General features: G+C 43.7%; 6 protein-coding genes, 4 non-coding genes and 1 pseudogene across 17 annotated transcripts; 7 read left to right on the forward strand and 4 right to left on the reverse strand.

Annotated features, from left to right (window-relative positions):
* The first annotated feature begins 214 nt into the window (after positions 1 to 214).
* On the forward strand, positions 215 to 99780 carry UBAP2 (ubiquitin associated protein 2). The gene is given in 31 exon segments (XM_036855625.1): positions 215 to 235; positions 12141 to 12280; positions 28385 to 28462; positions 32744 to 32855; positions 35562 to 35714; positions 37096 to 37173; positions 53040 to 53094; positions 54539 to 54554; positions 54556 to 54600; positions 54602 to 54644; positions 58838 to 58903; positions 63766 to 63818; positions 66937 to 67004; positions 69037 to 69226; positions 73383 to 73596; positions 76590 to 76867; positions 78657 to 78826; positions 82698 to 82911; positions 86026 to 86065; positions 88221 to 88386; positions 89285 to 89354; positions 93542 to 93737; positions 94537 to 94628; positions 94793 to 94840; positions 97224 to 97302; positions 97527 to 97732; positions 98007 to 98106; positions 98191 to 98298; positions 98442 to 98509; positions 98589 to 98768; positions 98850 to 99780. Coding segments are annotated over 31 exon segments (3432 nt in total). The 5' UTR covers positions 215 to 225; the 3' UTR covers positions 98946 to 99780.
* On the reverse strand, positions 2969 to 3075 carry LOC118897614. Its single transcript, XR_005020501.1, has one exon. It is a non-coding gene; the product is annotated as a U6 spliceosomal RNA (small nuclear RNA).
* On the forward strand, positions 69347 to 69427 carry LOC118897595. Its single transcript, XR_005020485.1, has one exon. It is a non-coding gene; the product is annotated as a small nucleolar RNA SNORD121A (small nucleolar RNA).
* On the forward strand, positions 84665 to 84737 carry TRNAG-GCC. Its single transcript has one exon. It is a non-coding gene; the product is annotated as a tRNA-Gly (tRNA).
* LOC118897596 lies at positions 87480 to 87561 on the forward strand. The gene has a single exon (XR_005020486.1). It is a non-coding gene; the product is annotated as a small nucleolar RNA SNORD121A (small nucleolar RNA).
* A 3893-nt stretch (positions 99781 to 103673) lies between the features above and the next one.
* UBE2R2 (ubiquitin conjugating enzyme E2 R2) lies at positions 103674 to 192174 on the reverse strand. The gene is made up of 5 exons (XM_036854468.1): positions 191416 to 192174; positions 129480 to 129566; positions 117351 to 117448; positions 107425 to 107559; positions 103674 to 104415 (listed from the first exon to the last, which is right to left on the reverse strand). The coding sequence occupies exons 1-5, from the start codon at positions 191590 to 191592 to the stop codon at positions 104196 to 104198; spliced, it is 717 nt and encodes a 238-aa protein (XP_036710363.1). The 5' UTR covers positions 191593 to 192174; the 3' UTR covers positions 103674 to 104195.
* A 7772-nt stretch (positions 192175 to 199946) lies between these two features.
* On the forward strand, positions 199947 to 211915 carry NOL6 (nucleolar protein 6). The gene is given in 27 exon segments (XM_036854467.1): positions 199947 to 200134; positions 201208 to 201414; positions 201503 to 201619; positions 202806 to 202985; positions 203327 to 203495; positions 203716 to 203850; positions 203928 to 204091; positions 204178 to 204298; positions 204504 to 204562; positions 204645 to 204746; positions 204949 to 205064; positions 205235 to 205412; positions 205570 to 205692; positions 206240 to 206388; positions 206540 to 206615; positions 206856 to 206996; positions 207141 to 207258; positions 207340 to 207494; positions 207586 to 207749; positions 208143 to 208295; positions 208511 to 208608; positions 209401 to 209525; positions 209648 to 209737; positions 210115 to 210309; positions 210426 to 210527; positions 210704 to 210791; positions 210794 to 211915. Coding segments are annotated over 27 exon segments (3435 nt in total). The 5' UTR covers positions 199947 to 200080; the 3' UTR covers positions 210850 to 211915.
* A 9716-nt stretch (positions 211916 to 221631) lies between these two features.
* On the forward strand, positions 221632 to 227527 carry AQP3 (aquaporin 3 (Gill blood group)). 2 transcript variants are annotated; one of them, XM_036856573.1, is made up of 6 exons: positions 221632 to 221776; positions 224699 to 224825; positions 225187 to 225324; positions 225649 to 225767; positions 226037 to 226254; positions 226341 to 227527. In XM_036856573.1, exons 1-6 carry the CDS (start codon positions 221669 to 221671, stop codon positions 226507 to 226509), a joined length of 879 nt encoding a protein of 292 aa, XP_036712468.1. In that variant the 5' UTR covers positions 221632 to 221668; the 3' UTR covers positions 226510 to 227527. The 2 variants fall into 2 exon arrangements, with proteins under 2 accessions (XP_036712468.1, XP_036712469.1); XM_036856574.1 differs by lacking the exon at positions 225187 to 225324.
* A 5358-nt stretch (positions 227528 to 232885) lies between these two features.
* On the reverse strand, positions 232886 to 233739 carry LOC118897403 (annotated as a pseudogene).
* Positions 233740 to 266692: 32953 nt separating this feature from the next.
* On the reverse strand, positions 266693 to 268238 carry LOC118897003 (alpha-globin transcription factor CP2-like). The gene is made up of 2 exons (XM_036855700.1): positions 267324 to 268238; positions 266693 to 267016 (listed from the first exon to the last, which is right to left on the reverse strand). The coding sequence occupies exons 1-2, from the start codon at positions 268154 to 268156 to the stop codon at positions 266737 to 266739; spliced, it is 1113 nt and encodes a 370-aa protein (XP_036711595.1). The 5' UTR covers positions 268157 to 268238; the 3' UTR covers positions 266693 to 266736.
* A 1710-nt stretch (positions 268239 to 269948) lies between these two features.
* On the forward strand, positions 269949 to 286244 carry AQP7 (aquaporin 7). Of its 7 annotated transcripts, none has more exons than XM_036856642.1 (8): positions 269952 to 270129; positions 271272 to 271322; positions 275685 to 275802; positions 282415 to 282538; positions 282936 to 283073; positions 283283 to 283401; positions 283643 to 283835; positions 284193 to 284409. In XM_036856642.1, the coding sequence occupies exons 2-8, from the start codon at positions 271297 to 271299 to the stop codon at positions 284324 to 284326; spliced, it is 852 nt and encodes a 283-aa protein (XP_036712537.1). In that variant the 5' UTR covers positions 269952 to 270129; positions 271272 to 271296; the 3' UTR covers positions 284327 to 284409. The 7 variants fall into 7 exon arrangements, with proteins under 7 accessions (XP_036712540.1, XP_036712537.1, XP_036712536.1 ...); XM_036856643.1 differs by having other exon boundaries at positions 269954 to 270129; positions 282981 to 283073; positions 283619 to 283835; XM_036856644.1 differs by having other exon boundaries at positions 269957 to 270129; positions 283619 to 283861; positions 284193 to 284364.
* The last annotated feature ends 2114 nt before the right edge of the window (positions 286245 to 288358 follow it).

Below are 288358 nucleotides of genomic sequence, written 5' to 3' on the forward strand. Positions count from 1 at the left end.
TATTCTGTGAAGTTGGTGATTTTATTAAATAATTTTTCATTTCTTCAGAATTTTATTTTTATTTAAAATTTAAAAAAAATTTTATATTGGAGTATAGTCGATTAACAATGTTGTGTTAGTTTCAGGTGTACAGCAAAGTGATTCAGTTATACATATACATGTATCTATTCTTTTTCAAATTCTTTTCCCATTTAGGTTGTTACAGAATATGGAGCAGAGTTCCCTATGCTATACAGTAGGTCCTTTCTGGTTATATATTTTAAAGATAATAGTGTGTATACATCAGTCCCAGACTCCCAATTTATCCCTCCCCCCCACCTTTCCCCTTTGGTAACCGTAAGTTTGGTTTCTAAGTCTGTGAGGATTTTTCATTTCTTAAACCAACTTTATTCCTGGGACATCCTGGACATGGTTATGGTGTATTTTCTTTTTTATACAATGCTGGATTCAATTTAGAATTTTTATGGCGATATCTGTCAGATTGGCTTATAATTATTGTTTCTCCTACTGTTCTTATCAGGTTCTAGTATCAAAGCTAATTTCATCCTCATATTTTCATTTTAATTTTCATGTCTTGCCTCTTTAATATAATTAGAATGACTTGTTCTTTAATTATTTGATAGTAATTGTGGGCAAAATTGTTGGGTGAATTGATTTTTAAAATTTTGATAAAATATGTGTAACATAAAATTTACCTTTTTAACCATTTTAAGGTGTACAGTTCAGTGACATTAAGTACATTCATATTGTTGTACAGCCAAAGGGTGCATTAATTTTTTTTTTTTTTTCTGGCACAATTAACCCCTACAAGTTTGGCATTTCTTTTTTTTTTTAAATTTTATTTATTTACTTATTTTTGGTTGTGTTGGGTGTTCGTTTCTGTGCGAGGGCTTTCTCTAGTTGTGGCAAGCGGGGGCCACTCTTCATCGCGGTGCGCGGGCCTCCCACTATCGCGGCCTCTCTTGTTGCGGAGCACAGGCTCCAGACGTGCAGGCTCAGTAATTGTGGCCCACGGGCCCAGCCGCTCCGCGGCATGTGGGATCTTCCCAGACCAGGGCTCGAACCCGTGTCTCCTGCACTGGCAGGCAGACTCTCAACCACTGTGCCACCAGGGAAGCCCTGCATTAATTTTTTAATGCCTTGGGTCCACAGTTTTCTGAAGAGAACTTATTAAGGAGCTAGATAGAATGTGTGAAATAGTGGAAAGAGTCCAAACTTTGGCATCAAGACAGACCTGTACATCCCAACTCCCTTATTACTTAGCCTAGGTCTATGGGATAGGTTATATATTCACCTATAAAACAGATATCGTAATACCCACCTTGCACAGATAATGTGATAATTTGGAGTTAAAGTGATTCCCAGAGTGTCGATAATACGATGGCAGTTGCTACTATTATAATAAATTTGCAGTTCTAAATATTAAAAAGTGTACTTTGCTTTGCTAGGAATGCCTCTATTCTACAAATTAGGATGTTTGCAATGCTGCTTGACCTTAGTTCTTTTTGGAATCCTTTTTTTTTTTTGGGCCACACTGCGTGGCCTCCGGGAACTTAGTTCCCTGACCAGGGATCGAACCTGGGCCCCCAGCAGTGGAAGTGCAGTGTCCTAACCACTGGACCGCCAGGGAATTCCTCATAAATATTTCTTGACCACAGCTTTAGTCCAGTACAAGCTTTTTTTTTGGCTGCATTGGGTCTTTGTTGCTGCGCACGGGCTTTCTCTAGTTGCAGCGAGCGGGGGCTGCTCTTGGTTGCAGTGCGCGGGCTTGTCATTGCGGTGGCTTCTCTTGTTGTGGAGCATGTCCTCTAGGCTCACGGCTTCAGTAGTTGTGGCACTCAGGCTCAGAAGTCGTGGCTTGCGGGCTCTAGAGCGCAGGCTCAGTAGTTGTGGCACATGGGCTTAGTTGTTCCGCGGCATGTGGGATCTTCCTGGACCAGGGCTCGAACCCATGTCTCCTGCATTGGCAGGCGGATTCTTAACCACTGCGCCACCAGGGAATCCCCCCAGTACAAGCTTTGAACTTATATTTCTTGTCTTTTTCTGCTCAGCTTCTCAGATTTATCCAGGATTGATTTCAGGAGCCACTTTTTTAAAAAAAAAAACTATGATTAGTACATGTTCTTTACAGCAGAAGTCTTGTTGATTTCCAGGATTGTGGTCCTCTAGTCTCTTCATTCATAATTGTGGATTTACCTCATATCTACAGTCTTTTTTGCTTTCCTTAATATTATAGTGTAGAATTGAGTCTGCATGGAACTTCTCTTCTTCTTAGGAGGATTTCCCGCTGTATCTACAATGTTCCAGTCAAGTCTTCTTTGTTTGTTTGTTTGTTTTTTGGCCTCTCTGTGTGGATTATGGGATTTTAGTTCTCCGACCAGGGATTGAACCCTGGCCCATGGCAGTGAAAGCACGGAGTCCTATCCATTGGACTGCCAGGGAATTACCCAGTCAAGCCTTTCTGATAGCCCATCACCTGCCAAGTAGGTTATTCCATGCTGGGGGTAGATATTTTGTCATTTTTCTGCAGCTGACTCAGCCCCTTCTACCCATCATTCCTCTCAGAGTGGTGAGTGGCAGTGTGGTATGGCCTTTTATTTACTTATTTATTTTTTGGCCTTTTCTTTTTCTTTCTTTCTTTCTTTAAAAATTTATTGATTGATTGATTGCTATGTTGGGTCTTCGTTTCTGTGCTAGGGCTTTCTCTAGCTGCGGCAAGTGGGGGCCACTCTTCATCGCGGTCTCTCTTATTGCGGAGCACAGGCTCCAGACGCGCAGGCTCAGCAGTTGGGGTTCACGGGCCCAGTTGCTCCACGGCATGTGGGATCCTCCCAGACCAGGGCTCGAACCCGTGTCCCCCGCATTAGCAGGCAGATTCTCAACCACTGCGCCACCAGGGAAGCCCCCTGGCCTTTTATTTTTTAAATTAATTTTTATTGGAGTATGGTTGCTTTACAATGTTGTGTTACAAAAAGTGGAACGCTTCACGAATTTGCTTGTCATCCTTGTGCAGGGGCCATGCTAATCTTCTCTGTATCGTTCCAGTTTTAGTATATGTGCTGCTGAAACGAGCACTGACCTTTTACTTTTTAACTAATGTTCCTCATTCCTCTGAATCGTACACTTGAAAAGCAGGGTCCTTTCAAAACTGTCTCGCTAACCCCTTATAGGTGACTCCATTATTTCTGGTTTCAATCCAGGGTGTTATCATTTGTATTTTGTATTTTTTTGTTGGCAATTACCTTGTGGTAGACCCAGAACCTCTAACCTTTGTCAGGAGCTGTGGATGCAAAGATACTCTGGGGATGGCGGTGGAGTGCAAGGCTGAGGGAAATAAGAATTTGTGGCCCTGATGGTTATAATCTGGGTAGAGATGAGCATAGATACAGATGTGTGTGCTTGCTTGCTTATTATTTTTTTTTTTTTTTTATTATTTTATTTTTGGCTGTGTTGGGTCTTCATTTCTGTGCGAGGGCTTTCTCCAGTTGCGGTGAGCGGGGGCCACTCTTCATCGCGGTGCGCGGGCCTCTCACTATCGCGGCCTCTCTTGTTGCGGAGCACAGGCTCCAGATGCGCAGGCTCAGCAATTGTGGCTCACGGGCCCAGTTGCTCCGCGGCATGTGGGATCTTCCCAGACCAGGGCTCGAACCCGTGTCCCCTGCATTGGCAGGCGGATTCCCAACCACTGCGCCACCAGGGAAGCCCTTGCTTGCTTATTATTACTATAAATAAATAAGTCAATAAATAGGCCACTTTAAGGGGCAATGGAGACTTCTTATAAAATATGACCAAAAGAATATTAAGGAAATTGTTTCCGAGTGGATATTGTTTTACTGCTACCCTTTTGTAAAAATGATTTGTTACTAAAATGGATTCTTAAAACTTTTAACATGTTCCCTAAGCATGAAATATTATGGCCATTCTACATTAAAGTTTTCATTTTGCCATATATATTGCCATGCTCCACTTTCAGCTTTTTATTTAACTTGATATAACATTTTATATTTAGTCACTGGAATTGGTTTTGTTTTTCTGTTTTCCAATTCCTCTCCTGCCCTTCTTTTTTGAAGCCTCTGTCTCTGGAGGCAGGGTTCCTGCAAGTTCAAATGCCTTGTAGTAGCTCTTGGAGCAGTAACAGAGCCAAACCAAAAACTTACTAGGTTTGATTCTGCTTTGAAAAGTGCTGGTTTTTTACATAATGCTTTCCCCATTTTAGGCCTTGGCAGCAGAGAGAGAAATCTGGCTTTTTAAAAAGAGGGCCTTGAGAAGACTGATAATGGGTTTCTAGGCTTCCCTAGTTGGATATGATACAGTCTAAAGGGGGTAGGTTGGATCAGTTAGGGCATTGTAGTATACCTTTGTCTTGGACATCTCATCCATTGAATCATCTTTTAAGTGGCAGACAGTATTAAATCCCAAATTTAATTTTCAATCTAGTAGGCTCAACATTAAAAATTTTTTGATATGAAATACATTGTTATTATTGTTTTGTACTCCCCCAGGGAGTATTTTTATTTTTTTAAATTGAAGTATATAGTTGATTTAAAATATTGTGTTAGTTTCAGGTGTACAGCAAAGTGATTGAGTTATACATATATTTTTTTCTGATTATTTTCCATTATAGGTTATTACAAGATATTGAATATAGCTGCCTGTGCTATACAGTAAATCCTTGTTGCTTAACTATTTTATGTATAGTGGTGTGTATCTGTTAATTCCATATTCCTAATTTATTAATATCTTCCCCCTACTTACCCTTTGGTAACCATAAGTTTGTTTTCTGTGTCTGTGTGTCTGTTTCTGTTTTGTAAGTAAGTTCATTTGTATTATTTTTTAGATTCTGCATATAGGTGATATCATATATTCGTCTGGCTTGCTTCACTCAGTATGATAATCTCTAAGATGCATCCATGTTGTTACAAATGGCAATATTTCATTTTTTTCATAGCTGAGTAATATTCCATTGAAGTACACAATTTTTTATGTGCCACATTTAGGCCAGTTGATTCAAGCAGATATTTGTAGGGCATAGATGGTTAGTCTATTTCCAATTCATGCTCTTAAGTGTGGTTCAGAGGGGAGGATGTATACCTTTTCCTGCTAATTATATTCACCTAAAACAGCAGACTCTTTTAACATTACAATTAGTTGATTGGGTTTGTACCATCTCAGCAGATCTTGATAACATCAGTTTCTTCAGAAAGGACATAGGTAGTATGTTGATTAAATACTAAGTGTAAGTTTATTGAGGGTCAGAGTTTGCCCCTAAATGTTCCTTTGGGAACAAAGCAGGTGCCTTTTGTTTTTAAGGGTCAACAGAGCCCATTAAAAAAGTGTGAATTATATGATGTTGTTTAATGGCCAAATTAGCAGTTATAGTTTTAAATTTTGCTTGATCCAGGGATACCCTTAAGCTGTAAGTACAGTTTAGAGCTCTACTAAATTCTTAGAGCAGGGTTTTTGGCCTGGGCGTGCATCCATGGGCACTGAGGAGGTGGAGTGGGTTGTTCATGGATGGGTTTTGGGGGAAGGCGGGGGAAGAGATGAGATATAATCCTCCTGAAATTTCAGGCAGAAATTTCTGTGGATATGCCTTTTTCTGAGGGGAGGGCCCATAGTTTTCTTCAAATTGTCTAAGTACTTAATGGCCCAAAAGATTGAGTCACCATATTATATTAGAATGAAACACATGTTTAATGACAAACATTAAAGTGTTATTTTTACCTTTAATGAGGTTGCAAATCTGGCATCCAGGGTTGTAATAAACTGGAGAGAGAACATTCTTTAGGATGGGATGTTTGCAAATATGTATTGAGGCTTAAAGCTTATGAGAAAGGCCCCAGTGTTAGAGGTAGATATGAGCAGCTCTTCACCTGGCGACATCATCCGTGACTTGAGTAAGTGGACTCTTTCTGGTTTGAAATTCAAGTTCTTTTTATTTTGTGGGATATTTCAGCAAAGGATCTGTTCATCTTAACCCGCTTCTACCTTGATTATTCATTTAAGTTGTGATCCTGAATTTTTGACAGTCTAGTTGATTTCATGGTAATATGTGGATTAGTGCCACTAGAAGTTCAAGATTTCTGCTTTCAGTTGGGATCCTCCGTATCACTTTTCTGTTCTTTTTACTTCTTTTAGCTTCCTCTCATATTCAGCTTAGTAGCAGTTAAAACCTTTGCCATTTTCTTACATTCCTCCACCCCCACTCGTCTAGTATGCATTCTCTGCAGGTGTTTTGTCTCTTTTACTAAAGAAGTAAAGACAAATACAACCGACTCCATTGTCTGTGTCTCCTAATCTCCTAAAAATTTAGCTGCTGCCATACCTGCCCTTCATTCTGTTGGCCTGAGGAGAGGGCACTCTCTTCCTGTCCAAGTGAATCATTTTTCTTTATTGCTGTCTCAATTTAATGCCTCTCAATTATCTCCTCTTCAGCTTATAAATAGGCCTCTTTTGTTCAGTAACTATATATTAACTAATTAAGCGCACACCCTGTGTTAGGCCCTGGAAGAGCAAAAGCCACAGGACAGATATAATCACTGTCCTCATGGGGCTTACAGTGTATTAGAATTGCTCAGTGTACCTCATCCTGACAAAATTCTGCTTTCATGCTCTGTATCTCTTTCTAGCTACCACCTCTTGCAAGTATGGTTAGTTTACTGCCACTCTCCCTCACTCACCTTGGCTTTTTCCACACCACTGTTTCAAAGCTCTATTGGCAGTGATCACCAGTGACCTCCTAGTTGTGGAGTTCCAATGGACCTTCATTTCAAGCAGTGATTTAAAATTCTTGAAAATATAAAAGGGTTTACTTTGATGTTATTTTAAATGTTCATGTTGTTCAACATTGCTATTTTTCTGAGTATATATGACTGTCAGGAAAAGTTAGGGAGATGGTAAGGCGTGCTAAAGATTGGCTACAAATTATGGTGTCTGTAGCCGTAGGTCTTGTGTTTTGGAGACTGCAGTGTCTACAGCTGGATGTTGTGTGGCTTGTTTTCATAATTAAGAGTTTTGTCTCCTCCGTCCTGGCCTCTTGCTACTGTTTTGCTAGTTTAGGATTATGAAGGCAACAGTTATTTTGTAATTTAGTACCTGGTTTGGTTTGTAGGCTCTATACCCTAGGAAATAAGCGATTGGGACTTAACTATATTGCATCTCATTGGTCTGTGTAGAACCTTTTCAAGTTTTATTTCCGATCCTTAAAATCGGGATTATGCCAAATTCTATAGACTGTTGAGGATTACAGGGAGAAATTTATGTAAAACATTTAGCTTGGTGCTCAGCACATAGTAAATTTAAATAAAAAGTTGCTGTAATCATATAAACATTACAGTTGAGCTGTGTTGCCTTTTATGGGGAACAATAATTGTTTTGGTTTTTTTTCCCACGGTTGCTTAGGTTTCTATGTACCCACCACTGATTAAACTCTATACTTTTTCTTCTTTTTTTTAAAAATAAATTTATTTATTTAATTTTTGTTTGCGTTGTGTCTTCATTGCTGAGCGTGGGCTTTTTCTAGTTGCGGCAAGTGGGGGCTCCTCTTCGTTGCGGAGCATGGGCCCTAGGCACATGGGCTTCAGTAGTTGTGGTTCACAGGCTCTAGAGCACAGGCTCAGTAGTTGTCGCGCACGGGCTTAGTTGCTCCGCAGCATGTGGGATCTTCCCGGACTAGGGCTCGAACCCGTGTCCCCTGCATTGGCAGGCAGATTCTTAACCACTGCGCCACCAGGGAAGTCCCTATACTTTTTCATAAGTGCAAATTAACTTCTTTAGATGGTCAAGAACATTTTCTTGGAGGCGTCTATTTGGTATCCCTCTATTTTCCTGCTCTGATTAGATTTGGTTGCTCTATAGGCCTCCTGTCAGCTGTCAGCAGTCAAGATGTCATCTTGATATTTTTTGACTGTCATTTGGTGGAGCCTCCTGTCTCCTGTGTTAGACCCCCTTGTCATCCCCCAGTTCTTGGCAATCTCTGATCTGCTTTCTTTCTCTAGTTTTGTCTTTTCCAGAATGTCATAAAAATGTATCATACAGTATGCAGCCTTTTAAGTCTGGCTTCTTTCATTTAGCATAATGCATTTGAGATTCATTCGTGTTGTTCAATAGTTGATTCCTTTTCATTCATGAGTAATATTCAACTGTATGGTTATGCTATATTTACTCACTCTTCAAAGGACAGTTGGTGTATTTCCAGTTTTGGGAGACTGTGAATAAAGGCGCTGTGACTATTCAGATTATTTTCGAGAAAAGTGGCCTATGGCTATCCCAAGCTACAAGGGAGGCTGAGAAAGTAGTTAGCTTTTCACCCTCTTTCCAAGAGGACTGCAAGGGAAAAATATGTTGTAAATGGATTTTGGTAGGTAATTTGTGGTGTCAGTTGCAAATGGCCTCTTCTTGGTTTGCTATTTTAGAGGTTTTGTTTATTCCAGGAGCTTCCTGAGTTTATGAGGTATTGTATGTGTGAACTCAACTTGTTTCTGTGTTCACGTTGATTGGAATTTTTGCTGAGTATAGAATTCTAGGTTGGAAATTTAAACTCTTAAGGCATTGCTGCACTGTTTTTTAAATTGGGGTAAAATATACATAACAAAAATTATCACTTTAACCATTTTTATTTTTAGTTTTGGCTGCATTGGGTCTTTGTTGCTGCATGCGGGCTTCCTCTAGTTGCAGCGAGCGGGGGCTACTCTTCATTGTGGTGGGTGGGCTTCTCATTGCGGTGGCTTCTCGTTGCGGAGCATGGGCTCTAGGGCGCGTGGTCTCAGTAGTTGTAGCTCGTGGGCTCTAGAGTGCAGGCTCAGTAGTTGTGGCACACGGGCTTAGTTGCTCCGCGGCATGTGGGATCTTCTCGGACCAGGGCTTGAACCCTTGTCCCCTGCATTGGCAGGCGGATTCCTAACCACTGCGCCACCAGGGAAGTCCCTAACCATTTTTAAAGTGTACTTTTTTGTGGCATTAAGTATATTCACATGGTTTTGTGACCTTCCATCTTCAGAAGTTTTTATGTTTCTTCCTCAATGGAAACTCCATACCCAGTAAACAGTAACTCCCCATTTCCGCATGCTCCCAGCCTCTGGTAACCACTACTCAACTTTGCCTGTGAAATTGACTATTCCAAGTAACTCATATAAGTAGAGTCATAGGGTATTTGTCCTTTTGTGCCTGGCTTATTTTACTCAGTATAATGTCCTCAAGGTTCATCCATGTTTGTTGCATGTGTCAGAAATTCCTCCCTTTTTAAGGCTATATAACATTCCATTGTATGTGTATACACCATATATGCTTATCCTTTCATCTATAGTTAGAAACTTGGGTTGCTTCTACTTTTTAGCTACTGTGATTAATACTGCTGTGAACATGGGTGTACAACTATCTCTTTGAGACCCTGCTTTTACTTTTTTTTGGTGTATACCCAGAAGTGGAATTACTGAATCGACGGTAATTCCACTTTTGATTTTTTTTTCTTGAGGACCTACCATACTGGTTTTCCGTAGTGGCTGCACCATTTTACATTCCTACCAGTGGTATTCAAGGATTCCAATTTCTCTGCATCTTCTCCAAAATGTATTTTCTATTTTTAATTTTTTATCATAATAGCTATCCTACTGAGTGTGAAGTGTATTTTGTTGTTATAATCGTGTTTTGATGGCATATTATATTTAGTTATATGCTTGGCACTTAGTAGCTCTTCAGTAAGTGTTGAATAAATAAAGGAAAATTACAGTCATTTTTGTCTGTTTGGAAGGTTTATTGTTTATAAGTGGTTTTTGCCTGAAGGTATAGCTTGCTCCTAGACATCACATTCTTTTAAAAAAAATTATTTATTTTTGGCTGCATTGGGTCTTAGTTGAGGCACATGGGATCTTTCTTAGCGGCGCGCAGGCTTAGTTGCCCCGCAGCCTGTGGGATCTTAGTTCCCTGACCAGAGATCGAACCCGCGTCCCCTGCATTGGAAGGTGGATTCTTAACCACTGGACCACCAGGGAAGTCCCCTAGACATCACATTTTCAATTACATTATTGCCGGTAAAATCCAGGCTGGACATAACGTCACCTTTGGGTTCAAATACTAACTGCAAATGGGAAGAGGCAGATAAAACTACATGTAGTACGGGGTTCCCCAACCCCCAGGCCACGGACTGGTACTGGTCCGTGGCCTGTTAGGAACTGGGCTGCACAGCAAGTGGTGAGCAGCGAGTGAGCGAAACTTCATCTGTATTTACAGCTGCTCCCCATCACCTTCATTACCACCTGAGCTCCTCCTTCTATGAGATCAGTGGTGGCATTAGAGTCTCATAGGAGCGCAAACCCTACTGTGCACCGTGCATGCAAGGGATCTAGGTTGTGCACTCCTTATGAGAATCTAATGCCTGATGATCTGAGGTGGAGCTGAGGCAGTGATGCTAGTGCTGGGGAGCGGCTGCAGATACAGATCATCATTAGCAGAGGGGTTTGACTGCACAGAGACCATAATAAATCAGTTGCTTGCAGACTCATGTCAAAACCCTATCAGTGGGCTTCCCTGGTGGCGCAGTGGTTGAGAATCTGCCTGCCAATGCAGGGGACACAGGTTCGAGCCCTGGTCTGGGAAGATCCCACATGCCACGGAGCAACTGGGCCCTTGAGCCACAATTACTGAGCCTGCGCGTCTGGAGCCTGTGCTCCGCAACAAGAGGGGCCGCGATAGTGAGAGGCCCGTGCACCGCGATGAAGAGTGGCCCCCGCTTGCCACAACTAGAGAAAGCCCTCGCACAGAAACGAAGACCCAACACAGCTAAAAATAAATAAATAAATAAATAAATTAAAAAAAAAAAAACAACCCTATCAGTGAGTGGCAAGTGAAAACAAGCTCAGGACTCCCACTGATTCTGCATTATGGTGAGTTGTGTAGTTATTTCATTATATATTACAGTGTAATAATAGTAAAAATAAGGTGCACAGTAAATGTAATGAGCTTGAATCATCCTGAAACCATCCCATCAACCCCACCCACCATCCACCGTCCGTGGAAAAACTGTCTTCCAGGAAAACAGTCCCTGGTGCCAAAAAGGTTGGGGACCGCTGATGTAGTAGTAACTACATACACTTGTCCCTTGGTATCTGCACAGGATTGGTACTAGGACCTCCCTCGGATACCAAAATTTGTGGATGCTCATGTCCCTTATAGAAATGGCATAATAGGGACATCCCTGGTGGTCCAGTGGTTAAGACTCTGTGCTTCCATTGCATGGGGCACGGGTTCTATCCCTGGTTGGGGAACTAAGATTCCGCATGCCACATGGCGTGGCCTAAAAAAAAAAAAAAAGAAAAGAAAAAAGAAATGGCGTGATATTTCTTGAATATAACCTATACACATCCTCCTGTATGCTTTAAATCATCTCTAGGACTTCCCTGGTGGCAGTAGTTAAGAATCCTCCTGCCAATGCAGGGGACACAGGTTCAGTCCCTCATCCGGGAAGATCCCACATGCTGCGGAGCAGCTAAGCCTGTGCGCCGCAACTACTGAGCCTGCACTCTAGAGCCCACGAGCCACAACTACTGAGCCTGCGTGCCACAAGTACTGAAGCCTGCGCACCTAGAGCCCGTGCTCCACAACAAGAGAAGCCACCACAATGAGAAGCCCGTGCACCACAACTAGGGAAAGCAACGAAGACCCAATGCAGCCAAAAATAAATAAATAAATTAATTTTAAAAAAGGGAAATCATCTCTAGATTACTTATAATACCTAATATAAGGTAAATGCTATGTAAATAGTTGCGATAGTGTGGCAGATTCAAAGTTTTGGTTTTTGAAACTTTCTGAAAAAATTTTTTTCTAATATTTTGCGTGGTTGGTTGAATCTGTGGATGCAGAGGGCTGATTATATAGTGGTAAAATAATTGCTGGTTAAAATTGGTGATATTTGATATTTTTGTTTAAAATTGCTATAATCATAAACCATAGACGTTTAGACTGCTTTAGTAAAATTGGCTTAAGAGCTACCAGGAAAATCTAAAATCCTAATGGTCTGTTTCTTTAGAATTTGCATTCTAGAGAACCTTTATGTTTTATCTCACATTTCTTCCTTATCCCTGAATTTTATCCTTGTCGTTTTCTGTAATCTGGAAGTTTTGTTTACTGTGTCTCCTTTCTTTCAGATTTTCTATTTTGTGCATACATTATTTTGTATATACTGTATATGATGACTTCGGTGAGCAGTGACCGGTCCAGAGGTGCTCGGGAAAAGCCACAGATTTCAGTGACACAGGCAACACAACTACAGAAACAAGTGGTACAGGTAAGTTTTTGTGGAACTCTTGGTCGCTTTGTTTAAAATTACAGAAATTAAGGGGGCACATTGCTTTAATGTTTTCTTTTTTAGGAAACCCGGGATTTTGAAACTTGTTTTTAAAAAATAGGTAGTATATAACAGGAAAGAGTAGATACTGATTCAGGTAACGTGGGACGTTGTTTCTTAACTATTTAATCCTGAACTTTTCCCTCCTACCTGTTAGCACCTAGGCCATCTCCTTTTCTTTATTATTATTATTAAAAAAAAATTATTTATTTGGCTGCGCCTGGTCTTAGTTGTGGCTAGCTGGCTCTTAGTTGCGGCATGCGGGATCTAGTTCCCGACCAGAGGTTGAACCCAGGCCCCCCTGCATTGGGAGCATGGAGTCTTAACCACTGGACCACCAGGGAAGTCCCTTCTTTTCTTTATTATTAATCTAGGTGTGTCCCTGGAATGTAATGTGAAAATCCCAAGTATATGGAGAAGTAATACTCTAAAGTGGAGAAATATCTGAATTATACAAGTTTAAAAACAATTTTATTTATTTATTTTTGGCTGCGTTTGGTCTTTGTTGCTGCGCACGGGCTTTCTCTAGTTGTGGCGAGCGGGGGCTACTCTTTGTTGCGGTGCTTGGGCTTCTCATTGCAGTGGCTTCTCCTGTTGCAGAGCAAGGGCTCTAGGCACGCGGGCTTTAGTAGTTGCAGCTTGCGGGCTCAGTAATTGTGGCTAGCAGGCTCTAGAGCGCAGGCTTAGTAGTTGTGGCACACGGGCTTAGTTGCTCCGCGGCATGTGGGATCTTTCCTGACCAGGGCTCGAACCTGTGTCCCTTGCATTGGCAGGCTCGTTCTTAACCACTGCGCCACCTGGGAAGTCCCTGAATTATACAATTTTAAAAAGCTGCCTTTTCTGGGACTTCCTTAGTGGTCCAGTGGTTAAGACTCTGCACTTCCACTGCAGGGGGTGCGGGTTCGATACCTGTTCTGGGAACTAAGATCCCACATGTTGCATGGTTCGGCCAAACAAACAAACAAACAAACAAAACCTTCCTTTTCTTTCATGCATCGTTACCTAGGAAGAGTGCTTTAATCTTAGAAAGGCTTCTTTTTTTTTTAAAATTAATTAATTAATTAATTTTTGGCTGTGTTGGGTCTTTGTTGCTGCGCGCAGGCTTTCTCTAGTTGTGGCGAGCGGGGGCTACTCTTCTTTGGTGCGCGGGCTTCTCATTGTGGGGGCTTCTCTTGTTGCGGAGCACAGGCTCTAGGCACACGGGCTTCAGTAGTTGTGGTGCACGGGCTTAGTTGCTCTGCAGCATGTGGGATCTTCCCGGACCAGGGCTCGAACCCGTGTCCCCTGCATTGGCAGGCGGGTTCTTAACCACTGCGCCACCAGGGAAGTCCCTTAGAAAGGCTTTTAATGAACAAGATCCATTTGTATAAAATATTCAGTGTTAAATAGTCCCTCCTTTTCAATTTGTTTGTGTTATTATTTTAAATGAAGTGAGATAATCCAAGTAAAATGCTAGCTAAGCACAGTACACGGTACAAAATTGAGCATTTTATACATGTTGTTGACTAGATTGGCAAACATTTTTTCAGAGACAGTATGGAAGTAAGTAAATAAACCTTATGCAGTCCATCATAATTTCAGATTGATGATTTGACTGTACTGTGATAGCTAATTACAGATACTTTTTTTAACAAGTTCCCTGTTGATGTTAAGGGACATAGGAGATGGACTCAACTCAGTGGTTGCATCATATCTTCCAGTATAAGGTTAGCCTTGTATTTTGCTGCTATCAACAAACAAACATCTTTTATTTAGTGTTTGCTCCTAAATACACTTACCCTGATAGGTATTTATTCACAACTGACCAAGAAAGACTGGCTATTGTGGGAAAAATTTGGACTTTTTGTATGTAGTAGGCCTTCCCTGTATAGATGAATACTTAAGAAAAATGTTTGTTTCATGAATAGCCTAAATACAAGTTATGAGTAATCATAGGTACAATCCTGCTACAATCAAATATAAATTAAAACATTTTATTTTGTTATTTATCAAATCAGTAAAGATTAAATATTAAAAGTGAATTGTTGAGAATGTAAACTGTCTCTATCTTCCACCCAAATAAAATCCTTAGAATGATTTCCAGAGAATCAAAGTCTCCGGAATGGAGGAAGGAGGACTCCCTTCCTGCCAAGTGTTGTCCCTAATAGTTTTTCCATTGGCCCTTTGGGGATGGCTCATTTTATATGATTAGAAGAAAAAAGCTGCCCACTGAGTTTTTTTTTTTTTTTTTTTTTAAAGATTTCATTTTTTCTTTATTCTTTTTTTTTTTTTTTAATTTATTCATGTATGGCTGTGTTGGGTCTTCGTTTCTGTGCGAGGGCTTTCTCTAGTTGTGGCAAGCGGGGGCCACTCTTCATCGCGATGCGCGGGCCTCTCACTGTCGCGGCCTCTCCTGTTGCGGAGCACAGGCTCCAGACGCGCAGGCTCAGTAACTGTGGCTCACGGGCCCAGTTGCTCCGCGGCATGTAGGATCTTCCCAGACCAGGTCTCGAACCCGTGTCCCCTGCATTGGCAGGCAGATTCTCAACCACTGCGCCACCAGGGAAGCCCGCCCACTGAGCTTTGAGAAGGATTCCTAGACCCTTGGATTTCTGATTTTCCTTGTAAAAAAAAAAAAAGTTTTGTGAGAATTTCTCAAAGGAGTATTAGTAAAATTGTCCATGTTCACTTATCCATTAACTCCATTCCGGGAAGTACTTCCTAAGGAAGCAACCTGAAATTGGGGGTGGGGTGTGTGTGCATCATTCCACAAGATGCTTATTGCCCAATTCTAAATGTGTAATGGTGGAGGTGTACTGAGATACCCTATGGAGGTAGCAGGATGTAAGAGAAAAACCGATGAGCTCTTTTGAATCTGAGTAAACCTGGGTTTGGGACCTAAGTTTACCACTTTACCAATTAGATGTATTACTTAAGTCTCTTTGAACCTCAGTTAAAAAAAAAAAAAATACTTGGAGAGTTAGAGAAAAGTTTCAAGAGTAGTATACATAATTTCCGAATATCCTTCTTCCAGATCCCCCCAGATTTTACATTTTTACCATGTTTACTAATTTATCCTTTTCTCTCTCCTTCTACAAAGGAGAAACTACACACAGCTTTTCCCCTGAACCTTTGGAGAATAAGTTGCAGATATGGTGCATCTTTACCCCTAAATACTTTAGTGTGTATATTTTAAAAAATGAGGATCTTATTTTACGTAATCACAGTACAGTTATCAAAAATCAGGAAATCAACTCATCTAGTGTAACCTGTACATTGTATTCACGTTTTCCCGATTGTCCCAATAGTGTCCTTTTTAGCTAATTAAGTCCTTGATCATACATTGTATTCAGGTATCAATTCTTCTTAGTCTCTTTTTTAAAAATAAATTTATTTATATATTTATTTTATTTATTTGGCTGTGTTGGGTCTTTGTTGCTGTGCTCGAGCTTACTCTAGTTGCAGGGAGCAGGGGCTACACTTCGTGGGCTTTCTTTAGTTGCAGCAAGCGGGGGCTATGCTTTGTTACGGTGTGCGGGCTTCTCATTGCGGTGGCTTCTCTTGTTGTGGAACATGGGCTCTAGGCGCACGGGCTTCAGTAGTTGTGGCACATGGGCTCAGTAGTTGTGGCTCACAGGCTCTAGATCGCAGGCTCAGTAGTTGTGGCTCATGGGCTTAGTTGCTCCACTGCATGTGGGATCTTCTTGGACCAGGGCTCGAAGCTGTGTCCCCTGCATTGGCAGGTGGATTCTTAGGCACTGCGCCACCAGGTAAGTCCCTTTTTTAGTCTCTTTTAATGTGGTCTCTGTTTCATGACATTGATGTATTTGAAGAATATAGGCCATTTATTTTGTAGAATGTCTCCCAATTTCAGTTTGTGTGCTATTTCCTCATGATGAGAGGGGGGTTATGCGTTTTTGGTAGAAATACCACAGAAATGATGATCTTTTTTAAAAATAAATTAATTTAATTTTGTCTGCGTTGGTCTTCGTTGCTGTGCGCGAACTTTTCTCTAGTTGCAGCGAGCGGGGGCTACTCTTCGTTGTGGTGCGCGGGCTTCTCACTGTGGTGGCTTCTTTTGTTGTGGAGCACAGGCTGTAGGGCGTGCGGGCTCAGTAGTTTTGGTGCACGGGCTTAGTTGCTCCGCGGCACGTGGGATCTTCCCAGACCAAGGCTCGAACCCATGTCCCCTGCATTGGCAGGCAGATTCTTAACCACTGTGCCACCAGGGAAGTCCTTATGATCTGTTCTTAATGCATCATATTATGACGTATAGGACATAGGTTTGCCTTATAAACTCGTAACCAGTTTTGTCATTTGATTATCTAGTATCATGCGGGGAGATAAAAAACTCCGGTTTTTAAAAATGTAATATGAAGTATGATAATATTGTACTTAAAAATAAAAGTTATTTTATGAGCAAAAATGGGCTTATTTGGGAATAGCAGAGAATTGCAGTTCAGAACAAGCAAGCCACGGCAAAAACCATAGGCAAGGGACTTCCCTGGTGGTCCAGTGGTAGAAAATCTGCCTTCCTATGCAGGGGATGCGGGTTCGATCCCTGGTCGGGGAACTAAGATCCCACAAGCTGTGGGGCAACTAAGCCCGCGCGCCACAACTACTGAGCCCGTGTGCCGCAAACTACAGAGCCCACGTACTCTGGAGCCCGCGCCACAACCAGAGAAGAGAAAAACCACATGCCATAACTAGAGAGAAGCTCGCGCACCGCAATGAAGAGCCCATGCGCCGCAGTGAAAGATCCCGCATGCCTCAACAAAGATCCTGCGTGCCAGAAGTGAGACCCGACACAGCCAAAAAAATAAAGAAAAGAAAAAACAAAAACAACCATAGGCGGGTCCCAGAAACAGAGGAACCTTATTTTATAGAGGAAGAGGAAGTTGGGAGGGGTTGTTTGGAGCAAGTCCATTAGAGAAAAGTGAGGTTCAGGGTAATAAGGGTTTCTCATTAGCTGAGTTGCTAGAGTAGTTGATTTCTTGTAGGGATGCAGTGTACATCTTTTCCCATTGGGGCCTGCAATGATAGTTTTTCCTGTAATTGACCTCTAGTGGTACTGCATGAGAGCTTCCCCTTCTGGCCTCCTGATTCCATTTTAGCGAGGTTTCCTGTTATTATTCTTACAAATATTTACTTTGCAGGATGGTTAGAAGGAGTTAGAAATTGCATAAGTTGTGTTCAGGAAATGGTAGCTTTTATTGTATATTGCACATAAGTTATGAAGTGATTATAATATTTGAAATTTTGATGGAAAAGGCCTGGTTATTGAAAGGACCCAATATTATAGCACAGCTGTTAAAACATTTAAGAAAAAAGACTAGTAGGCTATATTAATAATGCTTATCTTTGGATGGTGGGCATAAGGATGATTAAAAACAAAAAATCCTACTTCATTATATTTTCCAAATTTACTGGGTGACAGCTCCAGCACAAAACATTTGGCTCCACTAGAAAAGCTATGAACACATTCTTCATTGTGAAAGTAGCTTTAGCTCCTTATGAGCCAAGTGAATGAAAGAGAGATCCAGAGAAAGAGAGTTAGTAATGCTGTTTTTTTTGGCAAGAGTTTTTTTCCACTTGACAGTTGTATGGTGGATGTCACTAATGTTTGTTGTAGGGGAGGGTGTATAACCTTGTTAACTTACCCCTTGATTCTGTTTTTTCCTCTGATTTCACAAGCTGTACAGATCTCTTGACACATTCTAGAGCTCAGCCTGACAACTTGCCTATCATACTCTAATTTGTTTGGTGCTTTGGTTATCGAATATTTAAAGTAATTTTCTCTGGACTAGGTCAGTCAGCAAACAAAGGAAAAAAAATATTTAAAGTTCTGATTTAAAACGTTTTATATCACTATGCTATGCTAGTATTGCAATACTGTACTTGTTAAACCACTGTCAGGTGCATCAACCGTGCTTTCAGAAGTTATGTCTAGATGGTCTGTAATCTCTTAGGAATAAAAGAGATATCACTGAAGAGAAATGCAAAGAATCGTAGTATTTAAGCTGAAAAAGCTAAGTCTGAATAAATTAGTAATTGGTATTTACCTTACACATGGTAATGAATAGTGACTTCACAGAAATGTGTGGGCGCAACAGAAGCAGCTAGCACAGGGAGATCAGCTCGGTGCTTTGTGACCGCCTAGAGGGGTCGGGTAGGGAGGGTGGGAGGGAGACACAAGAGGGAGGAGATATGGGGATATATGTATATGTACAGCCAATTCACTTTGTTATATAGCAGAAACTAACACACCATTGTAAAGCAATTATACTCCAATAAAAATGTTAAAAAAATAAAATAAAATGAAAATAAATATGTAGAAGCCCTAGACTGTTGTCTACAGCAAAATGCTGTTGGTAATAACTATTCTGCTTATAATCTTTACTGGAAGTCTGTCAACTTGAGTGTTTTTCTTACTAATATTTTATCAGATATTTTAATAGAATTGGGAGCTTTCTTTGTTTCTGTAACTTGTATACATTTAGGAAGCACAGGCAATTCTCTGGCAGTTTTTAAGTTTAAATATTGCTGCCTTTAGAGCTCTTATTGTAGTTATCTTCCCCTTTGCCCTATTACTTTTAATTGATCCTACATCCCTTTTCAGAAAGATATTACAGCCAGAGTCCCTGGCTTTGGTGTATCTTATACTCTGTGAAATTTCTATATGCCATATTTTCTGTGTGAAATGTCTTGAACCAGGCACATTCTGCTAATAAACATCATACAGTGAGTGATTGAGTTTCTACAACTGGTTTGCAGTTCAATTTCTTGGATTTTTTCCCATTTATTATATATATATGTATATGTGTGTGTGTGTATATATTTTTAATTGAAGTATAGTTGATTTACACATTGTTAGTTTCAGGTGTACAGCAGAGTGATTCAGTTTTATATATATATTTTTTTTTTCAGATTATTGTCCATTATAGGTTATTATATCAAATACAGTTCCCTGTGCTATGCAGTAAATCCTTGTTGCTTAACTATTTTCTGTAGAGTAGTTTGTATCTGTTAATCCCATACTCCTCTAATTTATCCCTCTGCTTTCTTTCCCCTTTGGTAACTATAAGTTTGTTTTCTATGTCTGTGAGTCCGTTTCTTTTTTGTATATCGATTCATTGCTATTATTTTTTATTTTACTGGTTGATTGACTGATTTATTGATTGATTGCTGCACTGCGTGGCATGCGGAACTTCCCCGATCAGGGATTGAACCCACACCTCCTGCAGTGGAAGTGTGGAGTCTTAACAACTGGACCACCAGGGAAGTCGGTATTATTTTTTAGATTCCATATATAAGTGATATCATATAATACTTGTCTTTCTCTGTCATCGTTTATATTTTTTATTTTAGCTCCTGTTTAACATCTGTGTTTTCCCCTTCTTTTCCTTTGCTTCTCCCTCCCTTCCTCCCTTCCTTCGTCACATCCTCCCTTCCTCCCTTCCTCCCTCCCTCCCTCCCTCCCTTCCTCCCTCCCTCCCTCCCTCCCTCTCTTCCTTCCTTCCTTCTTCGTTGGGTCCTCCTTGCTGCATGCGGTCTTTCTCTAGTTGCAGCGAGCGGGGGCTACTCTTCGTTGCAGTGCGCGGGCTTCTCATTGCGGTGGCTTCTCTTGTTGCGGAGCATGGGCTCTACGTGCGTGGGCTTCAGTAGTTGTGGCACATGGGCTCAGTAGTTGTGGCTCGCGGGCTCTAGAGCGCAGGCTCCATAGTTGTGGTGCATGGGCTTAGCTGCTCCGCAGCATGTGGGATCTTCCTGGACCAGGGATTGAACCTGTGTCCTCTGCATTGGCAGGCGGATTGTTAAGCACTGCGCCACCAGGGAAGTCCCTTGCCCTTTCTTTTTGACCTTCTTCCAGACCTCTTTTTCTGATCTGCTGAAATTTTTCCCCCCTAACATTTTATTATGAAAATGTTCAAATATAACGAGAAGCTGAAAGAGTTGTACAGCAAACACCCATACACTCACAATTACCTTTTTTGCTTTATTTGTTTTATCACATCTGACTAGCTATCCATCATGCTATCTTATTTTTTTTTGATGCATTTCAAAGTAAAGACATCAATATACTTTACCCTTGAACACTTTAGCTTATATATCATTAACTAGAGTTTAATATTTATCTAGGTTTCTCTTTTTTTTTTTACGTGAAATTTACATACAGACATTTTAAGTGTATCAGATCATTTTTTGTAGGATGCGTATACTTGCGTAACCCAGTCTCCTATCAATATACAGAACATCACCCTCATCCCAGAAAGTTCTGCTCATTTTATTTTTCAAAAACATAATTTTTATTTTATATTCATTTATTTATTAATTATTTGTTTATAAATTTTGGCTGTGCTGGGTCTGAGTTGTAGCATGCGTGATCTTTAGTTATGGCATGCCGGCTCTTTAGTTGCGGCATGCGAACTCTTAGTTGCAGCATGTGGGATCTAGTTCCCCGACCAGGGATCGAACTCAGGCCCCCTACATGGGGAGCACAGTCTTACCCACTGGACCACTGGGGAAGTCCCTTATTTTATTTTCTTGGTACAGACACCTGCTTTAGAGTTCTGGTGATTTTCTTAATGTACCGTTGACTGCTTTCCACCTTGCCCCGAACTCTCATTTCCATCTTTCTCTGTGCCTCTTTTCATTTGATTCTTGAAGGTTTCCTATGACTAATGCAGACTGGGTTCTCCCAGTTCTTGTACATGTTGTAGTCACTTTTCTCAGTCTTCAAATGTAAAATGACAGAAGAAACATCTCCTTTTACATCCCTTCCTTCTTGTGGCCACACTAGCCTAGGCTGTCATGACTGCATTCTTAGACTGTTCAGATAGCTTCTTCCCTTGTTGGGAGGCAGCATGATTGATATACTGGATACTACACACCTCTGGTAGTTAGAAGGTTTGTGCCAGTAACACCCAGCATAAAGCGTGAGTAAATTACTTAGGGGCACAGTATGGAGTTGAACTGTATTACTACCTCTTAAGATCTTTCTAGCGATAAAACAGAAGCTCTACTTTATGATTTAATAATTTTTATGATAGGAACTTTTTGATTTTATAGAAAGATAATGCTTCATGGATGAATAGTTTCATGATGGTTATTTACCGAATTGCTGTTGGCCCTATCCTGTATAATACTTTTAATATGTTTTTCTCAAGTTTCAGCATTCTTCTGAGAGACAGAGTGTGTGTCTTTGTGTACTAATATTTTAGATCTGTAAGAATTTAGTTCATGCATATATTCTACTTTCCTTGCTTAATTGCCTAAGGACTTTCCCTGTCTAATTGCATTGATTAGACTCTTCAGTACAAATGGCTGGAACAGACATCCTTATTTTGTTCTTGATCTTAGGAGGAAAGCTTTCAGTTGTCTTTCACCATTAAGTAGAATGTTAAATTGTAGGTTTTTTAAGTTGACTTTATTAGGTTGAGGAAATTCCCTTCTATTTCTAATTTGTTGGGGTTTTTTTTGTTTGTTTATCCTAAAAGGGTATTGGATCTTATCAAATTATTTTTCTGTGTCTACTGAAATAATCATGTGGGTTTTGTCTGTTATTCTATTAATATGGTGTATTACATTAAGATGTTAAACAACCTTGCGTTCTTAGGATAAACTTAACTTGGTCATGGTACATATTGGTAAGTTGCTGGTATGGTAAGGTTTGCTAGGATTTTGTGGGGGGATATTTTTCTATAGTTGTCTTTTCTTGTGATGCCTTTGCTTTTGGTATCAGGGTAATACTGACCACATAGAATGAGTTAGAAAATGTTCCCTTCTCTATTTTTTTGGAAAAGTTTGTGAAAAATTGGTGATTGATGTTCTTTCATTGTTTGATAGAATTTACCAGTGAAGCCATCTGGTCCTGGGTTTTTCTTTCTGAGAACTTCTTTTTTTTTTTTTTTTTAATTAATTAATTTATTTATTTATGGCTGTGCTGGGTCTTCGTTTCTGCGCGAGGGCCTTCTCCAGTTGCAGCAAGTGGGGGCCATTCTTCATTGTGGTGCGCGGGCCTCTCACTATCGCGGCCTCTCTTTTTGCGGCGCACAGGCTCCAGACGCGCAGGCTCAGCAATTGTGGCTCACGGGCCTAGTTGCTCCGCGGCATGTGGGATCCTCCCAGACCAGGGCTCGAACCCGTGTCCCCTGCATTGGCAGGCAGACTCTCAACCACTGCGCCACCAGGGAAGCCCTCTGGGAACTTCTTTGATGACGAATTCAATCACTTGTTACAGATTTTCAGTTCTTCTTGAGTCAATTTCAGTAGTTTGTGTCTTTTTAGGAATTTGCCTTTTTAGACAAAATTGTTGGTTTTTGTCTAGGTTATCCAGCTTGATGGCATACACTTGTTCATGGTTATTTTCTTATAATCCTTTTTATTCCTCTAAAGTTTGTAGTGATGTCCCCTATTTCATTCCTAATTTTAATAACTTGAGGCTTCTCTCTCTTTTCTTGGTTGTTCTAGCTAAAAGGTTTGTCAATTTTGTTGATTTTTCTCTTCTGTATTTCGTTTATTTCTACTGTAGTTTCTATTATTTCTTTCTTTAAAAAACTGTTTTGGAATCAGTGTTTTGGAAGATTTGCCAAAAAGTTGGAAAATGATACAGAGGTCTCTACAACATGTACCCATCTTCCCTTAATGCTAACATTTTATATCAAATGTTGGCAAACTTTTCCCAAAAAGGGTCAGATAGCAAGTATTTTATGCTCTGCAGGCCACACACAATCTCTGTTGCATGTTCCTTCTTTGTTTTTGTTGTATTACAACATTTTTTTTTTTTTAATTATGTTTGGCTGTGTTCGGTCTTAGTTGCGGCACACGGGGCATGAGGGATCTTTTGTTGCAGCACGCGGGTTCTTCAATGTGGCGTGCGGGCTTCTCTCTAGTTGTGGCTTGCGGGTTTTCTCTAGTTGAGGTGCGTAGGCTCCAGAGTGCATGGGCTCTGTAGTTTGCGGCACGCAGGCTCTCTAGTTGAGGCTCCTGAGCTCAGTAGTTGTGGTGCGTGGGCTTAGTTGCCCTATGGCATGTGTGATCTTAGTTCCCCGACCAGGGATCGAACCCATGTCCCTGCATTGGAAGGCAGATTCTTTACCACTGGACCACCAGGAAAGTCCCTACAACATTTTAAAAATGTTAAAACCTTTCTTAGCTGGCACACCATACAAAAATCAGATCTTAGGCTATAGTTTGTTAACTTCTGTCTTATATAATTATTTGTCAAGAGTAAGATAATAACATTGGCACAATATTATTAAATTAATACGGTCTTTATTTGGGTTTCCCTAGTTTTTCCACTAAGATCTCTTTTCTTTCTTGTTTTAAATATTTATTTATTTATTTGGCTGAGTCAGGTCTTAGTTGTGGCACGCGGGATCTTCCTTGTGGCACGTGGGATCTTTTTGTTGCAGCGCACGGGCTTAGTTGCCCTACGGCATGTGGGATCTTAGTTCCCTGACCAGAGATCGAACCTGCGTCCTCTGCATTGGAAGGCAGATTCTTAACCACTGGACCACCAGGGAAGTCCCAAGTTCTCTTTTCTGTTCCAGGATTTGTTTTCGTGTCTCCTTAGTCTCTTCTGATCTACAACAGTTTTTCAGTCTTTCCTTGTTTTTCATGACCATTGCACATTTGAAGAGTATATTTATAGGTTTTTAAAGTAATTGCTTGTTTACCTATCATCTCCCAAAGGTGAATAATTAGTATTAAAAATATTATTATGAACCTATGAATTTAAACATTTGAAGGGTTTCAGTTATTTCTAGTTATTACCCTTTTTGAAGTTGAAATTATCCTTTTTTTGGCCAGGTCTCTTCATATTGGCTCCTGAGGGCTTTTTGACTTTCTAGTAATCTTTGATGGTTTCTTCATAAACTGGTATGATGAGTTATTCCAGACTTATCTTGTATAATTCCTGCTGTGTACCTAGATCAGACATTGCTCTAAGGAATCCTGGCATCTTTTAGTAGGAAATGGCACTTAGAGACCTCAATCTGGTAACTAACGTTTATTGTTACTGGGTTTGTCATTGTTTATAGGTCTCTCCAGTGGACAGAGTTAAAAGTAAAATGCCTCATGAGTTAGTAATGCTGATAGTTCAAATTCAGGACTACAGGATTTTCACTTCTTTTATATTACATTTTGATCACTTCTACACTGAGAATACTAGTTTCTTCAGAACCAGGGGATGGTATAATTATATATATACATATTTTTTTTTTTTTAATTTTATTTATTTATTTATTTATTTATTTATGGCTGTGTTGGGTCTTCGTTTCTGTGCGAGGGCTTTCTCCAGTTGCGGCAAGCGGGGGCCACTCTTCATCGCGGTGCGCGGGCCTCTCACTGTCGCGGCCTCTCTTGTTGCGGAGCACAGGCTCCAGACACGCAGGCTCAGTAGCTGTGGCTCACGGGCTTAGTTGCTCCGCGGCATGTGGGATCTTCCCAGACCAGGGCTCGAACCCGTGTCCCCTGCATTGGCAGGCAGATTCTCAACCACTGCGCCACCAGGGAAGCCCTACATATTTTTTTAATTTAACTTTTTTGGCTGCGTTGGGTCTTCGTTGCTGCGTGTGGGCTTTCTCTAGTTGGGGCGAGTCGGGGCTACTCTTTGTTGCGGTGCGTGGGCTTCTCATCGCCGTGGCTTCTCTTGTTGCGGAGCACGGGCTCTAGGCATGCCAGCTTCAGTAGCTGTGGCACGCGGGCTCAGTAGTTGTGGCTTGCGGGCTCTAGAGTGCAGGCTTAGTAGTTGTGGCACACGGGCTTAGTTGCTCCGCGGCATGTGGGATCTTCCCAGACCAGGGCTTGAACCCGTGTCCCCTGCATTGGCAGGCGGATTCTTAACCACTGTGCCACCAGGGAAGTCCCAGTAAGTGTATTTTTAAAAGATTACTCTAATGATCTAAGAAGTAAAAATCAAACCAAATAGAGATCATTTTTATTTTTAATTGGTTAAATTTGCATTTTTATAGACTGGATTTTGAGGAAGCAGGCTCTTTTACACTGTTAATTGAGTATAAAGTTTTGCAGCCTTTGTGAAGAGCATTTTTGAGCAGATGGTATGAAACTCCTTTTAACATTTTTCTATATACTTCTTTGACCTAGTAGTTTCACATCTTTGTGTTTATTTTAAGAAAGCTATCCTGGATGTATTAGGTGTAATAATGGCTCCCTGTAGTGTTTGAGTAGTAATAAAGAATTCATAGAGTAAGTAAAATGCAAGACCTATCCAGTAGATTTTTATGCAGCCAATAAACATTATGATATAGGTATTTACAATTGATTATGTGTTCCTACAAAGTAGTGTGATTAGTATTTTGTTTTTGATATAAGAGAAAAATATGTAAGTACCAAATAAATAGCTTTTGGTATTAGATAGATACCTTATGGGTCACTGTTATTTTCTTTTGGGCTTTGTGAAAATTTTGTAATTTAAGGAAATTTAATGGTAAGAAATGATGAACATTCATATTGCTTGGGTTGCAGCAAGGCTCAATGAATATGCGTGAGGTACAATTTCTAGATTTGAAATTCAGAGTAGAAGTGATTGCTATCAGGAAGAACGGGCAAAAATTAATCATGTAGGGTTTTAGCACCAAGGGCCATGTTGGTTTACTTTCTTTTTTTTTAAATTTATTATTTTTTTATTTTTAAATTATTTTTTTATTTTTTACTTTTATTTTTATTGATGTATAGTTGATATACAATGTTGTGTTAATTACAGCAGAGTGATTCAGTTTTTTATTTATATATATATATATATATACACATATACACATATACACATATATATATATATATATATATATATATTCTTTTTTTTATCCCGGTGGCTTACTTTCATTCATAAAAGGTTGCCACTACCCAAAGCTCAAATGTATAATGTGGAAGTGCCGTTTTCCAGAACTCACCTTCCCCTTTGGTTTTCCTTTTTACCTCATTCATTTATATCATACCTTGGTCCTTTTGGCTGCCTCATTGGGACTTCTCACTTGAGGGTGTGTGTAAAGAAGGCCCTTATATATACTGGTTAGAATTGAGGTAAAATTTGCCATGTGTGTAGACACTGTACAAACATCTTTCTGGGTGTAATGTAACACTACAACTGAGGTCACAGCAGGCATAGGTTGGGATGAAAGGATTGGCCATTAGATTGGAGAGAACAGACCAAAGCTACCTGGGGCTTGTATAATCAACCACCAACATGGACTGGAAAGCTCTTGTGAGAAGCGTTTTTACATTGTAAAAAACACTAACAACCTCTCCCCCTCCACCCCCATCGAGATTATTATGAATCTATATTAAAAGCAAAGATGAAAAGTTGTTTATTGGGACTTCCCTGGTGGCGCAGTGGTTAAGAATCTGCCTGCCAATGCAGGGGACACGGGTTTGAGCCCTGGTCCGGGAAGATCCCACCTGGTGCAGAGCAACTAAGCCCGTGCGCCACAACTACTGAGCCTGCGCTCTAGAGCCTGTAAGCCACAACTACTGAGCCTGCGTGCCACAACTACTGAAGCCCAAGCGCCTAGAGCCCGTGCTCCGCCACAAAAGAAGCCACCGCAATGAGAAGCATGCGCACTGCAAAGAAGAATAGCCCCTGCTCTGCACAACTAGAGAAAGCCCGCACACAGCAATGAAGACCCAATGCAGCCGTACATACATACATACATACATACATACATACATAAATATATATTTTAAAAGTTGTTTATTATTAGCACTTAGTGGGTCTCCCCTCCCCCCCAAGCTCATTCAGTAATTTAAATGATTTAACTTTAAAAATATTTATGTTGGGAGTTAGTAAAGATTTTAGCTAGCAATGGTTGGTATGTTGCTATTAACTGTACAAGAGTTACCTTTTTCAAATTTCTTTTTTCTTTTTCTTTTTATTTTTTTTTTGGCTGTGCCACACGGCTTGTGGGATCTTAGTTCCCTGACCAGGGACTGAACCCACACCCTCGGCAGTGAAAACACGGAGTCCTAACCACTGGACCGCCAGGGAATTCCCAAAAGTTTCCTTATTTAAAAAATATCTTTCTGGGCTTCCCTGGTGGTGCAGTGGTTAAGAATCTGCATGCCAGTGCAGGGGACACAGGTTCGAGCCCTGGTCCGGGAAGATCCCACATGCCACGGAGCAACTAAGCCCGTGCGCCACAACTACTGAGCCTGTGCTCTAGAGCCCGCGAGCCACAACTACTGAAGCCCGCACGCCTAGAGCCCGTGCTCCGCAACAAGAGAAGCCACCGCGATGAGAAGCCCGCACACCGCAACGAAGAGTAGTCCCCGCTCGCCGCAACTAGAGAAAAGCCCGCGCACAGCAACAAAGACCCAACGCAGCCATAAATAAATAAATTAATTAATTAATAAAAAAATACCTTTCTAATTTTTAATTGCCAGAAATACTACAAAAGGAAACCTCAGAAATTCGGTAATTTGATTTTTTTTTAAGAAGGATTTTGAGTGAAAAAAGCAACTGGAAAAGTTTTCTACATAGTTGACTAAGCGTTTGAAAGTTGCTTCCTTTAAAATTCTGTTAAATTAAAACTATTTTAAAATTGTGGTTAAAAATAAAAATGTAACTTTAAAAATAATTTTTATTTAGATAAATACAGCCTTTTCCCTTCCGAACTGACCTTTTTTGAGTTCATAGCAGAGCTTTTTTGCTTTTTGACAGCAAGGTTGTATCTAAGCCTGTATCCTGGCGGTTGTTTCCATTGCTTCCTGTTCTTCCACTTTCTATTATGCTGTAACTTCATCTGCCCAGGGGAAAGAAAATTCAAGAAAGAAAATTCAAATGAGTCACAAGGCTAATGAAGATGGACAGGACTTTAGGTCCTTTGGTCAAAGGAATGGGAAGTTTACGCTATTTAATTTGATGCTTATTTACCTTATGGGAATACATTGTGTACATTTAAGAGGTCTAAATTCAGAGTCCTTTTTTTTAGTTAATCAGTATTTCTGTTACCACAGTGATTGAGAGTTTTTATCTGTTTATACCAGATTTTGGCATCTAACTTGTATTTTTGCTGCTCCAATCTTGAACAGTTGTATGTGCTTTTCCAGGCAACAGCTGAACAGATGCGTCTCGCTCAAGTGATCTTTGATAAAAATGATTCAGAGTTTGAAGCTAAAGTTAAACAGGTATGTTTCTGGCAAAGGATACTGTCATTTTTGTAATCTATTCTTACTGTGCTTAAAAAGATAATTTCACTAGAGATTCTTATTTTAAACTATGCTTATTGCTTAGTTGTAAATAATTGGATTTTGAACTTGTGATTCAAAATCAGAATACCTGTATTGGTGGCTAGAGCGAAGGAGTTTTGGCAGTAGAACCTTTCTGAGTTACTAGTGTTACATGTGAACAATGAGCATTTGTGAAAGTACAATGGCATTGTATATACCTGTGCATAGAAAGTATATTTAGTATATGGCGGGTTCTCAGAAAATTTTGTTCAATGTTACAGAAGAGCTGATCTGCCTTTTCACATATCGTGGTGATCCCAAACATAGATTGGAAAAGTTATAAAATTAAATTTTAGGGTGATGTCTTCAGTTAGAACTTCACTGATATAACATTATTTTAATTTCACATTCTTCTTTCCTGATAAGACTTCTTTTCCCTTCAAGATTCTAGAAACCAAGCAATAACCTTTACCTTGGTAGAGGTCTACCAGTAATTCCTTGGAGTGAAAGTCCCTTGGTGAACTCTTTAGCCCTTTAGTATGTAAACTCTTTGTTCTTACTTATAGTTGCTGTCATTAGACTTAATGGTGATATTTTTGGAAAGCCACAAAAATTATTTATTAAAAATCATAGAACTTATTAGCTGGAATGAGATTTATGAATTGTTTGAGACATCTACATATTATATTGCCTTTTATCTGGGTAGCATAGCGGATACACAAAAGAGAGCACTGGTACAGGAGTTCAGAGCTTTAAGTTTTAACAATGGTTCTCTCTCTTACTAATCCAATCACTGGGGGAGTTTTGATGGTTACTATAAATATTTTTTTTTAAATAAATTTATTATTTATTTATTTATTTGGCTGCATTGGTTCTTGGTTGCTGTGTGCGGGCTTTCTCTAGTTGCGGTGAGTGGGGGCTACCCTTTGTTGCGGTGCCTGGGCTTCTCATTGCAGTGGCTTCTCTTGTTGTGGAACACAGGCTCTAGGTGCGCGGGCTTCAGTAGTTGTGGCGTGCAGGCTCAGTAGTTGTGGCTCGTGGGCTTAGTTGCTCCACGGCATGTGGGATCTTCCCGGACCAGGGCTCGAACCTGTGTCCCCTGCATTGGCAGGTGGATTTTTAACCACTGCGCCACCAGGGAAGTCCCTACTGTGCATCTTAACAACTGCATGTGACGGGTATTGGGCTACTACAGATCATTGATAAAAATCTGACCTTATTAGTAGACATCCAAAGACTGAAGCATGGGAAAGCTGTAGAATGTATAGAACCTTGCTGGGTAACACAGGGAGGAAATCAGATGGAATGATGTGGTGTAAAGAGCTGTATTTATGAGACCGGGAGACCTGGCTTCCCGATAGGCTAATTGTTTTGTGACCACAGAGAAATCGCTTCAGATGTTGGGGGTCAAATTGTTTTGAACTGCAACTGATACATACTAAAATAGTTAAAGGTACTTAAAACACAGCAGATATTTATTTATTTATTTTTTATTTATTTATTTTTAAAAATTTATTTATTTTATTTATTATTTATTTTTGGCTGTGTTGGGTGTTCGCTGCTGTGCATGGGCTTTTCTCCAGTTGCGGCGAGCGGGGGCTACTCTTTGTTGTGGTGCGCGGGCTTCTCACTGCAGTGGCTTCTCGTTGCGGAGCACGGGCTCTAGGTGCGTGGGCTTCAGTAGTTGTGGCACACGGGCTCAGTAGTTGTGGCTCGCGGGCTCTAGAGTGCAGGCTCAGTAGTTGTGGCGCACGGGCTTAGTTGCTTCGCGGCATGTGGGATCTTCCCGGACCAGGGCTCGAACCCGTGTCCCCTGCGTTGGCAGGCGGATTTGCAACCACTGTGCCACCAGGGAAGCCCCACAGCAGATATTTAAATCATACATTTGTTCACTGATAGTTGAGAAACCTATATTGTGCCTAATCTGTGATTGTTCCTTGTGTTGAAAATATTAAATAGCTTAATTATCCCTTGTTAAAGGGAATGCACCAAGGAGATTTCTTTGATTTCAAACATAGCACCCTGTTGAGGCTACTTGAGAAAATAGTATGTCCAGGAGTGAGTTTTGTGATAGCTGCCAAATTCTAATTTTTTTCTTCTTTATTTATTTATTTATTTATTTATACAGCAGTTTTTTACTAGTTACCTATTTTATACATATTAGTGTATATATGTCAATCCCAATCTCCCAGTTCATCCCACCACTATTAGCCCCGCTTTCCCCCTTTGGTTTCCATACGTTTGTTCTCTACATCTGTGTCGCTATTTCTGCCTTGCAAACCAGTTCATCTGTACCATTTTTCTAGATTCCACATATATGCGTTAATATATGATATTTGTTTTTCTCTTTCTGACTTACTTCACTCTGTATGACAGTCTCTAGGTCCATCCACGTCTCTGCAAATGACCCAATTTCGTTCCCATATATTCCATTGTATATATGTACCACATCTTCTTTATCCATTTGTCTGTCGATGAGCATTTAGGTTGCTTCCATGAGCTGGCTCTTGTAAATAGTGCTGCAGTGACCATTGGGGTGCATGTGTCTTTTTGAATTATGGTTTTCTCTGGGTATATGCCCAGTAGTGGGATTGCTGGGTCATATGGTAATTCTATTTTTAGTTCTTTAAGAAACCTCCATACTGTTCTCCATAGTGGCTGTATCAATTTACATTCCCACCAACAATGCAAGAGGGTTCCCTTTTCTCCACACCCTCTCCAGCATTTGTTGTTTGTAGATTTTCTGATGATGCCCATTCTAACTGGTGTGAGGTGATACCTCATTGTAGTTTTGACTTGCATTTCTCTAATAATTAGTGATCTTGAGCAGCTTTTCACGTGCCTCTTGGCCATCTGTATGTCTTCTTTGTGGAAATGTCTATTTAGGTCTTCTGCCCATTTTTGGATTGGGTTCTGCCTGTTTTTGGATTGGGTTGTTTGATTTTTTAATATTGAGCTGCATGAGCTGTTTATATATTTTGGAGATTAATCCTTTGTCCGTTGATACATTTGCAAATATTTTCTCCCATTCTGAGGGTTGTCTTTTCGTCTTGTTTATGGTTTCCTTTGTTGTGCAAAAGCTTTTAAGTTTCATTAGGTCCCATTGTTTATTTTTGTTTTCATTTCCATTACTGTAGGAGGTGGGTCAGAAAAGATCTTGCTGTGATTTATGTCAAAGAGTGTTCTGCCTATGTTTTCCTCTAAGAGTTTTATAGTGTCCTGTCTTACATTCAGGTCTTTAATCCATTTTGAGTTTATTTTTGTGTATGGTGTTAGGGAGTGTTCTAATTTCATTCCTTTACATGTAGCTGTCCAGTTTTCCCAACACCACTTATTGAGGAGGCTGCCTTTTCTCCATTGTATATTCTTGCCTCCTTTGTCAAAGATAAGGTGACCATATGTGCGTGGGTTTATCTCTGGGCTTTCTATCCTGTTCCATTGATCTCTATTTCTGTTTTTGTGCCAGTACCATACTGTCTTGATTACTGTAGCTTTGTAGTATAGTCAGAAGTCAGGGAGTCTGATTCCTCTATCTCTGTTTTTCTTTCTCAAGATTGCTTCGGCTGTTCAGGGTCTTTTGTGTTTCCATACAAATTTTAAGGTTTTTTGTACTAGTTCTGTAAAAAATGCCATTGGTAATTTGATAGGGATTTCATTGAATCTGTAGATTGCTTTGCCAAATTCTAATTGTGAGACTTTAGGGTGTTCTAAATTATTTTGTATGTGCAGTGTTCTAATCCAAGCAGTGATAGCCCATGTATGGAACATTGACAGAGACAACTGGACTGTTGGACAGTACAAACAGTTGGACTGGATGTTCGGCTAATTGTGGCCACATACTCATGCTTGGTCTTTGGGAAACATATAGTTCCACTTAATATTTGAGTAGCTCAGAAATTTGGGAGTCCCAGGCCATTGAACTAGTTTGAGCAGTCACATAGCTCATCCTGAATATTCTGAGAATGTTGGTATGTATGTATGTGCTGCGGATTAAGAATTGATACTTGGTCAGCTTGGAGGAGGGTTGATTTGTAGTTTGACTTTACCAGTATTGGTGGAAAGACATGGAGTAGCCCCCCAAAACAGGTAAACCTGATCTTGGATTGTAATCTCAGAGTCTTGAAAAGGCCATCTTCATGTGGAAGGATTGCATAATCTCTGTCTTTATATAGTAGAATCTTAGAATTAATATCAAGTGCCATTCTTGTGTTTCCCTAATCAGTCTTATAATTCCAACAGCTTATGGAAGTGACAGGAAAAAATCAGGATGAATGCATAGTGGCTCTGCACGACTGTAATGGAGATGTCAACAAAGCTATCAATATATTGCTAGAAGGGAATTCGGATACGGTAAGTATTATTAATTGATTTGCAATGTTAAGATTTCTCTCCAGTTCCATATTGCATTTTCAACTTCACCTTATTTGGGGGTGGTGGTGGAGGGGGATTATGGGTGCTGTTCCATATTTTTTTTTTAAAGAGAGAGCTGCTCTTTTTATTTATTTATTTATTTATTTATTTATTTATTTATTTATGGCTGTGTTGGGTCTTCGTTTCTGTGCAAGGGCTTTCTCTAGTTGCGGCAAGTGGGGGCCACTCTTCATCGTGGTGCGCGGGCTTCTCATTATTGCGGCCTCTCTTGTTGCGGAGCACAGGTTCCAGATGCGCAGGCTCAGTAATTGTGGCTCACGGGCCTAGTTGCTCTGCGGCATGTGAGATCTTCCCAGACCAGGGCTCGAACCCGTGTCCTCTGCATTGGCAGGCAGATTCTCAACACTGTGCCACCAGGGAAGCCCTCCATATATGTTTTAAGACCAGAAAGAACACTAACCTGAAATGACTGTTTTTTTTATGTATGTTTTCTTCATGAACTTGTAGAATCTGAAGACTTGAAAGAGAACTTGGTCAACTACTCCAGCCTTACACAGTTGCCAAAATTCTCTGGGCCTGTGGACATTTTCACCACCTGAAAAACTTCTCTTGGCTCCACAGCTCATGTTTCTTCGTCTCAGTTGTCACCTCTTACTACTCCTTATATCTCTAGACTAACATAAGAAAAAAATATTTTTTAAGCTTAGTAAAATTTGAGGAATGCGCGTGCACACTAAAGCTCCTCCCTTTTATTTTAGGAAGGATGCAGCTAAAGCCACACCAGAGGCAGGTGTCAGCCCTAATCTTTTGATTTCTACATGGAAATTACACAGTATTTCATTTGTATTTTTTCATTGAGGAAACCAATTCAGAGCAGATTAAAACAAATAATGATTCACCTAAATGGGGTATAAAGGTGAACACATCAAACAGTGCCTTCCTTATCATTGTTTAGGTTTAATCAAGTTCTCATTTTTAGGGGTAGGCTTTATTAGGCACAGGCTGTATTAAAATGAACTACTGTGACAAGCTCAAAACTGAAATGAGTATATTTTATTTAATAGGAAACAAGCAGAATAAAATTTGTAATTATAAAAATTAATGATAATTGGGAAAATATTTCGTTATTTGAGCATAGCAGTATTTGTGGGTAAAATTCTATGCAAGATAACACTGGTCCAACATGATAAACTACCAAATATGTGAGTTTGTTGGGAAAATATATCATGTTAAGTGAGGAAATAAAATTTTGAAGAGTTTTTGTTTGCTGACACTTAGGCACGTATTTGCTGGGTTTTATAAACTATGGGGGGTGTTCAGCTCATTGCTAATGGATGCAGTGTAGAATGGTTCTCCCTTATTTTTAAAATGAACTGAAGGGCTTAACTGCCTTCTTTATTTAAAAAAAAAAATCACTGTGAATAAATGAAATATTTCCAAATCATTAATTGGAGGGCGTGTCTTCTTTTATATGGTAGAGATAGTCTTGAATACTGTTTCCTGTTGCCTTTCCTTTAGCTCTCACAGATTCATCATTCCTTTTCTGTGCTGGCTGGGTGAATCTTTTAAGTTTTAAATGAACAGCCAGTTCTATCTCAATAAAGACTTTCAACTTCCTCTCCTCATTTGGGACTGAACCCAAAGGAGGTGGTTCTAGACTGAAAGTTACATAAAGATCTCTTTGGTTACCTCTTTTTTTTTTTTTTTTAAATAAATTTTATTTATTTATTTATTTATTTTTGGCCGCATTGGGTCTTTGTTGCTGTGCGTGGACTTTTCTCTAGTAGCAGCGAGCAGGGTCTACTCTTTGTTTCGGTGCACGGGCTTCTCATTGCGGCGGCTTCTTGTTGCGGAGCATGGGCTCTAGCTGCACGGGCTTCAGTAGTTGTGGCACACAGGCTCAGTAGTTGTGGCTTACTGATTCTAGAGTGCAGTCTCAGTAGTTGTGGCACATGGGCTTAGTTGCTCCACGGCATGTGGGATCTTCCAGGACAAGGGCTCAAACCCGTGTCTCCTGCATTGGCAGGCAGATTCTTAACCACTGCACCACTAGGGAAGCCCTTTGGTTACCTCTTGAACCTAGAAATCACACAGTTGGGGCTAGATGTGGCATGTTGTTTTCTTAAAAGGTCAGAAACTAGCAAATTAGGGCCTGAATACAGACACAAAAGGCATTTGCCTGTTTGGAGGTGAGAAGGCTATAGGGAAAATGGAGAGGCAGAGGGGAAGTCCTTTGAAACCCTCGTTTGTTTAGGATTATTCCGTGGTCCATCTTTTCTTTCATCCTGTTTGCCTTGTTTCTTACCTTGTTGTTGTCTGCCGTAGCCATGGCTACTACTGAGGGTAGGGTGGGGATGGCATAAGAGTGGGAGCTTGGGGGAAATAACATTGTAGTTTATATGCTTATCAGCATAGAAAAGGCTCTGTGGTGGGACAAACATATAGTATGTTGCCAATTTCAACTAGTGCGGTAATCTTTGTGCTGTCCGATAGCAACAGGAACCTAATAGATTTGCTGTCCTTTATCATCATAGAGGTACAGTACGTTTATGAGAAGAATTAAAATGGTAGGCATGCAAGCTGTAAGGCATGAGTAATTAGGTCTGAAAGATAAATGCACACACTCTTGATGATTGTCCACACTTTGAGTGATAACTCTGAATAAATGCTCTTATTTTCGATAGACCTTCATGGAGACCTGTAGGAGGGAAGAAGAAGAATTTTGGAAAAGAAAGTTCAGAAAACAAAGAGAATATAGAGAAGAGAAGTGAGAGAGAAGTGAGCCGTGGACGCGGAAACAACAACCGGAAAGTAAGAGGTGGCAATCGTGGGAGAGAGTGTAAGTACAGACCTTTCTCCTCACCTTTGTTTTATGAAAATTTTCATGCATGTTAAAAAGCTGACAGAATGATCCAATGAATTCCTATAAATCCACTTCCTCAATGCAATATTTGTTAGTATAGTTAACAGTTAGTAATGAGCTACAACTGAGTAGTTTATTAGAACCCTAACTGATACAATTTCATATTTAGCACTGACCTGGGCTGTAGGTATTTGTGTTGTGTCTTAAGACCACCTTCTGTTATGAATCAAGTGCATTGTCTAATTTTAAAGAAGGTTTTTTTGTTGGCTGATAGCTAAAGCTGTTTATTCTTCCCCACTTATGGATATTCATGATATATGCAAGGTTTAGATTAAGAGGAAAGTTGTTGAATAGGAAAGGTTTTTCTCAGTTCTCTCCATTTGACTCAGGTTTTGGCATCATTCACCCAAAACAACACTACCTCCTATGCAGATGTACCAAAGTGGCTAAATTATGATAAATATTTAACACGTTCCTTTATAGACTTTTGCTAGTTTATTTATACCACAGATGTTTATTGAGTATCTACAGTGTAGTGGATAGTCTTCAAGGCATACAGCAATGAAGAAAACAGAAATCTTTGCCCTTCTAAAACATCTTTTAAGGGAGGTAGAGTGAGATGTAACAATAAAAAAGAGAAGTAACATTTCATATTAATATTATATTTTAATGGCATTATGTAGAAGATTATGCTCTTGAGAAAAACAAAGGCAGAGAGATGGGAATTATAGGTACGGGTTTGACAAATTTAAAGAGAGTGACCAAGGAAGGCCTCACTGACAACTCACATACTTAAGCCATGAAAGAGATGAGGGGAGCAAGCTGTGCCAATATTGTTCATAAAATTTCTGTATTATACAGAGTCATTAATGCCAATATAGGAATAAGGAGAAGAAAAGACTGTTGGCATCTTCTGGACAGTAACCTGGAAAAACCTCTCTCTAACAGTGATTTCCCCAAGAATTCAGTGTTTCCTTGGTATTGCAGTTTGCTCGTCTATGCCTTCCAGGCTTTGAACTTAACCAATGAGCAAATTTTATTGTGTATGGTTACATAACAAAGGTATTTTTTTTGGAAGTAAAACTTACTTTACAGGAGGGCATGTCAAAACAGAAAATAAAAGTGGTATGTCATTTTAATTTCTTTTTGAATTTTCACCAATGAATTAGCAAAGTTGTGCTGTCATTCAGTTTTTGAGCCCACTGGTTTGGTTTTTCTTGCTTTCTAAACCCTTGGTTAAATTTTAACCTTTTTAAAAAAAAGCCTTTTTTTGTTGAGGGTGGAGGGAGTCGTTTTGTCCTTGTCTTTAATAGCTTGTGTTTTGCTTATGTATAAGGGGTGCTCTTTTCTTCCTTAGTTAGAGGTGAAGAGAATGGAATTGATTGCAATCAAGGGGACAAGCCTTCAGACCGTGGCAAGAGAGCTCGTGGTAGAGGTAAGACAGAATAAGGCGGAAGGAGATGCTTGTGATCGGGAGAAGGAGGCAGCTTGTTCATATACTCAGTACATTAAGCCATGGCAGTGTACTCTGAAAGAATGGTTGATCTGAAATCTTTTGATTCATTTACTGATGCCTATGAATGAAGTGTTTGGATTATGTAATTTTGAGGAAACCTATTGGTTGTTTTCAGATGAGCTGAGAAAGGCCCTTTCTATGAATAATTTAAAACTTGAAGCTCTGACCAAAAAGTTATTAATTCTCCTATGTTGGACTTTAACAGATGTGTTTTACCCATATGATACTGTTTTTTTTTTTTAATGTTTATTTATGTATTTATTTATTTGGCTGCATTGGGTCTTAGTTGCAGCACACGGGATCTTCGTTCAGGCATGCAGGATCTTTCGTTGTGGCGTGCGGGCTTCTCTCTAGTTGTACTTTTTTTTTAAAGGAAATCCTTGGTAACCAACAACTGCTTTTTTTTTTTTTTTAAGATTTAATTTTGGGACTTCCCTGGTGGTGCAGTGGTTAAGAATCCGCCTGCCAATGCAGGGGACATGGGTTCAAGCCCTGGTCTGGGAAGGTCCCACATGCCACAGAGCAACTAAGCCCATGCGCCCCAACTACTGAGCCTGCGCTCTAGAGCCTGTGAGCTACAACTGCTGAGCCCACGTGCCACAGCTACTGAAGCCCGCACGCCTAGAGCCCATGCTTCGCAACAAGAGAAGCCACCGCAATGAGAAGCCCATGCACTGCAACGAAGAGTAGCCCCTCCTCGCCACAACTAGAGAAAGCCTGTGTGCAGCGATGAAGACCCAACGCAGCCAAAAATAAATAAAATTAAACCTTTTAAAAATAAATTTATTTTATTCTATTTTATTTATTTGGCTGCTGTGGGTCTTCATCGCTGAATGCGGGCTTTCCCTAGTTGCGGCGAGCGGGGTCTACTCGTCGTTGTGGTGCGCGGGCTTCTCATTGCGGTGGCTTCTCTTGTTGCGGAGCACAGGCTCTAGGAGTGCGAGCTTCAGTAGCTGTGGCACGTGGGCTCAGTAGTTGTGGTTCTTTCTGACTTACACCACTCTGTATGACAGACTCTAGGTCCATCCACCTCACTACAAATAATGCAATTTGGTTTCTTTTTATGGCTGAGTAGTATCCCATTGTATATATGTGCCACATCTTCTTTATCCATTCATCTGTTGATGGACACTTAGGTTGCTTCCATGTCCTGGCTATTGTAAATAGTGCTACAGTGAACATTGTGGTACATGACTCTTTTTGAATTATGGTTTTCTCAGGGTGTATGCCCAGTAGTGGGATTGCTGGGTCATATGGTAGTTCTATTTTTAGTTTTTTAAGGAACCTCCATAGTGTTCTCCATAGTGGCTGTATCAACTTACATTCCCACCCACAGTGCAAGAGGGTTCCCTTTTCTCCACACCCTCTCCAGCATTTATTGTTCATAGATTTTTTGATGATGGCCGTTCTGACTGGTGTGAAGTGATACCTCATTGTGGTTTTGATTTGCATTTCTCTAATAATCAGTGATGTTGAGCATCCTTTCATGTGTTTGTTGGCAATCTGTATATCTTCTTTGGAGAAATGTCTATTTAGGTCTTCCACCCATTTTTGGTTGTTTGTTTTTTTGATATTGAGCTGCATGAGCTGCTTGTATATTTTGGAGATTAATCCTTTGTCAGCTGCTTCGTTTGCAAATATTTTCTCCCATTCTGAGGGTTGTCTTTTCTTCTTGTTTATGGTTTCCTTTGCTATGCAAAAGCTCTTAAGTTTCATTAGGTCCCATTTGTTTATTTCTGTTTTTATTTCCATTTCTCTAGGAGGTGGGTCAAAAAGGATCTTGCTGTGATTTATGTCATAGAGTGTTCTGCCTATGTTTTCCTCTAAGAGTTTGATAGTGTCTGGCCTTACATTTAGGTCTTTAATCCATTTTGAGTTTATTTTTGTGTATGGTGTAAGGGAGCGTTCTAATTTCATTCGTTTACATGTAGCTGTCCAGTTTTCCCAGCACCACTTATTGAAGAGGCTGTCTTTTCCCCATTGTATATTCTTGCCTCCTTTGTCAAAGATAAGGTGACCATATGTGCGTGGGTTTATTTCTGGGCTTTCTATCCTGTTCCATTGATCTGTATTTCTGTTTTTGTGCCAGTACCATACTGTCTTGATTAGTCTAGCTTTGTAGTACAGTCTGAAGTCAGGGACCCTGAATTCTCCATCTCCGTTTTTCTTTCTCAAGATTGCTTTGGCTATTCGGGGTCTTTTGTGTTTCCATACACATTGTGAAATTTTTTGTTCTAGTTCTGTGAAAAATGCCATTGGTAGCTTGATAGGGATTGTACTGAATCTGTAGATTGCTTTGGGTAGTATAGTCATTTTCACAATATTGATTCTTCCAATCCAAGAACATGGTATATCTCTCTGTTTGTATCATCTTTAATTTCTTTCATCATTGTCTTATAGTTTTCTGCATACAGGTCTTTTGTCTCCTTAGGAAGGTTTATTCCTAGGTATTTTATTCTTTTTGTTGCAGTGGTAAATGGGATTGTCTCCTTAATTTCTCTTTCAGATTTTTTGGCATTAGTGTATAGGAACGCGAGAGATTTCTGTGTATTAATTTTGTATCCTGCAACTTTACCAAATTCATTGATTATCTCTGGTAGTTTTCTGGTGGCATCTTTAGGATTATCTATGTATAGTATGTCATCTGCAAACAGTGACAGTTTTACTTTTTCTTTTCCAGTTTGTATTCTTTTATTTCTTTTTCTTCTCTGATTGCCGTGACTAGGACTTCCAAAGCTATGTTGAATAATAGTGGAGAGTGGACATCCTTGTCTTGTTCCTGATCTTAGAGGAAATGCTTTCAGTTTTTTACGATTGAGAATGATGTTTGCTGTGGGTTTGTCGTATATGGCCTTTATTATGTTGAGGTAGGTACTCTCTATGACCACTTGCTTGAGAGTTTTTATCATAAATATGGGTGTTGAATTTTGTCAAAAGCTTTTTCTGCATCCATTGACATGATCATATGGTTTTTCTTCTTCAATTTGTTAATATGGTGTATCACATTGATTGATTTGCATATACTGAAGAATCCTTGCATCCCTGGGATAAAATCCCACTTGATCATGGTGTATGATCTTTTTTTTTTTTTTTAATTTTATTTATTTATTTATTTATTTATGGCTGTGTTGGGTCTTCATTTCTGTGTGAGGGCTTTCTCTAGTTGTGGCAAGTGGGGGCCACTCTTCATCGCGGTGCGCGGGCCTCTCACTATCGTGGCCTCTCCCGTTGCGGAGCACAGGCTCCAGACGCACAGGCTCAGCAATTGTGGCTCACGGGCTTAGTCGCTCCGTGGCATGTGGGATCTTCCCAGACCAGGGCTCGAACCCGTGTCCCCTGCATTGGCAGGCAGATTCTCAACCACTGCGCCACCAGGGAAGCCCTATGATCTTTTTAATGTGTTGTTGGATTCTGTTTGCTAGTATTTTGTTGAGGATTTTTGCATCTATAGTCATCAGTGATATTGGTCTGTAATTTTCTTTTTTTGTAGTATCTTTGTCTGGTTTTGGTATCAGGATGATGGTGGCCTCATAGAATGAGTTTGGGAATGTTCCTCCCCCTGCAATTTTTTGGAAGAGTTTGAGAAGGATGGGTGTTAGCTCTTCTCTAAATGTTTGATAGAATTCACCTGTGAAGCCATCCAGTCCTGGACTTTTGTTTGTTGGAAGATTTTTATTCACAGTTTCAATTTCATTGCTTGTGATTGGTCTGTTCATATTTTCTCTTTCTTCCGGGTTCAGTCTTGGAAGGTTATACCCTTCTAAGAATTTGTCCATTTCTTCCAGGTTGTCCATTTTATTGGCATAGAGTTGCTTGTAGTAGTCTCTTATGATGCTTTGTATTTCTGCAGTGTCTGTTGTAACTTCTCCTTTTTCATTTCTTAATTTTATTGATTTGAGTCCTCTCCCTCTTTTTCTTGATGAGTCTGGCTAAAGGTTTATCAGTTTTGTTTATCTTCTCAAAGAACCAGCTTTTAGTTTTATTGATCTTTGCTATTGTTTTCTTTGTTTCTATTTCATTTATTTCTGCTCTGATCTTTATGGTTTCTTTCCTTCTACTAACTTTGGGTTTTGTTTGTTCCTCTTTCTCTAGTTCCTTTAGGTGTAAGGTTAGATTGTTTGTTTGAGATTTTTCTTGTTTCTTAAGGTAGGATTGTATTGCTATAAATTTCCCTCTTAGAACTGCTTTTGCTGCATCCCATAGGTTTTGGATTGTCGTGTTTTCATTGTCATTTGTCTCTAGGTATTTTTTAATTTCCTCTTTGATTTCTTCAGTGATCTCTTGGTTATTTAGTAACATATTGTTTAGCCTCCATGTGTTTGTGTTTTTTACATTTTTTTCTCTGTAATTTATTTCTAATCTCATAGTGTTGTGGTCAGAAAAGATGCTTGATATGATTTCAATTTTCTTAAATTTACTGAGGCTTGATTTGTGACCCAAGATGTGATCTATCCTGGAGAATGTGCCGTGGTCACTTGAGAAGAAAGTGTAGTCTGCTGTTTTCAGATGGAATGTCCTATAAATATCAATTAAATCTATCTGGTCTATTGTGTCATTTAAAGCTTGTGTTTCCTTATTAATTTTCTGTCTGGATGATCTGCCCGTTGGTGTAAGTGGGGTGTTAAAGTCCCCCAATATTATTGTGTTACTGTCGATTTCATCTTTTTTAGCTGTTGGCATTTGCCTTATGTATTGAGGTGCTCCTATGTTGGGTTCATATATATTTATAATTGTTATATCTTCTTCTTGGATTGATCCCTTGATCATTATGTAGTGTCCTTCCTTGTCTCTTGTAACATTCTTTATTTTAAAGTCTATTTTATCTGATATAAGTATTGCTACTCTAGCTTTCTTTTTCCATTTGCATGGAATATCTTTTTCTATCACCTCCCTTTCAGTCTGTGTGTGTCCCTAGGCCTGAAGTGGGTCTCTTGTAGAGAGCATATATATGGGTCTTCTTTTTGTGTCCATTCAGCGAGCCTGTGTCTTTTGGTTGGAGCATTTAATCCATTAACATTTACGGTAATTATTGATTTGTATGTTCCTATTACCATTTTCTTAATTTTGGGTTTTTTTTTTTAGGTCTTTTTCTTCTCTTTTGTTTTCCACTTAGAGAAATTCTTTTAGCATTTGTTGTAGAGCTGGTTTGGTGGTGCTGAATTCTCTTAGCTTTTGCTTGTCTGTAAAGCTTTTGATTTCTCCATTGAATCTGAATGAGATGCTTGACGGGTAGAGTAATCTTGGTTGTAGGTTCTTCACTTTCATCACTTTAAATATATTGTGACACTCCCTTCTGGCTTGTAGAGTTTTTGCTGAAAATCAGCTGTTAACCTTAATGGGAGTTCCCTTGTATGTTATTTGTCATTTTTCCCTTGTTGCTTTTAATAATTTTTCTTTGTCTTTAAGTTTTATCAATTTAATTACTATGTATCTCGGCGTGTTTCTCCTTGGGTTTATCCTGCCTGGGACTCTGCGCTTCCTAGACTTGGGTGGCTATTTCCCTTACCATGTTAAGGAAGTTTTCGACTGTAATCTCTTCAGATATTTTCTTGGGTCCTTTCTCTCTCTCTTCTTCTGGGACCCCTATAATGCAAATGTTGGTGCGTTTAATGTTGTCCCAGAGGTCTTTTAGGCTGTATTCATTTTTTTCATTCTTTTTTCTTTGTTCTGTTCCACAGCAGTGAATTCCACCATGCTATCTCTGAGGTCATGCATCTGTTCTTCTGCCTCAGTTATTCTGCTGTTGATTCCTTCTAGTGTATTTTTCATTTCAGTTATTTTATTGTTCATCTCTGTTTGTTTGTTCTTTAATCCTTCTAGGTCTTTGTTAAACATTTCTTGCATCTTCTCGATCTTTGCCTCCATTCTTTTTCCAAGGTCCTGGATCATATTCACTATCATTGTTCTGAATTCTTTTTCTGGAAGGTTGCCTATCTCCACTTAATTTAGTTGTGTTTCTGGGGTTTTATCTTGTTCCTTTCTCTGGTACAAAGTCCTCTGCCTTTTCATTTTGTCTATCTTTCTGTGAATGTGGTTTTCGTTCCACAGGTTGCAGTATTGTAGTTCTTCTTGCCTCTGGTGGATGAGGCTATCTAAGAGGCTTGTGCAAGTTTCCTGATGGGAGGGACTGGTGTTGGGTAGAGCTGGGTGTTGCTCTGGTGGGCAGGGCTCAGTAAAATTTTAATCCACTTGTCTGCTGATGTGTGGGGATGAGTTCCCTCCCTGTTGGTTGTTTGGCCTGAGGTGACCCAGCACTGGAGACTCTGGGAGGGCTCATGCCAAGGAGTACTTCCCAGAACTTCTGTGACAGTGTCCTTGTCCTCAGAGTGAACCACAACCACCCCCTGCCACTGCAGGAGACCCTCTAACACTAGCAGGTAGGTCTGCTTCAGTCTCCTATGGGGTCACTGCTCCTTCCCCCGGGTCCTGATGTGCACACTACTTCGTGTGTGCCCTCCAAGAGTGGAGTCTCTTTTTACCCCAGTCCTGTCGAAGTCCTGCAATCAAATCCCGCCAGCCTTCAAAGTCTGATTCTCTAGGAATTCTTCCTCCCATCGCCTGACCCCCAGGTTGGGAAGCCTGATGTGGGGCTCAGAACCTTCACTCCAGTGGGTGGACTTCTGTGATGTAAGTGTTCTCCAGTTTGTGAGTCACCCACCCAGTGGTTATGGGATTTGATTTTATTGTGATTGCGCCCCTCCTACCGTCTCATTGCAGCTTCTCTTTTGTCTTTGGATATGGGGTATCTTTTTTGGTGAGTTGCAGTGTTTTCCTGTCGATGATTGTTCAGCAGTTAGTTGTGATTCTAGTGCTCTCGCAAGAGGGAGTGAGCACACGTCCTTCCACTCTACCATCTTGAACCGGTCTTGGTCCTTGTTTTTTTTAAATCCACTTTATATATAGTAGTGTATAGATGTTAATCCTACCCACCCCACCTCCTTATGTTTACTTTTTTTTTTTTTTTAAAGAATTTTTTGATGTGGACCAGTTTTAAAGTCTTTATTGAATTTGTTACAGTATTGTTTCTGTTTTATGTTTTGGTTTTTTGGCCGTGAGGCATGTGGGATCTTAGCTCCCCGACCAGGGATCGAACCCTCACCCCCTGCATTGGAAGGCGAAGTCTTAACCACCGGACCTCCAGTGGAAGTCCCCTTATGTTTTCTTTTTTTTTTTTTTTTTTTAGTTAATTTATTTTTGGCTGCGTTGGGTCTTTGTTGCTGCGTGCAGCATTTCTCTAGTTGTGGCCAGTGGGGGCTACTCTTTGTTGCGGTGCACGGCTTCTCATTGCGGTGGCTTCTCTTATTGCGGAGCATGGGCTCTAGGCATGCGGGCTTCAGTAGTTGTGGCATGCAGGCTTAGTAGTTGTGTCTCGCGAGCTCTAGAGCGCAGGCTTAGTAGTTGGGCGCATGGGCTTAGTTGCTCTGCGGCATGTGGGATCTTCCTGGACCAGGGTGTGAACCCATGTCCCTTGCATTGGCGGGCGGATTCTTAACCACTGCGCCACCAGGGAAGCCTCCTTATGTTTACTTTTAAGGAAGGTTGTAAAGTAGTGGGTAAGGGACTCAGATTGACTTTTTTTTTTTTTTTTGGCTGTGCTGCATGGTTTGTGGGATCTTAGTTCCTGGACTAGGGATTGAACCCCAAGCCCTCACAGTGAAAGTGCCAAGTCCTAACCAGTGGACTGCCGGGGAATTCCCAGATTGACTGTTTATAAACCCAGTTAGATGTTAAAAAAATCAGTCCACCCTCTTCCACATATATATAAACTCTAGTGAGGTGTAATTTTTATATTATTAGCTGATATTTAAACATGTTTAAACAAGCTGTTGATGAGTAGTGGTCTGTGTCTAGGGATTTCTTAGAATCATTATCCCAAGTTCAACATAGGGCAAGAAGAGAGAAAACATTCAGTACCCAGTATGCACAAAAACAATTATTTTGCTTGGTGAATATTAGTAAAGTACAGTTTGATAATAAGTGAATAGTGGTGCAAGACAAATAATTTGTCCCTTTCATAATTAAAGGATAAGTGTCCTTTGTTTTATGTGTTTAATATGTCCCTTTCCAGAAGTTTGGTTGTAAGTTAATGTCTTAATCTACTTTCTCATGGTGTGTTGAATTAACCTTAAAACAGTTGATTGTACTATCCCTTTCCAGTTATTTGTGATCTGTTGGGTAGTATGCAGATTTTAAAATGCATCCTTAAAAAACAAGTACATGGTTTAAAGTGTGTACTTCAAAAATGATTCTTTAAGGTCTCCATTGCCTTTATTCTTTAATTTTGACCATACTTGTGGGCAGCTGTTGCTGACTTCACATTGGCTCTCCCTTAGAACAGTAATCTGTGTTCATGATTAAATTAGCTAAAATGTTAAGCTGCTAAAATTTTAATAAATCACCCCTTTCCTCCTTAATTTTTGCCTTATCTGCACAGTGTTAGCATAAAGAGTATTATGAAACAGCATGGATTTAATATGCTAATGCACACTTTTTTGGTAATTTATGTTGAGAATTTGGTAATCTCTGTATTAAATAAAAAATCATGTATATAAAATGGGAGTATATTTTACTCCCATTTCATGGAAAGTATAAACTGTAGCAAATGAAATAAAATTAAGTTCCATTTATACACCTAGTTTTTCTGTACCTTTCCCTGAATGTTTTCTCTGCGGAGGAGCAAGAATCAGCGTGACACTTGTAACAGATCATTTTTCTATGATTCATTTAAAGTTTGTGGAAAGGTAGCTTGTGAGTTGTGTGTTTTTGTGAGAAAACAGCCTCTTCAGAAGAGGAGAGTAGCAGCTGTGGTAGGCTGTCGTTAGTGTTCTGGGCTTTGCTTTTTGGAAAGTAAGCCTGGTAGTTGGTGTGAAAACCTTTGGAACTTTATAAATGTTGACCATTCATAGGTACTTGGCCATCAAATAATACTGTGTTTTGTGTACAAAATGTGGAATTTAACTGATACTTATAAAGTACCTTATCCTGACTTAATCCTGAGTTTAGATTGAAGACCATGTTAATAATCTGTGAGATTGGGAGTATTCTTTTTTTTTTTTTTTTTTTTTTATATTGGAGCATAGTCTATTAACAATGTTGTATTAGTTTCAGGTGTATAGCAAAGTGATTCAGTTATACATATATATGTATCTATTCTTTTTCAAATTGTTTTCCCGTTTAGGTTATTACTGAATATTGAGCAAAGTTCCCTGTGCTATATAGTAGGTCCTTGTTGGTTATCTATTTTAAATACAGTAGTGTGTACATGTCAATCTCAAACTCAGATTGGGAGTATTCTTGATAAAGTTCTTCATCATGTGCCATGTTAGTTAGTAAAAAATAATATAATTCTGTGTTCCAGGATGGAACTACTTGCTCTTGTGTAAGAAGTTACAATATAATCAAGCCACTCCGCTAACTTTTTTTTTTTTAATTTTTATTTTTGGCTGCATTGGGTCTTCATTGCTGCACGCGGGCTTTCTCTAGTTGCAGCGAACAGGGGCTACTCTCCTTTGCGGTGTGTGGGCTTCTCATTGCAGTGGCTTCTCTTGTTGCTGAGCACGGGCTCTAGGCGCAAAGGCTTCAATAGTTGTGGCACGTGGGCTCAGTAGTTGTGGCTCACAGGCTCTAGAGCACAGGCTCAGTAGTTGTGGCACATGGGCTTAGTTGCTCTATGGCACGTGGGATCTTCCTGGACCAGGGCTCAAACCTGTGTCCTTTGCATTGGCAGGCGGATTCTTAACCACTGCGCCACCAGGGAAGCCCTGTTCTTCTACTTTTAAAACTAACTAATTTATGAATATGGCCTGTATAATATAATTGAAAGGTTAATTGTTGAGCACCTACTAGGTGCTGACATTCTAGTTTTAATTCTTGAATTTTCTATAATGCCTTCTCGGGTCCTGGTACAAAAAGTATTTTACAAAATGCAGTGCTCTAAAATTAGTTGCTGAACAACTAGGTTATTTCCTGTAATTGAATAGTAATATTATTATTATGCCTCTAAATATGAGTCCGTGAAAAAAAATCCATGTTTATGACATTGGGGTTACATATCAGTCTTTAACGCAACAACTGATACTTAGATACCTATTATATTGTTGAACATACTGCTGTGCATAAGACATGGTTCCTCACATCCTCAGTGGGGAAGGAGGAGAGACAATCAAGTAAAAGCACTGTTCGACCTACTTAAGAAAATGATTGGTGATGTGATCAACTGTCAATAGGGTTTCCTTTAGATGGATCTAGGGAGGTCTCTGAGGAGATGGGATTTAAAGTGAGGAGGAAGAAAGCCATGTGAAAATCTGGGTAGGAACATTCTGTGTAGAAGGATCAGCTTAGCTAGTGCAAACATGAAGAACAACTTAGATTTTTCACAGAATAAAATGTATTCACTGGAATATAAAATATACATATAAGTTCTCAGGGTACGGTTTCAACATTTTACTTTGAAATAAAAAAGCACAGCAGAATTTTGCATAGTGTTTACCCAGAGTCCCCAAACTTTAATATTTTGCTACATTTGCTACATATTCTCTCTGTATGTACATGTTACTGTTTTTTTCTGAAACCCTTGTGTGTTCATTTCAAACATAATGCCATTTTACCCCTTAATATTTTAGTGTGTAACTCCTAAGAAAAAATATATTGTCTTAAAGAGCTACCTTAAAATGATAAAATCAGGAAATTACCATTGATACAATGTATAGGCCTTATTCAAAAATTTCCAGTTATCCTGCTAATGTTCTTTATAACAAAAAGCAAATATTCTGGTCCAGGATCCAGTCTGGGATCACACACAGTATTTAGTTCCCATGTCTGTGTAGTGTCCTTCAATGTAGAACAGTTCATCAATCTGGAATAGTCTTTCTTTGTCTTTCATGCCCTTGACACTTTGGAAGTATCTCTTTTGTAGAATGTCCTTCATTAACAAACTGAGAAGTTTCCTCATGATTAGATTCATGTTACCAGTTTTTGGCTGGAATGCCACAGAATGATATAGCTGTACCTCATATTAGAGGGTACATGATACAGATTTATCCCATTGCTAGTGATGTTAGCTTTGATTACTTAAGGAAAGTGGTTTCTGCCAAGGTTCTCCTGTATAAAGTTACTCCCTCCTTCTTTGTAATTAATACATATTTTGGGGGGGGGAGTGCTCTGAGACTGTGTAAATAACCGTTTTCCCATCAGACTTTTATTCACTGGTATTAGAATCCATTAATTCTTTCCTGAAATAATTATTGTGGCACATTTATAATTAGACTTCTTTGCTAAGGAAAAGCTAATATATGAGATATGAGGATAAGACTCTAAATAAGCTCTCTTCCTCACTGAGTCCCTGGGGCATTTGCTGTTGTCATTTGACTCATTTATGCTACTTTGCTGTTGGGGAAGACGAATTCCTATCTCTGTGGATAAACCCTGACCCAGGGACAAAGAGGCACAACTTGCCTGAGTCCTAAGTCTCTGAGCCACACAAGCCCCAGAGGTGCCCTGTTCTCTTTGTGGGCTGAACAGGTCTCTGGGCAGGTGGGCAGCTTGTGGTCAACACAGCAACCATCTTTATCATTGAACCAGCCCTGAAAATCTGGGAACTTTTGTCTGTACAAAAAACTTTAGAACTACTCAGAATCTTAAAGATCATGACCCAGAGTGTGCAGTGATAAATTCAAGAGCACACAGTTTCTGGTGCATTTGGCTGTTATCAAAGCCCTGCTTACAGTCTCCTGGGGGTGAAGGAAAGGGATTGCTTTCTATCTTCTTATTTTTCTTTAGGTTGCACATGTTCGGCCCCAGGGGGGATATCTGCTATTTAGATTTGCCTTCTCCACTAGAGGTGGTTAGCTGTTCTCTGTGTTTTGGCTTTTTTCAAGGGAAATGGGCAACTTTTCTACTCTGGCTCTCAGTGTAAGACATAAATATTAAACAATTAAAAACTTGAGCAATTATTCAACATAGATGTAGTGCAGAGTCACTAGAGAGACCTCTATGAGTAAAGGTTTAGCATTTATCATAACATTGGTTTATTCTTTATGATAATTTACTTTAATGGTGTTTTTCTCAATTATAAGAACCCAGGTCTTTCTTCTGAGCTGTTAGTGAAAACAGCTATTTGTACCAGATAACAATATAGGAAAATGTATATTTTCCAGAAAACAATGTTACTGGTAGCGTTACTAGCCAGGTGAATAGGAAGGAACAATTTTGTTAGCTTGCTAAAATGTACATGAAGATGGATTTGATTTTTTTAAATGTACCTAAGATAGTTGGCTTGTTTGTGTTTCATACTTGGGTGCGGCGACTGCTCTCTGGAGACATGGAGATATTTAGTTGATACTGACTTTTTCCAGGGGACTTGCAGGATTTCTTGAATTTTTGGCCTTAGGATATGTTTTTCTTTTATAAATTCCTTTCTTCTCTTTCATGTACATCTTGCTTTCTGGCTCAAGTATTAGATAATTGTTTAATGATTTCTTAGCAGAATCCTTTTTAAAAAAATTGCCACTATTTTCTTAATATTTAACCACTGTTAAATATTAAATATTGGTACCTTTTGTCACACAGTTTGCCACTGAATGTGTGCACATGAATGCACTTAATCAAGAGCAGTTGTGTTGTTTCTTTTGCTTTCTTCACTGGTAACAGTGTTTATTATAGCCCTCTAAAATTTCTTGAGATGTAATTTACATACTGTACAATTCATCCATTTACATTGCATAATTCAGTGGTTTTTAGTATATTTTTAGAATTATGCAGCCATCACCATAATCAATTTCATAACATTTTCATCACCTCGAAAAGAATATCCCATACCCTTTAAGTATCAATTCCCAATTCCTTCATCACCCCCCCCACCATCCCAGCAGTAAACAACTGGTAATCTACTTCCTGTGTTTATAGATTTTCCTGTTCTGGACATATGATGTAAATGGAATCTAGTAATATGTGCTCTTTTGTGACTGGCTTCTTTGACCTAGCTTAATGTTTTAAAGATTCATTGATGTTCTCCCACATACCAGCACAATGTTGTAGCATGTATAAGTACTTCATTTCTTTTTATAGCCAAATAATATTCCATTGTATGGACATACTAAAGTTAGTTTGCTTTTTTTTTACAGTTAAGTGTTTTATGTCCTGAGAATTGGTTTTCTTATATGATGACTCTCCTCCCCCCACCCTACCACCTCTCTTAACTGTAAGGAATTTGGGGTTGTAGTCTTGCCAAAACCTGTTCATTGAAAGCTTTCTTCTTAGAGTTAGGTTTTGTTTTTTTTTTAAACCCAAGTTCCCAACCTTCTTTTAGACGTACCCGAAGTCTTACCTTTGCCTTTCGACGGTGTTAAAATAGATAGTAGCCACTAATATGCATTATTAGAATTCTTCCACTTTTTAGGACATTTCCCTCTATTCCCCTGTCTCCGGGGAGAGGGTAGATTTTTGTCAAGACCGTATCTTTTAATAGTTTAACTTGAACTACTGGATAAGTTAACTGTACATGATTAAATATACATTTAGTTACATTAGCATGGCTAACATATCCCTTGGCAACCACCTTTTTCTGAATTTGAGTACTCTTACATACCTCATCTAAGTGGAATCATGAAATATTTGTCCTTTTGTGACTGGCTTGTTTCACTTAGCAAAATGTCCTCAAGGTTCATCCACATTGTAGCATTTGTCAGAATTTCCTTCTGTTTTTTTTTTCTTTTTTTATATTTTATTTATTTTATTTATTTTATTTTTGGCTGCATTGGGTCTTTGTTGCTGCGTGCAGGCTTTTCTCTGGTTTTGGCGAGCGGGGTCTACTCATCGTTGTGGTGCGTGGGCCTCTCATTGTGGCTTCTCTTGTTGCGAAGCACGGGCTCTAGGCGCACGGGCTTCAGTAGTTGTGGCATGCGGGCTCAGTAGCTGTGGCTCGCAGGCTCAGTAGTTGTGGCACGTGGGCTTAGTTGCTCTGCAGCACGTGGGATCTTCCCGGACCAGGGCTCGAACCCGTGTCCCCTGCATTGGCAGGCGGATTCTTAACCACTGTGCCACCAGGGAAACCCCTTCCTTCCTTTTTAAGGCTGAATAATATTACATTGTATGTATATGCCACATTCATTCATCAGTGGACACTTAGGTTGATTCTACCCTTTGGCTATTGTGAGTAAAGCTGCTGTGAACGTGAACATGGGTGTACAAGTATCTCTTCAAGACCCTACTTTCAAATTCTCTTGGATACATATACCCACAAGTGGAATTGCAGGATCATATAATTCTTTTTTTTTTCCTTAAAAAAATTTTTTTTAAATTTTATATTGGACTACAGTTGACTTATAATGTTGTGTTAGTTTCAGGTGTACAGCAAAGTGCTTCAGTTATACCTATACATGTATCTATTCTTTTCAAATTCTTTCCCATTTAGGTTATTACAGAATATTGAGCAGAGTTCCCTGTGCTGTAAGGATCATATAGTTCTATTTTTAATTTTTGGGGAAATTGCCATACTGTTTTCCACAGTGGCTACACTATTGTACATTCCCATGAAACAGTGTACAAAGGCTTTAGTTTCTCTACATCTTTGCCAACACTTATTTTCTCTTCTCTCTCTCTCTCTCTCTTTCTCTGTCTCTCACTCGTAGCCATTGTAATGGGTGCCACATTGCCCTCATGATTAGTGATGTTGAGAATATTTTCATCTGCTTATTGACCATTTTTATATCATATTTGGAGAAATGTCTATTCAAGTCCCTTGCCCATTTTTTAATCTGGTTGTTTGTTTTGTTAGAGAGTTGTAGAATTTCGTTATGTATTCTCAGTGTTACTCCCTTATCAAATGTAGAATGTGTAAATATTCTTTGGGTTGCCTTTTTACTCTGTTCATGTCTCTTGATACACCAGTTTAAAGTCTAATTTTTTCCTTTTCTTGCCTGAGTCTTTGGTGTCATATCCAAGAAATCATTACCAAATTCAGTGTCATGAAGCTTTTGCTCTATATTTTCTTCTAAGGGTTGTATAGTTTTAGCTCTTGTATTTAGGTCTTTAATCCACAATTTAGGATTCAATTAAGAAAAACTGGAGAGTCACTGAATAAAACTATTTCTTCTTGCTTCCTCGCTCTCTTGTTTGCTGCCCTTTTGGTCATCGGTCAGAATCTAGTAATAAAAATGGTATGTAATAACACCTTCAGGGGCTTCCCTAGTGGTGCAATGGTTAAGAATCCGCCTGCCAATGCAGGGGACATGGGTTCGATCCCTGGTCCGGGAAGATCCCACATGTCACGGGGCAGCTAAGCCCATGTGCCACAACTACTGAGCCTGTGCTCTAGAGCCCGCGAGCCACAACTACTGAGCCCACGTGCTGCAACTACTGAAGCCCACACCTAGAGCCCATGCTCCGCAACAAGAGAAGCCACTGCAATGAGAAGCCCATGCACCGCAACGAAGAGTAGCCCTTGCTCGCCACGACTAGAGAAAGCCCGCGGCCAGCAATGCAGACCCAGTGCAGCCAAAAATAAATTTTAAAAAAAAATTTATATATATATAAAACCTGCCCGTGTTAAGCTGCTAAATATGACAAATGTTGTACAAGCAGAATTAAATTCTTTTCTATCCTTTGAGATCAATAACTGTAGATATTTGTGTCGTTAGGGACCAGCAGATAGGGTGCACTGGTTGGGAATGTTGGTGCTGTTAGGAACAATGACAGTAATGTTTGGGTAGGTATGTAAGGGATGAAGTTGGTAGAATTATAGTTGCGTAGGACTTAAGTATTATTTTTACACTATATTTTTTTAAAAGGATTTGGACGTGGCAGAGGGAGAGGGGCAGGAAGATTCTCAACCCAAGGCATGGGGTAAGTCTTAGCCATCCTATTTTTGAAGTTATTACCTTCTCTAGTTTTAAAGAGGCAATACTGAAAAAGCAAAATAACACAAATAAAATTGTATTGCAGTAGGCCTTACAGCAGTTCTCTAGCCTCGGCTTTATCGACATTTTGGATTGGACAATAGTTTGTTGCGGTGGTGGGGTTCCCTTTACATTGTAGGATGTTTAGCAACATCCCTGGCCTCTCCCTACTAGATGCCAGTAGCACCCCTCCTCAAGTTGTGACAATCAAAAATGTCTCCAGACATCGCCACATGTTCCCTGGGAGGGAGGTGCACAGCCACCCCAGTTGAAAACCATTGCTTAAGAGTTATGTTGGTAAATCCGGCAATTGTCTTTGAATGGTAAGTAAATGCAATGTTTTTGTTTTGTTTTGTTTTTTATGAAAAGCAATCATTTTTATCTTGAATTGTAATAGTGAAGGATGAGTATATTGTTATTAAATAGATGGTATGATCAGTTATTTATTCTATTATTTCTGGTTCTTTCACTTTTGCTGTATCCAAAACATTAGCTCCCCCCGATCTTTATAAAAAGTTTTTAAGCTTCTTATAGAGGCCATAAGTAGATGACAGTCAAGAAAGGAAAAGTCCTTTGTTTCTCCATATCTCCAGGGCAGCACTGTTGGGGGTCACTGCCTTCAGGTGGCGACTCCTGCCATCTCTGTTTTCTGCCTGAGCTCCCTGTGGACAAAGGAAGGATGAAAACACAGGGAGCAAACTGGCCGGAACATATGAACGTATGTGCCCAACCCAGTAGCTTTAAATGATTTTGTGGATTTTGCTGTCTACTTTAAAAAATACTCTTGTGGTTCTTTTTGTCAGTGACACCCCCCTAATGATGACAAAAATTTTTTTTAAATTCTGTTGTGAAAATTTTCGCAGTGCTGGTTTAATTTGGCTCTAGTTAGACATCTGAATCATGGATATTGAGGATTTTAATTTAAAAAGAGGCACTGAACAAAACGTTTTCTTTTTATTTACATCCATCTAAACAAAAAGAATCATATACTTCTATTGTAAAAGGTTCAAATCCAAAATTGGATTCTGACTTTGGAAGAAAAGACCTCTTGCCTACTTAAGTCTAGGCTTAGTTGGGAGGGGGTGGGTGGGTTTTTCATTGGAGCCATTACCCTGCCTAGAACGATTATAGGTCTCCACACTTGCTTTAGGTTGCAGAGGACAACAATTTAGGGAAGTAGGAGCATCATACAAGAGTGTATGGAAGGTTCTAGGCAACCTCTGCTTTTCAGAAGATCTGCATTCCGATGACGAGAAGAATTGGCTATAATTAAATAGGAGAAGGAGGGTGAAGTTTCTTATAGTGGTTCTTAGAAGGGACGGGGCTTGTTTCGGGGAAGATGATGTACAGTTAATTTTGTGATTTGCCTTTATTCTTTATTCAAACCCAAGGACATTTAACCCTGCGGGACTATTCAGATTCTCCATCTATAGATGGGTATGGGACAAAAACCAGTCGTTTGGGAAGCTGCTCAGAATGGTGCAGATGAGGGAACTGGTAAGTGTCTGTTCTCACCAGAGAGGTATTTTAATTGTTTGAGCTCTTAACGTACAAAGATGACATCAAAGTGTGCTGGTGGAGAAGAATGAAAAACAGGCAGCTTTCCTACCTCTGAGACTACTCTTAGCTGATTCTTACCTCCAAAGTTTCTCACTTATAAATCTCATTGACGATAAAGTATATGGTTTACCCCTTTTGCACTCTGAAGAAGAGGCTGTAATAAATCTGTGTAAGGCAGTACAAACCCACACTCAAATCTCAGTGTCAGAGATATATAGAATTTCTTAGTGGAAGACTTGAAACAAAGTATTTACCATTCATAAGGGTGAACACAAATTTGGCCAGATAAAGAGGTAGATGATGATATATGGGTTTAGGGCAACAGTTGCTTTTGCAGATTTTTCTGTGTCTTGCAGTTTTAAGATTATTTCTTTACTGAAATTCACAGGTTAAATACTTTTAATTGTTAATACTTATTATTATAATAAAAGTTCTTTTAAAGATTTTTTCCTGATAATATATATGACTGTTTGTGATTATATTTATAAAAACATAATTTGACTCTTCGTGAATTATAACCCAAAATACAAAAGTATAGCTCAGTAATTAGCTAAAAAAGACAGTGCCACCATCCCAGAAGCACAACGAGCTAGAAATCAAATATACTATTGAGAGGACCAACGAAAGTTATAAAAATGGTAATTTGAAAAGACTAGTATCAATAAAATTGATAAGTTTATTGTGAGACTTATCAAGGGAAACAGAAGAAACATATAATTTGTTGTAGGAATGAGAAAAGGAATAGTGATATTAATTATCTTTATAATCTATTATAATTAATATAGCTATTAAAAATCATCAGAAGATACTTTGTCAATAAATTTTTTGCTAACATTTGCAATTACAGATTAATCTCATTCTTCAAAACAACTGTAAAAATTTTAAGTCACAATATTGGAAATCAATTCAGTAAACTAGAAGAAGGCTAATATATCATGGCCATGTTAAGTTTATACATGATATTCAAGTTTAACATTTAAAAAATCAGACGACTCCTAGATATATACCCAAGAGAATGGAAGATACAGGTTCACATAAAAGGCAAATGTCCTTCAGTGGCTGAATGTATAAGAAAAATTATCCAGATTAGTCAGATACATAGAAACAGAAGTAGACTGGTGGCTGTTGGGGGCTGGGAATGTTTGGGAGAAATGGGGCGTGGCTAGGAATGGGTGCCAGATTTTTTTGGAGCGATGAAAATATTCTGGAATATGTAGTTGTGATTGTTGTACACCTTGTGAATATACTGAAAACCAATCAGTTCTGTGCCTTAAAAGTGTGGATTTTATGTTATGTGAGTTATATCTCAATAACAAAAATATTATTCACCCCTTTAACAGAATAAAGGAGAAACTCCATATCATTTTAATAAGGAAAAGCATTTGACAAAACCCGACATTCATTCCCGATTTCTACAAAAGTCACAGCAGACCTCACAATTAATAGTGATGTGTAGAATATTTTTCTTTTGTAACAAGATCAAGAGGCTTACTCTCACTACTCTTACTTTTTTTTTTTTAAATAAAAGGCAAAAGATTTAGTCGAACTGAAGAGAAACAGGAGGATTACTCTCCTTATTTCTATTCACCCCTGTACCAGAGGTCATAACCACTGAAATAAAGATCGAAAAAGAAAAGAAGGGTTGGAAAGGGAGGAAAAAACCTGTTATTTCTGGCAATGATATAAAAGAATCTATAGATAAATTAATGAAATTAATTAGGAAGCTTTAAACAGTATAGATAGTTGACAGGTAATATTTCTATAAACCATCAACAAAGAGAAAATGGAAAAAAAATTAGTGGCCTCAAAAAATATCAGATGCTTATGAAGAAGTCTAATGATGTGCAAGATAAGACTTCTAAATGAAAATAGAAATTATAAAATCTTACAGTAAAATGTAAAATTGAGTGTTTGAAGAAGCATTAATAAACAGAAGGATATACCATTTATAGTAGTACAGAAACATGACGCACTTAGGTATAAATCTGACAAAATATGTGCAAGATTTGTATGTTGAAAATTATGCAACACGATGATAAATATCAAAGATGACCCAAAAAGGGAGCAAGATACTCAGTGTTGATGAGTTGGAAGATTCAATATTATTGATATGTTGTTTCTCCCCAGATTGGTATACAGGTTCAGTACAAGTCCATTCAAAATCCTAGCAGATTTTTTGTGTGTCAGTTGTAACTTGATTCTAAAATTTTTATGGAAAAGTATAGGTATGAACATAGCCCAAACAGTTTTGAAAACTAACAGTGTTCAAAGATTCACACTCCTTGATTTCAAGAAGTTACCCTAAAGGTACAGTAGTCAAGACTGTGGAATTGGCAAAAGCACAGAGATAGATCAATTATATAATAGCAAATCTAGAAATAAACCCACAGATACAATTGGTTTTGGACAAAGGTTCCAAGGCAATTCAATGGCATACATTATACTGTATATAAAAAATAACCAAAAGTGGATAATAGCTCTACATGTGAAACCTGAAAGCACAACTTCTAAAGAAAATACAGGGCAAATCTTAGCCACCTTGGATTAAGCAAAAATTTCTTACATAGGGCATGATAAGCATGAGTCTAAAAGAAAAACATGGTTCTTCAGAAGAGAATAAAAAGAGAATGAAGGAGCAAGGCATAGTTTAGGAGGAAATATTTATTTAAACCTCTATTTGAAAAGGGACTTGTATACAGAATGTGTAAAGAATTATCACAACTCGTTGAGAAGAAAACAAACAGCCTAATAAAATGAGCAATTAAAAATGAACAAAAAATGAAAACTTGTGGAAATGGATGGTGATAATGGTTATATCACATTGTGAATTACTCAATGCCAGTGAACTGTACACTTAAAAAGGTTAGCATGGTAAATTTTATTTACCACATAAACATTATTTTACCACAATACAAACTTGACATAGAACGGTATACACATTCTGTATCTATGTCAGTTTTTTTGCTATTATATTTTACTGGAATTATGTGAGATGTAAGCATAGGGGGAGACTGGGTGAAGGGTAACTTCTTGTGAATGTATAATTATTTCAAAATAAAAAGTTAATGAAAAATGAGCAAATGATTTGAACAGATGCTTCACAAAGGAAGATATATGGATGGCAGTAAGCACACAAAAATGTCCTAATCATCATTGGTCATTGGGGAAATACAAATTAAAACCACAGTAGGCTACCACCTTTCATCCATTAAAATAGCTTTAAAGGAAAACTGACAGTTCCAAGTGTTAGTGAAGGTGACGGAGTAACTCGAACCCCTACGTTCCTGGTGTGAAAGCATACATATACTATACAGTCTTACAATGCCAACCCTAGGTTTTTACTGAAGAGGAATGAAAACACCCACACAAAGACCTGCATGTGATGTTTATAGCGGCTTTATTTATAACCGCCACTGATTTTTAAATCAGATGTTTGAAACAGGATATTGAATTAGTCCATTAACTGCTATTTTTCTTTTTTCATATTCCTCCATCTCTTCTTCCTTCTCCTTTTGTCTTTTATCTCTTCCCTCTCATTCCTCTTATTTTCATTTAGAGTAGCAGAATGTGTTCGATGCAAAATACAGTTAAAAGATGTCATCTGATGGAGTGCTGGCTATTTCTCTAGAGGCCTCACAGAATGGTATTGTCTTGTTGATAACACAGAGTTCTGAGTCTAGCCCACAGCCTCATAGGCTCAGAAACTTGACTTTTGACAGGATAATAATCAAATCCATTCCGTAGAGTCAGACTCAAACATTACCCAAAATAGAAAGACTGAAGGATAGTCAAAATGCTAATTTATAAATTTACTAAAAACATACCTTTTAAACAGATTGGAATGTTTTCTTTGACAAGTGGGAAGGGAACTTGGTGAACATGGGAATGAGAACAAGCATAATTGATGCAAATTGAATGCTCAAGATCTGTCTGGCTGTTAAGATTCATAGTTGGACCACAGCAGTCTGTCATAACATGGATTGCAGTAAGTTTCTTTTTCCTTGGACACACAGCATATACTTAGTTTGATGCTTTCCCTCCTTCGTTTAATTTGCTGACCAATTTCTCTTCTGATGAATACCTTAATTGTTGTGATATGTTAAAACCTTCCATTTTACATTGATCCACAGAACTGGCATCAAATGCTCAAAATGTAGCTCAGAATCTGCCAAACAAAAATTCTTTTGGACTCAAAGGTATGATTTTTTTTTTTTAATTTCTTAGTTAAGAATCTGATAAAATGCTTAAAATATCTTCCATTTTTATCAAGGCTAGCTAATAAAATTTCGTCAGATTAATGTTTGTAAACTATGTTTTTACAGCTGCTTGATAAAATAATTATCAGCTTTTGATAATGGAAGTGTTTTTCACATTGGCCTTCAAGGTGACACAGATTTTTGCATCACTGCTGTCCTTTTTTCTACAACGCTGCCTTATATGTCCTTTTGATAGAGGGCTAACATCAAGTTAAACTGAACATAAAGCATACATCTCAAATTTATTGTTTTAAGCTAAAAATAAATTAATGTCTTTGAATTTTTCTCATATGTTTGATGTGAAGGTCTGTAGGTCTACAATGGGGGGCAAGGTCTTCCTGTAAAATTTTAATGTTCCAAAATAAGATTAGGACCTGACTCTGTATTCTTCTGTATCTAATGTCATGTAGTTTTTAGAGTCCGTGTGTCTAGGGTGGGTCACTGCGACAGCTTGACCCTGGCTGCTGACACGGGACTTCCCCTCTGTTGCTTGACACAACACCTTACCATGTTGGACTTCCGCTTACAATTTCATACGTTGTCTTCTGCCTGCTTTTAAATGTACTCAAGGGGCTTCCCTGGTGGCGCAGCGGTTAAGAATCCACCTGTCAGTGCAGGGGACACGGGTTCGAGCCCTGGTCCGGGAAGATCCCACATGTCTCAGGGCAACTAAGCCCGCGCGTCACAACTACTGAGCCCACGCTCCCTAGAAGCCCCTAGAGCTGCAACAAGAGAAGCCACCGCAATGAGAAGCCTGCGCACCGCAACGAAGAGTAGCTCTCGCTCGCTGCAACTAGAGAAAGCCCGCGCGCAGTAACGAAGACACAGTGCAGCCAAAAATAAATAAAATAAGTAAATTTAAATGTACTCAGCTTCTCATCCTCTTCTACATGTCTAAGTTCACGTTTTAATTATTTTCATAATACTCCACTCTTAAGTGGTAGGCCAGTCTCTTTACATGTCATGTGTAAGAATGTGTGTTTTAAATTAGTATCACTGAATTGTACACTTAAAAAATGATTACCGTAGTAAATTTTATAAGTATTTTGCCACAACTTACACATTTTTTGGGAAAAAAAGGATGTTCTAAACTTTAGGTTAATTTTAATATTTTGTAATTTTTTGTAATGCCTCATCATTGTTTCTCTCCCCTGGAATATCCCTTCTTTTTTTAAAAAAAATATATATATATTTATTCATTCATTTATTTATTTGGCTGCACCAGGTCTTAGTTGCAGCATTCAGGCTCTTAGCTGAGGCATGTGGGATCTAGTTCTCTGACCAGGGCCTCCTGCATTGGGAGCGCAGAGTCTAACCACTGAACCACCAGGGAAGTCCCAAATATCCCTTCTTAAATATCTGTTCAGATATTTTCCAGCCTTCAAGGTTTTTGCTGTGATTCATCTTCCCCATAAAGTTTCTCTTAGCGTTCTAGCTTTCCATAACTTTTTCATCCTGTAAATTTCCAGTGTATTAATCAGATTCATGTAATTTATATATCATTCAGTAATACACTACCCTGATCACTCCCTAAATTTTTACTTGTCTTTTCAGTGAGATATGACTTTGATACCTAGCCTCATGCTTTCTTTACATGTAGGCTTTTAACCCAGTATTAGTTGGTTGATGATTGATGATGAAAGGTTCCTAAGGAAAATTCATCATAAATTGTTTGCTGTTGTAATCTTAGTTGCTTTGAAGGTGAAAGTTTTGTGAATGACTTTTGAGGCTTTTTCTATTTCTTGACTAGAGTGTTCCTAAATCTGGTTAGAATGAGCCTCAGCTTTTTGTAGAATGTGCAGTCTTTAGAGTACTGTCTCCTGTGATGCATCTGACAGCGTGAGCACAGGGTGCGTGGGATGAAGGCGGCACCAAGACCGCTGTGTGCCGGCCATCTTTGAAATTAGTCCACTTGTAAGCTTTTAACACTGTGCATGTACTTAAACAAAAGTCTGGAAGGAACTCTATTAAAAGGTTGGAGAATATGTATTAGTACTTAAGAAAGGCACTAGTTAGTGCTTAAGAAAGGAAGATGATAGTGAAGTAATAGGCGGATGGCTTGCCTTGGATTCATTTAGCTTTGCGTGCAGTGTGCTAAGAGGCCTGTGCAGAGGTCTAGAGATGCAGGTTCCAGTACTGATTTCTGACTGGGACTGATTGCACCTTGTGTTTCTTCCCTTAAACTATTATGTCTTTCTGCTTTCGTTTATGAAAATATTTTAATTCAAAGAGATGTTTTGGGGGCACATAAATTGATAAGTTGTTTTGTGACATTTCTGGAGAAATTATGGAAACCATTTAAAGATATGATAAATTAGCCAAAACAGAGGATTAGATTGTCAGTTCAAATATTGAAACCTGGGACTTCCCTGCTGGAACAGTGGTTAAGAATCCGCCTGCCAATGCAGGGGACACAGGTTCGAGCCCTAGTCTGGGAAGATCCCACATGCCGCGGAGCAACTAAGCCTGTGCGCCACAGCTACTGAGCCTGTGCTCTAGAGTCCGGGAGCCACAACTGCTGAGCCTGCATGCCACAACTACTGAAGCCCGTGCGCCTAGAGTCCGTGCTCCGCAACAAGAGAAGCCACTGCAATGAGAAGCCCGTGCACTGCAATGAAGAGTAGCCCCCGCTTGCCGCAACTAGAGAAAGCCCACGCACAGCAATGAAGACCCAGTGCAGCCAAAAATAAATAAATAAATTTATTCTAAAAAATATTGAAACCTTTATCTGTCAAGCTTTACTGTTATTTCAAGGATACATGCAATTGAGAGGGACAGAAGAGCAGGGAGTTCTTCCCTGCAATGCATATTCCCTGTGGTCCACAGTATAGGTGAAGTCTCTAAGTGGTGTGTGTAGGTTTCTCACACACCAGAGAATGTTTTCAGGTTTGAAACATCTCCGTTTTATAACCACAGAGTAGCATATCTTGGGTGGTATTTTACAAGGAGCCATGCTCCATAAATCCATAGATTCTACTTTTGTTTGCCATGATCAATCTTTTTTTTTTTTAAACTTAGCAATTATTATTCTTTTTTTAATATATTTTTTATACATTATTTTATTTATTTATTTTTATTTTTGGCTGCATTGGGTCTTCGTTGCTGCACGCAGGCTTTCCCTAGCTGCAGCGAGCGGAGGCCACTGTTTGTTGTGGTGCGCGGGCTTCTCATTGCGGTGCCTTCTCTTGCTGCGGAGCACGGGCTCTCGGCGCATGGGCTTCAGTAGTTGTGGCCCATGGGCTCCAGAGCGCAGGTTCAGCAGTTGTGGCGCATGGGCTTCTCATTGCGGTGCCTTCTCTTGTTGCGGAGCACGGGCTCTCGGCGCACGGGCTTCAGTAGTTGTGGCCCATGGGCTCCAGAGCGCAGGTTCAGCAGTTGTGGCGCATGGGCTTAGTTGCTCCGCGGCATGTGGAGTCTTCCCGGACCGGGGCTTGAACCCGTGTCCCCTGCATTAGCAGGCGGATTCCCAACCACTGCGCCACCAGGGAAGTCCTGCCATGATCAATCTTAAATTAGGGACATCCTATTGAAAGCATTCCATAGAAAAGGACTCTTTTCTTAGGTGACACCATCAGTTTAGTTATTAGGTTATTGACATGATTCCAAGGAAGTTAGATCTGTTCATCTGCCCTTTTCCTTCAGGGGTATGCCCTTCCTTTTCCCACACACAAACCTCATTGTAAGGCAGGTGCTCAACTTATTTCTCCCCATTGAAGGAACTGAAAACATTCACAATCCTACTTCCTGATGGTGGTTATAGTTAGTATCTTGGTGTGCTTCCTTTTAAAAGCATTTTATCTGGGTATGTGTTTGCACGTATGCTTTAAAATAATGGGAATATACTCATACAGGATCGCTGAGCACTAATGTCAGCATATCTAAGCTCATATGCTTTTCTTTAAAGCGTTTAATTGTTTTATGTATAAATGATTGTTCTGTAAGAACTGTTTGAGCACATTTTCTGTACCTGCTCATCAGGAGTTAATAGCCACAGACCTTATATGAATAGGACTAATATTTAGCTTTGCTGGAGACCTATTAGGAAACCATACAGTGGAACTAATATAAAAAGCATACTTCTCAGGTCTTTCCTGATGGCACGGTGGTTAAGAATCCGCCTGCCAATGCAGGGGACACGTGTTCGATCCCTGGTCCAGGAAGATCCCACATGCCGCGGAGCAACTTAACCCCGTGCGCCACAACTACTGAGCCTGCGCTCTAGAGCCCATGAGCCACAACTACTGAGCCCAGGCGCTCTAGGGCCCACGTGCTGCAACTACGGAGCCCGCATGCTCCACAGCAAGAGAAGCCACTGCAATGAGAAGAGTAGCCCCTGCTCACCACAAGAAAGCCTGCGCACAGCAACGAAGACCCAGTACAGCCAAAAAAAAAAAGAAAAGCCTACTTCTCTAAATTTGATAATCCACCTGAAATGAGGGCCCAAAGCAGAGCTGCCTTACACTGAATTGTGTTCTCTTTTAAATAATATATATCATAAGGAACTCCTTGTTAAACATATTTATTTGTGCTGTGCCATACTTTCTTTCTTAAGGCAGAATTGCTTGGATATCATCCAAAAGCAATCTGAGACATTGCTTTTGAGTTTTTGTGGATAGTACTTAGCCAAGTTGCATTTGAAAACATGACTGATTTTCTTGAGATAGAGTAAGAGCCTCATATTTCTTGGATTGTAAACTATATTGCTAATGATATATGTGATATATCTTGTGCCATACACAATAGAGAATCACTTGGAATCAGACATTATTTGACTTTGTGGTGTAAACTGTGATTGTCAACAGGGGCCTGGAAGAATTCTGTGGACGAGTGGACAACGGAAGACTGGACTGAAGATGTAAGTGTTTAGCACCAGATCTGACCATCTTTCTTTTGGATTCTGGTAGGGGCACATGTACTTTGAGGAAAGCTTGAGACACCTACGGCTGTTCTTGGCTCCCTTTCAGACTTCTGTGATTACCATGTTGTTTTTTTTAGCAGATGCTTCTCAGAAGGAAGTTGGTGTTTTCAGGTTTTTGAGAAACTTGATTTTAAAGCAACCGTTTAAAGATGACCAGGTGTTGGGACTTCCCTGGCGGTTCAGTGGTTAAGACTCTGTGCTTCCAATGCAGGGGGCACAGGTTCGATCCCTGGTCAGGGAACTAAGATCCCACATGCCACGTGGTGCGGCCAAAAAAAAAAAAAAAAAAAAGACCAGGTGTTAAATAGGAGTGACATCATTTTTTCTCTATCTTTGTTTTATTTGGCCTGATAACTAGCTGATGCTATTATCCTGGCCTGTGAACGATACTTCCTCTTTATAACCTTTTTATTAAAGGAGACAGTCTATGTTTTGGATTTATAGTTGAAATTAACCTGAATAAATCAGTCTGGTTCTAGGCCCAACCAATTCCCTTTTCAACTAGACCGGCTCTTTTTGTATTCATTTATTCCACAGACATTTTTGAATATACTGTACTAGCTTCTGGGTAGTGTTGATCTCTAGGTTCTGTGTGCAGCATAAGATATCTTAACCATTTTTCTGTTTCACTCTGAAGGCCCAGAACAAAAGTATGTACATGTTAGAGAGTTACAGCTGACATTGGAAGGGAGAGAATAAAGGGTTTACAAGTATTGACCTTCAAAATTGCATAAAGTGACCCAGACTTTGAGAGTTTATTTTTCTTTTCGAGATTATTCCCCCTCTCCCCATTTTGTACTCACAAACATTTTTTAAAAAGAAACAAAACTGCACTTGTGCTTTCTTTCTTTTTAGCACTATTTTATCTGACTTGTTAGGGAATGAGCTGGGTAGGGTATGAAAAAGAAAGATATGCTCGTTTGATTGGAATTTTGGAAATTTAGGGTTTTTAATTTTCTTCTGCCACATACTAACCATAAGTCCTTGGGGTATGATGTCAGTGGGCTCTCTGTTACCTGTAATCTGAGGAGACTGAACTAGATGGGTGGCTATTAGAATCAGTGGAGGGATGGTACCAGTGATGATAAGAAGTGAGAATGAGCAGCCTGTGGACACCACACCTTATTTCAAACAGAGCTGTCCTACTTTTAAATGTTTTGTGTTACTAGAATTTTTGCTAAGAGTTTGTTGGGAGAAAAAAAAAGGTTTCCAGAGCTAAAAGCTTTATATCTCCTTGCCTGTTGTCTGGGTCAGTAGGCAGGTTAGAGAGTCAACAGGCTGTCAGAGGGCAGATGACCCATATTCAAATTCTAGCTGGGTTGACCTGTTGACCTCGGATGAGGCATCTTTCCTTTCTGAGCCTCCTAGTTTTCATCCCTAAAACAAATATCATAATAACTGTCATGCCTAACTGATGGGATTTTTCTGTGCTTCAGATGAGGTCTTATGATGTAAGTCTGCTAACAAGCAGTTCAAATGTACACACATACAGGCGGTAATATTCTGCTGTATGGACCATATTGAATCACAATATAATTACTGAAAAGAATTACAATAGGGAATTTGGGCATCTTCTTTTCTCAGGAAATATCAAAATTACTTCAAAGTTTTCTGACATATACAAAGTAATGGTGATTGAAAGGTGAGTAATCTAAAATGCAAATCCTAAATTCCTTCTAGAGCTTAGGAGAAGAAAACTGCGGATTTTCTGTACTCTACCGGGTTAGATAGGATTTCAGTGATAAATGTAGTTCTCATTTTCCTTGAACTTACTATTCTCAAGGCTTTAGATCTACTCTATTGTTACTTTTAATAGAATTACTCCTTAATTGCTTCTCTCTTTGTCTTAATTTGTAAGATTCTTTAAGGCAAAAATGGATTCCTTAGAGTTCTTAAGATACCACCTTGGATTAGGGTGCAACGTAGCATAAGCCTTTCTTGTTGAAACAGTATAATCAATTCAGCACTTTTTGTTTTTACGGAGAATGAACATCTACTGTCTGCTCTGCCCCTGCCTTAATATCAGTGTCTTAGGAAGTCTGATTTTATGCCGGGTTTCAGAGTTCTGAGACATTTAGTGTTGTTAAGAATTACAGTAGTCTTCAAATAGCATTTTCATTAATTTTTCACATTATGTCATTAGATCAACAATATCAGCCTTTAAAAGCCCATGCCCCACTTTGAAAACATAAAAAGAGCCTGCCTTTCAACAATGTCAGTTGAGGTTTCAAGAAATTTTATCCTGTGTGCCTTAAAAGTACCTTAAAACAATATGCGTGAATCTCAAAACAGTTATGTTGAGTCAAAAAAGTCAGACAAAAAGGACTGCATGTTTAAAAATTCCACTTAAAATTCTGGAAAATACAGCCTAATCTGTAGTGACAGAAAACACATCGGTGGTTGCCTGGGGACAAAAGTGAGTGCTCGAGGAATTGATTACACAGGGACAGGAGCAAACTTTTAGGGTAATAGATACGTTCATTGTCTTGATTCGGTGATGGTCTAACGGAATATACATATGACACAACTCATTCAGTTATTCGGTTTGAATATTCGCAGTTTATTGTCTGTGTTATACCTCAATAAAATTATTTTGATTAAAACAGTAAGGAAATCTATGACTAGTAAACCTATTACTAATAAAATACTTAAAACCATCTGTGTTTGGGGAAAGAGAACGTCAATTATTTTGCCTTTTCAAACTTTCCTACTCCTTTTTGGTGTTTATAGTAACATTAGTGGTGGTTTTTATTGGTGTTCTCATTTTATATAATGTGAAGTAGGATAGTGAAATGGGGACTTGAACTATGGCACAAGGGTCTGGCTTTACTACTTCACTTTCTTGTTTCTCTGATGTGGAATTATCAATCTAAATTTATCTTCACCATAAGAAAATTATGTGCCATGATCACTTGTATATTTCTTTTCCTTTGACCACCTTTTGGGTGAACTAGAATAAGAGTCCCAGTGACTAAAAATTGTCAGGAATTTGATACATTTTGATTAAAATAAAGATTAAAATAAGATTAAAATATTTTTAATCCTTTCATTACAGCTTTCTGAAACAAAGGTCTTCACTTCCTCATCTGTTCCAGCAGAGCATCATGTCACACCTGGGCAAAGGTAAACGCTTTCCCCCACCTTCTGTTTTTTATTCAAAGCATAATTGAAATTTCTTGCCTCAGGAGAGTTGTTTTCTTCCTCAGATCTCTTTCTATTTTTTACCCTTTTCTTGACTCTGTTTCTGTTTTTTCTCTTTTTTGTGTAAGACTTTTATTTTATCCCTGACTTACTCGGTGAGCTGACAGAGCCTCCATCATTTCCTAGTTTGTTATGATCACTGGTGAATTAAAACAGCAGTTATGTTTGTGTTAGAATTTGTGACAGAGATAATGTTAAATCTATTTAGTGGTTCTTTTTCTACTTTTGTAAGCATACTGTTTTTGACAGATAAACTTAACAGAACTATCCTTTGGTTTCTTCATATAATACCATTTATTTAGATCTTCTCAGGGTAGTACAAACTTCTCATTTTATATGGGTTCTACTAGTTTTAATCTACTAATTTCGTAGATTAAAGAAAAGGAAGGCACTTTTGGGGTAATAGAAACATTGTTAGAATGTGTGCAAAATTGAATTATTGAAAAGCATTTATTTGCATCCTAGTGTTTACAATAACTCTAAAAATCTTTTATTATGGTTTCAAAATGCAGTGATCTAGAAGGATGAGAGCCTTGATGTATATGACATCTGAGCACTGAAGGCAGTTTTGAACCCAACATGCTCAATCTCTTGCTAAATGTGATGGTTATAAGACTTCATTATAGGGAAATAAAAATGATCAAAGGTTATGTCTTGCAATATATTTTGTGAATTGCTCAGAATTTCTCCTTAAACAGGTATAACTTCTGGATTGTATTTAGTACTCAATGAATTTGATAGGATCATTTTCATTTAAAAAATAAGAAGTGGACCTTTTCAATGGTTATTTTTCAGAAGACAGTGCTGGACTGTTTTTCATGCATATATCTTATCAATCTTTTGGAATCGAACTTGGTTCTAGTTTTTTTAGTAATGGAACTTTTAAGATGGGTCATATGTAATATAACCACCATGGATTTGTATCCCTAGAATTAGGCTGTCATAAGTTAGAACATTACCATGGGGTCCAAAATACTAGATCCCATAACTTCGATCCGGTTATGGGAACATGAGAGTTGGTGTTGTATAAGGAGGGAAACTTAGGCCTAGGAACTTTGCTATATATCACAAGTGAGTTTTGAATTATTTGACCTTCCAGAATCTGCCTCACTGGCATGGTGAGAGTTTCCATTAGGAGAACTGCCTGGGAACTGGCCTTTAAAAAGATTTAATGGAGCAAATTATCATGTTAGGTCATCCTGTGGAGAAATTAGTGGCTCATTTCCATGTCAAGTAGTATATTATTTGGAAGATCATTTCTTCCTCATGCTTTCAGGTTGTAAGACCATGATTCTCAAATTTGAATCTCTGTCTTTCTGGGGACATTATAAGAATTCTAGTTAACAGAGTATTTGTTAATATATTGTGCATTTTTTCCTAAATATTTAAGAGAGAAATTATATGAGATTTATATAAATGTAAATGTATTATTGGATAGAATGCAGAACTTATAGGAATATTTATGATAAATGTCAGACTGCTTCAGTGGTCTAGTACGGCTTTGGTCCTCATTCCTCAAAAATATGGATTCACTCTCCTTTAGGAAAGTTTAGGAGAGACTGGTTTCAAGTGATAAAGGTAGCCAAATATTCTAAAGGAAACAAGCCAAACTTGAGAGAACTGTTTAAGTGTACTCAGTTGCTCCAGGTTTTCAAATCGGTTGTCATTGTGCCATTTCTGTGGAAACATATTAATGCACCTTTTCGTTTCTCTTCTCTGCAAAGCCCTGTTTCAGTCTCTGTGGCTTGGTATGCCTTTTTGGGGAGGAGGGGTGTGCAGCGGATGATTGATTCCCTGCTTTTGGCTCCCTTAAACTCCAGTTTCCGAAGGTTTTCGTCACTGGGATTATTTTTAGCATGAACTTATTACTTTATATTGATTCACTTCTCAAATTCATTTTTTTGATGAGATTTGCTTATGACTCAATTCTTCATTTGCTTTTTTGTCTGCTTAGTGTTGATCTGGTAGCCTTGCTCCAGAAGCCTGTTCCTCACAGTCAAGCCTCAGAAGTCAACTCCTTTGAAACTTCCCAACAGCAGGGCTTTGGCCAAGCCCTTGTCTTCACAAATTCTCAGCACAGCAATCAGATGGCACAGGGCACTGGCATCTCCACTGCCGTCAATCCCTACCCGCCTCAGAGTCTGGTAACTCACTTTTATTTCAGTGTGGGATTTTAAGGAATGTACGCATGAACAAATGTATTCTAGAATGACACATGCCTTATGACTATTTTTTACATATAAAAATTTCTGTACTAGATCTCAGTCCAGAGAACAATGATGTGATCATTTCCAAGCACATATCTGATGATGCCATGTGGAATTCAACTACTGAGTTTTCTGGATGAAGATAAAAATACTTCTTTATGATTAGTTGAATTATGAATTAGTTTAGTCATAATCATTTAGTTAGGCATCCTTCTTACTAATGATTTTTTTTCTTGGATTTTGTTTCAAAGTCTGTCTCTATACTTAAGATGTTAAATTTTCATTTGTTTTCCAGTTTACTTAAATGCTAATGTTTGTGAGTATTGGCTTGCTAATATGCAAGAACAGTTCTTTCTGGGTCTGCCTAGGTTCTTACATTTTTTGCATTTTTATTTGTTATTCCAAAAAATTATGTGGTAGAGGCCCTTAAAAATTTGAATGAGGGGCTTCCCTGGTGGCGCAGTGGTTGAGAGTCTGCCTGCCAATGCAGGGGACACTGGTTCGAGCCCTGGTCTGGGAAGATCCCACATGCCGCGGAGCAACTAGGCCCGTGAGCCACAACTACTGAGCCTGCGCGTCTGGAGCCTGTGCTCCGCAACAAGAGAGGCCACGATAGTGAGAGACCCGCGCACCGCGATGAAGAGTGGCCCCCACTTGCCGCAACTAGAGAAAGCCCTAGCACAGAAACGAAGACCCAACATAGCAGTCAATTAATCAATTAATCAATCAGTCGATAAATCTTTAAAAAAAATTTGAATGAATTTTCAGTGAAACAGTGACATCTGTTGCTGCATATATGACTCTGGCTCCCATAAGAATTAAACTCCCATCAGAAAGAAGTTTAGGAACCTTTAGTGAAGCATATGAAGATAGGTGATGGGAATAAAAGAGCATAGAACGTGAAAGAATGTAGCTACAGAATGGTGAACTCAAGTTCCTATCCAAGTGTTGGCAGTTCTGAGTTGGCAGAGGGGAGGTTGGAAGGACTATAAACACAGATCCACAGCTTTCCCTAGTGACAATTACTTTGGTTCATTCTTTGCTGTGTTTTACCTGAAATCTACAGTTGAGAAATGGAATTTCTTATGAATACGATATATGATAATCACCCTCTCCCACTTGACTCAAAATCCTTTGCTCTTCCCTAAAAAAATGGAGAATTGAATAGGTAAACTTTTCATTGCTATCTTCTACTCTACATAGTCATGTGATGTCAAGTATAACTGGCTTGGGAACTTGACATTTTTAGTGCCATTGTTGATAGTGTTTGAGAGGGTATCAGTGCTTGAAGTCGGTCGGACAGACCCAAGGCAGGGTGCTGTCTCTGTTTTGAGAGGGCCCAGTAATACCCCTAAGTTTGATTGAGCCACCCAATTCCTTTCCTCCATCTGCCACTGGTATACTGATGTGATGTCCTTGCTGACTTGCTGGAATCATAGGCCACTGAGAGCGTAGATAAGACGTTAGTTGAGTTTCTGTTTTTGTTTCTGTTTTTTACAGCATCCCTCAGGTATGTTGCTTTTTGTTGTGGACAACATCTTGAGAAACTGGAGTAAGAATTGTTTGTTTAGCATATTAGAGCAGTGGTTCTCAACCCTACTATACTTTTTTTTTTTTAATATTTATTTTTATTTATTTATTTATTTGGTTGCATTGGGTCTTAGCTGCGGCACGCGGGATCTTCATTGCGGCATGAGGCATCTTTCGTTGCGGCACACGGGCTTCTCTCTAGTTGTGGCATGTGGGCTCTAGAGCGCGCGGGCTTAGTTGCCCCATGGCATGTGGGATCTTAGTTCCCCAACCAGGAACTAAGCGTCCCCTGCATTGGAAGGCAGATTCTTATACCACTGGACTACCAGGGAAGTTCCAACCCTACTATACTTTTATAATCATTGGAAAACTTTAGTTAATAACATTAATAATGATAATAATAATAAAATTATACCAGATTCTACACAAGACCAGTCAGAATCTTTGGGCTTGGGAGTTGGGCACTTGTGTGCGCTTATGTATATGTGAGTGCATGTGCACAAGTGTACCAATAGACACATTTGTAAACTGTCCCCCATTGATTGAAGTGTGTAGGTGGAATTAAAGTCCTGTGCTAAGTGTTACCTAAAGCAAGGTGCTAGTCATTGATGCAGTGATGTCATCGTGTTGTGAAACACACAAAGTGCGTTAAGATTAAATGCTGAAACAGGATAGAGATTAGGTAAGAAAAGAGAGAAAGAATAGAAGCATCATCCAAGAAGCCTTTATTGAACAAGTAGGCTTGAGCTGGGTTTTGGTGGATTTATAGCAACATAAGAGTAGTGTAGCGGGCAGCATGAGCACAGAATCAGGAGTAGTGAAGATAGGTGATGGGAATAAATGTTAGCACAGCTGTTCTAATAGAAGCAGATTCTGTGTTTGATGTGCAGTAATTGCCGACAACCTAAAGTTTTGGAGAATTTGGATATCTTTAGAACAACTGGGATAGATAGTCCATGCCTTTGGAAATTGATAGCAGAAATAATTCAGCTTTCTAGATCTGACCTCTTGATGGAATGCAAATCATTTCTATTTTTAACCTTTAAGATGGTTATGGAAAGCTTTTTAAAAAATTTTTTTAATGTTTGCTTGTTTATTTATTTATTTATTTATTGGCCACACTACACGGCATGTGGGATCTTAGTTCCCCAACCAGGGATCGAACCTGTGCCCCCCTGCAGTGGAAGTGCGGAATCTTAACCACTGGAACTCCAGGGAAGTCCCTGGAAAGTTTTTTTTTTTAATTTTTATTGATTGATTGATTGATTGATTGATTGATTGATTGCTGTGTTGGGTCTTTGTTTCTGTGCAAGGGCTTTCCCCAGTTGCGGCAAGTGGGGGCCACTCTTCATCGCGGTGCGCGGGCCTCTCACTATCGTGGCCTCTCTTGTTGCGGAGCACAGGCTCCAGACGCGCAGGCTCAGTAGTTGTGGCGCACGGGCTTAGTCGCTCCGTGGCATGTGGGATCTTCCCAGACCAGGGCTCGAACCCATGTCCCCTGCACTGGCAGGCAGACTCTCAACCACTGCGCCACCAGGGAAGCCCCGAAAGTTATTTTTGACAAAGGACTTACCTTTCCAGAAACTGAATGATCGTGATAAGTAAAAATGCAGTTGATCTGCCACTGTATGTTGTCTAGTCATAGGCTTTCATTATCACTGGGAGCATATTTGGTGTAGTTAGTCATCTAAACACCTTGAAATAAACACGGCAGTGTCCAGGGAATCTGCTCAATACAGAGATACCATCTGTTTAATCCATATCTGATTTTGGATGAACTTTTTAGGTAAGCACTGCGACCTGCATCTAACCTTGCAGGATGACCTGATGGCTGGTCTCTCTGTGGCTAAACCTACTAAAAACATAAAAAAGTTAAAGACTGTATTTTGTTTTTCAGGCTTGCTTCTGTCATTTTATTCATGGTATTTCTCTTTACTTTAAAAAAAGTAGTATTGTGTTTGTGAACTTGTGACATCACTTTTTAAATAAAAATCAATTTCTTAAAATCTAGGGAAAATATCCCCCTTCCCTCTAACCTCTTTTTTAAAAAAAATTATTTATTTATTTATTTATTTATTTTTGGCTGCGTTGGGTCTTCGTTGCTGCGCACAGGCTTTCTCTAGTAGCGGCGAGTGGGGGTTACTCTTCGTTGCGGTGCGTGGCCTTTTCTTGTTGCGGTGCACGGGCTCTAGGTGCACGGACTTCAGTAGTTGTGGCACGTGGGCTCAGTAGTTGTGGCTCACAGGCTTAGTTGCTCCACAGCATGTGGGATATTCCCGGACCAGGGATTGAACCTGTGTCCCCTGCATTGGCAGGCGGATTCTTAACCACTGCGCCCCCTCTAACCTCTGATATCAGAATCAGGAAGGACTGTTGGATTTATGTAGTCAGATCTTGTTGCATAGTAATGTTTTCATGTAGTATTTACTCAGATGATTCTTAGTAATTCAGAATGTTTTAGGTTATAATTTTTAAAATCCTTGTGAAAATACATGGCGTGTTTTAGAGCCTGTTGTAGGAATTCTGTATTGCTGAGGACTTTTGCTTTTCTTTCCCTTTAAAGTCATCCGTCCTTGGTTCAGGATTTGGAGAGCTTGCACCTTCCAAAGTGGCAAACATCACCAGCTCCCAGATTTTGGACCAGTTGGAAGCTCCGAGTTTGGGCCAGTTTACCACCACCCCAAGTTCACAGCAGAATAATACAAGTCCTCCCACAACCACTTCTTCTTGGGACCTCAAGCCCTCAGCATCCCAGTCCTCAGTTCTTAGTCATTTTGGTAAGTGTGCATTTTGGTAAGTGTGGTGGTTTGCCCCTAGTGAGGACATGCCGAACCTTAGCAGAGCAGGTTGACTTTTGGACACTAATGTGGATTTGACCAGACGTATTTCTTTTTTAGTAGACCTTCTGCAGAGTTGCTGAGTTAAATCAGTCAGCTTGGCATTGTATAAATACCTGCATTTATTTGTTAATATTAGTAGTAGTAGTAAGTACATACCTTGAAGAGATGTGCAAAAGCATGGGAATAGTCATGCAAATATAAGGAAACAACACTTTGAATAAATGCCTCGACAGATTTTTTGAGCTTTATTAGAATAAGAAGGTGGAATGTGGACAACACTTTAAATCACATCCTCTGGTTACTTTCTGATTCTAACACATGCGTGTATCCACCATGATTTGGTCCAGCCTTAATGTCTGTGGTTTATAATTTAAAGGCATCGTGTAAGTTGGATGTTTTCTAAGCTGTACTCCCATAGACTTTGTGACATTAAACCACCATTTCCGACCAAAACACATACGCCACAATAGCAGGCGGTTACTTTAACCATGGGTCAGCTGTCTGGTTTATGTTTAGGGTGTATTGAGAGACATGGAAGCACATTTCTCTGCTGAATGAAATGGTTTACTGTTATGGAAGTACCTGAGACTACTCTAGGTTTGAAGTCATGTCTACCAAGAAATTCACTAAAGATTCAGTGCCCAAGGTTTTTACTGGGGGACTGGTTACATGGGCACCCTCTACCTAGTACAAACCAAAATTGTAGAATCCCAGGAGGAAAGCAAGTATTCAACATAAACCAAATTGTACAAATAATCGAGGCGTAGAGAATCCCCTTTATCAGTAAGAGTGTAGGCATCCTTTGTCTAGAACATACCAAAATTCCCTGTTCCCAGACAGAAGCTGAGAGCCCATCTGCAAGCTGGCATTTCTGATGGCAGCTATAGGCCTCCTATGTATGTTAACTTTTTTCTGCACACTTAACAGATAAGTGGTGTGAGTTTTTAGATTTGAGCGTGCTATTCCGGTATTCTTTAAAGGCCTGTCTTCTTTGTACATGCCTCTAATATCAAGCCAAAAATAGATTCATCTATGATGGAAATATACTAAGTCATGGGATGGCAAACCTTCAACTGGATTTGCCACCTGTTTGTGTAAGTACACTTTTATAGGAACACAGCCACAGCCATTCCTTTATGTTTTTCCTATAACTACTTTGAATCTACAAAGGCAGAGTTGAGAATTTGCTAACAGATGGCCTTCAGAACCTAAAATATTTACTGTCTGGTCCTTTACAGAAAAGGATCGCCAACCTCTATCCTATATGACAGAGGTAGCATTTCAACTCAGTGGTGGAAAGATGGTTTATTTCTGTTTGGTAACTGGCTGGAAAATGAAGTTGGATCCCTAACTCCCACTCTTCAGCAAAGTGCCAAATGAGTGAAATACCCAAACATACATAATGAATCTAGAACAATAATAGAGAAAAACATGGGAAGATTTTGATATACTCTGTGTGAGGTAGACCTTTCTAGGTATGATAGGAAACACCATAACCAAATGAAAAGGGAGACAACCTATGGAAAAAAAATTCGTATCATAGGCAAAGGGCTAACTTCCTTAATATAAAAACTAACCAAAAATCAAGGAGACCAACAACGAAGTAAAAAAATGGTCAAGAGAGGGTATGGACAGAGTTCATAGGCAAAGAAAACTTAAGTGTATGCAATGATTTTTAGCCAAACTTATATCATTTTTTTAAAAAATTTATTTATTTTTGGCTGTGTTGGGTCTTCATTGCTGTGTGCGGGTTTTCTCTAGTTGTGGTGAGTGGGGGCTGCTCTTTGTTGTGGTGCATGGGCTTCTCATTGCGGTGGCTTCTCTTGTTGCGGAGCACGGGTTCTAGGTACGCGGGCTCAGTAGTTGTGGCGCACGGGCTTAGTTGTTCCGCGGCATGTGGGTTCTTCCTGGACCAGGGCTCGAACCCATGTCCCCTGCACTGGCAGGTGGATTCTTAACCACTGAGCTACCAGGGAAGTCCCTAAACTTATATCATTTTAATTTGTGTCTTTTCTGCCATTTTTCCACCAGTCGAACTAGGAAGGATAAAAGTGTGGTTTTACAGTATGTTAAAAAGTTTGTGTTCTGTCTATGGATAGGAATTTTGAAGTGTTTGTCAAAATTTAAAATATAGTCACTCTTTGAACCAGCAATTGTATTTTAGCAATTGATCCTACAGATATACTTGCTCTTGACCAAAATGTCTTACGTAAAAATATATTCATTGCAGCATTGTTTTTCGTAGCAAGAGATTGGAAAACCTAAAAGTTTATTAATATAGTACTGGTTTTAAAAATCAGTATCTATGTACGATGGATTACTTTGTAATCATAAAAATGAAGTAGCTCTTTATACATTAATGTGGAACAGTCTCTGAAAACTAAATGGTTTGCGAGGAAGCAAGATATATGTGTGTGTGTGTGTGTGTGTGTGTGTCTCTATGTATATATACTGAAACAGTATATCTGAAGGTATTCAAGAAACTGGGTACTGTGTCTACTTCTGTGGATCAAATTTGGGGATGGGGTGGAAGGGTGATTTGTATTCATATCACATTCATATGTATTTTTGTACCTTTTAGATTTTGTAATATCACACGTTACTTACTGAAAAAAAATCAATAAAATAGTTTTCAGAAGTTAATACAAGATACCTATTCCCCACCCCATATGCTTTAGCATAAACTGAATCTCCTCTCTGCATAAGACATTAGCTACAAACCCATTCAGGTGTTCTTTTCAATCTATCATATACCAGTTGTTAAACATTATAGACACACGCACACACCACGTTTGGGATTCAGCTAGAAGACGGTTGGGAGAAACTAGTGATGACAGCAACCCTTCAGCATCAGTGATGGTGGAAGAGGGAGCTGTGAGCTCATGTGCCTAAATGATTGATTGTTGCCCCCCACCCCCCCGCCTTCTTAGACTTCAAATCTCAGCCTGAGCCATCCCCTGTTCTTAGCCAGCTGAGCCAACGACAGCAGCAGCAGACTCAGGCAGTCACTGTTCCTCCTCCTGGGTTGGAGTCCTTTCCTTCCCAGGTGAAACTCCGAGAGTCAGCACCCAGAGACAGCAGTACCTCCACTGTGAACAAACTTCTGCAGCTTCCCAGCGTGACTGTCGAAAACATCGCCGTGTCTGCTCACCAGCCACAGCCTAAACACATCAAACTCCCTAAGCGGCGAATACCTCCAGCTTCTAAGGTGGGTCTTCCGTCGTGAAGTCACGGTCCCAAAGATGGACGTATTTTGACACTTAGTTCCTGTGGTAGTTTCAAGTACATAGTTTACTGCTTTATGAGGACTCGGTCATTTCTGAGCAACTGGGCTAATACAGAGGGAATGGGTTTGTGCTAAGAGACAGGGACTGTCCATTCAAATTACAGGTCTGGCTCAGGAAATCTGATGGTCTTGTGTATTTAACTCAGAGGACCTCCTGTTCTTACGTATTTAGCTGTGTTCTGTAGACAGAGGATGAGTGGTTCGTTGACCAGGTAATGCTTTCATTAGAGGCCCCTCTTCTTCACTCATACTTCACCACAATCCTACCCCCTCTCTTTGCTCAAAGAAGCAGTTGGTGGCACTGACCATTCTCCTGTTAACTTTTTTTTTTTTTTAATCGGTCACCAATTTTATACACATCACTGTATACATGTCAATCCCAATCGCCCAATTCAGCACACCACCATCCCCACCCCACCACAGTTTTCCCCCCTTGGTGTCCATACGTTTGTTCTCTACATCTGTGTCTCAACTTCTGCCCTGCAACCCGGTTCATCTGTACCATTTTTCTAGGTTTCACATACATGAGTTAATATACGATATTTGTTTTTCTCTTGCTGACTTACTTCACTCTGTATGACAGTCTCTAGATCCATCCACGTCTCAACAAATGACTCAATTTCATTCCTTTTTATGGCTGAGTAATATTCCATTGTATATATGTACCACAACTTCTTTATCCATTCGTCTGTTGATGGGCATTTAGGTTGCTTCCATGACCTGGCTATTGTAAATAGTGCTGCAATGAACATTGGGGTGCATGTGTCTTTTTGAATTATGGTTTTCTCTGGGTGTATGCCCAGTAGTGGGATTGCTGGGTCATATGGTAATTCTATTTTTAGTTCTTTAAGAAACCTCCATACTGTTCTCCATAGTGGCTGTATCAATTTACATTCCCACCAACAGTGCAAGAGGGTTCCCTTTTCTCCACACCCTCTCCAGCATTTGTTGTTTGTAGATTTTCTGATGATGCCCATTCTAACTGGTGTGAGGTGATATCTCATTGTAGTTTTGATTTGCATTTCTCTAATAATTAGTGATGTGAGCATCTTTTCATGTGCTTCGTGGCCGTCTGTATGTCTTCTTTGGAGAAATGTCTATTTAGGTCTTCTGCCCATTTTTGGATTGGGTTGTTTGTTTCTTTAATATTGAGCTGAATGAGCTGTTTATATATTTTGGAGATTAATCCTTTGTCCGTTGATTCGTTTGCAAATATTTTCTCCCATTCTGAGAGTTGTCTTTTCGTCTTGTTTATGGTTTCCTTTGCTGTGCAAAAGCTTTGAAGTTTCATTAGGTCCCATTTGTTTATTTTTGCTTTTATTTCCATTACTCTAGGAGGTGGATCAAAAAAGATCTTGCTGTGATTTATGTCAAAGAGTGTTCTTCCTATGTTTTCCTCTAAGAGTTTTATAGTGTCCGGTCTTACATTTAGGTCTCTAATCCATTTTGAGTTTATTTTTGTGTATGGTGTTAGGGAGTGTTCTAACTTCATTCTTTTACATAGAGCTGTTAACTTTTTAATTTTTCTTTGTTCCTTTCTCTCTCTTTAAAAAAAAAATCATCTTCCTTTTTCCTTCCTTTCAGCCTTTCACTCCTTGTTCCTCAGGCCTGCCCACAGTGCCCTGGGAACCCAGTGCTTGTTAGCTTTGTAGGCCTTTGGGACTTGGAATCTCTGACCTCTGTTGCTGACATCATGGTTTTGCTTTTTCAGATCCCAGCTTCTGCAGTGGAAATGCCTGGTTCAGCAGATGTCACAGGATTAAATGTCCAGTTTGGCGCCTTGGAATTTGGATCAGAACCATCTCTCTCTGAATTTGGATCAGCTGCAAGCAGTGAAAATAGTAGCCAGATTCCCATTAGCTTGTATCCGAAATCTTTAAGGTATGCAACTTCCCACTTCTCTCTCTGGTTCTGACTGAATTAAGCCCTTTGCAAAGTAAAACAAAATAGAGCCTAAGAAATCACCTGGTGGAGAAAAGACACCCTGTAGTGATGGGTTTGTGCCGTCATCACCAGTATCTAATTACAGAACATTTCTTCCATCACCCTAAAAAGAAATCCTGTGCCTGTTAGCAGTCACTCCCAATTTCCCCCCTCCCCCATCCCCTGGAAACCAGTAATCTGTCTCTGAATTTGCCTGTTCTGGACACTGCACATAACTAGAAAAATGCAATAAGTGGCCTTTTGTATCTGACTTCTTTCACTTAACAAGGGTCATCCATGTTATACTGTGTATGCATTTTGTTTCCAAATAATATTTCATTTTGCAGATACGTCACATTTTGTTTATTCATTCATTAGTTTATGGACATTTGGTTGCATCCACTCTTTGGCTATTATAAATCGTGCTGCTGTGAAAATTCAGTTAAAAATTTTGTGTGCTTTCATTTCTTTTGGATATATACCTAGGAATTGCTGGATCATATGGTAACTCTCATATTTAACCACTTGAGGAACTGTCAAACTTATCCCACAGAGGCTGCAGCATTTACATTCCTACCAGTAGTCTATGAGGGATGCAGTTTCTATACATCTTTGTCAACACTTATTTTCTTTCAGTGGAATATTTTATAAATAGAGAATCCCAGATTTTAGACTCTATTTCATTAAATATTTTACTTTCTAGAACCAAAATATGATAATTGCTTGAGTTCCCTTTTCTAAGGATGGACTCACAATATCTGGATTCCTTAAAGATTCTTAAGGATTCTTAAAGATGTCACCCTGCCTGTCAATTAAATTAGGTGGGTCTAATTTGGGAGGGGGGGAGGGGTGGTTCTTTTGAATCTTCAGTTGCATCATTTAAATAATGCAGTAGTAACTGTGATTAAAAATCTTCCAACAAACAAAAGCACAGGACCAGATGGCTTCACAGGTGAATTCTATCAAACATTTAGAGAAGAGCTAACACCTAACCTTCTCAAACTTTTCCAAAATATAGCAGAGGGAGGGACACTCCCAAACTCATTCTATAAGGCCACCATCACCCTGATACCAAAACCAGACAAAGATGTCACAAAAAAAGAAAACTACAGACCAATATCACTGATGAACATAGCTGCAAAAATCCTCAACAAAATACCAGCAAACAGAATCCAATAGCACATTAAAAGGATCATACACCATGATCAGGTGGGGTTTATCCTAGGAATGCAAGGATTCTTCAGTATATGCAAATCAATCACTGTGATACACCATATTAACAAACTAAAGGATAAAAACCATATGATCGGGCTTCCCTGGTGGCGCAGTGGTTGGGGGTCTGCCTGCCAATGCAGGGGACACGGGTTCGGGCCCCAGTCTGGGAGGGTCCCATGTGCCGCGGAGCGGCTGGGCCCGTGAGCCACAGTTACTGAGCCTGCGCGTCTGGAGCCTGTGCTCCGCAACAAGAGAGGCCGCGATAGTGAGAGGCCCGCGCACCGCGATGAGGAGTGGCCCCCGCTTGCCGCAGCTGGAGAAGACCCTCGCACAGAAACGAAGACCCAACGCACCCATAAATAATAAATAAATTAATTTAAAAAAAAACCATATGATCATCTCAATAGATGCAGAAAAAGCTTTTGACAAAATTCAACTCCCATTTATGATAAAAACTGTCCAGAAAGTGGGCATAGAGGCAACCTACCTCAACGTAATAAAGGCCATATATGACAAACCTACAGCCAACATCGTTCTCAATGGTGAAAAACTGAAACCATATCCTCTAAGATCAGGAACAAGACAAGGTTGCCCACTCTCACTGCTGTTATTCAACATAGTTTTGGAAGTTTTAGTCACAGCAGTCAGAGAAGAAAAATAAAAGGATTCCAAATCAGAAAAGAAGAAGTAAAACTGTCACTGTTTGCAGATGACATGATACTACACCTGAGAATCCTAAAGATGGCACCAGAAAACTACTAGAGCTAATCAATGAATTTGGTAAAGTAACAGGATACAAAATTAATGCACAGAAGTCTCTTGCATTCCTATACACTAATGATGAAAAATCTGGAAGAGAAATTAAGGAAACAACCCCATTTACCATTGCAACAAAAAGAATAAAATACCTAGGAATAAACCTTCCTGAGGAGACAAAAGACCTTTATGCAGAAAACTATAAGATAATGATGAAAGAAATTAAAGACGATATAAACAGATGGAGAGATATACCATGTTCTTGGATTAGAAGAATCAACATTGTGAAAATGACTATACTACCCAAAGCAATCTACAGATTCAATGCAATCCCTATCAAGCTACCAATGGCATTTTTCTTAGAACTAGAACAAAAAATTTTACAATGTTTATGGAAATGCAAAAGACCCTGAATAGCCAAAGCAATCTTTTTTTTTTTTTTTTAAATAAATTTATTTATTTATTTTTGGCTGCATTGGGTCTTCGTTCCTGAGTGCGGGCTTTCTCTAGTTGCGATGAACGGGGGCTACTCTTCATTGCAATGCACAGGCTTCTCATTGCGGCGGCCTCTCCTGTCACAGAGCACGGGCTCTAGGCGTGCGGGCTTCAGTAGTTGTGGCATGTGGGCTCAGTAGTTGTGGCTCACAGGCTTTAGAGCGCAGGCTCAGTAGTTCTGGTGCACGGGCTTAGTTGCTCTGTGGCATGTGGGATCTTCCCGGACCAGGGCTCGAACCCATGTCCCCTTCATTGACAGGCGGAGTCCCAACCACTGCGCCACCAGGGAAGCCCCCCAAAGCAATCTTGAGAAGGAAAAACGGAGCTGGAGGAATCAGGCTCCCTGACTTTAGACTATACTACAAATCTACAGTAATGAAGACAGTATGGTACTGGCACAAAAATAGAAATATAGATCAGTGGAACAGGGTAGACAGCCCAGAGATAAACCCACGCACATATGGTCACCTTATCTTTGACAGAGGAGGCAAGAATATACAATGGAGAAAAGACAGCCCCTTCAATAAGTGGTGCTGGGAAAACTGGACAGCTACATGTAAAAGGATGAAATTAGAACACTCCCTAATACCATACACAAAAATAAACTCAAAATGGATTAAAGACCTAAATGTAAGGCCAGACACTATAAAACTCTTAGAGGAAAATATAGGCAGAACACTCGGACATAAATCACAGCAAGATCCTTTTTGACCCACCTCCTAGAGAAATGGAAATATAAACAAAAATAAACACATGGGACCTAATGAAACTTAAAAGCTTTTGCACAACAAAGGAAACCATAAACAAGACGAAAAGACAACCCTCAGAATGGGAAAAAATATTCGCAAACGAAGCAACTGACAAAGGATTAATCTCCAAAATATACAAGCAGCTCATGCAGCTCAATGTCAAAAAAACAACCCAATCCAAAAATGGGTGGAAGACCTAAATAGACATTCCTCTAAAGAAGATATACAGATTGCCAACAAACACATGAACGGATGCTCAACATCACTAATCATTAGAGAAGTGCAAATCAAAACCACAATGAGGTATCACTTCACACTGATCAGAATGGCCATCATCAAAAAATCTACAAACGTTCTTCAGAACCGAGGGGCAGGACAGGAATAAAGACACAGATGTAGAGAATGGACTTGAGGACCCGGAGAGGGGCACAGGTAAGAAGCTGGGACGAAGTGAGAGAGTGGCATTGACATATATACACTACCAAGTATAAGTTTGTAGTTACAGATATGTTTATTTAACTTAGAATATGACAATAAAGAGATGAAATCACTCTACTTCATGAAAACCTGTAAAGTGGCACAAATTTATGTCTCATGTCTTTTATTCTTTGTAGTGACTCTTTGAATACCTCCCTAGCAGTGACCAGTGCAGTGCAGAACTCCACCCACACAAGTTCAGTCATTACCTCCTCCAGTCTGACAAGCTCATCGCTGAGTTCCACTAGTCCCGTAACAACGTCTTCCTCCTACGACCAGAGTTCTGTGCACGACAGGAGCGCATACCAAAGCTCTGTGAGTCCATCGGAGTCAGCTCCAGGAACCATCACGGTTAGTGGTGTTTCCGGTTTCTCCTCATAGGAAATCCTATTTGGAGCTCAGTGTGTAGTTGGGAAATCAAGCTTTTTGGCTACGATTTCCTTTTAGAAATGGCTAACCTTTTAAGTAGAATCCGTATAGTTTGTTGGATTTGCCATTAGTGGCCATCTCGTTTGAAACCTGTGTTTCAAGCACCCTTGCACAAGGACTGTGTGAATGGACCCAGACACTTGGTATAAGGATAGTGTAAGGATATATATACCCTGAGTTGTTCAGAGTGGCTTGGATGGGGTAGGCAGGGACTATAGTCTGTAATATTTCACTTTCCTGTAAGGCAAAGACATTCAAGCATTACAGCGAGAGCTACTTTAAAGAGTGGATGAGAACATGAAAATAATAAGAACAATTGAATTGGCATAGCAGAAATTTGGGTACGTTGTCTTTTCTTAGGTTTCCTTCTAAGATTCTGAGGAAATATTTATACGTATCAACTTAAGAGTTTTTTCCTCCCTTCCTTTTCCATCTTTCATGTTAGATGTTTTCCTCAAATGTCTGGTGATTCCAGGCCGCCCACTTGACACTAAAAGGTTAACTGCCTGTGGCGGTAGGTTGTTGGATGTGGGCTTTCATGAGGGACATTGTGGGTGGCCATTTCTCTAGGGGTGGGGAGTTCCTTCGTCAGCCCCTGTGGGCCTTTTCTGTTGAGTTTGTTTGGATTCTCCAGGGACTGTTCTTCTAGTCTCTTCCCTGTAGGGCCTATACCTGTCTGTTAGTGTCTTAAGAGCCTGGTGCAGATAGAAGGCTGCCGTTGGAATAATTTGTTTTGTCTGCATTGACTTAATCTGTGTTTTTTTTTAATAGTACTCCTTGCCGTGTGTTACCCTCTTGATGAAGTTTAGAGCCTGTGGGAGAAGGTGGAAGGGGGGGCATTCACCCTGCTGTACAGAGTTTAAGACATTTCTCCTATTTTTAGCCCTACCGCCACACCCACTTCCAAAGTTATGTGATATATATAAGTACTGAGTTGCTTGGTGTGGTTCTTTGATGTAAGTTGAGTGGTTTTCTGGTTTTCCCTACTAGTTGCTTACGATTTGGCTTTACCGGGTCAGCTAAGTCAGAGTTACTCTCTGGCATCTGCTTTCTACTGTGCAGAATTTTGTTGCTCTCATTTTCCACCTGTATTTGCCTTTCTTGGTTTACATATTTTTAAAAAGCTGTGTATTCTTCATACATCTTCTTTAAGAAGTTTATTTTTGTGATTTCCGACATGGCAACCACTAGCCACATGTAATAGTTTATTTAAATTAAATACACAATTAAACGTTGTTTCTCAGACGCACCACATTTTAATGCTCACTGTCTAGATATGGTTAGTCACTACAATATAAGACCAAGCACACACAGACAGTATTTCCATTATTGCAGAATATTCTGTTACTGGGCTTCCCTGGTGGCGCAGTGGTTAAGAATCTGCCTGCCAATGCCGGGGACACGGGTTCGAGCCCTGGTCCGGGAAGATCCCACATGCCGCGGAGCAGCTAAGCCCATGCGCCACAACTACTGAGCCTGCACTCTAGAGCCCACGAGCCACAACTACTGAGCCTGTGTGCCACAGCTTCTGAAGCCCACGTGCACCTAGAGCCCGTGCTGCACAACAATAGAAGCCACCGCTATGAGAATATACAAGATACTGAATATAGTTCCTTGTGCTATACAGTAGGACCTTGTTCCATTGTTTGTATTTAAAAATGATTTTCTAGGGACTTCCCTGGTGGTCCAGTGGCTAAGACTCCACGCTGCCAATGTAGGGGGCCCAGGTTCAATCCCTGGTCAGGGAACTAGATCCCACATGCTTGCAACTAAGATACCGCATGCCCACAACTAAGACCCGGCACAGCCAAATAAATTAAAAAAATGATTTTCTAGGTGGGATGAAGTGTTCCTAAGGTATGATGGCAGCTGTTTCGTTCCCCTTTTCTGTTTTTTTTGTCTGGTGTAGTTTTGAGAAGACTTTGTATGTCAGGGTTTGTGCTGTCTTGGCTGCACATGCTTGATGTCATGTGTATGTATTTACTGAATAGTGAAGCCCTGTTGAGGGGGAGGCAAAAGAGTAGAACTTTGATTGCTCTCCACCTATCTTTGTATATTGGTGTTTCCCTTTCTCTGACTTTAGTCTTTTAACTCTTGGTTTGTTTTTCCCTAGCAGTTCTGTTTCATTGTCTACATTTCTTGTAAATAATCTCATTGTTTTAAGCTAAAATGTGTTGTAAATAAGATTTTATGAGCAGAAATTGTACTGGATTTTGGTTAAGGCAGAGTCGAAAGCTATAAGGTTTGTCTTTTTCTTTAGTAGTTTTGACATTTGTGAGAAGGTCATTTCCTCAGCTTCCTTCTCCCATCCAGGACCAGTGTCTGAGCCCTGTAGGTTCCACTGTCAATCACTCTTTGCCGGGTCTCCCCACCCAGTCTGTGGAAGTAAAGTTTTCCTTGTGAGGATGCCTCCTTCTGGGAGAAGGTTTCGGTGAAGTGCTTTATGCTTAACTCAAACCAGTTGTTTTCAGATTCTGTTCTTTTTGGGACCGACTACCACACAGTCCTAACTCACTCTTTCCCCACCCAGTTCAGAAAAAAACGTGTTTCAAAGTAACGTCTTTCTCTGAGAACCATTTTGTTAATAATATAAAATATGTTAATTCCTTGTATGAAAGTTATCTCTGTTATAATTTGGAAACATTTTCTTTCTTGTATGGGGGGTACTCAGGAGACAGAATGTGCTTGAGGCAGAAAGGCTTGTGGTGATTTCAATATAATGAGAATTCCTAAGTCCTTCCTGCGGCTTAATAATTTTTAGGACTGTTTCATTGCTTCCTGTGCTTTTGGTCTTATGTTTTATCCTTGTTACTTCCTTAAATACCCAGTTTGTTTTTAAAAAAAGTCAGCTTGTTGAGATTTATTAAGAATTTGTTGTATTGCCTCTCCTTTTATTAAGAAACAGAACAAAATAGGCCATAGTTCTTTGCTTAATTCATAATGCTTCATATGTTTGTGGCTAAATCCCAATAGAAAGTCATCTAGGTTGTCATTTGATTTTGCGGGTTTACTTACGTTCTTTTCTCTTTCTTATAGAATGGACATGGTGGTAGTCGAAGTCAGCAGACAGTAGACAGTAAGTATATGAGCTAACTATTCTTGTCGTGGCTGGTGGAAACCACAGACAGAAAAAGCGTAGCTAATGTGATGGGAAAACGATTGGCCAGTGGCTAATTCTGCAAAAATAGTCCTTTTACATTTTTTCTGAGAGCTATGTCTGATCCATCTTTGGCATCATTTCTTTGGGTTTAGAGTTTAGCTAGAGATTCCCCGTGACCAGGTGGTAGCTGATGGTATTATTAGAAATGTTATATCCACAGCAAGAAGGAGGTATTGTATTATTCTGCCCTTGTCAGACTGCACCCCCAAGTGTAGAGTGTAGGCTGGATTTAAAAGATGCTTTGCTCAGAGGCCCAGGTTCCAGGATGCTCAGAGGGCTCTCACTTCAATAATGTGAAGACATTTAGAGCAGAAATTGGCGTGCTAGTTCAGGAAAGACATTGTGAGGAAGAGAGATAAAATGTTGCTCACTATAATCACTTGGGAGAAAAGGAGGGGGCCCTCCACATCCAGCACAGCTCAGTGATCACTGGAGATAGTGTAGGTGAATCCCCGTTAGTTGTTTCCTTTGTTCTTAGCTAATTTATCTATGGTTATGATCATAATCTAAAATGAAACTGATTTTCATTCATCATTCAGTAAAGCAAATGGGTATCCACTATCGGTATGGAAGTCAAAAAGACCCTCTTTATTTAGGAATTTTTGGAGAGAGGCCGTGGGATTTTGCCAGACCAGGAGTGGGCCTCAGTTGGAATTGAAATGACACATGTGATTTACCCAGAGTTGGGTTTGGTGTTTCTGGGCCGCCAGAGCAACAGATAACGTGGTTAGCTCTGAGAACATTGGATGTCACAGGAAATGTGAATTCCACAAGCCGTGGTGGAAAGTTTCTTTTGTCCAGGCATGGGGTCGAGAGCACATAGAGGTGTACTGGAGATTTTAAGTGAGATAATGAGATGTGAAATGTCCGTAAAACATAGTGCACGTTTTAGATAGGTTTTTATCTCCTGTGCTCTCTTCTCCAACCGTCTCTCTCTCTCTCTCCCTCTCTCTCTCTTTCTTTCTTTCTCTCTCTGTCACACACACACACACACACACACACATACACACTCAAATTCATACAAACACACGTTCTTTGAGAGGCTTTCTGTGAACCTGTCATTAATGTGATCCGACACTCAGGGAGGTGAGTTTGGGGCCAGGGACATCTATGGTGTGTTTATCTAGTTTCTGTAAGAACAGGTGTCATTTGGGAAGGACTGTCAGTAAAAAGCAAGCCTCAGGGGTGTGAAGACCACTCTTAAGAACTGACTGTGCTGTGTTGCCCTGTTGCTGCCTGTTCTGGTTTTCGAGCTGGCCTCCAGTTAGAGACTAGTGTGTGTCCCCTGGACTCCCAGGGCCTCCTGAGGAACGGTGCTGCCTCCTCCTAACTGGAAAAGACAATGATGCTTTATTTCCAAGCACATATCTGAGTTGTATGTGTGGATGGCACTAAAACTGAGTCTTTTCTGCAGCTAGGATTGATCGCATTCATGCTCTTCTGAAAGCCTAACACGTGCGTTTGTGTGCTCTGAGGTCTGTTCTGTTCAAGCACATGCGAAGGAAGTGCTCACTGCGCTTTTGAAAGTAGGTGTGGACAGCAGGGGTGTCTTCTGCAGATTTTAGGCCTGTGTAGCTCTCCACAGTATATGTACCCTGGGCTCTCAACCCCTTCCTGCCCTAAACTGCCTATGACCTTTCACAAAGTCAGCCTGATTTGATAGAAGCAGACCTAACCCCTGGGTGGTTCGCCTACCAGATTTTCACTGTCCCTTGCTGTGCTCGTGCTGTAACTGTATTTGTCAATCTTAGAGCCTCTTTCCCTTCTGGGTGTGGCTCAGGGTCGGGTCCCTTTAGTTGGGAGGGGCATGCTCACCCCAGAGGGGCCGTGTACGCTGGTAAAGATGTCATTTCCCTCCTCGCCTGGGGCCTGTGTTCTGACAGTCCTCTCCGTAGTCGCAGCAGACAGAGAAGGGCCTGCCTGCGGCATGCTTGCGCATTTTCCCCAGGGATGTAACTTTGTATGTGTCTCAACTGAGCCTGACGTGTCACAAAACATTGAGCATATTTCTGATACGGTTGGTTCTGGCGCTAAACAGATCTGTTTCTTACAGCTCCTTCATCTGTTCCAGCTCCAAGGACCACAGACCCTCCCTCCGCTCTCCCATCCGTGGGCTCCCTGCCCAGCACCACCTCCTGCACTCCGCTTCTGCCCTCTGCACCCCAGCACACTGCCGCTCTGCCCTCCTTGTCCCAGCCTGGTGACCTGTCCAGCAGCCCCCTCTCTCAGCTTAGCAGGTATGTGGAGAATACGGGCCGGGAGTCCGAGGCACACAGCGAAGTCCTGGAGCCCTTCTAGATGGTGTTCCCATGAGCAGCACCCACTGTTGCTCCCTGCACGACGTCCTGGCCTTCTGCAGTAAGGCCGCAGCGTAGGTGGCTGGGTAGTGTCTCACAAGCGCCGAGCGTGAAAGCCTTGCTGGCCTGTAATGCCCCTGCTGTCACAGAGCCCTGGGTCCCCTGGGAATGGGGTGGGTCCAAGGGTTGCTGCTACTCTTCTTCAGCCCTCAGGAGGGTGCCCCAAACCTTGTCCCTCCTCTGCATTCTGGGCCCCTTGCTGTGATGTGGGGTGAGAGTGCTGGGGGGTTTCTCAGCAGGTCACTGCCTCGCACTTGTCATGGTGTCAGAGATCAAGTTATCAGAACAGGGTGCAGGAGAATGGGATTTGTCTGGTCCTTACCCTATCTTCTGAGTAGACTTCTCCTCTTGCCTCCTGTAGCGAGGAACAAAAGCGTTTGGTTTGAATTCTGCATTTGATGGGAATTCAAGCTCTGTCTCTGGCATGTGGGGTTGAACATAGGAACTTTCTTCCCTCACACACAGATTTAATGGGGTCTCTGGGGCTGGCAGTGTTCTTAGTGCAATCCTGTTCTTAGCATTTACAGTCTACAGAGCAGATGGTTAGAGTTGCCTGAGCTGGCTCTGTAGCTTTCCTAGGGCAGGATGTCCCGGATCCTCATGCTGAGTGACCCTTTAGGTCATTTCTAACCACAGAGCACCTGGACTGGGCTCCAGGGCCACACGGAAGGAAGGATGTGAAGGGATGGGCAAGCTCGCGTGCAGCCCTCCTGGACGCGTGGGTCCCTCGGGTGGAGTGCCGGGGGGTGGACACGCGGGGCTCTGCCTTGTCTTCCAGCTCCCTCTCCGGCCACCAGAGCAGCCTCTCCTCCGCGCACACGGTGCTCTCCACCAGCACGTCACACACGGTAAGTGTTTGCCCTGCTCCCTCACCCAGCACCCCGCTTAGCCAGCTTGGAGCTTAGTCATGTGCAGGTGGGGCTTTAGTTTGTGGATTTTAAATATCTGAAATACTCTAATAGCTTGGCTGTAATGTCTCCATCTAGGTACATGGTTTGAACAGATGATTTCCTAGGCACCATGGAGGACATCTTGCTTCCTAAGTCCATGTCCCCGTGGAAGAATTGGTCCTCCATACCTGGTAGATGATTGGCAGGGCTGTCAGGTGGTGAATTTGTTCCCAAGAACTCACTGAGCTCCCTGTTCATGATAGGAGACCTTTCTACCTGGCAGGGTTGGTTTCATTTGCTGGGGCTTCTTATGTTGAGGTCTTTGCAGGTTTTTTAGAGGAAAGTAGACCCGTTGCTAACTTCCGCGTGGGCTCCACTAAAAGTCAACTTTAATCAAGAGCAGTGTCCCTGGGGAGCGCTCTGTTACTCTGTGAAGCCCACTGTAGGGAGAGTGCTCGACAGGAAAGGGAGCTTATGTGTCTCGGAGACTGACAGCCCAGTCAGTGTAACTGTATTCCAGGTTGCTGGTGGTCGTGGAGACGTCACTCTTGCCGTCTCGGGCCATCTTCCCCAGCTCAGAGGCAGAGGCTTTGGGGAGGTTGCTGTTGAAGAAGGAAGTGTGGGTGTGGAGAGGCAAGAGTGGAAGCACAAGCGGGCGAGTGTCCTGATGGGCTGAAGAGTGACCTAGATGGTGGTTGCTGAGGTGCGGCTTCTGAGCTATGGAGCTGGGAGCATGGTCTCAGGGGTAGGGCTCGGTCTAGACCGAGCGGGGTGAGGGCTGACGGCCGGGCCGTGGCAAGGAGGCAGGGCAGCGGGCGGGTGTTGTGCTAGAAGCCGGAGAGGCTGGCACGTGGAAGGAAAGGTGCCTGGAGAGAACACAGTGTCTCTCTCCTGGGAGACAGCAGGCTTCCACAAGGTGGAAGTAGATGGTTCCTCAAGTGGGGAAGGAAGTTTTGGGTGCAGATGAACGGGAGAGTCAGGAAACTGGGAGAAATTTGTTTCCTCTGAAGAAGAAGTCAAATCTTTCGCTGTAGAATGAAGCGATGGAAAAGGTTCAAGTCCTATCCTTTATCAGGATCTGGCTAACATCGTGGCTTTCATACTCTAGCTTTCCAAGCGAAATCAGTTTACACATAATTCTTTGTCTTAAAACACATAGATCACTGTCTTCATAGCAGAGATTGGTGTGAATATCTCTGCCCTTGGAGTAAGTTGCCCACCAGCCAGTGCCTCCTGTTTGGCCAGTGGGAGCCCTGAGCTGTCCCCTTTGTGAGCCCTGCAGAGCTGGCCTCCTGTTCCGGGCACTGTGTGTTGGAGCCCAGAGCTCTTGCTCTCATGGGCTAGCTGCACTCTGTGTCTTAGCAGGAAACCCCAAATCTTACAGTCCCAATGGCCACAGCCAGAATCGCCTCGTACAATTGCTAACGTCGTCACAGATTCAGTAACGAAAGACATAAAAAGATATATACTGAAAAGTTTTTGTCTCTTTTCTACTTGGTTGTACCCCTTTTCCTACTATTTTCTTGATCCTCTAGTTTGTTTTTTATAAACCCATAAAATGCATACATAGTAGTTTTCCTTTTACCCTTTTTCTTTTCCTGTAATATAAATGGGAGTATTCTCTACATAGTGTCCTTTATCTTTTTCCCTCACTTAACAGTGTATCTTCAGGAGGTTTCTGTGTTGAATCAGAGTTCTTTGTTCTTTTTTTCACAGCTCTGCTGCATTACATTATTTAATCAGGCCTCCTCTGATGGAACTTTAGGGCCATTTTCAGTCTTGATACCTTGGAAATACTGTGGGTTCAGTTATAGACCACCACCGTGGGAATATTGTGGGAAAGTGAGTCATATATCTTTTGATTTCTTAGTGCATATGAGTTTTGTTTACACTATACTGTAGTCTGTTAAGGTGTGCAATAACATGTCTACAAAAACAACATACATATCTTAATTAAAAAATATATTATTAGCTAAAAATGCTAGCCATCACCTGAGCCTTGAGCAAGTTGTAATCTTTTTGCATTTGTAACATCAGAGGTCACTGATCATTATAGCAAATATAATAATGAGAAGATTTGAAATATTGTGAGAATTACCAAAATGTGATGCAGAGAGAGGAAGTGAGCCAATGCTGTTGGAAAAATGGTGCCGATCGACTTGCTTGACCCAGGGTTGCCTCAGACCCTCACTTTGTAAGAAATGCAGTATCTGAGAAGCACAAGAACACAAGATGTGCCTGTACAAACAACGATGTATATAACCTTCTGCACATGTTTCACGTGTGCATCTGTGTCTGGAGGGTAAACCCTGGAGGTGGAATTGCTAGGCATTTGTCATTTTATATAAATTGCTCTGCATAGTGATTTTAACCCACTTAGATCTCACTGGCAAAGAATGAAATGTCCTCTTTCCCCATGACCTCCTGAAATGATGTTACCAAATACTTGTATTTTTCCAATGTGTTAATAGAAAAATGACCTGTCAGTATAGTGTTTAATCGAAAGAGCTTGAACATCTATTTTATATTATTGGAAAGCCATTAATTTCCTTTTGGGTGAGCTGTTTACATTTTTCATTTTCCTGTCAGGTCTGTGGTCTTTATTTCTGTAGTTGGGAGACTTAGTAGGTAGCCCTTTGTGATGGGAAGTGCAAATATTTTTCCTAGGTCTGTCATTTTATGAATTGATTTTTGAATAGTCGGATATATCGTAGTCTGTCAGAGCCAGGTCTTTCCTACCTTGTCTGTAAAGGAAATCTAGTGTTTTCTCCTGCCCTGCGTGTTCTGTGGAAGGTTTGGTGCAGCTGTGCTTTTCTGGGCCCATCTGAGGAACTGAGTGGCAGCCCCGTCGGATGGTCTGAGCGAGCCAGCAACTTGTCTCCCTCAGATTTGAGAGGTGAGAGGGCAGATGCAGGAACGCCGTCAGGGTCCACTGAAGGCAGGAGAGGCTTGCTGGATGACTCTGGAGTTCCCGTGGATTCCCCGTACTCCCCAATCTGGGAATGTTCTTTTTTTTTTTTAATCCTGCAGTTGAAAGGTTGTGCGGCCAGTGCCACCATCACAGTGCGGTGGTCAGAACCGTTCCTGATCCTGTGGCGGGTGCCCTTGGCTCCACACAGGGGACCGTGGAGTGGGTGCTGGGCAGCCCCAGCCCTACCCTGGGCTCTCCTCTCCCTGGTTCTGTCTGTCCATCTAGGCGGAAGGAGCGGGAATCCTGAGGAGCCCCAGGAGACCCTAATTTTAGCGGCCTTCACTTGCTGAGCCGATTCTGGATACTAGAGCTCGGGTGGGCAGGGCTGCCCGCGGGGCTGGGACCCACACGGCGCCGTCTGTGCCGTGGAAAGCAGAGCACATGGTGGCCCCCTTTCTCCTGGTCCTTCCTCTTCTTCAGCTTCCCCTCCAGGAGTTTCCCGGCTTCTTTGTTGTGCGCAAGTTCTGATTTGGAGGCTGGTCTCAGCCTTACAGAGCCTTTTCCTCCCTCTCTGACCCTTGCTTTGCCCAGCCAGGTGTATCTCTTCCACCCACCCCTCAGCTCTTGAAGCCCTTCCTGATGCCCTGTTCACTAGCAGCTGGGCAGGACCCTTGGCACTCAGGCTCTTCACAGCTTTCTGCTAGGCGTTGCCCTTCTTTCCTCGGTGGCTCTTGTCGGGCAGGCATAGGGCCGGGCCGGGCCCTGCTTGGTAGTCCCTGGTGACCTACAAAGTGTCCCCAGATCCTGGAGCAAAGGCCTCTCTTGGCCACCTGTGACTTAAGGTCAGAGGAGCCAGGAAGGCTCTGACTTGGGCTGGGCTGCTTGTGGCCCCAGGCTCGACTCTCCTGAGGCTCCTTGCTTTTCTGTGAGGTGGGTTTTCACCTCATGTTGAGATGCTCTGTGCTCATCTGTGTCTGTGCTTTGTTTCACTTACCAAAGCCTGAGCAACTTCAATGATTTTTTAGGAGGGTTTTTTGGTCGTAAATCTCCATTTTAATGGTCTTGAGAGCTCAGCCGATGAGTTGTGTCCCGATGGCCTAAGCTGGCTGCAGTGTGAGAGGCCACGGTGAGCACACTGGTCCGTCTGAGACTGCGGGCACACAGGCCAGGCCGCTTCTTGTGCACTCTTGTGCTTTGCCCCCAGATCCATGTGTCCTGGCTTTTGTCTTGCCAGCATGCCGGCGTGGAGAGCTCCCCTTCCCTCCAGTCCTCAGCCACCTTCTCAACGGCAGCAACCTGTGCCTCGAGTGCCGCGTCCTCAGGGCTCAGCCTGCCGAGCAGCATGAACACGGTCAGCAGCCTCTGCCTGGGCGGTACCGCTGTGAGTGCCCCCAGCAGCAGTGCCAGGGCCACGCCCTTGGTGACCTCAGGTGTGTGCCCCCCGGGGCCTTTCCGGCTCCCCCGCCCCTCGAAGGTGCCGTTCCGCTTCCCGGGAGGAGGCCGAGGGGGGCAGGCCTGGGGGGGGGTCCACGAGCATCGGAAGCTCAGTCTCCCTCCGGCTCTGCCGCCACTTGCTTGTCCTCTTTGTTCCACTCACCTCTTGAGGCCGGATCTTCCAGAGCTAACGTGGGGGGCCAGGTTCTGGGTGGTGCTGAAATCAGCGTCTGAGGGGCACGCTCCCCTGGGCAGATTCCTGGCAGCCCTCGTGCTCGTAGCTCCCCATTCTCTTCTGTCCTCGCTCGTCGCTGGAGCTGGGATGACGGAGCAGCTCTCGTGGGCTCCTTCTGCTCTCGGTGCGGCCGCCCGGCAGCCCGACCTGGGCGGTCTGTGTGGGCCCAGCACACTGCGGTTTGGTAGCAACGGCTCGCCCGCCTTTGGCCCAGCTGTGCCTCTCCTGGCGCTGCCCGGCCTGCTTTGTTCTGAGGGGCAGGCGGTCCCTGCTGCTCGGGCCCTCTCGGGCGGTGCGGCCCTCAGGAGAGGGTGGCGGTGTTTCGTGCCGCAGGGCGCGGACCCCTCTGGCAACACAGCCTGGATGTGGTGGCACGTGCTCTGTCTCCCCCGCCCCCTAGCATGGCTTCCGTTTCTCTCGGCTGCTGCCCTCCCCTCTTGCCCGTGGCGTCGTCTGGGACGGCGCCGTGACAGCGGGCTCGACACCCGCCGTGCCCACAGTACCTGAGGAACCTCGCCCTTGTGGTGGCCCCTTCACTCCATTTGAGTTTGCCTTCACAGGCAAAGCGCCCCCCAGCCTGCCCCAGGGGGCGCCTCCCCTGCTGCACAGCCAGTACCTCGTGGGCCCCGGAGGACTGCTTCCTGCCTACCCGGTGAGCGCACGGGGGGCTCTGGGCCGGCCCCCGGCAGGACCTGGGGGCCTCGGGTTGCTGCTGCTCCTTCCCTGAGCCCACCTCTGCCGCTCGGACCCCGGGCGTTTCTCCGGCTAGACTCCGTCAAGGCAGGGCATCTAACAGCCTTTTTGGTCCTCACACAGATTTATGGCTATGACGAGCTCCAGATGCTGCAGTCACGGCTGCCGATGGTGAGTGGGTTTGGGGTGGTGGCCGGGGGGATTCAGGCTCTGAGTCTCGCGCATCTCACCCGCGCGGCCCTGACTGCCACCCTGTCTGGCCTTCAGGACGCTCGGCCTGAGGACTTCCCTCAGCACCACAGCTGAGAAAGCTGCTTCCATTTGGTGGTTGTGCCTGGTGCACCTACAGCCTGGGCACTCGAGTGTCCTGTGCTTGTGCCTGGGGATCTTGAAGATCATTGGGACCTGGGGCCCCCGTAGGCAGTGTCCCTACCAAACGTGGGTCCTTCTCTTCCCTTGAGTTCCACCCCTCCCCCCACCAAAACAAACAAACAAACAGGACGTGGCGTTGCTTACCTGCCCCTAGACTTTTTATAAAGTCCTCTCCGAAGTACCATCTAGTGTTTTTGGCTTCTGAAGTGGCCATTGGTGATGCTCGTGATGGCAGCTTTGTTCTTCTGAGTGAGCGGCTGGAGCCGGCAGTCTTCAGGGGCCCTTCTGGGTTTAGCCTGCCATCCCGTGTATAAGAACGCTGGCCCCAGGATCTCTCTGGTTGCTGCAGCCTCACTCTGAGGGCAGCATTGCCTCTTTATTCTGGCCCTTGCTACCAGGCTGAAGCCCTGGGCCTTCTCTGGGATGGCCACGTGAGCAGGACTGCAGTGCAGAAGAGGTACAGGACGAGGCATGCTCCCTGCCCGCACAGCCTGCAGGCTCCTGTACCGCCACCCCCTTCTTGGCCTGGCGTTTCCCAGACTCCTGATCACTTGCAGCAGACCAGGGCACCTGTCATATTGTCTGGGAGTAAATAGCTATTTGGACCCCGATGTCAACTCTCCTGGGTATGGTCTTTCCTTTTCCCCAAGTGAAGGTGAAGGCGTCCTTCCTCAGACTCCTCTCCACTGCTGTTAGCTCCTCTTGGGCTGGCCACAGAGAGCTCAGGGAGCTGCAGGCACCACCTCTACCTCCCAGGCCCAGTGGCTGAAGCTCGTGTCTCTCAGAAGACTCTTTCATCTGCTTGGAATGTTTCCGTAGGTTGGTAGCTGGGCAGCTCTCCCCCAGTGTGCAAACCAGCAGCCAATCACACTACTGCTCAAGGGGCCTGCGGGACTCTCCAGCTGCTGCCCGTGTCCCTGGAGGGCCCAGAAAGGATATTGAGGACATGATGACAGATTTCTAGGGTGGAAAACAGAACTTAGGGTTTCTGGGGATGCCTTAAGCCCTAGGGCTTTGCAGGGAAACCAGAAGTGGCCCTAGTCCCCCTGACACTCAGGAAACCTTGCAGCCAGGAGCCCTAGGGCATCAGAGATGGAATGCAGGAGGTGGTCCTGAATGAGTCTGAAGGTGGTGCCTGGTCGGGCCCCTAGGAGTGACTCCGTGGGATTCTAGCCCTGGGAATCATCCTGGGCTGCTTCATATTCCTTCTGTCTTTTTGTGCTTTAGAAGCAATCACCTCTGAGCCTGCCTTTTGAGATGCATTTCTTTCATTTTCCCCTTTGGTCATTTCTTAGATTCTGGTACTTTTGTGCCTCATTTCCACCTTTGGATTTTCTTGTGTGAAAGAGCTCCCCCTCCTGGGCTTCCTCCAGGCCTGTCCCCGCTTGTGTTCTACTAACTGTGCTTTCCTAGCCCTGCCTTCTCTTGTGGTTCTGGTCTGAGGGTGCCGTGGATTTCCTGGAGGTGTCCGGAAGATGGGGCCAAAGGAGGCTGTAGGTGCCTTTCCTAGACACTGCTGCCCACGAGGAAAGCAGGAGGGCTTTCCCTCGGCTTAGTGGCCCGGGGTGCAGTATGTCCAGGGCTGCCAGAGCCCTGGGCGGTGAGTGAGGGTCAGGGCAGGCCTCCCCTTCTTCATAGAGCTCCACTGTGTTTTGCCTCAGCATCCACACTTCTCCTGACTCCTGTGCAGTCAGCGTTGCCAGGGCAGAGTGGGTGGTCTCTCCTAGTTCAGGACCTGACCTCTGTTAAACCCTTTAGGCTCCTCCTCCTTCTCAGGTTTCTCCTGGTGGTCCAGTTAACTTTCCTAGCTGCCCTTTAGAATCCCTGTCACTGGAGAAGCCAGTAGAGTTGGTTTGGCCCCTGACATTCACCAGCATCCATCTGTGATGTGGAATGGATGTGTGTGACTGGGCCTCCCATGGCTCTGCCCGGGGAAGGCTGAGGGATTGGTCAGTGTGTCTACATGCTGTGTGCCTGCCACATTGCACAGCTCTGACCGGCACCATTTGTCTTGAATTCTCTGTGAGTGCTGCCCTCTGGTGGTGTGCCTGTGACGTCCCTGCGGTCTGGTCGGCCTGGGGAACGTGGCATTGCCTGGAGCACCCCTACTGCCTGCAGGTTCTGCTGTCCGGGGAGTGGGGTGAGGCTCTTGTGCTGACTGAACGTCTCTGGTCTCTCCTAGGATTACTATGGGATTCCTTTCGCTACACCCGCAGCCCTCGCCACTCGAGATGGGAGCCTCGCTAATAATCCCTATTCAGGTTAGTCTTGTTCAAGGGATTAGGCATGGGGGCGGAGTGGTCATTGGACTGGCCTGTGGCTCATCCCAGGAGTCTGGGAACAGATGCAGAAGGGCTGCAGAGACCTGCCAGCTTCCTGTTGTTGAGCTGGCAGCCAGGCCTGTTCCTGTTCTCAGGGACCAGTCTGGCTTTTTTCCTGGCTGGATAGGGGGCAGTGACTGGATTCAGTGCCCCGTTTCTCCCAGGTGATGTCACAAAGTTTGGCCGAGGAGACTCTGCGTCCCCTGCACCTGCCACCACCCTGGCTCAGCCCCAGCAGAGCCAGTCCCAGGCCCACCACACAGCCCAGCAGCCCTTTCTGAACCCTGCCCTGCCACCTGGCTACAGCTACACTGGCCTCCCCTACTATACAGGCGTACCCAGTGCCTTCCAGTATGGGCCCACCGTGTTTGTGAGTATTCGGGGGGGGGGGGTGTTACTCCAGCTCCAGGGAGCAGAAGCAAGGAGGGAGGGACAGGTCCCCACTCAGAGTGTCACCTGGCCTTGAGGAATGAGTCAGGCTGGGCACGAGGTTCCTTTCCCATCTGTTTTGAGATCTAGCGTGTTGCGCTACTGAAGACGCCTCCCTAGTGGTTGTGCCACCTGCTGCCCGAGGCTAAGCCGGGGTGACCTGCTCCCCCGCCTCTGTCCCCCTCCTAATGCCTCTCCTGCTTGCCTGCCACCAGGTCCCTCCGGCCTCAGCCAAGCAGCACGGTGTGAGCCTCAGCAGCCCCAGCACCCCTTTCCAGCAGGCCAGTGGCTACGGCCAGCACAGCTACAGCGCAGGTGAGGGGTGCTCCCGCCACGGAGAGGCGCGGGAAGGACAGGCTCGCCTAGCTCACACGCGCCCCTTGTCCCCTGCCGTGCTAGGTTACGATGACGTGAGCCAGGGGGCAGCAGCGGGAGACTACACCAAGGGTGGCTGTGGTGGATCATCGCAGGCACAGAGCAAGTCTGCAGGTTCTGGGCCTGGCAAAGGTAGGCCTTTCCAGGATTGCGGCCCAGAGCAGTCGTCTCCTCCCCTGACTCCTCCGCAGGCGAGGCTGCCCCAGAGGGCCCCTGCAGCGGGGCAGGCTGGCGCTGGGGCCAGCTGCCGTGGGAACAGCCGCTTTTCCTTCCAGGAGTGTCGGCGTCTTCGAGCGCCCCCGGCCTCCCTGACGTGACTGGGTCCGTCTACAGCAAGACTCAGGTGAGGGAGGGCCGGCGCTGGCGGGAGGGCTGGCGGAGTGCCGCCAAGCGAGCCTCACTGTCGTCTCTCTGCCCTGCAGACTTTCGACAGGCAGGGATTTCACGCGGGGACCCCGCCGCCGTTCAGCCTGCCCTCGGCCTTGGGCTCCCCTGGGCCCCTGGGCCCCGGTTACGCGCCCTCACCGCTCGTGCACGTCCTGCCCGCCCACCAGCAGCCTCACTCACAGCTGCTGCACCACCACCTCCCGCAGGACACTCAGGTGAGCCCGGTGGAGCAGGCGGCAATCCTGCCCTGGGCTGGGGGCTCCGCTCCAGCCTTGACAGCCTTCTCTCCTCCTCAGAGCGGCTCCAGTCAGCGCAGCCAGCCCAGCTCCCTGCAGCCCAAGTCGCAAGCCTCCAAACCTGCCTACGGCAACTCTCCATACTGGACAAACTGAACCCTGAAGAGGGGGTGGGCCGGGGCGGGGCCTACCCCGGGCAGGAGAGAGCACACGGAGCCCGGCGCCCTTCCCCAGAGCTTCTGAGACGTGCAACTGTGTCAGCCGAGCCTCTGTGGGGAGCCTGCCTCCCAGACTCCCTGTTGTATGTAATGTATTTATGTATGTATTTGTAAATGTGGTAGAAGGCTTGGGGGAGGGGGAGCAGCTGCTCCTCTCCCCACTCAAGCCCCTTCCCGCTGTAGCAGAAGCAGCCCCCTTCCCCCCTTCTGCCTTCAGGCCTTCTACAGAGCCCCCCGGCGGGCAGGGTCTGGAAGGGCTGGCTCGAGGCAGTTTGGGTACTGGGGTCAGGTACCAATGAAGAATCACGACTCATCTCGCTCCCTTGTAAACCATTATTTGAGTTTTCGTCCCTGTGTAATTATTTTATCCCTTGCTTTTTGAGAAACTGGTCCTTTTGTCATCTTTCATGTTCCCCTCCCTCCAAACCTTGATCTGGGAATGGCAGAGAGATAGCCCTGCCCCACACCCACATAGAGGTGGCACCTGTTTGTCTCCACAGAGAGCAGGGGCTTCGGCTTCTGGTCTGGTCTTGTCCCCAGAGACTTGCCTTCCTCTGGCTGACCATTTCTAAAATAATCTGAATTTGCGCTCAGAGATACTCAGCCAGTCAGCTCCCCTTTAAAAAAAATAATCAAAGATATGCTTTCATCTCAGTGACAGCATGTCTCCAAGCAAAGGCTCCTCTATTCCAGTCGTCCTGAACCAGGTGGGCGACTGTTTCAGAGGTTTTCTCTTTTGCCCAAACTCCACCTAATAAAGTTCTGAGAGCATACTTGGTCTCTGTGTGGTGTGACTCAGGGAGAGCTCAGGGCAGAGACCATCTTCATTATGGTTCCAGGGACCCTGGACTTCACAGGGCTGAAGTACAGCTCACGTGGTCACAGGCTTCTGATAACAGGGTGTCAGGGCTTCAGTGGGTATTCCTTGCTTTGCTGGGCCCTTCTCTTGCCCCAAAACAATCAGCATTCAGGGAGGGAAAAGGTGTAAAGGACACAGCAGACAAGGTAGCTAACCCTCCTGACAGGCAGTGCTTATCAACGGTTACCTTTGTTTTTCTTGCAACTCTGTAACAGACTTAGGGGACAAGGCAGTCTCTAAAAGGGTCTTGTCAACAGGAATATTAGGGTAGGGTAATTTCTTTTCCAAAGGAACAAAGGTAAGAACTCTGAGAATACAGTTCCAGGCCTGTGAGAGAGTAAGTTTGCACAGCTAAACCTCTCTGTCCTTTGGTCTTCATCAACCAAATGCAATCTTGATTGAACGTCGAGGACTGTGGCGGGACAGATGACTAGTGAGCCAGGGTGGTGTGAAGTAGGTAAGTGGGTCCTGGGCTAAATATCTGCTCCAGAAAGTCCCAAGGAACCATTCACCTGGGGGCAGGATTCTGACTTCTCTTAAGCTCCTCCCTCTTGATTCCAGGCCACCAGTCCAGAAGGAACTAGAGCTGTAAAACTATGCACGTGTCCGCCAGGAGGCAGATCTCCATGCTTGTCTGAGGCGCAGCTGTATTCCAGCCTGGCAGCTAGCTCAGGGCCTTGCGGTGCTGCCCGAGGCATTATAGCGTACCGTTTCAAGTCAGCGTGCCAGAACCAGCCCAGGGGTACAGTCTTTACCTTGTCTGTTTTTGACCTCCAAAATCAATGGTCATTCGTCAGATAGGTCAAGCACCGCTGGCTTAAAAAAAAGGTCAGTGTCCACAACTGAAACTTACTAAATTATGTGATCTATTGCTTCCTGATCCCTTCTTTTAGCAGCGGGAAGTTGACAAGTGACAATGAAAACAAAAAACTTGCCTAAGGAGGGCAGTGGAGCACTCCTCCATCACTTCACCGACCTACTTGTACTGGCAGATTGTGCCCTATTTCAGAATTAAGGTTAACAAATGGCTTTGTCTTTAATAACCTTTCTTAAAAGCTAGTAAGGATTTGGGGATATTTATTCTGCAAGGAGGTGAGTTGAGCAGACTGTCAAAAGGCAGGTGAGCAAGATTTCGTTTTTGTTTTAGTTTTTCAGCTGAGTCCTGTGCATAATCTGCAAGGGAACAGAGGAAGTATTAAGACCACCTTTTAATTTTAATACACAAAAAAGAAGAGGGTCATCCCATGGGGAAGTAGCAATACAGGTATATTTTATTTCACATTTTATTAGTAGACAGATGGGCAGAAAAAGACAAAAATAAACCACTAAAGGGGAAATTGAACACAAAATGCATCAGATAATCTTTTCTCATAAGTTAAACTGAAGAAAAACATCTACAATTTCAGCTAAGAAAACTATTAAAGTCAGGTGTGTCCTGCTGGTTTCAGAATAGTTGAAAATTGCATCTGAATCTTTGTAAGTGTAAACCTTTTTAAAAACCAGGATGGGAGGGTAGAGAGTTAATTTTCAGTGGAGAACTACACATTTTCCCCTTCAAAAGCTTACTATGTATTTTCCAAACATAAGGAAACCAGCAAATAAAGAAGCAAATAATTACCAGGGAAGAGGAAAGAAGGGACTACAAAAAAGTCTGGCTAATAGAAAAGAACTCTGGAATGATATGAAATAAAAGTGGGGAAGACTGTGAGAAGCAACAACAGAATCATGATATACTTTCTCCACCCAGCCTCAAAATACACAGACCTGAAGAGCATCCAGAGGCCTCCACTAGAACCAAAAGGAACCTAAAAATGCAGGATGGATCCTGAATTCATGTTACACCAAATAATCAGCACAACTGTACTCACAAGGTTGTGGCCTAAGCCTGAGATCTCCACTCCTGAAAGAAGTTACGTGCTTCAGTTTTCTTTTGCCATAGTATGTGTTTGCAGGACAGAGCTCTGGAACCAGCACCTGGGTTTTACAAGTCAGTCTGAGCTATCAGAATGTCCCACCTCCTAGCAAATCAACACACCCCAGTCTTTTCTGGAACTGACTACTACTCATCAGAGGCAAACCCAGCTCTCAAGAGTAACACCCCAAAGGCTGAGAGGTACAACCTCCACCTGGCTCTCTGAGTCAACGTAAAACAGAGGCCAGCAGGGCCTGTGGGGCAGGGCTGAGCAGCACAGCACCTCCCACAGTGCCAAGGAGTCTGGCCTGCCCTGGGGGAGAGATGCTTTGGCAGGAAGAGAAAAGGCTTAGTTTTAGGGCTCCGAGAGAGCTTAAGACCAAGCACGCGGCGCACGCGTGTGTTTTGGGAGTGTGGAGTGATTGATTGATAGGGGGTGATCAGAGCATTGAGTATGTGTGGGGCGAAAAACTAGTTTCAACGTCCTTCTACGAGAGTGAGTTTGCACTCAGTGTTTTGTCACAGGAGAGCTGCTCTGTTCTCTGAATCTGACTGGAGTCACTTGACTCAGGGGTGCAAGTAGGCCATGGAGTTTGGACAGATTCTGGGACCAGGCTCAACAGTGTCCCATGTGAACCTTAGCACGTTCAACATTCCCACTTTTTTAAGACTAGATTCCGGAGAAGGCTGCTGGGAATTAGTTGGCAAACGTTTGGAGAGTTTGAAGAGCGAATGAAAACCCTGAGATCAGAAAGGAAGGAGGAACTAAGGACCTAAGTATCACCGACTGCGTCCTAGGGTCCATCCTACCCCTGTCCCTCATCAACCCTTTCGTTCTTTCTGAGCTATACGATCTGAAGAAAAGGAGTTGACGCTAGCGCGCAGGGATCTGAAGTAGGTTTTTAGCGGTATTTTCCCCACTGAAAGAACACTGCCCTCCTGTGAACTGACCCGCCCCCATACGAAACCAAAATCATCGCCAAGTACTGAAGAAGTCCCTGGTTGGTGAAGGCTGATGGAACTCGGTATTGATTGAAGTAACACACGATCAACACGGGGGAAATCAAGGCTGCAGCAATTGCGTGGCAGGAAGATCTAGCGTTGCCCAGACACTGCTTGCAGCCAACTCCCTTGGCTCTGCCAGAAGAAGAGTCAAAGAAGCTCAGGGGAAAGCTCCATGCACAACTTCCGCTTGCACTCCACAGCCCGAGCACATTGAAAGGAGAGAAAAGTCCAGGTCACATCCAGTGAGAAAAGCGGGAACCGGTCACTCATGTCTCACATATATCCACAGTTACCACTATCAGTATAAGCAGCTCAATGAAAACCAAAATCTTAACACATGCACCTAGTATTAATACTGAGTAATTAAAACTCGCTACTTAAAAAAAAATCCTCATGGTGAGAGTGTATCTATCTTTCAGGGAAAGGCCATGTTTGTTAAATATATAAAACAGATGTTTTCTCTCCCAACAGTGGTCACCAGTAGTTTGACTTTTTCCCCCAGCAGCATCAACCAAAACCAGCATAGTGATTTTAACTCTTCGTTCCCGTCACTAAGACTCCACACACACACACACACACACACACTAATCCCCACTCTCTCCCCACTCCCTGGGGGAAAAAAATAACTCTGCCTTCAAAATAAATAGCAATCAGTTCTATGTAAAGTATGAATATTTATTTCAGGCTTTAGATCCCAATCGATTTCAAAAAACAAAATCTGATCTCTCTCCTCAGAGTAGCTGAGGCCTCTGTTAGGCTGAAGGGCCCTGTGCCCTTAGGAACACGTTTCATCAGGTTCGGAACAAAGTCCCTGAAGCCTGCTGTACCCCAGCCTTAAGAAGGGAAAGAAAATTCACCACCATGGGGCTGAACGGATGCACACACACTAATGTAAATGAGCAGCTAAAACTTGGCAAATTTGCTTTGTTAAGAAAAAGTTTGTTTTGTGGGGCTTTTACGGTTTTTTTTTTTTCTTTTGCTACCCAGCATATGCAGCACTTGTGAACTCCCGATGGGTTCCCAGCTTTAAACACATTAAACGTCTTGATGAAAGACTATTTAATTCTTCAAGAATCTAAAAACAGACCAAACGTGTTTTGCTGTGAACACTTTGCAGAGACAAAGTGAGGTGGGAGTTTGGGTTTAAAGAAAGAAAAAAAAAAAAATCAATACAGTGATGGAAGGGTAAAGAATGCAAGAATTCAGACATTCTGTGGAGGATTAGTTTCTCTCCATTAAGAGGTCCATAAAAAGGAGCAAACTGAGATCCATAAGGGGAGTCACCAGGAGCCGTGTTTGTTTTCCCCACCCCCATGATAGGTTTTTGCTGAGGGGCCACTGCTAGGTCCCCACTTGCTCCCCTCCCTTTGGCCTGAGACGGCAGGGCAGTACAGGGGCCTTGAAGGAGCACGTCACGACTCCTCATTCCCAGAATCATCATCGTCATAACAGTCGGCATCTTCCTCCTCCTCATCTTCATCATCAATGTCGTCGTCGTACAAGTCGTCATAAAGCAAATCTGAGCTGTTGTCATTGGAAGGCACTTTAGTTTTGATGCAGTATTCCGCCAGGGTCGTGGGGACCTTCACTCCATCCTTTTCTGCTTCGGCTTTAGTGGCTGACACCTGTTTCCTGAAGGGAGGATAGTTTATGTAAGTCTCTGGAAGATGGATTTATAATTGGCCTAAACAATCCAAAATTCCTTACGGGTTTCTGAACTTAAGTACCTACCTACCTGAAAGCATCTTTGACAAGATACCCTCTACTACACCAAAGGTTCTAGCCCATCAGGTACCATTCTGAAGGACACTTAAAAATGACCCTTCTGAAGGGCGTTTAAAGCCATGGACCTCACATGCTGGTTGGCCAGAAATCACCTCAGGTTTTCCGCCTTGTCTCCTCGCACTAAACTCAGAATGCAGCCCCAACAACTCAATAATCCTCCTACTTAGAGAAAAATCCAAATATCTTACGTTGGATTCTTAAAGTCTTGCATGATCCACCTGCCTACCACTTCATTCTCGCCACCCATTACTTTCTCCAATTCCAAAACATTCAGGCCACTCTGGGGATCTTTAGTACCTTCAAACATACCTAGTTGATTTTTCTGTGAGGACCAGTTGCTCTTCTGCCCTACATACGGTTGACTGCTTCTTGTCACTCAGGTACTAACTTATATGTCACCTTAGAGGAGGCCTATTTGGACAATCCAATTTAAAGCAGCCATCTTGTCATTCCTTCATATTATCCTACTCATCTTCCTCATTTGTTCATTTTTCTGTTGTTCTCCTTGCCCCTGAATGTGAGCAGAGACCTTGTCTATCTTAGTTAATTCTACTTCCCCAGTGCTTAGAACACCGCCTGGGCACGTACAGCTGTGCAACGAATACTGACTGTATGAACGCATGAAGGTTAACGTTTCAACCCCTCAAGGGACTAGAAAACAAGTATGAAAATTCGACCCCTCAAGGGACTAGAAAAACTTAACTTAAAAACATCAAACCACTATTCTCAGGACTTCCCTGGTGGTCCAGTGGCTAAGACTCTGTGCTCCCAATGCAGGGGGCCTGGGTTCGATCCCTGGTCAGGGAACTAGATCCCGCATGCCACCACTAAGAGTTCACATGCCACAACTAAAGATCCCGCATGCCGCAGCTTAAAAAAAAAGAAAAAAAAAAAAATCCCACATGCTGCCACTAAGACCCGGTGCAGCCAAATAAATAAATAAATACTTTTAAAAAACCACAAAAACACCACCACTATTCTCCCTGTCTTTTAGTTAGACCTCTCTTGGTGGATCCTGTTGCCTTACATCCTGATGCTGCTGAGACTTTCAGGCTTGAATCTCTCTTCTCACAGCCTTCTCCTTGAACCATCTTGTCCATTCCCATGGTTCTAACCCTTCATGCTGATAGCTCTCAAATCATCAGGGTCCAGCCTAAACTTTTCTTCTGAGCTCTGTATACCCTTATCTGAGCATCTGGATGTCTCCGTCCTGACGCTCCCTATAGGAATCCTAACTCAGCAAGTCTGCATTTGTCATTGTCCACCTCCATGGAGTATTCAGTTCCTAAAATTATAACTCTTACTACTCCAAAGTCCTAAATGTTTTCAAATCTGTTTTCTCATTCTTGATTGTTACTACGTCAGTTTAGTCTTCATCTCAGCCTCCTCAAACCGCAGCCGGTCTCCTGGTCAGTCGTGTTCTTTTGGAACTCAAATAGGATTATCCTTTCACACAAAATCTTTAAGTGACACTCCAACACCTCTAAGATTAAGGCCCAAACCCACCTTATGACTTCAGTGTCTTCTAAGACCTGATGCGTTTCTTAATTTCCCATTACTTCTCAAATCAGAATTTACAATACTCTTGATGTGTCTGTCATGCTGTTACTATACACCCGTGTTTTAGCAAGCATGTTTCTCTCTCCCTGAAAAATTCTTGGTTATGAGGCATTCTCTCTCCTAGGAACCATATTATATGTTCCTTCCACTGTATCTTGTTTATGCTTCTATAGTTGCACTTATCATATTACATGTTCATTTCTTTGTTTACAAACAAAAGTATGAGCTCTCTAAGGAGAAAGACTGCACCTTACATCCTACCTTTCCTTGAACATTAGGCTCCAGTCCTGACTATTTTATGAAGCATTCCCATTTTCCAATCCTCAGTCCACTCTCACTCTAAACTTCTACAGGTCTTTACTATTTACACTAGTTATCTTCAATCTTTGGTATATACCAGTCACCTAAGTGGCTTGGTAAAAACAAAATACAGATGCCCAGATTCTATCCTTGTAATTTCATTAAATGACCCTGGATTAGGGAGAGGGTCTAAAGCTGATTACAGTGGGCAGAAAACTTATTCAGCTGTCAGATGACATGCATTTTTTTTTTCATATCACATGGTATCATGCCAACTAGATTATTATAGACAGGGACTTTGAAAAGTCACAGAATGTACTGCAACTGTCCTTGGGGCTCTACCAATCCTTAAGTACTGTTAGGAAAATCTTATATCCTATGTAGGATATAATTTGAGAGATGAATGGTTGAGCTTAATACCTTCTTTTTTTTTTTTCTACAGATGGAAATATTAAAAACCCCCAAAAGTTAACTGATAAAAGGTCACATGAGGGTAGCAGAGCTAGGAGTATATTCCAAGTCTCCTGATTCTTATTCTAGGGCTCTGTTAAACCATATACTAGAGTTGCTGATAATGATGATTCCCAGAAGATACTTGCTGCTATGGTCAGAAAGGCCAATAATCTATAGGGTTTCGTTAATAAAAAATTTGAAAACAAAAATACCTGTAATGTCTGGAATACACTAGGTGTTTGATACATTTAAAGGACATGTTCAAAGCCCAGAACAGTGTCCCTAAAATGATCAGGAGGAAGAGTTTGCAAACTTGACTAGTTTAGAACCTGGAAGTTCTGCTTCCTGGGAAATCAGATCTGCTGCTGTCTCAAAAGCCAAACTCATTAGGCTCAGGCAGAAACCTCTTCCCAAACAATAAATCTAACTGACAGAAGTGGAGTGGATATTTAAGTTCAATTTAAACCCTTGGTTCTAGGATATACTTTGGTTCTGTATGAAGACTTGAAGTAATCAAAAAGAAGACAAAACAAAACACCTTACCTAATGATTTCAGCATATTCTTTGTCTTTTCCTTTACTGTCCCTCCATTTCCTGAACATAACCGAGGCATCCACATTGGCTGGGGAGAAGGTGTTGGGCTCATTAAGCAATGAGATTACACTTAACAGGATAGTCCTAGAAACAGGAAAAAAGGGTCAGCTACGAATACTCATATTCACAGTATTCAACAGTATTTTGTTTTAAATTTAAGACTATAATATTTGAGACTTTAGGGAAATGGAAATAGAGTGTCAAAATTTTGTTTTCAGTACTCATCTGGCTAGGCTAGGAACCTGGGAGACAAAGCAGAGGGAATCTGAGTTTAGCATGAAAGTTAGGTTGCAGGGCAAAATATGAACTCTGTAGAAGGCACTGTCTTAACTGGCAACATGTTCCAATCTACAAAAATTGGAGGTCTGGAAGCTTTTCAAATAACATTTAAAAAATTACAAGTTAAGTGCAATAGGAAAAAGCAGAAGCAAAAAATATTTAGCTTGAAGGCAATCTTTTTGTGGAAAAGGGTAAAAATGATGCTACTCCATATATCTAATTCATATCACGGCTGCTTAGAAGATCTGAAAACCAATTTTACATACAAATGTATTTGTTTTCCATACTTCTAAGGGAAGCAAGATAAGAGTTAAGCAGGAGAATGGAGAAAAAGCAATAGCCTTGACATGGAAGAACTAGTCTCTGAATAACAGAAATCTTGATTCAAAAAATATTTACTAAGCCCTTACTATTGTGCCAGAGGCATCAAGTGAGATGTTGGATGTACAATAGTGAGAGAGTTATTAGTTGCCATCCCTGATCTCTCAGGGCTTAGAAATCTTGTGGGAAATTTTCATCCACAGATAAAAACTAGACACCTTAATCAAAGGGAATAAAGTTTCCATGAAATAAAATAAGCTCAATAAGCTCCAAAAATGTTTGAAATAGTTCCCAGGCTTTTTTCTCCCCTAAAAGCTATGTGCATGTAGGTAAGGAGAAACATGGGAGGAAAAATTAAATTTCTCTACCTTTTCTCATTGGTGCGAGGTTATAGATTGTGTTGTTGCAAAATAGCCTTTTGCTCCTGGCCCCAAGCAAAAAATAAAGGGAGGGAACCAGGCAATTAGATGTTTGATTTGATGAAACCTTTTCCTAAAAAGGGTAGAGAGTTTCTGTTATGTGATTATACAAGATTACGACAAAGGCACTTTCAAAGAAAACTTTCCCATCTAGTTCAAATTCATTTACCACATATACACCCCCCACCTCTCTATTAGGGTAAGAATAACTCCCTGTACCCCCACTTCCATCCTTCTGGACTTCTTCAGTAATTACACTAAGAAGATTCAAAGAAACTCATCATTGCCAAAAATGCGAAATGTACTGACAATATCCTAGAAGCAAAAGAAAAATTCCGTAAGGATTGCTTCAGAAGAAAACATATACAAAACCTGATAGAAAGATAAGCAGGATAAGAACAAACTGTGGTACAGTTTAATGGTCCAGATCAGCATTGTATCTTTAAAACTTTCTGTGATGACGGAAATGTATAATCTGTGTTATCCAATATGGTAACCACTAGCCACATGTGGCCACTGAACACTTTGAAAAGTAGATTATGCAACTGAAGAAATGAGTTTTTAGTACTAATTTTTTTTTTTACTTTTATTTATTTATTTATTTATTCTTGGCTGTGCTGGGTCCTCGGTTCGCGCGAGGGCCCTCTCCAGTTGCGGCAAGCGGGGGCCACTCTTCGTCGCGGTGCGGGGACCGCTCTTCATCGCGGTGCGCGGGCCCCTCACCATCGCGGCCCCTCCCGCTGCGGGGCACAGGCTCCAGACGCGCAGGCTCAGCAGCTGTGGCTCACGGGCCCAGCCGCTCCGCGGCACGCGGGACCCTCCCAGACCAGGGCCCGAACCCGCGTCCCCCGCATCAGCAGGCAGACTCTCAACCACTGCGCCACCAGGGAAGCCCCTTTAGTACTAATTTTAATTAATTTAAGTTTAAATAGCCACATGTAGTCAGTGGCTATCATACTGGACAACACAGGTCTAGATGAATTATATTAAATGAATTAGGAAATTTTTCCCAGGAGTGGTTTCACCAGGTTGATTTTCTTATATCTTGTGTTTATTATTAAAATACCATATTGGGAAGTACAATTTTTTTAAATGGTGAATCATCCAGTTCTATCATAAGAAACTCACTTCTAATACCATGTACTCCCTAAACTGAAATCCATGATGCTTTCAGAAGCCTCAGGCACTAACTATAGCTGACTGTGATAATAGTTATTAACCCAGCACGCTTTCACGTCCTCCCTTTGTCTGGAGGGTAGAGCCGCTTTTTGTACGGGGAACCCACTGCACCAATTCAGGCAGGGTTAGTCTCCCTCCTCAAGTGCACCGTCAAACAGCAACCGTGCCACACCTTCATAAAAGCCCACCTACCCACAGCAGCAGACATACCACCAAGTGCTGGCAGAGGACTCCAACACCAATGAAGATTCCTGATGCAATTCATATGCAATATCCTATTCAAAATTTCCCAACCAGTATGTTGTGAGTGGGTTACAGGTAAATTGTCTGTGACTCCCTCACACAGACTGGTAGGTAGGACCTGGGACAACTTGAGCCTCTGGAACAATAACTTCTGGCCAAAGGAGCATCTTCAGCTTACTACATTGTGATCTACGAATACTATCATTTCATATTTTCTATGTAACATGACTGGAAGAGGATGGGAAGCAATATCATACATAGTTTAAACTGTCTGGCACTCGTACCAAAATAATTTAACACAGGTGTTAGTTACATCTGTAGCATGGTAAGCAACTCTGCAAGGTAGTATTATTAATCCTATTTTTATAGAGTGGAAAAATGAAACTGCGAATACTGGTAGAACATACAAAACAGAATTGAATCCTGAAGCTATTCCAACAATTACCTCTTTTTTTGTTGTTGCTATTTTTTGGTGTTGTTAATTTCAGTAAGTATTTTAAAATCTTTTTTCATTTATTTTTTTCAGAAGAAAAAGAAGTACTTAAGGGAGACAGGAAATCATAATTAAACATCTATGACCCAATGGGTAATACTGTATTTGTCCCTTTTCAACATATAGACAATAATCAATGAGATGGGTCTGCCCTTTCTCTGTTAGCTACTATGTCACCACAAGTACAATTTTAGCAGGGAGGGCAGAAACTGGCCTTAGCTCAACAAAGAAGACATGGCTTATGGGTCTCCCCAGAAGCCAAGCAGCAAAAGTTTGGAATTCTGCAGGATTAAAGATGGGCATTTTTCCTCCAGTGCATACACATACCCTCCCAGGCAACGTGTGAGGTAGAAAGGGTTCATTCTTTAAAACTTCAACTTACTTGACTCTTAAAACATACACAGAAATACTGAAAGAGGGTTTGAATGATTGAGATTCTTAGATTTTACAGGCCTTAATTTGATAAAAAGTGACGTACAGAGAAGCAAAGCTCATTGCCTGACCCTTCTAGTTGACCTAGAAGGGTTCTTTTAATCTCTCATTTACACTATTTCAAAAGATGGACCAGTAACACCAGAAGATCACCCAATTAAAACTCAATCCTCATTATATGTTTTCAAGATGGGAGAGGAATTTAAAGAGGACATCATGGTAAAGAAGTCTGTTATGACTGGGAAGATAAAACATGGTAGCTTAATGGGTCCACATACTACAAATAGTTTTTCTTTATGCTGCTAAAGCACCTAACAGGGACTTCCTGGTGGTCCAGTGGCTAAGACTACCAGCTCCCAATGTAGGGGGCCTGGGTTCGATCCTTGGTCAGGGAACTAGATCCCACATGCTGCAACTAAGAGTTCACATGCCGCAACCAAAGATGCTGCATGCCGCAACGAACATCCCGTGTGCCACAACCAAGACCCAGAGCAGCCAAATAAATAAATAAATAAAATATTTTTAAAAAAATAATAAAGCAACTAACAAATACAACAGTTTCTGCTGTGCAGTCCCTGGAGCTGCCGTTGACTGACATACCCCTGAGAACACATGGTAGGAATGAGGGTCTCAGATTAAAACACACAAAGTGACCAAATCACAACATTTTAGTTTAAAAAGGAAAAATTTTAAATACACAAAATACATATCATTTGCACAGAATGAAACTGGCAATCTGAGTGCAGTGGGACCCAAGGTGCAAACATCAAGGGAGCAAATAAATAAAATAGTCCTGGCTCAGAATGGGGTTTACAGGAGCCCTAGGAACAGCACAGCCATAGCCATTTCCTCTGACCTTGCCTACTTTGTCACCCAATCGTTGCAGCAGTCTCTAGGCTCCCTGCCCTTTCAGTGGGTTATAGAGAAGACTAGATAGGAAAACATCCTACCCTACTCCTGAGAAACGCTTCTACATGAAGGTGTGGCCTCTGGAGTGGATCCATAAATCTGGTCCCATGATACATCTTCACAGTGGCAAAGAAAACACTGTTATCTATCCTTCAAAGGAAAGCAAATCCCTACCAAAGACCACTTTCCTATCCAAGAGCCTGCAGCAAGTATGGCAGGTAGTTCTGGGGGTGGTGCCTCAGAGAAAGCACTTGTGAATTCTACTGCAAGGTCTGAGAGGCCCCCCTACCACCCACCCCACCCACCCCACCCACCCCGAAAGCTCCCACTTGGTTCTGGACAGAACATGGATTAAGGCACATTTTGTTTCTTTCACCAAAAAGAGGCATGGTGTTGTGGACTCCTAATCACATACATGTAGCAGCATCAGGGGGCCCTATCCTCCCAACTTCATTCTTTGCTGACTAATGCCTACTCCTCAAAACTTCCCAATTCCATAAGGAACTCTCACCCCCTAAACTTAATCCTGGACATCTGAGGATAGGACTGCGGATCTCTTCTTCCAGAAAGTATGCTGCCTTCCTCTAAAAGGAGGAGAACTACTGAGCTTTCAGTGGAAACTAGCTGGCTGCCGCTCTGGATCCCTACAACTGTAGCATAGTACATTTTTCTTGCTTTCCCCTTTAGCCAACTCTCACTACTCACTAGGTCTTGTTGTATAAATTGACTTCGGCTCTCAAAGGTAACTGGAATTCCTTACTCTTCTTCAGGTTACAAAAGCCTGTACAACTTTATTTTCTGAATATGTTCACTGAGGTGTTAAATGAAAGACTAGTGCAGGTGGTCATGGAGAAGTCCAAACACATGTGAACATGGAACCACTTTCAGGTAACAGTGCCATTCAGCAGTCAAGACCCTACAACAGGCTGAACTGAACCTTCTGCCACCTCCACTGCTGTCTTGGCTACAGCCATAAACTGGATATGGAGCTTAGAACCCTTAGTCAGACAAGTGCTTACTCTGGATAATTTAGTAGCAAAGGGATATAAAGGAAAATCCCTGGCATCTCATATCTTGCCTCTTGTGTAAATAACCTGTGAGAAATATGTACAGTTTACTACCTTAAGGAACTCCCTTGTCTCAAAACAAATAACACAGAAACAAATGGGAAAGGGAAAAGTGTCCCACATTAGGTAGTACTTTTCTGACTTTTCAGAGTTCTGGACATCACCAGGTGTTCCAGATGACATTCCACAAGGCATGCAAAACACTCTATGTCCCCCCCATAAATCCACAAACACCAAAACTCTCCATTCACTCTCCCACCCCAAGCAACACATTGAAGAACCATCCAATGATTATATGGAACTAAGAAACAAAAAGGTCCAAGAAGGTAACGATTTCCAATGCAAATACCTTTTAGAGCCATGGATGAAGATCAAAGGGGCAACCTGAAGATAACTAAGTTCTGGTTGTGAAGCCTCTAAATAAAAAAAGCATAAACGCAGGGAAGGCAATCCCTCATGTGAAGTCCAGGTGCTTCTAAATTGGGGCTCAGGTGACCTGAGGGCCCAGAGAGAAAAAAAGTGATGCTGGTACCCAAAGTGGCTAAGGTAGTTTTAAAGGGCAGATTAATATGAAAGGAGTTCCCTGCCCCCAAAGGAATGGATTAAATGAGAAACAGGCCTTTCTTTTCTTTTTTTTTTTTTTGGCCGTGCCACATGGTTTGTGGGATCTTAGTTCCCCGACCAGGGATTGAACCTGGGCCACGGCAGTGAAAGCACTGAGTCCTAACCACTGGACCACCAGGGAATTCCCCAAACAGACCTTTCTTAAAAAGAAAAAATGTTTATAACATTTTAGGCTGAGACAAGGCAAATACAGTCTGTGTGTATTTACACAGAAGTAAAGGCAAAAATTTTGAATTCCTGTGGGTAATGGTAATAGATTGTCCATCCAAGCAGCACGAGAATGCAATGAGAAAAATCTTGTTTGGGGCTTTGCATCTAAAGAACAGGGAGGCTTCAAATTCTATACTGAAGTTTTAACCCCCAGTACCTCAGACTGTATTTGGAGATAGAGTCTTTCAAGAGGTAATTAAGTTAAAATGAGGTCCTGAGAACAGGTCTTAATCCAGTATGACTAATGTCCTTATAAGAAGAGGCAATTAGGACACAGACATGAACAGAAGGAAGACCATGTGAAGACAAAGAGAGAAGACAAGATGAGGAGAGAAGCCTCAGAGGAAACCAACCTTGCCGGTACCTTCTAGAGTCCAGAATTGTGAAATAATAAATTTCTGTTGTTTAAGCTGCACCAAAAAAAAAAAGAGGAGGCTTGTTTTCTCAAGGGTGGGTGTGGTGGTGGTATGTGATGCATTTGATTCAACATTCAACCTCCAAAAGCAAGAATCACTAACACCTTAGAGCTACTACTTCTTCTAGTCTAGGGTTACTACTAGCCCTGAAAAACAAGCACCAAAATCATACTTAAAGGACAACTCTGCATTTTTGGTCCAATTTTTCAACAAATCTTCCAAGATATTTAAAACCTTTTCTCTACATTGTCAGTTTAATTTTACTAATAAAATAATGTGTTTCTTTCGAAAGCATGCCAGCCTCTTAAACAATTATATAATGTGAAAGGGATGAGAAATAGGGTAGCCAAACTTCTCCACGGGAACAATAGAGTAATGCCCATAATATCCTCAAGGAAAGAAAGCATGATCCTGAAATCTTATATCTAGTTAAAATCTGTCATTTGAAGTATAATGGCAAACACACACATATACTCCCATATACACAAGCACATAATATTTTGAACACGTAACAACTCAGGGAATGTAATATAGCTCCTAGGAGCAATCCCTTGAGAAATTACTGATGGACAAATTTCAGCCAGTTAATAGACCAAAGGAAGTAAATAATGAGGAACAAACAATGAATTCATTTAACAACAGGAATAAGAATTTTTAAAACTGGGATTAAGCTACAGAAGAGTACAGATTATAAATTTTATAACCCTGACAATAAAGAAACAATAATATTTAAAAGTTAGAAGGGGGAGGTAGAAGGTTTCCTTTTCTTTTATATCTAAGTGTCAGTATACCATTTGATGCTGAAAAATCAAGTAATGAGTACGTATAAGTTAAAGGTCTAAATAATCAGCTAACAACTGTGTGATACACGGATATGAGGGGATGAAGTAGAAATATACTAATTTTACTAATGATCTTAAACGATCCTGTGTAAAACAATGGTCTTAAAACTAATATATACATGCCCCTGGAGACATACGAAATATCCTATCAGTTCTCCTTTCCAGCTTCCCTTTTCACAACTGCCCTTTACAAGAAATGTATACCTCCCACACATCCCAAATATTTCTATGGTGCATTGCCTAGTGGTGATGAAACATCAGAAGTACAAAACAGAGAAATTTACAAATAGAGCCGACTGCTTTTCCCTTCTCATAAATAATTTTGTTAAAAGCATAGAGTGATGTTAAAAAAAAAGTATTTTGCTATGTAGTGGAGTATAATAAATTCAGATATGTATAGATTGGGGCTGCTGGAATTATATTTTCACTAAAACGAATTAATTCCATCTCTGATTACTGTTAAGAAATGCATCGTCGCCAAGGGAGAGTTCCACTAAAGTAAAGCAGAAAGTATATGGAATATGCAATGATTCCTTATTTCATAGACATAATAAACTTATGGCAAGTCTCAATGCCTGATCTATCTGAGAATTATTCAGAGGCATGATGTTTGTCAGGGTGAGGTGTATCAACACATTTATTTAAATTAAAAAGGGAAGTCAGTTTTTTCTCATTAAAAAAATATACTGGCAAGATGTGTTGAAATCTAAAATATATCTGTTTTCCCAATCCTTTCTAAGTATACTGGATGGAACAAAGTACCTAAAGAAATGAGTAACCAGCATAATCAATAGTATTTGATATGTCTTTAATAGACTTTTTGGTCTACTCTTCCCAGAAAGTGGGAAGCAAACACATAACTTGATAAGAGACAGGTAAGAAATCCTTGTGTGCATCAGGAAGCTTCAAGTTCTTTGCTTTTGACAAAAATGGAGATTCTAACTGAGTTACTAGCTTCCAGATCATTAAAAATGATTAACAAAATGAATGAATGAGTAAATGGGGGAGAGCAGATTAATCTCCTGTGCAGAGGAGTTGAAGTAACTTATACAGATATCTCAGCCTTGCGGGAGTATAATTCCCCCCTCCTTAGTGTGGGCTGCACCTAGGACTTCCCTTATACAGAACAGAAAGGGGGACAGGAGGAACTTTACAGAGGAGAAACCCTAAAAAACAAGAGTCTCAGCCAGGTGATGAATGTTAACATCAAGAGTGGTAAGTCAGGCTGACAGTATGTACCCCTGCTACGACGTGATGAAAATGTACTTTACATCCATGTCTTCCTCCCCAACACTTATAACTCCAGTATAATAAGCAGAAAAACATCAAAAAAAATAAAAATCCCATCTGGGGGACATTCTACAAAATACCTGATCAGTATTCCTCAAAATTGTTAAGGTCATCAAAACCAAGGAAAGTCCAAGAAACTGCTGCAGTTGTCTAAGGAGAACTGTCTATTAAATATAATGTGCTATCTATCATGCATGAGGATCTCAGAGCAGAAAAATGATATTAGGTAAAAATTAAGGAAACGTGAAAGAGTATGGACTTTAGTCAATAATAATGTACTAATACAGGTTCACTAACTGTAATAAATGAACCAAATGAATGTTAGATGTTAATAACAAAGAAATCTGGCAGGTGTGGGGAATATGGGAACTATCTGTACTTTCCTCATAATTTTTCTAAAAATCTAAAACCATTCTAAAATTTTGACAGTTATTTTAAAAGAAACACACTGATGACAAAACTACAATGAGAATACCATGTCCACCGTCTCGGATGGCTATAATAAAAGACATGGAAAATAACAAGTGTTAACAAAGATGTGGAGAAATTAGAATTCTCACACACTGCTGGTGGGAATGCTCTAAAATTTAGTGCAGCCATGTTGGAAAATACGGCCATTCCTCAAGAAGTTAAACACTGAGTTATGCACCCCCAATTCCATTTCCAGGTATATGTCCAAGGAAATGAAAACATATGTGCACATAAAAACTTGCACAGAATGTTCACAGCAGCATTATTCATAATAGCCAAAAAGCGGAAACAACCCAAATGTCCATCAACTGGTGAATGGATAAACAAAGTGTAAAGACTAAGACTTTTCAACAAAAAGTAATAAGAATCCTAGAATAAGGAAGCAACCAATCCAAACATGGAACTCATGAAATCTAAAGCAGCAGGATGGAACTTAGATAATGTAAGAGGAAGAATTCAGAGTAGAAAAATTCTTCCAAAGTGAACACAGAGAAATGAGTAACATATGCATTTTTACTCCAGAAATACAACTCTTCAAAATGGGGCATACATGCTACTTAAAGCTCCAGTAGAAGACAAAACAACCAAATATAGAAAGGATTCGTTTGTACTTGTTAAAAGATAATATCCAATCTTTAGAGCCACCTAAAAACCAGATTATTCCTTATGTAATTCCTTACCTGACATTTTGAGTAGGATTCCACCTTTCAGAGGGCAGTTCTCCACTCTGTGGGTCATCTACAGGTGGATGAAGAATTGAAATGCATACATCTCCATTCTACGAGACACAAATATCACATTCAGTAAATACTCAAAAGTATGTTATTCAAAAAATATCAATTCCACTGAAATTTCTTTTATTCCTAGAAGACTTGTTTTCTTACCATTAGGGGAGTAAACAATCCTGCTTTTTCTTCTTGTTTGGAATCAATGATAAAGAAGAATTAAACATTTTTTTATATTATAAATATTCATTTTGACCAATCTCCAAAATACATTTCTTAGTTAAAAAAAGAAACACTATGTCTGTAACACCATCCTTCTAAAAAAAATCATTTAAAAATAGAAACAGACAAACATGATAAATCATGATTCAAGAGTCTTGAGAAGCAACTAAATCTCTCTCTTTATTTTCACACATCTAACATTAAAAGAAACAAAAAAAAAATCTGACCTTGCTTAAAATCTGCCTGGAGAGAAGCTATAATCACCTTTAATATTAATCACTGGTTTCAATAAATATGGTTTATATAAACTGACACATGCCTCACAACAACTTAATTATATATAACTCCCTCAGTATATGGATAGAAGAATTCACCACTATAATATTCTGGTTCATAAATTTAAATTATAGGACCTAAATTACAAGTACATTTAAAGTCAAACATACATGGATTGTGTACCATATGCAATACAGATTGTTAACAGAAAAGACAAGACTGAGAACGATACAGATGCCTATCTCTCGGTCTAAAATGAAACAAAAGATTCAAATGTTTAAAAAATTAGAGGTGTAACCATATAAAGTGAAAAAAACTTACATATAAACCCAAATTTATATATACATACACACACACCAAGATAACAGAACATTTTTTAAAGGAGAATAAAATTTTAATAAAGCCAATACCAAATATTATATTCCAAAACTCTGTATTGTTAGATAACATGAGGAAGGTAAAAAAGCACTACAGAAACAAGGAGAGAGAGACTAGGTATATTTGGAGAGGACACCTGGGAGATGGTGTGGAAGAAAAACAAAAAGCTTAATGGTGGAGGAAGCTTTGAGATGGGCTTTCAATAATGATTACAATTTTAATAACCTAAGGGAAATTCAGACATGAGATTGCCTGAAGAAACCAACATCATAAATAAAATATGTTCAGGCAGTTACATTTATTTTGTATTATTACACCAATTACCACAAACTTAGTGGCTTAAAACAACACAAATTTATTATTTTACAGTTTTGTAGGTCTAAGTCTGACACTGCTCTTCACAGAGCTAAAGTTAATGTGTGGGCAGCAATGCATTCCTTCCTGGAGGCTCTAAGAAAGAATCCCTTTCCTTGCCCTTTCTGGCTTCTAAAGGCCACCCACATTCCTTTGTTCTTGGCCCCCTTCTTCTAATCCTCAAAGCAAGCAATGTTGCATTTTTTGAGCCTTTCTTCCAAAGTCACATCTCCTCACTCTCATTTTCTGCCTACCCTATCTCTTCCACTTTAAAGGACCCTTGTGATTACACTGGGCCCACCTAGATAATCCAGAATAATCTTAGTTTAAGGTCATGTGATAAGCAATCTTAATTCCTCTTAACATGTAATCTAACATAACACAGGTTCCAGGGATTAGAATGTAGACATCTCTGAGGGACCATTATTCTACCTACCACAGGAGTCAAGAACACAGTTTGAATGAAAAATAGAGCACAAATATTAGGCCAGGAGTATGTTACTTTGTTCAGAGTTTAATATGTGTGTAAGTAAAATTTCTTAGTAGTGAAATGACAAAAATAGATCTGTGCTTAGAAATGACATATTAAAAGATGGGCATCTCAACAGATGCAGACAAAGCACTTGACAAGACCCAACACTTTCTCATAATAAAAACACTCAGAAAACTATAGTTACCTTCTAGCTATCTTAAAATTGTAAAGGGGATTTATTTAAAAAAACAAAAACAAAAAACCCACAGCTAATAAACAGCATAATTAATGGTGAAAACTCTCCTCCTAAGATCAGAAATAAGACAAGGGCACCCACTTTCACCACTGCTATTTAACACTGTCCTGGAAGTTCTAGCCAGAGCAATTAGAGAAGAAAAAGAAAATTTAAAAGTGTACAAATTGAAAAGGAAGAAGTAAATCTATTTCCATTGCAAATGTCAAAGAAAATTCCAAAGAATTCACAAGAAAGCTACTAGACCTAATCAGTTCAGCAAAGTTGTAGGATACAAGATCAACACTCAAAAATCAGTTTCATTTTGGGATTCCCTGGCAGTCCAGTGGTTAGGACTCCGCACTTTCACTGCCAAGAGCCCAGGTTCGATCCCTGGTAGGGGAACTAAGATCCTGCAAGCCGTGTAGTGTGGCAAAAAAAAAAAAAAAAAAAAAAAAAGTTTCATTTTTATACACCAGTGATGAATAACCTAAAAAAAAATTAAGCAGGACTTCCCTGGTGGCACAGTGGTTAAGACTCTGCGCTCCCAACGCAGGGGGCTGGGGGGTTCAATCCCTGGTCAGGGAACTAGATCCCACATGCGTGCCACAACTAAGAGTTCCCATGCCACAACTAAGGAGCCCACCTGCTGCAACTAAGACCCAGCACAATTAAATAAATAAATATTAACAACAACAAAAAACAAATTAAGCAAACAATTCCATTTACAATGGCCCCTAAAAGAATAAAATATCTAGAAATAAATCTAACCAGGGAGGTGAAAGTCCTGTACACAGAAAGCTACAAAACATTGCTCAAAGAAATTAAAGAAGACCTAAATAAATAGAAAATCAGCCTGCATTCATGGGTAGGACGACTTGATGTTGGCAATATTCCCCAGTTTGAGCTACAGACTCAATGCAATCCCAATCAAAATCCTAGCTTCCCTTTTTGTAGAAACTGACAGACTGTTCCTAAAACTTATATGGAAATTGAAGGGACCCACAATAGCCAAAACAATCTTGGAGAAGAATAATAAAGTCGAAGGACTCACACTTCCTGATTTCAAAACTTACTATAAAGCTACAGACAAGAAGACAGTTTAGGATTGGCATAATGATAGACATACAGACCAAGGCAATAGAACTGAGAGTCCATAAATGGACCCATACATTGCCGATTTTTTTTTTTTTTTTTTTTGCCAATTGATTTTTGACAAGATGGTTAAGTCCATTCAATGGGGAAAGAACAGTCTCTTCAGCAAATGATGCTGGGACTGGATTTCCAAAAACAAAAGAAGGAAACTGAACTCCTACCTCATACCATATACAAAATTAACTCAAGATGGAACAAAGATCTAAGAGCTAAAATCATCAACTCTTAAAAAGAGGGTGTGTGTGTGTGTGTGTAAAATCTTCATGACCTTGGATTTGACAATGGATTTTTTTTAGGTACGACACAAAAAGCATGAGCAACAAACAAGAAACCAAAAAAGATCAACTAAACTTCATTAAAATGAAAAAATTTTGTGCAAAGGACATTACCAAAGAAAGTGAAAAAAACAACCTAAGTATCTGCAAGTCATACATCTAATAAGAATTTAATGTCCATAATATATACGGAACGTCTATGATTCAATGACAAAAAGACAAACCAGCCAATTAAAAAATGAACAAAGGAACTGAACAGACATTTCTCAAAAGAAGATACATAAACGGACAATAAGCATGAAAGCATGCTCAATATCATTAGTCATTAGGGAAATACAAATCAAAATGACAGTGAGTTATCACATCATATCCCCTTAGGATAGCTATAATTAAAATTAAAAAATGCGGGCTTCCCTGGTGGCGCAGTGGTTGAGAATCTGCCTCCCAATGCAGGGGACACGGGTTCGAGCCCTGGTCTAGGAAGATCCCACATGCCACGGAGCAACTAGGCCCGTGAGCCACAACTACTGAGCCTGCGCGTCTGGAGCCTGTGCTCTGCAACAAGAGAGGCCGCGACAGTGAGAGGCCCGCGCACAGTGATGAAGAGTGGCCCCCACTCGCCACAACTAGAGAAAGCCCTCGCACAGAAACAAAGACCCAACACAGCCAAAAATAAATAAATAAAAATTTTTTAAAAAATTAAAAACTGCAAAATAAGGATGGATGTAGAGAAACTGGAACCCTCATAAATTGCTGGTGGTTGGTGAAGTGGTTCATCTGCTATAGAACAGTTTGGCAGTTCCTCAAAAAGTAAAACACAAGATCACAATTTGACCCCTGCAATTCCCTTCCTAGGTATACAACCAAAAGAAGTGAAGAAAGTATTTAAACAAGTACATGTATACACATGGTTATAGCAGCACTATTTATATATACAAAAGGTGGACACAAAAAAAATGGTCCTGAAGAACCTAGGGGCAGGACAGGTATAAAGACGCAGACGTAGAGAATGGACTTGAGGACACGGGGCGGGGGACAGGTAAGCTGGGATGAAGTGAGAGAGTGGCATGCACATATATACACAACCAAATGTAAAATAGATAGCTAGTGGGAAGCAGCTGCATAGCATAGGGAGATCAGCTCGGTGCTTTGTGACCACCTAGAGGGGTGGGATAGAGAGGATGGGAGGGAGACGCAAGAGGGAGGAGATATGGGGATATATGTATATGTAGAGCTGATTCACTGTTATAAAGCAGAAACTAACACACCATTTTAAAGCAATTATATTCCAATAAAGATGTTAAAAAAAAAAAAGGTGGACACAGACCAAATGCCCATCAATAGAGAAATGGATAAACTGTGATATATCCATCCAGTGGAATATTATTCAGCCATGAAGAGGAATGAAGTACTAATACATGCTACAACATGGAGGAACCTCCAAAACATTATGCTAAGTGAAAGCCACACAAAAAAGGTCACATATTGTATGATTCCATTTATATGAAATATCCAGAATGGAAAGAGACATAAACCTGACTGGTGGTTGTCAGAGACTAGGGAGAAATGGGAATGCAGAAGAATCACTTCATGGGTAAGATGTTTTACGTTGGAGTGATGGAAATGCCTTACAAATAGAGGTGTTAGATGTACCACGCTGGGAATGTACTAAATGTCACAGAATTGTGTTCACTTTAAATGGTTAATTTTATGTATGTGAAATTTTATCTCAATAAATTATTGGGTTTTAAAATAAATTTATTTATTTATTTTTATTTTTGGCCGCGTCGGGTCTTCATTGCCGCGCGCAGGCTTCTCATTGCGAAGCACAGGCTCTAGGCACGCGGGCTTCAGTAGTTGTAGCACGTGGGCTCAATAGTTGTAGCTCACAGGCTCTAGAACACAGGCTCAGTAGTTGTGGTGCACGGGCTTAGTTGCTCCGCAGCATGTGGGATCTTCCCGGACCAGGGACCATGTCCCCTGGATTGGCAGGCAGATTCTAAACCACTGCGCCACCAGGGAAGCCCCCCCACCCTTTTTTTTTTAATGGGAGAAGTTCTAGGCCTCCAGAAAGGCAGTTCTAAGATGTAAAATGAAGGCTATATAGCCTAGGCCCTATCTAAATCCAATCAAACCAAAATCTCCAGTATTCTTTATTTTTAACAACTGCTCCACATGATTCTGATAAGCTGCCAAATTTGGGGACATCATTGCCTAGAGAAACCTATTCCTTATACCTTAAAGTTAGAGAGAATGCATAATATCTCAAATCCATGAATATAATTACATAAATATACACAAAATCCTGCTTGTCACAAATTATTTACAAACCAGAGCTCAACTCTAAAAAGGACAAATTTGGTGGCCCAAATATCATCATGTTCTAAATGGTGGCTAATGTATCTATAGTTAAATACTTAAGGTATATATATCTTCATAGAGCAAACTGGCATCTTTATTTACATTTTTTAAAAGAAAAAAATACGAGGAAAAAGAAGCAAAATCTAAATCTAAACAAGCACAAGATAGAGTTCAAACCTTTAATAATGTGTAATACTAAATTACATTTACTAGGAAAACTTTCAACACCAAATCAGAGTCAAAGTCTTCTGGTTTCTGTTAACTTTCTACCTTACTCATTTGGTTCATATAAGCCAAGATGAAACTCACATTGTAGACTTCAGAAGTTTTATAGGAACATTCTACCACTAAACTTTTCTCTAATATTTTAGAAATAAAGAATATTTTACAAGTCAATTAATGATGAGTTATTTTAATGATAAAAACCACTGAAAGAAAACAAAGATATTTTACCAGGTACCAAAGAGAAGTTATTTATGTCAATTTATCCTAGTAGCTAAAGCAAATAAAATATATTACATAACACATTTCTGATTAGCTGATTAAGCAAGCATTCATTCATTTGAAGAATCTTTTGTTTTATTCAGGTCCCTTCTTAAAGACAACTGAGTAAAATTATGTAAATTTAAAATGTTCATCAAATGCATATTTTAAAAAATGAACACAATAAATTCTGATAATATAACAAAATCTTAACACAGCACTCAGCACCTTTATGTGAATTAAGATCAGAGTTCAAGCATGTTATTTCCGATGGTTTAATAACACAATACAGAAATAGAGTTTGTCTCACCTAGCTAAGGACAAGTAATACATGTTTTAGGTTCCCCATGCCATACTTTATTCCAAATGGAGTCTAGTTTACTTAATAGTATTGTACCAAAGTTAATTTCTTGGTTTTGATAAATGTACCATGATTGTAAAAGATATTAACATTAGAAGAAAATGAGTAAAAGGTACGTATATGAGAACTTTCTGTACTAGTTTTGAAACTCTTCTTTAAGTCCAAAATTATTTCAAAATAATTTTTAAAATTAGTGAGTTTAAACTTAATATTTTAGTATGTTTATAACATAGACATTGAAATCAAAGCATTTTAACAAAACGTATTCTAAATTTTTTATAATTTGGAAGCTCTGTATTTAAAATTTATATGAAATGAGTTCAAGAATAATGAACTAAAGCAGTTTGTCCTAGTCTTGAAAGATCATCAGAGAATGTAATATTCCAACTTTGTAATCAATCCTAATGTATTTTTGGGGGTTCATTATTTGATTCTTGAGTGGAAAAACCATTAAACTAAATTCTCAAAGAAATTACGGAAATACCACAGAAGCTCTGAGATAATTCCACTCAACAGAGAAAAGAATAATAATTTAATTAGAGAGAAAAATGTGTGTTGAATGATCAGAGGAGATGAAGCAGAACCAGCTGGGCTACCATTGTTTTTCTATCTAAATATAATTTTACTACGTGTAATGAAAGAAGAAGGGCGTAAACCCTTACTATAAACAACTTGCTATTTCAAGGATTCAAATGTAGTGCCAGTCAAATTACACCCCATGAGAACATAATGATGTACACAGAGTATAGAAGGACCATAATGTGGATGACAAGGGGGGAATGGTAGAAAAAGAGAGCTATCTGTGATGGTTAATTTTGTGTGTCAACTTGACTGGGCTATGGGATGCTCAGATAGCTGGTAAAACATTATTTCTGAGTGTATCTGTGAGGGTGTTTCTGGAAAAGATTAGTATTTGAATCGGTAGATTGAGTAAAAAAGACTTGCCCTCATCATGATGATGTGATAGGCATTATCGAATCCTTTGAGGGCCTGAACAGAACAAACAGGCAGAGGAAGGACAAATTCTCTTTTTGGGCTGCTACATCTGAACTCCTAGTTCTTGGGTCCTGGGACTCTGGGACTCATACCAACAGCTCCCAGTCCTACGGCCTCAAACTGAATTATAATTCCAGATTTCCTGGCTCTATAGCTTGCAGAAGGCAGACTGTGGGATTTCTCAGTCTTCATAACCACGTGAGCCAATTCCTATGATAAATCTCCTCTTACATATATCTCTATATATCCTATTGGTTCTGTTTCTCTGGAGACTCCCAACTGACACAGTATCTTTGCTTTTACCTGATCTTTTCTGTGTAATTTCAAAATATAATTTATAATTACAGCTTTATTGTAAAGGACCTCTTGATACACTGAGTTCTTTCAGTTTTCGAAGCGCTGATTGTGGGTCTCATCCACTTCGCTCCTAATGGCCTATCATCCATATAAATAAATACAAAGATCATAAACTATATGTAATCAGACCCATTTTCCACCTACATAGCCTAAATTTTACTATTCCAAAAAGCAATTGCTCTGCAGACTTGGCAAAAACCTTTTTAAAACCTTTTAAGAGGGACTTCCCTGGTGGCGCAGTGGTTAAGAATCCGCCTGCCAATGCAGGGGATATGGGTTCAAGCCCTGGTCCAGGAAGATCTCACGTGCCGCACAGCAACTAAGCCCATGTGCCACAACTACTGAAGCCCATGCACCTAGAGCCCGTGCTCTGCAACAAAGAGAAGCCACCACAATGAGAAGCCCGTGCACCGCAATGAAGAGTAGCCCCCACTCTCCACAACTAGAGAAAGCCCGCACACAGCAACGAAGACCCAATGCAGCCAATAATTAATTAATTAATTAATTTTTTAAAAAAACCTTGTAAGAGACACCAGAGAGCTAGCTTGTGCTCTCTCTCCTCTCAAGCCACATGAAGACAAAGAGATAAGCCAGGAGGAGTCTTCAGTAGAAACTATGTTTCCTAAACTGTGAGAAAGTTAATTTCTGTTGTTTTAAGCTAATGCATCTATGGTATTTTGTTATGGCAGCCGGAGTTATATTAAAACAGTAGGATCTATTTTTAATCATTATTAAAACAATAACATTTAAGAACACCATGCCCTAATGATAGTGGAATAGTAGCCAAATTGGTATATCCTTGCCGTGTCAGTGGCTACAGAGATTAGTATAATGTCTTGAGAATCATCTGAGTCTAGAATCAAGAATAACTCTTCAGAACTAGAACCTTACGTAAAACAGCAAAATATTTTCCTACTGGCTATCAAGTATCCTAAAATACACCATCTTACTGTAACATTTATTTCATGACTACACCTGTGACATTCATCTGTAAACACTATACAGGAAAAATGATCTGTATACTCCTTCAAAAAACATCCAACATCTTTATTATTTTTTAAAAGAAAGAGCCATACTGTGTCCTACAACTCACTAGTAATAAAAGGATCATCAAATGCTAAATACTTCTGTATAATTTCCATTTAATTTTGTGGCAAAACTAACTATTCTAAATATTAGTCTATTACCAAAAAAATTATTTAAATAAATACATACTAAGAGCAGTGAGGTTCTGAGTTGCCATAGCTCTGAAGTTCACAGTGAAGAGTGTACAAAAACCTCATTTTAATACACAGTTTGTGAAGCAAATGGGCTTCATTGGTTATCTACTTCTGAGCACACAGTAACAAACATAACCAGGAAACTGTTATTGAGATCACTCAACATATTATGAAGCAAGAAGGAGTAGACTGTGCAGTATGATCATTGATGACAAGCTCATATTAAATTTATTTTGTTCTCCAAGCTTCCCCTTGGTATTTATAAATTTCACAAATGTGGCAATGATATTAGAAATGTTAAATTAATTAAATTCATTCAAATAACACAGCAGTATTTATAACTTTTGCGGCTGCAGTAATGTGTCTGTGAATGTATTTAATAAAACTGTAACCAAAGCTCTTATAGTTTTAAAAACTTGATAAAATAAAACTATTTTCTACCAAAAATAGTCCTTATATTTTTAATACTCATGAAGTTATTAATATACAAAAACTCATCAATTCACATATTTTGGCATTTGTGTAGGCTTTTGCTTTTGTATTTTTGTCTTGTTGCTGTTGACATTGTTGCCATTGTTCCCCCATTTAATCCCCAGTTCTATTACAAATAACTCTGCAGTAAACAATTTGGTGACCAGAGCAATTTGACATTGAGGTCCATTGTGTTTCTAGGTGACAACATAAGATGGATGAGGAGAGAGCAACTTCCAGGAATATCCCTTTGGCTAAGAACCATGGGCCCTAATGTCTAAAATCACAAATACTGACTTGGGCCCTCAAAAAGTTCAATTCTGATACCATTTCCAAAATGCAGCAGAGTAAATTAACATATTATTAATTTGTGAGAAGAGTCTCTTGTGACTCATTTGATTATATCAAATTTAATTCCTAACTAGGACTTAACACTTCTTTAAAAACAGAACTTTTATGGTATGGGAAACAATTGCATATTTATAAGATATGCATGTATTATTTTACTGCTGAAATTTTTATTATGAATATGAAAAATATTTAAAAAGATAATGATCCAATGCTAAATCTTAAGAGACAGAACTAAATAGCCTACCTAAGTGGTGAAAAAGCAGTGGAAAGGGGAGTGTATCTACACCTTCTTCTGAAAGAGCTTTGAATCCTTTATCCTGTTTTTGGGGTTTTTTTTTCCTTTTTGCTTCTTTGTTGAGAAGGGTCTGAGAATTAGATAACTGAGATGGAAACAGGCAAATATATGGCTCTAAGGTGAATTAGTTCTCAGTAACAAGACAAAAGCTTGAGTCTTCTCACTTCTCTTTTGCTATCTAAAATCTATACATACCACATAGTTGGGTTTTTTTTCTTGGATTCACGTTCCTTTTAATTTTTTTAAAATTAATTTTTATTGGAGTATAGTTGCTTTATACCACATAGTTTTGAAGGCAAGAATTTTTGATTATTAAATGGACAGGGACAGAAAAATACTTCTATGTGTATTAAACCCAGTTTGAACTTATGAACAGTGAATTATTTCTACAGTCTCTCCCTACAACAGGATAACTTTGTTATATAGAATAGTACGACATATTCATTGTTGTTTATTTGTATTATGATTATGTCAAATACTAAAGATACTAAAGAAAACAATATTCTGGGAACCTACTTCTGGAAATGTTACTATGCATCACCTTTTGAGCACTAGTTTGTCCTGTTTTAAGAAGGAAAGAAAAATGAAGATAATGACTGACAGAAAAAGCAGGTTGTGAAAAATAATAAAGCTACCCCAGTGTGCTCATTTATAGACTGAGATCCAAATTCAGGACTATAGAGTAAGTTCTCCATCCCTTGCCTATAAGCATTTTAAAGGCTCTGTAGCTCTGTTTCTGGAGCAAAGGTGCTTGCCAATAACCACCTGACCAAAAAAAGAACTATGACTAAGGCTGCAAATTTTAAAAAACAATTTTAATGCCTGGGCCTCAGCTACAACTTCACAGCACTACTGCAATGAAAAAGATTACAGAATGGTAAAGGAGTAGATTCAAAGGATATTTTAGTGGGCCTGACATATATCCTGAGAAACATAATGCATTGTTCCAGCATCCTTATAAATTAGCACAAAGCTAAGTACATTTCATCAAAAAAGCTACAAATCATTTTCCCAGGCATGTGGACTTGTCTAGTAGAAGAACCTAACCTTGGATTTATTCCAAAAGAGGCTCTCAACTGGTATGCAGCAACTCCTTAAAGGACACCAGTACAAATATAGTAGGATAAATTCCCACCCCCTCCTGTCCAAAAGTTGAATCTCTGATCAAAGCAACAAACAAACCCTTGCTGTGAAGCTAGGGGATAGGTACACAAATAAATTTGCATGACTTTATCTACTAAATTAAAAAAATGTAAATGTTAACAAATATGAATTATAATCTTAGCAATGAGCAGCAAAGGTTTAAAGCCTCAACCTTAAATTAACCATAATATACACTGGTATTAAAAAACTACCCTCAGGCTTCCCTGGTGGCGCAGTGGTTAAGAATTCGCCTGCCAATGCAGGGGACACGGGTTCGAAGCCTGGTCTGGGAAGATCCCACATGCCGCGGAGCAACTAGGCCCGTGAGCCACAACTGCTGAGCCTGCGCGTCTGGAGCCTGTGCTCCGCAACAAGAGAGGCCGCGGTAGTGAGAGGCCCGCGCACCGCGATGAAGAGTGGCCCCCGCTCGCCGCAACTGGAGAAAGCCCTCGCACAGAAACGAAGACCCAACACAGCCAAAATAAATAAATTAAAAAAAAAAACAAAAAAAACTACCCTCAATTTTTGAGCAATTCAACTACAGACTGTTAACCAAAAATGGGAAACCATGAATACTTCTCTGTGGCTACAGCATAGCTACCACAGCATACTGAGCTATGGAGGCTATTTTAAAGGATAGTATCTTAAATCTTCAGAGAAATTCATAATAGACATCTCTTACCTCATAAATGTTGGGGTGCCACATTTTGGTCAAGAATCTGAAGGTAGGTGGTGAATATGGGTAGTCAATAGGAAATTTAATATGCGCCTGTAGAGAAAAAGAATGAAATGCTAGTAAGTAAGACTACAGGTTATTCATCTAACTAACAATTCACCCTGATATACTCCAGCGCAACAAAACTCCTTTCTACACAGTAGACTCTGGAGATTAAAATAGCTCATATATATTTTGTTAGCCCCAATGCCAGGGTTATTATTAGCATGTGCTTCTATCTCTTTAAATATTTATAAAAATTAATGTTAAATTGCCAAAGCTCAACAGTTATATAAATGAACACACGAATGAAAAACAGTTTAATATGTGTGTCACATTAATGGGTACATTTTATTTTAATAACAAAAAATAATTAATACAACCTTATGGTACATAATACAGAACAAAGATAATTTGTTTTACTTAACACCGTTTACCACCCAGAAGTAACAAATGCTACCATTTTGATATGGCTCCTCCAAGAGTTTTTGATGCTTATATATGCTCATCTCTTTACAAAACTTATTTTCAAAAACTTGAATATACTTTATTTTATACTCTGTTTTTTCCATCTGTATCATATCATAAACATTTTCCTTTGTATATATGATTGTTAGTATGTGCATAATGTTCCATCATACAGATATATAGATGAACCATTAAAAAAAAAACTACTTCCTTATTTTGGAATATCTGGGTTGTTTTTCACTCTTTTGCTATTGTAAATACTGCTACAGTGAATGTCTTTGGCAGTATCCCACATTTCACATATGAAAAAATCCAGACAAATTCTCATCTAACAGTACTAGTAAAAGGGAGTGAAGAAGGGAATAAAAGGACAAGGTAAGAATAAATAAGCTAAGGACAGCAGTGAAAATGGCAGAGTCAGGATTCTCAAAAATTCTGTCTTCAGGACTTCCCTGGTGGCGCGGGAAGTGGCTGAGAATCCGCCTGCCAATGCAGGGGACACAGGTTCGAGCCCTGGTCCAGGAAGATCTCACATGCTGCGGAGCAACTAAGCCCATGCGCCACAGCTACTGAGCCTGCGCTCTAGAGCCAGTGAGCCACAACTACTGAACCTGCATGCCACAACTACTGAAGCCCGCGTGCCTAGAGCCCATACTCTGCAACGAGAAGCCACCGCAATGAGAAGCCCACACACCTCAACGAAGAGTAGCCCCCAGTCGCCGCAACTAGAGAATGCCCGCACGCAGCAATGAAGACCCAACAGAGCCAAAAGTAAATTAATTAATTAAACAAACAAACAAACAAAATGTTTGGCCAGGATGTCGTGAAATTAGAACGCTTTATACATTGCTGGAAGGGATCAAAATGGTATAGCCACTTTGAAAAACAGTCTAGCATTTCCTTGAAAGAATAAACATAGTTACCATGTACCACGCAAGTCCACTACCAGGTATATGTCCAAGAGAAATGAAAACATTACATCCACATAAGAACTTGTACAGAAATGTTCACAGCAGCATAATAGACAAAATGTAGAACAACCCCAAATGTCCATCACCTGAGGAAATGAATGAACAAAAGGTGGTATATATCCATACACTAGAATATTATGTGGCAGTTAAAAGGAATGAAGTACTGGACTTCCCTGGTGGTCCAGTGGTTAAGACTCCGAGCTTCCACTGCAAGGGGTGCAGATTCGATCCCTGGTCAGGGAAGATCCCACATGCCACATGGTGCAGCCAAAAAAAAATAATAATAATAATGAAGTATTGATATATGTTACAATGTGGATGAACCTCAAAAACATTAGCTATGTGAAAGAAGTCAGTCACAAAAGACCACATATTTATGAAATGTCCAGAAGAGATTAGTAGTTGCCTACAGCTGGGGGTAAATTGGGAGGAAACAGAGGTGACTATTAAAACGTATAGGGCTTTGGGGATGAGGAAAATGTTCTAAAATTGATTATGGTGATGGTTGCACAATTTTATGAATATACTAGAAACCACTGAATTGTGTACTTTAAATGAGTGAGTTGTATATATACATTAAAATCACAATAAAGCTGCTTATTAAAAAAAAAAACCAGGGACTTCCCTGGTGGTCCAGGGGTAAAGAATCCGCTTTACAATGCTTACCATGCAGGGGATGCGGGTTCCATCCCTGGTCAGGGAACTAAGATCCCATATGCCCCAGGGCAACTAAGCCCGTGCACCACAACTACTGAGCTCATGCGCCTCAACTAGAGAGCCTGCGTGCCGCAAACTACAGAGCCCATGTGCCCTGGAGCCTGCACACCACAACTAGAGAAGAGAAAACCTACACGACACAACCAGAGAGAAGCCCAAGCGCCACAACTAGAGAAGAGAAAACCTGCACGCCACAACTAGAGAGCGGCCTGTGCACCGCAACGAAGAGCCCACATGCTGCAACTAAGACCTGATGCAGCCAAAAATAAGTAATAAATAAATCTTTAAAAATAAATAAATAGGGCTTCCCTGGTGGCGCAGTGGTTGAGAATCTGCCTGCCAATGCAGGGGACACGGGTTCGAGCCCTGGTCTGGGAAGATCCCACATGCCACGGAGCAACTAGGCCCATGAGCCACAACTACTGAGCCTGCGCGTCTGGAGCCTGTGCTCCGCAACAAGAAAGGCCGCAATAGTGAGAGGCCCACGCACTGCGATGAAGAGTGGCCCCCGCTTGCCGCAACTAGAGAAAAGCCCTCGCACAGAAACAAGGACCCAACACAGCCAAAAATAAATAAATAATTAATTAATTAAAAAAAAAAAAAAGAATTTCAGCAAGTGAATGAAGTTTCAGTATTGAAACCATAAGAGCGAGTGACAGGGAATGTTTAGGGTGTGGCCCAGGATGGAAGGAGTCAGGGAGTCGGGGAGCATCCGGGAAAGCTTTAAAATAAATAAATAAATAAATAAATAAATAAATAAAAATTAAAGCAAACAAACAAAAAACTGGAGTCCAAAAGCAGTCACACCCCAATAGCAACAAGAATACCCAGTTCCTCATATCTTGGTTTCAAAATACCATTTTCTAAAAAGAAACAAGGCTCTTTGGAGAAATACTTGATTCTACATGTGGGGCAAGGAAAATACAAGATGAGCATGGAGCATCTTATAGTGCCTGAAAGTAAGGAAATGCTAAAGAAAAAATATGGAGGCATGTCAAAAACAAAAAACAAACAAAAAAAAGCAAACAACAACAAAAAGCCATAGGAGCCAACCTGAAAGAGCCCATACTGGCCAAAAGTAAAGCAATTCATAGTACTGGATGATAACCCAAGATATAAAATAAATAAATGAGTGCATATTGGTATAAATTATTGAATGAAAAAATATTGGGGAAGGGACAAATCTTCCTTACAGCATATATTATCTTCCTCCAGACAATATATGTAGATATATCCCATTAAGGAGGTGGAGTTTAATTCCCCTCCCCCCAAGTGTGGGCTGGGCTGAATGACTCACTTCCTAAGAATATGGAGAGGAAGACATGCTAACTTTATAATAGAGAAACCTGGCAGACAACACCTTAACCAAGTGATCAAGGTTAACATCACTGGTGTTAAGTCGCTGAAATCATGACCTCCCTTATAAGATGTGGTGAGAAACGCAGCTCATCTCTGTGGTGCTCTTACCCAAAACCCATAAGCCAGTCTAATCATGAGACAAACATCAGACAAACCCAAATGGAGGGACATTCTACACAATACCTGACCACTTCTTTTCAAAACTGTCAAGGTCATGAAAAACAAAGAAAGATGGGGAAACCATCAAATATTGGAGGAAACTAAGGAGACATGACAACTAAATGCAATCAGTATTCTGAATTGTATCCAGGAATAATAAAAGGACATTAGGGGTGGTAGGGGAGAACTGAGCATGACTGCTAATGGATATGAGGTTTCTTTTGGAGGTGATGAAATAAACTGGAGTTAGATGGTGGTGATGGCTGTATGACCTTGTGAATAAAAAACCACTGAATTGTACACTTTGAAAGCCTATAAAGTATTGGTACCATGGCTAGGTGTTGTTTGAGTAGGTCCCTGGGTGGATAAAAGCAGAGGAAATAGCAAGGCACCAGGTGCAAAGAATGTGGAGTGGTCAGCTATGGCTAGTGGGATGCCTGGTGGTAACTACAGGAGATAGAAGACTGGATGAAGGTAGGTTGAAGCCTTGTTTAGGTGTTTTAGTGGGAAACTACATAAAGTCAGAAAATCAGGGACTTCCCTGGTGGCGCAGTGGTTAAGAATCCGCTTGCCAATTCAGGGGACATGGGTTCAAGCCCTGGTCCAGGAAGATCTCACATGCCGCGGAGCAACTAAGCCCGTAGGTCACAACTACTGAGCCCATGCGCCTAGAGCCCATGCTCCGCAACAAGAGAAGCCGCCGCAATGAGAAGCCCATGAACCCCAAGAGTAGTCCCTGCTTCCCGCAACTGCAGAAAACCCGTGCACAGCAATGAAGACCCTATACAACCATAAATAAATAAATAAATTTATTAAAAAAGAAAAAGAAAATCAAAGGCAAGATGTCTATTTTAGAATAAATGACTCTAGGACAGCACTGTAAAAGATGGATTGAATGGGATAAAAGACAGACATAAGTTAGGAGTGGTTTCCTATCTTTTTCATTTAATCAGCCTCATCTCCAGAATATGCATATACTTTAGAAAGCTTTAGTAATGGTGACATAGTTACATAATGCATATCTGAAAAAACAGGATTGTAAAAATTTCCATACAAAATTGGAACTCTGATCGTTGGAAATGTAACCTCCTTTAACATATTTCTATGGGAAATTAGATTATCCTTTCTAAAAATAAATAATCAATAAAATTTAGCATTGTTAGTCAAATCTTTAGGTCCCCAAAAATGTCTTCCTAGACTACTAACTATATTAAAAGAAATCTTTGCAGAGTAACTAGGAATGGTTGCACGAAAATTTATGAAGAACATATGACATGCACCAATATGAAAGAGTAGTAAAGAACATCCATCCACTCAAGAAGCTAGACTGCCTGGGTTTGAATCCTGGCTCTGCCATTCATTAGCTGTTTTATGAAGTAAGTTATTTGTGTCTCCAGTTTCCTCATCAGTAAAATAAAGCTTATAGTATTTAATTAAACAGCTTGGTATGAGAATTAAATGAGTAAATGCTTGTGTAAAATGCATGAGAACAGTGTTTAACATATAATAAAAGATATGTAAGAGTTTTGTTTAAAAACTGCAAATTAAACTGGCAGAGGTTATGTCAGAAAACCTTTAATAAAAAGCCTCTTTTATAGACTGCTCATTTTCGCTTTGTTTTATTGCTTTTACTTACCTGCCTTTTGATTATAACACTACCAGCTTTAGAAAAGACAACTAGAGAGATTCTTCCCAACCTGAAGAACTTGAATCTTATGGAACCAGTTTTCTAAAAGCTTTACAAATCCTAATTACTTTTTACTTAAACATAATTAATAAACATTAATTACTTACTATTGTTAATTGGGTTTCTATATTTTCTCTAAGCATCTACTAATATTTTGAGCTTTCATCTTTATCTCTGTACCTTGAACACTACTTATCGCCACAAAATTTTTAAAAGTAGCATCTCCAGAATAAAGTCAAAAACTATTTTTGATTTTTAAAAGTATCATGCCTGGGAGTTCCCTGGCGGTCCAGTGGTTAGGACTCAGCACTTTCACTGCCATGGCCCAGGTTCAATCCCTGGTCGGGGAGCTAAGACCCCGAAAGCCACATGGCGCAGCTGGGAAAAAAAAAAAAAAGAATGTATCATGCCTGAATTATGCTTATGTTACAACTGAAAAAGGTAACATTGGGTGGTGTACCCCTGTAAGGCTATTTAAAATTGTTATAATAACTCCTTCAATGGAATTTACAATCCTAAAGAATTTAGCTGAAGTTAAAATCAAGGGGAATATTCTGCTACAGTGCTTCCCTGATATTCAGTTTTACCATTATTACTTTTTTTCAGAACCTTATTAATAATTTAAACATATTATTTCATATATATGTTCACCCATAATTATATCGGTGAATTTTTTTAAAGTTTAATTAAGTATAAAACTTGCTCTTATCCATTCCCAATCCTAGTAAATCTTAGGGTATGATTTGAACAAACTATAAACTTATTTATAACAAGGAACAAGGGAAATGTGAACACTGACTGGATATTAAGGAATTAACTTTTTCAGCTGTAATAATAGCATTGTGGTTACTTTTTTAAAGGAGGCCCTTATATTTTAGAAATATATTCTGAAATATTCACAAATGAAATGATATGATGTCTATAATCAGTTACAAAATAATGTGAAGAGGAGTAGATAAGGTATAGATTAAACATATTTGCTATGAGTTAATTATGGATGCTGAGTGATGGGTACACAAAGAGTTTACTGTACTCCTATTTCTAATTTCATATTATGGAAAATTTCAAACATACAAAAAGCTTAAAAAATGAGATGACTAATACACAATTATTTTTTAAAAGCGTTACAGTGCTTTGCATAACTAACATAATCATACCATTATGATAGCAATAGATGCCACTATTAACCACGTGAACATGATGGAACTTGGCAAGGTGATAATAAAGTTCATGTGAAAGAGAAAATACCTGAAAATAATACTGTTTTTGATAAAAACCAATAACAGGGAGGGGTTCACACTAGCAGACAGAAAAACATCCTACAAAGATGCTATTAAAGGAGGAAACTACACACAGATCAATGATATAGAATAAGTTATTCAGAAAACAATAAAGGCAACATTTCAAATAAGTAGGAGAAAGATTCAAATAATGTTGGGGGAAATGACTCTTCCTTTGGATAAAGGGGTAAAGATGCTTATAGACAATTGAAAAGAAAATCAGATTTCACTTTCAAGGAGAAAAAGATCAAACCTCATCTTCAAGAAGAATCAACAACAGTGGTGAAGAACTGGACAATCCTTGATATCCAAGAATAAAAAGGAGTTCATATGCTAGTAGCAAAAGATAGATTGTTCTGTTGCCACAGTAACAAAGAGCCACCAGAATGAGTTTTTTAAAATGAAGTATAGTTGATTAATTTCTGCTGTACAACAAAGTGATTCAGTTACATATATGCGTGTGTATACACATATATATATGTACATACACACACACATTCTTTTTTTATATTCTTTTCCATTATGGTTTATCACAGGATACTGAATAATTCCCTGTGCTATACATACAGTAGGACCTTGTTTTTATCCATTCTATATATAATCAGAATCAGTTTTAAATTGCTTAAGCAATACCTGACAGTTCTGTAGGTACGGAACAAGAACCAACTTTAAACCCATTTAAACAACTTTTATTGGTGAGTATGTTTTGGCAAGCCAACCTATCAGTAACGGTCCCTTGTTTCTGAAAGCCAGCCAACTGGGAACACACTCCTGTCAACAAACACACTTCTGAATACCAACCAATCAGTAATGGTCTCAGCCAAGTACCCATGCTTCCACAGCTGATGCCAACCCCACAAACACTGTGAAAAATCCACCAATCCCTAAACTTCACACTTCTCAAAAACTCTGTAATAAGATCAGTAGTCTGCTCTATGTGTAGAGACTGTGATTGACCAGCAAAACTCTCTTAAGTAAGCAATAAACTCAGCTTTGCGATTTTTGGTTTAAGTACTGAAGAGTGGTCTTTTACACCTTTTACAAATTTATTCATGAAGTACAGTTTTAAATTTCATATATGACTGTATCAAGAAATATGGGAGATAAATCTGAAAAGTCACACCTTAAAACATACAAATTGCTTTACAAGTAATTTAGACTCGGACTCTTTTTTAAGGCAACTCCTTATATCTTTCTTGACTAACTTGCAAATGCCTAAGAAGTATCTCCAAAATATTTTCTGTACCATTACCACACACGCTTTCCCTAAAATGCTCAGGTTACTCCTAAGTGTACCCTTAATGAAATCACTGAACTCACCAGACATCTATGTTTAGTTATTCACACACTGAGCATTTATGTTAATATTTTCATTTATTCAATCATTCAACGTATCACTGTTGAAAACCAATGATACTGGGACTCCCCTGGTGGCACAGTGGTTAAGAATCCGCCTGCCAATGCAGGGAACATGGGTTCGAGCCCTGGTCCAGGAAGATCCCACATGCCGCGGAGCAACTAAGCCCGTGTGCCGCTACTGAGCCTGCTCTCTAGAGCCTGCAAGCCACAACTACTGAGCCCGCGTGCCACAACTACTGAAGCCCTCGTGCCTAAAGGCCGTGCTGGACAACAAAGAAAAGCCGCAGCAATGAGAAGCCCGCGCAACAAAGAGTAGCCCCCGCTCTCTGCAACTAGAGGAAGCCCACGCACAGCAACGAAGACACAATGCAGCCATAAATAAATAAATAAATGAATGAATGAATAAATAATACAAAGTATGTACTAAATGGCAGGCATTGGGTTAAATGCTTCATATGCATCATTTCATTTCATCACTCAGTTGTAAAATTAGAAGGTGAGATGCATGTACAGCCACAAATGCAGACGACTTTTAACTTAGGAACAGATTATCTTCCAGTCCACATTTCTGACTACCAAGAAGCATCTCCCCAATGTTTATCATTTTGTCTAACCATGTATTCACTGGGCTTCACCAATTCCACTGTCTCCTCATGCTCTAGCTTTTCTGCCCATTCTTTCTTATACTCCTTAGCTCCTCTCATCTTCTTTTTAACTTAATGTGCTCTCATTATAACTTTTCCCTGTTTCTTTAAAGAATACTTTTCTTCTTTAAAGAATCTTCTCCCCAGATGTGACACATTACAAAAACCAAAAACTTCTGGGCAAAGAAAAAGAAACCCTAAAATGCATAACACCAAAAACTAATTTAGATAACATTAATATATGGAAATGAAGTATATATCAGCTTGGGACAAAATTTTGCTAACCCAATGTGCAACATTAAAGTAATTTTGTTATCCCACTAATTATTTTCATATGGAATTTCAGCTATAACATAACAAAAAACAAATATGAATAGAGAATATATTCTAATTATTCCTGCTACCTGGTTATTAATATGAGTAAGTTAAGAAAAAGCTTCCCAGTCCTAAACACAACTATATTTGGTAATAGGTCAGCTGACAACAAATGTAGAGTTGCTGTTCCATTTGGATTAGTGCCTGAAGATAGTGTGAAATGAGGATACTCCCACTGCTGAGTTTTTCTGCTATGTCATCAGCTCACATCTGCTATAGGATATGTTTCCAACATGATAGCAAAAGCAATCAAAACATGTTTTCTTATTAACTTGCTGAAAGTTTCAAAAGTCTGCCAACCACCATTACAAACTTAAATAGTTCATTAACAGTATGTAATTAATATATTGAATAGCTATACCTAGTGATGCTATAATATGTGCCACAGGCTTTAAAGTCAAGAAATTATGTCTTTATTGATTACAAATCTCAATATAAAAAGTTAATTTAGAATTACTATAATACTTAACATAATTATTCTAAAGTTAAGATGAAATATAAATAACAGGAAATCCCTGATGCTCTTACTGGACTCTTTTTTTTTTTTGGCTGCACCACGGGGCATGTGGGATCCTAGTTCCCTGACCAGGGTTCAAACCCGTGTCCCCTGCAGTGGAAGCACGGAGTCCTAACCACTGGACCACCAGGGAAGTCCCCTGGACTCTTAAAAGTAAACTTCTGATACTTAAGGAGAAGTAACTCTCAGTATTAATACTGATAGTCCTCTATTTTTTTAACAGAATGATATAAAAATGTTTCTTTCAGCTTAGAAAGTAAAGCCTTTTTGTTCCCAAAATACACTACTAGGTTACAAGACTTACCATATGCTATAGTTATTGACTGTTATTGGTACAAGGCTAGACAAACAGACAAATGGTACAGAAGAGAGTATCCAAAAACAGATATATACAGAATCACCTACTTTACAATGAAAGCAACACTACAATTCAGTGGGTGACAGGATAGTGTTTTCAATAAATGGTACTAGAGCAACTGGATATCCACATAGAAAAATTAACCTTGAACCTTGTCTCACATCATTTACAGATAGATCACAGACCTAACTGCAAAACTAAAACTATAAAGGTTTCTAGACGAAAACATAAAAGAATATCTTCACACTGGAATTCCTAACCAGAGCAATTAGACAAGAAAAAAGAAATAAAAGGCATCCAAATTTCCAAGTTAGAAAAAATTATCTGTTTGCAGACATGATCTTATAAATAGAAAACCCTGAAGATTCCACACAAAACAAAAACCGTTAGAACTAATAAACAAATTTAGCAATATTGCAAGATGTAAAAATCAACATCTAAAAATCACTTGCAAAAAAAAAAGTATATAATAGCAATGAATTCAAAGAGGAAATTAAGAAAATAATTCTGTTTACAATAACATCAGCAAGAATAAAGTACTTAGGCATAGGGAATTAATTCCCTGGCGGTCCAGTAGTTAGGGCTCTGAGCTTCCACTGCAGGGGGCACGGGTTTGATCCCCGTTCGGGGAATTAAGATCTCGCATGCTCCACAGCACAGCCAAAAAAAAAAAAGGAAGAAATAAAACGCATGCTCTATGATGCTCTATTCTCACATGTATTTTTGTAATAAAGTATTTATATAAAAAAAGATAATAAAATACTTAGGCATAAACTTAACCAAAGGTGAAAGACTTATACACTGACAACTACAAAACACTGTTGGAAGAAATTAAAGATGACACAAACAAATGGAAAGACAACCCATGTTCATGGGGTTGGAAGACTTAATATTGTTAAGCTGTCAATACTACCCAAAGCGATCTACAGATTTGATGCAATCCTTATCAAAATCCCAATTATGATTTTTGCAGAAATAGAAAAAGTCATCCTAAAATTCATATGGAACCTCAAGGGACTCCAAACAGCTAAAACAATCTTGCAAAAGAAGAACAAAGTTTGGAGGTCTCATACTTCCTGATCTTAAAACTTAATATAAAGCTACAGTAATCAAGACAATGTGACACTGGCATAAAGACATACATTGATGGAACACAACAGAAAGCCCAAAAATAAACCCTCACTTATACGATCGAATAATTTTTGACAAGGGTGCCAAGACCATTCAATGGGGAAGGTACAGTCTTTTCAACAAATGATAGAAAAACTGGTTATCTATATGGAAAAGAATGAAATTGGACCCTTACCTTACACCATATGTGAATATTAACTCAAAATGGATCAAAGACCTAAATATAACACGTAAATTTATAAAACTCTTAAAAGAAAATGGGAAGAGCTTCATGACACTCAGTTTGGCAATGATTTCTAGGACATGACATCAAAAGCACAGCAACAAAAGAAAAAAATGTAAATTAGACTACATCAAAATTAAAAATGTTTATGCATCAAATGACACTATCAAGGGACTTCCCTGGTGGTCCAGTGGTTAAGAACCCACCTTCCAATGCAGGGGACATGGGTTCTATCCCTGGTTGGGGAACTAAGATCCCACATGCCACAGGGCAACTAAGCCCGCACACCACAACTACTGAGCCTGCACATCACAACTAGAGAGAAGCCTGTGCGCCACGGAAGATCCCACATGCCATAACAGAGATCCCGCATGCCACAACTAAGGCCCGTCGCAGCCAAATAAAAATAAATAAATAAATAAATGTTTCATCAAATGACACTATCAACAGAGTGAAAAGGCAACCCACAGGAGAAAATATCTGCAAATCATACATCTGATGAGGGATTAATATCCAGAATATATATAGTGAACTACATACAACTCAACAACAGGATTAAAAATCAGACAAAAGACAAGTAGACATTTCTCCAAAGAAAATTTACAAATGGCCAATAAGCACATGAGAAGATGCTCAACAGCAACAGTCATTAAGGAAACATAATGACTAAACCACAAAACCACAATGAGATATCACTTTACAGCCATTAGGATGGCTATTAACAAATCAAAACAACAAAATAAATGTTGGTGAGGATGTGGAGAAACTGGAAACACTTTTCGTGCAGTGCTGGTAGGAATGTAAAGTGGTGCAGCCACTATGGAAAACAATAGGGTGGTTCCTTAAAAAATTAAAAATAGAATTACCATATGATTCAGCAATTCCATTTCTAGGTATATACCCAAAAGAATCAAAAGCAGAGTCTCAAACAGATATTTGCACACCTATAGTCATAGCAGCTTATTCATAACAGCCAAATGGTGAAAGCAACCCAGGAATCGATCAATGGAAAAATGGATAAACAAAATGTGATATATACACAGAATGGAATATTTAGCCTCTAAAAGGAAGGAAATTCTGACACATGCTACGATCATGGAGAACCCTGGAAGATATTATGCTAAGTTAAGCCAGTCATAAAAGGACATATACTGTATGAGTCTACATACGAGTTCCCTAGAATAATTAAATTTAGAGACAGAAAGCAGAATGGTGGTTGCCAGGAGCTAGAAGAGGGGCAGGGGGTAAAGAGTTATTATTTAATGGTTCAGTTTGAGAAGATGTCAAAAGTTCTGGAGATGGATGGTGGTGATGGTTACACAACAACATGAATGTACTTACAATGCCACTGAACTGTACACTTAGATATATTTTATCACACACACACACACACACACACACAATATCTTCATGACACTGGAGAAGACAAATGTTCTTAAATAAGACACAAAAGGCACTAACCACAAAAGAAAACATTGATAAATTTGACTCCATTAAAACTAAGAACTTCTGGTTCATCAAAAGACATCATTAAGACAGGGAACAAGCACAAGTAGAAGAAGATAATTCACCATACATATATCCAAGAAATGATCTTTACCCAGAGTATATGAAGAACTCCTGCAAATTAATAAGAAAAAGACAAAAGAATAAAAATGGGCGAAAGACTTAAACAGGCACACCATAAAAGAGACTATCCAAATGCTAAGAGTAAAATAAAAAATAAAGATAGATGTTCAACTCCATTAGTCATTAGAGAAGTGCAAATTTAAAACACAATAGTTGGGACTTCCCTGGTGGCCCGGTGGTTAAGAATCCACCTGCCAATGCAGGAGACACAGGTTAGAGCCCTGGTCTGGGAAGATCCCACATGCCGCGGAGCAACTAAGCCCGTGCGCCAGAACTACTGAGGCTGCGCTCTAGAGCCTGCGCGCCACAACTACTGAAGCCCGCGCACCTAGAGCCTGTGCTCTGCAACAAGAGAAGCCACCGCAATGAGAAGCCCACGCACAGCAACGAAGGGTAGCCCCCGCTCACTGCAACGAGAGAAAGCGCGCGCACAGCAACGAAGACCCAACGCAGCCAAAAAAAATTAATTAATTAATTAAATAAATAAAACACAATACTTAAAATGAAAGAGACTGGCAAGGCAATGATGCAGAAGAACAATAACTCTCACACAGGCCTTGTGGGAATATAAACCACTTTAGAAAACTGCTGGTATCTACTACAGCTGTTCATATGTATACCCTATGACTCAGAAATTCCATTCCTAGATATATATACCCAACAGAAAGATATATATTTTTACCAAAATACATGCACTGGAAGGTTCATAGTAGGAATATTCATATAGACAAAATCTTAAACTACCCAAATGGCCATCAATAGGAGAACAGGTAAAGTGAAATAGTCATTTAATAGAACACCATATAGCAATGAGAAAGAGTGATCTACAACTACACATAATAATTTGGTTAAATCACAGAAGCATAACTTTGAGAGAAAGAAGCCAGACACAAAATAGATTGATACCGTATAAATCTATTCACAATAAAATTCAAGAACAGGCAAGACTAATTTATGCTTTTAGAAATTAGGATTATCCAGGTAGTGGGAGGACAGTTCTGTAAGGAAGCACAAAAAAGGGCTCTTGGAGTGCTGGTAATATTTTTTTTCTTGATCTGGGTACTGGCTACATGGATGACCCAGTTTGTGAAAATTCATTAAGCTGCATACTTACGACATATATACTTTTCTGCCTTCATATAATTTGATAAAATTAAAATATAATATTTTCATTAGAGTTAAAATACAATAACCTTGTATATTTGAACATTTTGAGGAGAGATTTACACTTCTGGCAGAGTTCATTTACTAAATACTAATGTATTTACTGATAAATACATTAGAAAACTAAGTAAATAGGAGGTGGGGAGGTCAATCAACTCCACCAGAAAACAAAACACTATATGTGAAAGAAAAAGTAATTACGGTATATGACATGATTCAACTGGGACTATTTCACATTACAATACTGAAAATAAATCTAAACCAAAATTATGACTAAACTGGAAGGATGGGAGGGCCAATGAGTTTGTGGGCTAGGGTGTTATCATAATGCATGAAATCCTTATCTTCCGTAGTAAAAATTCAATAGTTAATAACAAACTAAAAAATAAAAAATAAATCTAGAAACAGCAAGGAAAACATTTAGAAATATGGGGGCAAATACCAGAACACAAGGTTGAAAAGTTTCAAAGTAGTTGTCTTTGGGGAGAAGTGTTCATGGGTAGGAAGAGGACAGTGCAAGTGATTATAAATCCTGTAGGATTATCAGACTCTTCAAACCATTTACATATATTAATTTGACAACAACTTTTGAAAAATATAGTTAATTGCTATTAACAATTAAGTAGCATTTTGGCCTCTCACAGAGTTCCTACTACATAACTGTGTTACAGGTAATCCATGAATGATTTGTTATGGATAACCTAAGAATGATGGGACCCTTGGCAGCCAGGGTAAGACATCCTGGGTTCCTGATCTTCTGAACATATGAGCTCAAAGCTAAAAAGCGGGACACTTCCCTGGTGGTCCAATAGGTAGTCTCCATGTTCCCAATGCAGAGGGCCTGGGTTCACTCCCTGGTCGGGGAACTAGATACTGCATGCATGCCGCAAGTAAGAGTCCGCATGCCGCAACTAAGACCAGGCGCAGCTTAAATAAATGAATAAATATTTTATTTAAAAAAAAAAAAAGCTAAAAAGCTAGTATGCTTTCAGTCACAAGAAAAGGCATTCTAGTGCTAAGGGATTTTTCCTCTCAGCTTTTTCTGCCTTTATTAACAAGGTATCTTTAGCACCTCATATGTTCACATATGTGGAACAAAGGCAGATAAAATTACTAACCAGTTTTGATGCTATATTGGGAGAGTGTACCTAAGACAAGTTAAAAATGATTATGCATAAGCAATTGTAAAATGGTACAGTAAGATAAAAAATAAAGAACAATTTATAGGGAATTCCCTGGTGGTTCAGTGGCTACGACTCAGCGCTCTCACTGCCGGAGCCCGGGTTCGATCCCTGGTCGGGGGAACATAAATCCCGCAAGCCATGAAGTACAGCCAAAAAAAAAAAGATGAATTATTTTCTCTCTACATTTTTCATGAAAAACTTTAATTCCATCATGTACTTTCTCTAGGCATGACAGCAAAGGTTAAAAACCCTAAAGGAAATGATTGATGAATTTTATAACATGAAAATTAAACAATTCCACATTACACAGCAAAATACACCATAAATATGGTTAAAGGCAAAACCACAAACTAGGGAAGATGTATATAACTTCTGACAAAAGGTTAACATACTTACATAAAGAATGCTTCTAAATCAAAGCATAAAGACAAACCTGTCTGTAGTAAAACAGGTAAAGGATGCGAACAAGCCAAAAACAGAGAAATACATTCTACTACTTAGCAGCCTTTTAATGGACTCTCCAGGACTTCGAGAAAGTTAGATAGAAAACCACTCCTATACGCAAAATGAGTCAGCAACTTTTACAAATATAATTTTTTTGTATATACCAGTGGGAAATGAGAGTATACAGCATATAATTCAGCCAAGCAGAGAGAAATATATGCGAAGCATCAAGTTTATCAAAAGAAGAAAAGGAATCTAATAGTATTCTGCCTATATATACTATCTTCTGCATTCCTACCCAACTAAACACCAGGGAAAGGCACTACAGTTTCTCAAGCAGGAGACTGACATAATGAGCAAGGAGGTATTTGATAAGGGTATGCATGACAGCTGAAGGGGTTTAAATTAACTCACCAGATATGAAGGGGGGAAAAGTCTAGATTTTGATAGTGGCAATGGCAAAAGAGAAAAAGGAACAAATCGCTAACTCTTGGCTCTGTTTCTCATATCAAATGACAAGCAATAACATTTTATTACCAAAGATGAAAGCAGATCAACAAACGATACCTCCACTGACAATCATCTGGAGAAGAAACAGAATGAAAAGATTTAAAACCCCTTTCTTCACTAATCCATATTTTACTCTGTCAAATAATAATAAAGCTTAATATAATTACTTGTCATCTTTTTTCAAAATCAAAAATTTCTCAAGTACAGAAACTAGATCCTCAGTAAAACTGCAGAGGACAAAGCTAGATCTTATCTTGCATTATCTAATTACTGAAGAATAGCTTGTTAAAACTTAACACTGAGTCAACTCATATTCTCTTTTACCACACCACCCCCAGAAAGAAAAAAAGTAGGTGTCAGACATGACAAACAAGTAAAAAATGGGTATCTGATGTTATACAACCATGGATTTGTGAAAATTCTGATTTCAAATACATATGAATTCAACAATGAACACATGTGACATACAAGAACTCATTTAGAAAAGGTATTGGCAGTAATGTTTTTACTTAGCCAAAGAGTGCTATGGAATATTATGCCATGCCAACATAACAAGACGTTGCATCCTCACTCTCTCAAAATGGTACTTGCTGTTTGAGACCTAACTAATGATAGAAAAATGTTAGGGAAAAGCCATTAGGAATCAGAGGCAATAAAATACAAACTTATACCAAAGGCTAAGATGTCAGGAGAAAAAGAGGCTTAAGTATCAATATTTGGCATGTCATGAAAGTGCTATTCCCAATTAAGAGAATTTCCTTTGGCAAAATTACTTGGAAAATGTGCATTCCTAAATGCAATTATATTAAAATAAAATAGCTTGAACACCCACAAGGATTATATGCTAAACATTAAATTTATTTTTAAATAATCAAATTGTGTTTTACTGAATACAAAAATCATTCTGTAAAACAAAGAGAAGCTTAAATAAGGTCTTCTATGTCACACAAAAACATAGGGGAAAAAATCCTACTTCTAATAAGTTTTCCAAAATAAAGACATAAAAAGAAAAACAGTATCTACAAGTCCATCCCAGTCATAAGATTTTATGATGACCTTCCATGTTAAAACAGGGATATTCTCAAGGGTCTAAAACTGTCAGGTAGGGCAGGAATTCTAAACTAAACTTGGGCAATGAGCCTAAACAAATTTAAATATAAATTGTCCTTCCTAGTTCAGCTGTTTTCATGAGGATCCAAGTGTGTCAGCTTAGGGCAGGTATTAATCTACCAAGAGATAAAATATACAAAGCGACACTATAGTAGCAATTACATATACTGATGAGATAATGAACATTTTCAAAGTAAGAATTTATAAAGGTTAAATGGCTTTCAAAGTATTTGCATTTCTGCTCCCAAATACAGGAACCATAACTCATAGCGTATTTTTAAAAGACATTAAAATGAACTCTTCTGTAAACTGAAATGTAAAGAAAATAGACTATTACATGGCATAGTCCTAGAGTGGAATACAATAGTTTAGTAATAATTATAATTAGAAATTTAACATTTATACCGTATTATTATAGATCATCAATTTCCAAAAACCTAAGCTTAACGAAGTATAATTATTGTCTTCACCTGTTCCCCTGGTAACTTCATATTTTCTTTAATCTCTGATTAGAATATAACAGTAAGAAGACATTTTATAGGAGAATAAAGAGCACTACCTCACAATAATGGTAAAAAGCCATCTTTCTACATCTAACTTAGCCTTCCTGAGAGGATTCTGAAGATACATCAGGATACTACATCAAAACTGTTATTTACATCACTCAGTAATGTAGATGTACAGGTAGATATGTGAAAGTGCCTAAGTATTTTATCTACAATGAGTGAATAGGTTAGCTTTTACTATATGCGATTATTCCATGAGTTCCAAAAAAAAAAAAATTCTAAATGAGCAGTTATTAGTGCCTAAAAAAGTTAGTGTCTTAGACTTAGAGTAGTATAAAACAGAAATATGACCCAAGACTTCCTAACTTATATGTAAAAAAATGAAAAAAGCTACCCCTTTAAGGATTTAGCCCTTATTAAGGAACAATTCTGAACGACAAAAAATTCTTAAGTCACTGTATACTACTACTATAAGCAAAACAGCTTGCATGCCTTTCAACAATTAGTCAATTTTTTGCATAGTTAAAGCATAAAAGGTTAACAATCTCGCCAGTCTAATCAGCTAGCTGAGTTATTTTTCTCACACACAGACACACACACACACACACACACACAAGACTAAATACTACCTTATAAATTAAATAATACCTAATATGACTTTCAAGTACAGTTTATCACAGGAAATAACACTTTCTAACCTAAAATTATTTAGAAGTCAATACTAATTGTGGTTTGAACACAGAAGAAGAAACTTAAGTATTCACCTCTATTCTCTTCTGAAACCCTAACAAAAAGACCATAAGAAGAATAAAGATATATATAAAATCAAAAGGATAAAGATAATAGAAGAGGACAGTGGACCAGATATTGAGAGAATATTGCAATATGAAAAAAGATGAATTTAGCAGACTGGTAGAAGGCTGAAACCTAACAGGATGGGGGGGGGGAGAGAATGGGAGAGAATGAGGGGTTGAAGCAAGCTCTTGTGTATAGATAAACCTGAAAAGGCTTAGGATCGAAACAGTTTGAAAGTCAAGGTGTGAGACGGGGCTGAAAATAAACGGATAAAAGGTGTATAAAGTTATAAACAGTTAAACACATAAATCTCTTCCTCTGGCTCTTCAGTCAAGTGACTACCCCTCTATGGCAGAAGGTTTGTACTCTGGGAAGGTTAAACAAGAGAACCACTAGCTGAGAGCAGAAGTAAGATTTATTGAAAAACAAGGAGATTAAATTCTGTAACTAAATGCTAAAACCACAGGCTTGTCCCATTCATGTACCCAATCCAGACACCAGTCTTTTCTCTCTCAGGTGGAAGATTAGAGGAATCCTATCCAGAGAAACTACTCACTCAAGAGAAAAGGCCTATAGATGCTGATACTTGTGGGTTTCCCATAAAAAGGTCGATGCCCTAATCTAAACTCGTTGAGACCCACTAATCAACAAGGTGCACTCACACAGTTTCCCACTTGCAGCTTCTTAGTGATTCACTCTTAAATATAAATCAAGGGCTACAGAAAACTAGAAATTTGAGGAAAACCTCCAAAATGAGAGGCAAAATTAGAAGAAAAAAAAGTAAAAAGCAACTAAGAAAACAGAGACAAATGAAAAGAATGAAAAACAACACTACAATTAATATCTTCAGATAATTTCTGTTTGTTTCACAAAACAGTAACATTAAGTTATGAAAGGGGTAAACTTGGAAAAAGAAAGCCTTCCAGTTAATAACAAGATAACCACAGTTAGAGAAGCATATTGAATTATTTATGGGTAAAATGGCATGATGTCTAAACCTGCTCTCAGAAACTAGAGAGAAATGAAACATTGGCAAAATGTTAATCACTAAACTGGGTGATAGGTAGATCATAGTTCATTTTAAGATTCTCTCCCCACTCTTGTTTATGTTTACATTTTCAGTAATAAAGTTTTTAAAATAACCAAAATTTTAAAACACATTTCAAAAGACTGTGAAGATTAAAGTTGAGAAAATTATTGAGAGTAGAACAAAAAGACAAAAATGCAGAAAACACAAGAGAACATGAAAATTAGAGAATCAATCTAACTCATCATCTAAGTAATAGGAGTTCCAGAAAGACAGAAAAGAAAATGTCAGAAAGAGAATTAAAGAATTTAATAAAATTTCCCAGAACTAAAGGACTGGAGTTTCCAGAGAAGCCTCCAAAGTAAGGTAAGTAAAATAAATGATAAAAGACCTAAAATGAAATCAAGAATAATCTATTTGACCATATGGAAAACAGTATTCAAAGGGGTTTTACAATTCTATTAGAGAATTTAGGATCAGAAATGAGAGTGACAAAGGAAACCAAGGAAAATGGGAAAACAATTATTAACTCCAGGAAAAATAAAAGATATTCCAAGAAAGGAAATGTAATCACACTGTACAGCTGGGGACGGAGTCAACATAATACTTACATATATAGTCGTCCCTCAGTATCCATGGTTTCAGGACCCCCATGGATACCAAAATCTGAGGGTGCTCCAAGTCCCTTTATACAAAATAGCATAGTATTTGCATTAACCTACACACATCCTTCCATATACTTTAAATCATCTCTAGATTACTTGTATAAGATGACTAAACTGTTAGGTTCCATAACAGCAATTCAAAAGAAAATGTTAAAAATTGAAAAATCATTTACAGTATCAGCACATCATTTAGAAATCTGGAGGTAAAAACTGTATCAGAAAACAAGACTGAAAAGAGGAAATATAGGAGGGAATAGGTAAAACAGGGTACTGCTATTTAACATCATAAATCTAGAAGTATTTTTTAATAACTATGTACACATTATTCACAATAGCCAAAATATCCCAAGAATTCAAATGTCCATCAACAGACTAACAGACAAAAGGAAATGTGGTATATACATACAACAGGATATTATTCATCCTTAAAAAAGAAGGAAACCCCACCATTTGCAACAACATGGATGGCACTGTGCTAAGTGAAGTTAGTCAGTTACAGAAGGACAAATATTGCATGATTCCACTTATATGAGGTATCTATAAAATAGTCAAAACTCACAGAAGCAGAGAACAGAATGGTGGTTGCCAGGGAATAGGGGGAGGGGAAATGAGGAAGTTGATGTTCAAAGGGTATAAAGTTACCAAAAACCCCTCCCCCAAAACCCCAAAAAACCCCACAACTATATACACATATTACTTTGATAAAAGTAAAACAAAATAAAGACTGCCTGCGGGGAGGGTGGTGAAAGAACAGGGTGGTGAAAAGTTTTTACATTTTGTCCTTAGCTCTCCCCTGTTTATGCTTTGGGATAATGACTGCCTGTCCCTTTCTCCAAATAAATCAACAGTCTAATCACACTTTGCAGTGTAAAGTCAGGACAGTGCAAAAGCCTTGCTACTACAGGGGGATCAGCTCGGTGCTTTGTGACCACCTAGAGGGGTGGGATAGGGAGGGTGGGAGGGAGACACAAGAGAGAGGGGATATAGGGATATATGTATACATATAGCTGATTCACTTTGTTATACAGCAGAAACTAACACAACAATGTAAAGCAATTATACTCCAATAAAGATGTTAAAAAAAAAAAAAAGCCTTGCTACTGTAAGGCACTGAGGAAAACGGGTGCAAGGTGATTAGCTTACCCTCGGCATTCACTCTTCCAAGCCTTTCTTCCTTTCCTCCTCCAGATCCCCAGGGAGGATAGATTATAATCTAAGGCCTCCTTCCACTACTTTTTCCCATGAGTTTCAAAGTAAAACCCTGTCCAGTGTTGTTGTATGGTAAAGTGGCAGCAAACAGGAATGACCAACACTGATTTTATGGTGCCTGGGGCTCATTCTTCCCCTAGAAATGTACACAGACTTCGACCTGGACTTTAATTATTTCCCCAAAATAGTAGCTGAAAACCAAACACAGTAGCTGAAAACCTCAGGAAAAAGCAGCTAATGAACCAAAATAATCACCTGAAGATACATACAACTATAATAAGAGACAGACAGAACCAGACAACAAATACCATTTCAATTCTTTATTTCCTTAAATATACTACCATGATTATTTTAGTTCTCTATCCATCTGTTCCAAAACCCAACAATTTGTTATCTATAAGATTAAAAACAACTGGAAAAAATAAAAGGATAGAAAAATGTACTAAGAAAAAATAAGCTAAAAGAAGCTGGAGAAGCAATCTGATAAAATGCAATTCAAGACCAAAAAATGCCTTTAACAGACAAAGAAGGACAGTACATACATTTATAGATTGGCCAAAACAAGAAAGCTGCATATTGTTAAGTGTTGGCAAAGATAAAAGAAATATCATGCACTGTTAATTAAGAGTACAGATTCATTTCTTCCCTATTCTATTCCCTATACTAGAGAACAATCCTACACTCTTCAGTCAAATTAAGTATGCATCCCCTATAATCCAGCAATTCTGCTCCTGGCTCTATATTCCAAAGAAACTCTCATAAAGGTACATAACAAGATCCATACCTGGATGTTCACTATATATAGCAGTGACAATCACAAAGTAAAGATGGAGTCAACCTGGGTGGTCATCATTGAAAATCAACAGCTAAATTGTGATGGACTCATACTACAATATTAAGTAACAGTCTTGAGCAATTAGGTGTATACACAGCAACGTGGATGGATCTTTAAAATATACTGCTTAGGAGGAAAAAAATTCATAGAAAGAAATAGGAAAAACAATACCTAAATAACATAAAGTACATGTACATGAACAAAACACATTTTATAGGAACAAGAACAAGTAAAGTAGAATGGCTGCCTATGGCAGGAGGAGAGAAATGAAAGTGGAGTTTGGGGATAAAAGGAAGGAAATAATGAGAGGTATAATTTGCACAGACCAATGACAACAATGGGCTATAAACTGAGGATTATGATTAATTTAACCCTCTGCACCTAAGATCCAAAAAGAAAATGTTGTGGGTGGATAATCGGCAGAAATTTGAAAATAATTCAAGAATGGTGATAATACATAATAGAATTAAAATAGAAAAGTTACAGACACTTAAGACTTGCTTTGGAAGAGAGAATTCTTTTACATAGCCAGAACAAGTCCTGAGGGTAGGCCTTAAATAAACACTACTTGAAAATTTTTTTGCAGTCCTGGAAGACAGTTCCTACATAAATGACCTACTCACTTGCCTTTTTCTCTGTTAAAAATTAATCTTGGGACTTTCCTGGTGGCGCAGTGGTTAAGAATCCGCCTGGCCAATGCAGGGGACATGAGTTGGAGCCCTGGTCCTGGAAGATCCCACATGCCTCGGAGCAACTAAGCCCAGGCACCACAACTACTGAAGCCCACCCGCCCTAGAGCCGGTGCTCTGCAACAGGAGAACCCACTGCAATGAGAAGCCCGTGCACCGCAACGAAGAGTAGCCCCAGCTCACAACTAGAGAAAGCCCACGCGCAGCAATGAAGACCCAATGCAGCCAAAAATAAATAAATAGATAAATCATTTTAAAAAGAGTACCTACCAAAGGATATTCATAAATTTGAATGGTTGCCCAAGGGATAGGAGAAGGAGAGAAATGGAATGGGAATAAAAAGAAATGGAGGGCTTCCCTGGTGACACAGTGGTTGAGAATCTGCCTGCCAATGCAGGGGACGCGGGTTCGAGCCCTGGTCTGGGAAGATCCCACATGCCACGGAGCGGCTGGGCCCGTGAGCCACAATCACTGAGCCTGCGCATCTGGAGCCTGTGCTCTGCAACAAGAGAGGCCCGCGCACTGCGATGAAGATGCGATGAAGAGTGGCCCCCGCTCGCCGCAACTAGAGAAAGCCCTCGCACAGAAACGAAGACCCAACACAGCCATGAACAGATAAATAAATAATAAATAAAATAAAATTAAAAAAAAAAAAAAAGAAATGGATACATATATACATACCAACCAACAAAAGAAAAGGTCTGGTATAGGCAAAATAATGATAAAGAACCATGAATTGATAAGTATGATTATTAATTCAATCCTAGGAACAATAACAAAAAACTGGTTTAAAAATATATGTGACTGAGTCTGGGGGTAAGGCTCACCTCAGGTGTGGCTTTATGCTAGACATAACCATGGCAGTAACCGAAGACTCACTTTCTCTCCATTTCTAAAACAGCTACAGGAGATATCTGGTCCTCTTACCAGACAACTTCGTGACAAACCTCCCTGTCTGAAGAGGTTGCTTTTGAGTAGTGGGGAGTGGTAAGGAACTAGTGTTCCTTATAAACTTTATAGTATATTTGACTTCTAAAACTATATATATGAGTTATTTTTATAAATGAAAAATAAATTTAATTAAAAGAAAGAAGCAAGTGTCAAATCAGTAATGGGAAGGCAGTAAGGAATCTAAATTAGCAGGATTTGGAGGAAAAAGAGTAAGCCAGAAGTCAGGAATCCAGATAGGCAGGTCAGTTAAGTTATCAGCCATCAGGACGCAGGTTATTGCAAAGGGCATCTAAAGCATTAGTTCAGCAGCTCATGAGTCCAGCTGTTATCAAGGGAACAGCTGGTCTAGTATGATGAGAAGAAGAGTAAATACAGGTGATTCACTCTTCCCAGTTTCTCCCATAATCGTACCTATAGCTAGCTATCGCCACTTTCAACATCCACAGAATCAGTGCATCTCTAACTCCCAGGGACAATTCTGACTTACTATTTAAAACCCTCAACCAGGACTTCCCTGGTGGCGCAGTGGTTGGGAATCCGCCTGCCAGTGCAGGGGACACGGTTTTGATCCCTGGTCTGGGAGGATCCCACATGCCGAGGAGCGCCTAAGCCCATGTGCCACAACTACTGAGCCTGCGCTCTAGAGCCCACGAGCCACAACTACTGAGCCCGTGAGCCTAGAGCCCATGCTCCGCAACAAGAGAAGCCACCACAGTGAGAAGCCCACACACTGCATCGAACAGTAGCCCCCGGTCTCCGCAACCAGAGAAAGCCCGTGCGCAGCAACGAAGACCCAACGCAGCCAAAAATAAATAAATATGTAAAATAAATTTTAATAAATAAACAAATAAATAAAGCCCTCAATCCTCAGACTCACTTGAATCCTGAATGGTCTAATTACTGGACTCCAACCTCTTTCATCCAGCCCAAATGCCAATGTATGCCCCAACTCTAATTCTTAAGTTCTTGTTCTAAAAGTATATTCAGTTTCTGTTTACCATGGCCAATGTCTTCCTGAAGGCTGTGCTCTGCTCCAAACTCCAGTAGCAGGGATCTATCTGGTCCTCTTAGCAGACAACTTCTTGACAAATCTCCCTGTCTGAATATGCAAGTATCCTGCTTTGGGAGCCAGGACAAAACTAAGGCAGATGGACTTAATAAACTAAAGAACCAGGAATCTGTGTAACCCTGGACTCTTAAACTCCCTGCCTTAGTTTCCCCACATATATAGAACTGGTTCAGTGATACTTACCTCATGGGGATGCTGCAAGGAATATAAGTATAATAGTAGCAGTTCTCACTTACTGAGTGCTTACTATGTGCCAGGCACTGCTCTACATTTTTTACATATATTAACTCATTTATTTATTTATTTTTGGCCGCGCCATGTGGCTTGCAGAATCTTTGTTCCCTGACCAGGGATTGAACCCAGGCCTTTGGCAGTGAAAGCGAGGAGTCCTAACCACTGGACTACCAGGGAATTCCCTTAACTCATTTAATTCTTAAAACCACCTATGAGGTAGGTATTATCATCAAACCCTTATTACAAAGAGGAAGATAAATAAAAAGAATTTTAGAAATTTGCACAAGGTCACACATCTAGTAACTAATGGAGTCTGGATATTACTCTCTCTCTGTCTCTCTCTCTCTCTCTCTCTCTCTATATATATATATATATATATATATATTTTAATTCCCCTTAGCACAGGGCAAGGCACATGTTAATCACTCAAACAGTGCCTGGGGCTTCCCTGGCAGTCCAGTGGTTAAGACTTTGCCTTCCAGTACAGGGGGAGCAGGTTTGATCCCTGGTTGAGGAGCTAAGATCCCACGTGCCTCGTGGCCAAAAAAACCAAAAACATAAAACAGAAGCAATATTGTAACAAATTCAATAAAGACTTTAAAAATTGTCCACATCAAAAAATAAATAAATAAATAAAAATAAACAGTGCCTATTATTAACTCTGTAAATCTTTGTTAAGACAATATTCTCATCTCAGATTAGACTCATCTTGGCCTGAAAATTGCCCAGCCCATTAGACTGGACCGTTTTTCTACATGTGTGAGGCTGGTTCAGTTCCAGGCAGTCTTACTCCAAACAAGTGGGCAAGTCTAGACCTTCTCCACCTTCCTTAACTGGTTCTAAATAATAACCATGCGCCACCAGGTTTATTTATTTATCAAATGGTTCAATGGTTAATAGAATTGGGAGTGAAAAACCAGATGATCATCTCCAAAGATACTGAAAACTCATGCAACAGAATTCAACATCCATTCTTAACTATTTTTTAAAAAGCCAGATACTTCAATAACATAGTAAAGCATGTATGTCTAACCCAAAACCCAATATAATCTTTGATAAGTGCCCCAAGCACCCTCAATAAAGTCAGAAAGAAGATAAGAATATTCTTTATCATTATAGTTTTTAACATTATTCTGCATATACCAGTCAATGTAATTAACAGGAAAAAGAAAAGTGCAAAAATTAAAAAACTATCATGATTTTCAGTTATATGATTTACTTGGAAATCTAAAAAGAATCAACTGGAAAATTATTTCAAATGTTAACAGAATCCATTTGGGTGCTGGTACAAATTTAACACCAATAAATTCAATAGTACTCCCACATACAAAAATCTATTTAGAAAATAGAAGCAAATACCCTGTTTGAAATAACAACAATAAAGATTAATTACTTAGCAATAAACTTAAATGTGCAAAATTAATAACTAAAGAAAAAGGATGAAGATATTCTTTAATAATACGGAAAGTATATATTAAGGGAAAAAAAGAAGGGTGCTGCAAATTAAGTGTGCAATTTGTGTAAAAATAGGTATCTAGACACAGACCTTACACACTTCACAAAAATTAACTCAAAATGGATCACAGACCTAAAGTAAAACATAAACCATAAAACTCCTAGAATGTAACATAGGAAAAAATTCTAAATGACCTTGGATTTGGTAATAACTTTTCAGATATAATGCCAAAGGCACAAAAGAATTGATCAGTTGAACTTAATTAAAATTAAAAACATGCTCTGTGAAAGACACTGCCAAGAGAATGAAAAGACAAGCCACACACTAGGAGAAAATATTTGCATAAGACACATCTGATAAAAGACTTACCCAAATTTACAAAGACCTCTTAAAGCTCAACAGTAAGAAAATGAACAACCTGACTTAAAAACGGGCAAAATATATGAACAGACATCTCACTAAGGAAGATATACAGATGGCAAAGAAGCATATGAAAATATTCTCAACATTACACATCATAGGAATTGCAAGTTAAAACAATGAGATTCTACTACATACCTATTAGACTGGTTAAAATCCAAAACACTGGGCTTCCCTGGTGGCGCAGTAGTTAAGAATCCGCCTGCCAATGCAGGGGACACAGGTTCGAGCCCTGGTCCGCGAAGATCCCCCATGCCACGGAGCAACTAAGCCCATGGGCCACAACTACCGAGCCTGTGCTCTAGGGCCCGTGTGCCACAACAATTGAAGCCCACGCACCACAACTATTGAAGCCCACGTGCCTAGAGCCCATGCTCCACAACAAGAGAAGCCACCGCAACAAGAAGCCCGCACACCACAACGAAGAGTAGCTCCCGCTCGCCGCAACTAGAGAAAGCCCGCACGCAGCAACGAAGACCCAATGCAGCCATAAATAAATAAATTAATTAATTTAATTTTTATATATATATATATATATATATATATATATAAAAATCCAAAACACTGACAAACACCAAATGCTGGTGAGGATTAGGAACTAACAGAACTCTCATTTATTGCTGGTGGGAATACAAAGTGATACAGCCACTTTGAAAGACAGTTGGCAGTCTCTTACAAAATTAAACATACTCTTATCATACAATCCAGCAATTGTGCTCCTTGGTATTTAAAACCCAAATCAGTTGAAAACTTATGTCCACATAAAAACCTGTACATAAATGTTTATAGCAGCCTTATTCATAATTGCCAAAACCTGGAAGCAACCAAGATGTCCTTCAATAGGTAAACAGATAAGCAAATCGTGATGCATCCAGACAATGGAATATTACTCAGTGATAAAAAAGAAACGAGATATCAAGCCACTAAAAGACATGGACATCCTCAATGTATATTTCTAAGTAAAAGCCAATCTGAAAAGGCAACATACTATATGATTCCAAATATAGGACATTCTGAAAAAGATAAAACTATGACGACAGAAAAAAGATCAGTAGTTGCCAGTGGTTGGGGAGTGGCAGGGTGAACAGGCAGAGCACAGAGGATTTTTAGGACAGTGAAAATACTCTGTATTATACTCTAATGATGGATACATGTTGTCCTACATTTGTGAATGTACAGGACCAAGAGTGAACCTTAATGTAAACTACAGCCTATAGCTGACTGTGATGTGTCAATGTAGGTTCAATTATAACAAATGTACCTCCCTGCTGGGGGATGCTGACAATGAGGAAAGCTATACATGCATGGGGGCAGAGGATATATGGGAAACCTCTGTACCTTCCTCTTAATTTTGCTGTGAACCTAAAACTGCTCTAAGAAAATAGTCTTTATTTACCAACAAAAAAAAATACAATTAAAAAACACACACACACACCCCTAAAATGTCTGAAGTCTGAAAGAAACGAAAAAGAAGCTCTGAATAAATGGAAGGTCAGAGAAAGATTTTAATATATCAAGATGTCAACTCTCTTCAAACTAATTTATAAATGTAAACAACAAAAAATGCAACGACAAAAAATATATACACTAAAAGGATCGGGGTCGGGGGGCGGCTAGCTAATTTGATTCAAAGATTCATACAAAAAAATAAGGAAGAATAGCCAAGAAATTTCTCAGGGAAAAACAAAAGTAACGAGAGGGCAATAACCCTAACAGACATTAAAAATATATTCTAAGCCAAAATAAGTAGAACTAGGTAGAGATTAATGTTAACAAACAACAGAAATAGACTCAAGTAAACAGGGGAATTTGGATTATGATAAAGGTAGCATTTCAAATCAACAGAGAAAAAATAGATTATTCAGACTAACTTTTTGCTATATGTCTCCTTTCATACCTTATGAATTTGAAACCATATTACCTTTTTTTTAGTGCTATAGACTGAACAGACACAGTTCTATTTTTGCCCACTCTCAAAATCCACTAAAAGTTAAAATACAGGGATTAAAAAAAAAAAGCACATACAAGGACAAAGACAATTGGCAAAGAGACAACAGCAATTAAATTCTGGACAGTAGAAAACAGATGGAAAAGAAAGAAATTATTCCAAATGACCAGAGAAAGCCAAATCTTAAACTGGTGGTGGAAAAAGTAAAAAACCAACATAATTTACACATACAATCCCCCAAAATCTTGAGAACTAGAAGTATCAAATCGCTCTAGAAGTGGGAGTATGAAGAGGCTAAGAGGAGGAAAACTGCCTGGAAGTTTATTTATGAAGCAGATAGATTTTTCAGATCCCCTCCCTTACTTTATGTAGCTGGGTACTCATGCCAGAAGATGGACACCTTATTCTCTGCGGAAGGTCTTTGAGTTGGGCAACATCAGGCTCAGATTGGGGCAGGAGCCCCATGCTGCAAAGGTGGGGGGGGGGGTGAAGGAAAAGTTAATATGCTAAATGTTGACAACCCTAGTCCTCTTCCCCAGGTGACTCACAGGATGATGGCAGTCCCTTACCCTCCAGAAACAGAAAAATGGAAGAGCCTTCACTGGGAAAACTCACAGACCCAAGAGAAAGGCCTAACGATAGTGACATTGGGAGGTTCCATTAGGAAAAAGCCAGCCAGATCACTCTATAAAGAAGTTAAAAGTTGCCAGCCCCCCCAATCCATGCACTGAGAACTTTGTCAGCTTTCGGTCACTCACTCAGACACTAAAAAGACAGTTCTGCTTCCAATGCTCCCACTGCAATAATCTGGGGGAGTAGTTTTGCAAAAATGGTATTTTTAAAAAGATTTCGGAAACCTACAAAAGTAACAACTGTATGAACTAAAATTTCAGAAGGGGAGAGCCCTTTTTTGGTGAGCCAGAAGTTGTTGGCCATTTTTTTCATTTTCTTTTTCTGGGGGGCATTTGCCAATTTCGGAGGTAGGCTAAAAAACCAGACTGGGCACAGGCAGAAGGATGCTACTAAAAGAAAGAAATCAGCTCAATTTTTGGTGGTCACACAGAGCTGAAATGAAGGACAGGACAAGCCATAAACTGTTGAAAACAAAGACAAAGAAAATCTTAAAAGTAACCAGAAGAAAAAGATATTACCTTAAAGTAGCAATAACAGTATTAATGGCTGACTTGTCAAAAGAAAATAAGGAAAAAAAAAAAAAGAAAATAAGGAAGTGTGTGTACACACACACACACACACACACACACACAGTGGAATATTATTCAGCCATTAAAAGGGGGGAATCCTACCATTTGGGACAACATGGATGAACACTGAGACCATTATGCTAAGTGAAATAAGTTAGAGAAATACAAATGCTGTATGATCTCACTTATACGTGGAATCTAAAAGAGCCAAAGTCACAGAAACAGAGAGTAGACTGGTGGTTGCCAGGGGCTGGCAGTGAGGGGAGGTGGGATGGGAGACATGAGGAGATACTGGTCAAAGGGTACGAACTTCCAGTTATAAGAGGAATAAGTTCTGGGGATCTAATGTACAGCATGGTGATTTACAGTTAACAACAATGTATTGTATACTTGAAAGCTGGGAAGAGAGTAAATCTTAAATGTTACCACCACCACCACCACCACTACAACATGGTAATTATGTGAGATGAAGGATGTGTTACTAACTTTATTGTGGTAATCTTTTTGCAATACAAATATCAAAATTATCATATTGTACACCTTAAACTTACACAAGGTTGCATGTCAATTATAGCTTAATAAAGCTAGAAAAGAGAAATTAAGGGAGTCAGAAAACACTGAAATGACAACGTAGACGTGCTGAAAGGAGATGATTTAAAAAGAAAAAAGCCAACTTAGAAATCTACACCCAGCCAAAAGAAGTTTCAAAAAAATAAAGATGCTTGGGACTCCCTTGGTGGTCCAGTGGGTAAGAATCTGTGCTCCCAATGCAGGGGGCACAGGTTCGATCCCTGGTCTTGGAACTAGATCCCCCATGCATGCCACAACTAAGAGTCTCGCATGCTGCAACTAAGACCCGGTGCAGCCAAAATAAATAAATACATAAATATTAAAAAACAAAACAAAAAATAAAGATGCTTTCAGGCAAACAAAATCTGAGAGAGGTTGCTGCTAGCAGACTTGCACACAAAATTTATTAAAAGTTCTGTAGACTGAAGGAAAATATCTTAGATAAAAATACCACTGCAGGAAGTAGTGAAAAACACTGGAAAGGGAACATAAATACAAAAGAACATTTGTGCCACATGAAAATATATAAATAAAATTCAAATTTCACTATCCATAAAATAAAGTTTTATTGGAACACAGTCATGGTCATTTATTTATCACTTGTCTGTGGCTGCTTTGACACTGCAATGGCAAAATGAGTAGTTGCAATAGAGCCCATATGCGGTGCCCTTATGGCTTCAAACTGCTGCATCATGGTACACGAGAAACTGCAGTGATATAGTTATATCCAACAGCATTTTGGGTGTCACACATGCTGCTGCACCATGACATTTTTATTTTATTTACGAGTGCATAACCTATCATGTCAAAACAAGAAAAGTGAACTTCAAATGCCACACATTAAGGCACAGTGGAGTGTGTTTTGTCACCAAATTAAATGGCAAAGCCTTGTCTTTATTATGCAATAACACTATAACTATGCTAAAGAATACAACATACCTAGACATTACTAGACTGCACTCATCACAACAATCCCCAACTCACAGGAAAGCAATAGTCAGAAAAATTAGAAAATTTTAAATTGAATATCATATTGTAGCACAATTTTTTCATAAAACAAAAAATGAAACTGCAAATAAACTAAGTGTGTGAGTGGTCATTTGTCAGCCTAGCAAGGAAAGCCATTTACTGTTGGCAAGTTAATTAAATCGTGTTTGATTACAGTAGTCAAAGAAATGCGTCCAGAGAAAATAAACTTGTTTGAGATTGTCAGCTTTTCAGTGAGAACGGTTGTTCAAGCAAGTTCAGGATACTGGTAGCAACATCAATAGTCAATTAAGGGGACTAGCCTGGCGGTCCAGTGATTAAGACTCTGCGCTTCCAGTGCAGGGGGCGAGGGTTTGATCCCTGGTCGGGGAACTAAGATCCCACATGCCGCTCGGCATGGCCAAAAAAATTTTTTTTAATTAAAAAAAAATAGTTAAAAAATAAGACAAACGGGGGCTTCCCTGGTGGCGCAGTGGTTAAGAATCCACCTGCCAATGCAGGGGACACGGGTTCGAGCCTTGGTCTGGGAGGATCCCACATGCCGTGGAGCAACTAAGCCCTCGCGCCACAACTACTGAGTCTGCGCTCTAGAGCCCGCGAGCCACAACTACTGAAGCCTGCATGCCTGGAGCCCATGCTTGGCAACAAAGAGAAGTCACCGCAATGAGAAGCCCACTCACTGCAACGAAGAGTAGCCCCTGCTCGCCGCAACTAGAGCAAGCCCGCGCGCAGCAACAAAGACCCAGCGCAGCCAAAAATAAATAAATAAATAAATTTATTAAAAATACATAAATAAATAAGACAAATGGTTTCCAGTGGGTTTCCTTGGCTCTAGAGGAGTCAACAGATGTTACTGATTACTATTCAGTTGTTTATTTGAGCAGTCAATACAGAATTTGAAGTGCCTAAGGAACTAACCTCTAAGAATATCTGTGAAACTACAACAGGAAACAGTATTTTCAAACTTGAGAAAACACGAAGTCAGTACAACCTGAAGTGGAATCTGCTAAAGAATGTTACAAGTGATGGTGGCAAAAATATGTGTGTAACAGAAAAAGGCTTAGTTGGACAAATTAACAAAACCTGTGGGAATGTAAAATGTATAAGGTTCTGCAAACCTATGGTTATTCATCAGCAGGTACTTTGTGGAAAACATTTGAATCTATCATGTCTTATTGACCATGTCTTAGTGCCAAAAGATATATTTCATTTGCTTTCGTGGATTTAGCCATCTTCTGTTCCAAAACAGAAGCCAAATATCCTGACTTGCCACCACACAGTAGATCAATGGCTTGGCAGTTGATTAATGTTTTATTGTGATTTTTTGAGCTCAGGAATGAGCTCAAATTTTTTCTAAAGGGGAAAACTAGCCTCAACCATTATTACAAAACACCAAATGGCTTTGGAAATCAGCTTTTGCTACAAACTTGATAATGTTCCTTAATGAATTTAAAATAAAATTATAAGGCAAAATACTGCTTATATGCAAAATTTATATTGTAGTAAAACTTAAAATATTCTGATGACAACTAAAGCCTGTTGGAATCACATGTAATGTTAAACTGCTTTATTCACTTCCTATTCAGTCAAAATTTGAAACAAGGAGTGAGATCTCCATTCCCATACAAATTTGCAACAGAGATATTTTGAGCTCAAAGGATAGTTTCAGCAGTGTTTTCCAAACCTTGAGCAAAGTATGATAGAAATTTACATATTCTTAAATCTACTTGTGCAGTTGAAGAGCTTCCACCTAAACTTCAATTGGAAGTGATTAATCTGCATTGTAATGACATGCTAAAAGACAAATATCAAGAGGAGAAATCTATGCCAGGGAGCAACTAGGCCTGTGCGCCACAACTACTGAGCCTACGCTCCAGAGCCTGCGAGCCACAACTACTGAAGCCCATGCGCCTAGAGCCCATGCTCTGCGACGAGAAGCCACCGCAATGAGAAGCCTGCGCACTGCAACGAAGAGTAGTCCCCATTCACCACAACTAGAGAAAGCCCGAACACAGCAACAAAGACCCAACGCAGCCATAAATAAATTTTTTTTAAATTTTTAATTTATTTATTTATTTTTGGCTGTGTTGGGTCTTCGTTTCTGTGCAAGGGCTTTCTCCAGTTGTGGCGAGTGGGGGCCACTCTTCATCGCGGTGCGCGGGCCTCTCACTGTCGCGGCCTCTCCCGTTGCGGAGCACAGGCTCCAGATGCACAGGCTTCAGTAGTTGTGGCTCGCAGGCTCTAGAGCGCAGGCTCAGTAGTTGTGGTGCATGGGCTTAGTTGCTCCGCGGCATGTGGGATCTTCCCAGACCAGGGCTCGAACCCGTGTCCCCTGCATTGGCAGGCAGATTCTTAACCACTGCGCCACCAGGGAAGCCCAATAAATTTATTTATTTATTTTTTTTTTTTTAAATTATTATTATTATTATTTTTAAATTTTATTTATTTATTTATTTATTTATGGCTGTGTTGGGTCTTCGTTTCTGTGCGAGGGCTCTCTCTAGTTGTGGCAAGTGGGGGCCACTCTTCATCGCGGTGCGCGGGCCTCTCACTATCGCGGCCTCTCTTGTTGTGGAGCACAGGCTCCAGACGCACAGGCTCAGTAGTTGTGGCTCACGGGCCCAGTTGCTCCGCGGCATGTGGGATCTTCCCAGACCAGGGCTCGAACCCGTGTCCCCTGCACTGGCAGGCAGACTCCCAACCACTGCGCCACCAGGGAAGCCCAATAAATTTATTTTTTAAAAAAGAAAAAAGAGTACAGTATTGCCCCCTTATCCACGGATTTGCTTTCCACACTTTCAGCTTCCTGCAGGCAAGGGGTCCAAAAACATCATATGGCAAATTCCAGAAATAAGCAATTCATAAGTTTTAAATTGAGTTGCTGTTCTGAGTAGCATGATGAAATCTTGCACCATCCTCTCCATCCTGCCCTGGATGTGAATCATCCCTTTGTCCAGTGTATCCATGCTGTACATGCTACCCACGTGTTACTCACTTAGTCGCTGTCTGGGTTATGGGGATCAACTGTCGCAGTACCGCAGTGCTTGTATTCAAGTAATCCTTATTTTACCAAATAATGGCCCCAAAGCACAAGAGTAGTGGCAATTCAGATGTTCTCTTACTGTGCCTAATTTATAAGTTAAACTTTATCATATGTATGTACATACAGAAAAAAACACAGTATATATAGGGTTCAGTACTATCCGCATTTTCAGGCATCCACTGAGGGTCTTGGAACATATCCCCCACAGATAAGGGGTGACTACTACATAATATGTAATGGCAATATAATCTGATGATACAGTATAGTACAGATACAAAGTGAGAAGGGAATGAGGATAACATATGCAAGACATTTTATGCAACTGCTCTCAGTAATCATATTGGAAATGGTAATACTAGTATTGCTATTGTGAGACTATTGTATAATGTGGAATAAAACAAATGAGTAATTAATAATGAGGATATTCTAATTCATTATCCCCTGTATCCTTGAGAACCAGAATTTTTGGTATAGAAAAAAGGAACTATAGATGTAATATAGAAGAGAGTAAATTTTTTAAATCTTTATGTGTGTGTGTATATGTATAGATAGATATATAGATACACAGATGTACATATATCACCCTTAACTGTCCTAGACACAATAACTCACAGCAATGAGCACCCTCAGTGCCCAGATTGGAGAAACCAGCTGGTTACAACTCTGGAGCAGGAAATGTAAAAGATAAGCCTGGAACACTTGGTCATACCAGATAACAAGGATGCTACAAAGACTACCTGGAGTGGATCAAGTTATCTAGGAGCCAACTTGAGGAGGCTCCAACTGGCCAAAGACAGGACAATTTGAGCATAAATAATAACTGCCATTGATTAAAAACCATCAAATATGTTTGAATCCCTGAATTCACAATGGTATTTTTAAAAAGAGCTGTTTCTCGGGAATTCTCTGGTGGTACAGTGGTTAGGACTCCACCCTTTCACTGACAAGGGCCTGGGTTCAATCCCTGGTCAGGTAACTAAGATCCCACAAGCTGCACAGCGTGGCAAAAAAAAAAACGCTGTTTCTCTTAGGGGATAATAAGGAACTAATCTATCTTGAAAAGTGATAAAAGCAAAGAATCAAGCATCCATCTATCCTACCTTTCCTATATAACTTGTACTTCTGGATAACTATATACAGTTGAGGGACTTCCCTGGTGGCGCAATGGTTAAGAATCCGCCTGCCAATGCAGGGGACACAGGTTCGAGCCCTGCTCCCGGAAAATCCCACACGCCGAGGAGCAACTAAGCCCGTGCACCACAACTACTGAGCCTGCGCTCTAGAACCCACAAGCCACAACTACTGAAGCCCGTGCGCCTAGAGCCCGTGCTCCACAACAAGAGAAGCCACCACAATGAGAACCACACGCACTGTAACAAAGAGTAGCCCCCGCTCGCCACAACTAGAGAAAGCCCACGCACTGCACCAAAGACCCAACGCAGCCAAATTAATTAATTAATTAATTTTTAAAAACTAACTAAATAAATAAATACACTTGACCCTTGAACCACACACGGGTTGGAGGTGCTGACCCTCCATGCAATGAAAATCTGCACATAACTTTACAGTTAGTCCTCCATATATGTGATTCTGCATCCATGGACTCAACCAACAGCAGATTGTGTAGTACTGTAGCACATATTTATTGAAAAAAGTCCACATATAAGTGAACCCACACAGTTCAAATCCATGTCATTCAAGGGTCAACTGTAGTAGACAAGCAGAAGCATCTCTTAACAAAAGTATTCCAACTAATAAATGAAAAAGAAATAACAGATTGGTCACTATTCTGCAACTACAAATAATTTAATAGATCTGGGCATTGAGCCCAACTGCTATCATCATAAAAAGAGAGAAACCCAGTAATGTGCCTCCTGATGAAAGAACACAGCACTGCCTATAATAATATCAAAGAGACTGAACCAGAGTCTGACCAAGACTCTGAATCCAACTACCAATTTGCAATAAATACAGAGGATGAAGGAACATGCTGAACTGCAACATGAGTGTGCAATCAGTAAAATTCACATTTTGGCAAGCATTCTTCAACAGAAAAACTGTAAGTAAAAGAAAGGGACAGAGAGGTAAACTGTAGATTAAAAGATATTTAAAAGATACCAAATTTAAAAAACTGAATAACACTAAACTACAGTGTCTAAGAATGCACACTTGGTGATAAGACAAAAAAGAATAAGGAAATGAATTACTATAAAAGTCAGAACAGTAGTTATGGAAGCGGGGAGGCACAGGTTTATAACTGAAATGGGACATGTAGAGGGATTCCGGGATGGCTGAAAAGTTCTACTTCTTGACCTAGGTGGTGTGGTTACAAGGATGTTTGCCTTATTTATTAAAAATTAAAAAAAAAAAGTTTGTGTGTGAGATTTTCTGCTTATTTTACAATACAAAGATTAAAAATGATAACTATATAAAACTACAATGTTATTGCCTTAGAGGTTTATAAGACAGGTGGAACTAAAATACACAACATCGATAGCACAAAGGGCAAGGGGGATGGGATGGAATTAAACTGCTGTACAGTTCTTGCATTCTTTGAAAAGCATTAACTTAAACTGTAATAAATTAACAATGCATACTGAAATATCTAGGGCAATGGTTCTTAACCAGGGAGTATTTTGCCCCCGAGGGGACATTCAGTAATGTCTGAAGACATTTTTGGTTGTCAAAACTGGGAAATGGGGGGTTGCTACTGATATCTAGTGGGTAGTGACCAGGGATGCTGTTAAACATCCTACAACACACAGGACAGCCCCCTCCACCCCCAAACAAAAAACTATCTGGCCCCAAATGTCAATAGTGCTAAGGTTGAAAAACTCTGATCCAGGGTAACCAATGAAACCAATTAAAGAATGTATAACAAACAAGTAGAGAAGAAAAAAATGGAACAATTTCACTTATATGAAGTTGAAAAATTGGCAAGACTAAATCGTGGTGATAGAAGTCATCAGAATAATTAATGGTTATAGGAGAATGAAGGTACTGACTTGGAAGTGGTACAATGGTGCCTTCTGGGGAACTAAAAATGTTCTCTCTCTTGTTCTAGGCAGTGAATATATGAGAGAGTGTACAGTAAAAGTTCATTAAGCTGTACCCTTAAGATATATACCCTTTCCTGTACATATGTTATACCTCAACTAAAAACCATTAAGCAGATAACCAAAGATTACAAGACATCTGGGGAAAGTATTTAACATGAAACACACCTATCAAAAACAAATAAGAATCTGGAGGAAACAGCCTACAAGGGAAAGTAAACTTTTAAAACATACATATTATACATTACATTATATGTATGTATTTATAAATAGTGTGTTCAGAGAATTAAGAGGAGACACTTCAACCATGACTCAAAAACAGAATGTTATTTTTTAAAATTTATTTTAGAATGTTAAGTTTTTAAAATCGGATATCAAAAGAGAGCTCTTAGAAATTAAATAAAACAGCAGAAATAAACATACAACAAATTCCACTCCTAGGTATTTACCCAAGAGAAATAAGTAAATGTCCACTAAAAGACCTTAACATGAATGTTCATAATAATTGCTTTATTCAGAATAGCCAAAAATCGGAAGCAATTCAAGTATCTATCAACAGAGAAATGGATAAACAAATTAAGGTATACTGATACAGTAGAATACTACTCAACAAAAGGAACAAACTACCATACATGTAACATATGTGAATCTCAAAAACACTATGTTGAGCAAAAGAAGCTAAACCCAAGAATACATACTGTATGATTTCCTGCAACAGGAAAAACTAAGAGCTATGGTGATAGAAAACCACAGTGGTTGCCTAGAATGGTGTGGGAGAAATGACTGGAAAGGGAGGGAACTTTCTGGAATAATGGAAATGTTCCATAATTTTACTGTGGTGGTGACTAAATGGGGTGTATGCATTTCTCAAAACTAATCAAATCACACACTTGAAACTGGCACATTTTATTGCATGTAAATTATACTCCAAAAAAACGCCAGACAAAACACAAACAAAAAGCTCCATTGAAAGGATGGAAGATAAAGGTGAGATAAAAAGTAGTAAAAACACAAAGAAACTGAAAATCAGATCAGAGAAAAAGACTTTTTAAATTAGAGAATTAATCTAGGCAATCCAATATCCTGATAATCGGTGCTTCCAAAAGAAAACAGCAAAAATGAATAGGAGAAAATATCATTTAAATAATTCAAGAAAATTTCCCAATGCTGAAGAACATGAGTTTCCAGACTGAAAGTACCTATGGTAATGTGAAATTTCAGAACACTGGGAACACAAAGAAGATCCTGCAAACTTCCGGAAGAAAACAGCTCACATACAACGGACAGGACTTAGAATGGCTTTGAATTTCAAACAGCACTTCTAGAACCAAGAAGACAAAAAGCAATAGCCTCAAAATTCTAAAGGTATGTGATTCCCAACCTAGAATTCTATACCCTGCCAAGCAATTCAAGTATAAAGTTAGAAGAAGAATTCAAAAAATTTACCTGCTATGCATACTTCCTCAAAAATCTACTCAAGGATGTGATAAACCAAAACAAAAGAATCAATCAAAGAAGACAGAGAAGATATAGGAAAGAGCCACTCCAACACAGGTAGAAGGAGCTTTCATGAAATACCCAGGACGAAGGTGAAGGGTGTGAACTCAGATAACAGCTGTGAACTAGGTATAGAAAAAGCAACCATACAGAATGAAGTTCAGAATACTCCAGGAGACCAAGTGGGAAGGTAAAATGATGCAGCCACTTTGAAAGACAGTCTGGCAATTCCCCAAAAGGCTAATACATTTACCACATGATCTAGCAATCTGACTCCTAGGTATACATCCAAGAGAAATGAATGTATGTTCACACAAAACTTGTACATAAATAGTCACAGAAGCCTTATTCATAATAGCCAAAAAGTAGAAACAACCCAAATGTCCATCGACAGATGAATGGATAAACAAAATGTGGTATGTCCATATAATGGAGTATTATTCAGCAATAAAAAGGAATGAAGTACTGATACGTGCTACAACACGGATGAACCCTGAAACCATTAGGCTAAGTGAAAGAAGTCAGTCACAAAAGATCACATATTATGTATCGTATAATTCCATTTATATGAAATGTTCAGAACAGGCAAATCTATACAGATAGAAAGTAGACTGGTGGTTGCCTAAGTTTGAAGAGGAGGGGAAATGGGGTGTGACTGTTAATGGACAAAAGGTTTTCTTGGGGGGTGATGAAAATATCTTCTAAAAATGATTATAATAATGGCTGCACAACTCTAAATATATTAAAACCACTGAATTATATACTTTAAATTGGTGAATTATATGATAATGTGAGTTATATTGCAACAAAGCTGTTAGTAAAAATTCTTAGAATTAGTGGTAAATATATAGAAAACTAAGAAAAAAAAGGATAATTACATGGAAAACAAAATGTTATGTGGGAAATGAAAACTATTTAATTACATCTTAAGACTGTAAGCAGTGAAGATCTATAATTATGATATAACTTTACTGGGAGACTGAAGAAATCTACATGCATGTATGTGTGAATGTATGTACATGTATGTTGCAGGGAGAGAGGAGGAGGTTGAGGGAAAAGAATGAAATCCTTATCTTCCGTGGGGAGCTATCATATATGATGAATAAAATTTAGAAATTGAAAACTAGTGGGACTTCCCTGGCGGTCCAGCGGTTAAGACTCCACACTTTCACTGCTGAGGGCCGGGGTTTGATCCCTGGTCGGGGAACTAAGATCCCTCAAGCCGTGCGGGGTGTGGCCAAAAAAAAAAAGTAGCAACAGACGCAGACTATTTACAAGTAGGTAAATGCCAAAATAATAAGCTGAAAGAATTAGAAGTTGTTTCATGTAGAGTGGTAGAAATGGGGAAGAGGGGTGTTTGGAGGACTGCTATTTTATGTAATAACTTTGTGGAACTCATTTTATTCTTTAAATTAGGGACATTCATGACTTCTACTTTTTAAAAATGTTTTAACTCAAAACAAGAAATTTTAAAGTTTAAGAAACTATTACAAAATTGGGAGGCTATACAACAGAGGGGAAGTAGATGATATATTACGTGTTTTTCTCCCATAGCAAAAAAACTAGATAGCTTTTAAAATACAAAATTCAGGGAATTCCCTGGCAGTCCAGCGCTTAGGACTCCACACTTTCACTGCCAAAAGCCCGGGTCAGGGAACTAAGATCCTGCAGGCCGCGCAGCATGGCCAAATAAATAAATAAAATTTAAAAATCAATGGCATTAAGTACTGAATACACACTTTTAAAAGGTCAAAAATGGGAACTGTTATGTTATATACACTTTACCACAACTTTTTAAATAAATTATTTTTTAAATTAAAAAAAAAAAAACCTCTAGGAGGTAAGACCAAGGATATGGGGAGGGGTGTTAACGTAGTAGGCATATAAAACTCATCACCTAATATCACTTTATACTATTTTTACCTTGCACATGTATTAACTTATAAACTGAAAAGCACCATTCAAAACAGTATAGCTAACACTAGTAGCAACTAACACTAATTGAGTGCTTTTTATATAGCAGGCACATTCTAAGTACTTCTACATGTACTAACATACTGTATTTAATTCTCACAGTACCCCTGACAGAGCAGATGCCATACTTTCCCCCATTTTACAAGAGAAATTAAAACATACAGAGGTTAAATAATCTGCCCAAGATCACAGCTATAGACCCTGAACTGGAACCTAGCTGTCCAACTCTAGAGTTCATATTTTTAACCACTATACTATACTGCCTCTCTGTTCTTTCACATTAAGAACAAGATTCAGCACAATGAAACAAAGGATCACTAAAATACTTAACGCCTACTCTCCAACTCTACTGAAAAATAAATATCATCAATAGTTTTAAGTGGCAACCTTGAGGCTATAATCTCTAAAGTTGCTTGTAGACTCAAATCATAACCCATAAAAACCCAATAAATTAGTTAACACTAAACAGCACTTAAAAAAAAAAATCTAACCACAAGCCTTTTACAACAGAAAACAATTCAACTTTTACTCACTGCCTTCTACTTGATTAACCCAGGAGGGCATACACTAAAGAACAATATTCTTTTTTTTTGGGGTTGCACCAGCTCTTAGTTGCAGCACGTGGGCTCCTCAGTTGCGGCTCCAGGGCTCCTTTAGTTGCGGCTTGCCAGCTCCTCAGTTGTGGCATGTGAACCCTTAGTTGCAGCATGCATGTGGGATCTAGTTCCCTGACCAGGAATTGAACCCAGGTCCCCTGCATTGGGAGCACAGAGGCTTATCCACTGCGCCACCAGGGAAGTCCCCAATACTCTATTCTTCAGCTCTCCAGTAAGATGCTCTTCCACATAGCCTCATGGTTAGCTCTATCCCTTCCTTATGATTTTACTCCAAAAGCCACCTTCACCTTTCTTCAGAGATGTCTAAAATGTCACACACAAAGAAAAATTTTAATATCCTCTTCCCAGCTTCAGACCCTACCTCACTGCTTCCCACTTCTCTCCTCAGAACTTACCACTTCTAAGTCGGCACATACTTTTTTGTTCACTGCTTATCTCTCCCACTAGGATGAAAGCTCCATGAAGTAGGAAATTTTTGGTTTTTGTTCACTGTTTCCTCAGCACCTACAACAGTACCTGACACATAGTAAGTGCTCAATAAATCTTTAATGATGAAACTAACAATAAAAATAACAAACTTTAAAATAAATGTTTTCCATATTTCTGAAGTTAATATTGACAGTTTTAATTATATATGAGAAAGAACATATTGATGGTGTACTTAGGCCCCAAATCCTTCTGTAAGTGGTAAAGCATTACCTAAGAAGCTATAATATTCAGTTTAGCAATACTTTCTACTCATGTTCTCATTTACTAAGGAAATTCATTACTGACTCAGAAATACATCAGATATGTTATGAAACAACTTCCTTATCTGAACAAAAATCAAAACTGTCAACTACTCATTAAAAACATCATACATACACAACACTGTGAATTAACTATACTTCAATTTTTAAAAATCATGCACAAAAATCCTTAGAATAAAATTAGGCAAGCTATTAACAACAATTCCAAAGCTTAAAAAAATTTGTTTATAATTTCATGGGTGTGTGTTTCACCTGTAGGAGGGGAAGATAAGTATTTGGTGGTAGAGAGAAGCTACATAACAATGAATTTTAAAGTATCCTTTTTTGGCTAATAAAGAACTTATAGATGCATTACCTTTGGAACATAAATGCACTCTACCCAGAAAATAAAGCAAAACATAGAATCATACTGAATCTCAGCAATAGGAACCTTGCTTTACATCAGAATCACCTGGAGATGCCCACCAGAGTCTCAAAATATTCTGATTCTAGGGACTTCCCTGGAGGTCCAGTGGTTAAGACCCAGTGCTTCTACTGCAGGGGGCATGGGTTCGATTCCTGGTCGGGGAACTAAGATCCCACATGCCACAAGGCGCAGCCAAAAAAAAAAAAAAAAAGACTGAATCTATAAAATAGTGTGTAAGAATAGAGCCAGGAATCTTTTATTTCTAAAAGTTTCCAACATGATTCTAAAGCAGTTTAATCACTCATGCAGATGATTAATATCCTCTTAGAACACTGTCCCTAGGTGTCATCCAACATGCATTTGACTATCCCCAGGAACAAAAAATTCACTACCTCCCAAAATACTTTAATTCTAATGAAAAGCACTAAATTTTGGGAATCCTTACTTATGTTGAAATGGATTGATATCTGCCTTCTTTTACTTTTTCTCCTCCTCTAGTTTCTACGTAACTGGTTATTAAACTTAAAAGTTGTTAGTATTCAATACCAATACTACTCAGGCATTGGATATCACTCAGGAAAGAAAATGAAAATCTAAATATCCTTCAGGAACTTGCTTCAATCTAATTTTTGTGAAAATCATATTAAATTTGTAACAAATGTCTTTAGATGTAAACATATTTGAACCATAAAATCTATTCCTAGGAATTTATCCTAAAGATACAACTAAATTGTAATATTTTATGCCAAAGCTGGATGTTGTTTGCAATGGACCAAATTTATGTCCCCCAAAACTCATGCTGAAATCCTAACCCCAAATGTGATGATATTAGGAAGAAGGACTTTGGGCAGCAATTCGGTCTTGAGGGTAGAACGCTCTCGTTAATGGGATCAGCACCCTTAAAACAAGGGAACCCAGAGAGCTCTCTTGCCCTCTTTCTTACCACGTAAGGATACAATAAGTCTACAACCTGGAAGAGAGCCCTCACCAGAACCTGACCATGATGGCAACCTGATCTCAGACTTCAAGCCTTCAGAACTGTGAAAAATAAATTTCTGTTGTTTATAAGCTACTCAGTCTGTGGTACTCTGTTATTTATAACAAAGTCATTTCTGCATCTTTTTTTAAAACAAGGACATTTTCTTTTATTCTTTAAAATTTTTACTGTCTTATTTTTTCAGCCTTACTGAGGTATAATCAACAAATAAAATTATAAGATAATTAAATCTATAATTTTTTTACTTTTTAAATTTACATCTAGCAGTATTCACTTCCTCGGCATACACTTTTATAAGTTTTAGCATGTACATAGATATTGTAACCACCACCATAAATAGAATATAAAACAATTCCAATATCCACAAAGAATTCCCTCACGCTATCCCTTTGTAGTCAAACCCTTCCTCCACCCCTAAACCCTGGCAACCACTGATCTGTTGTTCTCTGTGCCTACAGTTTTGTCTTTTCGAGAATATCGTGTTAGCAGACCCATTCAGAATGTAATCTTATGTGACTGCCATAATGCCTTTGATATTTATCCATATTACTAGTATGTCAATACTTGATTCCTTTTTATTGCTGAATAGCATTCCATAATATAGATATACCAGTTTACTTATCCATTCAACCACTGAAGGACATTTGGGTTGTTTCCAGTTTGGGGCAATTATGAATAGTGCTGCTACAGACATTCACATACACATTTTTGTGTAAACAGTAAGTTTATATTGCCCTAAGACAAATTCCTAGAAATGGGCTTGTTGAGACAGATGGTAATTGTATACTCTGTAATAAACTGACAGACTTTTCCAGAGTCTACATTCTCACCAGAAGTATTAGTTTCAGCTAATCCTCATCCTCACCAATACTCAGTACTGTCAGTGCAGTATTTTATTATTTTAGCCATTCTAAAAGATACGTAAATGGCACCTCATTGTGGTTTTAATTTGCATTTCCCTAATGACTAAAGATGAACATCTTTACATGTGCTTATAAGCCATCCAAACGTCTTTACTGAAATATCTGTTCAAATCTTTCACCCATTTTTGAAATTGGGTTGTTGATTTTTTAGGGGTTTTTTCCCCCTATGTTGAGTTTTGAAAGCTCTTCATAAATTCTGGATGTTAAGTCCTTTCTAAGATATGTGGTTTGCAAATATAGTCTCCCAATTCATGGCGTGTCTTTTCATTCTCTTTAACTGTGTCCTTCACAGGAAAAAGTTTTAAATCCTGATTCTGAAGTCCACCTTCACCAATTTTTTCTTTCACAGATCATGCTTTTGGTACTGTATTTAAGAGCTCTTTGCCAAACCCTAGGTCAAGAAGACTTTTTCCAATGCTTTCTTCTAAAGGTTTTACTGCTTTATGTTTTACATTTAGGTTTATGATCCATTTGAGTTAATTTTTGTATAAAATATATGTTATATAGGTTGAGGCTCACTTTACATGTGGATGCCCAGTTTTCCAACATCATATATTTGAAAAGACTGTCCTTTCTCCATTGAAGTATGTTTGCACCTTTGTCAAAAAATCAGTTGACCATATCTTATTTCTGGGCCATCTATTCCGTGCCTTTAGTCAATACACCACACTGTCTTGATTAGTGTAGCTTTACAGTACATCTTAAAATTGGATATTGTGAGTCTTCCAACTTCGTTCTTTTTCGAAATTGTTTTGATTATTCTAGTTCCTTTAACTTCTCGATACATTATTATTTAAAACTAAAGCCATAATAGTCATCTCCTTAGTGGTTTCCTTGCCCTCAAGAAAACTGGCATTTTTACTGTTGCATTTTATCTTGTCAAAACCAGTTCAAAATATGTTCTCTAAATATGATAATATGTAGGCACTCATAACTTTTGACCCAATATATCCAGTACTAGAAACTTATGTGAAAAACACAAATATAGATATAAAAATGTGTTCAACATAGTATTGTTTAGAAAGCAAAATAAATCTGCAGACCCAACAAAAGGGGAAAGGTTAAATAATGACTAGTTGGGAAAATGTTCAAAATATGTTAAGTTTTTTTTAAATGGATACACAGTATCCAACTTTTTAGATGAAATATAGTGTATTTCAGAAGAAATATACTTTAAAGTATTATTTCTGGATAGCATCATTACAAGTGACTTTTTTAAAGATTTTTTTAAATTAATTTATTTCATTTATTTATTTTTGGCTGTGTTGGGTCTTCATTGCTGCGTGTGGGCTTTCTCCAGTTGTGTGTACTCTTCGTTGCGATGCGCGGGCTTCTCATTGCAGTGGCTTCTCCTGTTGTGGAGCACGGGCTCTAGGCACACGGGCTTCAGTAGTTGTGGCTGGCGGGCTCAGTAGTTGTGGTTCACAGGCTCTAAAGTGCAGGCTCAGTAGTTGTGGCGCATGGGCCTAGCTGCTCCGCGGAATGTGGGACCTTCCCGGACCAGGGCTCAAACCTGTGTCCCCTGCATTGGCAGGCAGATTCTTAACCACTGCACGACCAGGGAAGCCCACAAGTGACTTTTTTTTCATAGTTTCAAGAACTTTAAAAACTTTCTACCATAAACATGTGTTCACTTATAACTGGGTATAAATATTTTGAGGTTTTTTTTAAAATTTAGTTATTTTTTATTTATTTTTGTTTGCACTGGGTCTTTGTTGCTGTGCGCGGGCTTTCTCTGGTTGCGGCGAGCGGGGGCTACTCTTCCTTGCGGTGCGCAGGCTTCTCATTGCGGTGGCTTCTCTTGTTGCAGAGCACGGGCTCTAGGCTCGCGCAGGCTCAGTAGTTGTGGCTCGCGGGCTATAGAGCGCAGGCTCGGCAGTTGTGGCGCACAGGCTTAGTTGCTCTGCAGCATGTGGGATCTTCCAGGACCAAAGCTCGAACCCGTGTCACCTGCATTGGCAGGCGGATTCTTAACCACTGCACCACCAGGGAAGCCCATATTTTGAGTTAAAAAAAAAAAAAAAGTGTTACGGCCACTTACACAGAAAAATACAGGTACCTCCGTATCAGCTTATACATTATTAGTATCAAGCTTGTTCATTAAGATATGAGTAACCCACATGACAATGTTAAGAGAACTTACTCTAAACCCTACAAATTCTTCTCCTCGGCTGTCACAACAGTTACAACACAATTTTCTCTACACTTGTCTTCATGTTTAACATTGGACAGAATTCTAAGCACAATATTTTAAATTACATCATTAATAAATGACACACAAAGAAAAGATATTTGCAACATGCAATACATCTGACCAATGACTAACTTCCTTTATGCAAGCAGCTTTTATTCTATTAAAAAAAAAAAAACCTAAAGAAAAATGGGCAAAGAACAAGTACAGTTAACTTGCATAAATATTACAAATGGCCAATGACATGAAAGTAAGCTAAATTTCATTCACAATTAAAAGAAACAACTAGGGCTTCCCTGGTGGCACAGTGGTTAAGAATCCACCTGCCAATGCAGGGGACACGGGTTCGAGCCCTGGTCCAGGAAGATCCCACATGCTGCGGAGCAACTAAGCCTGTGCGCCACAACTGCCGAGCCTGCGCTCTAGAGCCCGCGTGCCACAACTACTGAGCCCCATGTGCTTAGAGCCCGTGCTCCGCAACAAGAGGACACTGCAATGAGAAGCCCACAAACTGCAACCAAGAGTAGCCCCTGCTCGACGCAACTAAAGAAAGCTCGTGTGCAGCAACTAAGACCCAACGCAGCCATAAATAAATAAGAAACAAACAAACAACCAGACTTCCCTGGTGGTGCAGTCATTAAGAATCTGCCTGCCAATGCAGGAACATGGGTTCGATCCCTGGTTCAGGAAGATCCCACATGCCATGGAGCAACTAAGCCCGTGCGCCACAACTACTGAGCCTGTGCTCTAGAGCGCGTGAGTCACAACTACTGAGCCCATGCGCCACAACTACTGAAGCCTGCACACCTAGAGCCTGTGCTCCACAACAAGAGAGCCACTGCAACGAGAAGCCCACGCACCGCAACGAAGAGTAGACCCTGCTTGCCGCAACTAAAGAAAGCCCTCGCGCAGCAACGAAGACCCAACACAGCCAAAAATAAACAAATAAATAAAAAAGGAAAGAAAAGAAACAACCATCATAAAGGCTGATTTATCAGGACTGCAAATTTTATACTTTGACAATACCCATATGTTTCATCACAGAATATATATTAACATTTTTGAAGGGTAATTTGACTATCTAGTAAAATTAAATACACATACCCTTTAATCCAGCAAATCCACTCACAAAAGTATAGAGGTATGTAAAAGTTTCCTGTTCAGCCTTGCTTATCAGAGTAAAGAGCTGAAAACAATTTTTCATCAATAGGGGAATAAATAAAGTACTTCCTTAACAACTAGAATATTGTGCAACAGTTACAAATTATGAGATAACCCATAAATATTAATAATGGAAAGATCTCCAAAATAAACTTTTTTAAGCAAGATGCATGGACTTCCCTGGTGGTGCAGTGGTTAAGAATCCGCCTGCTAATGCAGGGGACATGGGTTCTAGCCCTGATCCGGGAAGACTCCACATGCCGCGGAGCAACTAAGCCCATGCACCACAACTACTGAGCCTGTGCTCTACAGCCTGCGAGCCACAACTACTGAGCCTGCGTGCCACAACTACTGAAGCCTGCGCACCTAGAGCCAGTGCTCCACAATGAGAAGCCCGCGCACCACAACAAAGAGTAGCCTCCGCTCGAAGCAACTAGAGAAAAGCCCGCGCACAGCAACGAAGACCCAATGCAGCCAAAAATAAGTAAATAAATAAATTTGTTTTAAAAAAAGCAAAAAAATAAATAAAAATAAAAAATAAAAAATAAAAAAAGCAAGATGCAGAAAAATACTTATAGTATAACCACATTCATAGTTTTAAAATGCATAGATACGTTTGTAGATACATAGAATGTTTCTGGAGCATTACATTCAAACAGTTAAGTGATTTTCGGGGGAGAGAAAGACTTTCATACTGCTTGAATTGTTTTCCTAGATTAATTTTAAGAAAAATAATAAATGAACACCCTTAATAAATGTTCCTCATTACATCTTTAATGTTAGGAAAAAATATATTCCTATATAACACCTACATGATAGATTAATCCATCATGAACTTAGTATTTTTCCCCACCAAATCTACTAAACTAAATTTAAGTGGCTCTGCTGAGATAAGACTAAGTCCTGCACGAAGATGTTTATGAGTTAAAGCAGAGAAGAAATAATGTGGAAAAAACAGGTAGCTAACCAGATTTCGGGCCAAAACTTATCATAATTACTTTATAACAAATGTCTGATGACCTTCAGGGTTAGAAACATAGTAACTTTACTTTTGGTACTATAATAATATCTTTAGTTTGGAATAAAATATAATTATCATCAGTCTAGTTTTAATGTCTTAAAACTGAAGACAGCAGTTCAGCAATTAAATATATTCAGTTGCCAACAAACAATTTTTCTTTTTTAAAGAGAGAGAGAACAAGTGTTGCTGAAGATGCAGAGAAATTAGAACCATCATACTACTGGTGGGAATGTAAAATTGGAAAACAGTCTGGCAGTTCCTCAAATAGTTACACATAGAGTTATCATATGACCCAGTAATTCTATTCCTAGGTAAATACTCAAGAGAAATGAAAACACTTGTACACAAATGTTCGTATCAGCATTATTTATAACTGCCTAAGAGTGGAAAACAACCTAAATGTTCATCAACTGATGAATGGATAAATAAAATGTCCATACAATGGAACATTATTTAACAATGAAAAGGAATGAAGTATTGATACATGCCACAACATATATGAATCTTGAAAACAATATGCTAAGTGAAAGGCCATATATTATATGATTACATTTATATGAAATACAAATCTATATGTTTACAAAATAGGCAAACCTATAGTCCCAGAAAGCAGACAGGTTGCCTAGAGCATGGGGAGAAACGGGGAGTGACTGCTAATGGGTATGGGGTTTCTTTTTGGAGTGATGAAAATATTCTAAAATTGTGGTGATGGTTGTACAACTCTGTGAATATACTAAAAGTCACTGAATTGTACATTTAAATGGGCGAATTGTATGTAAATTATATCTCAATAAAGCTGCTATTTTTTTAAAAAGGAAGAAGGGAAATCTATCTATTACAGTCTTAAGAGGCACATCACCAAATGCAATCGTGGACCTGATTGTGGGTTTTGATTCAAACTAACTTAAAAGTATATCTATGAGACAACTGGGGAAATCTGAACACTGACTGGATATTAGATAATATTAAGGAATTGTTTATTTAGTAAGTGTAAGGATAATACAATTACATTTTTTAAAAGATTCCTTATTTTTCAGGGACTCCAATATTTAGGGATGAAAGGATATGATATCTGGGGTTTATTTTAAAACAATCTAATTAGGGAGAGTGGGGATTAACAGGAGAGAATCCAAGAGGTCATTCACAGTGAACTGGGCCTTAAGATACAAGCTGGAGTTCATGGACTAAAGAGGGCACGAGAAACATTGAAAAATGAAAAAGGCATTCCAGACAGGTAACAGCTTAGGCAATGGCACTGTCAAAGACCACCTATGGGGCAAGAACGGAAAATACAGTTGGAAAAGTAAGCAACAACCAGATCATGAAGGGCCGTGTATGTCACACAAAGGAATTTTTATTTAATTTTGTGGAAGATGGACTGATAAGTTGTTTTTGTTTTTGTTTGTGTTTTTTTTTTGGTGGGGACAGGTCAGATTAGAGCTTTAGATAGGTTACTCTGGTAGCATTATAGACTGAAGGGGCACAAAACACTGCTGTCAAAGTCCAAGTGAGTGAAAACTGAGTGGGAATTTACATGGTGAGAGTAGGAATAAAGATTAGGGGCTAAATACCAGAGACATGAGATACTAAAAATAATTGGCTATGTGGAAAGAGGAAGCAGAAATCATCTGAACTGATTTCCAGCTTCTAGGCTTGTGTGACTAGGTAGACAATGTCCAATATCCAGGAGAATGAATATAGAAGAGGCTTATGGGAAAGGTAGAGTTCAGTTTAGTGTTTAGTGTAAATAGGACACACTGGTATAAATGTCTACTAGGCAGGCAAAAACTCAAGACAGGTCTAATTAGAGATGTAGACATGTAAGTCTTCAGGATATATCTGGTAGCTGGAACAACAACCCAGGAGAGCTTGTTTGTTACAGTTCATAAGCCACAGAAATTTAACCTATTTTAAAAGTTCCCTCCTTACTCTACCTTGTTAAGAATTAATTATTTCATTCAAGGTGTGTATGTAAACAGAATGATCAAGATGTAGTTAATCTTATATTTAGGAGACTTTATATATATTGGAGAGGGGAGAAAAAATATATATATTTGGCCAAGAGTCACCAAAATTATTCTTTAACAAACTGCATGCATGCAGAGTATTATCAAAGCACAAGTACAGCTATAAAAATATACTTTTCTAATTATTCTGATTCCTTTAATATATCAAGAACCATTAAAATATTCATAACATTTATTTCAAAATCCTCCACTTTATAAGAAATTCTGCACTTCTGAAATGCACTTCTAGTCTGCTTTTAAAAGATCTAATGTCTTCTGAAAAGTAAGGCTAAAACAAAACTGGGTTTAATTGTTTTATTCATTAGATTTTCCAAAATGAGGTTAAGCAATCTTGATCTTCATGGGACTACAGAAGTCAAGGTTGCTTTATCTAGCAGGTTTTGCTAATGCCTCTCATTATCACTGCTCCAAAATTCTTAACCTCTCCTAAATGTTTTATAATACTTAAATTATAAGAGGAGCCCTTTACAAAGATCCTAATTTGCTATATTATTATATAACCAAGAACTCAATCTTAATTTTTAGCTAAACCTTCAGTCACCAAGAACATTAGATTTAATTGAGGCAACCTGGCAACTACAGAAAAATGTCACTGATGGAAAAACCCAAATAAAATCCAATTTCTTCCAGAAAGGGAAAGCACAACTAGAGGAACTAAGCAATCCAAATATTGAGCCACTAGTCTTACCACTATGTTCTAGACGAGGGACTGAATCACCTAAGATCTATGGAAGAAATTCAGGTATCAGTTATTTCTTGAAGCTGCATGGAGAATTGGGGGGCACGACTGTCGTTCTCAAAGGATGTGACCTCCCTCAAAAGATAACTTATTCTACAATTTACCAATAAAAAAAAATAATAACTTCAGAAAAAAATGGTCATATAAGAAAAGTGGCAACTCATCAATTCAAAACTCAGTAAGTGCTCTCCCCTTAAAACCCTTTCAATATTAGATTCCTTAGATCTTAATCTAAATTCTACAGAATTTCCAGATCTTCAGTAAGCCGTCTCTTTTTTTGTCTAGTAATTTTTTCCTCACTCTTATTTAGAGTAAATGTTGAAATATGATTAACAAAGTCCAAAGAACTCAGAGTAGAAACCCTGAGGACACAGTTACTATACTTTTTTTCTTTTTAAGTTTTATTGAAGTACAGTTGATTCACAATGTTATGTTAATTTCTGCTGTACAGCAAAGGGACTCAGTTATACACATATATATTCTTTTTCATATTCTTTTCCATTATGGTTTATCACAGGATATTGGCTATAGTTCCCTATGTTATCCAGTAGGACCTTGTTGTTGTGTTTTTTTTCTTTTTTTACCTTTAGGGCTGAAGTTTTTCCACAGGGGTTAGCCCTTAATGGCTTAAATATATTACTCCTATCCCTATTTAACCAATGGGAGAAACAGCAGTTATGTGACAAGACCAAGATGAGCCTTCTTAAGTAATAAGGTTTTTTTGTTTGTTTGTTTTAAACCCAACTACCAGAACTCAAATGAGCTTTGCCCCCTTCAGAGCAAACACCTCAGAAGGCTGGCTATACACCCATTCCAACAATGCCAGACTGCCACTGCTCAAAACAATTCCAGACTCCTTTTTTTGAGAACTGCCTTCAGAACCTATTGCACACTTCTTAAGGTTCTTATTAGTGGCAAATCTTTACTTCTTCAGTGTGGACTTTTTTTAAAACATCCAAAGGTGATTCAGATTCAACTTGGTAAATGAGGGAAATAATCTGAGTAATAGTATATTTTAGTCAAAAATGAAATGTGAACATGAAGTATTAGACTAATTTTAACCTGTGCCTCTACCAACAATTTCAAAAGTAAAGTTTCAAATCATATTTGAAGGATATTCAAAGTTTCAAACCATATTTGAAGGATATTCCTTTGAATAATGAAACTTTTTTGTTTTGCCTTATATATATCAGGTATGGTTTCAAGTAAACTTAAAAATCTGTTTTCTAAGCTTTAAATCACTCTGTTTCTATAAAGAATTACTACATATTGTCCAAGTTTTTGTGACTTTGCCAATTCTTAATATTATCTTATAAATGGGGTCATGGTTATTTTCAATGAGGTAGTAAACAGTCAATGTTTACAATCTGAATTACTATGTACGCTACCAAATGAGCCACATAATCCAAATTATTTCAAGGGATTTATCCCTCAAATTAAGCATGAGCTGCCCATGCAGCAAATACAGAAAAGCAGATAACTGTGAAATTTGAAAATCCAAAGACACAACAGATTGAAACTATGGCAATGATCTTAAGATGCTGTAATAACGCATGAATATATGGCTTCCTCTGATGATTAAATTTTTTAACATCTTATTTTAGAATAGTTATAGATTCACAACATATATTTGCAAAGATAGTGAAGAGAGATCTGTACCTTTCACTAAACTTCCCCCAATGGTTGCATCTTACATAATTATAGTCCCATATTAGAACTAGGAATCTGACACTGGTACAATATATGAGTGTAGTTCTGCGTCATTTTATGGTCTGTGTAGATCTGTGTAACTGCCAACACAATTAAGTTATAGAACTATTCCATCCACAAAGATCTCCCCCATGCTCCTCCTTCATAATCACATCCACTTCCTTCCCCCCACCCCAACATCTCTAACCCCCTAGCAACCACTGACTTGTTTTTGTTTATGCTTTTGACATTTCAAGAATGTTATATAGGGCTTCCCTGGTGGTACAGTGGTTGGGAATCCGCCTGCCGGCGCGGGGGACGCAGGTTTGAGCCCTGGTCCAGGAGGATTCCACATGCCGCGGAGCAACTGAGCCTGTGCACCACAGCTGCTGAGCCTGCGCTCTAGAGCCCACAGCCACAACTACTGCCACAACTACTGAGCCCATGTGCCACAACTACTGAAGCCCGCGTGCCTGGGGCCCGCGCGCCTGGGGCCCGCGCTTGGCAACGGGAGAGGCCACTGCAATGAGACCCGCGCACCACAGCGAGGAGTAGCCCCCGCTCGCCGCAACTGGAGAAGGCCCGCACACAGCAGCGAGGACCCAACACAGCCAAAAATAAATAAATAAAATAAATTTATTAAAAAAAAGAATGTTATATAAACGGGACCATACAATATGTAACCTTTTGAGATTGACTTTTTTTTCACTCAGTGTAATGCTCATCCAAATTATTACATGTATCAATAGTTCAAAAAATAAAGATGCTGTTAACAGAGATAAGGAATACCAGGGCTTCCCTGGTGGTGCAGTGGTTGAGAATCTGCCTGCCAATGCAGGGGACACGGGTTCGAGCCCTGGTCTGGGAAGATCCCACATGCTGCAGAGCAACTAGGCCCGTGAGCCACAACTCACGCCTTTCTGAGCCTGCGCGTGTGGCGCTTGTGCTCCGCAACAAGAGAGGCCGCGACAGTGAGAGGCCCGCGCACCGCGATGAAGAGTGGCCCCCGCTCGCCGCAACTACAGAAAGCCCTCACACAGAAAATAAGGCCCAACACAGCCAAAATAAATAAATAAATAAACAGCGTTCCCTTTAAAAAAAAAAAAAAAAGGAATACCAGTTAACAGACTCAACTGAAACAACAACAAAGTAAGTTTTAATCTTACACTGCTCAAGTTTCCTATGGTGCTTAAATATACTTGGAAAAGTACTAAGACACTATTATTTTAAAAGCATAAATGTCCATCGACAGATGAATGGATAAAGATGTGGCACATATATACAATGGAATAGTGCTCAGCCATAAAAAGAAACGAAATTGAGTTATCTGTAGTGAGGTGGATGGACCTAGAGTCTGTCATACAGAGTGAAGTAAGTCAGAAAGAGAAAAACAAATACCGTATGCTAACGCATATATATGGAATCTAAAAAGAAAAAAAAAATGGTACTGATGAACCTAGTTGCAGGGCAGGAATAAAGAGGTAGACATAGAGAATGGACTTGAGAACATGGGGTGGGAGGGCGAAGCTGGGGCGAAGTGAGAGTAGCCTCGACATGTATTTACTACGGAATGTAAAATAGTTGGCTGGTGGGAAGCAGCAGCATAGCACAGGGAGATCGGCTCGGTGCTTTGCAATGACCTACAGGGCTGGGATAGGGAGGATGGGAGGGAGGCTCAAGAGGGAGGGGATATGGTGACATGTGTATGCATATTGCTGATTAGTTTTGTTGTGCAACAGGAACTAACACGGTATTGTGAAGGAATTATATACTCCAATAAAGATCTATTTAAAAAAAAGCATAAACCAATATTGTATTAAGAAATTTAACTCCCGCTATGATCTCCCACCATCACTTCAGAGGTGTTTTATCATCATTTCTAACCCCAAGATTAGTTTTTTTAGACATATTTCTCAACTCTAGCACCATCCCACTCTCCCCTTAATGAGAAAGTTGTTATTAAAGGAATCAATTTGCCAATAAAAAAAAATCCTTCTGCAATATGATTTGTTACTCTCTAATCCAAGTAGTCCAACAACAACAACAAAATCCAATTTTTCCAGTGAATTTAAGTTATAAGCTGAAGTCATAACAATCTCTCCCCATAATTTGAAGGGACAATTACCTTGTGACCTTTAAACTTATAAAATTTAAAATAAAAATAGTTCCTTTTCAAATGCTCCTTAAAGTTTCTTTTCCTTTTTTTTCTGGACCGCACGGTGCAGCATATGGGATCTTAGTTACCCGACTAGGGATCGAACCTGTGCCCCCTGCAGTGGAAGCACAGAGTCTTAACCACTGGACCGCCAGGGAAGTCTCATCCATAAATTTTATTTTCTTAAAGCTCCACTTTTACACCTTCAAACAACATCCTGAGAGGTAAAAGCTCTCACCAAGAGAATAACACAGGCTTTAGAGTCAAGCAGTCTGGTAGTCCAGCTTGGTATTACAACTTTCTAGCTGAGGACCCCGAGCAAGTTAAACAAACTCTGTTATTGTTTCCATATATATATATATATATATATATATGTAATAGCAGCCACACCTCACAGGAGGATTATGTGAGATATTCTATTTAAAGTATGTGGCACACAGTAAGCACTCAATAAATGTTAGCTACTAATATCTATATTACTGTAATAAGGATAGTAGCGTGAGCGTGTATCTGCAATTAGATATGACCTTCAGAGTTTTAGCATGTTTTAAGTGCTCATTCTACTTACCTTGCCAATAGGTTTACAACAGAAATTTAATTTATTGGGTTGTAACAAAAACATTTTTATATTTGTTATTAAAACAAATCAAGTAAAGGTGCTTAAAGTGGATATTCATTTTCTATCTTAAATACATATTCCCAAATCTGAATATTCCAATTCTCATATGGAAGAATATTTATGTAAAATCAAACCTTGGCAATCCAAACTAAAATTATCTCTTCAATTTAGTATCTATCATTCCATTCACTTCAGAATCAATTCGTTTAAAGATACATAAGCATAAACCCTGAAAAACAATTTCTCGTTGAATAAAGCTGAAATGAATTAATTCTGTGCTAACAAAACACTTTCAAAGAGGCTCAGCTCAGTCTTATTTGGATATCTATCTAGCTGTACACGAAACAGTCCAAAAGAATTTCAGGAACATAAAAGAATTAAAACTTTTAAATATGACCTTTCAGCAAGTCGGAGTTCTGTAGTCTTAAACCCTGAATCTGTAACTCTTCCTGTTATTTTCCCATAACTAGATTAGCAGAAGTAGGCCAATTTCTTAGATGATCTCCTTTATTTCACCTGTCTCCAACAGACAGATTCTTCTGGAACCTTAGACTAGGACCACTAATACTAAGTTGCAAAGATGGAACAGTACATTTCATCATGACAAACTGTGGTTATGTTGACCAATGCGCTAACTGGCCTTAAAACTTTGATTTTAATTACCATTACAATTCTGTCAGCAACACCTACACCTCACATTTCTGTATTTCAAAGTCTGCACAAAGATTTTTACGAAGATCATTCATAAAAGCTCTAAGGTTATCAATGTCCTAATACTTTTCCTTACTATCTAAAAGGTAGTGACACTTCCTACAGTGCTTTGCCTTTGATGTGTGTTCAATAAATATTGTTTACGAACACAAACCTCTGAAAAAGGGGAATCAATAAGCAGCAAAAAGTACTGAGGACACAAATCCTTGGTTCAAAAAGAAATAATCCTTCGTTTATCAAATTTAAGACACTGATGCTGGCATTAAAAAAATTTTATCAGAAGATTTCAATGGAAGGGTCTCTTACAACTAGGTCACAAGTGTCAGCTGGCTGATGGCAATTCTAAGACTTCATGGACTCATTCCAAATTTGAGAAGTGAAACTAGAAAAATATGCATCTTGGAATCAACTTAATACAGTAAAAGCATACTCTATGAAATGCTGAGGTGTTATATTTGCCAGAGGTGGGGGCTGGGGATAGGGGACTAAAATTGCATTTAGTGCCCCAAACCATTGGACATTAACCACGTTTCCATCTACAATGTTGCTTTAGTTCACCCAGCACTCAAGACAAGTTCAGCTTCCAGAAAAGGTAACAGCTAAAAGCCCTAAGAGGTGTTCTTAAAGCAACTGAGGAAAAACTTAAAACTAAGAAAATTTTAACTGACTGATTCATCATAAAATTGCTTTCTAAAAAAATAGCAATATTTTTATAATGTCAAAGGTGTTTAATTTTGTTTTTAAAGTTGCCAATCCAATCCCTTAAAACAGGGATTCTTTTTTTTTCTTTTTTTTTTAATATTTATTTATTTATTTGGCTGTGTCGGGTCTTAGTTCCCAGACCCTTGTCCCCTGCATTGGAAGGCAGATTCTTAACCACTGGACCACCAGGGAAGTCCCAAAAGAGGGATTCTTAACAGGTCAGTTAACCATCTGAAAATGCATACAAACTACTTTGTGTGTCCTCATTGTCTTTCGAAGAAAATTTATCAAGTTCTCAAAAGGATCCCTACACCAAAAAGACTAAGAGTTGCTTAGAAAAATTGTTTCAACTGTACGTTAAGAACTTTAAAGTCATAAAATAGAATGTGCTATATATAATCTGAAGACCATTGCCAGGCACAGAGGTTAAGTTTGGTAGTTTGGTGGGGGTTTTTTTGTTTTTTTTTTTTTGCATGGGGGCGGGTGGCATGCGAAGAATAGATTCATTTACTCTAGAACAAATGAAAATAATGCATGTCCTTTATTTTAAAAAGCAACTACTATTGAAGAGTTTCTTTAATATAAAACAAAGCGGTAAGTCTGATGAAGAAGATCCTATTATGGAAAACTTTGAGTATATCACAAATACTTCCTAAATTTTATTAGTTGGGAGTTATCCAAAAAAGAAACACACCTATTTTATTCCCCTACATTACTGAATAAAACCAAAACTACAAAAACTGCAATACTTTAAGCATTCTGCATCACTTAAACTTTAACGTTATTCATACATGAAAGAGTCACTCTCACTTTCTGGTATCTAGACTCATTGCTATTGTGCATTTAGATAAATAACGCAGGAGTTCCAAGGAGGTTCTATACTAAAGCAGCCACACTAAGTTATGATCATTATCAAGACTTACTTGAAAAGACAGTTCTTTTTAAAGGAACGGAGGTGAACGTGTTAAAAGTCATCACTAACTGCTCACTTGATCAACAAGTTATTCTTCCAGTAACATAATAAAATTCCAACTTTCTCCACATTAGCAAAATTAAGTTCAGACGTGTTCTGGGTGTTCTAAGTCATCTCCTACTTTATGTTCTATAATGGTTGACCCCAGAGGAAAAATTCGAAGCAGCAAAGAAATTCACTGGGTGAATAATGAGATCAAGAAATTGGACAAAAAGATAGTGAAGCCAAAGAAGAGTTTATAACATGCAGAAAATCAGACACAAGAAACTACCTTTGCCCATCATATATCTAGATTCCCCCTGCCCAGCCAAGCTAAGAATCATACAGATTCAAGATATTTAAAAAAGAAAAATAGGATGAAAAAACAAATTTGTGAAATACAGGTCTCACAAATCTCTACTACAACAGATGCCACAGTTAAAACAGACTGGAGCCAACTATTTCATGATGAAAAAGATCAGTTAGAAGCCTATTAATATGTAAAAGGTAAAGGAGTTACGTTATGAAAAATTTAAAGGATGACTGGCAGCCCACTGCCTTAGGAAACTATAATGCAAAATAGAGAAGAGTTTAACTTGAAAATATTGATAAATTATATTAAATGTTCAAGGACCACCATTTGATAAGGGAGAACAGTAGTACAGAAAGGTCTGTGCCAACTTTTAACTGCAGCTGTAGTGGAACACACTAAAAGCCTTGTTTCACAAAAGCAGTGAAATAAAAAACAATGGTTTTAAACTTATCACCAGTGTTAACTGCTCATGACCACAAATTTGCCTTTTTCCAACGAAGGACTTTGGTATAAAAAGCCAAAGTCCTTTGCCAAAAGCAGAAGAAACAAAACTAACCAAAATTCTTACACAAGACTAAAACACTAAACCTGTTTAAAATTTTTCATATATTTTTTTTACATGTCACAATTAAAGGCAAAAAAAAGATTAAGATATCTAACACAACAAAATTGGAGATCAAACCATTCTTTTTAAATAAGACTGAAATTAAAAAGCAGTTAATTTAAATCAGTGTATGCTACAGGCAATCCTCCTGCCTATTCCAAACTGAGAGGGTTCACCACACTCCCTTCCCAATTACTTAAGCAAAAATATTACAATTTAATAATAATATAACCTATTATTTCCTTCCATGTACAGTTTGTTGTTGTTTTGTTTTTTTAACAAACTGCATAGGAGTAAGATCATTCTAGCTAGTATCCATTTATCTTGACTACTGATTGTCCCAAACAATGATACTTTTTGGAAATTAAACTTCATTTCACTAAAGTTAGCCAGTAGATTTTGCAAGTATCTGCATCTGAGGAGTACAGCGTATGGTGACCACAAAACATGAAGCATACAGTTGGTATACACAATATTCTAAACACTGAATACATATTTTTAACTAGGTATTTAGTGACTATCACAGACATGAATATTAAACATTCCCCTATCAATTCCTGACATTTTCTACAAAATAGACCCAATTTCAAGCCTGAAACTGAGGCTTCTACCTTTAGAGGAGTGGAAACTAAAGTAACTGGGTACTCCTTAAAAATACACGTAACTACATGACTAAGATACTCATTTAAAACTTTTGCCAAGATAGCCCCTCCCTTTGAAACAAACCAAGACTGACTCACAGCCCTATTTTACTTAATTTTGGAAACAAAAAATTAAATTAAATGAATTCCTAAGCACTCTTTTCCTCGCTCTCTGTTCCCCCACCATTTAGAGCATTCGACCTTCAATCTGTGATTTGCCCCTTAAAAAATGGTAAAACAAAAACAGAAACCCCTCAGTATCTCCAAGTTATCTATCTTGGAATAAAGAAACTACTGGATTCAGGAATGATAATAACCACTGTTCTAACATCCTGGAAAACAACAGAAACAATGTCTATGGTCGTTAAGGAGCGGTCCTACTCTGTGAAACCATCCCACCTCAGATGATACTTTTCATCCGTAAGACCACCCCCCATTTGTTAGAGTTAACCATCTGATCAAAAGGTTTCAATTTTGTGTCCCTAAAGTGGGAAACTCTCTCTCTACATAACATGTCCCGCCCTCTGTGGATATTTCTACATGGGAGGCGGGGGGTGAGGGGAGCGGGGGCAGTAAAGTTGGTAGCAGGGTGAGGACAAAGGGCATTTTGAAACACCACTGAAGTACATAGAAAACGAGGACAGAAAGGGGGCTAAATTACAGTTCCCTCAAGTGGCTAATGGCAAGAAAACGCAGGCACCCTTGTTTAGCACCCCTAGGGTTCCTATTCTCCATTAACGCCCGCTGGAATGCGAAGTTGGAACCACCACTATGCAAGAAGCCCATCAAACCCCCCAAATGTCAGGCCACTAGGCAGCCTCCGGAATGACAGGCCGGTACCCCTCCCCCACTCCCCCAAAAAAAGGTCCAATCCCATAAGTGCAGGTCACTCTGCCCTCTGGGGTAGTTCCAGCCGGCGCAGAGATGGGAAGACGAGAGGGGAAAGACAGACCACCTCTCTTTCCGTACACCCTCGGCTGGGGAAACAAAACAAAGACCGCCCTCCTCCTCCGGTAGCCACTACCCTAGCCAAAGAGGCTTTCCTATTTCCCGGTGCAGTCTGGCCTCCCGCCCCCGCCCCCATGACAAAGAAAAGGCACTTGGTGAGCGAGCGAGGCCTTCCTGCCTCCACCGATGGGGGGAGGGAGCTGCCGAGGTGAGCAGCCCCCTCCGCTCACCCGCGCTCCCACTCTTGGCCGGGAAAACTACCGAAAGCGGCAGCCTCCGCCCGGGGAAGCCTGGTCTGAGATGGGGTCGGGGGTACCTTGAAGTAGCCGCCTTCGTAGAGGGTGTTAGGGGGTCCGAAGATGGCAACCTCCCAGTTGTAGAGGTCGGATTCATCCACCAGGGTGATCCGGAAGCCCTCCACCGGCTCCTCCTGAAGGGATTTCAGCTCGAGCATCAGGGCCTTCTGCGAACTGGTCATCTGCTGCTGGGCCATCGCGGCGACGGCGGCGCCGGGCCGGGGCCCCAGTCCTCACGCACCGGCCGGGCCGGACCAGGCCCCTCCCCTCCGCTCCGCTCGCCCTCGGCCGGCCCGCACCGGGCCCCTGTCTTCACACACCCGGTGGCCCGGACCAGGCCCCAGACGGCCCGTGGGCCGGCCCGGTTCCTCCTCACACACGACGCGGGCCGGGCCGGGCCCTTCTCCTCACACTCGGGCCGGGTGGGGGTAAGGTGGAGAGAGTTAGAGAAATTCGCTCCGGGTCCCGGGCCTCCCCCCCCGGAGGGGGCCTCAACTTGGCGGGGGGGGGGGAGAGGAGGTGGAAGCGGAGGAAGGCGGCGGAGGGCCGGCGATGGTGAGCGGACGGGGCCGAGCCGGCCCGGGAGCGCCGCGCTCGCTCGCCCTCTCGTTTCCTCGGGGGCCGCCGGGGCCGAAGGGCGCGCGGGGCCGAAGGGCGGGGGTGGGGGGGGAGAGCGCGGCACGCGGGGGTCTCCTGGCGGCGGCGGCGGCTGCGCGGGGGGAGGGGCGACGGCGGAGGAGGAGGAGAAGAGCAAGAGCGCCTCGCGCCGCGGGAGCGACGGAGCCGAGAAGAAGGAGGGAGGGAGAGTGGGAGGAGGGGCGCACGTCGGGAGGGAGGGCGGCTCTCGGCGGCGGGCGGCCCGACGCGACGCGCGTGCGCGCGCCCCTCCCTCCCCCGCCCTCCTCTCCCTCCTCCTCCTCCTCCTCCTCCCACATCCCTGCCTCCTCTCCACCGGCCCGCGCAGTGGCGGCGCTTTGTGACGCCGGCGAGTGTCCCCCGCCCTTAAAGGGCCAAGCGGCAGTGGGGGTCGAGGGTGGCCGCAGGGGATGCCCTTGGCCCCAAAATGACGGCTGTGCGGCTTGACGCCGCGGTTCCGAAGGCGCGCCCCGGAAGGGACCTCTGTTCTAGAGCTGTCATCGCTCTCCTCCCCACAACTTGTATCCACCGGCCTCCCGCAGCCATCCTACGAGCCGCAGATCCTCTGCAGGCCTAACCCCCCGCCCCCCGCGCCATGACACACAGTCCGTTGTCCCCGCACTCAGTAGGTGCTTGACAAGGATGTGCTGACAATGTGGGTTTTGTCGGTGGAAACAAGCTTCCTGACATCTCTTCTGCAGGTCCAGTCCTCATGCCACTGTGTCCTTGGAGAGCAGTGTGTCACCAACTTAGGGGGTTGGGGGGCAGTTTCCCATCCGAGAAATGGGGAAGGCAGATAGGTCAGTTTCTACTTCCCTTCTTAACTACAAAGAGGAAGTTGTGGGAAATAAGGAGAGAAATAATAATACAGACTGAACCTGAGTTCTTGGCCCTTTTCTGTGTGATTTGGGGCAAATGCTCTGGCTATCCCCCAGTTTACCCATTTGTCAAATGGCGTATTTGGTTGAACTTTGACCCCCTACAGATCTTTTCCGGCTTGAAAGTCCAACTTAGAACTGGGGGACTTTTAAGATAATCCTGGAAGAAGTGAGATGTGGAGGTCTTCAATCCCCATGATTTAAAATACCCCTTTCTCTTTGGAAGGCATGTCCTATGATAGCTCCATGAACGTTTCCTAGAAAAGCCAGGATACTGTGAGAGTTCCGTACACTTAGAATTTGGGGATCAGAAAGATCCTTGGTTCCAACCCCGGCTCCACCATTTACATTATATTATCTCTTCCTTTTTCATCAGCTTCTGTAAAAGAGGGTTTATTATGCCTAATATATAAACAATTGTAAAGATTTAAATGAGATCATCCATGTACAGAGTTTATCACAATGACTGGCATATGGTAAATGATCCACAAATAGGAAATTTTATTTTAAAAAAAATTTAAGGCAAAGTTATATTCTGGATACCACCCCCTCCATTTTTTAAATAGACTTTTTTTTTAAACGGTTTTAGATTTATAGAAAAATGGAGAAGATAGTACAGATAGTTCCCATATACCTGGTACCCAAGTTCCCCTATTATTAACATCTTACATTAGTGTAGTACATTTATTACAATTAATGAACCAATATTGATATATTATTTTTTTAACAAATTTATTTATTTTTATTTATGTATCTTTGGCTGCATTGGGTCTTCGTTGCTGCACGAGGGCTTCTCCCTAGTTGCGGCAAGCGGGGGCTACTCTTCATTGCAGTGCACGGGCTTCTCATTGCGGTGGCTTCTCTTGTTGCAGAGCACGGGCTCTAGGTGCATGGGTTTCAGTAGTTGTGGCACACGGGCTCAGTAGTTGTAGCTGGCAGGCTCTAGAGCTCAGGCTCAGTAGTTGTGGCACACGGGCTTAGCTGGTCCGCGGCATGTGGAATCTTCCCAGACCAGGGCTCGAACCCGTGTCCCCTGCATTGGCAGGTGGATTCTTAACCACTGTGCCACCAGGGAAGCCCTGATATATTATTATTGACTAAAGTCTTTACTCACATTTCCTTAGTTCTTACCTAAAGTCCCTTTTCTGTTCCAGGAGCCTATCCTAGACGCCATATTTAGTTTTCATGTTTTATTAAGCTCCTCTTGACTGTGACAGTTTCTCAGACTTTCCTTGTTTTTGATGACCTTAAAAGTTTTGAAGAGTACTAGTCAAGGATACTGTAGAATGTCCCTCAGTTAGAATTTGTGATGTTTTTCTCATGATTAAACTGGAGTTTTGGGGTTTTGAAGGGGAGATCACAGGAGTAAAATGATATTTTCATCACATCATATCAAGAACACATAATATCAACATGACTTAGTGTTGATATTGACCTCAGTCACCTGGCTGACGGAATATGTCAGCCACTCTTCTCCACTGTAAAGTTACTCTTTTTACCTCCGTTCTATACTGTACTCTTTAGAAGGAAGTCACTATGCACAATCCAGAATGAAAGAGCCCCTTCATTTTGTTGTTGTTGTTATTTTTTCTCAGAGATGAGGCCTCAGTATTTTAAAGAATTATTCCTTAGCCTCCCAACTCTATTCCCTCAGTTTTGAGACTAAACTCCACTGGAATTAGAGCGTATTTTAGTCAATTCAGCCCCTCCTCCCCAAAGGATGGTGTTTGACTGGTTCTGACTTCCCCTCCTCCACCATTCAATTTAGGGAGATTGCTGACCTGGAAACGTGGGAGATGATGTTGACACTTTTAATAGCAAGGCTGTGAGTAGACAAATAGGCAGAAAGTTCATCTTCAAAGCATTTCACCCACATAAACTCATCATAGCCCCACCCTGACCCAGAAGATGGCAGATCCCTAGCCTAAGTCACTGGAACATACACCTGGCACCCAGACCAGAAGCCTGTCTCTGGACTCAGATCAACTCACAAACTCATACTAAATATTCACAATGCCATGACCCTAAGATGGGTGACTAATAAACATATACCTATCTAGGAAGCTCACAGCCTAGTGTGTTAAAGAGTTGCTGCGTACTTAAGACTCCATACTCAGGTCAGAGGAACTCAAATTCCATGGAACTTGTCTCATGCCTTTTTATCTCAGCGGGTAAGACATTGTTTATTAGTAGGTTACAACTGTGTCTTATTCATCCCTGGATCCTCAGCAACCAGCACGCTGTCTGACACAAAATAGACACTAAGTAATTGTTCTCATGGGCTCACAGCCAAGGGCAGGAAGATAGTAACAACAACAACAACAAATCACAAATTGAACCCCACCCTCCACCCCTCCCCCCGTGTCTAATAGGGTCTCTCAGACACATAGTAGGTGCTCAAGATTATAAATTCCAGGAGGACAACAGATCTTTCTCATAACCATATACAAGCTACTATAATGTTTGGTGCATAGTGGGTACTTACAACACAAAGAATGAATGACAGAGATAGCTTCCTAGAGCTTTCTTATAGTTTCACGACAGGTAGAGATTGACTTGACTGACTGGTGCCCTCTGGTGGCAAAGAAAACAGGACCTTCACCCCCTCCCCCAATCTCTATGGCATCACCTAGTATTCTCCAACCAGGGCTCCTATAAAGAATCTATTACCTTTCTTCCAAAAAGAAAAGATGTGGAAATCTTGGTGAAATAACTGAGAGGGAGGGTTATTTGCTTTATAAAGGTTAATTCTGACCTTATAGAATGACTTTTTTTTTTTTTTTTGGCCATGCTGCTCGGCTTGCGGGATCTCAGTTCCCCAACCAGGGATTGAACCCTGGCCATGCAGTAAAAGCCCAGAATCCTAACCACTAGGGCACCAGGGAACTCCCTAGAATGACTTTTTTTAAAGAGTCCACCGTTTTTGTTTTTGTTTTTGTTTTTCATTCTGCATATGTTAATACATGTAAGTCTTGAATAGTGCTCTTAAGGAGCCACAGTCTTCCTTTGATAACAACAGCTAACATTTGCTATGCATCAGTATGTGACAGGCTCTTCACATGCGGTAAATCTCATTTAATTCTCACAAAAATCCTCGACATGGTCATTACTAGAATATCTAAATCTTAGGAAGGTTAAGAAAGTTACTCAAGGTCACCCAGTGAGTGAATGGCAGAACCTGAAGTTGAACCTTGGCCATCCCACTTTAGTGTGACTGCTTTTAACCACCATGCTGTAATGTTCCTAGTCTAATGTGCCCACAGCAATCTGTACATATCATAACACCCCCGTGCTCTACTGCAACTATTTGTTTACATTTTTCTCCCAGCCTCTGAGTTGCTCTTAAGAAAGAGCCATTCATTCATTCAACAAATATTTATTGAGGGCCTGCTATGCGACAGGCCCTGTGCTAAATGCCAAGGAGACAGAAGTGAATGAGACACAAATGACTGGGTCCTGCCCTCATGGAGCTGACATTCTAGTGGTTGACACAGAAACAGACAAAAACAAGTAATTAGTAGACAAATAACATTGCAAGTTTTGGTGAGTACCAATGAAGGTGATTGGGGGGGTGGCTAAGATGGAAACTGTTGGGGTGGATGCAATTTTATATGGAGGCTGGGTCAGAAGAAGCCTCGCTGAGGTTACTTTTAAATGAATAGAGGGACTAGCCTGTGAAATGTGAAGGCAAGAGCATTATTCCTGATTTCTGGCTTGTGATCATCATGTCTTATTTATCTTTATCCTTGACACAGCACAGGGCTTGACATTTCTTAAGTATCATCCAGTGTGGAAGGAATGGTTGACCAATCTCTGGCCCCTTTGGTCTTCCTCCGACTTCCACAGTGGTGCTTTCTCCTCTCAGTCAATTCAAACTCAGATCGTGCTTCAAGACTTAGCACCAGCCCCATCTCCTCCAGGAAACCTTCCTTAACAATCAAAATACTCTTCAGGTATAAAGAAGGAAATCCTGCCACTTGTGACAACATGGATGAACACTGAGGGCATTATGCTAAGTGAAATAAGTCAGAGAAAGACAAATACAAATACTGTAGTATCTTGGAGATCCCTGGTGGCCTAGTGGTGAGGATTCTGAGCTTTCACTGCCATGGGCCAGGTTCAATCGCTGGTCGGAGAACAGAGATCCCACAAACTGCTTGGCGTGGCCAAAAACGAACAAACAAACAAACAAACAGACAAACACTGTAGTATCTCACTTACATGTGGAATCCAGAAAAGCCAAACCCATAGAAACAGAAAGTAGATTGGTGGTTGCCAGGGCCTGGGAGGTGGGGGAAATGAGGAGATGTTGGTTAAAGGGTACCAACTTCCAGTCTTATAACTTATAAGAATAAGTTCTAGGGATCTAATGTACAGCATGGTGACAATATTTTAAAATATTGTATTATAGACTTGAAAATTGCTACAAGAGTGGATCTTAAATGTTCTCACCATAACAACAACAACAAATGGTAATTACTTGAGGTGAAGGATATGTTAAATATGTTAACTAACCTTATTGAGGTAACCATTTTTTTTTAAATTATTTATTTATTTATTTATTTATTTATGGCTGTGTTGGGTCTTCGTTTCTGTGGGAGGGCTTTCTCCAGTTGCGGCAAGTGGGGGCCACTCTTCATCGCGGTGCGCGGGCCTCTCACTATCGCGGCCTGTCTTGTTGCGGAGCACAGGCTCCAGACGCGCAGGCTCAGCAATTGTGGCTCACGGGCCTAGTTGCTCTGCGGCACGTGGGATCTTCCCAGACCAGGGCTCGAACCCGTGTCCCCTGCATTGGCAGGCAGATTCTCAACCACTGCGCCACCAGGGAAGCCAAGGTAATCATTTTGCAATATATGTGTAACAAATCATCACATTGTACAACTAAAACTTAAACAATGTTATATGTCAATTGTATCTCAATAAAGCTGTGGAGAAAAGTCAGAACATTCTTAGCAAAGAGGGTAATAAGTTCAAAGGCCCAGGACAAGAAAGCAAGATAGAGTAGGGAAACTCCTCCAAGTAGTTCAGTATGGCTGGGGCTTAAAATTTGATGGAGATGATGAGAGACAAGGTTGGAAGGTTGACAGTGGTCACATTCATTCATTCAGTAAACATTTATTGAGTATGTATAGTGTGCTAGGCATTGGACATGTAGACCTGGTCCTTGTTTTCATGGACTCACAGTCAAGGACAAAGAGACAGACAATTGACAACCAACCAAAAATCATTTTTAAAAGTGCTAAAAAGGAAATCAATGGGGTGAAGAGATAAGGGAAAACATATTTCAGGTTGGATGATCAGTGAAGGCCTAACTAAAGAGATGATATTTACACTGAAAGCTGAGGGATGAAAAGAAAAAAAAAAAATTCAAGAAGAAGCATTCCAGGCAGAGCAAGACAGCTTGGCTCAAGTCTCTGAGGTGAGAAAGAACTTGATACAACCAAGGAATTGAAAGAAGGTGGATGTTGCTGGAGCTCAGCGAGCAAGGGGTGGAGTGTCAAGAAAAAGGATGGGCCAGCAAGTGAGAGAATATATTGATCATGGCCTTGTAGAAGTCTGTATTTCATTCTAAGTGCAATTGGGAGCCACTGATGAGTTTTTAAAAGGAGAGTGGCATGATAGGATTTTAGTTGCAGAATACTCATTCTGGTAACCATGTGGAATGGATTGAAGAAGGACAAGACCACTTTTGTGAAAATTCCTTCAAAAGCCATTGCATAAAATATCCTATGCTATTAGAAGTTGGGATAGTGGTTACTGTTGGGGGGCAGTGACCAGACGGCAGAATGAAGGGAGATTGGCAAGGTGCAGGAAATGTTCTGCTTTTTTTTTTTCTGGGAGCTGATTACATGTGTATGTTTGGTTTGTGAATATCCAAGCTGTATCCTTGAGATATGTATTGTACTTCAATAAAAAAGATTAAAAGAAAAAGTTATTAAATGAAACTGTCCTATATTCCTCAAAACTGTTGTCAAAAAACAACAACAAAAAAACCCCACAAAAAACAAAAAAGGGAGAGCTCAGAAAATGTTCCAGATTAAGAGAGAGAAAAGAAACATAATGACTAAATAGATGTCTGATCTTGCACCGGGAAATAAAATGCTACTATGTAAGGTTATTATTGGGATAATTGCAAAATTTGAATATGGACTTTATATAATGGCATTGAATCAAGGTTAAATTTCTTGAATTTTATAATTGAATTATGACTACATAAGAGATAGTCCTTATTCTTGGTAGACACAGGCCAAAGTACTTAGGCATGGTTTTTCAGAAACATTTGATTCTCAAATGATGCCACGCAGCTACTGAGCCCGTGTGCTCTAGAGCCCGCACGCCACAACTAGAGAGCCTGTGCGCCACAAAGAAAGATCCCACATGCCGCAAGGAAGATCCCGCCTGCCACAACTAAGACCTGATGCAGCCAAATAAATAAATAAATATTAAACAAACAAGTAAAACTCAGGCTTCTAAAAAAACCATAAAGACAAAACAAATTTGGCAAAACATCAACACTAAGTTATGATAGGTAGGTGAAGGGTATATGGGCGTTCATCATAATATTATTGCAACGTTTCAGTAGATTTGGAAAATGTAATAAACTGGAAAAAAGCTGTTACATTATTCTAGGCACAAGATGATGTGATGCGCACCAAACTCGGCAGCAAATACAGAGTAGAGTGAATAAACTCAAGATATACTTTGGAAGTAGAACTGACGAGATTGGTTAATTGATAAGATGAGAAAAGAAAAGGACTCACTGGCGTAAGTAAACAAACCCTCCCCAGAGAGCCCAATCTAGCCCCGCCCTTCCCCTTTCGACCCAAACGGAGGAAGTGAGGAAAAGGAAGCGACCGCCAAGCTAAGGGCAGGCCTCAGGCCTGGCATCGCAAGGAGGCCGTAAATGGGAGAACCCTATTTGGCCCCTCCCCCATAATGGGCGGTCCTGGAGAGTGACAGAAACCAATGACGAGCGACTCGTCGGGCACTCACCCAATGGCTCTTGAACTGGGTGGAGTCCTGTGCCACGAGGCTAGCTTCCGCTCTCCGCAGCAAGGCTGTCGGTCTGGGCTGTATAACTGCCGTTGTTTGGGCATTTCTGTCAACGTGGGAAGAAGTTGTGCAGAGCAAGTGGACTTTAAACCCGAAGTGCGGGAGCAGTACGGGAGGGATGGGCCCCGCACATGCGGGAGCGCAGCATCGCGGAACTGCTGGGGAGCCGGAGGTGGGTGAGCCATCTGGGAGGAAGGAATGCGCAACGTGTCGGAGATGGCAGAACCTAACAGCGCTCTAGCGAGGGCACGAGAACGGTCCCTTCTGGAAGAGCCCCATTTCCCCTGATGCTTCCAGCCCAGGGTACCGAGACAATTAGAGCTTGCTAAGGGAGATGGAACTTGGCATTATCCGGATGGAAATAGTAAAGCCAATTGAGCTTCTCTTTGTTCGCTAGCTCTACGCCTTGAAACTGAAAAAAACCCCACCCCCTTCTGCGGCTTGGGTCTTTTCCCTGACGACGTCCTCCTGGAGGTTGGACGGGATCTTCTTCCCTCTTGTGTCTAGTTTTGTGCTCTCCACGTGGTGGCGCTCCTGGAGCGCTACAGTAATGCTCTCCAGGGTGTGGGATCGTGGAGGGGGACGGGGCCCAGGGCTGTAGGGGAGAAGGTTTGGGATCCCGCAGCCCAGGGTTCGAAGCCTGCTCACAGTTTAGGCATACCAACTGGAACCTCTAGCTCACTGGGCTTCGTTCGGGTGTCCGTTTTCTGCTAGGATTATTGTGAGGATTGGATGATTCACTGAGTGTGTCCTTCAAAGTCAGTAGGCTCTTCCATCATTGAGCACTTAATGTATACTTATATAGTTTATAGTCAGGGCTTGCTGGGGCAGGGTGTGTGTGTGTGTGTTTGTGTGTGTGTATGTGTGTAACCTGGCAGGATTTGGATAGAGCAAGAGTGGAGATGGCATTTGCAAAGTCCCAGGATTAACCCAGCAGAAGAGGAAGCTCCTGGTACTTACAAGGACCTGAGGCATGGCTTGGGCAATGGCCCAGTCAGCTACTACCCCTAGCAACTTGTGCTGTCAGGTAGATGGGGAACCCTCAACTCAAGGAGTTTTCAGTATAGAGCTCAGTAGTGTTCTTTTAAGTAAAAATTACTCTGAGTTTTACACAATCTGACTCCTATTCAAGAGAGACCAGGAGCAGGTAAAGCCTTTACCCACGTCCTGTCATGGTGGCACATCAGGCAGTGGATGCTAGATATCTGTGATGTCACCCTGGGTTCTCCCTCTCATTGGCCGCAGGTGATGGCGTCAGCTCTGGAAGGCACAGGCAAGGAGGGGAAGAAGGAATCCTCAAAGAAGCGTTCGGTGGCTGGTTCTCCAGTGGAGGGCCTCCTGCAGCCCGTGAAGCTCAGCCGAGCAGAACTGTACAAGGAGCCTACCAATGAGGAGCTGAATCGCCTTCGGGAGACTGAGAGTCTGTTCCATTCCAGCTTGCTTCGTTTACAGGTACCATTGGGTGGTTGGGGCTTGGGTTAGAGAGGTGGGCCTGAGACCCTGAGGCTGAAGTACTACTCACCCCTGCCACTTCTTACAGGTAGAGGAGCTACTGAAGGAAGTGAGGCTGTCAGAGAAGAAGAAAGAGCGGATTGATGCTTTCCTACGGAAGGTCAACCAGCGGATCATGAGGGTGCCCTCAACCCCTGAGACAGAGGTAAGGCAGGTAGTGGAGGGAACTGGAAAGCCCAGAAGAGGTCCTTAGGGATCTTGCTATTCTCTGAAGGGGATGGGGTGCTAGGGAGCTCATTCTCACTGCCAGGAGTCTCAGCTAGGAGTGCAGTCAATTATGTGTTCATTCATTTAGCAAACACTTCCGTGCCTTGCAGTTGTTGTGTTCTTAGGGTACATCAGTGAACAAAGCAGCCTATGTTCTAGTGTTAGACTTATGGACGATAGATAATGAACACGACAAGTAAACTGTATGGCAGTGTTAGAAGGTGGTAAGTAGTATGGAAAAAGGAAGAAGGGCAAGGTAAGGGGATTATGGGAATATCAGAGGATGAGAGTGGTTGGCAACTTTAAATAGCGTGGCTGAGGTAGGCCTTATTGAAGTGACATTTGTGTGAAGGAAGTGAGTCAGCTATATAGATATCTAAGGGAAGAAGAGCATTCCAGGAAGGGAAAATAGCCAACACAAATGTTCAAAGGCAAGAATAGGTCTGGTATGATGAATTGGGAGATTGGGATTGACATATATACACTAATATGTATAAAATGGATAACTAATAAGAACCTGCTGTATAAAAAAATAAATAAAGTTAAAAAAAAAAAGAATAGGTCTGGTACATTCCTTGGAATGAATGAGGGGAAGATAGAAGGAGGTAAGTTCAGAAACGTTATGGAGGAAGGGGGCATATCATGCAGGGCCTTGTGCACCAAAACAAGTACTTTCGCTGTTGCTCTGGATAAGATGGGGAATAACTGCAGGCATTTTGTTTGTGATCTAACTTCAGTATTAAAAAGTTCACCCAGGTTTTTGTGTTAAAAATAGAATGTAGGGGGACAAAGGTGAAATCAGGGAGACTAGTTAGAAACCTATTGTACAATGATCCACTGAAAAATTGCTCAGACTAGGGTAGAGTAGAGAAGTGGTCAGTGTCTGGATACCTTTTGAAAGTGAAATGGGTGTTCTTAACAGAGATGAGTCAAGGTGATTTAAATGTTTTTAGCTTGAGCAACTAGTATGGAGTTGTTTTAATGGGGAAGACATGTTTATAGGAAGATCAGAAGTTTGGTTTCAAACATTTTGACATGTTGAATTTGAGATGTCTCCTAGACATCAAGGGGACATGTTAGGAAGGCAGTCAAGTTAATACGTGTCACTGTCTCTCTCCCCACAGCTGACCAACCAGGCATGGCTCCGGGGTGGGGTTCGAGTCCCCCTCCACCAAGTGCCCTATACTGTGAAGGGCTGTTTCCGCTTCCTGCCCCCAGCCCAGGTCACTGTTGTGGGCAGTTACCTTCTGGGCACCTGCATCCGGCCGGACATCAATGTGGATGTGGCATTGACCATGCCCAGGGTGAGGTTCAGAGTTTGGGGAATGGAGAGGTCTGCCATTTCACCACCTACAAATCCCTTGATCCCTCTCTTTTTCCCACCTCTCGCTTGCCAGAGCATTGAAATCTGAATTCTAAATCCAAAGAACAGACCACTGCAACAGACTCCTGAGGGAGCTTAGATTTGCCATTTGGAACTTTGTCTTCCTCACCTGAGTTGTGGTATTGCTAGCCTTGGCTTAAGCATCCTGGCCAGCAGATGGGGTTGCCAAGCTTTGACCTTGGCTTCGTCTTGGCCCCCAAGTTCTCCAACAACAAGGGCTTAAGTGACTGGCCATCTCTCTCTTCTCCTGACCCCCTCCAGGAGATCCTACAGGACAAGGATGGGCTGAACCAGCGCTACTTCCGCAAGCGTGCCCTCTACCTGGCCCACTTGGCTCACCACCTGTCCCAAGACCCACTCTTTGGCAGTGTTCGCTTTTCCTACACCAATGGCTGCCACCTGAAACCCTCGCTGCTGCTGCGGCCGCATGGTAGGAGGCATATACCAGGTGGAGGGCACCGTATGGGGTGACAAATCCAGTGGGGGAGGAACTGGGGCCTCAAGTCCAAGGTGAGAGGCTTGGGCCTCCAGTTTGAGGGGAAAGGTGTAAGTCCCTCAAATGGGGCGGGGGGGGGGGCGGTGCGGGTGGTACAGGGACTCCTCCGGCTCCAGGGGGCTGCAGGGTCTCCGCATCTCCCATCTCCCCCCAGGGAAGGATGAGCGTCTGGTCACTGTCCGTCTGCATCCATGCCCTCCACCTGACTTCTTCCGCCCGTGCCGCCTGCTGCCGTCCAAGAACAATGTGCGCACTGCCTGGTACCGAGGGCAGAGTCCTTCAGGGGATGGTGAGTATCAAGGTGGAGTTGGAGGGAAGGGTGTTGCAGGGACTTCTCCTCTCATGACTTCCCCTTTCCTCCCACAGGTAGCCCAGAGCCCCCCACGCCCCACTATAACACATGGGTCCTGCAGGACACAGCCCTTGAGTCCCATGCACAGCTGCTATCAACCGTGCTGGGCTCAGCCTCGGGGCTGAAGGATGGTGTGGCACTTCTGAAGGTCTGGCTGCGGCAGCGGGAACTGGACAAGGTGAGTGGGGAGTGGCCCAGCTTCCCTGCCTCACTGAGTGGTGGGTTGGCTCTGAGCTCCGGCCTTTCCCTCCGTCTCTCCCTCAGGGCCTGGGAGGATTCAGTGGGTTCCTTGTCTCCATGCTGGTTGCCTTCCTTGTGTCTACACACAAGATCCATACCACCATGAGCGGCTACCAGGTCCTGAGAAGCACCTTGCAGTTTCTGGGTGAGGCGGCTGGACTTCGAAAGGCCAAGGGCCCCACTCATACCCATCAGGGATCATTCGGTTTCTGGTCCTCAGACAGATGAGCAAACCGAATCCCAGAGGCAGGCAGTTGCAGCCACCTGTCCGGAGAGTGGGTGTCACGAGGGCTGGGTCCCTAGGGAGGGGGATACCTTCTGATATACCCACCTTCTCTGGCTCATTTCAGCCAGTACAGATCTGACGGTCAACGGGATCAGTTTGTGCTTCAGCTCAGATCCTTCCCTGGTGAGTAGGGCAGTGCTGAGTCTGGGCAAGACGTCCTGAAGTTAAGGCCCAGCCCTGACTGGCTTCTCTCTCCCCCTCCCAGCCGGCCCTGGCTGACTTCCACCAGGCCTTCCCTGTTGTTTTCCTGGACTTCTCAGGCCGTCTCAACCTCTGTGCTGATGTCACTGCCTCCACTTGCCACCAGGTACAGGTGTCGCCCACTCCTGGCTTCTCCAGATGTCCCAGCCCAGACCCTGTCCCTTCTGCCAGCACCAGAACCCCAGAAACTCCTCTCCAGAGACCTTCGGTCAGGCGCATCTCTGGGTCTGGGCCCTGTGTTCCGTGAGGGGAGGGGTGCAGTGCTGGTGGTCTCACGTGGGAGTTCCCTCCTTACTCTGTGGCCCCAGGTGCAGCACGAGGCACGGCTGTCTATGGTGTTACTGGACAGCAAAGCTGATGATGGGTTCCAGCTGCTGTTGATGACTCCCAAACCCATGATCCGGGCTTTTGACCACATACTGCAGTAAGTTTTGGGGTGCCAGGATATGCCAGTGAGTCCTGTGTCCCTGGAGCTAGTGATGGGGCAAAGGTCCTCAGGCAGGTGCTCAGATAGATCATCCTGGTGGTGGGGGTGGTGATACTTGGGGCCAGCAGTACCTGATTCCCCCTCATTGTCCCTCTCTGCCCCCCCAGTCTCCGTCCACTGAGTCGCCTGCAGGCAGCATGTCACCGACTAAAGCTGTGGCCAGAGCTGCAGGATCATGGTGGGGACTATGTCTCAGCTGCTTTGGGCCCACTAACCACCCTTCTGGAGCAGGGCCTGGGGTCCCGGCTGCACCTGCTGGCCCACTCTCGGCCCCCAGTCTCAGAGGTGAGATGGTGTTGGTTGGGGAGTTTGTGGGACTGAGGGGGTTGGACCCAGGGTCCCAAGGGATACAAAAGACACACCATCCCTCTCACTAGAAAGTGGGTTTCCAGACCAAGCTGTGGGATGCTTGGATTGAGCTCAGCCTTTCTACATCCTACAGTGGGACATCAGCCAGGATCCACCGAAGCACAGAGACTCCGGGGTCCTGACCCTGGGATTGCTCCTCCGGCCTGAGGGGCTGACCAGTGTTCTCGAGCTGGGTCCAGAGGCTGACCAGCCTGAGGTGAGGAGCCCTGGAGTCTGAGGGGTGATTTGGTCCTGTCTTGCATTGGAAGGAGTGGAGTGGACCGTCCTCATGCCACCTGGATTGAGGCCTGTCAGGAGACTTCTTTCTGCTTTCTCTTTTTTGCAAGATTTATTTATTATCTATTTAGTTTATTTTTGGCTGCATCAGGTCTTAGTTGCGGCACGCGGGATCTTTGTTGAGGCATGCAGGATCTTTCATTGCGGCTCATGGGCTTCTCCCTAGTTGTGGCGTGTGGGTTTTTTCTCCCTAGTTGTGGCGTTCAGGCTCCAGGGCACGTGGGCTCTGTAGTTTGCGGCACGCAGGCTCTCTCGTTGAGGCACACGAGCTCTGTAGTTGTGGCGCACGGGCTTAGTTGCCCCGCGGCATGTGGCATCTTATTTCCCCGACCAGGGACTGAACCCACGTCCCCTGCCTTGTACAGCAGATTCTTTACCACTGGGCCACCAGGGAAGTCCCCTGTTGGGAGATTTCTGACAGAGCCCTTCTTTGTTGATCTCTACCACTACCTCTTTCCTGTTCCCAGGCTGCTGACTTCCGCCAGTTCTGGGGATCTCGCTCCGAGCTTCGGCGTTTCCAGGATGGAGCCATTCGGGAAGCTGTGGTCTGGGAGGCAGCCTCTATGGCCCAGAAGCGCCTTATTCCCCACCAGGTGGTCAATCATCTCTTAACACTGTGAGTGTTAGCATCTGAATGCCGGGAGGCAGCCACGGGCCAGGGAGCCTTTTAGGAGGGTCTGGCCCAGGCTTTTGGGGTGAGCAGCCCACATCCAGTAGCTCTCGGCATGGCCCCCAGTGCCCACACTGTGCCTGTGCCCCTTTTCTAGCCATGCTGACATCCCAGATACCTGTGTCCACTATACGGGGGGCCTCCTGGATGCACTGATTCAAGGCCTGAAAGAGGTAAGGGCCCTGGTTCAGGGCTTGGGTTAAGGCTAGGGGCTGTAGAGTAAGCAGCCTATGTGGCTGGATTTGCGGGGTGGGGATGGGGGTGGAGAGCCCCACCTTAGGCAGGCTGCACTTCCCAGAGCGTCCCCCAGGGGGCCCTCTAGCTCTGCAGCAGCAGCCTGAGCCATGGCTGTATCCCAGGTGGTCGGGCTCTTCTGAAAGGTCGTGCCCTCCTGTCTTTCTTTTCCCTCTCAGACCTCCAGCACAGGTGAGGAGGCCCTGGCAGCTGCGGTGCGTTGCTACGATGACCTCAGCCGCTTGCTGTGGGGACTGGAAGGTCTGCCGCTGACCGTGTCTGCCGTGCAGGGAGCTCACCCAGTGCTGCGCTACACTGAGGTGAGGCGCAAGGGGCAGGGAGCTCTTTCTGCTTGGTGACACCCACCTCTGCTCCACTCACCCAGTAGTCTCCCTTCCAGCTTCTTGACTCTGGGCACTCCCTCCCAGTCCCAGGCCTCTTCCTCAGCCCTGCTTCTTCCATAGGTGTTCCCACCAACCGCAGTCCGGCCAGCCTACTCCTTCTATGAACAGCTGCGAGAGCGGGCCTCGCTGTTGCCCCGGCCTGACAAGCCCTGTCCGGCCTACGTGGAGCCCATGACTGGTGAGGGAGCTCTTGCGAGGGGGTGAGAGGGACTGTTCTCACCCCAGGCCGCAGGCTGAGGCCTCTCACTCTTCTCCACAGTGGTATGTCACCTGGAGGGCAGTGGGCAGTGGCCACAGGATGCTGAGGCCATACGGAGGGTCCGGGCTGCCTTCCAGCTGCGCCTGGCAGAGCTGCTGACGCAGCAGCATGGGCTGCAGTGCCGCGCCTCGGCCACGCACACCGATGTCCTCAAGGTTCGGCTGGTGTAGGGCAGGGATACCCAGGGAGGGAGGGGACAGGGGTGTCAGGGTGCCCCGCCTCCCATGCCATCCCCTCTTCCAACAGGATGGGTTTGTATTCCGGATTCGTGTGGCCTATCAGCGGGAGCCCCAGATCCTGAGGGAGATGCGGAGCCCCGAGGGGATCATCTCCTTGAGGGACACTCCCGCCTCCCTCCGCCTTGAGAGGGACACTAGGCAGTTGCCCCTGCTCACCAGCACCTTGCATGGGTATGGCCACCCCCACAGGCTCTTATGTCTGTAGACCCTTTCCTGGCCCCATTCTGCTCTCCTGGCCATCTGTCTCTCTGGAAGGCCAGTTAGAGATACGAGTTCTGGAGTCAGGCAAGTGCTAGAATCCTGGCCCTGCCAATTCACTGGCTGTGTCCCTTGGGCAGGATTCCCCCTCCCCTCGACCTTATTTTTCTCATCTGTAAAATGGGAATCATGCTAGGACCAACCTCTTGGGGTATTAATTAGGAAGATGTGAGATGGTACGTGTAATGCATTAGCACAGAGGCCAGTGTTGGGTAAAGTTGAGTAAATAGCAGCAGCGGGGCCGAAACACTGTTCTTGGGCCCTGAAGACCTCACTGTCATGGCCACTACCCTCCTCTCCCCGCAGACTCCAGCAGCAGCACTCAGCCTTCTCGGGTGTGGCTCGGCTGGCCAAGCGGTGGGTGCGCGCCCAGCTCCTAGGTGAGGAGCTCACCGATGAGTGCCTGGACCTGGTGGCTGCTGCCCTTTTCCTGCACCCTGAGCCCTTCACCCCTCCCAGGTGATTCCCTCCACCTTTCCCCTAGCCAGGAAGTCCCACTGGGGCCAGCTTTCATCCCCCATGCTTCAGTCCACATGGGAGAGGTGGCTGAACCAAGGGACAGAAGGGGTTTTAACCCCCGCAGTCCACACCAAGGGGTCTAGGCTCTCTGGACTGTGGGGAGTCTGGGCATGTGTGACTGGGCCCCAGATGCTTTGCTTACTTCTTCCTCTCAGCTCCCCCCAGGTGGGCTTCCTTCGGTTCCTTTTCCTGATATCAACCTTTGATTGGAAGAACAACCCCCTAATTGTCAACCTCAACAATGAGCTCACTGGTAAGTGGTAGGATCAGGGTCAGACTAGTGCAAGAACTACCCTCTGTGGATTGTAGAATAGGGCAGGCAAGGGTTTTCCCTGTCAGTCTGTTGGGTTTTCTCTCTGCCTCCCCTATCCCGGATATCCACTCCTGACCCTGACTGCCTGGGGGTAGGGAATTGTTAAGGAGGAAGAGGACCAAATCAAGCCTTTTAGGGAGCTCCGAGACTGTAGAGATATGGTTTGCCCACGTGATGATCAGAAACACAGCGGACTGGGGGTGGTAAGCAGGCTACCTGGGGGACTGTGAAGGGAAGAGGAGAGAGGAAGAGGGACTCTGAACACCAGGTGAGAAATCTTACGGTGGGGAGCCGGGAACGGTTCAGGCTAGAATACAGGCCCAGACCTCTTGGGCGTGGGGGGTGAGTGATGATTTCTGGTTGTAATATGAGGAGGTTCTGGTCCCAGCAGAGAGGAAGGTATCAGCTTTCTAATTCCCCAGGTGTTTGGGAACCCAGGGCAGGAAGGGGCCAGGGGCAGGCCTCAGCTTGTGCAGGCCTGGAAACCAGACTAGGGTGCCAGGCAGTGGAAAATTCTGCTTCTGGTCCCGGGCTGGGAGTTTAACACCCTGCCCAGTTGAGGCAGATGCGGTGTCCCTTTCATCGCTTCTGCCATTTGGGGGATGTTGGAAAATCCCTGTGATGGGCAGCTGCTAAGTGTACAGTAGGAGGACCCAGGGCAGTAGAGGGTGTCTGGGGGGAGGAGTAGGCTGACCCAAGACCCCCTCTCATCCGACCCCCTCTCATCCGTAGCGGAGGAGCAGGTGGAGATCCGCAGTGTCTTCCTGGCAACCCGGACAAAACTCCCCATCATGGTCATCATTACCCCCCAGGATCGCAAAAGCTCTGTATGGACACAGGATGGACCCTCGCCCCAGGTTTAATTTCGTTCCTGCTCCCAAGTGTGTGGTTTTCTCCCTCAAGGAAAAAGCAGGCCCAGCCTGAGCTATGAGAGACCTGTGGTCAGGTCTAACCTATCTGATGTATGTGTGCCCCCCAGATCCTACACCAGCTCGTGGTCCTGGCAGCCGAGGCCTTGCCCGTCCTAGAGAAGCAGCTAATGGATCCCCAGGGTCCTGGGGACATCAGGGTAAGCCCCAGGCCCAGACTGACTCCAGGGGCTCTGGGGGCTCTGCCTTTGAACCATGGAAGTCTGGAGCTCTAGGGGCCCTTGTTTGGTGAGACTGAATCCAGAGGAGGCGTTGCAGCTGCCCACGACGCCTGGCAGTGGGGGAGCCTGCAGGAGAATCGGGGCCCTGGCTTCGCACTTCTACCCCGCGCTCCTCCTGCTGGACCCAAGCTGCCACCGGCTGGGTCTTGTTCCTGCCTTCAAATGAGCATTTGGGCCCATAATGGGCGGGTCAGACAAAAGGGAAGGAGGGAACCAGAGTGGGCATGTGGAGGGGTTTGTGGTCCAGTTCCCAGCTCCCAAGTGGGCACTGCTGAGCACCCCCTACCCCTCCTCAGACAGTGTTCCGGCCACCGTTGGACATGTACGACGTGCTGATCCACCTGTCTCCCCGCCACATCCCCCGGCACCGCCAGGCTGTGGACTCGCCCGCTGCCTCCTTCTGCCGGGGCCTGCTTAGTGAGCCGGGGCCCTCCTCCCTGATGCCCGTGCTGGGCTACGATCCTCCTCAGCTCTACCTGGCACAGCTCAGGGTAGGTCCTCGAGGGCTGACTGACCCTGGGGAGGGGACATCCAGGTGGAGCTGGGGCCGTGGAGGTGGCTCTCAGGTGTCCACCTGTAATCTTGTCTCTGTCCTGCTCTTTTCTAGGAGGCCTTTGGGGACCTGGCCCTTTTCTTCTATGACCAGCATGGCGGAAAGGTGATCGGCGTCCTCTGGAAGCCCACCAGCTTCCAGCCCCAGCCCTTAAAGGTGAGCTGGCTGGTGACAGTTGTCTGTTCCTGAGTGTGTACATGCGTTCCACATGGGCATGCGTGTCTGTGTGTGGTTCCACGAGTGACCCGCTGGCAGGTGTGAAACGTGTGTTTTGGTGTCTCTGCGTGTGCCTCTCGTGACACCCTCAATCTACATTTCTCTGATTCTCCCAGGCCTCCAACACAAGGGGCGCATGGTGGTGTCTCAAGGTGGGAGCTGGTGATGGTGCCCATGTAGAAGCCATCCTGGAGGACTTTGCCATCCTGGCGAAGGCCTGGTCCAGGCTGTGGAGGCCCGAAGTGAGAGGTGGACCGTGTGACCTCCAGCCCAGGAGCAAGCTGTAGATGGACAACAGGACTGCAGACCTCTGGAGCAAGATGTCAATGCCATGACCACCCTGCTGCATACGGACCTTCCAAGGAGGGCTTGCTGGGCCTGCGCATGCTGAATCATCCCCAACAAAGCCCTGTCCCAATTTTCTGTCTGATGCCCCAGCATTGAGGCAGGGGCCATGGTGCCCTGTGGAGTCCCCTGGGCCTGACCAGAAGAGGACTGGGAGCCAGCTCAGAGGGGACACTGAATGAACCCAGGAGATCCATCTACTTGTCAGCCTGGCCTGGACCTTTTTTATTTTTTTCCTTCCCAGGCTGCTCGCAGAAGCCCAGAGAAGAGGCTGTGTGCCCGGGGCTGAGGCTCTGTCCCCACCCCTCTGCCAGGATGTGTGCCTCGATCTCACTATGCCCTTCGGTGCATCGTCAGGCCTTTTAAATGGGGCTCAGAGAAGGTGTGGCACTGCCTGAGAGTCACAGAGCACCAGCACTGAGCAGTGGAGAGGGGGCTACGTGGGCTGAATACACCGCATTGAAGGGGCACAATGCCCTCCTGTGTTGGTTCTGCTGCATCCCGGGGTGGGGACATGGAAAAGCACAGAGGACAGGAAGGGGCCGGGTGGGTGAAGGGGCGAGGGGGACTGGTGGTCCCCCATCCAGGAGAGATGCAGAAAGCACTGATTGCTGCCCTGGCCTCCGGTGTCTGAGCCCCTCAGGCTCTGTGCTCCTGCAGTGGTGGGGCAGAGGTGAGTGGAACACAAGACCTGCTCTCCAGGAGCTCCCAGTGCCCTGGGGGAGGGGGTGCTGCTTCCTTTCAGCCTGGTCCGCACCCCCCTTCCAGCAGCCTCTCCCTAATCCTGGCTGTTTTTCCAGACTCAGCTCAAACAGTGACTCCTCCTTAAACCCTTCCTCGCCCTCAGCCTAAGGTGCGCTTTCTCTCCTCTGAAACGTTAGAGCAATTACTGCCTGTTCATTTCTCTTTGCAGTCACGTAAGTGGCATGAACTCCTCTCTTGTCTTAAACCGTGATTTAAAATTAAATCATTTAATTTCCCTATGTTATTGGCTTGTCTGCCTTTTCCGCATGGTTTTGACCTTCTCTCCTAAATGTAAGCTCTTTGAGGGCAGGAAACATATTTGAACAGATTTCATGGCACCTAGTACAGTGCTCTGCCCAAGTAGGATACAGGTGTGTGCAGAAGGGGCACCTGGCCCAGGCAGATGGAGGACAGGGCAGGCCACCAGAAGACTTCAAGGAAAAGAGAATCATGATTTGTGATCTCTGCCTAGAATGGGTAGGGTTTTGATGGTGAAAGGCCTGAGAATTAAAAAGTTGATGTTGGGAATTCCTTGGCAGTCCAATGGTTAGGAGTCCACGCTCTCACAGCTGAGGGGCCGGGTTCAGTCCCTGGTCGAGGAACTAAAATCACTCAAGCCATGCAGTGCAGCCAAAAAAAAAAAAAAAAAAATAGGTTTATTGAGTGCCTGCCTAATAAGGTACCCTTGGTTATTTTCCATATCTTACATAAGGAAGTTGATCATATAATCATACCAGCCCTATGAAGTACCTGCTTTTCCTCATTATCCTCATTTTCTGAATGAGGTCAAGTTCAGCGGCAGGTGGGGGCGTGTTTGTAGAGGGACTTGGATGCCTGGCTATCTGGTTTCATCCTCAAGATGCTTAGCCACGCATGGGAACTCTGGTTTCCAATTTTGTCCCAATTCTGTTAGTCTTTGTGAACCTATGCCAGCCCCTGTCTGTCACTGTCATGGGACAGCTTGGCCTGGGGTTGAAATTAGTATAGGGAATACACTGATTGGCTGTGTGAACCGAGGTCTGTGTCCATCTCTCTCCCTGTGCCATTCATTCATGTACTCCAGACCTCAGTGTGCCAGGCTGTATTTTCAGTGAGATACAAGGGATGCAGTCCCAGCCCTGTGGTCATCCCTGGCTTCTCAGCTTTCCTTTTTCTTAGTCCCTCACATGTGGCAGTCCCTCCATGGACTCTGGGGAAGGGCAGGGGGTACAGGCTGGTTTCAAACCATCCCGTTTCATCCCAGGGTCAGCTTCAGGCTCGTAGCTTCCTTCACAACCCCAGTGCAGGGAGCGTGTGGAATCTGCCTCCAGGTAAGCTCGTGGCTCCAAGAAGTGCAGACACCAGTCCCAATCAGGGGAAATGAGCCTTGGCCCTGCTACCTCCCCATGTGGTCCTGGGCAAGTCACTTCCCCTTGCTGGGCTCAACCTCCCCATCTTTAAAATGGGCATGAAAAAAAAAAGGGGCATGATAGGGACTTCCCTGGCGGCCCAGTGCTTAGGACTCTGCTTCCACTGCAAGGAGCATGGGTTTGATCCCTGGTCAGGGAGCTAAGATCCCTCAAGCCGTGCGGTGCAGCCAAAAAAAAAAAAAAGAAAAAAAAGCCATGATAATGGCTTTGTCAGGTGCCCAGTGTGGCAAGGGAAGAGGGCAGATGACTCAGAAGCCCAAGGAGGTACATCCACTATGCTTTCTGCACTCCCTGCTCCAGCTTGGGGTGGGGGGTGAGGGGAGCAGGAAGTCCAGGCTCCAATTTCAATGCTTGCTCCAACCTGTTTTCCTTGGATTTTCTCTGGGAAGTAGGTGAGGAGGCTGGTGTGGTCTAACATGATCTTGGGGAAGAGGGGACATGAGGAGCTGGAGCCTCAGGGGAAGAGAAGGAGAGGAGCCTAGGAGGAACTGCTGGAGCGAGGGTGTGCAGGGGGATGTGTGTTATGGCGCCGCCCACGCGTGCGTCTGCCCCTGTGGGCCTCTGCGTTTGCAGGTAGGCATGGATGGGGCGGGAAGCTGTGTGTGATGTATGGTGTGATCTGTCTGCTCTGTGTGTGTTGGAGTGGGGTGTGTGCACATCTGTATATACTAGTCTGCTTGTGCAGGTTTTTGCCTCCAGCTCTGGGTTGCTGTAAAAGGCAAAATCTGCTCTGTTTTTTTTTTTTTTTAATTTTTATTTATTTATATTTATCTTTGGCTGTGTTGGGTCTTCGTTTCTGTGCGAGGGCTTTCTCTAGTTGCGGCAAGCGGGGGCCACTCTTCATCGCGGTGCGCGGGCCTCTCACTGTCACGGCCTCTCCTGTTGCGGAGCACAAGCTCCAGACGCGCAGGCTCAGTAGTTGTGGCTCATGGGCCTAGTTGCTCCGCGGCATGTGGGATCTTCCCAGACCAGGGCTCGAACCCGTGTCCCCTGCATTGGCAGGCAGATTCTCAACCGCTGCGCCACCAGGGAAGCCCTGCTCTGTTTTTAAAGAGCAAGTCAGGAGGAAAAGCTCTCAGGAGGCAGGAACTCTGGATTCCTTCCTGTAAATTTAAATGGCTGTAAATAAAGGCTTCCCCTTCTTGGGGCTTCAGTTTCCCCAGTTCTGTCAGACCTCCCAAGCCTCTCTATGTAGTCACATTCAGTGAATTCTCAAAGGGTCCTCTCTTCGGGCTGTGCTATCTGACAACCTCCTCTAAACCAGAATCCTTTTAGCTGAAGACCCTGTTTTCCTCTGCCCAGCTCCTTACTTTGGAGAAAAAGAGCAAGACCCCAAAGCCCAGGGGTCCTTGCAGCAGGTACATTCAGTGAAATCCTGAGGGCTGCTCCGTCCCTGACCTAGTAAGTCAGATTGGGCTAGTCTGAGGCCTACCACTTCCACCCCAATAAATATGCACCTAACCTCCTCAACATCTGGTACTCGCTTTGTGAGTCACAGATTAATCTACGTGAGCGATAAAGATAAAGGGGAGGGGAAGCCTGGGGCACGTGAGTCACCCCCACCTTCCTCGGGAAAGGCCAGCCTGCCCACCTCTCTGCTGCAGAGAGAAGGTGACATCTTGGGCTGCCCTGGGGAACTAAGGGGGACAAGAGTGTTCCAAACCCAGAGGGAGACTCACTTCCCTCTCCCACTTCAGTTTCTGGAAGAGGGAGGGAGAGGATAATATTTCTGGTTTGCAAGAGGCCCAGAGAGGTGTAGGAACTTGTCTAGGGTCACACAGGGAGTTACAGAGAATCTATGTATCCTGGCTGCAGGCCTTGCTTCTGAGCCTGGGCTTTCCCAGGGGTCGGGTGATGAGGAATAAAAGAGTAGAGAGGCCGGAGCTCTGGATCTCTCCAGTGAGGCGGGGAGGAGTGAAAAGCCGGGCCCCGCCCCTGTCCTGGGCTGCCTGCCAGTCTTGGCCCTTCCCTTCTGTGCAAGGCAGCAGAATGAAGCTGTTATTAGACCCAGGGGAGCAAGGTCAAGGATAGGGGTGGCGGGTGGGAGCATGAGCACTCTGGTCCACCACAAGCCTATGTCTCTGTTTCCCTGTCTGGGAGCTCTCCTCTGTTCTCCCAGACTAGAAACCTCCACAGAACAGAGCTGGGGTCTCCTAGAGACTGACGAGGCCAAGGTTGGACCCTGACTGAGGGGTCACTGAGGGGCATTGAGACCCAGCTCCTGTTCCACCTGATGACCAAATGGTTTGAATGAAAAAGATAGATATGACATCCTGGCCTTTCCCCAATCTCCCTCTCCACTGCCCCAAGGTCTAGAGAACCTCAGGAAGTCATTCCTGAAGTCTGACTGCAGAATCTCCTGCTGCGGGCTGTCCTCTCCTCTCGATCCTTCCCCTGAGACTTCTCTCCCTTAGGGCCAGCAGTGGGTGGCTGCCCTGTAATTAGCACCCAGACTGGGCTTGGATGAGGGGAGAGTATACTGGGGCTCATACATACCCGTCACCTTTCTGGAACACCAGATGCAGAGCCTTCCACCACCTGTCCTCCCACGGCCACCTTCAGACCGCAGGCCTCTCAGAGAGCAGTTGTCCTGGGCCCCACCCAGGTTCAGGTTCCTGTCTATGCAATTCTGCCTGCCTTCAACTTCAGCTTCTTGCCTACCTGCCCTGCCCATTCTGCCTCCTAAATCCCAAATCCAAACCCTCTCATCATGTTGTACCAGGTCCCTTTGTCTCCAGACTCCTCAACAGATCCCCACCTCCTATCTCTGGCTTTTATAAATACTGAACCCAGACCCACAGCCAAGCCCAGACAGGGGTACACACAGATATGCACACAGAACCCCAGGGTCGCCCACATGTACACACAGACCTCCATGGGTACATGCATACACAGAGCCAAGAACGCACATGGATGCGCACGACATTCGTACGGGAGGGAACGTGACTCATTAACGAGGCAGCTTCTGGAATGAACCTTTCCTTCTACATTGACTGTAATACAGTTTTCAAAGCCTGAAACATCTGTACTCTTGTCTGATTCTTTCAGGGGCCCTGGGTGTGTGTGTGTTGGGGGGACTCCACCTGAAACCTGCAGGAGACTGATGAGGAAACTGAAACTGAGGGGCAGGGAAAGGGAGCTGGCTCGGCCACCTGACTGGTCAGTGGCCAAGCGAGGCTTGGAGCTGAGCTTCTGGGTCTACAGGAGGGCTCTGCCCCCATCAGCTCAGCCCCTGTGGCTCTGGGCTCTTCCTCAGCACAGGGCCTAGGCCTCCCGTCCCATTCCTCTGCCTCCTCTCTGTGACCCTCTGCTGTCCTCAAAGGGTGCCGAGGGCAACTCAGGGTGACACCAGAAGGTGAACACAGAGTCCCCGGGATATGGGTCAAAAGGTAGATTTTCTCAAGTTCCAGCGGGACGTCTGGCCGGAGGTGCCCCGGGGTGTGGTTTGTGTTCACAGGCTCTCCTCCATCTCGTCTGCCTGGAGACAGGGGGTGACTGTTGGTGTGGCAGGAGGAACTGCTTGCCCACCCCCCAGTCTGGGGACGCTCATAAGAGGGTGATTCATCTCTGCTCTCCACTCCCCGTTCCTGTCCAGAACCAGCCCCCGACTCTCAAGGCCCAGAAACAGGAATAGCATCCAGCAGTGGCCTAAGAGTGGGGCACACTCTAGACAGGGTGCTGAAGCATGGAGGGACCTGTGGCTCCCTGGCTTCCCTGCCCTCTTCACATCTCCTCCATATCCGCATGGCGTTTGAATCCAGCTCAACACTTAACGGGGGGGCTTCCCTGATGGCGCAGTGGTTAAGAATCAGCCTGCCACTGCAGGGGACATGGGTTCGAGCCCTGGTCCGGGAAGATCCCACATGCCGCGGAGCAACTTAGCCCGTGCGCCACAACTACTGAGACTGCGCGCCACAGCTACGGAAGTCTGCGCGCCTAGAGCCTGTGCTCCACAACAAGAGAAGCCACTGCAGTGAGAAGCCCACGCACTGTAACGAAGAGTAGCCCCCGCTCACCACAACTAGAGAAGGCCCGCACACGGCAACAAAGACCCAACGCAGCCAAAAATAATAAATAAATAAAATAAATACATTTATTAAAAAAAAACAAACACTTAATAACAAGTGACTTCTCTCCAACTGTTAGTTTTATCATCTGTGAAAGGGTAAAGTATACACCCACTTCTGGGGGTTGTTTCACAAATGGGAGGAAGTACATTTTAAAAAAATAAATTTATTTTTATTTTATTTACTTATTTTTTAATATAAATTTATTTATTTATTTATTTTTGGCTGCCTTGGGTCTTTGTTGCTGCACGTGGGCTTTCTCCAGTTGCAGCGAGCGGGGGCTACTCTTTGTTGTGGTGTGCGGGCTCCTTCTCATTGCGGTGGCTTCTCTTGCTGCGGAGCTCAGGATCTAGGCACACAGGCTTCAGTAGCTGTGGCACATGGGCTCAGTAGTTGCGGCTCGCAGGCTCTAGAGCACAGGCTCAGTAGTTGTGGCGCACGGGCTTAGTTGCTCCGTGGCATGTGGGATCTTCCCGGACCAGGGCTCGAACCCATGTCCCCTGCATTGGCAGGCGGATTCTTAACCACTGTGCCACCAGGGAAGCCCCAGGAAGTACTTTCTAAACTTGAAAAATGGGGACTCCCCTTGTGGCACAGTGGTTAAGAATCCGCCTGCCAATGCAGGGGACATGGGTTCGAGCCCTGGTCCGGGAAGATCCCACATGCCACGGAGCAACTAAGCCTGTGCGCCACAACTACTGAGCCTGTGCTCTAGAGCCTGCGAGCCGCAACTACTGAAGCCCATGCACCTAGAGCCCGTGCTCCGCAACAAGAGAAGTCACTGCAATGAGAAGCCCGTCCACAGCAACGAAGACCCAATGCAGCCCTAAATAAATAAATAAATAAATACTATTTTAAATAAATAAATAAATAAATAAATAAACCTGAAAAATGTATGTATGTCTGTTTTGGTCAGCCCCTCCCCCATCCCACTCCAATGCTCGGGAAGAGGTTAGGGGTTCAGGGAGGCCAGGGGGACTGTAGTATGACTTGTTTTCTATGTCTACACTCTTCTCCACTCCACTTGCTGACAGCAAGGCCCATGTCTCCTCCTCTGCTGGTTCAAGCTGCTCGCATTCAGGCAAAAAGAGTTTGGGGGGCAGGAAATGAAGGGCGTGCCACCACTACCCCTTACAGGGCCCCAGCCAGTCCCTCTGGTCCAACAGGCTGGCACTTGCGTCTTCAGCCCTTCCCTTGCCTGGGAACCCACTCCCCCAGCTCTGACCTCAAGGAGTCACGGCCTCCCACGGGGTGGATCGGCTGTCAGTCCCCTTCCTGGCTCAGCCCTCCTGCCCTCAGCCCTCCTGCACAGGTGAGGCACAGACCTTGCTCAAGATGCGTTGGGAGGAGGTAGGGCCTCCACTTGTGCCTCGTCCTGGAGCTCCCAGGCAGGCAGGCTGGCTTCCAGCCCGTACTAAGGCTTTCCTTCCCGAAGCACAGGAGGGAGCCCAGATGGCGCTGGGTAAGCCGCCTGACTCAGGGTCAGGGTTTGCCTCACCAAGCTCAGGCTCTTCCTGTGAAGCCGAGCTTCCTTCTATCTTTTGGTCCAGGGGGCGCCATTCACATTGACTACAATGAGAATGAGCCCCCTCACGCCAACACCTGCATCCAGTTGTGCAATGAGGTCCTGCTTCAGCCCCCCAAACTCAGGCCAGCCAGCCCAGCGCTTCTGGACAAGCATCCTCAGGCCCTGACCCTCTTATTCCCAGATGACCCGAGGAGGGCTGACAGGAATAAGGGACCCTTGGAAAGCATTGCCTCCTTCCCCCTCCTCCAGGCAGGGTCCTCTCAGGCCCACTAAGAAGCATGAAGCCCTACCCATACCTCCTCAGCTCCAACCCTAACCCATCCCAATATGCATGGTGTGTACATGTATGAACATGTGTGTACACACTAGTTATAGATAAGAACCAGTTTGGTGGGAGTATATGGGGTCATGGTCTTGAAGGTTGGACCTTGATTTGGGGTGAGGGGCCATTGGGAACTGGCTCTCGTTCCACTTGCCAAGCCATGTGCCTCAGCATGGCGCTGCATCCACTGGGGAAGTGGGAGGTCGCAAAGATGCTCTATGGTGAGCTGCAGCCCCAGGATTATAGGTGAGCACGTACACACATGTGCACATGTGTGAGTACATGTAAATGCACATGTGTAAATAGATGCTACTTACAAGATACACAGATCCACAGTTATGTGTGTGACCTGCCCCCTCAGGGTGCAACCCATGTGAACACCTATGTGAACTGAGTGCAAACACATGTGTATATGGGACGGGGGGGGGGGGAGGTGTGTGCTCTGCATGCTGATGGTGGAGCTGCCCCGTTTTTCTCCGGTTTCCAGGCCAGGCTCGGCTGCTGGCAGGCCCAGGACCGGCAGGAGTGAGGATGGGGTTCTGTGGGCTGGGGTTCCCTACTTTCTTTCAGTGTTGAGGAACCACTTTGCCACTTCCTGCCCTGTGCAGCCCCACCTGGGGCAGTGAGGGGCTGAGAAGCATACCAGGGAGTGGGGAGAAGAGAGTGAAGACTTGTGGGGGGCTTTCCCCCTTTCCCACAGTCTGGGCTCTGGCACCAGGAGTCTAGGGTTTTGTCCTGAGTCACAGATGGGCAGTGGGGCCTCCGGCAGGCACTCAGTGATGGCTCCCTGATTTACCCTGGGCCCTCCCAGCCCATGGGGTTCAGGGGGTACGGTGCTTCTTCTTGAGCCAAGGGTCACGGGGGACCTCTTGTGTGGGGATTACATATATATGTGAGCCTATGGCTACGCTCTCATGGGCAATGGGATCCCAGGAGCACGTGAACAAAGCTCAGGGTCTATAGGCAAGTATGGCTGCCAGCCTCGGGGGGTAGCGTGTGTGCGTGCACACCTGCATGTGCACCTGTGAATCTACCTATGTGTGTTGCCAAACACTCTTTGGGCATGAGTCGCCTCTGGAGCCCCTCATTTGTGACAGCCATTCCTCAAGGGACAAGTCCCCTGGGCCCTTAGCCCACCTGGATTACGTCCCTTTGGAAAATGTGCTCTTCCCTGGCAAAGCTGCCTTTAGATACTGGGGTGAGGGCATATTTGCTCCCAGTCCTGTGGGAGTAAGGCCCAGGCTACCAGACCTCAGTTTCCCAATTATCAGATGCAGCATAGGGAACAGGGTTGCCCCATGCCTCCCCTCAGATGGGACTGACACACCCACAGTTCAGCCAGCTTAATCTCTTAAAGGGACAGACTTGCCCCTGGCCAGGGATCAGCCAGAGTGGGAGAGGAGAGGGTTAAAAGCAGCTGGAACTCGGGACTTCCCCGGTGGTCCAGGGGTTACGACTCCGCCCTCCCAATGCAGGGGGCCCGGGGTTTGATCCCCAGTCAGGGAACTAGATCCCACGTGTGCAGCCAAATAAATAAATATTAAAAACCAAAAAACAAACCGGCTGGAACTCACCTTGCTGGCAAGCATGTGGCCTGTGGCATGCCAGGACAACTGCAGCTCAGCCTCTGGAGCCATGTGCAAGATGCACACAGGTACAAGTGTGACAGCTCTGTTAACCCAGCCATGTTCAACAGGCATGAGCAGAGCCATGAAAAATGCCCAGAAAGTGTGATCAGGCATATAGATAGGACAGATGTCATGTGTGGACACAGCTGAGAACGGAGCGGGTCAAGACATGCAACATGTGACATGTACTAATTGCACAAGAAACAAGGGCCGGTGTACTCTGGCTGGAACTCAGCACCTGTGTTCCTGAGTCCACCTGGGTCTGGACTCTGAGAGGGTCTCTTCTCCCTTGGGGCCCACAGCCTCCTCCCTCCAGGCTCCTGACTGAGGACACGCCAGGTCCAGCCATCGTGTAGAGCTGGGGCTGGTTCCTTTCCTTTCTCTCTTTAAAAAAAAAAAAAAATTTTTTTATTAGCTGGTTTTTATTGGAGTACAGTTGCTTTACGATGCTGTATTAGCTTCTACTGCACAGCAAAATGAATCAGCCATACCTATACATATATCCCCTCCCTTTTGGATTTCCCTGCCACTTAGGACACCACAGTGCATTAAGCAGAGTTTCTTTCCTTTCTGACATGTCTCCTCTCCCCTCCACCGTGGTGAGGATGGCCGCGAGGCTCACCGCGAGTGGTCCAAGGAGGTCTCTTTGGCGGCTCCTTTTCCCCCCTTGAGCCCCCGTCCTGCACGTGCCTACAACCCCACCATCGGCTCTCAGACTCCACAATCCCGCAGTCTGGTCTCAGCCCCCAGACACCTCCTCCCCGGGCCAACACCAGCCCTAAAGGCTCCTCACACCACACACCCCTACCTTCCTTATCAGCGTCCCCCCAACCCAGCGTCCCCTCCAGCCTCCCTAGGCGAGCAGTCCGGGGTGGCCGCCCACTCCCGAGGCCGGCACCCGGCTCGGCGGGCGGCGTTGCCGGCGGGCGGGGCGCGTGCCTGCGGCTCCTATAAAGGGCGCCACTCGGCGCTGACGGCCACTGCTGCTGCGTCCGCCGCCCGCCCGCCCGCCCGCCAGCACCGCCGCCTGCCCCAGCCATGGGTCGACAGAAGGAGCTGGTGTCCCGCTGCGGGGAGATGCTCCACATCCGCTACCCGCTGCTTCGCCAGGCGCTGGCTGAGTGCCTGGGGACCCTCATCCTCGTGGTGAGTGGAGAGAGAAGCCTCTCTCCAGCCCCACACTCCCCAGTGCCTCTGTTCACCGGAGGGTCTGTGTTTTTTAAGACAGCCTTGACCCCTCTCCCAGCTCTGATCCCTCGCCCCCAACTTGACCCCTTCCGGAGCACTCTTCGCCCATAGCGCTAACCCCCTCAGTGACTGACAGCTCCGACTCTTGCCAGAATGACAGCTGTTATGCCCCAGTGACAGCTCTGATCCTTTACCCTCTCACCAGTGACCCAGCCCACAGGCTGGGGACAGCAGTCACCTGTGCAGTCTGGGACCTCCAGCCCTTTCTGGCTTCCACAGCTCCCCAGGTTCCTAGAGTCCCAGCCCTGAGAGGCAGTGGAGGCAGTGGCAAATGGGCCCCCCTTGGGTTATTTGGGTCTTGGATGCCTGGCCCCTAATGAATAATTAAGCCTCAGAAAGTCCAAAAGTTGCCCTGCTGTAAGGACAGTTTGCCACAGGTTGGGGCAGAGGGCGGAGGCTACACAGCAAACAGCAAGCGGGAAGGAAGGAGGATCCTGAAGATAGGAGGCTGTGGAAGGCAGCTGTGCCCCAGGCACAAAGGACGTGGTGTCACTAAAGTTCCTCCCCTAGTGCTGAGCAACTCCCAGACAGATGCTGTCAGCTTCCATGCAGAAGCACTCTGAGTTACTCCCCGGGGCCTGAGTTACTGTACAGGTTCTCTGAGGGGGACGCTTCCCTGCCTGGGTTACTCCCCAGTCCCAGTTATTCCCTGGCTATGCCAGTTTGGGTCTGGGTTGTTCCTGGGTGACTCTGCACTTCTTGGGTGTGGCAGACACACCAGTTATGGGCTCCATTTCCTGTCCCAGTTACTCTCAGATTTTCGGCCACTCTTGTGGTTACACCTGTTTCCTTCTGGGTTACGTCTGGGTTCATTTGCTCCGTTGCAGGGGATGGGGTACTCCGTGTCCCAGTTCCAGCCCTAGGTAACATAGACCAGCCGGCCCCCTGAGGACTAGCAAGATTAACTAGGGGCAAGTAGGGCTGGATGGCCCACCCCAAATGGGTGGTGGTGGTGGAGCAGATTCTACAGGGAGAGGAAAGCTGGACTCACCTCTGGCTTCCAGGAACAGGAAGCGGGGAAGCCAGCTCCTGCCCCCGAGCCTTGTGTCCCCCCGTCCCTGTCTGATTTTTAGTGCAGCCCCCTGTTTGAGAGCAGCCAGGACAAAGCAAGTTGTCTTCCCTTCACAGAGGGGCCTCCCTATCTCCTCCCTAGTCTCAGTTTGCCTTCCCCCAAAGGAGCAGTCAGGCCTCCCGCTGAGCCCCAGGATCATTTGGCTTCTCCCTGACCACAGAAGGAGGGTGTTATGTCTGTGAAGGCTTTCAGGCTCAGGTGGCTGAGAGGCATTTTGTGTCAGTGCCCGAAGAGGAGAGGCCAGACCCGGGAGATGCCCAAGTGGTCGGTGAGGGCTTACCTGCATACCTCTGTGGGTTGGGGACCGAGAGCCTGCAGTGGCAGAATCAAGGCTGGCTTTCGGGCGAGGGAAGCCGCTTTCTCTGAGGCACCTAGTAAGGTGAGGAGAGGGAGAAGGAGCCCGGAGGAAGAGGAAGATTAGTCTCAAGGTGGTGGAACTGGCTCTGACAGCTTCTCCCTCCATGGCCTCCTGGGATGGAGCCAGGTTTGGGCCTCAGGCAGGCAAGGAGCTGAGGCCAGGGCTGGCCAAGCCGGGCAGGGTGCCCCAGACCCTCACGTGCCTGTTCCAACACACATACAAACTTACACTCTCTGACCTTTGCTCTCACCTGCCTGCACACCTTTGCCCTGCATCACTGCTGCTGGCTTCCCCACTATCTCTTGGTCCTCGTGAAGGATGATAATCAAAATGCTTCACCACCCAGTACAGCAGGACACTGACCCTTTAGAAGGGACGAGGGCCCTTAGCGCAGGTTTTGGAAAATTTCTGCTGGATAGGCATACAAACTTTAGTTATGGAGAGGTGGGAGAGGAGAGCTGGGGCAGGGCTGGAGCAGCTTCGGGGGACACTTTGGGGGCTCAGGGCAATGGCTCTTCACAGAGGAGCTAGTACAGAAACATTTTTACATTTGAACAAGGGGAACCGACAAATAGCACATTCTATACTTGCAGGACATCAGGGATTTTAGTCCTCTTGAATCCCCCCCCCCTAATTTCCGGCAGAAAGCTTACAACCAATCTCCCCACTTCCACTGCTCTGGAGGTCCTGGACTACGGCTAGTGAGACTAGACAGATGGCTGTCTTTAGGACCTCCAAATCTGAGTGGGGAACCTGGACCTCGGAGGGCAGGGAGGTCAGGGCGAGTGGAGAGGGGAGGCTCTGGGTCAGGAACAGGTCAAGGAGGCTGAAGATCCTGAGAGGGAGAACAGGGAGAGGCAGGAGCTCTGACACCCCAGATTCAGGAGAAATGGACTCAAACTAACTTCTGGCTTCCTCCCTTTCTTTGCGCCCTCCCCGCCTCAGCTCTTCTTTGGGGCAGAGAGGGAGGCAATTGCAGGTGGGGGATGAGTGAGAGCCTTCCCACCCCTATGGACCAGGCCTGAAGGGCTGGGGGAGGAACTGCTCAGGTGAGAGTGTCCCCTTCCACCCACTCCTACTGAGAGTCAAGAAAAATCAGTGGAGATGGTTCAGCCATCTTCTGGGCTCGAAGTTGCAAACTTTGCTTCCAGTGCCTTCCATCGGACTCTGTTATTAGTAGAGTTGGGACATTGGGGCTAAGAGGGCATGTCTGCTTCTTCTGCAGGGTATAATTTCAGCAGGAGGAGGAGGGGTTCGATTCCAGGAAAGGGCTTCTCGCCCTCCCGTCCTCCCCATGAAGGCAGGGGGAGGTTGTTGGCTTCATCCCTGCCCTCTGGAGTGAGACTCACTGGTCCTCACCCTCCCTGCTTTGTTCTGTTTCCTGACACAGCTGTTTGGCTGTGGCTCTGTGGCCCAGGTCGTGCTCAGCCGGGGCACCCACGGTGGTTTCCTCACCATCAACCTGGCCTTTGGCTTCGCCGTCACCCTAGGCATCCTTATCGCTGGCCAGGTCTCTGGTAAGGCCTTACCCCACCCTCAGCCATCACCCCTCCACAGCATTCCCACAAGGTGTCCCGCTGGAGAATAGGGTGGGAGTGGAGGTCGTCTCAGAACAGGGCATAGCCAGGCCTTAGCTTTGGGTCCTTGGAAGAGAAGAGTGGTGAAGGAACTTGATACTTGGAAATTTCAACTCTCACCTTGGAATCAGAGATTAGTCGAGTTGGTCTGTTACGTAGTCCAACACACCATTCTGTACAAGAAACCCTTCGTTGCATCCCTGCTCACCAGGGCCAGAGAGGGGGAGTATGGGGCGGGGGAGTCCTGGTCTCCCCACTGTGGCAGGCGGGGGCTAATAGGTTCCATCTCCCCTCTGCCCAGGGGCGCACCTGAACCCTGCCGTGACCTTTGCTATGTGCTTCCTGGCGCGTGAGCCCTGGATCAAGCTGCCCATCTACGCCATGGCTCAGACTCTGGGAGCCTTCCTGGGTGCCGGGATCGTTTTTGGGCTGTATTATGGTGAAACTTCCCACCCTGCCTTCCTCCACTACCCCCTCCCTCTGGCACCAGGTCTTTCGATGACAGATAGCTGGGGCCTGCCCAGGCCCCGGGCTTATGACTCATTCACGCACAGGCCCCAGGAGGGGGTCATGAGGGGAAAGAAATGAGTCGGGCAACAGTGGAGTCAGGCCCTCCACCCCTCCACTTTCCCACCCCCGACTCCAGGGTAATAAAGCAGCGATTACACTCACCTGTGACCCTTGGGAGGGTGGGCCCAGCCTGAGAGGGGAGATGGGGCTCAGGCCTCTGCCCTCACCCACTTGGTATCTAATCTGTGACCAGATGCAATCTGGGCCTTCGCCAACAACCAGCTTATAGTTTCGGGCCCCAATGGCACAGCCGGCATCTTTGCCACCTACCCCTCTGGACATTTGGACATGGTCAATGGCTTCTTCGACCAGGTACGGGCTGGGGGTGAGTGAGGGGAACTCGGGGAGGAGGACCAGGCTGCCTCGGGTTGCTCATGGGCTGGTTGGGGGACAGGACTCCTCGTCTAGAGCAGATTCCTAGGAGTCTGCAAATTTAACCAGCAAAAGTCTTAGCACCACTGCTCTGGAGAGCAGAGCACGGGAGATGCCAAGACTCTGAGAGTGGAGGGAAGTTGGACGATGGAAGGAGGGGCCGGAAGGTGGATGGGGGCTCTTCTCACCCTGTTCTCCCCACTCCCCAGTTCATTGGCACAGCCTCCCTCATCGTGTGTGTGCTGGCCATTGTGGACCCCTACAATAACCCTGTCCCACGTGGCCTGGAGGCCTTCACTGTGGGCCTGGTGGTCCTGGTCATCGGCACCTCCATGGGCTTCAACTCTGGCTACGCCGTCAACCCCGCCCGGGACTTCGGCCCTCGCCTTTTCACAGCCATTGCCGGCTGGGGCTCGGAAGTCTTCACGTGAGTGCAGTCCTCGCCAGCGTGTGCCAGCCCATCTCCCCTCTGCCCTGCCCCACGCGTCCCTGACCACATCTGTCTGCCCCCAGGACCGGCCGCCACTGGTGGTGGGTGCCCATCGTCTCCCCGCTCCTGGGTTCCATCGCGGGTGTCCTCGTGTATCAGCTCATGATCGGCTGCCACCTGGAACCGCCTCCACCCTCCACCGATGAGGAGAATGTGAAGCTGTCCCACGTGAAGCACAAGGGGCAGATATGAATGGGCAGGGGGCCTCCCGCCCACCCCCTCTCATGAGCATCCTTTGACTGTGCAGGGGCTGCTTCCTAGAAGCCCTCTTCATGACCCCGCTCCCAGGCTAAGAAGCTCCTTGTCTACCATCGCCCCTCTAGATAGCCCCCTTCAGGATTTTCCATCCTGAAGGAAATAGGACCCAATAGGACCGCTGGCCACTGCCTGGAAGCTGGTGGCACAGGGAGTAGGGCCAATCTAGTCCTTTGTCTCCCAAAGAGAGAGAATGGGCAGCAGATGTGTGCATGTGCGTGTGTGTGGTTTTCCAGATATTCAGGGCAAAGGACCAAGTGGAAAGGATTCTATCTGTGGGCGTGCGGGGGAGGCCCGGAGGGAGGGACGGTGTCGTGTCCATCTATGAGTGAGGAAAGCACCAGGGGTCTGCATGTTTCAGGGGCTCCGTGTGGAGGAGGGTCCAGGTACATGTGTTTCTTAGTATGTGTGTGTCTGCTGTTTTTTCTACATAAGGGGCTTCTATAGGCTTTGGGAGAGGTAGGGTGGGAATATGAGTAGGGCTAGGAGGAGGGGACCACAGCCCAGATGAGGAGCTCTGGCTATTCATACATAAGTAGGAGCAGAGTGATGTGTTTCTGTCACAATGGAGGCATGAGGCGGGTGGGGTGAAGTCCAGGTCATAAGTTTCACATTTGCTCTTTAAAAAAAGAAAAAAAGAAGTGTATATATATATATATATATGTGTGTGTGTGTGTGTGTGTGTGCGTGTGTGTGTGTGTGTGTGTGTGTATATATATATATACATACATACATATATATATATATATACATACATACATATATATATATATATATATATATATATATATATATATATAAAAGATGTTACAGTTTTAGGGATGGGGGTTGGGAGACTCTAAATAGGCTCTTCATTTCTTTTTTTTTTTTTCTTCACTCCTTTAATCCTCAACACATGTACTCTTTTGCCTTTTATAAAAAAAATAATAAAACATATGCCAATTGTGTAAATATCTCTCTGCTTGCTCTGCTGTTTTTCTGGCACCAGCTAAAGAGCTTCGCTGAGTTTGGCCACAGATAGCCAGAGCACCCTGAGGGTAGTACTCAAACCTGCCCTAGGGGCAGGGGTCAGTCACACAGAGAGGTCAGAGAGCTCCTTCAGCTCAGCTTGAACTCGGCGTCCCACACTTTTCCCCAAGCTTCCATCTTCCTGGGAGCCCCCAGTACAATGAATCACATCTTCCCAACCCCTGCACCCACCCACTACCCCAGGAAGGCAGGCTGAAGCCTGGCCTAGGGAAGAACTTTCTCCCAGGCAGAGCTGCCCAAAGGACAGGACTGCTACCCAAGAAATAGTGAGCTCCCTGTTGCTGGAAGAGACCAATCAGACCGGGAACCTGTTATTGCCTTCTACACCTCGCAGCTGTTTGGGCTCTATCACCTTCAACTAGACCTTGGCCACGGCCCCCTGAGCAGCCTCTCTGACTCCAGTTTGCCCCAGTCAGTCCACACAGCAACCAGAGGGATCTTTCTGAAAACCCCTGCTGAAAGTGTGCCTCTTTCTACGGCTCTCCCCGCTACCCAGAGACAATTCAAATCCCTCCATCCTGCAGTCAGGCCCTCCAGGACCTGGCCCTGGTCCCTACACCTCCCCTCACAGTGCTCCATCCACCCCAGAATACTTTGTGTGCTCCTGTGCCTTCCTACCTCACTGCCCACTCACTGAAATCCTCCTGGTCTGCTCCATCACCTCCTCCAGGAAGTCATCCCTGCCCTTACCCATTCTTTCACCATCTCTACAGTCAGTTGTCTGAACCCAGAGACCACAGCTGCATTCATTCGTGCCTCCTGTGCTTCAGTTCTTCAGTTCTTCAGTCTGAGGCACCCCTGTGTCCTTTAAGGCTGGGATCTGGGATTGGACTGACTCTGGTGCCCTGACTGAAGCCTGGGAAGCTCTGTTGGGAGATCACGTGCCCCTTCCCACCTCCTTCTCCTTCCTTACCGAATCCTCCTCAAATTTCACTGGGAATAAAAGGGAAGGCGGCCCCAACCCAAGCTCTCCTGCAGAGTTAACCACGTTGGGATGCCTGGGTCTGGAGGAGAACTGTGGTTTTTAGAGGATAAGCCAACTCTTGCTCCCCAGAGACGATGGCCCAGAGGGGGTGGGTGGTAAATGCATGGTCGCACAGCCTGGACCCTGGGCGGGTGGGGCTGGGGGAAGGCAGTTCCATCTCAGGTCTCCACCCACTCGTCCCCAGCTCCCAAGAGGCGTGTCTGGAATGTTGAAGGGACCTGAGCCAGAGGGAGTGTCCCCTTCTCAGGCCCTGGGGGGAGAAAAGGCAAACCAAGGGAGGAGAATGCGTGCTTCAGAGTTTCACTGCAGCCACACCTGTCCCGCTTTGGGTACCCTCACTCTGCTATCCTCCCCAGCATGCCCCATGCCCTTTGTCTTCTCTTACTCTCAAATCCTGCAGTTGACCCTGACCAGTCAGCCCAGGGGGTGGTGGGAGGGCTTCTGGCCCAGTGGTGAACAAGTAGTAAGACCTGGATTCCAAGCCCAGCTTGGCCTCTCTCTAGCTGTGTGATACTGGGGTGGTCATTTTCTTTCCCTGAACCTCAGTTTCCTCATCTGTGAATTGGGAAACATTGAGAGGAGGAGGTAATGGAAGATAATAGTCAATAAATGTCAAAAAAAATGATTTTTTTCTGCAGAACAGGGGAGGGGGGATGGTGGTGGTGGAGAGATCTGAAGGCTGTTTTTTAAAGGTCATTGAATTTAATATCCTCTTCCGCCTCAGATTCTTTCCACGAATCTGAAGTTCCTGAGAGGGGGGAGGAAGAACGGCGTGATGGCTTGCCGTGCCCTAACTTGAGGAGGGTTTTGGGAGGAATAGAAGGGAGACACAAGAGGGGCCCACCACGGGTGTAGAGAGCAGAGGAGCATGCAGCCTAGGGAACACGATGGATGGAAGGTCAGACCAAGTGAGGAAGAGGAAGGCCTGGCCGCCCAGTGACAGAAGCCAAGTAGCAGCATGACCCCTGGGGGCAGGAGCGAGTCTTCCCACCTCCCCTCCTCCCTTCTAAGATATGCCTCCTACCAGCAGTTCTGTCTGATAGCAAGTTCTAGAAAGAAACCTCTTCATCTCCTTCAGGAAAGTAGCTTAATCCGTTTTCCAGGGTGGACTTAGAGAGAGAATCAAGATCCCACATCTCATCTCTGTCCCTTCTTCCTGAGCTAGTCCTCTCCACAGCTATCTTTGGAGGAGCTCATGGTTCCTTAAAGCTCTGACTTGCTTGCATTGAAATCCACCTCCCTGAAACCTGAGCTTGGTTTCCATTTCCTTGTGTGCCTGCTTGTGTGTGCGCACATGCAGCTGTGCACCTCTCAGTGCTGCTGGGTGAAACTATCTTTCTCTCAGTCTGTCTGGTATGGCTCTGGGTCTGTGCCCCTGGCTGACCATGTCTCTGTCTCTTTCTGTGTCTCTGTCCCTGCCTGACTCTTTGTGTCTGGGTCTTTCTATGTGTACTTCTAAGTGAACATCTCATGTAACTAAGTACCTAAGAGAGACTGAGTGACCAGTCCCACTCATCTTACCCCAGGGCATACTTCCTCCTTAATTCCTGGTAATGAGCTCTCTCCTTCTTGCTAACTCTTTCCCCTTGATTTTGTTTGTCTAAAAGCCTGGGTGGGGCCCCCCCAGGCTTGGAGAAGCGTGGGTGGGGTAGAATTGGATGGGGTGAGAAGGGGAGAGGAGGGACTATTCCACCCTGTACAGAGACCCCAGAGGTCAGAGACACCCTTGGTCCCCCACAGGAGGGTCTGTGAAGGTACTGGCCTCCTCACTGGGAGAAGGGAGCCTGTCCTGAGGTGGGGACACTGAGTTGTGCATCTGGGAATGCTGGCAGTGCAAAGGAAGGAGAAAGTCAGGTGGGAGCCTCCTTCACCTGCAACTTTACCGAATTCATCAATTCATTCATCAATGAATTTGGTAAAGTTGCAGGACACAAAATTAATATACAGAAATCTGTTGCATTTCTATAGACTAACAATGAACTAACAGAAAGAGAAACTAAGGAACCAATCCTATTTACCATCGCATCAAAAAGAACAAGATACCTAAGAAAAAGCGTACCTAAGGAGGGAAAAGACCTGTACTCGGAAAACTATAAGACACTGATGAAAGAAATTGAAGACAGCACAAACAGATAGAAAGATATACCATGTTCTTGGACTGGAAGAATTAATATTGTTAAAATGGCTATACTACCTGAGGCCATCTACAGATTCAATGCAATCCCTATCAAAATACCAAGGATATTTTTCACAGAACTAGAACAAATAATCTTAAAATTTGTATGGACCCTGAGTAGCCAAAACAATCTTGAGAAAGAAGAACAGAGCTGGAGGAATCACGTCCCACCTGACTTTCAGACTATACTACAAAGCTACAGTAATCAAAACACTATGGTACTGGCACAAAAACAGACACATAGATCGATGGAACAGAATAGAGAGCCCAGAAATAAACTCATGCACTTTTTGTCAATTAATCTATGACAAAGGAGGCAAGAATATACAATGGAGAAAAGACAGTCTCTTCAATAAGTGGTGCTGGGAAAAATGGACAACTACATGTAAACTAATGAAATTAGAACATTCTCTAACACTATATACAAAAATAAACTAAAAATGTATTAAGACCTAAATGTAAGACCAGAGACTGTGGGCTTCCCTGGTGGTGCAGTGGTTAAGAATCCGCCTGCCAATGGAGGGGACACAGGTTCAAGCCCTGGTCCAGGAAGATCTCACATGCTGTGGAGCAGCTAAGCCTGCGAGGCACAACTACTGAGCCCACATGCCACAACTACTGAAGCCCACACACCTAGAGCCCATGCTCCGCAATAAAAGAAGCCACCGCAATGAGAAGCCTGAGCACCGCAATGAAGAGTAGCTCCTGCTTGCTGCAACTAGAGGAAGCCCGCATGAAGCAACGAAGACCCAACACAGCCAAAAAAAAAAAAAAAAGACCAGAGACCGTAAAACTCCTAGAGGAAAACAGGCAGAACACTCTTTGGCATAAATAGTAGCAATATTTTTTTGGATCAGTCTCCTAAAGCAAAGGAAATAAAACAAAAATAAGCAAATGGGACCTAATTAAACTTAAAAGCTTTTGCACAGCAAAGGAAACCACTGACAAAATGAAAAGACACCTACTGAATGGGAGAAAATATTTGCAAATGATATGACTGATAAGGAACTAATACCCAACATATATAAACAGCTCATAAAACTCAACATCAAAAAAATAAACAACCTGATTAAAACATGGGCAGAAGACTTGGATAGACATTTCTCCAAAGAGAACATGCAGATGGCCAAGCAGCACGTGAAAAGATGCTCAACATCACTAATCATCAGGGAAATGCAAATCAAAACCACAATGAGCTATCACCTCATACCTGTCAGAATGGCTATCATCAAAAATAACACAAGTAACAAACATTGGTGAGGATGTGGAGAAAAGGGAACCCTTGGGACTGGTGGTCCAGTGGCTAAGACTCCGAGCTCCCAATGCAGTGGGTGGGCCGGGTTCAATCCCTGGTCAGGGAACTAGATCCCACATGCATGCCGCAACTAAGAATTCGCATGCTGCAACTAAATATCCCGCATGCTGCAACTGAGACTCGGCGCAGCCTAAATAAATAAATAAATAAATATGTTTTTTCCAAAAAGAAAGGGAACGCTCATACACTGTTGGTGGGAATATAAATTGGTGCAGCCACTGTGGAAACAGTATCTCAAAAAACTAAAAATAGAACTATTATATGACCCAGAAATACCACTCCTGGATATATATCTGAAAACACCAAAAACACTAATTCTAAAAGATACATGCACTCCAATATTCATAGTAGCATTGTTTACAATTGATATGGAAAAAGATATGGAAACAACCTAAATGTCCATCAACAGATGAATGGATTAAGATGTGGTATATATATTATCCATTCATCTGTTAATCTTAATCCATTCATCTGCTGAATAATATTCCATTATATACATATAATGGATACTACTTATACTATATGTATACTACATATATGTATATATATATATAAATATATATACAATGGAATACTATTCAGCCATAAAAAAGAATGAAAATTTGTCCTTTGCAACAAAATGGATAGACTTGGAGGGTATTATGCTAAGTGAAATAAGTCAGACAGAGAAAAATACTGTATGATATCACTTTTTGTGTGTGTGTGTGTGATGTGACTGTAGCAGTCTTATATTTGAAACTCAAGGAGGAAACAACTGTGTTCCAAAACACCTAAATAAGCAGGTCCAAACAATGAAGGCATTTTTTTAAACTGCCACATTCACTCCGAAGCCCATTCATCTCCTTCAGCATCCCAAAGATTAAGGACATGTTCTGCTTAGCTATATAGTAAAGTGGCAAACACGCTGCACCACTGACATCACAGGACAGTTGCTTATAAAACTAGACTTCTGACGCTGGGGTCCAGCTTCACTTTCTCTCCATCTGGGAGGGCAGTTGTCTGAGCAACCTCTAGATCCTGCTCGTACTGCGCTGCCAACGCTGAGTCCATGACCACCCCTGGCGGGGCGAGAGCTGGCATGGTGATGAACTCCAAGTTAGGGTCTCCCACCAGTTTTCTAGCAAGCCAGAGGAAGGGCTTTTCAAAGTCGTAGTTACTTTTGGCAGAAATGTCATAGTACTGAAGATTCTTCTTTCGGTGGAAGACAATTGACTTTGCCTTAACCTTTCTGTCCTTAATACCCACTTTGTTGCCACCCAACATCATGGGGATGTTCTCACACACTTGTACCAGATCTCTATGCCAGTTAGGCACGTTCTTGTAAGTAACTCTCGATGTTACATCAAACATTGTAATGGCACATCTGAGCTTGGATATAATAGCCATCTCCCAGTCCACCAAATTTCTCCTGACCAGCTGCATCCCATACATTGAACTTAATAGGTCCTCTGTTGGTATGGAACACAAGGCGATGGACCTCAACATCCAAGGTAGCTACATACTTCTTCTCAAATTCACCAGATGACGTTTCACAAATGTAGTTTTTCCAGTACCACCATCACCAACCAATACAAGTTTGAACTGAACTTGGGGTTCTCCTTGGGCAGCCATCGTGATGTTACTTCTAGAAGCGTCTCCGTGCCTGTCTGACTGAGGGCTGGAAAGATGGCAGAAGCCTGTATGATATCATTTATGTGTGGAATCTAAAAAATATAACAAACTAGTGAATATAACAAAAAAGAAACAGACTCATAGATACAGAGAACAAACTGGTGGTTACCAGATGGGAGATGGAAGGTGGGGGAGGGGTAATATAGGGGTAGGGGATTAAGAGGTACAAACCATTATATATAAAATAAGCTACAAGGATATATCATACAAACCAGGGAGGGACTTCCCTTGTGGTCCAGTAGTTAAGACTTCACCCTCCCAATGCAGGGAGCACGGGTTTGATCCCTGGTGGGGGAACTAAGATCCCACCTACTGCATGGCGTGGCCAAAACAAACAAACAAAAAAAACCACACAAAAAAAGCACAGGGAGGGCTTCCCTGGTGGCGCAGTTGTTGAGAATCTGCCTGCCGATGCAGGGAACACGGGTTCGAGCCCTGGTCTGGGAAGATCCCACATGCCGCAGAGCAGCTGGGCCCGTGAGCCACAACTACTGAGCCTGCGCGTCTGGAGCCTGTGCTCCGCAGCAAGAGAGGTTGCGATAGTGAGAGGCCCGCGCACCACGATGAAGAGTGGTCCCCACTTGCCGCAACTAGAGAAAGCCCTCGCACAGAAACGAAGACCCAACACAGCCAAAAATAAATATTAAAAAATTAATTAATTTTTAAAAAAAGCACAGGGAATATAGCCAATATTTTATAGTAACTATAAATGGAGTATAACCTTTAAAAATTGTGAATTACTATACTGTACACCTGTAACTTATATAATGTACATCAACTATACTTCAATTAAAAAAATAAAATAAAAACTAAACTAAACTATAAAAATTTTTTTAAATCAGAAGGAGGCACTGGGGCCCTCAAGGGGCTCACCTTGGAACACTGAGTAGAACGTCTGAGTCCTAAGCAGGCAGAGGAGTGGGTGTGTCCGCCCAGCAGCTGGGGGTGGCCTCCTCAGGCCCTCAGTGTCTCCACACCTGGGGCCTTGGCCTTTGGTGCCAGGCTTATTTGCGGCAAGAAGGAGGATGGCAGTGGGAACAGAGACTCTGCCTGGTCTGGGCACTGTGGCTGTCCCAGAAAGGCACCCACCTTGCATAAAGGGGAAACTGAGGCCCAGAGTCTCACTCAGGGTCACAGAGCAGTGCAGCAAAGCCTGGATTAGAACTCAGCTTACTGTCCCCAACCTGGTTGCCCTGAACCCCTTTCCCAGGCAGCACTTTGCAACATCTCAGGGAGCAGGGCGCCCGGGCCAGATCACCTGTGTTCCAAACAAGCGCTTCCCAGACATGGGCCCTTGGGCGTGTGGTCTCATTTCCTCCAGATCCAATCTCCGCCTGCTCTGTGCCCAGGGAGGTTGACACCTGTGGGCCGCATCACCTGGGCCCTCTTGCCCTCTGGCTTCCAGGTGGGTTTGGTAAGTGGGAGGCACAGCTAGGAAATCAGAAGGCAGGGCGGGTGTGAGGGGGTCGGGAAGAAAGTCTGGGTACTCACGCCTTTTCCAGGACTTTCACTGCATCCAGTAACACTGCTCTCTCCTCTCGCCTCCTCTGGCTGAGGACGGAATGGCTGCCCACTGTTAGTGCTTGGGCCATCCCTTGACCCTGCCCCGCCTCTGTAAATAGTCCCTTCCTAAACTCTCTTCAGTGAAGCCCTCTGACAATATACTGTTCCTGCTGGATTCCTGACAGGTTCCACCTCTCTACTCTTTAGTTTCTTCATCTGTAAAATGGGGATAATAGATAGTTCTACTTACCTCATTAAGTTGCACAAGGTGAGGATTGAATGAGTTAACACGTGTATGGAACAACGCCAGATGTAGCAGTGAGTGCTGTAGAATATAAAATAATAATAATACTATCACTGTCATGCTTCCTTCCTTGTGAGCTCCCAGTGTACTGTGAGGAGAGAAAGTGTGAAGCCAGGCTTGGAGAGAGATACCTGACTGTCCAAGGCCATCTCCTCCAGCTCCAGGCTGCTTGGCGCTTCCATGGGACCTTTGTCAGCCTGGTTGTTTAGCCTCAATCCCTCCAACTCAAGTGGAACCAACTTTCCCTAGGAAGACTGGAGTCAGGGGAGATGAAACCAGAGCCCCATTCCCACCCTGGCTCTTCTCCAGAAAACTCAGGTTCCTGAGAAACAGAGAGGTAGGCACCCCACCATTTCGTGGGGCTCTGGGGATCTGGTAGAGGTTGAGAATGGTTGCGGTGATGCATTAGGGGTGTAGAGGGAGAGGGTTGATCCCAGGGCGGCTGAAGACAGAAGCAAAAATCCCAATCTGTGTTTCCAAACCTTGTTTCTTTGCTACTCAGGAAATCCTTCCTCAGGGCTCACTGCCATCCTGCTTCAGCTCCCAGGACAATTACCATGACACTGGGGGTCTTTTCCAGCTCTCACCAATGCACCGGGAGTTCCAGGAGCTTTGGGAGGAGGAAGAGGATCTGTGTGCCCCTACCCAATCCTGCATATGACCGAAAGACGGGAGGTCTGGGGGTCACTAATGGGGGGTCTTATGGACAGCTGAGGTTGCCAGTGGGGTGAGGTTATGAAGAGGCTGAAAACTGACTAATAACTTGACACCTCCCTGGACTGCCTTGGTCATACCTTCAGGTCAGATGTGATGTGGTGTGAAGAAGGGGTGGGTGCTACTCTTCTCTGTCTCCAGAGCTCTCTGGGGATAAAGGCTTAAACCAGATGCAGTCATCTCAACCAGCTTCTCTGATCCTTGCTCTGGGAAGTCTTCTTGGCCCACTCCCAGGAACCTTAACCCCTGTCTCTTTTCTGGAAGCCCCTTTGAGGAGTGATGGACTTTTGCCAGGCTTCCTCACTGTGCTCAGAGCCAAGGACGCCTGACTGGGTGAGGGAAGGGAGGACTCTGGGAGTCGTGATAACCATCTGGACATGGTCCACCGCTCACCTCCATGGAGACACCCCACCCCCACCCCATAGCCAAGGAAGTACCTGGAATGTCCTGCCTCCCACCCTCATCCTTTGCCTCTCTGCTCAGGGTCACTGCCAGGGCCTGGCCGGAAACAGATGAGATGGGGGGAGTAGGGAGGAGACTGGCTTAAGCGGGGAGGCAGGCTGCAGGCTCTGGTCTGAGGGAGCTCCTTCCTAGGAGAGGTAGCCTTTAGCTACCCAGGGAAGTCAGCTCCCCAGTTCCAAGTCAGGGGTGGAAAAGGGAAACTGACCCCGGCCTGTGGACAAAGTCTCCCCTTTATTGGACTAAAGGTTTATAGCTTGAGCCACCTTTGGCCCTAAGAGGTGCGGGTGTGCCCACATACATGTGAGGCTGTGTCTGCTGTAACTGGTGAAGGACTGGAGGGTTTGTGCATTTTTTCTTAGTTCCCCAACCAAGGATTGAACCGGCGCCTTCAGCAGTGAAAGCTCGGAGTCCTAACCACTGGACCACCAGGGAATTCTGGGGGCTGGGGGTGTGTGTGCCTATTCACACAAGTGCATTTACACGCTCACTCACTCACTCACCAACACACCCAGGCACACTCACTTCACATTCAACCCACCTATATTCATACATGCACACTCATACTCTGACAGTGACTCACACTCACCCATACTCTGGTGCTCAAACACACTTAGATACATTCCTGTACACCCAGTACTTCCACATTCAAACTCTGACGCGCACCTCCACTCCATGGCCTTACACACACATACTCTTACAGCCATGCACGCTTAAGTACACATCAACACACTCACTCACAGTTGAATACACACTTACCCAGCTCGAAGGCACTCCTCCTTGCAGGTCGCCAGAAGCCACACATCTGTGCAATGAGTCTGATGTGTGTGTGTGGGTGAGTGCAGAGACCGGAGATAAAGAGGTGGGCATCACAGGGGTCAGGATGTGGGCTTGGGAAGCCTTTAGGTGTTGAGGTCACAACCCAGATTTTCAGGGCAAAGGATCAGGAAGCAGGAGGTTTAGAGAATGTGAATGAGAGTCCCAGTGGCTGGGCAGGGCACATAGTAACTGTTGACAAATACTTGCTGAATAAGAGAACAGCAGGATTGACTAAAACTCCCCATTTCCAGTTGGTAGAGCTGCCTGTCTGTGTCACAGAAGTTTAGAATCCTAGGCAACCAAAGAATCAGGGCCATCTCACCCTCTGAAGTCAACGGCTCTCCATCCTCACTGCCATCCCCCAGAGCAGGAGTCTGCGTCTCAGATGCAGGTGACTTCAGACATAGAGAACAGACTTGTGGTTTCCAAGGGGGAGGGAGGTGGGGAAGGGATGGAGTGGGAGTTTGGGATTAACAGATGCAAAGTATTATATATAGGATGGATAAACAACAAGGTCCTACTGTATAACACAGGGAACCATATCCAATATCCCATAATAAACCATAATGGAAAAGAATTTTTAAAAAATCTTGTATTCCCCAGCCTTCAGAACTATGAGAAATAAATGTTTATTGTTTAAGCCAATAAATAAATAAATAAATAAATAAATACAGGTGACTTACATGAAGCTACTAGGTCAGGCAGTGCCGGTCCAGACCTAGGGCCCAGTCTCAGGGGAAGTTTCTAAGCCCAGTGACACTTGAATGAAGACAGAAGCCACAGCAGGCCCAGCTGCTTGGGGATGAACAGAAAGTGACTAAGCTCTGGCCTGTCCCAGGGATTTGGGCCCTAGCCAGGAAAGATGGAGACCTGTTGGGGTCCCTTAAGGTATACAGGATCAAGAAGACCAGCAGAAACTCTGCAGAAAAGCCCCTGGAAAGGTCTCATGTATAAAGTAGTACCTCTGGTCTTTCTGCCAGAGGGCTTGGGTTTAATTCATTTGTTTGCTTATTATTTCATCAACTATTTATTGAGGATCTTTTTCATGCCAGGTTGTGGTAGATACCAGGATTACTATAATGAGCAAGATATATACAAGATCATATAGGATGCATCTGGGTGCACAAAAGAGGAAATCTGACTCGATCTGATTTGGGGAGCAGTGGTAATTCATTGGCTCAGAAAACTGGAAAATCAGAGGAAAACTTCAGGTGAGGCTTGATCCAGCACTCATTTCCATTCTGTTTTTCCTCTCCTCCTTCCATGAGGCGCCAGCCTCATCCTGAGCCTGGATTCTCTTATGATTCCAGGATACCTGGCTCCAGGCTACATGCTTCTTGTTAATGTCCAGCAGGGAAGAGAGAGCATCACTGTCACCACAGTTCCAGAAAATACCCAGAGGCACACTCTGATTGGACCAGCTTGGTTTCATGCCCAGCCCTGTGTCACAAGCATGGCCCAACTAATTGGATTAGCTTAAGTCACATGTTCCATCTCTGGCCCCAAGAGAGATGTCAGCTGCACCCGAACAAAATGGATTACCAAATGGAAATGAGGACTGTTAGGAAAAGGGAAACCAGAGCCTACCAAATAGTTCCTGTCTTCATGGAACTTAAAGATGAATTAGTGGAGGAGACTACAAATACAATCAAACAGGTGAAATTGGGAATTGGGACATTTTACCAGAACAAAACATTTCTACGGGACTGGATACATAATTTGTGGGGCTTAGTGTAAAATGAAAATGCAGGGCCCTTTATTCAAAAATTATTTAGAATTTCAAGACAGCAACAGTATTAAATCAAGGGTAGGGCCCTTTTAAGGCCCAGGTCACCTGTCCATAAAGCCAGCCCTGTACCTCTCTGTTGAGACCTGGAGGAGGAGAAGGAATCAGCTAGATGGGGTACTCCAGGTAGCAGTAACAGTTTGTGCAAAAGCCTGGTGGCAGGAGATCAGGTTCCCTGGAAAAGCTGGAGGGAATTCGGTTGCGGCTGGAGCTTAGAGTACTAGATGAGACTGGAAAGTGGGGTGTGGCCGTGTCGGGTAGGATACCGGTCATGGAGTATCTGGGAAAATGAAGCTTCCTAAGTCTCCTGCTTAGTGGCCCCGTGAGCCCATCCGTCACCAAGCTAACGGGCAGGGAGGAGCCAGCTGGGGGCCAGACCCTGCCTCGGAAGGAGATCAGATGCACAGTGAACAGATCAGGGAGGTAAGCGGAGTATGATGAGAGGCCTGGGTGTCAGGAGCACCAGGCTGCTCTGAGACCCAAAGCAAGTTCCAGCACAGAAGCTCTGTGATTCTCTTCCGGGGTTCCTAACAGTCTTAGATTCAGATGATGGAAGGAAGGAAGGAAAGAAGGAAAGGAGGGAGGGAGAGAGGAGGGAGGGAGGGAAGGAGGAAGGAAGGAAGGAAGGAGGGAAGGGAGGAGAGAAAGAAAAAGAAAGAGAAAGAAATTCCCTTTTTATAGCAGGTCTTACGTTAGTAACAAACTGCTGAAGGCTTGGGGAGATGGAGGGAGTTTGCTTTACACAAACCCAACAGTATCGGGCACTCCTGTTCTTGGAAACCACGTTGGTGGTGATTTCTCACTGGCCCTTTATCCTACTTAGCATCCTAGCCTCTGGCCACATCACAGGTTTTTTTTCTCTTCTTACTTCCCCTCCTCACTTTCTCCCTCTGGATTGCTCACTATACTCTAAACTTTTTTGGTAAAGTATTCAGCTGAGCAAAAGGGTCACTAACACAGGTCCTGAGATTTCCTTTAATGGGACCCACTCTCCTCAGGTTTTAAAAAGCAGTCGGCCCTCCTCCATTACAAGGGAATAGAACTCTCTCCCCATGGTGACTGCCATTTACCTGTCTGTCCCCGAGACTGAGCTTCATGGAGACAGGGAAACACAGGTCTGATTGCAAAAGCTAGCGCCTCATATGATGCAAGGGGCTCAGTACATATTTGCAGAATGAATGAATGGGATTATTCAGATCTCCCCTCGAAGCCCACGTTTTTTCTCTCTCCTTCCAGGGAATGGTTATGACAAAGCATTAGAAGAATCAGCTGTGGAAGAAGCTGGGGGAATAGACAAATCCCCGGCTAGGACAGTTGTGGAAGCTGTATTCTCCAAGGAGAGGGAATTTAGGGGTTCTTGGTGGACCTCAGATTGGGGTGGATGTGTGCCCAGGACAGAGGAGGCAGAGGCAACACTAAGGTTTCTTGATGGGCCTGGACGTAGCCAAGAAAGGCACCCAGCCAGCCCCTCTGGCTGTGGCTGCACCCAGAGATCTTATCTGGGGGCTGGCTGATGGATGGTCCTGAGTCATGAGACCTGCAGCCTAGAAAACAGTTCTGATGTTGAAACAGGCCCAGGGGAGGGGGCACGGTGGGTGTCTCTACAGCACAGACATCTTCACCTCCCATATTTCGTGTCAACCCCGAGTCACCTGTTTTTTTTTTTAATTAATTAATTAATTAATTTATGGCTGTGTTGGGTCTTCGTTTCTGTGCGAGGGCTTTCTCTAGTTGTGGCAAGTGGGGGCCACTCTTCATCGTGGTGCACGGGCCTCTCACTATCACGGCCTCTCTTGTTGCAGAGCCCAGGCTCCAGACGCACAGGCTCAGTAATTGTGGCTCACGGGCCCAGTTGCTCCGCGGCATGTGGGATCTTCCCAGGCCAGGGCTCAAACCCGTGTCCCCTGCATTGGCAGGCAGATTCTCAACCACTGCGCCACCAGGGAAGCCCCCGAGTCACCTTTATTGTCATCACTCATCTCCCATCCTGTAACTCATTTGCCACCCTCATCAGCATCCCTGCATCACAACCACTGCCGCTTTCTTAACCATGCTGTCACTTGACCCAGTTCCCATCGCCGTGTTACCTTCTCCAGATTGCCACCATCCCTGTCCCAGCCCCATGCCCAAGGCTGTTGCTATCTGAACCCACACTGTCTTCTTTATTAAAGGCCTTTACCCAACCCTGCCACTGGCTAGTTCCATTTCCATCTCCCTGTCACTTATTTATTTATTTATTTATTTATTTATTTATTTATGGCTGTGCTGGGTCTTTGTTGCTGCGCGCGGGCTTTCTCTAGTTGCAGTGAGCGGGGGCTACTCTTTGTTGTGGTGCACAGGCTTCTCATCGCAGTGGCTTCTCTTGTTGCGGAGCTCGGGCTTTAGGTGCCCAGGCTTCAGTAGCTGTAGCACACGGGCTCAGTAGCTGTGGCACGTGGGCTCAGTAGTTGTGGCTTACGGGCTCTAGAGCGCAGGCTCAGTAGTTGTGGTGCATGGGCTTAGTTGCTCCGCGGCATGTGGGATCTTCCTGGACCAGGGCTTGAACCCGTGTCCCCTGCATTGGCAGGCGGATTCTGCGCCACCAGGGAAGCCCCTCCCTGTCACTTTCACTGTTACCACCTGTGCCTGTCATCCTCGTCATCCTAGTCACTGCAGCCCTTACCACCTGTCCCAGTCTCTATCACCTCTAAGTCCTCTGGACCGTCACCACCTTTCCCCGGTTAGCTCACCAGCACTGCCCATCTCCACCACCCCCATCGCTGTCATCTACATCTTCCTGTCCCCAGCCCCTCATCTAGGTCTCGAAATGGGCTTTCCCCTCTGGGTAGACATTCTCAACATGGGCCCACCTCTGAGCCTTTGCTCCTGCCTTTCCAGCCTCTGGCCTCCTCTGGGTTTCTGTATCTGGAATTGCAAAGCTCTTTACCTTTGCTCTCTGCTCTGGCCAGGGTGCTTCATTTCACCATGTTGTCTGGACCCTGGGGCCATGCACTTATTCCCAGAGTATTGAAAGAGTACTAGGTAGAGGCCTTACCAGGAAGCCCTGAATCTCCTCTGCCTATACCTGTGACATCTGGCAGTTCCTTCCACCCAGGCGAGACCTAAAATTTCCAGTTATTAATTTGACTATTGGGAATTCCCTGGCGGTCCAATGTTTAAGACTTTGTCCTTTCACTGCCGCGGGCCCGGGTTCGATCCCTGGTTGGGAACTAAGATCCCGCAAGCCCCGTGGCATGGCCAATAAATAAATAAATAGACTATTAGTTCCCTTTTTAAAATTCCTTGATGTTCCCTCCCTCAGACTATTACCTAACCCCCTGTGATACACTCTCAGAGCCCCCCAGTACCTTGACACCTAACACTTGTGATCAGCTACTTATTCATACAATCATGTGTTTAGGATCGTCTTGCCCACCAGATGGGACACTCTGGGAGGATGGTAGCTGTGTTCATCTTGGTCACTGTCAGGTCCCCAGAGCCTAGCACAGTGCCTGGCTTCTGGTAGGGACTCAGTGAATGTCTGTTGAGCACTTAACAGCGCCAGGCACTGTGCTAAGTACTATACTCATATTAACTTGTTCACTCCCTGTTGTATTTTGGTGTCCCTTTTCATTTTATTTACATTTGAGCATCTCAAGGGCTTTTTAGCTGATTTGGCACAAGCACTTCTGACAAAGTTCAAGCAGAGAAGCACATTTCCAGTTACTCATCAGAAAGTGAGGACACTTAGAGAAAGTCAGTTACTCACAGAACAAGGAAAAGCACTGCTGTGATTAAGGCAAAGGAAATGGCGGCTTGTAATGTCACTTCTTGATTTCATCTTTCCACTCTGCAAGGGAGGTGGAAGAAGCCAGGGGCTGATGGGAAGCGGGAGGGGCTAACACAGGAGGAGCACTTCTTCTGATCTCTGGAAAGCAATAATTAGATCCTTTCCTCACACCATAAAACTGGTGGTTTTGAGAGGTAAATAATATATGAAGGGTTAAAATAAACCTGGATTTTTGGGTATTATTTGTCCCCATTATTTCATTTTTGGGAATTTATCCTTGGGAAAATAATTGGAGATGTAGACAAAGCCTTTGCCCAAAGATCTTCATTGCCTTCTTCTTCAAGGTTATTTATGCCATTAAAACATTGAAATACAAATGTATATTTACCTATAAAAAAATGAAATAGAAAATTTTAGAAGCTGGCAACAAACTGAATACCCAATGATAGAGGAGGATAGATTAAATAAAGTATGGTTTACCTCTTTGTTATTAAAATCATGGTTCTGAAGAGTTGATAATTATTCTATAATCATGGCATTAGGTGAAAAGGGCATTATACAAATAAGCTTATACAGAATTATTTTCAATTATGTCAACAGAGTACTGTACTTAGAAAGATTAAAGGATAAAAAAGTGAAAGGATTAATAGGCATTTTGTTGTTTCTGAATAGCGAGAATTTATTTTTATGATGGGCATTATTATTTTTATAATAAAAGCTCTGCATTTGTAAAGAAAAAAACAACAGAGAGGCAAAAATAATGTTTTATGTGAAAGTGTTAGTATTTTATAACCCTAGATTACTTTTTCTTTTAGAACTTTCTGTTTTTTTAAATATTTATTTATTTATTTTATTATTTATTTTGGCTACGCTGGATCTTAGTTGCGGCACACAGGATCTTGGTTGCGGCATGTAGGCTCTTTAGTTGCAGCATGTGGACTCTTAATTGCAGCATGAGGGCTTCTTATTTGCAGCATGCAGACTCTTAGCTGTGGCTTGCATGCAGGATCTAGTTCCCTGACCAGGGATTGAACCCAGGCCCCCTGCATTGGAAACACGGAGTCTTACCCACTGGACCACTAGGAAAGTCCCCTAGATTACTTTTTTTTAAATTATTTATTTATTTATTTATTTGTGTATTTATTTTTGGCTGCGTTGGGTCTTCGTTGCTGTGCATGGGCTTTCTCTAGTTGCGGTGAGCAGGGGCTACTCTTCGTTGCATTGCACGGGCTTCTCATTGCAGTGGCTTCTCTTGTTGCAGAGCATGGGCTCTAGGCACGCGGGCTTCAGTAGTTGTGGCTCGTGGGCTCTAGAGCGCAGGCTTAGTAGTTGTGACACACAGGCTTAGTTGCTCCGCGGCATGTGGGATCTTCCTGGACCAGGGCTTGAACCTGTGTCCCCTGCATTGGCAGGTGGATTCTTAACGACTGCACCACCAGGGAAGCCTCTGTTTCTGTTTTATGTTTTATTTTTTTGGCCCTGAGGCATGTGGAATCTTACCTCCCTAAGCAGGGATGGAACCCACACCCCCTGCATTGGAAGGCGAAGTCTTAACCACTGGACTGCCAGGGAAGTCCCTAAAGCATCTTCTGGTGGGACTCTGATATCAAGCTGTCTTGGTGAAAAGTTACTTGAGTATCTAGTTTACAGAAGAGATCTCGGTCCAGGAGGGGCATAGGGCATTCTGGAATGTACAAGAAAATATGTTTTAATGTCAGGGCTCCCTCCCCCTTGGCAACCACAAGTCTATTTTCTATGTCCCTGATTCTGTTTCTGCTTCATAGATAAGTTCATTTGTGTCATATGTTAGATTCCACATACAAGTGATATCATATGGTATTTGTCTTTCTGACTTACTTCATTTAGTATGATAACCTCTAGTTGCATCCATGTTGCTGCAAATGGCATTATTTTGTTCTTTTTTATGGCTGAGTAGTATTCCATTGTATATACGTACCACATCTTCTTTATCCATTCATCTGTTGATGGATGGATGGATGGATGGATGGATGAATCCTTTTTACTGTTTTTGTTCTCTGCTGTTGAATACCTTAAAAGCAATGTCTACCAACTGAGAAGGATTCATTCCAAATGTGCCATCTAATTTTTGCAATTTTCTCCTGGTATCTGGGGCGCTTTGCCCAATGAAGATCATATTTACCATTCTAGCACTTTCAGGGGCCTCAGGATCTGCATCTGTATAATGTCTGTAGGCCTGATAAATCCTTTCCAAAAATTCAGAGGGGTCTTCATTTGTTTTTTGCTGAATTTCTTGAATTTTGTTCAAATTCTTTTGCTTTGGTACTACTTTTTGAAGGGAAGCTCTGCCAAGACGCACTTATGGCAGTGCTCTAATAAGGGCATTCCTCCCTCAGTGGGGCCCCAGTCTGGTTCAGCTGTGGGTACTGTCAAGTGGGCTTCAGGTGTACCATTTGGGTCTGTTAGGTGGAGCTAGTACACTTCTTCCCTGGCCTTATCAATGACCATTCTCCTTTCATCTCTTGTAAGCATTATATTGAGAAGAATGCACACGTCTGCCCATGAAGGGTGGTAGGTAGCAAAAATAGAAGTGAGGATCCTCCCTATAAGGAAGGTTGTGATCTTTCTCATTAAACAAGTCTGAGGTGGAGAAAGGACCATGCATCCATAGAAAGCCAGCCAGCTGGCCATTTGCATTTAGACTTCCTACAGGATAACTGCGTAAGGGAAATTGCCCTGCCCTGGGAGTGGCTCCTGGCCCTAATTGGGTGCCCTGTCAGGTTTAGATGAACAATACCAGACCAGGTCCATGTGCCTCAGGAACAAACACAAGATTTTCTCTTTCTTTTTCTTTTTTTTCCAAATATTTATTTATTTATTATTTATTTATTTGGCTGTGTCAAGTTTTAGTTGCGGCACGTGGGATCTTTAGTTGCGGCATGCAGGATCTAGTTCCCTGACCAAAGATCAAACCCAGGCCCCCTGCATTGGAAGCACAGAGCCTTAACCACTGGACCACCAGGGAAGTCCTCACAGGATATTCTTTCTTTTTTAAAATTTTATTTTATTTATTTATTTATTTATTTTTGGCTGCGTTGGGTCTTCGTTGCTGCCCACGGGCTTTCTCTAGTTGTGGCGAGCGGGAGTTACTCTTTGTTGTGGTGCGCGGGCTTCTCATTGTGGTGGCTTCTCTTATTGCGGATCATGGGCTCTAGGCACGTGGGCCTCAGTAGTTGTGGCACACGGGCTCAGTAGTTGTGACCCGCGGGCTCTAGGGCGCAGGATCAGTAGTTGTGGCGCAAGGGCTTAGTTGCTCTGCAGCATGTGGGATCTTCCCGGACCAGGGCTCGAACCCATGTCCCCTGCATTGGCAGGCGGATTCTTAACCACTGCGTAGTCCCCCGTAGGATTTTCTAATTGATGCCTATAAGGATGGGGAGTCAGTCTGACCACTTCCTGAGCCACAGTGTTAGGAACTGGGTATAGGAATGGGAGGCTGTGGAAGGAGAGGAAGTCTTGGCATAGCGGCTGGAGTGCCTGGAACAGCCATCTCAGCCAGTAAAGCAACAAATCATCACTCTCATCTCCTTCCTTTTTTAATTTTAATCACAGAATAGTTCTAATTGCAGGATTGTATAGAGCCATTCAAAGGCCACCATTCCTCAGTGTTTTATTGTAAAGCAATTGATCTTCTCCAACCATTAAAAGAATGCCTTTTTTTGCCTTGCCATCAACCAACCGGGCTGAATTCTGCGCTGGAGCTTATTGATGATTTTAGGAACCAAGTGTAACCTTTCTTTTCTCCATGGGAATGTGCCTCTTTCAGACAAGAACAGACAGGGTTTGGGTTTTTTTTTTTTTTCTGTTCCTTTCCTCTATTTGACATTAGTAAAAGTTTTAAACATCACAAAGAATTTGGCTATAAGTGGAGAAATGGTACCAAAACAAAATGAAATGAAAAACCCAAAGGACAAAGAGAAAACCCTAAATAAACCCTCAAGTTTGGTCTTGGGCTTTTACCTATCACAAGAACCATCAAATCAAACCCCATGCAATGTGACTCCTGGAGAGCTGTTGGTTCCAGACCAATGACACAGGAGACCGCAAACAACATAATTAACATGGCAAGAGTGACAGTACACGGTACACAGGGTCCCAAGATAATCCTGCATAAATCCCTTGTGAAGATCCTTATAGGTACTATGGTCACACATTGTTCATCTTCCTCTTAGTCATGGGTTCATAGCTGTACTCAGACTACTTATCCAAAATGCACCCCAGAGCACTTTCTTTAGGGATAAATGAAACATTCCCCATCTTTTAAAGACAGAAATACAAGACAAACAAAACACAAATGGCACACACAAATGCTAGCATCTAATGAAACAAATGAACCAGTTCACAAATCGGGTAAAAAGTCCAGCAACTATTTCCTCTCTCCAACAGGGTACCCCACTCAACTACAAAATAGCTTAGCTTATTCCAGAGAAAAAAGCCCCAAACGGAGAGTAATAAATTTTCCGGCTGTACACAGTGGAGTGACTTACCCTACTGTAGGGAGCCCATCAGCTTCCAGATGTTGATTCCTTGTTCCACCTGTCAAGTGCTGGGGCAGCTAGAGCTCCTTCAGAGAATTTTGAAGGGAAGATCCTCAGGACAAGTGATCCCAGCAGCTGCTTGGGCCTTACTTGAAAATTCCCCAACTGGGGCTGGCTGGCCGAGAGCAGCAGGGCTCCTGTCTGGCTTCTCCAAAATTTGTTACCAAGTCCAAGGTCGTACTGCTCACCACATGACAGGCCAATCAATTGAGAGACAAGTAGAGACTCCATTTGGAAAGCCCGCAAACTGAGAAGGTGGTGGACTAGTGTCCCAAAGAACCATATTGCCTGGGTTTGGATGCCAGTTTCTTTTATAGAGCAAAGAGGAGAAGGTGAGGAGGTAAAGTAAGAAAAGGGGAGAAGTTGTTGCAGATATTTCCTGGTTCCAGCCAGACTCTGGAGGGAATGTGTTAATTTCTTCTTTCCTGCAGCCATTCACATGTGGGCCTGGTCAGGATGTTTCCTGTGATCTAAACAAAGGATTATTTTTTGTTGTGTGTTTGTTTGTTTGTTTTAATTTTATTTATTTATTGGCTGAACTACGTGGCATGTGGGATCTTAGTTCTCCGACCAGGGATCAAACCTATACCCCTTGCAGTGGAAGCGTGGAGTCTTAACCACTGGACCACTAGGGAGGTCCCTAAACAAAGGTATTTTAGCTTAAACTCAGGAATGGAAAGCGGGATTCCCAGAGACTGGCCATTATGTATACGTTCAGCTATAGGCAACATCCCTTTAGTGATTAACTTGTAGCAAAAGCAACAGAATACAAAGGTTAAAGTAAAATAAACAGATCCAATATGGACTCAGATTTGTTCTTCCGTGTTACATCACTGATTTTCAGTTTAATTCTTCAGAGTAACCCCTCCTTACACAAAAAGAGTGTTTTGGGGGATGCCTTGATCTTGATAAAACCAAAAACCCTCACACACTTGATGGTACGTTTAAGAAATGAGGGAATTTGAGAAAATCTTATCAGAAATATGAAAATAGGGGCTTCCCTGGTGGTGCAGTGGTTAAGAATCCGCCTGCCAATGCAGGGGACGTGGGTTCGAGCCCTGGTCCGGGAAGATCCCACATGCTGCAGAACAACTAAGCCCGTGAGCCACAACTACTGAGCTTGCGCTCTAGAGCCTGCGAGCCACAACTACTGAAGCCCGTGCGCCTAGAGCCCGTGCTCTGCAACAAGAGAAGCCACTGCAGTGAGAAGCCCGTGCACTGCAACGAAGAGTAGCCCCCGCTCGCCGCTGCTAGAGAAAGCCCGCGCACAGCAACAAAGACCCAACACAGCCAAAAATAAAAACAAATAAATAAATTTATATAAAAAAAAAAGATTACTGAGGTCTTGTTAAAATGACACTGGAACCAACTTGAAGACACTTCCAGTGGCCAAAGATGGGAAAATTTGAGCACCAAAAGAATACTGAGTGTAATAGGTTGAAACACGACAAATGTATAAAATCAGTACATCATAAAGATGCTAATAAAAAAGCAAACTTCATTAAAAAAAAAGCAACATGAAAATAAAACCTGATGATACACTAAGCCTGTGCCTCCTCCTTTGTACCCATCTCAGAGAGGAGCACCGCCCTAGCCAGAAACCTGAAAGTCATTCCACACTTCAGGCTCCTATACCCCCCGAGTCAGTCATTCACAAGCCCAACCCCCTTTTCCTCCCTTTGTTCCAGCCACTACCATCTCCTGCCTTCACTACTGCAGCTGCCTCCTAACCAGTTTCTCTGCTCTACTCTTACTCGTCCCACCCCAAATTCATGCCTTCTGTGCTACAGCCATGCTGAGCTTTCTAATACACTAACCTACCCCTGCCACTCCCCTGTTTACAGCCCTTCAGTGGCTCCCCATCGCTCTCAAGAGCAAGGAGAAAACAGTCCATGATCTGGCTCAGGCTGACCTCTCTACCATCACCACACTCCCACCGTACTCCAGCCACACAGAATTTTGCTCTTGGCATTTCCCAGGCTCCCCCTGGGCCTTTGCATGAGTTGTTTCCTCTCCAGGGGAAACACTCCTTTCTGCTCCACACTCCTTTGCCTGGCTAACTAACTCTTTCTCACATCTCGGCTGTTAAAGTGAACGTCCTTTCCTCCAGGAGAGCTTCCCTGGTGTCCCCCTCCGCCCAGCTTGGTTAGGTGCCCCTCCTCTCAACTCCTACAGGCCCTTGTGCTTATTACCTCTGATCTCTGCATTGTGACTTCTTATTTGCGCACCAGCTTCCCTACATGCCTTGTAAGCTCTCCAGTGCTGGGCCTGTGACTTGTTCTTCATGGCACGTCCGGCAACCAGCACTTGGTAGGTCTTCCAAGGCTGTTGAATGAATGAATGAATGAATGAGTAATTAATGAATCAAGTACCCTTGTAGGAACTGATTAATACTTCTTAAGATGCTCAGAAGTAGACATTCAGAAAAAAGATGCCCTTGAAGGATCCATAAATTCTCCAAAGGGGATGAAATTGTCTTATGATCTAAGAAATAATGTGAATTTGATAGGCAAGAATTTGGGAGTGAATGTGTAGTTAGGAACAGTGGTGTACTAAGTGAGGGGCAACGTGAGTGATCTACTCTTTCTGAAAGAAGTATTTTATTATTGACATTGTTTAGGATTGCTGCTGCTGCTGCTGATAATAAGCAGACTGACTTTTAGTCAGTTCGGTTGTTTTTCAGTTCTCTGCAGGTCATGCACCCCCTATTGTTTGTCCCCAGGGAGGACTGCTCCCACCCCACCCCCATGTAGTATGCCACTGGTAAGGAAAACCCTGATTACTGGGTGAGCTGGTCTGTTTTCTTCCCCTCAGCACTGAGCTGGGAGTGATGTCAAAGGTATCCAACTTCTCAAAATTCTGCAGGGCAAGGTTGTCCTCTGCTAGAATTGACGCTGGCCTCTGACTCCTCTGGTACCCCCAGCTTCCTCCGGGGAGCTCTCTGAGTCTCCTGGCTAGTGGCTGTCCATGGCAAGGAGGCCATCCCGTGCAGGGATGGGAGACTATGCAAAGGATCCAGCCCTGGATCTAGTCTTGTCCCTGCCACTAACCCACCCTGAGGCCTTGGGCCGGCTCTCAGGGTCCACACTCTCAAGGCCCTCTGGGGGCCTCATTTTGCCCACTCATAAAACTGGGGCTTTTGGTGACCTGCTCCTCTCACTGACCTGAGTGAGACAGTCTACCACAGGGGACTAGCTAGGTTGGGTGTGTCAGGCAGCAGGACAGAAGGCGAGTCTGGACAGGTGGACAGTGGAGCCTGGGCCCCAGGATGGGGTGTGTGTGTATGTGTCGTGGAGAGGGGGTAGGCGAGGGCGGATCCTAGGCAAAGGTCAAAGATGGGAGAGGTGGCTCCAGCAGGTCAGCCGACCTGGCCTGGTGACGGCCTTCAGGAACTGCAGAGATACAAGCTGGGTTCGGCTAGGTCCTGGCTCTGCCGTGGGGTTGGGGAAGGGCTGGGGCGTGGAGAACTACCCCTTGGTGAGATCACTTCTAAGGTGGGAGCCAAGGTCCCTTTCTGGGAAGGAAAGGCGGTGTCATGAAAGCAGGAAGGATTTAGGTGAGACTGCAGTGGGGGCAGGTGATGGTGGATCAGGGAGGATGAGGTGCCTCTTCTTGGACTGCTTCCCAGGAGGGTGGGGAAAAGTCATTCCACCCAGCCCCAGTGGGAGAGAGCTGTCTTGTTAGAAGGCAGGACAGATAGACAGGATGACCCGGGGAACAAAGTAGCCTGTAGCTCTGAGCCAGGGTTTAGGGGATTCACAGTTGAAGAGGAAGCCCTGGGATATCTAAGGCTTGGTTCAGGCACCTGCCAGCCCTGGACCTTGGTTGTTTCTCTGTGAAATGGGGAGGATCTCCTTGGTCCTCGTCTACCAAAGACAAAATGTTTCCTGATCTGGTCACCAAAGACCAGGGAGTCTCCCTTATAAATTCCTTCTGAAGTGTTGGGGAGCTAAGAGAAAACTCCGTTGAAATTTGGGCTGAGTGAGGTGGAGAGTGGAGAGCCTGGACCTGTTGGGGGCAGAGTGGTGCTTTAGGATATAAGTAGCCTGACCAGATATCCCCACCCAAAGGTGCCCACAGCAACTAGGCAACATTCTGACCCTGCCTTCCCAGACATTCTGAACCCCTGGATTAAGCCCCTCTCATCAGCCCACTTCCCTAATCCTGTTTCTTTGCTGCAGGGTCCTTCCTCAAGGCTCCTCAGCCCTTCCCTGCTTCATTCCACAAATATTTGTCCAGCCCCTGTTATTTGCCAGGTATTTTCTAAGCCCTAGGGATTCAGAGGTGAACAAGACTGTTGGTCCTTGTGCCCAGTCCCCCCTCAGGGGAAAACCAGCAGGAAGATAAGTGAGGTAGCTTTGCCTTTACTGGCTACTTGAGAGAGGCCACATGGCTGTGGGAGCTCAGAGAAGCCCAGGGGAGGTCAGGGCCAAGGTAACGTAGACCCTGAGCCTGGAAGGGTCAGTGGGAGTTTGCCAGGGAAGCCATGGGGGACAGCCTCGTTCAGAGACAGAGGCAAAGGTTCTGAAGCCACTCCAATAGGCTTACAAGGGCCAATTGTTATGTTTTCAGGAATTTGGCAAACCACTTGTTAAACACAGCCGTTATTAAAAAGTAAATTGTATAAATGTATAATCACAGAAATTATTTTTAAAACAAAGGTAATAATTAATGAAACTTATTACTTCCTAATTGTTATTACATTTTATGCTCTTGAAGTTATTTATAGCTACTGAATCTTTGGGTGGAGGAACTACCTAATGGTGTGCTGCCGCTCATCTCCATGTTGGTAGTTTATAATCAGTCATGGTGGTAGTATTTGCATCACTGAAAAAAAAATTTTTTTTTTTTGGCCGCACCACACAGCTTGTGGGATCTTAGTCCCCCGACCAGGGACTGAACCTGGGCCCTCGGTAGTAAGAGTACAGAGTCCTAACCACTGGACCGCCAGGGCATTCCCTGCATCATTGAAATGGACTAACACAAATCCGGGCTTAATTTATGGTTTTGTTGATTGCATGGACCAGGGGTCAACAGACTACAGCTTGCAGGTCAAATCCAGCCTGTGAGCTAATAATGGTTTTTACTTATTTATTTATTTATTTATTTATGGCTGTGATGGGTCTTCGTTTCTGTGCGAGGGCTTTCTCTAGTTGTGGCAAGCGGGGGCCACTCTTCATCGCGGTGCGTGGGCCTCTCACTATCGCGGCCTCTGTTGTTGCGGAGCACAGGCTCCAGACGCGCAGGCTCAGTAATTGTGGCTCACGGGCCTAGTTGCTCCGCGGCATGTGGGATCTTCCCAGACCAGGGCTCGAACCCGTGTCCCCTGCATTGGCAGGCAGATTCTCAACCACTGTGCCACCAGGGAAGCCCTAATAATGGTTTTTATATCGTTTAATAGTTAAGATGCTTTGTGACACGAGGAAATTGAAAATTCAGCGATCGCAAATGAAGTTGTATTGGAACACAGCCTCGTGCATTTGTTTACGTACTGTCTGTGGCTGCTTTCACGCGGCCACGGCAGAGCTGAGTAGTTGAACAGGGACTGTATGCCCTACAAAACCTAAAATATTTACCGTTAGACCCTTAACAAAAATGTTTATTGACCCCTGGTCTAGACTTAAGAAAGCGATGGAGAAAACATTAACGCAGATGAAACATCAAAGTTTGTCATGTCTATGGCCATTACGTTGTGAATAGCACAAAACCTTGAGGAAACATTCTTCCAGTATTTGAAGACCATCATCCAATTCAGCAAAAAAGGTCACATATCTTTGGTGAATGACTGATGTTTCACATACGTGTCTTTGTTCTTTTACTTCTGTCTTACTCTTTAATGTAAATGAAAATATCAGCCAATATTAAGGTCAGAACTATGCTCGTTAGTCAATGATGTGAATGATTTTTTGCAGAATTGAATAGTAATCAAGCATTTGTTCATGATCTGATTTTGTCAGATCTTGGATAAACTGCAATCATAGATTGGCTACAGGTATAAGGGTTGGCAAAAATCAAAGAGAGAATTCTATAGAGCAATTGATGCTGTAGAATTTACAATAAAGAACACTGTATATTTTAGTAGTATTTGTAAATTGTGTGCTATTTTACAGCTTTGTACCTATAAAATTTATGATAAATTTGTGTATATATATAGAAGTACACATTATTTCTAGAAAGCCAGGTGTTAAGCATTTACCAGCACACCGTGGAACAGAGGGCTCAGGCAGAAAGGGTCCAGGGGAGTCCAGGTATTGAGGGCAGAGTGAGAGGGGAGATGGTGAGGCTGGAGCACTGGAACAGGTGTGAAGGGCCTTGTGAGCAGGGCTCAGGAACCAAATACCACAGGGGAAGGGGGACCTCACAGAGGAAAGGGGACCTCACAGGGGAGGGGGGCCCTCACAGAGGGGGGACCTCACGGATGAGAGGGGATCTGACCGGGGAGGGGGGACCTCACAGAGGAAAGGGGACCTCACAGGGGAGGGGGAGACCTCACAGGAGACAGGGGACCTCACAGAAGAGGGACCTCACAGGGGACACGGGAACTCACAGAGGGGGGACATCACAGGGGAGGGGGTACCTCACAGAGGGGTGACCTCACAGAGGATAGGGGATATCACAGGGGAGAGGGGACCTCACATAGGGGGGACCTCACAGGGGAGAGCGGACCTCACAGGGGAGGGGGGACCTCACAGACAGGGGACCTCACAGGGGAGAGGGGAACTCACAGCGGAGGGGGGGACCTCACAGGGGAGCCACAAAAGGATTTTGAGTACAGGAGAGACCCCACTGGATCTGTGTTTAGATCATGTTGGCAAGTTGTGTGAAGACTGGATTGTTAGGGACAGCTTATAAGGCACTGGATTAGTGGAGGGAGGGAGAACATTTGCAGCAAACTCAGCACTTACCCTAGGCCAGGCCCTCTCCCAAGCACTTCATATGTGTTATTGCCTCCCTTTTACTGATGAGGAAACTGAGGCCCAGAGAGATTAAATAACTAGTAAGAGGCAGAGTTGAGATTTGAACCCAGGAGTCTGGCTTCAGAGGCAACACTCTTAACCATGACATATTTTCAGACGTGAAAGACAACGAGACTTGGAGTGATGTTTCTTAATATTAATGCATGTACAAAGTTGATCAATGTTTACAGATATGCTTGGCAGATAGTAGGAGCTTGAGGACATTCTTCAGACCCAGCAGGACTTGCCTTGCTGATAATGGTGTATGAGGAGCCAGGGTAGGTGGGCTTTACCAGCTTCCTTCATCTGGTGGACAGTACACTCACCTGGGCTACTCTGGCCTCCTGGTTCTCCCTCTGCCCTCAGCGAGCTCCCCGTCTCAGGGACAGACTCCTGAACAGGCATATACAGGTGGGACAGAGCCTGTCTGGGCCCAGAGTAGGGCTCTTGACTCAAGTGTACGCAAGTTAAGAGGAGAAAGAGATGTGAATTATCATCAATAGGAAGGGCTTCCGTGGAGGAGGCATAGATAGGAGGCTTGGGTTTGGATGGGGAGAGGAAAGAGGATGGGTCCTGCTGGATTCGTGGTTTTTCTCCTTGGGCATCTGTATTTAACAGCAGAAGTTTGATGGGAGCCCTTGAGGCATAGTGACAGACAGCTAGCTCAGCTGCAGATATATATATATATATATTTGAAAGGACTAGAGGTGCCTTTCTGGCATGAGTTCTGGCTGAGGGTGTGGGCAGGAGATAATAAGGGTGGAAGCGGAGTGTTACGGGGGTACTGTGGGTTGGTGGCAGGGCGGGCCCCACAAGGGGTGTTGGTCCCTCAAGGCCACAGCCGTCAGCTTGGGGCTTCCCATCCTGCTGGCTCCCACAGGTTGGCAGGTGACTCACCCCTCACCTTCACGTGACCGTGGTCCAGGTAGGGGCAGCGGGGGTATGTAGAATGGACCTGTGTATTCTTCCACATGGGGGTACACGCTGTGTTACATGCCCGAGTGTGAGATGTGTGCTCATGTCTGACTGTGCCTACAGGCCGTGTGGGATGTCCAAAGATGTGGGCCACAGGTGTGGAGGGTGCCCCACGAAGACTGGGGGTGGTGGTGAACACACAGCTCTTCGAGGGCACGTGTGCACGGGTTCAGGTGTCTCCCTGAAAGAGGGATACGGCTCTGGAGCGTGGTGAGCCGTCAGCGAAGGAAACCTGGGTGGGAGGCGGGTGAGGAATCTCCCTGATGATGCTCATCCTCCCCAAGGAAGGCTTGGCCGGACCAGCTGACAATGCCAGGCACTCTAAGCCCGTGCTGATGGCAGCAGCTTCCCTGAGCTCATCTCTTAAGCCCCCGGCTACAGGCCAGGATGGCTCCCCATCCTAACCCTGAGAGCGCAGGCACGCTCCACAGGCCACAGGCAGGCCAGGAGCAGTGAGTGTGGGCATCCAGCCAGAGCTTCCTCTCACTCCCTCTGTGGGTGGGAAGGACGTAAGGGTCCGAGTGGTGTCTGGTCTGCTGGGATACGGGGAGAGCACGGCGGCCCCAGGTTGCCCGTGCCCCTGGTATGTGTGCTGGCATGCAGTGTGCGTGCGTACCCACGTCTGGGTGTGCTGGCCCCTGGCCCAGCCCCCGGGGCTTCCCATCGTGCTCCATGATCTGCGAGATGCTTGAAGTGGGGCAAAGAGCTTGGGCTAGGAGCCAGGAAGCCTGAGTTCTACCCCAAGCTCTCTTATTGACTTTGGAGAGGTCCCTTTACCCTCTCTGAGGCTCAAGTTTCCCTTTGTGAAATGTGCAGGGGCGGCAATCCCTGTGGTGCCACCTCACAGGCTGTTGGGTAACAGAGTCTCACGGAGGTGTTGAAAAGTCAGGAAGGCTTGGTTCTGGGGGCTTCACAAGGGGAAAGTTTGGTTGAAGGACTAGGGGTTGAAAGCAAGGAACAACTTCCAGAGAATCTGCCCTCTTTCCTGCAAGGGGTATTCAAACCTCCTGGAGAAATGAGGTGTTTAGAGTTCTGGGGCTGAACTTCAAAACAACTTAACGTTACAAGCCAAGACCTGCCGGCAGTGAGGCTGGGAAAGTCTGTCCACCCATCCTTGCCCCTCCCAACCCTGCTTGCCTTGTAGGGGGGTGAACAGCAGATTCCCCCAGACCGAGGCTGGGAACCAGCTCACAGCTCTCCCTCTCTCATTCCCCCCCGCCCCACTCCCAGCTTGCTGTCTTTCAGGCTCAAATGCCCTGAGTTCAGATTTCTCATCCTGGGGCTGTAGGCTTAGCCAGAGCAAACAAACAGCAAAAAGTCAAGAAAACAAGAAAGGAAGCAGCACAGGTGACGTGGAACAGAAAACTTGGAGGCCACAGTGAAGGTGTGTGGGTTGAGCTGGATGGAGCCGTGCGTCCCTCCTAAGAGCAGGACCCTGGGACTAAGGCTGGCCCAGCCAGTCCCTCGTGGGGTGGGGGAGGAGGGGGCTCCTGGGGGGGTGCCTCCAGTGGACTCTGGCCAAAGGCGTCAGCTTAGGTCGACAGCAGGGGTCGCTAGTGCCGCCTCATGAGTCTTGCAAAAAGGGTGTGATTGGGAGGGGGACGGGGTTCAACATCCCCTCCCCCTCAACCGCCCCCCTGAAGCCTAGGCTAGGTTGCCTCAGCTGCTGTGGAAAGCAGTTGAGAGGCTAACTGGGGGCCAGGGTTGTAGGTGCAGCAAGAGTGGAACAGGCTGGAACTAGAGCCGGAGTGAGGATCTCCCGGCTGTACGCCCTCCTCGGCTGTTCGCCCCAGGGCTCAGGGTCTCGGAGCCATGAATTCCTGGGGATGCCCAAGACTTCCCCTCACCCCACCCCACCCACAGGCATAGCTGCCCTCCCTGACAGCCTATTTCTCTCCCACTCAGGGCAGGCGGAGCTCAGTTCTCTTAACATACATTTATTGTGCACCTGCTCTGCACATCCTGTGCAGGCCGGGGCATCCCCAGGAGGCTGCCTGCTCAAGGCCCTGTCACCCCTGGACCTGACTGCCTGTTGACTGAGCTGGCGATTGCCAGGTGCTTGGGGCAAACCCCGCCCCCAGACCCAGGGTTGTGGGGCGGCAACCGGGAAGTCAAGTCCAAGAGCTGAGCGGGCCGAGCTGTAATTGGAAGCACTGGAGACCAGATGCACCCAGCTGGCTGGAGCGTCTTGAGATCTGGGCGGAAATCCATGGGCTTTGGTTTTGCTGTCTGCCTGTGGAATGAGCACGGTATCCTTCCCTACCCCATCCCCAGGCCCCGCAGCCCTTCTAGCTTTGGCCCTAGAGTCAAGCAAGAGTCATTCAGGGCAGAAGGGATGGGGTGGAGGGTTCCTTTCCTCAAAGAGGCATCCTCTTGGGAGATATATATACACTAATATGTATAAAATGGATAACTAATGAGAAAAAAAAAAAAAAAAGAGGCATCCTCTCCACCACAGAGTGTTTACTCCACACCAGGCACTCACCACCAACTCATTCTCCCAAAACACTGCGAGATGAGGATTAGTATTTCCATCATACAGATGAAGACACCCAATTGAATATCTTGCTCAAAGGCACCCAGCACCAATTAAGAAGCCAAACTGGATTCAAGCTCAGGTCTGCTGGCTATGAAGTCTGAGTTAGGAACCACAGCTCACTACCTGGATGTGGGGAACCATCCCTGAACAGCCAAACCCCAAAACAGCCCCACACTCAGGCTCCCAGCCAAGAGGTCCCTGGGTTTTTCACTGCTCCTTTCTGCTACCACCTCACTCTTTTGTCTTCTCATGAAGCATCCCTGATCTGGACTCCCCTCTTTGCTCTGATTAACTCAGTACCTGAGATGCCACCATTATTAGACTCTTGCTTTCTTTTTTATTTTTTTTAAATAAATTTATTTTATTTATTTTTGGCTATGTTGGGTCTTCGTTGCTGCACGCGGGCTTTCTATAGTTGCGGTGAGCAGGGGCTACTATCCGTTGTGGTGCGCAGGCTTCTCATTGCGGTGGCTTCTCTTGTTGTGGAGCACAGGCTCTAGGTGTGCGGGCTTCAGTAGTTGTGGCACACGGGCTCAGTAGTTGTGGCTCACGCGCTCTAGAGTGCAGGCTCAGTAGTTGTGGCACGTGGGCTTAGTTGCTCCATGGCATGTGGGATCTTCCCAGACCAGGGCTCTAACCCGTGTCCCCTGCATTGGCAGGCGGATTCTTAACCACTGCACCACCAGGGAAGCCCTGACTCTTGTTTTCTTGTGGGTTAAGAAATTGCTGCTCAGAGCTTCTCCTTTAAAATGTTTTACTGTAGAAGGATTTTTTGATATTGATTTAGGCAGAAATCAAAGGATGAAACCAGAAGGTGAATGGCTGATGGGGAACTTGACAGTGGTGGGATCAGGCTGCCACCCTCTGAACCCACTGACTGGTCAGCATCACTAAGCTTGGGGCAACTAGACATTATGTGTCTCTGGATGAGGTACAGTAGGAAGCACACAGCACTGTCCACAAAGGATTCCCTACCCCCCAAATTGATCCTATATAAAATTACACGATTAGAGCTAACTTCCTATATATTCTAAGAAATACAGGGGATGGAGGAAAAGTTAAATGACACCACAAGGAAGCAAACACAAACCCAGAACTGTGACTTCCGATGGAACCACATTTACTCAACAGTGACAGTGACAGGAACAGAATGTGAACAGAACAGAAAGGGGAACTGGTCATGTTTAAGACAACATTTAACCCAGTGCAATGTGTTTGGATCCTGACTGGAACAAACCAACAAATTAAGATATTTGGAAACAATGTGAGTACTTGGTAATTCCATGGAATTGTTCATTTTGTTAGGCATGGGATTGTCATTATGTAAGTAAATGTTCATAGATTTTAGAGATGAATACTGAAGAATGCAGGAGTGAAATGCCATAATGGCTGGAATTTGTTTTAAAATACTTCATAAAAAAAAAAAAACCCAAAAACATCTGTGACACCAGAATGCCAAAAGGTTGATGATTTTATTGGGTGAAGGTTATATGGAGGTTCGTACACTACTTTGGTGCATGTTAGAAATTTTCATTTAAAAATGCTTTAAAGGGGTATGGAGCCTGCTTCCAAGAGTTGGGCCTGGGCATCTGAGCTGGCCTGACTGCTGGGAACTCATCTCTATCCAGTCACCGCCTCCATCTCAGCTCCTCTGACATCCGCGTAGCTGGTGGGAATCCTTGTTTGGAACTGAAACATAGCGCGTTGTCCCCAAGACGGGGCAGGCCCTCTGGGTCAGCCCAGGCAGACATAGGCAGCCCTTCTTCCAACTCCACTTACTCTGTAATCATTCAAGCCTTCCTGCCCTCCATCCTCGTCTCTCCTGCCATGGAAACCTGACCCAAGATGCTCAGTCTTTGGGCTGAGGGACATCAAGAGGAGAGCTCAGAGTTGTAGGCAGAGGAAGGCCTCTGGCCCTGTTACGGAGGGTGGCGGGAGAGATGAGGGCTGAGCTAGTGCCCCCAGCCAGATGAGATGGGAAGGGGCCCGGAAGGCAAGACCAGCTCTCTGGATACCCTCCTTCGTGTGGGACAGGGCAATGGAGGCCCCTAGACCATCACCAGAGCTGAACAAGTTGTAGTCTGTCTCGGGAGGGTCTCTCCCCCAACCTCTGCTGACTCTTCTAAATTCACTCAGCAACATGTCCTCATTTCCTTCCTGCAATTCCATCCGATTACAATGTCAACCACCGTCATATTAAACCACCCCTTCTGCAGTCACTGCTGCTAATTCTGCACCGTGGGAAACAACACTGCTGGGGTGGTCCTCCTCCCTGTACGCTCCATCCTCGTCTCTCCCATGCAGAGATGCATTAGGGCATCCTCAGGCCGGGCTAGGAGCCAGGACACCTGGGCTTGACTCACGCTGGACCTTCAGCTATGCCGAGAGCAGAAGAGACTGTGTCTACCTGCTCAGTCCAATCTGGCTCAGCTGGTACTGCAGGGGGCCAGCCTGGGCGTGGGAGGAACCTCCATTGATACTGGGAGAGGCCCGGGAACTGGGAAGGCCCCACCTCACCTTGGGCCCCTGGGTTCTACCAAGCCTTCCTGGGCTCAATGCCTGTGGGTGCCTGGGCCCAAGTCCCTGCCCACACAGACCTCTGAACAGTCCCCTGGGCAATCACTGTGTTTCTGGAATGCTGTAAATCAAATCCCACCTTCCCGCAGGCTAGCACGGTCATTTCAGAGCTGCTTTCCTGCTGAAGGGGGGCACCTTGTGAGCGTTTCCTCGGGGTCTCTATTCCCTCTTTGTCCTCAGTGGAACATATATATGTGTGGAGAGGCCTTCAGATTTGGGCAGAGATGACAGGTGGGGAAGGTATCTCGGGGAGTAGCTGACCTTGCCCACCTGGAAGGAGGTAGGGAGACCGCTCCACTTGGGGAGTCGCCAGTGTGTTTGGGGAGATGGCGTAGTCACATCACACCCCGGTAGCCAGGCCCTCTGGGCGTGCCTCCTTTTTCAGGCTGAGCAGGAGAGTGGAGAGAGAGTAGCTTGCCTGGGGTTGCTGAGATAGGCTCTCTGCCCACACTCAGCCCCCTGTTCCAGATCAGATAGGGCACGTTTCTGCCGTGAGTTGCCCGCTGATGGGCACCGTGCTGACGCAGGCAGGAAAATATTAACCCAGAGGAATGGGCGCATGCTCGTGTGTGTACGACTCTGTGTGTTTGTGTGTGTGTGTGTGTGTGTGAGAGAGACAGTGAGTCCACAGAGAGGTTTTCACTCAAGACCAGACATAGACATGCACATATACACACACACCTACTCATTCACACATATGTTCACATACAGATATATACAAAGATACAAATGTTTCTCACACATGCAAATTTCTTCAGTGTCATCTCCCAACTTCTTCTGTCAATGAGACCCCCTCCTCTAGGAAGCCTTCCCTGATAGCTCCAGCTCATACTAAAAAGTGACAGGCCTGAGCTCTATGCCTGGTTTCTGATGCCAAATTACGTAGCCTGATGAGGACTTTAGAGCGGAGCAGGCGGGGTTTGAATTCTGGTTCCATGACTTATAGGATGTTTGTCCTTGGGCAAGTGGTGGTGCCTCCTGACCCTGTCTGCCTCAGCCTCTGTCCACTCTTTCCTGGAGGCCCACGTATGACTCTGAGAAGGAAGGATGAGAGCCTGGGCTCGGGGGAGGGTCTGGTCATTGGAGAATGTCAGGGTTAAAGACCATGCTGGGTCCTGCCTGTGCCCCCAGCCCTTGCCAGCCCAGCCACCTAGCCCCCAGTTCTCCTAGCTTGGGTCCCTGGCCTCCTGGGCAGATCTGGATGTTCTAGTTCTGGGTGATCTTGGGTAAGTTGCTACCTTGCTCTGAATCTCAGTTTCCCTACTTGAGTTTGAAAGGGGACACTTACCTGGGTGAGGATTAAGGGTCTTTTCTTTTTTGAGCAGTCTGAGAATTTTCAAGGCGTCAGGTGATTTCAGAGAGACCAGGGTTTGTTGAGGTACAAGCACTGCTCTCCCACCCCGCTCCCTGCTCCTTCAACCAGAGCTGCTCATTTCTTACTGATTGATACCACAGTGCCTGAGTTCCATGGACTCTGTGGCTCCGTGCTTCCACTGCAGGGGGCATGGGTTCGATCCCTGGTCGGGGAACTAAGATCCCGTATGTTGCGTGGCACGGCCAAAAAAAAAAAGTTCTTAAAAAAAAAAAAGTCTGGAAAATCCCAAGTGGAAAACAATTTGATTGAAAGCCAGTTTACATGATAAATAAGTTAATCAACTGGCATGTTAGTGGAAATAAATAGTTGAAATGATTCATTTTTTACACATCATTGATACTTTGGGGGGTATTGGAGGGAAGTTCAGAGAAGTTTTAGTGTATTTGGGCATTTTTCTTTATTCTGATTTTTAAAAATTTCTATTTGCATTTTTATTCCTAACCGGGTTTCAGACAACTGTGTCTGCCCCATGCTATTCATAATAGAAAAGAGTTGGATACATTTAAAATTGGAGACAATTCTGTGCTGTACAGCCACATATATGACACGCATGTGGACCTACTGGCATGGAAAAGATATTCTTAATGTTTGAGTGAAAAATGTACTTTACAAAACTTTATGTAAGTTTCATTCTACTTATTGTTGACAAAGTGCGGGGCGTGGGAGGAGAATGTATGTATGTGTATACATAAAAAAAAGGATTAGAAAGACACCTACCAGAATTTTTGTAGTTGTTGTCATGGAGGGAAAATACTCTTTTCGCTTATTTCTATTTTAGGTAATAGAAGAATTAAAAGAAAAGAATCTGAGATTTTTTTTCCATTTTTTAAAACTTTCCACTCCAATGATGGACAATTATACCTGCTTGACTTGTTTGGCTACGCGTTCATAAACATTTAAATTTTCAGTTAGGTTGAACATTAATGTCCCCAATCACTAGATCACATTAAAAGATATTTAGTGTAGTGAGTAAGAAAGGGGAGGTTGATGAGCACTGGGTTATTTCCAACCTATTTACTAGCAAAAGTAGTGTATTGCAGGCAAAATTAAAATAAGAAAACTGAATGACTTCTGAAAGAGGGACCAAATGCCTAAAGATACATCAGAGTCTGCAAAAATTGCCCTGTAGCACACTAATATTACCAAATCATTTCAACTGATTTATCATTTCAACCGAATTAGTTTTTGAGTTAATGGTCTCCTGCTGCCTTTGTAAACCTTTTCCTGGATCCTTTCTGGATGCCAAAAGTAGTGGGGTGAGAGGACTGCATATCCTCCAACCCCATTTCACAGGTAGGGAAACAGAGGCTCAGGGGCAGGGACTGAGCCAGGGTTGGGCAGTGAATCTGATGCCCAGCTGGGACTCAAACCCAGGTAAATGTGCAAGGCATCTGGCAGGGTCTTCGCTGAAGCCAGAGCTAGACTACTTGGTTAAATTTGAATTTCAGAGAAACTACGGGTAATTTTTTGTTTGTTTTTTCTTTTTTGTTTGCAAACAATGGGTAATTTTTTAGCATATGTCCCAAATATTGCATATATTGTTTCTCTGAAATTCAAATTCAAAACTGAGCATCTTGTGCTTTATTTGGTGGCCCTACTCAGAGCCCATCTTGTGCAGACAGGACCCCGGGTATTCCCTGTCTGCCTGCACCATCCCCATTGGCCCTGGAGATCCCCCCAGGCTCTGTCTAGACCCACCTCTGACCCTAGTGCCCAGCCTCGCAGACCCTTTTGCTGCCTGTCTTCTCTCCACGGTTGAACTTTCTGCCACCTCAGCCTCCACTTCTTCAGCTCTGTGACCGTCCTCCATCCCGCCAGTTCACCAAGGCTGGCACCTCAGCATGCACCTCTGGGGCCATGGCCTCCCCGAGCTTCCAGTGTCCTCTTGGCAGCCTGGTGTCTGGGTTTCTATCTCCCTCCTCACCTGCTCCTTCTCAGTCCCCCTCCTGTCCCCAGAATCCTGGCCCCATCCCTTGCCCCACACCCTCGTGCTTCCCGGCGATCCCATCGACTCCTGTGGCAGATGCCCAGGGGCTGACATCTGTTCTCTTTCTCCGGCCTGAGCCTGGGCCCAATCATGCCCCTGCCTGCTGGACGCTCTGAGGCCTCAAGGACCCCAGACTGACTACTTCACTCTTCTTTTTGCTTAGCACCTTTCAAGGGCTCCTCAGGCCCTTGGGATAAAGTTTGCCTCTGTGTCCTGGCAGACAAAACTCTTCGTGGTCTGTCCCTGCCCATTTCTCCAGCCCTCCGCAAACCACTGACAGTTCCCAGAACATATTAGGTTTTCTCACAATCCCACTGGGCTTCAAATGACTTAAAGTAACCACTACCGGGGCTTCCCTGGTGGCTCAGTGGTTAAGAATCCGCCTGCCAATGCAGGGGACACGGGTTTGAGCCCTGGCCCTGGAAGATCCCACATGCCGCAGAGCAACTAAGCCCGTGCACTACAACTACTGAGCCTGCGTGCCACAACTACTGAAGCCCGCGTGCCTAGCGCCCGTGCTCTGCAACAAGAGAAGCCACCGCAATGAGAAGCCTGCGCACTGCAACAGAGTAGTCCCCTCTCTCCGCAACCAAAGAAAAGCCCGCGTGCAGCAACGAAGACCCAACGCAGCCAAAAATAAAATAAATAAAAAACAAAACAAAACAGAACAAAAAAACCACTACCACCCCATCCTCCCTCTCTCACTTTAGAGGACTCAGTGCCCATCTCATCTCTTCTGGAAGATTCTTGCCCACCTCCAGGCTGGCTTAGCTGTTCCTGTATCCCCTCTACCTTAACACAGTGTATCCTAAGTCACCTGCCGTTTTTTTTTTTTTTTGAAGGTTCATTTTAATGAACGAAAATCTCTGTATAAAAACATTATCAAATGCTTTAAAAATACACACACACAGATCCAAATCCAATACAGAATCTTTTGAACATTATCATTTTTCACCTCAGCATAACATGTAGAGGGATTTCTGGATAAAACTTTACATGTGAAAAAAGACCCATAGTCTTACACATGCACACACACAAGAGCACACAATCACAATCAGGAAGAACTAAAGTATATGGTAAGAATGCAAACAGGATGGGAATGAATTTCTTGTAAAGCTTATATAAAAGAACACTACATGAGTAAAAGAACTTTCTATACCAAGAGAAGATGCAGAGAGGGGAAAGAGAAAGCAGAGAGGTTAGTCTAACTCATTAATAGATAGTTTGAGAAGTTCCTTCAAGAACAGTGAATTTGGGGAGTTACAGATAATCCCTAGTTTTCACCACCTCAAATTCTGTGAATCTGATAACTGATGATGCTTTGAAAGTGTCTATGTTTTCATTTTTTTGTAGGTCTTGATTTGTTCATCATTATTTAGGTGTGGTTTGTCCTTTTCGGTGTTAATTCCTCAGTTCTCACTCAGTGTTACATCCAACTCACCAGAAGAGCCACAGTAAGAAACGATGGCAAGCACAGAGGACTGCAAGGGTGGCAGTCACGGATGGCAGTTAATAAGAGCCAGACGGCCTGGGTTTGCATTTCAGTGTCACTAGCTGCTAGCTGCCTGTTACTCAGCAAGCTCCTCGGCCACTCTATGTCTCCATTTCCTCATCTTCAGTTAGGGATCATTATTACCTACTTCATATAGGGCTATTAAGAGGATTTAAACAAGATAATCCATTTAAAGAATTTATCACACTGCCTAACACAACTAAATGTGCAATCAATGTTGCCTAAAATTCCTATTAGTCATAGAATTACAGGGGCATCAAAAGAAGAATTTTCTTCTTTCTCCGTATTTCTCTTTAATGAGGTTTTCAGAGGCAAAAAAGATTGAGGATCTAGGGCTTCCCTGGTGGCGCAGTGGTTGAGAATCTGCCTGCCAATGCAGGGGACACGGGTTCGGGCCCCAGTCTGGGAGGGTCCCATGTGCCGCGGAGCAACTAGGCCCGTGAGCCACAATTACTGAGCCTGCGCGTCTGGAGCCTGTGCTCCGCAACAAGAGAGGCCGCGATAGTGAGAGGCCCGCGCACCGCGATGAAGAGTGGCCCCCGCTTGCCACAACTAGAGAAAGCCCTCGCATAGAAACGAAGACCCAACACAGCCATAAATAAATAAATAAATTTAAAAAAAGATTGAGGATCTAGTCTTATGAATATAGATGTTTGCTTTTCTGTTAGAAAAAAAATTACATGGCTCCATATCACAAAATTTAATTTAACATCTTTTCCATTAAACATCACACAATCCTCATCATCATTATGCCCTACGCACACCCTAAATGAGGTGGAGTTTCTATTGATATTCAACAACAATAGGGTCCAGAAATTTTAAATAAGAAAGAGCTGCAGAAACGCATGTTGGGCAGTAATCTGTGGGTGCCCTAAGAGCTTGGGCCAACACAGACGCCTGGGATTCTGCCTCCAAGGCCTGGACCCGCCCACACACAGTCAGATGGGTCAGGTTCCTGCAGCCCTTCAAAGCTCCATTTGCGACCCCCTTCAAGAGGGGAGTTCCCAATAGGTGAAAGCAGCAGCAGCTGCTGAGGATGGAATGCCCCACACCTACTTCAGTATGATATGATGGCTATCACTGGGTTCTTTCATTGTGTCCAGAATAAAACAGGCTTCTTCCTGAAAGTTCTGTATCATCTCATCACTAAAGAGCACATGGACTCCTGTGGGCCCTGCTTGTAGATCTGGCTGATCTGGCAAGGGGAAATGCTGAAAAGCCGAGCAATTTTTTCTGTCCGTTCAACAGCTGTCAGTTCTTCTAGGCAGATGGCACGGTAAACGAAGAAAGTACCATGTGAGTCTCCACCCTCATGCTTCTGCTGCTGTTGCTGCTTCCTCAGCTGCAAGGACTCCTGACAAACACAAATGGTTAGCTTTGGGCGCACCATCCGGCCTTTTAATGCATTAAAAAGCCTGATTCCGGGCTTCCCTGGTGGCGCAGTGGTTGAGAATCTGCCTGCTAATGCAGGGGACACGGGTTCGAGCCCTGGTCTGGGAGGATCCCACGTGCCGTGGAGCAACTAGGCCCGTGAGCCACAACTACTGAGCCTGCGCGTCTGGAGCCTGTGCTCCGCAACAAGAGAGGCCGCGATAGTGAGAGGCCCGCGCACCGCGATGAAGAGTGGCCCCCACTTGCTGCAACTAGAGAAAGCCCCCGCACAGAAACGAAGACCCAACACAGCCATAAATAAATAAATAAATTAAAAAAAAAAAAAAAAGCCTGATTCCATCTGCAGGGCCACAGATTTGAATCACATCATCTCTAGTTAGTTTCAATAAATCTGCTCCTGAGAAGTTTGTAAAAAGCCTCGTGAATGTGGAAAAACGGTTTCGATGCAACCACTGCTGACCCTCCTGAGGTGTGATTGTCGGCAAGAGGTTGTCTGTGACTGGAGGGGGTAGCTCTGGCTGGTGATTTGGTGAACCATTTGCTTCCCCAAGAGAAAGACTGCTATGGGAACTGCTGAAGCCAGGTGATGGGGAATTATGGACATACGTGATCTCAGGCCATGGAGAACACTCTGTGAGTATAGTTGTCTCATGGGAAGGTTGATATTTCTCCTTCTCATGAGGCGTTCGTTTCTCCATTTTCTCCCTGTCTGTTTTTTGTTTTCTGTCTGCACCTTTGGGCTTGAGGACTTTGATCTGGCAGCTGGCTGAGTGTAAGTGCTCAGTATATTCCCCGTTCTCATTCTCCTTGAAGGTCCTGATTTGTACTCGAAATGGCATGCCCTTCTCTCCACCATGTTTCCTCATAGTGAACTCTGTGCTAATACAATGCACCTGAATAAACACAGATGTCCTCTTTGCAGGGTCCCACAGGAACTCCACTGTATTTAGTTGGTTTGGATTAGCCCTAGGATCGATTATACCCACAGACATTGGGATATCTATGTCAAGAATTCTATCTCCAGGTCGGTTCCACCTCCAGCCCTCCAGCTGCTGATGTTCAGTGTATTGTAGCCGTCTGTCATGGAACACGACACGGAATATACTCTTCACCAACTTGCCATTAATTTCTGGAAGTTCTCCAAGTTTCCTATTGTTTAGCATTCGGATTTCATAAGACTGGCCTTGATTGAGATATGTCAGGGTTTCATCATGGGGTTTCACAGCTGGGGAGGTGGCAGCACAAAGCACGTATTGAAAAGGGAGGATTTTATTCTCATTATCTGGAGGCAAACTTGACTCTTCTTGCTTAAAAATGGGCGATGCTAGGACATCACCTGCGCTCCCACGCCGCTTTCGCACCTTTTCCCCGCCCCTTTCTGTGGGAACCACCTGCCGTTTATCTGTCTGTCCCAAGACACAGGCAGGAGGGTGTCTGCTCTACCTCTGGGTCCTCAGCGTACAGCCCAGTAAATGAGTCCGGGGCTGGATCCCTGACTCCAACATGGATCCCATTTCCCTCCGTCACCAGCCTGATCCCAGCCCAATCCAGCTCTGCTCAAGTTCTGACCACATCCAAGACCCCAGCTTCACTTTTGACTCTTACCTCGCCGTGGCCTCAACAGCACACAAAGGAAAGGAATAAAGGCAGGTGCCTCTCACTACCAGGGGTACATCCCTACCTCCCTGAAGAAGCACTCAGCGTCCTGAGCCCTCTTCGAGTCTGCAGAGGGGAGTGAGGGGCAGAGCCTCAGTCAAGGTGCTGCAGTGGAAGAGTTCATTCCTTCAGGATTGTCTCTGACTGGGCAGCCTACCTCTGTCTCTCCTTACAGAGGGACCTGCTGCGTAAGTAGGCTTGGGGACCTGGGCAAGTAGGGGTGGGAACCTGGGCAATGCAAGTTCCAGACCTGACCCGGTCTATTGGCACCCTCTGGAGGACAGTTCTATTAGCAGAGCTGGCTTTGCAGCCAGATCCTATACCACCTCTCCACAAAGAGGGGCTGCAGGCCTCAGAAGCTTCTGGACCCACTGCCCACCATCCACTACTCCACCTGGTGGGTCTCCTTACAGTCTGCAGACCAGCAACCCCTCCCTTGTTTCTCAGCACCAGGTCACCTGCTCAAATCCCAAACTGGCCCATCTTTGGAGGCTCAGCCATTCCCTGGCTCCAGAAGTCCTCTCAGATGGCAGCTGGTGCTCTGGTTTGCTCCTGACCCCTCCTTGGTCACCCCATCTGCAGCCTTACATTCTGGTCCAGCTTGGCTCCTTCCCAGAGGCCTTGCTTGCTGTTTCCAAGGGAGGCGTCTTCCTGCGGGCGGGGCCTAGGGTTCCCCTTCCCCCACTCAGACGGGGGCTCCCAGAGGACGAGGCCCAGGCTCTGTCTCCTCCCCAACAGACTAAGAACCTCCAGAGAACCAGGCCTGGCTTTCTACCTCCCCTCTTAGACTGAGGTTTTCCTGCAAATATGGCTTATGTCTCTTCCTTCCCCTCAGACTGGGAGGCCCCTGAGTCCAGGGCGTGAGTCTCCCCTTCTTCCTTCGGGATGGGCGCTCCCTTAGGTCTGACCCAGGGTCTTCTCCCCAACCCTTCCACCTGGCTGTTGATCTCCAGACTTTTCCACCTCCAATCCCCTTTCTGTGCAGTTCTGACCACCGCGGGGGCACTCAGGAGCCTCTGGAGCCTCCCCCAGGTCTGGGGCCCTGGGAGGGCTTCCTTTGGCTCTGGGCTGGACCCTTGGCTTGGAGCACAGGCCCTTCCTCTGGAACCATGAGGCCCAGAGCGCCCACCCCGAGCTCCACCTCTGACCTCACAAAGGCTGCCTCAGAACCTGGTCTCCGTGGCGCTGCTGGCAGGAGAACGGATGTTATTTTGGGCAGTGCATCTGGACTTGGCTCAAGTGACAGGGGCCAAACCCCTGCCCCACTGACCTCTTCCCTGGAGCAGCAGAGCAGAGCAGTGCTCGGGCCACCCCGAGGAGGGCCGAGAGGCGGGCTCTAGCCTGGGGACGCAGGGACAGCGGAGCCCTCGCAGGGGCTGCAGCCAGAGCCTGAGACAGTCACGGAGGAACAAGTTCAAGACCTGCTGTAACTGAGAGGCCCCCAAGGCAGACGCTGGGACGCATAAGGCACTTCGGCAGAGTGAGTCGGGTTCCAGGCAGGGCTGGGACAGGGGGCCTCCCCTGGGACCCAGGCCTGGGAGTGCCACTCCTGGGGACCACATGGGGAGGAGGTGACCGTGGGACTGTCTGGGGAAGGAACCCCAGCTGGGAGTTGAAGGCCTGGATATGCGTTCTGGTTTAGTCCTGTGTTGCTGTGTCACATGGGCGCATCACACTTCCTCTCTGGGCTTCGGTTTCCTTATCTGTAAACTGACTGCTGGGAGGCCCAGTGGTGCAGCAGAGACTGGGAGGGTGTGTGGGGCTGGGAGGCCAGCAGAGCCTGGGGGGGTGGGAGTGGGGGGGCGAGTAGAGACTGGCGACACGGGACCAAAGCAGAAGGGATGCAGATCAGAGTAATGGGTGGATTTCTGGCTTTGCTGGAGTGGTTCCTCCCTCTGGAGTCCCCTCCTGAGAGGCTGGGGCTAGAGGGTTTCTGCCATCAGGGCTAGGGATGTGAACTTAGGCTGCAGTTAGAGGGAAGCGGGCTAGAGAACAAGGGAGCATGCAGGATGGGGAAACTCCAGGGTTACGTTTGTGCTGTCATTTGTGAGGAAAATGGGGATTAAAAGGGGGAATTTTCAGGAAAGGTGGGAGGGTAGATTTCATTCTGAGGTGGGGGTTAGGACTAAATGAACTTTCAGGACCTCATCCTGTGTGTGTGTGAGTGTGTGTGTGTGCAAGGGGAGGCAACCAAGGCCCTGGAAAGTCACAGTTTAAGTCAGCAGCAAGAGAGCTTGAGGTTAGACTGAAGACAATAATACCCGCATATGTGAGGGTGGAGCTGCTGGGGGGAGGCTGTGGGCATCTCCACTGTCCAAAGCTGGGCTGCAGACTTGGGAAGGTCAGGAGGACCTCCGCAGGGCCTGGTCCGGGGGCCACGAGTCAGGGGGGCCACGAGTCCGGGGGCCAGCAGGGGTGAGGGGGTGGGGCTTCAGTGCCACTCCCCATTGGCTGAAGACACCGACCCTTCCTTCCCTCTCCCTGCCAGCTCGGCTGGGTTGAGGGGTTGGCCCTGGCAGGAGCTGTCCCTGTGGCTTCTCCCCTGGGGGAGCTGAGGTCTGATGGGAACGAGGGGCAAAGTTCTGAGCCCCCAGCCCTAGTGACCTCTCTCTGGCTCCACAGCACCTAAAAATCTCAAAGACAGAATATGACTCAGGCCGACAGGAAGAAGCGGTAAGCATCCCACCCATTCCCCTACCCCAGCCCTCCCGTCCTGCACCCAGCACACCCCCAGGGCCCTCCCTGCCCCTCTCTCAGCCTCTCCCTCATGGTAGCTGATCCTCCCAGACTCCTTCCTTCCCACCCCGTACCAGCCCATGGGGTCCAGAAGAAGGGTCTCTCCCACCTGTGCCCATAGCCAAGCATGGGCTGGGCCCTGGGCTGAGGGGAGGCTCAGAAAGACCCAGATGAGGGTCAAGGGGTTGGGCAGTGGGTTCCAGCTGCCCCTGTGTAGGTTGTGCTCAATTGAACTGAACTCACTACCTCTCACCCGCTCAGGCTCAGGTCTCTTTGGGGTGAAATAAAAGCCAAAGTCCTTGCAATGGCCAAGGCCCTGCCTATCTAGTGCCCGTTTCCTCTCTGACCTTCCCCCACCCCACTCTCCCCTCCTTCAGACATGCTCAGAGTCCTTCAGTGACCATCCCCCCTGCCTGAAATGTTCTTTCCGCAGTTCCCCACAGGGCTCGCTCCCTCCCCTCCTCCCTGTCCTTTTTGTTTTTTAAATAAATTTATTTATTTATTTATTGGCTTCGTTGGGTCTTCGTTGCTGCGCTCAGGCTTTCTCTAGTTGGGGCTACTCTTCCTCGCAGTGCGTGGGCTTCTCATTGCGGTGGCTTCTCTTGTTGCGGAGCACGGGCTCTGGGTGCGCGGGCTTGAGTAGTTGCGGCGCACAGGCTCAGTGGTTGTGGCTCACGGGCTCTAGAGCGCAGGCTCAGTAGTTGTGGCGCACAGGCTTAGTTGCTCCAGGCTTAGTTGCTCCACGGCATGTGGGATCTTCCCAGACCAGGGCTCGAACCCGTGTCCCCTGCATTGGTAGGCGGATTCTTAACCACTGTGCCACCTGGGAAGCCCCCTCCTCCCTGTCTTTGCTCAAATGCCACCTTCTCAGTGAAGCTCACCCTGACTGCCCTAGTCAGTCACTGCCCACCCCCTTTTCCTTGCTCTACATTTTCCCGTAGGATGTACTACATTCTACCACACAGATGACCACTTAGGACATTTCATCTCTGCCTGTCAGCTCCACGTGAGCATGGATGTTGGTCTGCTTGTGTGCTCTTGGATAGAGAGAATGAATGGGTCCCCTCTGTGCCGATGACATCGCTGTCTCTGCCCAGGACTCTCATAGGGCTTTAGACACTTTTTCCAAAGACCCACTGGTCCTGCAGGCAGCTCAGTCCCAGCTGAAAACAGCCTTCTCCACTCCTCTCCCGCCACTTCCTGTGGTCTCAGCTCAGTCAAGGATCCCCTTCTCCTCCAATGCTCAAGCCAGAAGTCAAGGCCTTGTCCTTGATATTCTGTCCCCCACGCCTCACATCTAACCACCAATCTGCTAAAATATGAAAGATATCCTCACTCCCACATCCCTACTCCCTCACAGCCACTTTAGGCCACCACCTGCCCATTCTTCAAGTGTCTTCAGGCCTTGCCTCCCGCCCGGGGGCTTCTTGCTCTGATGGTGTTATCCACCTCCTCCACTGGATGAAGCCGTCCAAGGGTAGAGACTGGATTTTTACTTTTACCCCTTGTGCCTGACTTATAAGTAGCTGCTCAACAAACATTTGTTAAATGGATAAATATTGGTTAGCCGGTTAAATGGTTGGCTTGAGGTTAGTTGGATAGTTTGCAGCTGGTTGGTTTATTAGATAATTAAACGAGCTGGTTAATAGGAGAATCAGTTAGTTGGTTAAGTTGCTAGGTTGATGAGTCGAAGGGTTGGTTGGTGAGTTGTTAGATATTTAGTTCCTTGGTTAGCACATATTACTTAGGTAATTACCTTATTGGCTGTTAGTTTCTTGGTTTGTAGGCTAGTTTTCTTAGATGCCCTTTATCATTCTATACCCTTCCTTGAGCTCTCTCATCTATGCCCATGGGTCAGATGACCATCTATGATATCATGACCTCCAAATGGGTATCTCTAAACAAGACCACGTGACCAGCAGCCTCCTTACTGGTCACCTCCACTTAGCTGTCTAGTGAGCTCCCCAAACTCACCACACCCAGAAGGGGACCCCTCATTCTCCAGCCTAAGCCTGCAGCTTCTCTCATGTGCCTCACGCAGGCCATTGTGCTGCTCTAGCCAGAGCCTGGGGTCATCCCTGACTCTTCCTTCTCCATTCTCCTCTCTAATAAGACACCAAGTCTGTCAGTTTGACTGTCTTCCTCTCACCACCGCCACTGCACCTTCTTGGCTCAGGCTGCCATCACCTCTCAGCCTGTCTGATTGCTCACCACGCCTCTACTCCTGCTCCCTTATTCCTGCCTCCAAAGAGGAGACAGTGCTTCTGCTTAAATCCTCCACCCCACGGCCCTCTGGGGCGAGGTCAGACTCCCTAACGTGGGCCACGAGGCCATCTGCCCCTCTCTACCCATCTCGTGCCACTCTCCCTTCTCTCTCTGCAGCCCATCCTTATAGAATTCCTCTATACACCACACACTGTCGTAGCTGCAAGCCTTTGTCCAAGCATTAGCCCAGAACTTTCCCCAGCCTCCCTTGATGCTCCTTCATCTGGCCGGTCTTCTATTCTCTACCTAAATTTCCCTTCCTCTGGGAGAGCCTCCTACTCCCTCCTCTGGGTCATCTGCTTCCTCCCTGCAATCCCATAGTGCCCACTCTTCACTTGTGGCAACACTCTTTACACTTTTAAGTAACTGCTTAGTTAATTGTTCGTCTTCCTAAGAGCAGGGATCATGCCAATGTTCTTTACTACAGTCACTGAACATAGTAGGCATGCTAGGCATTCAATAAATCTTTGGTTCATTGGCTCCTTGGTGGTTGTCACTTACTGCTTCCTGCCTGCTTTGTGGTGAGGAGGAAGGGGCCAGGGTTCCAGAGCTCTCTTGGTGTCTGTGACTTCCTGCTTTGTCTGCCTCTCCTCTGCCTCTGTGGTACCTTCCCAGGACTGTTCTTGAATTCCTGCTGTCTCAGGCTCTTCTTCAGGGCTGAGGAGGCATAGGGGCAAGGCGACCCTTATATGATGCTGCACGGGAGCTGCAGTTGGATGGGAGCCAGTGGACCGACCATCCAGGCAACTCTACATCCCCCTCCATATGCTCAGTCCTGGGTTTGTTTCCCTGAAGTAAGGAGAGAGCAAGGACTAGGGTGGGTGAGAAATGAACATGGGGTCTCAGCCAGAAAAGCGGAAGGTGTTCTATCCATGCCTGGGTTACATTTCTCACTCCCTGTCCTTACTCTTTGCTGGTGTGAGGCTGGGGAAAGTCAGCAAGCTGAGGCAGGGTGCAGGTGATGTTGCTGACCCCAGCAGGGTGAGGAAGGTGAGGGTCACTTAGCGTGGGAGGCGGGGGAGGGTCACCAGTCTGAACAAGCACTGAGGCTGCACTTAGAGGCATCTGCACCCCTCCTCCTCCTCCTTAGCCTCCGGACACCGTCTCCTTCCTCACACTCAAGTCCTATTCCCCCACCACCAACAGAAGATAGAGCCTCTAACTCCCTTTTTCATCTGTCTATCCATCCAATCATGCACTTACTAAACAAACGTTTATCAAGCCTCTACCATGTGTCAGGCACTGTGGGAAGTTCTGGGGATCCAGTGGAGAGTAACAGATGAATTCTCAGTTTTCGTTCATTCGACAGTGTATATTGCACACCTACTATGTGCCCGGCACTGTGCAAGACAATGAGGATACACCAGGGAGTAAGACACAGTCCCTCCTTTCCTCTGTCCCTCCCGTTCATTTGTTCATTCATTCACTCACTCACAAACATTCATTTGTGTTGACCTTGCTTCAGAGCCTGGTATACTCTGCCGTCCCCGTCGTCTCTGGCAGAACCTGGGGCATGCTTCAGGCCTCGGTGCTGTTTCTAGAGCCCGGGAGCAGACTTTGCCACAACCTGTGCTGTTTGCAGAGCCTCACTGTTGCCAGCTCCTGCCTGATGCCTTACCTGTGTCCCCAGAGCTCTGGCCCCAGCAGACAGGCAGACAGACAGACAACTGAGCTCCACTCTCCTGCCTGCTCTCTCCCACCTGCTTCTCCCCTGAGGCTCTTTGGCAGCACAGATGGCGCGTACTGGCTTCCCAGCTGCCCCCTCTGCAACCTGGCCTCATTAGTGCGCCCTTCCCAGTGGTCCAGTCCCCATCAGGAGGAAGAAGGGGCATGATCTGGATACCCCCAGTCCCTCTCCACATCCCTGGGACTCTCACATGCCTCTGACCCCAGCAGTACCAGCTGCCCTGGGCAAGAGGAGGTGTGTGGAGAGGCCACTGGGTTACCCATTAACTCAGCCATGAATTGAAAACCCGATGGACTGTAAGTGCGCCTGATCTCATTTCTGCCCATGGGCTCGGGCTGCTGCTTCAGGTCTACCCGCATGTCCAAGATGGTCACACCGCCTGCGGTAACAAGGATGAAAGCAGTACTGCAGAAGGAGATGGTGCGCGAGTTCCTGGCCGAGTTCCTGAGCACGTTTGTCATGATGGTGAGTGGGTGGGTGGCACAGGGTGAGCAGGCCCTGCGGAAGGGGCCTCAGGAAGGTGGGGCTCAGCAAGGGCAATCCATGACCCCCTCCCCACCGCTGGGCCCTGAGTCACACTGTCCATCCCCCGGCATCTGAGCTACGAGCCTGAGGGAGAAGCATGGGAAAACAAGGAGAGAGCTCTGTCTTTCTCACCAAGTCTTTTTGGGAGAGAAAGGGCTCATGGTACGTGGGAGCAGAATGAAATCCTGGGCTGCTTGGGGGTGGGTGGGTCGGGAGGCATGCCTGGAAGTGGGGGGAAGGGAAGCGAAGAGCAAAGAGATTGGAGAGGACGTTGAGGCTTTGAGAATCAATCCTGAGGGCAATGGGGAGGCATCGAAGGTTTTCAAGCAGGGGAATGATATGGCCAGATTTGGATTTTAGAAGGAAATTCTGGGCGCAGTGTGGAGCCTAAGCCGAACGGGCAAAGCTGGAGGGAGGGGAACCGAAGAGGCTGTGGCAATGACCTAGGATAGAGAGAGGGTGTGACCGGTCCAGGGATGGAGAAGAAAGCACACATCTGAGAGAGTTATGGAAGATGGAACCTGCGAGCAACAGATGTGGGGTAAGTGCTTAGGGGGCCGTTCCGCGGAGCCTGCGGCCCAGCGCAGGGCGAGGCGTGAGGTCAGTGTTAATGTGACCAGGTGAGGTGCCGGGGAGAGATCTCGGGGGTGCTTGGTTATAGAGGTCTGGAACTCTAGAGAGTGGCTTGGGCTGGAAGTAAAGAGTTAGACTACATCAGAATATGAATTGTGGTTATAAAAACTGTCCAGTGAGAATGTACAGAAAGAGAAAAAAACTGAGTTGAGGACAGAGCCTGAAGAACGAAGAGGAGCACACAAAGGGGCCTGAGAAGGAGTGACCGGAGGGGTGAGAGGAGAAGGGGGGGGACCAGGTTACAGAAGTGGCGGGGTCCACAAGGAGGGAGTGGTCAGCAGGGTGGGAGGCTGCAGACAGGCCAGAGAAGTGAGTGCTGACGCCTTCTTGTAGAGTATGGCAACCTGGAGGTCCCGGGGCACCTTGGTGAGGGCTCTTTTAGTGGATGATGGGACAGAAACCATATGCAAGTGGGATGTGGGTTTTCTTGGAAACTCCCTGTCCCTCCACCTGCGTCGGCCCTGCCACTTATCCCATCCAGCCTCTGCCCTTAAGCTGTGGCCATGCTTGTTTGCACCTTATGAAGGCCCAGGTCCATGAAAAGAAGGGCTAGCCTCTGGGAAGGGAAGCGAAGGCGTCGGGAGCACGCCAGAGGCGGCAGGGGGCTGGGAGTGGGGGAGAGAGGATGAGTGTGGTTGTGTGTGTGTGTGAGTGTCTGTGCGTTGAGTCACGGGGTAGGAGACAGTGGGATCCACAGAGCCCAGGAGACTCTGGACACCGAGGTTCTTATCCTGATCATCCTGCCACTGAGTCACCAGCTGGCCTTGGGCAGGTCTCTCTGTGGCTCAGAGTCTGTCTTCTCAGACATTATTAAGTGTGTTGAATCGGGCCTCCATGGGCTTTGGAGCTGGGTTTGAATTCCGGCTCTGCTATCTTCTAGCTCTGTGATCTTACATAAGCATCTTAACTGTTCAGAACTTTACTAATATCGAGCTGGCCAACTTGTGCGAAGAAGGTCAAGAGCCCGACACCCAGCACACACATAGGACATATGTGTTGGTTGCTTGTCAAACTGACAAGCGCTCTCAGCTGCTCTCCCCTCCCTGCCTCTCGCTGTCTCCCCCTCCTCCATTACCTGCCCTCCTGAGTTGTGACGACAGCATCTAGATCCGCTCTTGCCTTAATCCAGGGCAAAGTAATTCATTTATGACAAGACATTCAGCCCCATGAGGACTGTTAAACCTTGGAACTGTGGAGGCGGGAGGGTGCCTCCTCAGAGAGCTCTTAGGGAAAGCAAGCACTGACCACATGCATTCATGCCTGCCCACTGCCCACGTTTGCATTTTTCTTCCTTTTATTGAGATTATTATTGAGCACTTACTGCATACCAGGCACTATAATGTTAAGCCCTTATGTGCAGCATCTTCCCAAATCCTCACAACAGCCCTGTAAGGGAGGTACTATTATTATCCCCATTTCACAGGTGGGGAGACTGAGGCTCCATGAGACAAAGTCACTTGTCCAAGGTCACATTTTACGTTAAGATGAGATCCAGTCCAGTCTAATATCCCCGTCTTGACCCTTCATCGCTATGCTCTGTCCCTTAGCTTAGCTGTGGATTTCTGACTGTCCCCCAGCTGAGGTAAGGCCCTCACTTTGGGTAGTTCAAGGCCACTCTCCAGGCCTCAGTTTCCCTTGGGAGCAGAAACGTTTGCCGTTCAGTTGTTGTGAAGATCGAAGGGAAGTTTACCCCCTTGTAAAAGAACTTTGTGAGATTCATGCTCACAGAGGACATTGTGTTGTTGCTATTTTTAGGTGTCGGGCCTGTGTGCCAAGAAGTGATGGCTTTTTCAGTTGATAGGAAGCTCAGTGAGTCACCAGCGCAAAGGTTTCCTTAGAAAAGCTAGAGTGACCTTGGGCCCCATTTATTGCCGACAAGATGAGGGAAACAGACTGTTCCACTCGGTTCCACTCTGTAACCTCCGGGGCTGTTGTCCTCCGGGCTGGGCCCGTGGCTATTGGAGGGACCGGGACAGGCTGGGCCATGTTCACTGACCAGAGAGGGTGGGCGCTGGGCTATCAGAGCCCTGGCAAACCAGCTGTAGTTGTCAGTAGTAGGGCAGGGGTTGCAAACTCGTGCTGTGGGGGGCCAGAGAGAGTCACCTGAGGGTGGTGGGATGGTGGCTAACGGCAGAGTGCGGACCTATGCGAAGACGTGGCCGCCACCACTCCAGCCGACCGTTGCCATGCCACGTAGAATGCGGGCCACTGTTGCGGAGCTTCTGATTTTGCAAGAGAAGCTGAAACTTCTGTGCGTGTGTCAAAACCAGGTTATCCAAACAAAACGTGTACTGGACGGCTTAGGTCCAGGGGCTGGCAGTTGGCAACCTTGACACAGGAGATCACGTGGGGTTTATTCACTCATTCATTATTTTTAGTAAATGATTTTGAGCTCCTACTTAGAAATGGGGACCCTTGGTCTTCAGACCCTCCATGCCTGCTCCAGCCCCTGCACCTCCTGACCCCCCAAGCCTGCCAGCCTGGCCTGGCCTTGCTCCCCGCCCCCAGCGCTACTCAGACACTTTGCTCGTCCTTTCCTCTCTCCTTTATCTTCAGCCCCTCCCTTTCTCAACCTTAACACACTCAGGTCTCTCGACCTAAAACAGCAGAACACAGAACATCCCTCCCTTCACCCCGTGACCCCCTTCATTTATCACACTCGCTCTCCCTCCCTTCTCAGGTAGGTTCTCAAAGGCATGTCTACCCTGGTCCTTTCAACTGTTCACCACCTACCCCCCTCACGCTTTCTGGGGCCTGGCTTCTGACCCCATGGCCTGATGATACAGTGCTCACCGCGCTACTCATGACCACCGGATGGTCACACCCAAAGGGATGCTTTCCAGGCCTTCTCGCGCTTGACCCGGAGTCTGCACATGACTGTGTGGGCCACACCCTTCTTGGGAAACTCTGCTTCTCCCTGGGGTCCAGGGCACATTCTCTTTGTTCTTCCATTTCAACAGCTGCTCCAGCTGGGGTTTCTAATGCCCACCCCTGAGGGCTGACGTTCGGCCCTAGGTTCAGCCCTCAGCTGCCCACTCACCCTGCGCCCTCTCCCCGGGGGTCTTCATCCTCCCCGACGGCTTCAACTGCAGCCCTTGTGTCCACAATTCTTCAGGTTTTCTTTTTTCAAAAACTCTAGAACTGTTCAAAGGAAATACAATATGAGCTACATACGTAATCTAAAATTTTCTAGTAGCCACATTAAAAAGGTAAAAAGTGACAGATGAAATTAATTTTAATAGTTATTGTATTTAACCCATATACCCAGAATGTTACCAGTTCAGCATGTAATCAATATACAATTATGAATAAGATCTTCTACATTTTCCTTTTCCTACTAAGCCTTTGAAATCTGGTGTGTGCCTTACACATACAGTAGATCTCAATTTGGACTAGCCACATTTCAAGTACATAATAGCCACATGTGGCTCATGGCCATCATATTGGATGACACGGGTCTAGACTCTGATTTCCAGCAGTTTGGACATCTAGAGGTCCCTCAAAGACAACATATCCAAAACACATAGACTTTTCAGAGGAGGTGCCGTCTGAATGTGGTCTTTTTTTTTATTTTTAATAATTAATTTTTTGGGCTGCATTGGGTCTTAGTTGGGGTGCGCGGGCTTCTCTCTAGTTGTGGCACACGGGCTCCAGAGTGCGTGGGCTCTGTAGTTTCTGGTGTGCAGGCTCTCTAGTTGAGGCATGTGGGCTCAGTGGTTGTGGAGCATGCGGGCTGAGTTGCCCCGCAGCATGTGGGATCTTAATACCCCGACCAGGGATTGAACCTGTGTCCCCTGCATTGGAAGGTGGATTCTTAACCACTGGACCACCAGGGAAGTCTCTGAACATGATCTTAGAGTGTCAGTTTTTCAGGATCTAGGATCAGGTAGGTATTCCAGAGGGAGGGAGTGGCGTATGCAAAAACACAGAGGCATGAGAAAGCAAGGCATGCAGGGAGCAGTGTGCTTGTTTGCTCTGAGACTGGTATAGGTGACTGCTTACATTCAAAAACTGGCTTACCAGGTGCAAGATTTGTACTTTGGACAAGCCACTCAACATCTCTTAGCCTCTGGTTGCCCATCTGTCAAATGGGGAGAATAATAGTACCTAATGAATAAGTTGGTTTAAGGGTTAGAGGAGGTGACAGATAGAACTTGCTGTCATATAGTAAGTGTTCAATAAATGGTTATTTTTCTTAATAATAGTAGTAATGCTATTATTAGTAACACTAGTGCTCAACGTAGAGAACACTGGAGCAGATAAGAAACTGAGAGGCAGAAGGCATGAAATCAAGGGTCTTAAAAGGTGGCTTACTGAGTTTGGACTTCATCCTAGAAATGGAAGGGAACCAGTGAACCTTTGAACAAAAGGCAGACATGGTCAGATTTTTGTGTTAGGCCACTCTGGCTGCAAGAAGGAGACTGAGTAAGATCTGGGAGAATGTAAGCTGAGCTGATTGTGTGTGGGGGAGGAGGGAGAGGCCATCCAAGTTTCTGGCTTGGCCAACTGGGATGGGGGAACATGGGATGAAGATCACACTTTCTGAGAGATGGTGAGCTTTCAAAATAGAGCTGGAGACGCTTGTGAAGCACCCCGGAGACTTCCAGTGGGTATCTGGAAATAGGGATCTGGCTCCCAGGTGGAGGTTTTGGGAATTAGTGCATCAGGCATATCTGAAGCTCTAGCCCTGGTAAGAAAACGCAGGAGTGACTGGGGTGAGATATGAAAAGGGCCAGGGTTAGAACCCTGGGATCATCTGTATTTTATGAGGCAGATGAAGGAAGAAGAATGTGGGAAGGAACTGTGGACCGGGGGAGGCTACAGAGGGAAAAGGAAAGGGGAGAGGGATGGAAGCCAAAGAGGAGGTACTTTCCAGAAGCACAGTGTGTTTAAGGGGGTGAAAGTCAGCACAGTCAAGTGAGACGATGCCTGAAGGGACCTTTGGGCGATCCGGAGGTTGGAGCCCTCGGACAGAGCGCCGGTGTCCGTGACAGTTGGAAGCAGAAGCCGGGCTGAGGAGGGAGGGCAAGGGAAGGGATAAAGGAGCCAGCCAGCGGGTCCTTCCTGGAGCCTGACTGACATGGGAGGGGGCATCCAGGAGTCCACAGGTGGACAGGGAGGCCGGCCTGAGGCGGGAGGCTTTACTTTCAGGAAGGAAGAGACCCGAGTGTGTGGCAGCCAGTCAAGGGGAGTGTGGAGGATACAGGCCAGGGGGAGGTCTCTGCAGAAGGAGAGAGAGGTGGGAGCAGGAGCCAGAGCTGAAGGGAAGGTGGATATAGAGGCAGGTGGGTGTTGTTGAGTGAGGGCCTCCTTTTAGGTCTCTAACCTCCCTGTGAAGGGGGTCAGTGGGCTGTGTCACCTGCTGAGATCTGGTGCTTGGGGATGGGCAAGAAGTTCAGGAGTGACGCCCGAGGGCAATGGGAACGAGGCTGGCTCCAGGGCTCAGTGGGTGGGGCTCTTGATGGTTGGAGGCTCCTGGCAGAGTCCAGATGTGAGGCTTGGAGACTCCTTGAAGAAACTCCCTTCGGGCTAGGCTGAAGTGTGAGAAGCTCTGAGGGGTCGAATCCACACCAGCCCTGCCCTCCCGGAAGCCCTGCCTCCTCCAGGACCTTCAGGTGCGCCTGGAGTCTAGGGACCTGGACATGCCCGTAAGAGCCCCTCACTCCACTGCCTCACCCGGGCTCCTTGCACAGCCCTCACCCAGCTCTCACTGGTCATGTCTGACAGGCCTTGGCAGGGGCAAGGGGGGAGAGGTCATGAGGAGGGAAGTCTCTGAAGGAGAGGGGCGGGCAGAGGGTCCCCAAGGGCAATGCCGGGGAGGCCTAGCACGGGTGGGGCGGGGCCCCAGCTGAGCTCCGAGCGCTGCTCTGAGGTTGGGGTTTCTGGGTGGGCAGCCCCCTCAGAGGCCCTCTCCTACAGGTGTTTGGTCTCGGCGCCATAGCCCACATGGTTCTAGGAGACAAGATGGGGAGCTACCTCGGTGTCAACTTGGGTTTTGGCTTCGGAGTCACCATGGGAGTGCACATGGCAGGGAACATCTCCGGTGAGTGGGCTGGGCCCAGGCTGGCAGGCACGGCCAGGTGTCCCCTGCGGGCTCCGCCTGCCCCCTTCCGGCCGTCCCCTCCTCCAAGTCAGCCAGCGCCTTGCCCTCACGGGCCACGTGGAGGGAGAACACCCTGAGCCCTTTTCCTCTGCCCAGACGCTTCACGAGCCCCCTTGACCCCTTGTTTTTACTAGCTGGGTCAACTTAGGCAAGCGATTGAACCTCTCCATCCCTCACTTTCCGTAACGGCTAAATGGAGATGGTGGTGCCTGCCTCGCGGGGTCCGTGTTCGTGGAGTGAGTACGCTGCACGAACGCTAGCCGTTATTATTGTTGCTCTCAGTATTACTGATTAGTGTTGTTTGTTTCTACGCCGACACACTTGACCTTCCCTGCAGGGGCCCATATGAACGCGGCCTTGACCTTCACCAACTGTGCACTAGGCCGCATGTCCTGGAAGAAGTTTCCCGTGTATGTTCTGGGTCAGTTCCTGGGTTCCTTCCTGGCTGCTGCCACCATCTACTGCCTCTTCTACAGTGAGTGTCCCGCCCTGGGTTGTCCATCTCTGGCCTCAGCCTCCTCCCCTGAAATATGGGCTGATCCAACCAAGTGTCCTAGCCTGTGAAAATGTCTGGGAGAGAAAAGTCTTGGAGCTGCTCCCTGCCCTCCATACTACAACCTCATCTCTGAGACTGCAGTGCGGTTTGGCTGGGGGCAGGTTTATACTCAATCTGTGTTTCCACAGCCGCCATCATCGACTACTCGGGGGGAAGGCTGACAGTGACTGGTCCCACAGCCACTGCTAACATTTTTGCCACCTACCTTCCTGACCACATGACCTTGTGGAGGGGCTTCCTGGATGAGGTCAGTGGTCCAGGGTGGGTGCCCCTCCTCAAGCCCTCCCCCACTCAGGAGGGGGCCAGCAGGCAGCCCCTCATGGTGAAGAGGACAAGAACTCTGGATGGGGACTTGTCCTTGTACCAGGACATGTCTCTACCAGCGGGTTTGGGCTGGGGGCACTGCTGAGGCCCTATGGCTTGGCTAGGGACCCCAGGTGGCTGCCACGGTGTCTGCTCCCCAGGTGTTAGTGACAGGGATGCTTCAGCTGTGTCTCTTAGCCATCACGGACAAGGGGAACAACCCAGCACTGCAAGGGACACAGGCCTTGGTGATCGGCATCCTTGTTGTCATCATTGGAGCGTCCATGGGCATGAACTCAGGATATGCCATCAACCCCTCCCGGGACCTGCCTCCACGCTTCTTCACCTCATTGCTGGCTGGGGCACACAGGTCTTCAGGGTACTGCCTAGTCCAGCCCACTCCTGTGAGTTTTCTGTGGGTTCCCTACATGTGGAGGGGTGGAGTGGCCCGGGAGCATCCTGCAGAGCTCCCTAGTGGCCTGGGGAGGCAAGTAGTGGGTCATGACTTTCTTCCAGAACCCTGCTCCTGGACTGAATGTCAACCCTGCCCCAGACCCGCCTCTGTCCCTGAATCAGGCTGAAGCTGGTCGGTGCCCCAGGCTCAGGGGCAACTCCCGGGTTAAGGTGGGGTTTCTCCTCTACTCTCAGGCCCTACTCTCTGTCTCGGCCTGAGGTAGATGCAGGTGCCATGCTGGGCATCGGCCCCCTAAGCAGGCCTCTGCCTCTTGCCTGCAGCGCCAAGGACTGTGGTGGGTGCCAGTGGTGGCCCACCCCTGGGTGCCTACTTAGGTGCCATCATCTACTTGATCTTCATTGGCTCCAGCATCCAACAGGAGCCCCAGATACTGGAGAACTCCCTCGACGTATGAAGACCGCAGAACCACCTGTGTTGCCCAAGACCATGTCTCACCCAACCCATGACCTCTTCCCTCACCCTGTCTCTGTGTCCCCGACAACAGACCTTCAAGTCCTGTCCCACCCTTAAGTGACCCCATCTGCCTAGAGCACCTCTAAGTAAGACTATTTGTGACCCCATCCCCATCCCAATAAAGAAAGCCTTGTCCCACAGTGGCACCCCCGGTTCCTGGGTGCCTCCTGTGGTTGGGCTTCCCTCGTGGATTCTTCCAGGAGCCCCAGGGTTATGCCGTAGCCCAAGGCTGAGCATAGAGCTGAGAGGCCTCCGACTCCTTCCGGCCCTGGGAGCTGGGTCGCCCCTGGGGAAGAAAGTGGAAGGGCCAACCTGTGGCCTCGGTAAGAACAGGATCAGATCACAGGACACCGGACACAGAACAATGGACTTTCAGGCACAGGGTAGGAGGGGATAGCTTGGGGGAAGGGACACCAGCTAGCAGGTGGGGGTCAGTTCTGGATATACCTTGAGTGCCCTGGGATAGGACTCTACACTCTCCCTCAGTTCTGGCCAGTCCTTGGACCAGGCAAGGCAAGTCCCAAGTGTGTAGGTCAGAGTTTCTCAATCCTGTTTTCATTATCGCCCCCTCAGGAGCCTTTTAGACATTTCTTCCTTAATCACACAGTATTTTAATACCACAGATATACTGTATATCTGTTTATGTACTGTACATATATCTTTGCTTTATACAAAAAAAAAGTAAGATTAAAAAAATCTCTCCCTTCCAAGGATCCATTTTTTCTCCCATGGGAGCAAAGTCTCCCCCACCCTTGAAAATGCCTGATGAAGACTGAAAGGAGGTAAGAGATTGGGCTCCTCTTCCTTCTTCCTGAGGCCAGAGCTTTCCCACAGTAAGGAGTTCCAGAGTTGGAAAGGAAGATGCAGAGAGGAAAATCCTTCCAAAGGGCACAGGAAATGGTCTCGTGGGGTGCAGGGGGACAGGTGCAGAGGTTGGGTGGCGGTGGGGCAGCCAGAGTCCACTGACCCCGGGGTGCAGAATCATCTGCCTTCTGGGACTCAGAAGGCAGCATCACCCATGGCTCCTGTCCACTGCTCGTGCATTTAGCCTTCCAACAATCATGGAGCTCCTCCTGGGTGCAGGCCCTGGGGATGAGGCTGGGTCTCTGCCTTCGAGGGGGGCAGCCCCTACTGGGGACAGGCAATCACAAGGAAGGAGCTAAGTGGTGAAGAGGGGGCTCGTAGCCAGCCTCAGGAGGAGGACAGAGCAGAATGGGGCTGGGGGTTGTCCTTCCTGGGGCTGGTTGCCACACTTTAAGGTAGGAGGAGACAGCGGGCAGAGGAGGCTGGGCTTTCTTCTGGAAGTGTGGGCATGGCAAGATGAGGTTTAGAAAGCCCACCTGAGCTGCAGTGTGCAGGATGCTGGAAAACGGGGAGACTGGGGCCTGCAAGGGAGAGTGGTGTGAGGCTGCTCCAGAGGAGTGGCAGGGCAGCTGACAGGTCAGCGCTTGTGGGCAGAGAGGAGAGAAGGGATTCGCCTAACACCAAGGAGGTAAAACCTGCAGAACCTGGGCTTGGACTGGAGGAAGGAGTGGGTGAGGAAGAGGCGGGGGCCAGGGCTCACTTCCAGTTTCTGGCTTGGGCCCAGGGCGTTGGAGACGTCCCCACTGAGCGTGGGGCGTGGGAGAGGAACTGGTGTGAAGAGGAAGATGGTAAGTTATATCGTGGACACATTGACTTTGAGGTGCCTATGGGACTTGGGCAAGAGGTGTGCAGTCTTGGGCAAGTTACTCAGCCTCTCTGGGCCTCGGTTTTCTCATTTGTAAAATGGGTCTAATAATATTACCTGCCATTTGGGTTGATGTGAATATTCAATGAAATAAAATATGTACAATGCTGAGCATAGTGCTTGGCACAGAGTAAGTGCTCAATAAACCATTATGCCTTTTGTGTGGTCTGGAGCTCACAAGAGAGTTGAAGCAGAGATTGGGGAAACTGTGGTTGTGGGGATATAGCTGGGGCCGAGGAAGGGTGAAAGAAGGGTCAGTGAGCAGGGTCCTGGGAGCACAGCCAAGAGGCAGCTGTGAGGTGGAGTGGGCCTCTCAAGAGGTTTGGCTGACGAGGGGCACAAGCTGGGTGGTCAGGGGACACTGGAAACATCCCAGATGTCCATCAACAGAGGAACAGATACATTGCAGTCTAGTCACATATAGTGGAATACGATACATCAGTGAAAACTAAGGCACAACAGCTACCTGCAACAACACGGGGAAAGTTTGGAGGCATAAAGAGCGAGGGAGTACGACACCTTACACCATTAAAAAACAAGCAGAAAGGAATATATTCTTTGGGTGTACGTATGTGATAAAACTGGGTGGGTGATGGGTGATAAGATGGGGAGGAGCATGGGGGGCAAGCTATTAATAATTTTCTAGTTCTGGAGTTGGGGTAAATTTTGGGGTTTGTTATGTGATTGTGCTTATAACATACAACTGTGATATATATTCATTCGTAGGTATCATGTATTCTGAAAGATGAAGAAGAAATAGCAATAGCATGAAAACAGGTGGTGGGAAGAGTGACAGGTATGGGACCCACTGAGATTAGGGGGCTGGGGGTGCAGGGAGGAAGGAGAGACTTGAGTGTGTCTGACATCCCACGGTGGGAGGAGCTGAGCCAGGGAACCAGGGGCCCACAGCTGGAAATGCCAGCCAGCTGCCTCCCTCCGTGACTTTGGACGGGTCTCTTCCCCTCTCAGCCTCAGTGACCCTGTGAACACAGGGTGGGTGGCCACTCTCATTCCTGGTGTTCCAGAGCAGTGTGACCCTAAGGCCTCAGTCACAGATGGGAGGGGCATATACAGGCCCTAGGGTTCTGCTTCCTACCCTCCTCTGCCCCACTGACCACTTCAGCCTCCTGGCATCCTCATGTTCCCGGGACGCGGCTTTGGAGGCAGGCCAGCCAGGGGGTTCTGTCCAGAACCCCTCCTCCTGTCCACTGCTCTGCTACAGATCTACACTAGGCCCATTGCCCATAACCTCCTGCAGACTCTCATCCCAGTGTCAGGCTCAGATGAACCCTGACCCTGGTCACAGAGCATTTCTGTGCACAGGGCACACACACCTTTTGTTCTCTTGGCAGACTTTGGTTGACAGCCTACAAACGTGCCAGACACCGTTCCAGAGCCGAGGATGTAGGCACAATTAAGATGGAAAATGTCCTTGTTCTCACGGAGCTGACATTCTGTGCAAAATATGTGGTGTGTTTGTGATACACACTAAGCAGGAAAAGCAGGAAAGGAGGATAGGAATTGTGTGTGGGAGTGAAGACTGGAGAGCTGAGGAAGTAAATGAGTAAAGAACTGAAGGGGGTGAGGCAGTGAGTCATGTGGACATGTGGGGGAAGAGCATGCCAGGCTGAGGGAATAGCCAGTGCAAGGAACCTGAGGTTCGAGCATGGACGGACCATTGCTGGAATGGAAAGAGTGGGGGAGTGGAAGAAGACAAGGTCAGAGAAGTGGTGGTGGGGGGGGGGGGTAGGGTGAACCCAGCCCAAGCCTGTGGAGAGGTGAGGCCAAGGCTTGGGGCAGAGGTGAGGGAGGTCTCTGGAGGAGAGAGGGAGGTGCCACCGCAGGAGGGAAGGAACGAAGGAAGGAAAGAAGGGAGGGAGGGAGGGAGAGAGGAAAGGAGGGAGGGAGGGAAGGAGGGAAGGAGGAGAGGAGGGAAGGAAGGAAGGAGGGAAGGAGGGAAGGAGGGAAGGAGGGGAGGAAGGGAGGGAGGGAGGAGGTGGGGCGGGTGTCATGGCGCCTTCTGGGTCCCTGATCTGAGTTCTGCTCACACACAGTCCCTCCTGTAACCACTCCTTGGCTGGACTCAGGAGGGACATTTGTGCAGCTCAGGGGGCCAGGCTGGGATGTGAGCTATAGGAGCTCTGGCTCCTCTCCCACTCTCCTAGTCCCAGACCAGCATGCACTGGCTGTGTGACCCAGACAGGACCCTTCCCTTCTCGTGGCCTCAGTTTCCCTGTCTGTACA

Source organism: Balaenoptera musculus, chromosome 6 (assembly GCF_009873245.2).
Source record: "Balaenoptera musculus isolate JJ_BM4_2016_0621 chromosome 6, mBalMus1.pri.v3, whole genome shotgun sequence".
In the NCBI taxonomy this organism is placed as follows: domain Eukaryota; kingdom Metazoa; phylum Chordata; class Mammalia; order Artiodactyla; family Balaenopteridae; genus Balaenoptera; species Balaenoptera musculus.

Excerpts from the sequence above, each read along its gene's own strand:
- UBE2R2 (XM_036854468.1), bottom strand. The coding sequence starts at position 191,592 with ATGGCCCAGCAGCAGATGACCAGTTCGCAGAAGGCCCTGATGCTCGAG. Across the intron at positions 129,567-191,415 it reads ACGAAGGCGGCTACTTCAAG|GCGCATATTAAATTTCCTAT; the intron begins GTACCCCCGACC and ends TTTTCTCTACAG. Across the intron at positions 104,416-107,424 it reads GAATATGCTGAAATCATTAG|GAAACAGGTGTCAGCCACTA; the intron begins GTAAGGTGTTTT and ends TCCTCCCTTCAG.
- AQP3 (XM_036856573.1), top strand. The coding sequence starts at position 221,669 with ATGGGTCGACAGAAGGAGCTGGTGTCCCGCTGCGGGGAGATGCTCCAC. Across the intron at positions 224,826-225,186 it reads TATCGCTGGCCAGGTCTCTG|GGGCGCACCTGAACCCTGCC; the intron begins GTAAGGCCTTAC and ends CCCTCTGCCCAG. Across the intron at positions 225,325-225,648 it reads CGTTTTTGGGCTGTATTATG|ATGCAATCTGGGCCTTCGCC; the intron begins GTGAAACTTCCC and ends ATCTGTGACCAG.
- LOC118897003 (XM_036855700.1), bottom strand. The coding sequence starts at position 268,156 with ATGCTAAACAATAGGAAACTTGGAGAACTTCCAGAAATTAATGGCAAG. Across the intron at positions 267,017-267,323 it reads GGCCCTGCAGATGGAATCAG|GCTTTTTAATGCATTAAAAG; the intron begins GCTTTTTTTTTT and ends GCCCGGAATCAG.
- AQP7 (XM_036856639.1), top strand. The coding sequence starts at position 271,297 with ATGACTCAGGCCGACAGGAAGAAGCG. Across the intron at positions 283,402-283,618 it reads GGAGGGGCTTCCTGGATGAG|GTGTTAGTGACAGGGATGCT; the intron begins GTCAGTGGTCCA and ends TCTGCTCCCCAG. Across the intron at positions 283,836-284,192 it reads TGGGGCACACAGGTCTTCAG|CGCCAAGGACTGTGGTGGGT; the intron begins GGTACTGCCTAG and ends TCTTGCCTGCAG.